This window comes from Lycorma delicatula, chromosome 11, assembly GCF_047948215.1.
Source record: "Lycorma delicatula isolate Av1 chromosome 11, ASM4794821v1, whole genome shotgun sequence".
NCBI lineage: Eukaryota > Metazoa > Arthropoda > Insecta > Hemiptera > Fulgoridae > Lycorma > Lycorma delicatula.
Window position 1 is genome coordinate 78,397,718 of NC_134465.1, and position 241,734 is coordinate 78,639,451.

Below are 241,734 nucleotides of genomic sequence, written 5' to 3' on the forward strand. Positions count from 1 at the left end.
TTAAACAATGGATTCTATGCCAGTTTATACAATCGACGATGAGACGTCTAATTGTGGAGGTTAATTGCAATCATCTCGAACGCTTGGTTCGCTGACTTCATCAAATAGAGACCGAGGAGGATGGCTCGCAGAAAATTAATCAGAGATGACATAGCGAACAAATTATGAGGAAATTCAAGTGATAACGACTCTGTGGTTATGGAATTTCAATCTGTCCATGGTGAACCATACCTATGCCAAGAAAGCAAAACACAAGTCAGAATCCCATCATTGGAGGTTTACTATTATCAAGTAGAGTTAGCAGTCTAAAGGACACAAATGTTACGAATAAAGTGGAATTCGTCAAACCTCCATCTGTCGTACTTTATGGAATAAATAATGTGCTTCGGTTATGCGAACTGCTGAAAACGGTCGTTGGCAAGGGAGATTACAATATACAATTGGTAGGAGGGAAATAACTTAAAATAATTTCTGATGATATAAAAGTATACAAGATCTAGTTCGTGAACACAAATTAATAGGTCATACCTTCACTACAAAAGAGACCAACGAGCCTTTTGCTCGTGATAAGATGGTGATAAGACATCTGCAGTCGATCCCACTGGAGATGTTCAGGGAAGAAATTGAACGACACGGGCGTAGGTATGAAAGACATAATAAATGCATGCCACAGAATAACCAAAGAGCCGGCAGCAACAATTTTAGTGAACCTGGAACCGCAGGAGACGAATAAAAGTATATTATAGTTGAAATACATGCAATTGCAGCATGTCATTCAGAACACCACGGAAACCTACAGGCCTCATGAGATGCATGTAATGCCAATAGTATGGGCACGGTAAGAACAACTGCATGAGGCCCTGCCGCTGCGTGAAGTATGGAGAAGGCCACAGAACAACCGATTGCCCCAGGAAGTACAGAAACACTTTTGTAATCTGTGCTTTATGTTAATCCGACCATCCGGCAAACTATCGGAATTGCAGAATGTACAAAGAGATATTAAAGAGAAAACAAAGCTAAAAAACGATCCCAAGCTCACAGTTTACCTCACGGATCAGTACCACTGGTCATAGAGCATCCAGCCTCAAGTTTGATGATGACAATTTCCCCATGCTAGGATATAAAACCTGGGTATGTCGGCACGAAGCCTGAGACTCTCCGCCAAACATATGCTGCAGTAGCTGGCCATAGTGGTGAGAGTAGTGTGGAGGGATTACAGGAGCTTTTTTAAAATATAGATTTCCTTGTTCAACAGGTAGGAAGTCTAATAAGCTTACTTACTCAGATACTGTCGAAAATTTGTTAATGACAGGATTTATCCTATTGTTGCATAAAACATTAATGGTCTAATATCTGGGCGGGAAGAAAAGGAAGCTATTGCAATTACCGATTTCCTGGACGTGATACTGATATCAGAGATGCACTTCACAGGCCGTAATTACCTTAAACTTGGAGGTTTCTCAATGTATATGACAAATCACCCAGGACGAGTTCATATGGAAACTGCGGTGCTGGTAAGGAGTTCTCTGCGACATCACCAACTCCCTGGTTTCTATCCTAACCAGATTTAAGTGACTACTGTTGAGGTTACAAACTGACTGGACATCATAAGACTGTCCGTGGTGTACTATCATCCTCGTCACACTACAACGAACGAGTTACTCTCCAAATATTTTATAACATTAACTTCCAAGTTTATTGTTTGGAGGGGACTGGAACGTGAAAGATCTGGTAGACAACAAACTGGAAAAGAATGTTGAGGAACTGTATTCTACAGCTGAACGTAGTCTCAGGTTTCAACAAACATGTTTCGACAACCCGCACTGACGTTACCTGCATTACAGGGGCATGATTGGTCATGAGTAAAAAATGATAAAGAGAAAGCCGATCTATTTACTTCACACCTAGACAAAACATTTTAATCGCATGATGAAGAGGGTCTTGATGACAGAGAAATTAAAGACTTCTTGAGAACTCAATACCAGTCAGCTTTCCAAAGCCAATCTCGACAAGGAAATTACTGCAGTTAATCAATCTGAGAAGGCGACTGAAGAAAGCCTCAGGTTTTGATTTAGTAACATACAAAATGCTGGTTATGCTCCCTCTTAAGGGCATCACGTACATTAAAGACCTCTTCAATGCTATCCTGCGAACGTCTTACTCTTCAGCGGAGTGCAAGGTATCTCGGGTGGTAATGATCTTGAAACCAGGGAAAGCTGCATTTGAAGTTTTTTTCACAGATCAATTAGTCTCTTACCGTTCATGTCTAAATTGTTTAAAAAGCTGTTGGTTTGCATGCTTTGGCCGGTTTTAGGACGTGAGGAAGTTATTCCGAACCACCAATTTGGGTTCAGAAACGGCCACTTCACCATGGAACAATCACGTAGAGCCGTCAGAGTCATCAGTGGATGTCTAGAGGAAGAAAATTCTGTTTGATGGCCTTCTTAGAAATCCAACAGGCCTTTTACAAGGTCTGGTTGCCTGGTCTAATCTTTAAATTAAAATTAAAACTTGCTCAACCATACTACCTTTCCTCACGAACTCCCAAATCAGATTACCGAGATTCTTCGACATCAGGTCTGGTGTCCCACAAGGCTGTTGTCCCTGAAGTCCTGTGTTGTATTCGATATTCAATGCGGACCTCCCAACCCTGGAAAATTGTACCGTCCCTTCATTCGCCTATGACACAGCTATCCTTGTTGTTGAAAAAGACCCTGGACTAACCTGTAGAGTACTGCTATCGGGGTTAGACCTTACCTGCGCATGGCTAAAGAATTGGGAGATAAAAGTTAACCAGAATAAATCGAAGCACATCACATAAGAAGTTGCAATGAAGAGAGATTACTATCCCAATGGAAACCTGGGCGGTGTTTTGATCCCGAAATCAGAGTTGTACGGTACCTTGGTTTGCACTTAGATTGGCGTTTGACCTAGAAAGATCACATGAAGGAGAAAAGAAAATAACTGAACGCGAAATATAGAGAACTGAATTGGCTACTGAGGAGAAACTCACATCTCACATTGTCTAATAAAATGTGAGAGTTGAAATGTGTAGAGTTGTGGGGAACAACAAGTAAAAGTACCATCGACGTCATACAACGTTTCTAAAACAAGGTAACGAGGACAATTGCGGAGATGCCATAGTTCACACGTAACGATGAAATTCACAAATACCTAGAACTGTTCGTGAGGTTGTGAAACATACAGTTCAATACCAACGGTGTTTAGAAAATCACGTCAACCACCTAGCAATCAATCTACTGTACTTGATAACTTCAGAACATCCGAAGGTTGTAACGTCTCCACTTGTTAGACTTCGGGCAATACAGATGACATATTGCAATTATTATCTCCAATGCTATTATTACTATTATCATTATTTTTTTTACTTATTTACTAATTTCATAATTGTTAAATTGTTCTTGTTACTATGTGTACCATCACTAATGACATTTGCTGAGCTTACTTATTTATGTACGTCTGTACACGCGTGTTTATTCTTATTTATCTGTTTATTTTTGTGAACCGCGAAATGAATGCGGATGTATTTTTGGACTTTCAGAACTTAGGTAATTGATAACTTTAGTCATTTTTTTGTTTATTCTTAAATATTGATTGAATTATTATGGGAGTACATTAAAACCCCGGTTCATATGATTTTTTTTGTTATACGATTTGTTAGTGGTTCTACTAAGGGAACCGATCGTAAATAAACTATTTATGAACAAAAATAAAGTCGTACCCGTTATAATACAAAGGAAGGAATAAAAGTCAATTTTCCCAACTGTTTATAAGATTAATAAAAAAAAGGTTAAGAAAAAGAAAAGAATATTAAGTCTTAAATGATTTTCGGTATATATGCATTTTTTTAAACGTATCGCTAAATTTCATTTCAAGCTTGTTATTGTCTCATCTCTTAAGTTGGCAAACATGATTACTGGGAACGGATTGTTTAGTAGTTGTAAATTTGTAAATTGTATTCATTCGCTATTAAGGTTTATGGCTTGTGACGTTTTATAGTCCGCGTAATTTTGTTTTGTTATCAGTTTAGTTGCGTAAGATTCTGCACTGAAATTAACTTTTAATTATTTTTTATTCTCTAAAAATGCATTTATTTTCTTTGTACTAACGTTAATATTTTAACCTAAAACACTTGAAATTGAAGTGCCAACACGTATACCACTCATGTTTATTTTTGTAATTAAACTAAACTAATATGAAACGAAGTATAAAAAGTTTGGTAAAATTTTTACTACTTGTTTTATTAACGATTCTTGTAACCGTAATCATTTTTCACCGTATGAGACCACCAAAAGATAATAGGAAATACTCTTCGTTAAAAGCCGTTGAGCCTGTTCCGCATGTAGGTGATGCGCATAACGAATTGCTTAAAAAAACTAGAAATAAATATGGTGGAAAGAAGATAGACTGGCATGCTTATGATCAAATGAAAAAAGATTTAGCTAGAACAGGTACAGTGTGACATTAATTTCTATATAGTTTTTTTTTGACACTAGCATTTATTTTGCCTCTATAACTTAGTATTACTGAGATAATTTTCAGTGGTTAATACCACACTAACACAAAGTGTGATAATTCGAATGTAATTTTATTTTATGAATTAACCCAGCATTAATTATGTGCATATTTTTACCTCCGGTGTTAGTTCTTCATAATTCTTAGCTGATGTTGAAATATCCATTGTAATACTTCAATATAACGATAAATTGTAATGCGACTGCTTCAGTAATTGTTGATTGGTCGATACAGTTGTCTTCCATTATTTTTCCCATTTATTTTGTGCGCATTTCTGGCAGAAGAATGCATTAGCATTTCAGGAAAAATATTTTAAAGATTATAAGATTTTTATGTTACATTTAAAATTTTATCAAGGCTTAATTTGGAGCCCTGCAACCATGTATTAGACGGCATTTGTATATCGACTTGGCAGTACCTTTTCTTAATGCTGCTACCATTCTACATCTCGGTCATTTGAAATATTTAATACCAAGTCATGCACCTGATTACCTAGTTAATGTTCTGGTAAAATACCAAAATTTTAAAACTAACACAGTTCATTTTATCTCTTGATTAAACAAACTGTACAAACACTGTGCAGGAAGATCCATAATGATGCTGAATTATAATTACTTTAACGGTAACAATAACAGTTCAACACTGCTCAAATAACTTACTAATAACGTACTGATATAATTTTAAAAATAAATATGAAAAAATCCAAATAACAGTATGATGATGTAATCAGACTTGTACAAACGTAAGTTAGAAGTCAATTATGAAATGAATATGAATTTGGGTTATAAATTTCGTAATACTGTCCTTTTTTAGCCATAAATGTAATGTAAATTGTGGGGTAATGATGTTCAACAGACTGGAGGGAGGATAACATAAGATGACCAATGTCAAGGAAAAAATTTAATTCATTGAGTCTTAACTAGTCTGTGTTCTGTATTCCCCTTAAAATCTAGCAGTAATATTTGTACTTCCAGACTCTGTGAAAGTAAAACTCCTTCCTCAGATATTTCCCACTACTTGTAGACATTAATCAGAAATAATTACTGTTGGTATTAAAAAATAAATAGCGTTATCTGGACAACAAGCAAACAGTTGAACTGTTAACATGAAGGGTTAACTAAGTTTTATAATTCAAAACTTAGAACATAAAGTGTTAACGCTTAAATTGTGTTACTAGTGATTAAATTGCATTTCTAGGTGTTATTTTGAAACTGTCTCTCATTTATGAAGTAGAGCATATTCCTTGTATGGAATTTAGAATTTACCTAATTATTATTAACTTACAGCTGCTTAATATTCAGAGAACGTGCCCTCGGTGTGCAGCCTTTGTATTATGTTATCAGTGCTCCATATTTTGAACAGGTGCTTTGCTCTAAGTTATGCGTAATGAATACTTGAGTTACCTACCACGCTAACAGATGCCTTACATGATGAAAGATCGTTTAATACTATTACTGCATTTGATGATGTTAACCTTACACTGATGACAGACTTTCACTTTATTGCTGGTGTTGTAAATTGTCTTTCCATGAAAGATAACTTACGTTATTCTCACTTTACAACCATAAAGAAAGTTTAGGGTTCAAATCTAGGTTAGGCTCTGTATTTTTCATACACCAACAAATTTATTTAACATTTTGAAACTGTAGAGTGTCAGTTCCTAAAGAAGTTAATTGAAATTGTTGTTACTAAAGAATTAAATAAATTATTGTAAATTTTTAGTTATTAGAATTCTATTTTATTAATTTGGTATAGATATCGCAAATCCTTCTACTAGCAGTGAAGACCATCTACATCCTCCTATCACCGTACATAAAGTTAGACAGGATCCCTTTACAGTATTACTTTTGCAGCTTTTATATAATTATATTTACTGTGTTGTATGCGATGATAATTATCCAAGGTTTCTTAAGTAAATAAAAAAATTTAAAAAAGTACCATTTAAAATGTGCAAAATAATTTTACTAAAGAAATTATTTAATTGCACCATTTTCAAAATAAATATGGAATAATACTTTTTTTATGGTAGCTACAGCTGTAATGGGAAAGTATGTAGATAGGTGAAAAAAATCTTAAAAAACGGCTTTTTTAAGCTTTGCTTCTTAAGGTGATGTTAAAAAAGAAATAGTTAATAAATTTAATTAATCTGCGAAAAAAATCTTGTGCTAATGATACAGAGCCCAAAAATTCTGTTGCTGCCAGATGGATGTTTGTGCATATGTAGATGAAAATAAAGGCTTGCTTGCACGATGCAGACGGTTGCTGTGCAGGGCATTATACATGGTGATTACCAGTGAAATATACACTTTTGATAGCTTATAAAAAATTAAACTGGTGTATGTGAATACAATAAATAATATGGTTTTTCAGGAAAGTTTTTAAAGTTTATGTTGATTTATCTGCTTGGCTTCTTAATTTTTTTCCTGTTTAGCCTCCAGTACCAAAAGCGCGGCGGCCAAAAGCCTTGGCCACCGCGTAGTCAAGACTTAACGCCTTGCGAGTACTTTTTACGGGTTATGTAAAAGACAAAGTTTTTGTATCACCCCTTCCAGTTGATATCGACGGCTTAACGCATCACAAATGCTGCTGACCGGCATACGCTTGTACGTGTTTGGGACGAATTCGACTACCGTGTTGACATCTTGCGTGTTAACAAACGGGAACATTTATAAATAAAAGCGTAAGAATTTTTCCCTATAATAATGTAAGTAATCGACTCTTAATCGAAAGTGTATATTTCATTTGTAATCATTGTATTACTCTTTTCTGGTAACATTAGGCTCATTTAGAAACGGAGTTTTCTGTAATAAAGTGTATTTAACTATTTTCACAAATAGCAAAAATTCTTTCCGCCATTAATTTTACGATCATCTTGTTTAATTTCACACGATAATTTCTGTAAAACTGTTTAGCGTACTTATAAATAGTTCTTGCTTTTTACAGTACAAAAACCAATAGTTTATAGTACTAATATTTACACTGCCTACATCAAGCAAGTCATAAAATGAATGACCACATTATACAAATAAAGGTTATCAAAATATTTCACTTGAGTTATATTTATATGCACTTGTTGGGTATTAATGTTGTTGATAAACATCATCATTAAATAATAGGCCTGTACCCTACCAATTATAATAATTTATTAATAGCTTATTCATACAATAGCTCAGTAATTTTGTTTTTTGGCACTACTAATATTCAACACTAATGTTTATTTTTCATTTTCAATAAACCGATCTTAGTAATTCTTTAGGTGTCCCGATACGAAGGGGTATAATTGTTTCCTTCTGTTATGTGTGGCGTGTTAGCTAATGTTTTTTGTACATTAATGAGTAGGCATGTTTTTTTACTTGCTTTTCTTTAACTCGCAATGTTTTTTTTTTCATGTTTGTCATCAAATCTTGCATCCTTAGTTTAACATACTTCTTGACATTACCGATCAATGAAATTTTGTTTAGCGTATGATAATAATTTGATTAGAGTACGACTAAAAAGTATAAAGTAATTTTTGTAATATTATAATATTAAAAACGCAAATAATTATTTGCGTTTTGTGTTAGTGAATTTTTTATTTTTTTTGACCATTTTTGAAAATCTACAATTAAAAATAAAATGCCCCGTAGTCAAGCTTGTGAAATAGTTAATAATGTATATGATTTTATGAAGAAAGAACCTATAAAATTAGGAAAATGACAAACATTTAATACGTATTCAGAAATGTGAAGTAAGAACCGCTGCAGCTTGTGCGATTCAAAATAACTCCAAAACGAAAAATAGGATCTTCTTAAATCTAAATCCCAGTTGTGCTCATTCAGCGCACCAAAAAAGTATAAACTACATTCAAAACCGGTTAGTGGATTAAACAGTTCTGATCAAGGCGTTGTAAGAAGAACAGTTAACGAGTTTAAAGCAAAACATAACAAACTGTCTACAACAGTTCATAAACTTCAAAAGAATATTCAATTTAAAGGTTCTAGAACTACACTAGCAACTATCCTGAAAGAGTTAGGGTTTAAGCGGTGTAAAACTGATATCGACAGGAAACATTTGATTGAGAAAGAAGACATCCGGTGGAAGAGATAGAATATTTTTAAAAAATTACAGATTGCAAAAAATGAAATTCTTCGGTTGTTTATTTGGACGAATCGTGTGTTTTTAACGGCCCATTCGACGACAAAATCGTGATCGGATGATAGTGGTGCAAGAGTAAAAGTACCGATTAATAAAGGTGATGGGTTAATCATAATCCACGCTGGGAAAGAAATGGGGTTCGTTCCGAACGCGATGGTAACTTGGAAAAGGTGTTCAAACGCGGCGACTATCACGATAGCGTCAAAAACAATTTCATGAAGTGGCATTGAAAAATTAATTTCTGGTCTTTTCTCCCCCCTCCATGATCCAGCGGTTGTTATCGATAATGCGTCACACCACACTAAGTGGCACGATTAATTGGGAAAAAGAGCATTACAATTTTTGTTTTTGCAATTTTATTTATTGAATTATTAATATTAATTACGTAATAATGAATTATATCTAATAAAACATAAAAACTTTAATAAATTTAAACGTGCATAAATAAAAGTACAACGATTACTATTATTATTGTTGTCCTATTAGATGGGTGTAAATGTTTTCAGGTTTGGTAATGCAGTCTCAACTTTCTCCAACACAAGCTTTTATTTTCGTTTTCGTCGTTCGCACTGTACGTGTATGTTAGCCTGTATTTGGTCTTGTTACTCTGGATCCTATAGACAGATTTTCTTCAAACTTTGTACCTTAAGGGGAAAGAATGTACTACATTTTTGCAAAAATTTGAAAAGTGGTGGGGGTGTTTTGGCCTGAATAAAATTTTAAATCTTTACCGGGTCACTTTAGCAAAACATTTTTCTTATAAAAGTTGAAGTTTTTTTTTGTAAATATCACATTACCAAAACTTATCGTTTAATATTCACCCCCAACCAAAAAAATTACAATATTTTACTTTTCTTAGGTACGAGGTTTGTTCAACCAAACATTTGTAATTACGCGTTAACGGAGATATTTAGTGACGTACGGTTGGCAGCATTGCGTCCGTCCAATCTTTTCCGTAACGGCATGTTCTTGGATTGTTGATATCTCGTTTAGTTTTCGTGTTACTGTTATTTTAATTTTTAAATGTTAGTAGCGATTTTCGGGAGCAACGATACAACGTGAAACTGGGGAAAACTTTTACAGAAACGTTTCAACTTTTGAAAAAAGTTTACGGAAATGATTCTCGATGAGGAAGGCCTTCGACTTCAACGGATGACACCCGCGTTCGTAAAATCAACGATGGTGCGTGCAAATCGCCGATTGACTGTCAGAGAACTTGTAGAAGAAGTTAGCATCTCGATTGGCCGCGACATTTTGACGGAAAAATTAAACGTACATCGAGTTGCAGCAAAGTTTGTTTCTCGTTTGACGACCGAAGTGCCAAAAGAACATCGATTGGACGTTAGTCGGCAACTTCTTGAACAAGCCGATGAGGATAAAACATTCATGCAAAGCACAGGTTTACGGCGACGACATCGAGACAAAAGTCCAATCGTCACAATGGATCGGCAAAGAATCTCCACGCCCCAAGAAAGCACGTCAGTCTCGATCCGTTGTCGAAATGATGCTCTTTGTCTTTTTCGATTTTAATGAAATTGAGCATTTTGAATTCTTGCCCCGAATTGACACAGTGAATCGTGCGTACTATGAAGACGTTTTACAACGGTTACGTGAAAAAATCCTCAAAAAGAAACCAAAATGTGGCGAGACAACTCATGGCTTCTTCACCACGACAATGCGCCCGCACACTCAGCTTTGTACCGAAATCAGATGACTGTGCTCCCTAGTCGCCAGACCTGGCACCTTGGGATTTTTTCGTATTTCCGAAATTAAAGTCGATGATAAAAAGATGCCGTTTTGAGACTGTTGATGACAAAAGCAAATTTGTCACGGACCGTTTGAAATTAAGCTATCCAGGACTGCTTTGCGAACTGGAAACACCGCTGGGAAAAGTGTGTGACTAGTGGAGGGGAAATTTGAAAGGAGCAAGGATCAGTAATCTGGAAAATTAATAATAAATAAAGTTCGGTTATTTTCTGAACAGACCTCGTACATCTTGCTTCAGAAAAGGAGTTAACGGGAGTTTTTTACATTATATTTTCTACATCCATAATTCTTCAAACGACTTTAAAAAATGTTTTCCCGTTTCACTCCAATGGTCTGTGGTAACAGAAAATATTTTTTAAATTGAAAAAAAAATTGATTTTAAATCCATCTCGCAGGTTACCCGTTACAATTAAAATGTTAGAAATCTTAATTTTTCGATAGCCCATATTCTTTAGTATTTTGAAAAAAAAATAGCTAAAAACTTACACACCCTTCCTAAAAAAAAAAATGACTTCGTTTATGTAGAATTTTGCAGTATTTTTTAAACAACTTTAAAAAGTTCTTTTTTAAATTTAGTATCATCACTTACAGATTATTGTATTAAAAATTAATTTTACCTGACCGTTTCTACTCGAGTATGGGAACCCCCAAAATGAAAAAAATGTTCGCAATCTTGATTTTAATTTACTTAAAATCACTTTTTTTACCTGAATTTTGGTGGACTGGGTAAGCTGATATCCAAAAGCTGTTTTATTTGGATCGGTGAAGATGGCGATATGAAACTATTTCATCCTTCACTTTTCTTAGTAAGCCGGGTATGGAATAGTTGTTATTACTTCCTTGTACGAAATAAAGGAATTATTGTGATCGTGAAAAATTTCGGTTTCCATATTTCAACGGAAATATCTATTTTGAGCAATCCTGAATCCATTTTAACTAGTTTTCGGCGTAATATCTGTATATGTGTACATACATAACTGAACAACAATTAGCTGTAAGATGTTGAAATTTTGGATTTAGGACTGTTGTAACATCTACTTGTGCACCTCCACTTTTGATTGCAACTCACAGAGTCAAAAGTGTCCAAAAATCCCAAAATCCCCAAAAAATTGGATTTTCGACTTTTTCTTAACTGCAGTAATTAGCCCGCACTGAGAGCTTTTAATTTTAATTAATTATATTCATTTTAATTAATAAAATTTTTGAATTGTGTTGTCAGTTATTTTTACAAAGCAAAAATATTTGTATTTTTCAAAACTTTGGTTTTGCAGACCGTGAGTATTAGTATGGGATACTAACACCCAGTTATATAAATAACACTAGGTAAAGTTATAAAAATAATAGAAGAAATTTATGATCTAATTAATTATCTCATTGATACAGCTATAGTTTTTATTTTATTTCCATTATTTTTCCTACATTTACTCTTGTTTTTTTTTTGTTATAATTGCATGTTTGGTCTTCATTTATTTTATTTTGATGTTTTCTGTACGCCTCATTTATATTTGTTTGTTGTATTTTATCGACCTAGCATGAATTATTCAGTTAAAATGAAATTCATTGTTAACTTAACGTATTTATTATACCTCTTTACTGACCAGAAAGGCATTAAAAATTTTGATATTTAAAATATTGTTAAAAACGTATACTACTTAATTAACTGGGTATTAATTTTTTTTTAATTGCATTGACTGGTTCAGTCATTAGCCACTAATAATGGCATCTTATCTTCATCTTAATTTACTCAAGATTTATCATTTTATCCAGGGCCTGGATAATTATTGTAAATTGTTTTTCTGTTTATTTTTATTGGTTCCACAGCATCTGGAACATCTAAAACTGACTCCTCTCCTTCATCAAAGTTAATCGACACTATGCATTTTTACTACATGTTTTTGAAAAATTGTTTTTAGTGACTCGATTGCTTTCTTTCAGAGAATTGAAAATTTTAATATATATTAATACATTGAAATGGTTGTGCATGATTTGGTTGAAATAACTGAGAGTTAAAAGGGACTTTTTAACACTTTTCCACATAGAACTTCATTTCAGTTGTAAAATATTTGTATGTGTCAGAATTACTAAATGTTCCTGCAGGTTCACCTTATATTTATTACCCGAAAGAGAACCTCCAATCAAACTTGATCAACATGCAAAAAAATCCTCTTTCAACCTTTTTTCACAAACCACAATTACTTGATAGACTCAAATGCTACCAACAACAGAATTATAAATATATTTTTGTGAACTTTGCTATATTCCTCTATGAATAAACTCAGAAATGTACTATGAACACTATACCTTGCTTTTGTGACTTAAACATTAAGTAAAGATATTTTGCTAAGTTATGGATTATTACTCTACATGTTTGTTTGTTTTTGTAGCAATTATTATAATTTTTCATTTTTTATTTGTTGATGACCAATTTATAATGCTACAATTGGAAGATTATCTTGAAAGAACCATGCAGATTTGAAATCTTATTACTTTGATAATAATTTGCAAAATTTCATTCAAGAAAACTGAGATTTTGGGATTCCATAGAAAATTTACTGTCGAATGAAAAATTGCTCCTGAATAAAATTATACAAGTATTTAAAATATTAATTATTTTATCTAACTTTTAAATAGCTTGGCAGTGACAATGACATATGAAAAGGAACAGGACATGAATTTCTAGACCAATAAATTTCAGTCTTTATCACTCAGTCAAAATTTGTCTAAAAAATGTATATTTAATTAGAACAAAAAAAATTTCTCTTAGACATTTTTAAGTTCTTAAAACATTTAAAGACATTTTCCTTTAGACATTTTAATCTTTTAAATTCTACAGATGCTTTAACAATTGACAAATTCTTATTTCTTCAAACAATTCATAAAATGATATTTTAATCATGATTTGCTGATAAATTATTAATAAATTCTTAATTATGAGTGAATAAAAATTGGCTAGTTTTAATTTAGGAAAGTCATATTTATTCTTCAAACAAGAGTGCAGTTAACCTACATTTAATTACAATTTCTGTTTGTTTATTTTTTTTAAATTGCTGCTTTCATGAATATTCATGAAAGAAAACATTACGGTGACAAAGGTCAATTAACAGTTAATTATGAATACTACAAATAATTATTTAGGTTTCAAAAAGAATCTGTTGAATTTCTATATTAAAAGTTTTTAACAAAAACGAGTAAAAGAAAAGAAGTGTTGTTACACTATCTCCAAGACAGAGGATGGAAATGTTTTTATAATGTATCAGTGATCGAGGCTTTCAGAGTTGGCTGAGAATTTGGGAACCCATACTACTACTGTACATGAAATATTTCATTAAGTCGTGGATGAAATGGTAAAGGATCAGATTGGATTATTTTCCCAAACGTCATACAGCAGATGAATTCTGTTGCCAAAAATATATTAATGAGATTTAGTATACCGATCATTATCGAAGCACACGACTGTACTCATATTGAAGTACAGTTACCAAAAGGATTCGGGTTCTGTTTCATTAATTATAAGGGATTTACCTCCATTAATGTATAGATGGCATGTGATACTACAGAAGTAATCGCAAGTGTAAATGCGACTTCACCAGGAAGTGTACATGATAGCTGCATTTGAGAAGAAGTAGCATGTTTTTGAGGTATCAAAATGAATGATAATTTCTGTTTACAGCACATACAGTATAACTTCGTAGCTGCTGATTCCTTTCACACCACTGATAAATATAGCAGAAGAAATTTTTAATATTATCCATGCCAAAAGTAGGGTAATATTTGAACGAGTCTAGTACATTTAAGCAAAGATGAAGTGATTTTTTAAATTCTCTAGCACAAAGAAATTAATAAATATTAAGTAGTTAAGAATTTTTATTAAAAACTAATGTAAATAATAAAGTAATTGGAATTAATTAAAATAAGTAAAAAAATTTGCGCAGTTCCACACAAGAAGACTAACTTTTTGTTAGTTAGTTTAATTTGATTTTTATACTTTAATATATATTTTTTAATTTGGTTTAATATTGCTAACAATAGATACCGCAGATAAAGAAACATCAATCTTCAAACTTGCAGGATCATAATGAACCGTGCTTCTAACTTGCCCCACTCAAATTTTTTAAATCTTAAATTGAGCGTAACTCAACAACAGCTTGACCAATCTTCATCAAATTTACATATGCACAATTTTAGATGCTTGCATATAAATTTGAATGAAATTGTTCTAGAAGTTTGGAGATTTTCCAGAGCCACAAAATTTCATATATAGGTATATAAATATTTAAGGAAACCCCAGTTTAAATGAATGGCATTTTCATACTCATCACACCTAAAAATGTAAAGCGAATTCATTCTCACCCCCACTATGCCACCAAAAGTAAAACTGTACTTTTCTTCAAAAAGTCTGTAAAAGCAATAAATATGTTATTAGTGTGTGTGCGCATGCATGAGAACACATATTTATCTGTATGTGTATCAGTACATACAGCAATTTCATGTACCTCGCACGTACCTATTCCCTTTAAAACATTCTCAATGAAAAACCTGCTTTTGCAGGAAGTACATAAAAAAATATATATATATAACAAAATTTATATTAATGAAGATTTATTAATTAAAAAAAACTATACATGCGTTGATTTTTTCTTAAAATCCTGTAAGCAATTTAAATAAAGCGTCATCACTTTTATCCAATAATTTAATAATGTTGAATTTAGTGAAATGAAATTGACTCCTTTAGTATATATTTGTTGCAAATTAATACATTAATTCCGAATGGCATGTAATGGTTAGATTCAGTTTGGTTCATTCAACCGTTTGGATTGAGCTTGAAGTTGTTTTTTAAAAATCGCTGTTGGCACTAAGTGACTACCACTTCACCTCGATCATCGATTTGATATAGCAGTTACTACTAGTGCTCTTATATGAAGATCGTTTTTGATTACCAGTTGGATGTAAAATTGACAAAGGGAGTAAAATTATTTCTTGTCAAATTGCACCACACAAACTGCAATTTTAATGACACAGTATTTTGAAAAGAATGACGAGCATTTTATATCCGAAATATTCAGCATTATCATACCCTTTGAACCAGAATTATTTTCTACTAACACTGTAATAGTAAAAATGTAGCATTCTAAAGTTGGAGTTCCAACACTGAGTTGATATTATTTGCGAACAAGAGACATGATGATATGAAGACCTAAGACCAATGTGGATTGTATTTGTATCGTTAGAATTATGTAGATGATATGACTGCTGTTATCTATTAGGGTTGTTGATTGGATCAGTCTTCAGCCTAATTAGATTTAAAATATGCCTGTCATCCTAACTGTAAGTAGGCTACATCACCAGAGTACAATGACATGAGTAGAATTGTTTCATTTAATTTCATTTTTTACTATAAATATCTTTGTTTCATTATTTTCATTTTTTAAGGAAGGATTAAGGGATTTGGAAAATTGTTTTTTTTTTTATTAAAATTAACCAAAAACAAGGTAATTGAAGTTAATATATTCTGATAAAATTGTCAGAATTAAATCATTGCTATCTTAGCCATCATTACTGTTATTTGTTAGGAAAATATTTTCCTCATAAATGGTTCCTTTTTCCAGATTTTTAAGTAGTCACTTTTCCGTTTTTAACTGGGTGTTTATTAATTCCAGCCACTTAATTAGAACAAGTTGTTGCATATCTGGTGTTGAAAAATGGCAGGTTTCATCAGTTTCATAATCATTTGTCAGATTTTTTCTTACAGTCAGATTTCTGAGTGATATCTCCTTGATTCGATTTACTGTACTTGACGTCCAGTTTATCTTTTGATGTTCTAAATTTTAATAACTACTCATTACAGGTAACTCATTCTCTTGGATTAAATTTTGAAAACCTTTTTCCCTACTTCTTCAGTTTTATTTTCAGATTTTGTATGGAATTTTTGTCAGATTTCTATTTCAACTCTGTTTTTATACAGACTGTTCAGAAAGTTTTCAGTTTCTCAGTTATTATCTTTATTGTTTCTTTTACATAACAATCTTCAATTTTGTTCAAAGCAAATTCATTGGCTGTGATCATTCTTAATATTAGGATCTGTTTAAAACAGTAGTATGTGATTTTAACTATTTCACAAATTTAATTTTGTTGTCTACTTTTGTCGACCCAAATTTTTCTCATTCAAATCTTCAATATTTTTTGTACACAACTGAAATATTTGAAAATGTAAAACAGTACTGATGTCGTGGATTACATTAGAGTTCATTGCACAAAAAAGCATGTTCTGTCATGTTTACAAAATGCACATCATGTTATCATTCCTGTCACAAGTAATCTTATATGTAATTCTTGATATTTATTAAGACAATTCTTAAATTACATCAAGGAAATTCTTATAAGATTTTAAAAAAAATTATTTGCTTAGAATTAAGGAAAGTCTTTTCTTAACAAGGAAGTCTAAACTTAAGAAAGCGAGTATGTTATAAAATGTATGTAACTAATTTATTTATTTAATTAGATTTTTTCCTTTTTCAGGAAATGGTGAACATGGTGTCCCAGCTACATTACCATTAAACTACAGTGAAGAGATGAAAGAATCATTATATTCAGTTAATGGTTTTAATGGATTATTAAGTGATATGATACCTTTAGATCGTTCTGTTCCTGATATTAGACATTCTGAGTAAGTTACAGCTCTTCATTTATTTAATTGCTTTAAGCCTTTGTTTTAAGGGGACACCTTCATCAATTTACTCAGTTAATTTTTATACAATTTGGTGTAACTTATTTTATTTTCTTATCCTCTAACATGCCCCAGAAATACAGTACTATTGATTGTAGTACAGATTTTGCCATATTGTTATACTAGCTCTCATACTCACATTAAAGAAGTAAAATTCGTAATTGTTTATTATAAATAATATTATGTATTTATTTTATATATATATATATAAAATAAGTAATTATGAAAATCAGAAGAGTAAATGTAATTTTATACTTAATGATAAGAAAGGTTTTACAGGTTAGGAAAACTTGTCAGTAATTTTATAGGCATTTCATACAGATTTAAATAAAGTTAACAGCTCATGACAAACGTTTTACACTGAATATACAAACGTTTTGCACTGGCTGACTGAATATACATATTGTTACAAAAACAATAAAAAAAAAACACCAACTATATTTAACAGAAATAAAAAGTTTGAATGTAGATGGTAAGGTATAAAGATGATCAGAAGAGATTGGATACAAAATGGGAGAACTGTCACTGGATAGAATCAGGAATAGCAAAATATGGACGAGTAATGTTGTAAGAGAAAAATATTTGGATAATGGAGCATCTAATGGGAAAGAGGCCAACAAACAAAATCCATGGAAAGGTGGATAGAAGAAGTAATCAGAGCCAACCATTTTATGGATTCATATTCTCTTTCTTCATGCCTTTTTTTATCATTTATTCTTTCTTCCTTTGATGAGTGATATGGAAATTGGATTAGCCACTGCCTTTATCACATCTCTGATAGCATCCCACCAATTTCTAGAAGAAGAGTACTTTATTAGAAAGTTCAGTATGATAATGGGATCCTTTTTTCTTAAAGAAATTCACAAGGACTCTTTGTTTCTTACCCAAGGGTTGCATAAAAACTCACACTAGCCTTAAAAAATTTTCTTCCTTGTAATTTTGTTAATTCATATCTTCAATAAGGCGTTTAAAAATAAACTTGAACTTGGCTCATCCAAAGAGGGACCACTTACAACTTTCATTAACTATAATTAATTACTGATATTTAAGTACATTAGAACCTGGAAGAATTGCATTAGAAACACTTATAAGGAATATTGGAAGGCATTTAAGATGAAGAAATCAAACTGGATCGGTTAAGAAATTAAAATTTTAAATATTTAATAAATACTGGGTGATTCAAAAAGAACTTCGTAACTTTAAAAGCACATAAAAAACTTAGTTTCGGTTCAGCTCTCATTTCATAGAAAAACACATCAAGTTTGTTACCCAACATTCTTTTCGGTTCTATATGGCTTCTATTTGTAATGCAACGTACATCCCACCTGAAGTCAATTTCATTCCAGACTGTAGCCGGAAAGTTGGACATTACCTCTACAGCTGCAGCATTAATTTGAAGTCTTAGCTCAACAAGGTCCATGGGAAAAGGTGGTACACAAACCCCATCTTTAATGAAACATCACGAGAAAAAAAATCTGTAGGGTCAAATTTGGGGAGCAAGGTAGCCATGTAATTGGATCTTCATGACCAATCTGCTGACCAGGGAATCGAGTATTAAGAAAATCTTGGACTTCTAGGTGTTCGTGAGCTGGTGCCCCATGTTGCTGATAGTAATAGCATCCATCTTGATCATCATCTAAATAAGGAATTAGAAAATGTTGAAACATGTCCAGATAAATGATATCGTTTATGGTTGCCTCCTGGAAAAAGAACAGACTGTACAAACTTTGTTTTCTTAGGGCATAAAGAAACATTGACCTTAAGACTGCATTATGAATGTAGTGCAAAGTTTCATGAGGGTTTTCGATACTTCATATTTGGCAGTTATGTTATTCACCTTGTCGCTGATGTGAGACATTGACTTATCACTAAAAATGTATTTTCTGCAAGTCTATCTATCATTTCCACACAATTTTGCAGCCGAGCAGCTTTGTCATCATCTATAATGTGTTGCTTGAACTACGGTTAGTTTGTATGGCTTCAAGTGCATTCGTTTATGTAATAAATGCCAAACAGTTAATAGTGGAATGCCAGTCTCAGGGTGACCACATCGAATTGATTTCTTCAAACTAAATGCAAAGCTTTCTCTGAGTAGTTTTACAGCAGCTTCAGGGACGTGTGGGCGTTCTGGTGATTTTGTATGTTTAACAGAACAACCTGTCTCAATGAAGGTTTGATGCCAAGAGTAAATTGTAGGCCTACTAGGAGGCTCCCTACTGTATTCTCTATGAAAATTATGTTGAACTGCAGTTGTTGACTGCAAATTGTGAAACCAAAACACAGATAACATGTTCCGCACCAGTAAATGTATCCATTTGTAACAACACTGATGACTGCTGGTGGCTGAATTCGGTACTAATGAACTACATGAGTCAAAACTTGATGTGTTTTGTTATAAAATGAGACCACTACTAAATCTGTAAGTTATCTAAATAAATCTTTATATATTTTTGAAGTTGTGAAGTACTTTTTGAATCACCTGGTATTATCACTCAAATGTTATTCTTCATGGCAAACTTTTATCATCTCTTTTCATTCAAAAGGTTGTGGAGATAATTTTTAATAGCTACAAAATTTGGATTGGAAACTTTCATATTCCTGTTCATAAACTTCAAATGTTATACATTAAATCTTTTTTTTTAATTCAAAACCATGTTTTAACTTGAAAAAAAAATTTAATTGAAATATTTCTAATAATTACATTTTTACCTTGATTGTTAGTATTGTAAGTTTGCTTTGGTGTTGCTGGGTACCTGAAGTACTTGATATTTTAGATCTTTATAAATGTGTAATAAAATGGGTGAATGGAAATTTATGTATCTATATATTATGTATATAGTCATACATGGAAATGTTTTGAATGTAATGTTTTAAAATATCACATTTAATTGCCTTATTAAGTTCTGTAATAATATCTAGAATGTAATATAATAATATTGTATTCAGTAAATGTTGTGTTTAATTTTTCCTGATTTGTTTTATTATGACTGAGAGTATATATAATAATTTAGTTACAATTGAGAGTTCTTATCTTTTGTTATTTTATTTAATATTTTTTACAATGATTTAAAAGTAATTGTTTTGCTGTTTGAATTAGGAAAAACATTTATTTTAACTTTGATATCTGTATATGTATTTATTTATTAATGTTATCTTTTTCTCTTTTAAAGATGTATATTATGTTCAAAGTAATTTTAGATATAGTAATAACAATCTGTTGTGTGGTATCCAGTTACAATTTGTAATTTGATAATTCTTTTTTTTATTGTTCAAGTTATATTTTTTTCTTTTATGTTTAATTATTCAACACGGTTTTATTTTCCATGAATATTGAAATGATTGCAGTATGAGATGAAAAAAAAACCTGTAAAACTGTTTTTATAATAAAAATCTGAAACTTTGAGAAAAAATTTGAAACTGTTTTATGGTATTCACAAAGTAAACTGGCTAGTAATAAGTTTAAAATGTTTTTCATTGTTTTCAACAAACCCATCATATTTATATGTTAATCATGATTTAAATTTAATCATATTGTTTTACTGTTTTTTTTTAAATTTTATTATTATACAAATCCAACATTGAATTTTTCGTCCATTCAGAAACACCTTTTTTGATCTCACTATCTCTTAAAAAAATCTCCCGTACTAAATCTTTTTTTTTTACTTTTAATCACAGTTGAAGGTCAGAAGGGACCAGAAACAGTCCTCAAATATTATAACACAAAGCATGAAATCAACTTGTAAAGGCCTTTCTGTTCCTACAAAATGCATTGCTTCACTTACTGTACATTAAGAGTTTGCTTGATTTTTTTTTTTCAATTAAATAGTCCCATTTTATTTATTACCATTTTCTTTGTAATTTTATCACAATTCATGGAAAATTTCATTACCAAATTCAGCAGTCCTTAATACTTATTATTGATTAAGAATTGTTTGATTTTTCTTGTTTTCTTCAGGTAGTAGTCAAAGGAATCCATCTGGCCCAGACTTGTTTATACCAATATATTCACTTTAAACTTAATATTAAACTTAATATAATATAAACTAAATATTCAATATAAACTTATAGTTTATATATATAGTTTCTAAACTAAACTTAATATTCAATATAAACTTTTATGTAGAAGATCTTGAAATCTGAGAAAATGGCTAGAATAATCTATCAATAACGAATTGTCTGTTCTCCTACCTTTTTACATTTTTAAGTTTCATTGCTGATATTTCACTTGAGCTCCTGTCAAAAGAGGGTCATCCAAAACAGTGTTTATTTTACACTCTCAGTCTTCCTTTGTTGAACTTTACACACTATTTTTTCAAAATTGATTCATTCATAAACTTACATACACTTAGCTTATTTGTCTCTAATTTTCACAGGCCTGAACCAGCCTAGATCATTCTTTTAATTTTCATATTTAGTAGGATTTTTTAAATTATTTTAAACATTTTACACTCCAAAAACGATCATACTGTTCTCCCAGTCATGAAAACTAACTTTCGCTGAACTAATTCACTGTCCTTCATTGAATGGAATTGCAGCATTGTTTGTTGAGATCACAGCATTAATTGATTACATGAGCAGCTGACACATTAAACCAGTTAGAATTCAGAGGTTGATCTCTTCTAATTTGAAAGAAATGGTTCAGTTAATCTTGTTTCTGAGATAGTGCCATCTCAATGAATGATCAAAGCATATCGTTAACATGAATATGTTAATCTGATCTAAATCCTACAGTTTACATCATATTACAGCTGTAATTTCCATTATCAGCAATTTATTTATTTTTATCTTTGTTAATTTTTATTTAATAACACATAAATATTTTATCTCAGGGAAATAGAACTTTTTTTGAAAATGTACCATCAAAAAAAAAAAAAATGATAGAAAAGTTCAACCAGAGAACGCTGAAACAGTCTTTCAAGACAAATCCCTAAGTCTTCAATTTTTTCACCAGAGTTGATTCAATATGGCTTTATCCATGTTTTTTGGGCCATAATAGTAGACTTTCTTCTCCTGTTTAGCTTCCAGTAACTACCGTTTAGATAATTCTTCAGAGGATGAATGAGGATGATATGTATGAGTGTAAATGAAGTGTAGTCTTGTACATTCTCAGTTCGACCGTACCTGAGATGTGTGGTTAATTGAAACCCAACCACCAAAGAACACCGGTATCCACGATCTAGTATTCAAATCCATGTAAAAATATCTGGGTTATAATAATAGTATAAATAAAATAATAATAAAATAGTATAATAGTATAAATAATTATAATAGTAGACTTACTTTTCATCACCTGCAATAGTCTTTAAGAAATGCTCACCTTTACCGTTATATTACAGAGGTTCCCAAAAAATCAGAATTCTTCCTGCTTTCATTTCATCAGACAACATATATTGTACCCATCTGGCACAAATTTTGTGGAATCAAAGAATATCAATAAAGTATTCCATTGTCACTTTAGAAAACCTACTGTAACTGTACTAGATAGGGCAGTTTCTTTATGTTCAATGCAACTAATTTCACTGTTTATTCTGATAAAATATGCTGATTGCAGACAGAGACCTTCTACTTTGTAGTCAGTCAAATCTGCTCATTCCAGTACTTTTTCTTTGAATTTATTATACCCAGTATCTTGCTGCTCTCACATAAAAATGCTGGTAACCATAAACAGATTATATTTATCTGTAAATTTCAGTGGAAGAACTGAGAAAACAATTCATTAAATCATGATTTTTAAGCCAAATGTGTAAAAAGCATTCAGTATGCATTGATCAGGACTTGTGAGCCCTGTTTATTTATGACCAAATATGATGGGTGGGGGTTAAGGTTTAACTGCATGACTATTTTATCTTGATATGTCTACTGTTCAGTCTCATATGTTAAACAAATTACATAACTTTCTTCTTACTTATGTAAATTATATTTATTATATATGTTAATCTAGTTTTATAATAAGAAGAAATACGTATTATATCTATTGTAAAAATATATGTAATTATTAAAACTTTTTTTTTTGGTTTAATGCTAAATTTTATATGATAAACAATTCAGTTCTTAAGATGTAAAACTAATAATAATAAGTTCTTAAATATATTAAAATAATTCTTTTCTTATAAAATATTAAAGTAAATGTATATAAAATGACTTCAATCATATTATAAAATGTAATTTTAAATCTGACAACATAATAATAAAATAACCTGACGATATGAAAGTTATTAATACTATAAAATAAATAAAATGTATCTAATTCTACTGCAATAAAAATATAATTAATCACAGTAAAGGGTATTTTATTTATTTGAAAGTATTATTGAGCCAGCTGCATATGCTTCGAATACTGAAAGGTGCATTAAGGCACGTGTTCAAACATCTACTACAATTAAAAATATTATAATTAAAAGTCGATCATAATTTTAGCTTATTTGTTTTTTTATATATTAAATTTTTATACAAGGCATTTATTTTGTAATAGTTTTAAATACAATGAAAATTTTATATTTACTTTGTTTACAGTTGTAAAAAAAGATTGTACCTGGAAAATTTACCGTCCGTTAGTGTAGTTGTACCATTTCATAATGAGCATTTAAGTACACTTCTTCGAACTGCTATTAGTGTTATAAATAGATCACCGTCGCATTTATTAAAAGAAATATTCTTAGTTGATGATTCCAGTACAAAAGGTTTGTATGATATTTGACTTAGGTAGTTTAGATTATAATAATTAATACAAAATAGGTCATTATTCAGTCTATTAGTTCTTATATATTGGTAGTAAATATTTAAGACAAAATTATGTTAGGCTTATATAGCAGTTATTATATCTATATATCAAAAAACAATTGTTTAATAATAAGATTAGGGGATTCTACTATAAAATATGAAAAAGATTATTTATTAAGTAAATTGTAACTGTCTAATTATTAATAAATAAACAAGGTATCAAAACCTGTCAGAGGTGTCAAAATTTTTCTACCTACTGTTGCATCAACCACTAGCATTGTCAAAGAAATCTTATCTTTAACCATGGTACCCAGCCAGTTATTTATTAACTTAATCCGTGAACACCTGATTACTTTTAAAGCACTAGGTACCTGGACAGATCTTCATCTAGCTAAAGATGATAGTCACTTGGCACTACATCTAGAAAATTTGTAGGATTGTTGGAAAGCTGTCACTTTCACTCAACAAATAAAGTCTTTATGTAATTTGTAAAGCAAAGGCTACTGATGATATCCCTTGAAAGCAGCTTATCCCCCTTTTTTTCAGATTAACTTCTGAACGTTTTCATTGTTTCAGAGACTAATCTGTAATCCCAAAAAACTATCCATCTTTTTTTTTGTTCAATTATGTCCATTTGAAATTTTTGCTTGATAGATGTGTTCTTTATTCAAATTTCCGGCATCAGGGTCTCACAGCATTGTTACTCATAATGTTATCTGAAACTCACAATTTTCTTCAATGGATCTCACCATAGTACTGTCCTCCGCTTGCAAAAAAAAACAACAAATCATGATGCATACCTTTGATATTTACATACCAAAGTTTGTTGACGTAACAAAGTAGGTCCCATGACATTGTTTTATCAGCATTTAACAAATTAAATTTTGTAAACATGGTACCATTGGTAAATTCTAATTTAAATATAATACTGAATTAAATATAATTTGAATATAATACCTTTCCAGTCAATTGGTATATTTCCTCTACCGTTTTCAGCTATTCAGCCATCTTCAGGAGGATAATTTTTCATATTGAAATATAGTCATAACAGCTGATTGTCAATAAAGTAAAAATAATGTCTGTTTTGTATGTCATTATTATGATTATTGTGGAGTGGGAAAGTTGGTCAAGTTAGCCAACAATTATTGTTCATCACTTGCTTGTGCAAAATATCATTCTTGAATGAATCTGTTAAAATTTTTATTCAAATTAATTAATTTATTATTATATATGTGAAATTTCTCAAGATTACTACTGTTATATAAATTATTGGAATAATCTAATACTTCCATAAATTTATCGGATTATATCTATGTTTAGTTTCCAAGACATGTCTTGCAAAATTTGAACAATCTTTATAGCCCTTATTGTACAATTGATGTGTTCTTTGGCTCTGATAGAAAACGAATGCTCAGTCATACTGATATACTCCAAATGGGAATCCTCACATTTTAAGCTATAATACGCCTTGTTTATCTAAATTTTGTCTAACTTAAAATTTTAGTTGGATACTTTTTATTTTTAAAAGTTATGTTTTATTATGTGTAGTATGTGTTGTTTTTAAATTGAATGATGTATAGATTTTATCAAAGTTTCTATAGTGTAGATTGAATTATATTTTTATACATTCTATTCTTTTTCTAAATCATTATGAAGTAATTTTATATTTTTTCTTATATATAATTTTATCTTTATTTTAAAATGTAATTTGTCTATTAAACCGTTTAATTATTATATCCATTTAATTTTGCAATGTACTTAATAGTCTTCAATTCAGCATTTAATTTTAGTGTGTTATGCTTAAGATATTTAATTGCCCTATTGATTAAAGAATTAACAGTAACCATCTTTTGGTTCCACGGATGAAATGATTTAGTGTTGGGTTGGTTTTCTGTAGATATTAATGTCCAATTTATTATTTGTAAAATCGTTATTAATTGTTATATCCAATAATGCTAATGTTAATTTCATAATTCATGGTAAATTTAATATTTTCATCCAGTTGGTTGATCTTATTACATATTTTCTTCATTATGAATTTATTGCTTAAGAATGATTATAATAGCATCCACATATTATAAAACATGCAGGTAATTTGATGTTTTCATAATTATTCATGAAAATATCTGCCTTGACAACAGAAAGAGGTGATCCCATATCAAGTCCTTTTTGTTGTTGGTAGAATTTATTATTAAATTTTAAATAATTACAATCCAGGCATAGTTTTAATAGATCAATTATTTCATATATCCATTTAATTTGTAAATTTAATTTAGATAGTGCAGGCTGTATTATATTTATGGTTTTATTTATATCTATATTAGCGTACATATATTTAATATCTAGTCATGAGCTTAGTCAAATTGTTTATATTGATTTTAAGAATATCTGTTAGTTTATAACTGTTTTTTAAATTAGATTTGTTATTAATATCGTTGATAAAAATTTGCTTAACTGGTATGTCAGTAAGTCAATAAAGTTTATAAGTGGACGTATAGGCGTGTCAACTTTAAGAACTTTTGATAAAGCTTTGCGTATAGGAGTGCTGGCATTAGTAAATTTAAATTTCTGTTTGGTGCGATTATCTTTGAAGATTTATTTGCATTTTATAATTATGGAATCGGTGTCTTTTTTTGATTTTGGGAACAGGTTCTTTATTTCTTTGAATTTATTGCTATTTATGAATTTATTTGTTTTTTTTTATATTATGTTAATAATAACTGGAGTTTGACAATGAAAGCATTGTTATCTATCAGCTAATTTTTTATGTTATTTGTACGGGATACTTTATTAGTATATTTATATTTATAATATAAACTTATATTTATTGTCTCTATTATTAATTTTGAAAATATTATTTTTTGATAATTTTGTTTTTATTTGGAATTGATAAATTAAATTTGTATGAATTTTTTATAACATTAATTTCATCTTCATTAAATTCTATGTCCATTCTATTAACAATATTAGCTTCAATTGTATGTATCTGACTAGGTATATCATGTGATTATTCTTTAACACTGTTTGTTCTTTTCTGTTTATTAACTAAAGTATAAAATTTCTTGTTCATATTAGTGTATTTAGTTATTAAATTATTAATATTGAAATTGACTATTCTAAATATTTCATAAAAACTTTTGTGTCCCAACTCGTATATTAAATCTGCATGAAAAATATACAGTTCTATGTTACAAAATTGTTTCTTATTATAGAAAACTTTGATTTCATTCTTCAACCATTCTAATTGGCATTTATTTTTGGTTATTTCACCAGCTTTGGTGTTACTCCTGATGTTAATGTTAATATATTTTGGTGTTTATATTTTAAACAATTTTCATTGTATTTTTTTATTTCTGATAGTTTTATATAATTTTAACTTTAAATTGAAGAATTTCATTGACATTTTTCTGTGGTTAGGATTTAAATTGAATTTTTTAAACATGTCACCGTTGGTAAATTATAATTTAAATATAATATTGAAATCACCTTACCGATCGATTTTACATTTCCTATTACATTTTCAGCTATTCAGCCATCTTCAGGAGGACAATTCTTCGTATAAATAAATATTAAAATATAAAGTGTATAAATAAAATTTATAAATAAAATGAATCAAAAAAGTTATAACAACTGATTGTCAATATAGTAAAAATAACGTCTGTTTTGTAAGTATGTCACTGTTGTTATGATTATTGTGGAGTGGTGATGGGATTCAAGTTAGCCAACCTAACAAATGTTGTGTACTTGCATGTACAAAATATCATCCTCAAATCAAATCTGTTCATTAATTAATTTATTATTATATATGTGAAATTTCAGACGTTATTTTTACTAACTTTGTTGATTGATTTTAGTTATAAATTTTATTTTTACTCTATATTTTAATATTAATTTATATAAAGAATTATCCTTACTAATATTATAAATGTGATTGTGAGTTTGTATGTTTGTTACGCTTTCACACAGAAACTACTCAACTGATCATCATGAAACTTTGTACACATATTCTCAAAGGTATTGCGAAGGACATAGGACACTTTTTAGTAAAAACAAAAAAAAAACAATATTTTTTCAGGAGGGTAAAAAATTTGTATTGGTAGGTATGATCGTCTGACAAAAAATTTGACCAAATTCAACGCCATCTGGCGTTCCAGTAAGTAAATGAAATAAAGTGTCAATCCAACACTGTAATACCGATGGTCAAGTCACTATTTAATTGAGTATAGTGCTTCTGCTGTTTGGAATCCTTCTATATTTATTGTTATTCTTCTGTCACTTCTAAGCGATACTAAAACTTTTCCAGTTTTTGAGGTTAGATGCCTGTTTATTGTTTTACTTCTAACGCTATTTTCAGTTTTTAATCTGTTTTTTTCTAAAATGTTTCGAAAGCGCAAATCTAACCTGTCCAGGGATTCATCACGGGCCCGGGCGGCAAAAGTTGCTCGAACTCAAGAATCTTCCACTCACGCAGAACTAAGACGACAACAGCAAGCGAGGCAACAATGTGCTTTGAGGGCTGGTGAAACAACTTCTCAGAGACAAGATAGGTTAGATGAGCAAGCTGAACGCCAAGCTATCTTGAGCAGCTGAAACGTCAATTCAAACACAAATTCGTTTAGAAAGACAAGCTGACCAGCAGGCAGCTATAAGAGCGAGAGAAACTCCAGAACAATCGCAGGTGAAAAGAATTGTTCATGCAGAAATGCAAATCGCACGCCGTCGAAATTTCATGCGTAACAATTGGTCTGTATTTAATAATTCTGGATTTCAATATGATCCTTGACTTGAATACCATAAGCATTCTTTAATTGGTATTGGCTCAATGAATAGAAAATTTCAGAATCGCAATGCTTTGAAATGGAAAGATGAAACTGCTGGAATGTGCTGTTACAGTGTTAAAGTTTCTCTTTCCTTTACTTCCTATAGAGGATCCTTTGAAAACTCTATATTTAAGTGTTACATAACTCTTGCTTCCAAATGACATCCTATGGAGTAGATAAAGTAATAAGAATGCCCGGATTTTCACCAACTTTTACTGTACAAGGACAGATATATCATCAAATTGGATCACTTTTTCCAGCAGATAATGAACAGCATAAATTTTTGCAGGTGTATTTTACGGGTGATGAAAAAAATGAAGTAAACCGTCTTTGTCAGTATATTGAAGGACTCGAAAGAGACACAGTATTGAAAATTCAACGAATGTTACACAGCCACAATTTGTTGGTAAATATTTTTAAAAGTGCAATAGAAAACTGGCCTCCAGATAATTACATAGTGGTCATTCATGCTGATCGGACTGCACTTGGCGAACATGAGAGGCGTTATAATGCGCCGATGATCAATGAGGTTGCTGTTTTGGTTACTGGTGACCCATGCTCTCCACGAGACATAGTGTTATGGGCACATGATAATACGCCAAAATGCGTAGCCGATACTCATAAATTTTATGATGCTTTGCAGTACCCGTTAATTTTCAGTAAAGGTGAGCCAGGATATCATTTCAATATTCCAGTCATTAATCCAACAACAAGATAGCCAGTTCCCGATAAAAAAGTTTCCTGCATGGATTTTTATGCGTATCACATGATGCTTCGAGAGCATGACTTCAATCTCCTTTCGTGGTCAAGGCAACTCTTTCATCAATTTTTGGTACATATGTATATTAAAGTAGAGAGCGAACGCCTTCGTTACATTTCTGTGAACCAGACGAAATTATGAGCTGAAAATTACATTCATCTACAAGATGCAATTAGCGCAGATGGTAATATTAGACCTAACGACATACGCAAGATGGTTATTCTGCTTCCTGCTTTTGTGAACAGTCCCCGTTATCTGCATGAATACACTCAAGATGCTTTCTTATGTATGAACTTACGGCAGGCCTGGCCTCTTTGTAACTTTTACCTGTAATCCTTTGTGGCAGGATATAACTAAAGAGCTAATGCTCGGGCAAAAAGCCACTGGTCGACATGACATAGTTGCTCGCGTATTTCGTTTAAAAACGAGCGAATGAAGGATCATTTGCTCGTTTGCGAGCGAAGCCGCAGGTAAAAGCTAGTATAAAATATAATTCTTACTAGAGGAAATATATTAATTGATTCGTATGGTGATTTCAATATTATATTTAATTTTAACAGACTGTATGTAGATGGCGTGTAACAAGATTGTAGATTACTGTAGGCTTCTGCACAGGTCCCATGTTGTTACGGCTACACTAGTTTTTTCAGCAACCAATCAGAAACCAATTGCTTCATTGATATGAAATAAAGTATTATTCCACTGACCACTGTTCCTGATTGGAAGCGCCTCTATTTTTCTTCTAGAAGATTCTCAATTCGAAATCCAGTTAGGCTTGGCACTTCTTACACATCATAAAATTCATTTCTTATTGAAATATATGTTCAATATGTGCACCTGTTAGTTGCATCCAAGAATGAATATAATAAATAAAATAAGTTTCATTATGAATTACAAAGATTTATTTCTAAATGATATAAACAACTGACTATTCATTTATTTTATTTTCTGTTTCAGATATATGTAAAAAACCGTTAGATGATTATGTTGCTAAACATCTTCCTAAAGTAAGAGTAATAAGATTACCAAAACGTGTTGGACTTATAAGAGCTAGACTTGCTGGCGCTAAAGCTGCTACTGGTGATGTTCTTATTTTTCTTGATTCACATACAGAAGCAAACATTAATTGGTTACCTCCTTTATTAGGTATGTTTATCATCAACTTTTTTATGGATGTTTTATATTTATGTATACACATATTCAACATACTGGGATTTCCTAGTTCATTCAGGAATTCTCCTTACTTTTCCCTACAGTTAACATGTTAATTCTCTCCTAAATCATGTTTGAGTTGCAAAGCCATGACTGGTATGAGTGGATGCAGTTAATAGTGTTAAATAACAGTTCATGACATCTGTTGGGTGCATGGATGACAAAACATGCCATAAATAATGATTGCATTTTCATGAACATTTTAACAAAAATCTGTCTCTTAAAACAACAGTACTTGATCAGGAGGAACATGTATTTACTTCTAATAGTGTTAAGGCAGGCCACACAGTGAACTAAAGAAGGCATGAGTGTAAGTATGTATCATCATTAATAATCCGATAGAGCAGTTTCCATTAAATCTATTCAAAGATTGCCATCCCAAGGTGAAAAAGAGCATTGATTTCTAATGAATGTGTAATTTATTGCAGTTCACTAGTCAGGAATGTAATTTTCTGGGCTAATCTGAATCTTCATTGTTTACATGAAATGAAAAGGAATCTACCAATTGTCATTATGTGTGTTGAGAGGCATCATGATATGCAACGTATATTTGCCTAGGAGGATAGTATCTTCTCAGATATTTTGTTATTGATTTAAATTTTTCTTGTATTAAAAGTAATTTTTTTAACTTCTGTATTTTATGTTATTCTTATTTACTACTTACTGTTATATTTCATATTTTCAGATCCAATTGCTGAAGATTATAGAACATGTGTCTGTCCTTTTATTGATGTTATTGCCTATGATACATTCCAATATCGTTCACAAGATGAAGGGAAACGTGGTGCTTTTGATTGGGAATTATATTATAAAAGACTTCCTAGATTACCTGAAGATGATAAAAACCCTACTGAACCTTTTGAGTAAGTGTTCTTTTTTTTGTGTTTTTTTTTTCACTTAAAAATTTACTAGTATTTGGAATTTGATATTGTTATTCCCTAAAAAAAATTTGTCTTTTTTACCAAGATCTAACTTTATCGTTCTTTGTTTATATTAAAACAAAACTCTTGCAGATCTTAAATTAAAGAAATGGAGATCCAAATAGCTTGGTGATAGCGGCTCAGGATTTCTGATTTCAGCGGTACAATAATCATTTCAAATAAGGTTTTAAGGTTATTATTCATAAGATTATCCTCAGTTTCAGACTTCCTGTGTTAAGAATTTTTTTTGCTGTTTCTTTCAATATCTTTTTAGTTTTCCAGTAAAATCACAACCAAATATTTGTACACTCTAGCCTTTTGCAGGTAACAACCTGCAAAAAAAAAAAAATTCATTTATATTCTTGTGGATGAGAATCAAATCTAAATTTCTTTAACAGCGAGGATAAAGTAGTATTTTTGTTTTCTTGGTTATATGAGGTCTGTTCAGAAAATAACCAAACATCTTTAATTACTAACCAATGAAAATATTTAGTGATGTGCGGTTTTCAGCATTATGTTCTGCATAACCTCTTCTGTAACCACATTTTCTTGAATTGTTGATATCTCATTTAGTTGTATTATTGTTACTTGAGTATAACATGTTTAAGTGTTAATAGTGATTTTTGGGAGCAACGATACAACGTAAAATTTTGCATGAAACTGGGGAAAACTTTCACAGAAACGTTTCAACTTTTGAAACAACCTTACAGAGATGATGCTCTGGTCGTATGCAATGTTACGGATGGTTGTCACAATTTAAAAGTGGTCACCACTCAATTGAAGATGACTGTCGACTAGGAAGGCCTTTGACTTCAACTGATGACACCCAAATTTAGAAAATTAATGATCTGGTGCACACAAATCACCAATTGACTGTCAGAGAACTTGCACAAGAAGTTAGTATCGCAATTGAATCATGCCCTGACATTTTGATTGAAAAACTGAACGTACATCGAGTTGCAGCAAAGTTTGTTTCTCGTTTGATGACTAAACAGCAGAAAGAGCATAGAGTGGACGTTTGTCAGCAACTTCTTGAACAAGCTAATGACAATGAAACATTCATGCAAAGGATTATCGTGGGAGACAAAAGCCGGGCTTATGGCTACAACATCGAGACAAAAGTTTAATCATCACAATCGATCGGAAAAGATTCTCCACGCCCTCAAGAAAGCACGTCAGTCTCAATGTGATGCTCTTTGTTTTTTCAGTTTTAATGGAATTATACATTTTGAGTTCTTGCCTCAAGGGGAAACAGTGAACTGAACGTACTATCAAGGTATTTTACAACAGTTACTTGAAAAAATCCGCAAAAAGAGACCAGAGTTGTGGCGAGAACTCATGGTTCCTTTACCACGACAATGCGCCTGCACACTCTGCTTTGTACCAAAAATCAGATGACTGTCCTCCCTCACCCTCCCTATTCGTGAGACCTCCTGGATCCTTAAGATTTTTTCTTATTTCCGAAATTAAAATCATAATGAAAGGATGCCATTTCGAGATTATTGATGACATTAAAGCAAATTTGTCACGGACCTTAAAGTCCATTTTAAATGAAGCTATCCATGACTGCTTCGCGAAGTGGAAACACCGCTGGGAAAAGTGTGTGAATAGGGGAGGAGATACTTTGAAGGGGACAAAAACCAAATAATCTGTAACAATTAATAATAAAGATTTAAAAAAATAATGTTTGGTTATTTTCTGAACACATCTCATACATACTATGTAGCAAGATATATTTTATAAGGGAAAGTAAGCTAATCAGGTTAAATTTTGGGTGTTGGAGATTTTACATATCTTATATTCTATGACCCTCCCTTTAACCATAAATCACAATTCTAGAACTGAAAAGTTCCAGAAGAATGTACGTGTGTTAGCCTGCTCTTTTACTTAGTATCTCCAGACCAGAAATAGATTTGGATGAAATTTGACATAATGATATGAAGCACCATATAAGCTTCTATATATGAAGCACTGATATCGTTCAAGGGGCACAGAGGTATGGATTTCATGGGTTCTACATCCCAAAATTTTACTAAAGGGTTGGTACATTTTTTCACATATACTCTTTCGGTGCAAAATTCTGATGAGTTTTGGTCTTATTCAAACCTTTATAAAAAGGGATAGGGGGAAAAAATTTTCTTTATTTTGTTGTTTCTGGATGCCATTGCATGATAGAGACACTTTGGTTATTTATTTGGTCACTCATTCAGGATTGGAGAAAAATAAGTCTGATTCATTTTTTCATTAGTTGAGGTTAAGTAAATCAGTTTTGATAAAAATTTTCTGACTGGTAATTGATGTTTGATTTTAATTGCAATTGATGAAGGGAGTGAAGAGATGTGGTCAGTATGAGCCCTGCATCTCAAAATTTTATTTAAAGAGTTGAATTTCTTTTTTTGTAATTTGTTGCTCATACACTTTCATACTTTAGTCTTCCACTTAATTTCCCTCCTAAAAATAGTTGTCTTCAAGTCAAAACCTTTGGTAGCCAGAGTTGTAAAACTTTCCTGCCAAAGCCAGAAAAGCTCTGCAACTCTGCCAGGTTTTTTTTCTTAATTGCCTGGATCATAAGAAATTATTATTTCTAGTGCGAAAGTGATTAACATTTCATCAAGAAATATGTAAAAAGGCGATCTTTTTCCCCAGTTTCAGGTAGTACATTCAGGTGATTATCCGGTTTCAAAAATGTTTGCTGCAGCCTTTATTACTTCTCTTAGCTCACTCCCATGAGAACCATCTTTTAAGTCAAGACTGTTTTTTTATAAAAATTCTTTAATAAATTAATAAATAAAAAAATTAAACATTTTATTTTTTATTAAAAATATATACATAAACTACATAATCATTGTTAATTTGCTGCCAGTCCATTTAACCATTGACAGTCTGTTTTAGTCTGTCACTACTTATCAGTGAACAATTACTTCTTAAGTTTAAATGGATGGAAATTCTTGAAGCTAAATCTGGACTGTGTAATGAGTAACTAAAAATCCCAGTTTGAATTTTCCCAGGAATGACACCACAGTTGCAGAACATGTACATGCTAATATGAACGGATGATCCACTTAAACACTACAGAATGCTTTTTGTCAGCAGTATCATTACTGATTTTAGACAGTTTTGTACAACTCCTGAACTTTTTCCAGAGTCAGTAGTAGTAGTAGTAGTCTTTAGAGCATGAAGTTGTTGAACAGGAAATTGAACTATAATCCCGTTCCAGATCAAGATATCACATTATTATCCCTGCAGACAGATTTTTCCTACATGTTCGTGGATTTTTTTAATGTGATTTGAAATTTTACATTTATCATCAGGAATGAATCTACATAACATTGCACGTTAAATTATATGGATGATATGTAAAGATTTGTTGAAGGCTTTAGCTTTCTTGATCCATAACAAACTAATAAATTAAAATACATAAATTAAAATCTAATAATGTGTTAAACAAAGATGGTACACCAATAAATTAAAATACATAAATTAAAATCTAATAATGTGTTAAACAAAGATGGTACACCAATATATAATACGAAAAGTAAAGTCAATAGATGGGTGGAATATATTGAAGAGTTATACGGAGGAAATGAATTAGAAAATGGTGTTATAGAGGAAGAAGAGGAAGTTGAGGAGGATGAAATGGGAGAAACAATACTGAGATCTGAATTTAAGAGAGCATTAAAAGATTTAAATGGCAGAAAAGCTCCTGGAATAAACAGAATACCTGTAGAATTACTGTGCAGTGCAGGTGAGGAAGCGATTGATAGATTTTACAAACTGGTGTGTAATATTTATGAAAAAAAGGGAATTTCCATCAGACTTCAAAAAAAGTGTTATAGTCATGATACCAAAGAAAGCAGGGGCAGATAAATGTGAAAAATACAGAACAATTAGTTTAACTAGTCATGCATCAAAAATCTTAACTAGAATTCTGTACAGAAGAATTGAGAGGAGAGTGGAAGAAGTGTTAGGAAAAGACCAATTTGGTTTCAGGAAAAGTATAGGGACAAGGGAAGCAATTTTAGGCCTCAGATTAATAGTAGAAGGAAGATTAAAGAAAAACAAACCAACATACTTGACGTTTATAGACCTAGAAAAGGCATTCGATAACGTAGACTGTAATAAATGTTCAGCATTTAAAAAAAATTAGGGTTCAAATACAGAGGTAGAAGAACAATTGCTAACATGTACAGGGACCAAACAACAACAGTAATAATTGAAGAACATAAGAAAGAAGCCGTAATAAGAAAGGGAATCCGACAAGGATGTTCCCTATCTCCGTTACTTTTTAATCTTTACATGGAACTAGCAGTTAATGATGTTAAAGAACAATTCAGATTCGGAGTAACAGTACAAGGTGAAAAGATAAAGATGCTATGATTTGCTGATGTATAGTAATTCTAGCCGAGAATAAAAAGGATTTAGAAGAAACAATGAACGGCATAGATGAAGTCCTACGCAAGAACTATCGCATGAAAATAAGCAAGAACAAAACAAAAGTAATGAAATGTAGTAGAAATAACAAAGGTGGACAACTGAATGTGAAAATAGGAGGAGAAAAGATTATGTAGGTAGAAGAATTTTGTTATTTGGGAAGTAGAATTACTAAAGATGGACGAATGAGGAGCGATTTAAAATGCCGAATAGCACAAGCGAAACGAGCCTTTAGTAAGAAATATAATTTGTTTACAACAAAAATTAATTTAAATATCAGGAAAAGATTTTTTAAAGTATATGTTTGGAGTGTCGCTTTATATGGAAGTGAAACTTGGACAATCGGAGTATCTGAGAAGAAAAGATTAGAAGCTTTTGAAATGCAGTGCTATAGGAGAATGTTAAAAATCAGATGGGTGGATAAAGTGACAAATGAAGAGATATTGCGGCAAATAGATGAAGAAAGAAGCGTTTGGAAAAATATAGTTAAAAGAAGAGACAGACTTATAGGCCATATACTAAGGCATCCTGCTTTAATATATTAAGTCGCATATTAAGTCACATATTAAGTCGCTTTAATATTGGAAGGACAGGTAGAAGGAAAAAATTGTGTAGGCAGGCCACATTTGGAATATGTAAAACAAATTGTTAGGGATGTAGGATGTAGAGGGTATACTGAAATGAAATGACTAGCACTAGATAGGGAATCTTGGAGAGCTGCATCAAACCAGTCAAATGACTGAAGACAAAAAAAAAACAAACTAATGTAGATAGTAGTCATTGTAAAAAGGTGAAGAAAAGTGTGCTAAATTAAAGGAGCTTTTATTTCATTGGATGTAATCAATTTTTTTTTAACTTTACAAGGTATTAATAAAACTAAATTCAAAACTTTATGAAGAAGTGTAGGTGCAAGGTGAATATGTACAAGAAAAGTATTTAACAAATTACGAGTCATTTTTAATTTGTTACGTCGGTAAAGATAAGCTCCCACTTCTTTGTTTGCATTTCTTTTTTTAAATGATATATTCTGTTTGTATATAATTTATTAATATGTAAATTTTTTATGATTATGTATTTTTTTTAACAGGAGTCCTGTTATGGCTGGAGGATTATTTGCAATAAGTAGTGAATTCTTTTGGGAATTAGGAGGTTATGATCCTGGTCTAGATATATGGGGTGGTGAGCAGTATGAATTATCATTTAAAATATGGCAATGTGGTGGTAGAATGGTTGATGCACCATGTTCACGGGTTGGTCATATTTATAGAAAATTTGCACCATTTCCTAATCCTGGCATTGGGGATTTTGTCGGAAGGGTATGTTATTTTATTTCTTTTAAATTTATCAATGCTTAATATGCTTAAACTTGCCCTGTTTTCTTTTTCATTAATTTGAGTTTAGTTTTCCCAGTTTTCTATACTTTTGTCCACTTCTGTCTTTCTGTATATATTGTAACTTGATCCTTAAACAATTTTGTTTTGTACCTATGCGTTAATTATTTTTTCTTTGGAAAGAAATGCATGTTCTACTTATAATGTATAGATAATAGAATTTATATATTTTTTTTTTTAATATATATATATTCAACAAAAAAACTTAACCACCAAACACAATAACAGAAAAACCTAAATAAAACTAATACCAGTTGTTAACTTTAGAGGAATCCTGCATCATTAGTTGGTACATAACTCGATAATTATATCAAAAAATAACAAAAAAGAAATAAAAATTTAGAAAACATAAACTCTAGCAACCACAAAATTTATAACACACTCCACTGACATTACTAGAATGATGTAAATTTAAAACCTCACACAACTATATTTGTAAACATTGTTGCCAACTGCTACAACCCAATATGTCTTTAATTAAAATATCATCTTCAAATAAAAGATCTGTTGGTTAATCATTAGATACTTTTATTTAAATTTATAAATATAATATTTTTCAAATATATCCATTTCTTTATAGTTATAAATTTCCAAAATTTCTAAATTATTTTTGTAATCAGCAACATTAAACATATCTATCTTTCTGTTTCTGTAATCATAGAAATGTTCCATAAACCTATTTCTTAAAAGATCTGTTACCAATATAAATTCCACTTACTACATTCATTATATTTAATTTTATATATTCCCCTTAAATCCTCTCCATCATTTTTATTGTTATTCCTTAAATATTTTATAATATGGTTATTTGGTTTATATGCTTTTTTCATTTATTTTTATTACAAACATTATTAATTTTTTCTGTTATTTTATTTGTGTAATTAAATTATAAGAAAATACTGTTACTAATCTTTGTGTGTTATTTTCTTGTTGCAATTTTGTAAAACTATCATGGTACTTTATACTGGAAACCATCGAACCATTATCGTACTTATCATCGAAACCATTAAGTACTACTAATTATTTTACTTCATCTATTTCTTTTTTGAGTTTATTTTAATTATTTATTTTTTGGCACCATAGATGATAGAAATTTACACATATTGTAATACTATTTATCTTGGATTTTCTATAAGCTGATGTTTCTGTAATATTGTTTATGTTTCAGTTTCAATATCTAAAAAATGTATTTTTCTGTTCTGTTTCATTTCACATGTAAATTTTAAATCTTCTTTATAATTATTGAGTATTTAAAATGATCAAATGTTGTTCATCAGTTACACAGGTTAACAAAAAAAAAAAATAATAATTTGGAACTCTGATAAAAGTAGCTGAACTCTAATAGAATGCATATTTTATGCTGAATCTTAAAATTTCACTTTTTATCATCTAGCAGTAGTCGCTCATCATAGGTTCATCCTGTCTGCCTTGATAACATTGTTCCAAATGCAATATATCTTGGTGGAACCTTTCTCCTTGTTCGTCGCTGGTGTCACCCAAGTTTAAAGGGAAAAAGTAAAAAATTAGAATGTAAAAAATGAATTTTCAGTAACATTTTGCAACCTAAATTTTTGTAGTTCACTAAGAGTTCATTTATAAGCTGATAATGGTTTTCAGCTTTTTTGTTTCTAAGAAAACCAGTAACTACATCTTTGAGTGACTTCCATGTTGCTAGTTCTTTAGGAATCAGTTTGCTGTTAAATATATTTTCACGAATTAATTTTTTTATTTGTGGCCCAATGAGTATTTCCTCTTTTAATATGGATACACTTAATCACAAAAAGCCTCAGCCAAATATTTAAAGCCGTCTTTCTTATCTAATGCTTTTAAAGAATTCTTCATCAAGCCTAGTTTTATGTATAGAGGTGGTAAAATAATACGATCTATTTTGACAAGTGGAATATTGACAACACATTCCTTTCCTGGGGTAAACTGATTTCTATTTGGTCAGTCTTTAACTGCATAGTATTTATCTGTAGAAGATAAATTATCCTGCAAACACAAGAAACACATATATTTTGTTAAGCCACTCTGGAAACCAAGAAGCGCTATCGCTTTCAGGTCAGCAATGATTCACTATGAGTATTCATAATATTTAATAGCTTTTAAAATTTTTGAAATACTTTCATATGTTTCTTTCATTCCTACAGCATGTGCTACCATTATAGAAAAAAACTTATTTCAGTTAAGCAACAAAACTACTTTCAAGCTTCTTTTTAATGAGTAACACCAATCATGATTAACATATTCGATGTCCAGTTCAGACATTAGCCTCCTATCATCGTGGCAGGAAAAAATTAAACCATTTCTTCTAAAGTATTTCAGTAAATTCTTATTTTGATTTCTATAAACTGAAATTTTAGTATCCTTGTTTAATAAATTCCATTCTTGAAGACGTGAACCTAGAAGTTCTGCATGTTGCTTGGACAAATACAAGTCATGAATTAGGTTGCCCAGTTTTGCTTGTGTAATAAGATGAGGTTCAGTATTTGAGTCTTCTGGAATGTAATTAATTTCTGTTGAAGTTGAAGATTCATCGGTTGAGCCATCTGGGAATAGGAAATTTCATTCCAAGAAGTTGGAACAATCAAAATCTGTAAGTCGACACCATGAAGTCTCATTGCTAAAGGAACATTTGGATATGCAATACTGCTTCTATTGTTTGAATTGAAATTGGTAACATTTGTTAAGCAAAATTAGCAGTCATAACTGTTAGTAGGCTCTCAAAAAATCATAGGTACGCCAAAAGGCAAATGCTCTTTTTTCATTTTAACCACCGGATTAGTTTAACGTAGCACTTGATGCATGCTACATGTGGAAGCTAGGATTTATCTTTGTCTCCCAAAGAACAGCAAAAATAATGTTTGTAAGCAGTTACAGCGAATTTTATACTGGTTTTCACTGACTTTTCATGGTGAATTAACCGATTCACGGAAGCGGATCAGTTAATTTGATAGTAAGTTACGGTAAGTTTGGTTGTAAGTTACGGTTGGTGGTCGTGGTTGGAAAAGGCCAAATGAAGGTGGTAGTAGATTGTGTAAATACACTGATGGTAATGTCTGCCAAGGTGTTTGCATTGGTGGCATCCTGACAGAGGCCACACTCATGACTGTGTTGTGCTATCAAGTTTAGAGGATCTAAAAGACAATCTCAGGCAAAGCTCATTAGGATTAGGAACAGAGGTAATCGAGTCCTAGTAAAGTCAGTTATTTTTATATGGATTTGAATACTAGATCGTGGATACCGGTGTTCTTTGGTGGTTGAGTTTTAATTAATCACACATCTCAGGAACGGTTGAACTGAGACTGTACAAGACTACACTTCATTTACACTCATACATACCATCCTCATTCATCCTCTGAAGTAATATCTGAACAGTAATTACTGGAGGCTAAACAGGAAAAAAAGAAGGAACAGAGGTGGTGGTATGGCAGTCGAGATCATCACAAGGCGGGTTTCTTTCCCTACGGGGTCAGGATGTTAAAAATTAATAAATAATGATTCTGGGATGTTAGCGGGTCAAAAAAATGTTTAATTTCATCAGAATATGACTTTTTCCATTCAAATGTTATAGTCTATTCTATGTTTAGAGAGGGATACAGTTTTCAGTGAATCTGTGTAATTTGAAATTCAAATTGTTCAGAGTAGCACCCAGTAAATACGGAACATTTGATATATTTTAGCATTAAGCCATACCAGTTTCCTCTTTGCTAAAACTTTTGTAATCCTTTACTCGGTCAGAAAGTCATTCTATCATAAGATATTGCTTGAGTGAGAACAAAGCCCAGAAATCTGTTACAAATTGTATTGAGAATGTTTTGTGAAATTTTAAAAAGGAAACTCTGATCTTAGTCGGTATGTATTTTATTTTAATTTATTACCTAAGATGTAACCTTTTTTACACGGAACTATTTGCCTTAAGGCATGCACATTGAGCATTAGCAGCCGAAAAAATTGTGAATGCCAAAAAAAACTGTTGAATAATTTCAGATTGATTATGATGTTCGCAACGATTAAACCTTTCACAGGGAAAAAATCTTTTAGGTAGGATGAAGTTTAGGAGAAAAAATTAAAAGGAATAATCTCTGAAATATTTTTCTTAGTAAGTGTTTCTCAGGTTTCATATGACAGGGAAGGTTTTCCCCACTGCACAGCAGATAACAGTCAAAAAGTACTAAGTAATTGAGCTAGTAATTCCCATTTATTATCGTAATAAGTTCCTGTTGTAAACATACGTTTCAGAGTAATGAGCGATTAAGTTTTTAAGATTTAATCATAAGCACAGTTCAAAAGATATGAAGGGATCAAAACAAGAATCATTTTTTAAAAAATTGTATAGTATATAAAACCTCTATAGAATTAGACGATTAGGTATTTACAGAGAATGATGCAAGCAAAGAAGTAACATAATAAATTTTTACTTTAAACATAATAATAATAATGAGTTCAATTGAAAAATCAATAAAAAATGTGGATAGATTATAAAAAGGTTGAGATGGAAGAGAAAATGAGGTAGAAAATGATCATCAGCTGAATAATCTAATAACGAATGATAAAAAAATAATGATGATTCTGAAATGTAGTTGAAAAACAACTGCAGTCATACTTAAACTAGATTTTTTTTTTTTTTTTTTTTTTAAGTAATTATGGTTGTAAAAATATCATATACTGGTTTACAATTAACTTTTTTTTATTCAGAATTACAGAAGAGTAGCAGAAGTCTGGATGGATGAATATGCAGAATATATTTATATGAGACGACCACATTATCGTACTATCGATCCTGGTAATTTAACAGAGCAAAAGGCAATTAGGAGAAAATTAAATTGCAAATCATTTAAATGGTTTATGACTAATGTTGCATTTGATCTTGTTAAGACATATCCTCCAATCGAACCGCCAGATTTTGCTTCTGGAAGTGTAAGTTATACTTTTAATTTCTTTTTTAAATGTCGTATTATAGTAAATTAGTTTGGTGGTACTAGTTAATGTGTTGAAAAAGTTTTGATTGATTTATCGATTGATAAATATATGTATTATGATAGCACTGATTTAATGGCACACATTGATTTATCGATTAATAAATATATGTATTATGATAGCACTGATTTAATGGCATACAGTCTGTAAATAAAGTAATGAGACCGGTTCAGAAAAACTTTTTATTTATAATCGAATTATACATGGACTCTTATCACCTTCAAAATAGTTCCCTTGGGAAGCCACGCAACACTTCAAATGGTTGTAGTTAAGTTGAAGTTCTTTTGCATGACATTTTACTATGGATAAAAGAGGAATTTTTTAAGAAGTAACATGTTGATTATTTTAATTTTTCAATTTTTAAAGGAAAAGCAGTTTCAAAATGTTAGCTGAATAATAAGAGGCGTGTTTTTTAAGCAAGGGCCGTTTTGATATAAAAATTGAAATAAGCGAAAAACAACAATTTTTATTATAACAATATAAACTTGCATATACTTATACTCTTTTTCTATGTATTCATTCACTCCATTACATTTTTATTATCAGCTTACAGCTTCATTATTCCGTTATTGAAGAATTCTCCCGCCTATGATTTAAACCAATTAATTACTCTGTTTTGCAATTCCTCATCATCTTCAAACTTCTGTGATGCAAGCCATTGTTTTAAATGAAGAAAAAGGTAACATTCTCTTGGTACAAGATCCTAGTGTAAGGTGGATGTTCAAAGATTTCCCACTGAAATCATCACAATTGTTCAGTGGTTTTGTTTGCTGTGTGAGGTCATGCATTATCATGGACAAAATCCTGTCGGTTAGCTTCCTGCGCCTTTTATTTTGAATTGAATATCTAAGTTTTATAAGTGTTTCACAGCATGTGTCAGCATTAACAGTTTTTCCACATTCAAGAAATTCAATCACCAATATCTCTTTGGCATCCCAAAAAACCATAGCCGTAAGCTTTTTCATTGAACTTTCTCGCTTAAAATTTTTGTGCTTCAGGGATGATGAATGTCGCCATTGCATTTATTGCTACTTTGTCTCAACATTTGAATAAAATATCTGTGTTTCATCACCAGTCATAACATGTTTCCATAAATCATCACCTTCATTTTCGTAGCGTCTCGAAAATGTTTGAGCTGCAGCGGAACGTTTTTCTTTGTGTGTTTCTGTCAACGTTTTTGGTACCTCTCTAGAACACAACTTTCTGTAACCCAGTTTTTAGTTAAAATGTCGTAAACAACTGATCGCAAAACAAATGTAAACTCGATCGATAATTGAAAAACAGTAAGGGTTCTGTTTCCATGAAATTTTCACATTCACATTTTCAGTCAATTCATCTGTGATGACAGTCAAGCGACCACTATGTTCTTCATTGTGAACATTCATTCTTCCTCTATGAAAAAAACTATACCGTTGGTGAACTTTACCTTTACGCATAACACTGGGTCCATAAACATCGACCGTTTCTCTATGAATATCAGCAGTAGATTTGTTTTTCACCAGTAGATGATGAATTTCTAGATTGCATTTCACAACTTGTGGGATTATTTATTGTAGCACTCATTTCAGCCAGGCTGTACACAGCAAGTAATGTGAATAACATTAACCTATTGTTGCAAACAGATGATTGTTGATATAACTAAACATTCTACACAAGCCCCATCAAGATTCTATGGCGGAAAATTGAAAATGGTCCTTACTTAAAAGACATGCCTCAGAAAAATAGTTTTCCAGTTTATATGCGGTTTCTTTCCTTTACCGTAGTTCCAGTTATCACAATTTTTAATTTATGATTTAAATAAGGAGGGTATGTGATTTACATTCTGTTGTATCATTTAGAATTGTACTAAAACACATATTTTTACTTTCCTGGCTATAGTGTCACTCTATATATATATATATATATATATATATATAGAATGTATAATTATATATTACATAACTATAATGGGAAACTATAGAAATTGGTAAAAAAAAAAAATTTAATTAATCTTTTTAAGTTTTGTCTCTTAAGGAGGAGTAAAAACATTTTTTAACAAAAAAAAAATAGATTGTAAATAATTTGTGGGAAAAAAATTAATTTTAATGCTCCCATGCTCAAAAAATCTATTTTGTTGACATGTGAGTGTATATAAATATGTACACATGTGTATGTTAGATTGTATTTGATCTTTAGCTTTAGCACCCTGTTGACCGATTTTCTTCAGACATTGTAGACAGATACTACCTTCAGGAGAGGTGAAAGTTTTTTCAAGAATTTGAAAAAGGGGTGGGGGTGTTTTGGCTGAAATAAAATTTCAAATCTTTATTGGGCTCTTCAGCAAAAAAACTTTCTTATTAAGTTTTTATATCAAAATCACAAATTACCAGAAATAATATTCACCCCTCTCCCCAAAAAATACTATATATATTTTTTTTTTCTTTTTTAGCTATATCTTACTTCAGGGAAGAAGTTAATGAGAGTTTTTTGTCTCAGTTTTCTACATCAATATTATAATAATAATATTGCATATTTAAATAATTTATTTTTTTACTTTTCAGTACATTTTTATATTTATTATATTTTTTTTTTAAATTCTCAATTTGATTTAATTTTTACTTTTTAGAGGGTTTTTCTAATTTATTTCCTTTTTTATTAATGTTAATATTAATATTAGTTAAACAAAAGCTTTTTTAAAAAATAATTTTTTATATATAATCAAGTATATATTTTTGTAATTTCTTTGCTTTATTGTATTTTTTTTAAGACTAAAAAAAAGCAAAAATATTTATTTTTACACATCGAAGTTGCATACGTGTACCAAATTTCAATCATTTTCATACGGTAATTCATGAGAAATTAAAATTTTCAACTAAATGCATGAATTTAGCGTAGGGGTAGCGTGTGGGGGTGGGTCATATCAAATTCCGACACCGTAGTGCTGTATTGTCATCGAAGTTACATACGTGTACCAAATTTCATTGATTTTCATATGATAGATCAAAAGAAATAGCAGCTGCAGAAAAGGTGAATACTAGTCATCTTAAGTACTGCTGAGTGAGTACTACTGTCATCTTAAAGATCATTATAATGATGAAACTATTGATCGAAGTACTGCAAGTAGGTGGGCAATAAAATTTTTGTGTATCAGAAGCTGGTAAAGTGAATATTTAAAATTTTATAGTGCTCAACCAGTTTCTATGACTGATGAGCAGTACCAAAAGAAGATGGATGAACCGATTCAAAATGACAGCATAGCGCCATCAGGATACGCACATCAAAAATACATTATTGCACAACTGAACTACGATGAAATCTGTTCTCAATAGGTGCCATGCAAACTTACAGAAAAGACAAACAACAATAAAAGGAATATTGTAAACAGCTTCTGCATTATCGTGAGAGAAGTATTCAATATTGTGACTGGAACCAAAACTTGGTGCATCATTATGACTCAAATGAAAAACGGCAGAACAAGGAATGCCAGCACTGTGGTTCGCTGCAGTAAAAAAAATACAAAACACAACTCTCAAAAAAAATTTTTTTTTGACAATGTTCTTGGATTCCAAACACATGTATGTGATTGACTACTTGGAAGCTGGGTTAACTGTAAATTTTGTGCAATGTGTTAAAATACCTTAGTCGTATGTCGTGTTTGACAATCCACACAGCTAATTATTCTGCAAACGCTAATGTTGGCCATACATATTGATGCAACTACCCAGGCTCTTGTGAAGATGAAATTTGAAGCTGTTCTTTAAACCTCCACACTTAACCGGTTTAATGCCCTGCAATTTTCACTTCTTTCCACAATGATATTAAGAGGTTGGATATTCATTTCACGATGAATGGAATGATGAACTGGAGGATGCAGTAAGGCCATTGATCAAGGAAAGACCGCCAGCATTCTTCATTGATGGATTGAGAAAACTGGTGATTCACCATTGGGAGAGATGGAAATGGAATGTAAGTTATTGTAGCAAATAAAATATACTTTTGTCATATTTGTTTTGTTTGACTGTAAAACCAATATGATTTATCTCCAAGTTATGAGCTACTGTTCATTACATTTCAGCCAGCCCTCCTACATAATACCTCTGATTCTCCCACCTCTACACTTTCGCTCTGTTCTCAATCTAGTCTTCTATTCTTTGATTCATCCTGGGTCTCTAAACTAGAATTACACTGTGGAACATTCTGAATTAAATATAGCTTATATCATCTGTATGTCATGTTTAATTATTTTTACAGATATCTAATGCTGTTGCACCAGAGTTGTGTATAGATGCTCAAAGTAGATCACCTGATGAACGGATTGTTCTTACACAATGTGATACTTCTAAAAAAAACAAAAAAATATCCCAGGTAATGTATATTTCTTGTTTTTTTTTTTTTATGTCAACATAGAAAGTAATAACTATCTGTTTCATTATCAATTTTACCACATTGTAAAAATTATTTTTCAGGAATTGAAATGTACTCTCATTACAAGTACTGTTTTAATAATTTATAAAAAATGTTCACAGAAGCTTTTGAATAAAATTTTGTAATGTTTAGGACGTACAATTTTTTTATATCTTAAATGTAGCAAATTTATTCTTTGAAAATAAATCATCTAAAATTGCATATTGATTTTGAGCTATTGGTAGGTACAGTCAATGGAAATATGGTATTACTGTTTGAAAAAGAAACAGGTTACTATAACATTAAATGACAGAGTTATATTGATTTTGTTTTAAAGCCATTCATGAAACTACACACACACACATTGCCTGAAATCAGGAATGCAGACCAGGATAATTTATTAATGACTATTTAAAATTACATCATTTGTTGTACCTAATTTCCATAATTTTTACTTTCTGGCTAAAGTTACACTGTGATTGTATACGGTATAACACAAAGTATGCTAATCAGGTCAAATTTTACATGTTAGGACTTCTGCAAACCTTGTTGTTTTAATAAAAAATCACAATTTTAGCATAAAAAAAAATTCCAGGATGTAAAAGTATGTATATTAACCCCATTTTGACTTAAATCAGATATCTGTAGTGTGGGTAGACCAATTTGGATGAGATTTAGCAAGATGATTTCTGTATATGGGAAATTGATGGTATTTAATTAGGCCACAATCTGTCAAGGGAGTAAAAAGATACAAACCTTATGGGCTCATATCTAAACATTCTATTTGAAGGCTAAGTATATATTTTCACTTAACTAAGATGTTCTCTGACGGTTTTTGGCCTTTTTTAAACTTCCATCACGGGAGGGAAATTAAATCTTTTTATTTCTTTTTGTTATTTCTAAACTCTGTCACATTCTTCAACTAATTGGATTTTCCATTACGTTATTATGTCACTTTGGTTAAGTATATGGTAATTTCATTCAGGGATGGATGATAAACTTTTTTTTTGCTTTTTATCATCAGTTATTGTTTTTCTTGATATCGTCTAATAAAACTTTGGCTTGGTTCCTTCATAACAATGCGCTAATCCACATTTCACTGCTAATTCACTAGTTTTATGTAATATATTCCTTCAGTGTCATGTCTCATTCACCACGCTCATCCAATCTAACCCCTGCTGACTTTTTTATTTCCAAAACTAAAATAGTCGTTCTAGAATAGAAATTTAGGATAATAAAGTTCATAAAAGAAAATTTGCAGAACATCCTGAAAGCCATTTTAAAACATGCTTTTCTGAACTGCGTTTGAAGAGGTCTGTTCAAAAAATACATAGACTAACGTCATAAAACGAAATGCACTTTCTTTAGAAGTTACTTGTCTGGATCCCCTTCAAAGTACTCTCCTCCCCGACGCATACACTTATCCCAACAGTGTTTTCACTTTTGGAAACAGTCCTGGAATGCTTCTTTTGTGATGTTCTCTTCAGTTCCTTCGTCACATTTGCCTCATTCTCAGGGATCATCTCAAATCTTCTTCCTTTCAAAGGTCTCTTGAGTTTGGGCAACAACAAGAAGGTCAGGTGAGTAGGGTGGGTGGGGAAGAACAGTGATCGAGTGAAAAATTCACAAGTCTTGAAGGCTGAATGGGCTGGAGCGTTGTCGTGATGAAAAAACCAGTCACCACTCTTCCACATTTCTGGCCTTTTCCGCCGGATAGCGTTCCGCAGTCCGCCGGATAGCGTTCCGCAGATGTTTGAGAACTTCAGTGAACTTCTCTGATGGTCAGACGACAATTTACACAAACCAGGGTGTTGATTTTGTCTACGTGTAAGTCGTCAGTTGACGTGGAAGGACGTCCAGGACGCTCATCGTCTTCAATCATTTGATGACCATCTTTAAAACATCCATGCCACCTAAAACATGTCGCCTGCTTCATAGCAACATCGCTGTCTTGAGCATATCAGAAGTTTCACTCGTAAATTTTCCAAGTTTAACACAAAATTTCACGTCAACTCTTTACTCATTCAAGTCACTCATTCTAAATCCGCAAAACAAAAAAAACATAATTTACAAACAACCACGTAGCTAAGCAACCAATAATAATATTTGCAATCAAAAAACTGCGTTTTAATCAGCTGATCTGTACGAAGAACATGGCAACCCCAAGCAGATTTGACTGGAACCAAGTGGACCCACACAATTCAAACAGTATCTATTTTTTGAACAGACCTCATATATAAAGGGAAAGGGAGAACTTCAAAGGAGATTAATTTTTTAATGCTGTAAATATTCAATAAAAGGTTTTTATAAAAGACCTTGTATATTCCCAAGGTACTGCTGATATGTAAATAACCTTAATAATAAGTAGGAAGAATCGGTACAACCTATTTATTATTTTGTAGAACAAATTCATTAATAAAACTTCTTGCCTCAAGTTTGAAGATGTTAATCCAAAAAGAAATCTCAAATCATATTTAAGATTCATTAAAGGACATGGTTCCCTCTATGAATCATGAGACCTTGCCGTTGGTGAGGGAGCTTGAGTGCTCAGTGATACAGAATAGCTGGACCGAAGAAGCAACCATATCGGAGAGATATCTGTTGAGAGCCAGACTAAGGAATGATTCCTGAAAGAGAGCAGCAGCTCTTTCAGTAGTTAAAGGCATAGGGTCAGGATGATTTAAATGGCCATATCAACATCACTCAATCCTCTGAGTACCGTGCTGCTGAAAGCAATGAAAATGACGGCTGCTTTTTTTCCAAGATAATGTAGCTCTGCATTTTCATATAAAAATGATGAGACGCCTTCCTTGGTAAAATATTCTGGAGGTAAACTAGTCTCCCGTTTGGATCTCCGGGTGAGGCTTTTTCATGATTAAGTGAAGTAAAATTTAGAGAGGGAATATTCATTGGACCACACAAAAGAAAATTAATTCATAAAAATATATTTTAACAGCGAACTGAATCCTAAAAAACTAGCAGCATGGTAGTCATTCAAAGATGTAGTTATTGGTTCTCTTAGGAACAAAAAAGCCGAAAACCATAATCAGCTTATAAATGAACTCTTGGTGAACTACAAAAATTTTGGTTGCAGAATGTTTTGAAAATTCATTTTTTACATTCTCATTTGGACTTTTTTCCTTTAAACTTGGGTGACATCACGATGAACAAAGAGAAAACTTCCACCTAGATTTATTGCATTTGGAACAGTGTTATCACGGCCGATGGGGTGATTGTATGATGAGTGACTACTGTTGGATGATAAAAAGTGAAGACTTAACTGAACAACAAAAAGAATATAAGAAAAAAGAAATTAAGATAAACAAACAAATGTCTGCAAAATAAAAGTAGAAATTTTAATTATTATTATTTTTGTATCTATTTTTTAAGAAATTTCTCAATATTTTAAAGGGTCATAACTAAAAATCTGAGGGTGATGAAGAAAAACTGATTTCATTTTAAGATTCAGCATAAATAATGCACTCTAATTCACCTACTTTTTTTATCTTGGTTCCAAATTTTGTTTTGGCCTCTAATAGTCCCAAATGATTCTTGTGATACTTCTGAAATATTCATATACGCATAAGATTTCATATTCCCTGTTGTATTGTTCCTCTTCTTTGAATTACTTGTAAAATAGGATTTAGCTAGATTGCTAAATCCAAATTTATTAAAATTAAATAATTTACAATGCCAAATGCCCTTTGCAAAGCCATCAACTTAATTAACCACTGCTACTTAATCCCACCAGTATCAGTAAATTTAATAACATTTTAGAAAATTTACAGTCAGATTTAGTTTAATTCAGTATATTAGTTGTTGAAATCAAATTACAAAATATAGAAAATTTAACAGATCATGATGAATAAAATGTAGTAGGAGTGAGTTCAGAAAAATATTATTGTAGCATTATCACATACTGTCCTTAAAACTACTAGTGTTTGTGCAAATGTATTATGTTATTTTAATAAATTTACATTTTGTTTTGTAATTTTTGTAGTTATTCAGTTTAACTTGGCATAAGGATATCAGAGTAAAAGGTCCACGATACTGTTGGGATGTTGCAAATCCTAGTGATAAAGCTCCTGTAATATTGTATCAGTGTCATGGATTACACGGTAATCAATTATGGAAATATGATGTGGTATGTTATTTGCATTTTTTTTTTTTTCACTAGATTAGTTGAATGTTAATTTTTCTTATCATATTTTGTAATATTGGAATGAAATGATGAAAAGTGACATATCTACTTGGGATTTAATTGAGGAATTTTTTATTGTTTTCATTCCTAATTTGTGTAAATTAGGTCAGATTTATTTTTAATCTTGTATGAGTGAGAAATTATAATGTTTAACTTTTATGTAATACAATTGTTAGCGTCTAGCTTCATTATGATGAAACTGGACAACTTCTTAAAGAATTAAAAAAGATTTTTTTTGTGTATTATTTCTTCCTATAACAAAAATGATGTTGGATAAATCAGTTTGAATAAAAATCAGTTTTACCAAAACTTTTTTTTTTGGAGAGAGGAAAAGCACCACACCTCATAACAGTGTGAGACTCTCCTTTGTGAACCTACCCATGAAAACCCCTCAACCTCTACAACATTGATGCCAGACCCATGTTACAGTATTATCACAGGACCCCCACGTGTCTTAACTCCATTGCTGGCCCCATACCTCGACCTTGTTGGAAACCTGGGTTCGACCTCTTGTGGTCTCCCTTGGGATAGGTTCCTGGACCAAGGGAGACCCTGAAGTTATTCACTCACTCCTGGACATCCTCCACCAACTTGGTTTGGATGATTTTAACAGAATTGGGACACTGCTTGCCACAATTGTTCAATCTGAAGCATAGTCCCAATGATATTCTCTGGGGTAAGCATGCCGAATTTTCTCCTGCATGCTTCTCTATGCTGCAGGAACTGATCGCACGTAAATCCCATGTGTTCTGCGGTGTCCTTTCAAAGCTTATTTTTTCTAATTCTGAAGGATGCATGGTGAAGAAGCGGCATCAACTACTGGTAGTATCTGTTACAAGCAAGGACTTGACTTTATTAACTGTAGTCCAAACCCTAGTTCTGCTTTCACCATTTGGGTGCAGCCATATCCGAGTTGTTAGAACTGCTTGATGGAACCAGTATTTACAAGATCGATCCAGTAGCGGCTAAGATACTGGATTCAGTAACCAGTGCTGAGTGATGTGGATTTTTAGGCCTCCAGCTGTCCATAGCTCGCTGTGGGCAGTTATCACATTTGTAGGCTTGCATATATTTAGTAGTAGTAGAAGTAGATAAAGTGAGATTTATCTTACATATAAAACCTGATTTCAGGTTAGAAATCGTTGAGCGATGATCTTTTCTGATTTCATCATCGATGCGTTTCAACAAGTTCTCTGCGATTATTGAGGGCCTCCCCGAACATTCTTCATCGTGCACATTAATTCTGTTATTTCTAATCCTTTCACACAATTTCCGAACTTTCTTTCATTCATTTCATTATCACCATACAGCAACCAACTGCCTATGAATTTCAGCCAGCTTAACGTATTGATGGTTTAAAAAACGTATGACCACCTATTTCACAGTCAGCGGCAACATCAATTTTTTTCTTATTCATTCTATAAAATAACTCACATATATTCAAAGATACTATAATGCGACAACTTACAGACAACAATGCAGTGTGTACATTACTAACATGACCATGAATGACACAGTTTTGCCAACCTTAAGGAGAGAAATTTCCCAGCAGTCTTTACTTAGAGTTATCCCTTCTATTTAATGAGAAAAAAAATTAATGTACATCATCAATGTTATAAAATCTCATTTCAAATGCACTTCTTTCAAAACCATAAGGAAAACATATATCAAAATCAATCTTTCTTAATCACCTTGTAGAAAATATTACACCACACATGATATTAACTTGCAAATTTACTCATAGCACTTCTACTTGCTTCCATTGCAAATTATACTTAGCATATGAAAATCATAAACTTTCATAGATTTTTTAGCATGCTAAATTTGATAAAAACATTATACTAAATGAGTAAGCATAGATTAAATATACTGTTTGACCATACAGCTTTTCTAATCACATGGAAAATGAGCATCCCTACTAATACCTCAAAAAAGATCTTGAAAAGATTTTTTAGAAACACATTTCTACTTACTTGCAAAGCAAGTCAATTTTTATTACCTTATAAATATATAAATTTTCTTTTGTCTTGTTGATCCTTGAATTCAGATTTTTATATGTATATTTTTTTCTAGATTCTACTTATCCAAAAATCTATGTAATTTCACTTCAAAGTTTAAAATTTATTTTCATACATTGAAAAGTAGAAATTTGCTATTTCAAAATTTTTCTCGCTTAATTAATTTATTTTTATTACACTTTATATTAATAATTTTATTTCACATGCTGCACCAGGATTGTCATGGGAGTTTGTCAGTATTTTGTAATGGTTACAACTAACTGGCTGTCCTGCAATAATTCAGATATAATTTTTTTTTTTGCAGAATAAAAAATGGTTAGTACATGGAGGCAATCCTCGTTGCTTAGATGCTGATTTATCACGTAAAACAGTTTATGTGACGACATGCAGTGTAAATTCAGAAACACAACGTTGGATTATAGAAAACGTTAATTATAAAGAGCTTGAAAAGTGGGATTTAAGTGATACATAATAATAATTACATACCTAGGAAAAACTTTTTAATTTTTTAAACAACTATAATGTTCTGTAATTTTCATTTAATATTTTCATATTATATTTTGTCAAAAAAAAATTACCAGAAAGAGTAATTTGTTCCTAAAATGTTGTTCATATTACAGTGTAAGAAAATTATATTAGATTATTATTATTTGAAAATTACAGAATGTTTTTATGTATATATTACGTAATGTGTAATTTATATATAAATATATGTATATAAAAGTAATAAAAATAATTATCTAATAATTATTTTAAATAATATATATTTTTAATTAGATTAGATTTCTAGTTAAAGAAAACAATAATTCAATAATTATAAATTACAGCATCATAAAAAAAAAGTGGATAAATTTTTTTTTTTAATATTAAGTTAATTTAGCAAACAACATTGGCATCTAAAGGGAAACTGTGCTCAATATATATTTTCTTTTAATTGAAATTAATTTTGACTACAGATTTGGCCATTGCTATTTCATTTGTAGTTACTTGTTCTTGATTATTCAGGCTGCTATTCTCTGAGAAATTCCAGATGTTATATATCAGTCTAACTAAAGGATTTGTAGTTTACTGTTTTTCTAAATGTTAGAGAATGATAGAATTACTAAGTTTTTTATATTGCTAACCTTTATAGCAAATTTAAGTTTGAACATCACAGCAAACCTGGTCAAAATGGGAACAATAAAGACTGAAATCTTTATTTTTTAATTTTGTGTAGACATTTTGAAAAAACTTACTAGATAAAATCCTACTATTTTTAAAAGAACTCAAAAATTGTGTATTTTAAAATTTTATTGAATCCACATCTCCAGCTCGGATATTACCGCTTTTTATCTCCTGCTTTGAAACTCCAACTTCAAACATTAATGTTATTAGTATCTATATATCAGTAACCATGCCTAGTTTGATGCCACCACTTATCTATATAACCATTCAAATGAATTGAATTTCCCTCACTTTTTACATTTCCAGATTTTTTCCTTGCCTAGTATACTATTCTTAACTGCCAAGGAAGTAAAATAAAATAAAAATATGTAATCTTTCTGTTATAGAAAGTAATCATAGTATAATATAATTATGAGATGATACAATTCTGTAACGTATGTTGTGTATACGTATAAAAATATATAACTGCTGGACACTCATCAGTGCTGCAATCAGTTGTTTTAAAAAGCCAAGATGGTCCTGATAAAAGTAAATTTGAAGAGGAGGAATAGTTAATTCTTCTCCTCCCCACAGAAACGTAATTACAAGACTATGATTGAAACATTAGCCGAGAACCTGATCCTAGGAAGTCTTATCAGCACTTTAAAGATATAACAGCTAATGATGATAACATTGGTGAAGATTTAATCACCGTTCCAGGTAATAAAAGAGTCCTTGATTCTCTTTAATCTGATGCCTGAGCAGGTTAATCCAGAATTTATTTTTAATACAAAATGTAGATTCTGGTATTACTTGCATTGACATCCTTGAATATTTTATTCTTTGTCAAACTGAACTCTTAAAAAAATAAATGGATTCTTTGATAAAACAGTAAATTGTATTTCCTTCTGACAAGATAAATCTTCAACATCTGGTATATCTCAGTAGATGTGCTTATAGGGAATGCTGATGAAGTCAGATTATATAAACTTTTTTTCCAAAAATCAATGAAGTTAAACAATACAGGTAATTTATCCAGCAGTCTGCAGATGTCTTACAGTAAATGATCATAGTGGCTTATGGTAATGATTGTACTAATAATGATTAATGATCGTAGCAGACACCACCGTGTAAAATTAAAACAGATTAATGAAAAAGTAATAACATATAGCAGTTGATAACTATATTTAAGGGAACAGGTTAAAATGGTAAAATGTATAAATATTTCTTTGCTTAGATAATATAATTATGCTAACAAAACTATAATGTAATTTGTTACATATTTTAGATTTACATTTGTACTCTAAATCATCAAACATTTAACATCTTCTGTTTGGTACTTGTAGAACTAGAAACGATTTAAGTGTACAAATGTATTAAAGTTATTAGAAAAAATAAAAATTAATTTTAACAGCAAAATTTTAAGAATTGTGGTTTTATAATTTCTAGAATGGATGTCTTTCCACTTTTTTTTTAATGATGCTGAATTTCTACAGTATTACTAAACTTTTTTTTAAAAAAAAACAAAAGAACTATTAATAATTAAATAATTTTTGATTGGTTTCATTCTAATAATATGTAATTAGTTTCTTATTTTATTGTAACTAAATTAAGGTATATGTGGCTTGGGACCTGAAATCTCTTCAAAAGTATTAAATGAATACGAAAGGAGAAAAGCAGTTAGTGAGAAACAACAAAACAAAAATAATTTTTTTTGTCACAATATCAAGTTGATATCAATTATCAGTTAGTTGTTTTTTTCATTTTCCAGTATAAATTTTGGCCTACCAAAAATTGATTACAAAAGTGGAGTTCCTTTTTCTCTTTGCTGGAAAAATCAAGGGAAAATACAAATTTATTGTATTGAGTCATTTTCATTGATTCCATTTAGATGTTATACATCTTTCTATCCATCCATCTAAACTAGATTTATTAGTAGCTTTAATATTTTTTTTACTTTATGAAATAATTAAAAATAAACAAAAATATTTTTATTTTCATGATTAATCATTAATTTATTTTTTAAACCATTTATTAATTAAACTAACACAGCACAGATATGAAAATCTAATAAACAGTGCTGATAATAAATATGCAGTAGGTTAGTTTATCAAGATACACATCCCTGTCTGGAATCGGTACCTGATTGAGTCTTTTAATTAATAAAAGCAAGTTTTATATATATATATATATACATATTACAGATTTGTAATCTATATATAGTCTGTATAGTTCATTAGTTCATTCCCATTTTTTTTATTATAATTATTACTTTAGATTTTTTATTTTTTCCTATGTTAAACAAGAAAATATATTTTTCACCTTTCTTTAAAAGCTGCCGGGTGAGTAATTTAAAAATATATATATTAGATTTATAAATTAGATTTATAAATTTTTAAATTTATATATTTAAATCATTTATATATTAGACTGATTTGTACTTCTGAATATTGCAGACTATCTGTAACAATGGCTGAAAGTAGTTTGAATTTTGTTTAAATCCTTATCCACACAGTTTGCCATTGAGTGAGATACTTTTTGTAAATGCCAACCAATCCAAAGAAGCAAACCAAGATTCCTTCTGGATTTGGAAACTATCCTACTTACATGGTCATTGAGAATTAACTTTGAATCAAAAAACCTCAAGATCAGAAATATCTTCAACAAGTTATACAGAGTGCTGACCAGTCCTGTTAGTTTGTCATAAGATTTTTCCTAGATTAGGTTACAAGAGCTCTTTTGCCAAAATTAGACAGTATTCTATTATCAATTGACCATTTATGAATTATATTGTCAGATTGCAAAACCTCATGATCAGGTAGCTGTTAACTCTAGCCATGATTTTAAGGTCGTCAGCATATAATAATGCCTTAGAAGAAATATCCAGTCTAATATCATTAATAAGTAGAATAAATAACAAAGGAACAAGGTTGGAACCCTGAGGTGCCCCCGATACAGCCTGTAGTTTGTGTTAAGCTGGTCTGGGATATTAGGGTTGTTTTGATAAATATTTTATTTTAGAAAAGCCTCATAAAAAGAATTCTAGATCTAGTAGATCAGGAAACTGTAATGTGGCCGCAAACCCTTTGGGATAAAATTAGCATGTCTGCAAAAATTAATGAAGGAATTCTCTAGTAGAATAAGAAATATGCAGGTGGAATCTACTTGTTAGAGCCACTAATCCCACTTGTATTCTTCTTATGGTACAATAAATCTGCATAACAATCTCTGGATAGCATCCAAAATTTATAATTTTCATATGAAAAGTTATACAAAAACATAGCATATGTATGTAACATGCATGCTACACATTATATGATAGTTTTGAATATATCTAACAAGGTAAACCGACACTCTGATCAGAAACAAAACCTTGTCTAAAATGTATATGTTGCTACAAAGTTTTTAAACCACTGCCAGTATTCAGGTCCTTTTTTTTTTAAATGTCCAATCCATGTGAAATATTCCCCCAGAGATTCAGGTGGAGGTATATCAATTTTAGCCAGAGTTTTATTTATTAGTTTGTTAAAATTTACTTTTTACCAATTTCTTAATTGTTTTTGATTGGTGCTGTCGTATTGAAAATCTCCATAAACTCATTTATGTATGAAAATTAAAAGGTATTTGAATTAAAATGAATTTTTTGTTCAGTTTATAAACATATTTTATTATGACACTTTTCTAAATGAAACCCATGCAGTGAGAATTGTAGTATTGAGCCACTTAGTGCAGTGTGATCTAATCAAACAGCTTTCCCCTTCATACATATCAATTCCCACACAAAAATTTCCTCATTCAATTACAGAATTCATTGAATAATAAAATTCTGAATTCACATATTTATAAAATTACTGTGTTTGTTAAATTGATCATACAGTAAACGAATTTAAACTATTTAATCCTTTTCATTTAACCTGGGTTTTGGTTAAACAGGGTCTGTTTAAGCAGGGGTTTACTCTTGTAGAATTATTTCTTTTAAATTGTTTTTATAAGAATACGTGTAATTATATATGTTGTGAAATATCACAATATCAGTAATTAAAAGATTTGCTTCTTAAGGTAAAATAAAATGTTCATTTTCTGATTAAGATTACAATTTTTGCCTTATGATTTTACTTTTTTTAACTTATCTATTTTAATATTAGATCTTAATTTTTATTTTTAGTGAATGCGATATCAGGTAGAGGATAATAATTATGATTTTAAGATATCTTAATAGCAAAAAAAGTTGTAAAATTGAATATTATAATAATAATTATGCTGATTAATTATTATTAAAATATCACATTTAAATACATTAAATTGAGCCTGAAATATAGTTTATTGGCTAAATATTATCATAACTTTTATAACATTTCTTTTTTCCTCAGTATTCATTTTCACTTCATTTATCTTCTGTTTCATGTCAGTGATAAAGACACTAAATAGCATTATAAGAATTTAAAAAAAAAAATTTAATTAATGTTGTCTAGTTATATTGTATATTGATTCATGTATGGGAATTTTTATTAAACCAGTCATGAATTATTTATGTTTCATTTTATAGTAGTATTTTTATTGTTGTTATTTAAGTCTTTAAAATTTTTGTTTGTATTAAAAACTATAGATTTAGGAAAAGTCCATGAGAACGTGAACCGGTTAAATAAATATTCAGATAATTAGTATTTCATTATAAAATTTTAAATTATGATTTATGAAAATAAAATCAATAAAAAATTAACATTATTGCAGCTTTTTTGATTTTTTAATGGACTAAAAGTAAAAAATTATTTATTTGATAGTAGGGATGGGTGTTATCAGTAGTTTTTCTTCCAGAATTGTATTTGATAGTCAAGTAGACTTTCAAATTATCTTTTAACATTTTACATTTATTTAACTTAAATTAAGTACAGTAAAATCTACTTTATCTAGATACTAAAAAATAAACAATTTTTATCTGGGTAAGGGGAATTTCCATGGTAAGAAGTTAGCTTAGCTGGAAATTTTTTTCAGGCTTTAATTGCTGATTGAATTAAAACCTAGATTAAATATAAGTCATTCAGTCTTCATTAACTTATTTCTTCAAAATAAAGGAGATGAAAATTATTAATACAATAGCTTAACACAAATTATCTTTGAATTCCCAGATTTGTATAATATTGAATGTTCATCATTTACAGTACTTTTGTAATCTACTGTAAGAGATGATAATGGTATATACAGTTAATCCCATTTATAGGAATGTACCAATATTTGGAGTAATTTTGGTGTAATTTTTCATTTGGAGTTGTTTTGTTTGATGTATGTATGTAAAAAAAAAGAGATAAATTGGAAATTTTAAGACTAGTTCTGTAAATTTTATTGACAGGAGGAATTCAGTAGTGATTAATATTTCTAGAGAAGACCTTGATAACTAATATCATTCTTTATATGCCTTGTTATTAGACCTGGCCAATTTTCATAGGAAATCCTTTCTTTCAAATCACCTTTCTAATGCTGTATCCAGATCTTTTCAGTATTCCTTATCTACTTACTAGTGGTTGCAAAATAAATACAGTTGCAATGTCACAAAATAAAATTCAGTAATTAGGAGGGACTGTTTAATTATTAAAATTAATGATCAAACCAGGCTACATGGAACAACTGTATTTCAAGGGCAACAAAAACATTGTGAAATACAGGATCCCATAAAAGATTACCCTGATTGCAATGTGTTTTATAAGTTTTATTAACAAAAACAACTATACAGTTTTTACAGAAATATATCTTAATTATATCAATACCTTTTCACTTTAATAAACTTGACATGACTGCCTCAAGTGGCACAGAGAATTTCAAGACCATGCTTGCACTCTCTTCATACATTTTTCAGCATTTGCAGTGTTTATTTTCAGTTGCATGTGTGATCTACTCCTGTAATGTGTTCAAATCTTGAAGAGTAGTTGCATAAGCAGTATCTTTAAGATTACCCCAGAAAGATAAATCCATTGCAGACCTATCTAGTAACTACAGAGGCCAGTGAATCAACCCATCCCTGCCAAACCAATGATGTAGAAAAGTGTCATGAACATTAGCTGTGAGCAGGTGCTGCATCCAATTGGAAGATGACATTTGGCTGCCTCTTATCTGACTGAGAAGTCAGATGACAGGCAAATGTGTGATTTAAACGCGCAATTTATTAGCACATTAAAAACATATTCAAGTTTATCATTTTTTCATTGAAAAATTGAGGTTTACTTATCTCATTGCATAATAAGCCACACCAGACATTGAGTTTAGGTGTGGCACATCAAGGACAATATACTATTGATAATAGTACATATGATCCCTGATCATATGTAGATTTTTTATCCCCAAATATGCAGATTATATCTATTACCTTCCTTCTTACATGAAATTTTGCCTTATCAATAAAACAGTTGATAAAAAACTGATTATACTCATCAGTTTTGCTCAAAATTAGGTTGACAAAGTTCTTGCTTTTATGATGATCGTAGGTTTTATTTGATGCAAAATTTGAACTTTTTTTTAAACATTTTTTAAGCATTTGCAAATTTGCATAACACTTTGTGCACTGTAAACTTTGATATTTATAACTGCCATGAAGCTTGTTTTGATAACTTACCTCTTACATGATTGAGCAAACAAATCTTTAATTGTCTCAACTGATTCTTCACTATCTGATGGAGCATTTTATTATTGTTCTGACAAAGAAGGTTGATTTTACAAAAGTTCTCATTTTTTTCTTTCTGTACCAGCGAGAGGGTATTAATTTATAGGAGGTAAAAATGCAAAGTACAAAAACTTAGAATGTTTGTTTCCAAAAAAGAGTTGTCCGTTTGTGTGGAAGGTTACAGGTTTTACTGTTTCTTATACTCTGCCTAATTCATTCCTTTATTAGCATAGTATTACCGTAATATTGTAAAAGGGATATTTTAATCTTAAAGACCATTTGATACTACATTCTTACATTTTATTGTATTACTTGCCTTACTGTTTGTATAATTGCAGCATTTGTGATCATAATAGACAAGCTTCAAAATACTTTTATCTCACTTCTATGTTGTTAATCCGCTAATCTATATAATTAATTATTGTTTGACTCATAGTTTCAATTCATATCACTCATTAACCATTTTTCATTCAAAAATTTCTTTTATCTTTTAGAACAAATGTAAATTGCTAAAAATTAAGTCCAAACTTTATAGTGATTAACTAAAAACATCTCATCTAAGTGAAAAAATTCCATTCTCATTTGTATGCAATTTTTTGTTTACATGTATGATAGCCGCCAACAAAGCCAAATCTAGAATAAATCGTTAAACTGCTTAAATCTGGGATGGTACTTGATTTTTTTTTTATCAATGTACAAGTGACATTCAATAACAAGACAAATTGATATAGATGAAAAACAATTTATTCAATGAGAGTGAAACTTACACTACTTTTCAACATAGTCTCCAGCAACATTTAGACACTTGTCCTGTCGTTCTGTGAGCTTTCTGATTTCCACAGTGTAGAATTCTTTACCTTGCTGTTTGAACCATTCATGTACCACTTTTTTGACTGCTTCATTGTCATCGAACTTCTTGCCACGTAAAAAGTCTTTGAGCACGCTGAACAAATGAAAATCAGACGGGATGAGGTCTGGACTGTAAGGAGGATGTAGCAACACCTCCCAACACAACTCAAGTGTTTCTCCCGTTCTCTGAGCTATGTGGGGCATGCATTGTCATGCAAGAGTATCATATTTTGAGAACATAACCTGATGTTTTCACCCTATCGCAAGACTTACTTTCTATCGGAGCATGTTAGAATAGTACTCACTGTTCACAGTACATTGTTCTAAATAGTAACAAAAAATTGGGTCTTGCAAGTCCAGATCATCAACATCATTTTACCGGATGACATGTGAGTTTTTATTTTTTTGGTGGGCAAATCCTGGTATTTCCACTCAAGACTTTGCTGTTTGGATTCAGGCTTGATATTCATGTTTCATACGTAGAAAGTTTCATTACCTTCCACTTCAAACCGTTCTTTGAGCTCAAGGACGCAAGGACCCAGCACGCACTTTGTAACTCACATTTGTGTTCTTCCATTTATGAACATTTGGCACCATTTTGTGATCATGGAGCGTAACATTGCACTCTCACAGTATACATCAACAATCTGGCGATAAATTTCACAACAATTGTAATTGTTTGCCCACAAAATCGGACTACTGAATGCACTTCTATGCTGGACGAAACCTCTAGAGGATACACCTTATTGACAATGACACTACACATGAACTTAATGTCATACAGAATTGCTGCTAGGGGAGTGTGAGGACAACACAACCAGTGCTGCCACCACAAGATATTAATATATCCCTTTCAGTTCAAGAACACGGCAAGGGTGTAACTTATTTTTTAATCCACCTCTCGTACCTGTTTAAAACAGTTATCCCTTGGCCTTTGTATGCACATATTATTTTGGGTTTTGGTTTGTAGTTATTACATTTGCATGTAATTCAGAAAGAAAATGTTATACAGATTTTTCCTTGTTGATCAAAAGACAACTTTATTTTTAGTTAGTTATTATTATTAAAAAAAATTAAGCTTTTGTACAGTCTGATGAAAATGTAACTACACTGTGACTGTTCATTATAAAATAATTTTATAGCAGCAAATGAGCCTTAGTTCATCTTCAAATCTGTAAATTATATATAATCATTAGTACATTACCTTATGGGTTATCATATATCTATCTAAATGTTTCCTCTCTTGCTCAGCTTTTATACATCTCAGGTACATTTTTATACTTTCTGAGCTGTAAAAATAATGTTAATCTTTAATTGATTTTATGTTTGTTTATTAATAATGTAATTTATCATTTACCTTTCTATTTACTAAGAAGCATTGTTGTATAATATAATAAAACAAGAGTTCATCATTATTGAATATGTGTAACATATAAAAGCATAATAGTTGTGTAAAATTAAGTTTATCGTACCACATATTTTTTACTAGAGTGGGAAAACTATCTTGCTGAAACGTTGGTAATGTTTCCTGTTATAAATATAAAACAAAAGTGAAAAAATATATATGTGGTAGAAAACACATTAAAAATTTTTCTGATGTTATCTGTCTTCTACAACATAGGAAATTGTAAGGAATGTTGTATGTAAGTAGGATATCCCTGATGTGAAGTACATCTTTACATTTCTTAACTTTATCTTTAATTTATCTAATACATTAATTTATTGAATTAAGTCATCGCTAAAACTGATTGACTAGTAAGATAGATAAAAAAGCTATGAGTAATTTTAAAAGAAAAACTGAATGGTTTAAAAATCATTATTATAAAGATTGCTAGCTACTATTTGAATTGCATAAAGTATTAAATATTTTATGCAAAATTATAGAAAAGCTGTTTTTTCTTTTTTAAACTGACTTCAAAAAAAGAAGTGTGTGAGGTAACAAAATAAAACAAACTGAATTTAATTACAGAATCTAATTTTTTTATTTTAAATTTTATTACTCCGAAATCCATTATATTGACTAATTTTCAATTGAATTTTGGTCTTTTTACAATACAATATCAAAAATACATTAAAAAATAAATAATATGAAGATTTATTAGGAAATGTGACAAAGAAAAGGGATTTTTAACCATTGACATACCGAAGAACAGTGCTATATCTGATTATTACTGGATGTGTATGTTCTATGAGTCGAAATGTTATTGCATCTAGAAAATAAATATAAAATATGTAGAACCTAATAAATATTATATGTGTAGTATTAAGCGTTATTTGGCGATTTAATCATTTAAAAAACAAAGAAAATACCAGTCTATTGTTAAAAATGTATAAATGTTTGTACTTAAAAAACAATGATCTTTGATAGTTTAAAATTAGCCTTTTGTAAAAAGGTTCCATGATGGTTGCAGTACTGTACAGCGCAGCAATACTCTTTTTAGAATAAAGCAGTATTTTAAGTTTTTATTATGTAAAATTACAAATTTATTTTTATGAATGAAAATAAATGATTACTGTTTGTTTACAGTAGTATTTTTTTACAGTAGATTCCACTTTATGTGATCATGTTTGTCAACTGAATATTGATTCTGTTAAGTGGCAATTCTAATAACTGAAAATTGTACAAATGTATATGCACACAGTTATTGAGTATATTTTATGTTAAAATGAAATATAAAATTACAGTTTAACTCATTTAACTCATTTTACTAAATTTATATACATATAAGTTGAGTATATATTTATTACGTATTTTAATATAAATTACATATTTAAAATATTTTTTAATTTTTATTTGTATTGAATATAACTTAAAATTTTGTTTAAAAACTATTATACCTTCACATATTTTTCATTTCGTTTCTGGGGTTCATCTTCAGCTGGATCAGGTTCCTTCTGCTCCTGCAAATGATCAATTGCAGAATTTACCATCTCTTTATCTGTTAACGCTGTAGTGGCTTGTGAATCATTGTCAACGTTGACCCTGTTTGTTACTGTTCCTGTTTTTATTAAAAAAAGATAACTAAGATCACACAAAATTTAATCACATTAATATCTACATCAACTACCCTACCGTATTACGCAGAGAACACAACCTCACACAACAGAATTTGATGCAAAACTAAAAATAAGATATCTGTGCGATCAAACAGCACACCTAATTATGTAAACATCTGCTCTAAGATTATCTATATGTTATCAGCTTCAGTGTAGGCGTGTACCTACCTGCATACAGACTGTACAAAGACACTCGGTGCAAGACTACCTAATGTGATTGATACGAATGGAAATTGGCATGTATAAAATACATGCAGACTGTATGAAGATGCTGGCATAGAAACTTATGCATCATAACACAACCTCAATGAAAGTATGTGAGATGTACAATATCCATGCGATCCAAACACAAACACATGCATGATTTATATTGTCCGTTCGATCTATGTGTAGTTGGTTATTAATGCATTCAAAATTGATTTTAATATCTGAGAGTGTATTTGTAATAAACTGAAAAGATGTAGAGAATTTTGTGATTTTGAAGCAATCTTTTGATATTTGGTTCTATAAAGCATTTAATTGTAATAACCAATGATCATAAACAATTACGTACCTGTGAAAACTTGGGTCTTATACAACCATCACATCTGTAAATGATTTATTGAAGCCAATATGTCACGAATATATAAGATTTGCATATTTGTTTTTTAATGAAAAAAATTAATTTATTAGAAAAAAATATGAAAATGAATACAAAATTGTAAATTTATTACGTGTAAGTAAATCAGTTTAATTTGAAATAATGGCTAGAAAACTATAGTTCCATTACTATTACAATAAAATAAAGTAATAGTAAATAAATAATAGTAAAATAAATAATAGTAATTACTATTACAATAAAATAAAGTGATGTGAATTTGTCGGTCAAGAAATTGCACAAACTAAAAAGAAATGGTGGTTTTATAACCAATAAGACCAAAAAACTCTCCTTGGATTTGGTTTAGTATTTACTGTAAATCTTGGAAATTAATGATATCCATGTCTACACAAGGGAGACTATTTAAAGTAGCATTATTATTCAGAAAAGACTGAAGTATTTAATAGAATTAACCTTAAATAGATTGTGCCCATAAGGGCTACAATAATTTTCATATGTAATATTCAGAAAATTATTATTATTACCTACTGGGTTTGAAGTTGGTTATTTTTTTTTATAATTGTTCTTATTGTATTCATATGTTTTTTTTTTTTTTTATTACAGGGTATCTATTTATTTACTCTAATAAAGACATTTTTTTTAAATTTAGAACGATTTTTTTTTTTTATAATATTATATGTAATTTAGATGTTTTGTATTTTGCTTTATTATTATATATTTATTTTTATATTATCATGTTTATAATGCGATTGTAATCTAAATACATATCAGTAGCATTTATTGTGATTTAATTGTAAATATATACATAATAATGTGTAATAATAAATTATTATATTTTTATGAACAAAAATAAACTTATGTATGTGTAGTATTTTACTAGAACAATTAAATGTTCTAAACTTTAATTTATTTTTTTAAATGATTTTTCTTCTTTGTATTAAAAAAAAAAGATTTAACCTAAAATATGTAAACAAATCGTTTTATTAATTTTCTACTGGATAAATATTTGCTTAAGAGATGTTGTAAAGTATATTTTTACAATGGTAATTTTTGTGTTTTTTTTTTTTTTTGTTTTTTCAAAATATTATTAAAGATTGCTGATATTTTAGTACATTTCTGTACTTACTAAGTGTAATTAAATAAAAGAAGAAATATATTAGGTGTATAAAAACTTTTTTTTTTTAAATATTTATGTAATCAAAAATTTTCTCATTTTTTATAGAAGATTGGATTACTTTTAATTATTAAAATTGTAAAAATAATATAATTATTAATGTTTGTGCCTTCATAAGCATTTCAAGAACGTGTAATTAAATATATCTATCATGACAGTTATATCTTATTATATCAGTTACTTGTATTATACTATAGACATACTCTATCAATATGTATATATGTTGTTTTAAAAAAAAAGTAACTTGTAGATGGAGAGTTACAAAATCATACCTATTCAATTAAGAAGTCATTTAAATAACAGTTTATTTTTTTAATATTTTCTTTAAATGCGTTACTCTTAAAGAAAATAGTATTATAGATCTCTGTGTAGTAAAATTTTAATTTATTTAATAAAAAAAGGTCAACAAAGGGTTGCATAACTTTCCTGGCTTTTCTCTTGACAGACCTTTATTTCAAATACACCATTGGGATTGTATATGTTAATGACTATTACTTTTACTTAGAATCGATCAAACAAATTATGAAATACAAATAAGAAACAATTTTTGAAATAGATTTAAAATAACAAATTTAGTAAACAATTTTAAAAATTGGTTCTACAGATCCAATTAATACATTACATTCTGTATTGTATTATATTGTATTATATTCTGTATTGCAATGTTACTTCATGTGAAAATTAATAACTCATAGTACATTTCTCTTATAAGGAAACATTTTAATTAAATCTTGTATGTTAATATAAAATCCGTTTAATAATATTAGAAGAAAAATAATAAATGTGAAATAGAATATTGCCTTAGCCACTGGAATTATGGAGTCTGATAATATTAATGCCTTTTTTCACTCAATTTTTACACTCCACTTAAAACAATTTGTCATATCACAACCGTTTATCAATCAATTTGTGTAATTGAGGAGATATTATTTTGTTCAGAATAAAAAGCTTAACAATTTATCTAACATTATTCAGTGTTAGTGGCCACTATTTTTGAATTTATAATAATTTATTCTGTAATGTTTTTGATAAATATATAACAAATTTAATTAAAATATTTCAGTCTGTTCTTAAGGTATAAATTTTTATTGAAAAAACGCAATATGGACAACAGAGAGAAAATAAAGTGATATAAGGGATTTGTCCTCATGAATTTTGTTGTTTACTTTGATATCCTGTATCAGTCTTTTCCTGGGACAATCAGTTGGGGAAAAAAATATGGGTACCGTTGTTGCTCCTTATCCATTGGGGTTGAAAATTATACTAAAACTGATTATACGAGGTCTGTTCAGAAAATAACCAATAATTGGTCCTTATCCCCCTCAAAGTTCTCCCGTCACTTATTCACACACTTTTCCCAGCGGTGTTTCTATTTCACAAAGCAGTCCTGTATAGCTTCATTTGAAATGGCCTTTAAGGTCTCTATCAAATTTGCTTTAATGTCATCAATAGTCTCAAAACAGCATCCTTTCATCACTGATTTTAATTTCAGAAATAATTTCACAGGGATCCAGATCTGGCAAGTAGTTAGGCTGAGGGAGGACAGTCATCTGAGTTTTGGCACAAAAATGAAAAAGCTGAGTGTTCAGGCACATCATTGTGGTGAAGGATCCACGAGTTGTCTTCCCACAACTCTGATCTCTTTTTGTGGATTTTTTCACATAATCATTGTTCACTGTTTCACCTCGATGCAAGAATTCAAAATGCACAATTCCATTACAATTGAAAAAACAGAGAGGATCATTTTGACATTGGATTGAGACTAACAACCTTTCTTGGGGCTTGGAGATACTTGTGATTGAATTTTTGTCTCAATGTTGTAGCCATAAACATGGCTTTCATCTTCCATTATGATCCTTTGGGTGAATGTTTTGTCATCATTGGCTTGTTTAAGTAGTTGTCAACAAACAGACATTTGATGTTCTTTTTGCTGTTCGGTCATCAAACGAACAAACTTTGCTGCAGCTCGATGCATGTTTGGTTTTTCAGTCAAAATGTCATGGCATGATCCATTCAAGATGCTAACCTCTTCTGTAAGTTCTCTGACAGTCAATCAGTGATTTGTATGCACCAAATGACTGAATTTCCAAAAACAGATGTCATCAGTTGAAGTCAAAGTCCTTCCTGGTCGAGGGTCATCTTCAGTTGACTGACAACAACTTTTAAATCATGAAAATCATTCATAATATTGCGTACAACCCAGATCATCATCTACATAAGCTTTCAAAAGTTGAAATGTTTCTGTGAAAGTTTTCCCCAGTTTCACGCAACATTTTATGTTGTGTTGTTGTTCCTGAAAATCACTACTAACTCTTAAACATGTTGCACTCAAATAACTATAACATGAAAACTAAATGAGATAGCAACAATCCAAGAACATGTGGTTACAGAGGAGTTATGCCGAACACAATGCTGCCAATTGCATGTCACTAAATTTCTTTGTCAGCACATAATTAAAAATGATTTTTTATTTTCTGAACAGACCGTGTATGTGTATGTATTATATATATATATATATATATATGGCCAAATTAAAATTTTTTTAATCAATGGGTTTTTGAGATATACGTTGAAAATTATTTGGAAGTCCCACTTACAATTCCGATTGTCTTTATCAGTACTTTCATCATACTGAAACTCAACTTTCTACAAATAATGTACAAATAAAAATGGCTAAAACATATCCCTAACCTTTTTTTAATTTTACAAAATTTAATGCCCCATACGTAGAAATTTTTTATGTCAAATCAGACTGGAGGTAATCAAAATACAGGCCAACTCACATTTATACATTTAATGGAAAATGGTATGTTTTTTTTTAATTTTTGGAATGACGAGGAGGAGGATTGAAACATTGACATTCACAAAACAACATGACAAAGATTTTGGACCAATCTATATATTTTCCCTTTATAGCAGTAGCTGTTATATAGCAACAACAGTGCGCATTACAGCCATAAAAATTAAAATAATTTTTGTTTTTTTTTTTTTTTTTTTTTAGAAAATCCAATAATTTTTGTTATTCATGGATCCCACATCCCCAGTCATGATTGAAATAATTCTGTTACTGCATAATAAAAATACCAAAAAATGAAATGAAAATTGCATATTAATTTTAAGCAATTGTTACTATCTGTTGCAGTACTATTTAAAGTACTTTAATGAAAAATTAAGGTGTCTTATCTCAATATTCTGTACTAGGTGCTTTATAGAATTTAAATATAATTTAACAATGCAGAGGAATTATTTGATTCTTAAAAAGATGAATTTCAGTAAAATAATATGTTTTAATATAAGAGGTTTGTCCCAAAAGTAAGTTAAAACCGATACTCAACATGCTGAGGGTTGACTAAAGAAACATATTTAATATTGTTTTGTTCAGTAGTGAAAATGTCTCTTTTTGGCCACTATTTAATCACATAATGTTCACTTGTTGCACAAATGTCTTACTAATGTAAAAAACAGCAGTATTTTGTAAAGCCACCTTGCTGATCAAGAAAACCAATAACTTTGAGGTCGCCACAGATACTCCATAAGTGAGCATCATAATTGACTGCTTTCAAAATTAATGACATACTTTCATATGTGTCTTTCATTCCGATAGCATGCATTACAGGTGCAGAAGGATTCTTGTTTGAATTATGCAGTAGCACCGCTTTTAAACTTTTTTTTTGACAAAACTATGAATAACTGCCAATAATCAGCATTATAAGCAATGCTCAGAGCAGACATCACAACAGGAACACAGCAGATCTTTCTTAATGAAATATTTCATCAAATCTTTATTTCTGTTTTTAAAACATGAAATTTTAATATCCTTATTCAATAAATTCCACTCCTTTAAGTGTAAAGCTAGAAGTTCTGCTTGCTGTTTTAATAAATACAACTCGCAAACCATTTGTGAAATGAGATGCGGTTTACTATTTAATTTCTCTGATATGAAATCATTGGATCTTGAAGCTTGTGCCACTGTAGTATTCTTAAAACAAACCTCTTCAGAATCTCAAATCTACTGCTAGGAAGCTTAGACTGTCAGAATAGGTAAATTGTCTCCATGAGGAATCTCTCATAGCTGATGGAACATTTGAGTAGATAGTATTACTTTTATTTTTTTGAAGAAAACCTAGTGATATGTATGATAACAGAAATGTCATAATGAATTGTAGTCGTCAAACCATAGGAGTAGCAAAAGGCAAATGTTCCTTTTTCTTTTGTAACCATTGTGTGAGCTTAACATAACACCTAATGCACGTTATATGCGGTGCCCATTGCTTATCTTAATCTCCCAGTTGACAACTGAAATAAAGCCCATTTACAGTTTTCATCAGTCTTAAAATTTGTCTACACTGGCTCATGATGAACTCACCACAGACGTAACAAAAAAAATTGGATAATTTTTACATAAACGCATTCGCCGGCTCATGTAAATATAAGCTAACGTAATTATAAAAAAATAAAAAAACACTGTTTTGACACTTTGTTAATTTATGATAAACCAAAATTAACTGGAAAACTTAACAGACAATAACTCTGCTCACACAGTATAAGACGTATTACCACACATAAGTTTAACTACCAGTGGCTGCATTTAGAGATTAAGTGTTTTCAATAAGAGAGATGCTTGTATTCTGGAATTACTCATTATTCAAATTGCTAATGGGGTGATGTAATGTAGTTAATGCAGCTTTTATTTATTATGCAATTAGTCATACCAGGCATGTTTATTAATGAATGAGATTACAGATGGTTTCTATTTTATGTCAGATGCCCCGTAATTGGGATTTTAAAAAAAAACTCAAAAACGTTTGATTACATTTTCTATTTTACCATCAAAAATGTTTTATTAAACAATAACTAAAGTAACTGCTGAAAATGTAGACCAGTATTATTAATCAAAATTCTGGTAAAGAAACTTTCAGCGCTTTTAACTTTTCCGGTAGCTTAGTTTATTGTATTGGTTTATAGTATTAACATGGTAAAAAAAAGTTATCAGGTTTTTTTAACAAAGTTCTGTAATTCATAAATTTTTAAAGAAAACATTTTTTAAGAATTATATTGAACTAAAAATTTGCTGGACGGAAAATATGTTTATTTCTATTTTATATAAGATTAAAGCATTTCAAGATAATATAGACCGGATTTTGCATCTCTCCTTAAATTTCCTTCTTTCCCTAGACAAATAGTATAAATTTACTATACATATATATATATATATAAAAAACTACATTAATTTAGATACATGAAATTTAATACATCTGGTAAATTAAGAATTTTTTTTTATTCCTTTTTTCAATTAATGGACTGTAATTTAATGAAATTACTCTTTTTTAAATTCTTAAGTATATTTTTTGTTACAAAATAGAAGTAATTTGAATTAGAAAAAATTGGTGAAAAATCTATTGAAATGTTGTATGGCCAGTATGAAGAAATAGTGATTTAGTCATAGTGTATGGCCAAACAAAGCCATATTTAGTGGTAGTACATAGAGTCCAAAATAATGAAGAAAAAACTGGAGAAATGTAAGGTATTTTTTTGTCACTTACTGAAATAGTTTATCGGCCAATAAATATTAAGACATCTGCTTACATATTGCTTTCATGATTCTGTCTAAATCTCTGCAAATTGCCTCATTCTTCCTTAATTTCCAACCATCATTAGAGTTTCTAGCCCCTAGGATTTTTCATAGTATCTGTCTTTAAGCAACTTCCAATATATCTATTGGTTCAGAGCTACGCATTCTGTCGCACATAAAACTTCTGATCAGATTACCATTTTATAGTGACGGATCTTGTCAATACATTTCTTGTTGTACACAGCCTTCATTAGGCATAGGATTATAGAATCTTATTTATCCTGATAATGTTTGCTTCCTTGTCCATTTTATTTGGTTGAATAACTTCACCCAAGTACCTGAATTTGCTAGTTTATTTAATTCTTCTGACCTCTGTTCATAACAATTTTAGTGCATTCTTAATATTTGTTTATTAGTTTTGGGTCTGTCCCAAATTCTTTAAGAACATTAAACAATGTTTTCCAGTCAACTGAATCATAAACTTTTTAAAATCTGTAAAGATGAACACTATTATTTTGATCACCTAGTTGTATTTCCTGATGACTGTTTTCAGACTAAAAATTTGTTCTGCATTAGATCTCCCTTTCCTAAATCCACCTTGATATTCTCCAATATGTTCTTTTAATTTATCAAGAACAACTTTAAGAAGAATCTTGTATGTAACTGTTTTGTCCCTCTTTTTGTGGAGTGAATGAATTAGAGCCATAGATTGTCGTCTCATTTTAATTGTGAATTGTGTGATGCTGCTTTGGTCAAAATTTTTCCACAGTTTCCCTTGATACATCATGACAAATGCTGGGGCAGTATCATTTTTTTTTTGTCAGTTGCATACCATGGCTACCCATTCGTGATGTAATTATGTCATGGATTATTACTTACTGACAGAAAGACAGGCACTTTTTATTGTAAGTGTACCAGGTTAATTTTTGAGCTTAAGCTAGTTTGTTTCTTCTTGTTTGGATCTTTTTTTTTCATTTAGGTTTGTTATTATTTCTCTGAGATATTTAAATCAGGTTACTATTTTCATTTTATTACCATTTATGTTCACTTCTTTTAATTGTGTTAATTTTTGGGGCATAATTTCTGTCTTCATTTTATTTAAAAATATTGACTATTACTTTTTTTTTATTATCTTCTCTTCCAGACTGTTTTGAATGTCCAAAGTATTAAACTTTTAATGTACTTTTTCGTCTAATCTGTTGTTTACATAGCGAAATAAAAATATTTCATTTAAATTTACACTAGATAAAATGTTTAAAGGGAGTTTATTATTATATTTATTTTGGATTCTTAGTAAATTGCATTGCATCTGTTGAAGTTATTACTTATCAATTAATCGGTTAAAAATGTTATGAATATGCAGAGTAGGTAATTAACTGAATATTAAATATATGAAATTTATATTATATTTTTAATTTTGCTAACATATACCATCATTGAAATAATAAAATAAAAGAAATTTATTTTATACGTAATTTAAAATTAAATATATTTACAGCATTAATGACTATAGCAACTAATTACATGCTAAACATAAATATTCGATTGGTTATTGTAAGTAAAATTGTGGCAAAAAGTACTTGTTAATTATTGTCATTTAAAATAATTATTTTATTAAATTGTTAACCTTCGTTCAGTACAATGTTACATCATGTAAACCAGATTAATACAGACTGAATAAGTGGTATTTGTGTACTAATCGTGCTCTAAATAATCATAAAATTTTATCAAGGTATTATATCATTTGCAATTTGCATGAATATGCATTTTTCAATCATGTTCCACATAGAATTAGTATTTTTATCGTTAGTAAACATTTGTCTGTCGATCCTTTTGCACCTCATTATCCTTTTTATATTCTTTCATCTAATTGAGTATGCAGAGATGAAAAATCCTTGTTGATCCTCCTGGTCTCATTATATGTTTATGTAGGGCTTATAATAAACTGCTCGGTATAAATTATAGATTTGTTAGGTCAAATGTTCTATTTCCCTAACATACATACATTATGCACAGTAGAAGGCACCAGTATAAAATTGAAAAATAGAATGTATAATGGTGTCGGTTAAATAATTAGTATTGCCATATATTGTATATACTAGCAGTTTTGCCAACTGCTAGATGAGCAGTTGACAAAACACATGTATAATTAAATAATGGATACACAGAAACTATAATGTATGCCCAATATCTAATCTAGTGACAGTGTGAAACCGGCTACATATTTATTTATAAAATAATCACTTGTATATCTTATACACAAAGGTTTAAAATCATCTATCATAACTAGACATGAAGTTATGCAAAGGGCATTTTATAAGTTATTTTATTTTCACTTCTAACAATATTCTTTTGTAAAACTAAAATTATTTCGCTAAAAAAACAACATAAAATTATATCTATTGAAATTACTTAATTTTATATCAGTGGAATCTGAAATTATTTTGTCTACAAAAGTTATACCAGAGTACCTTTTAAGCACAAGAATCATACCTTCAGTTCAGTGTACTGGTTCTCTCAATGCATTTATGTTTAAATTGTGCACATCATGCTTTGTATGTGGAAGATTGTCTAGTTCACATTACAAACTGGCCTATTATCTGCCATGCATTTATTATTTCTACTGAGCGTAATTAATTTGTATTGAATGAATTAAAAATAATATGATTTTGATTTAAAAATGAAATTAAATACATGAATATATATTGATCATTCATAACTGATATTAGAAAAATGATAATATGCTGATAATTTTCAGATAGAAAAATGAAACTACATTGTACAATTAAATTTGACAGTATGTGCTACATTTCTTTAGACTCTTTTTTCTTATTTTTTAACAGTTATGTATGTATTATGTTTTAGTAAAAAAAAAAATTAATTTTTTGCCATATTTATGAATATAATTAAATGCACTACATCTTATAGTATATTTTTGATGTTGACATATAAGGGTAGGCCATCAGCTTACAATGAAGTTTATTGATGGCCTTTTGCACGGTTGTTGGAGGGGGAGGAGTTATTACTTTAAATCCAAAGTGGCTCCATTTTAGAGTAAACTTGTTTAAAGATTTTTGAATGGTTCAAGTAGCTTATTTGTATATTTACAATCTCAGCAGAGGCTGGTGGTTAACCTTAAATAGAATTGTAGCAAATTCTATTTTAATCCGGAGGTCTTGGGTTTGAGTCTTTATGTGAATCTTTATTTAACTTTTATTTTTTTTCTTACATATACACTTGCATAGATGATTTTTTTTTGAAGCTGCCTACTGAGTCCACACATATATCATTTCTTTTCTTCTTCTGATAATGTTATTTAAATGAGTTGTTATTATATAGTATTTATAAAAAATATATATATTTATGAATGTATTGTTATTTTATTAGAATATAACTTTGTTGAGGTATGAAATTTTTCATTTGCTACAAAATTCCATTGGACTAAATGACTAAAGCAGTCGACACCCATCATTTCATAAAAAAAAAGAAACAATAATTTACTTAAACAAATATTTTTATTCTTTATAGAACTTAATAAAATTAAAATAAATAATTTTAATTTTCAATATGTCTATTACAATTAGAAAAATAATTATAAATATATATTATATATATATAACTTGATCCACCAAGTACAGAACAAAATTAAATTAGGTAGGATGACACTTACCTTATAACATTTTATTGTTGCTGAATGGCTTCGACAAAACATGGCACTTAATAACGTTATCGTAGCCCTGAGAAGGGCTGTTTTTCGTCGAGTAGTTACGATTGCTCCTAATTCATAACCTTCTGGTGGCCGTTTTTTGCATTAGCACTGAGAAGAGCTGTTGGGTCTGGAAGCTGATCTCCGGCGAAGTCAGAGAGTTGAAGTCAGATCGGGCTTCCTCTCAGCAGCAGTTGAATCCCCACTACAGCGTGGCAGTGGTGACGACCTCGAGAGCCCCGCAGTGTCGAGTCGACATCAGTTGTCCTTCGCCCGTGCGGCCAAGGTAGTTCTTCCCGAGCGATCCCACGCTAGATCGGCTCCTGCTGCTGAGTCCACCAGCCAGGGGGATTGAAGCCTAATGAGTTGGAGCAGGAAGGTAGCATCTGTATCCAGCAGCTTCCTCAACAGGCCGGCCAAGCCTGCTGCCAAAGTAGCAGGCTTGACCGGTGGTTTCCAGATTCCACCCAAATATGATTTGGGTGGAATCTGGAAAATAAAATGTAACAACTGTAATCATATTTGTATAGGAAAGTCTACTATATCTACCAGATAAACCAGATTTTCTGAATATTTCAGTTATTATAAAAATGGAAAATTGGGTTTTTCTAATGATTCTGACCATCTTATTGATAATAAACATTCAATAACTGATATTTACACTAATATAAAAATGTAATATATATATTATATATATATATATATATATATACAATATATAAAAATGGATTCAGCTTATCAACTGACAAACAGAGTATGAGGATGACACTATTATAAAGGCTGCAGTAGATGGCAGCAGCATTTTATCAAATATTGTTAATTTTTAGTTTAATTTATTTAAAATTGTACACAGTAATATAATATTGTCTGGCCAAATCACACACACAAATTCATTTTTTAGCATATTTATCATTTTAACTGTTAATTAATATTTTTATTATTTGACGACATATTTTTATATATGGAATTTTTAACTTTAACTTTTAATTTTGATTTTAAAGTTTTAGCAAATTCTATTTTATTGTATTTATAATATTTTATGTGAACAATTAAAAGATTGTATCAACTGAAGATGTGAGAAAATAGTAAAAGTACTCTTGTGTATATATAATGTTATAAGGTAAGTGTCATCCTACCTAATTTAATTTTATTCTGTACTTGGTGGATCAAGTTATTTATTTATATTTGTATAAGAGGAATATGAGTCTTAAAATTGACTTTTAAAAAAAAATGTATATATATACACACATGTATATACAGAGTATCCCATGAAAAGGTATGCGCTTTTGATTTAATATCACTTGTCCATTTCCTCGCTGATTCTATTGAAACTTTACAGACCTTTTAACAAAGGTTCTAAAAATGTTCTGTGAAAATTTCAACCTTCTAGGATTTATAGAAATAAAATGGCGGCTTCTAAATAAAAACATCATTTTCAGATAAACCACATTTTCATTCATTACAAAATAGCTGGTAAAAATGATTAAAAACAGATGATGTATTGTTAAATATCTGTTGAAATTGAATAAAACAAGTTAATATTTTATTAATCATAACCCATGACTAATTATCTAACTGTTTTTAATTATTCTAGTTCTATTCTAATCTGTTTTTAATCATTCTTACCAGCTATTTTGTATGAATAAAAAATTTGGTTTATCTGAAATTAATGTTTTTATTTGACAGCCACCATTTTGTGTCTATAAATACTAGAAGTTGGGAATTTTCACAGAACATTTTTAGAATCTTCATTATAAGGTCTGTAAAGTTTCAATAGACTCGGTGGGGGAATGAGTGAGAGTCACTAAATTACCTCTTCGTGGGACACATGGTATATATAAAATATTTTTAGATTGTTAACAGGCAAGCTTAAAATTAAAATAAATTTATTTTTTTATATTTTAAGTTTTGTGAAATGAAAACTATTTGTTAATACTTCATTCAACATGCGACCCCTATCTCCGCTTGTTCATAAAGATTTTTTATTTTTAAGGTAATAGTTGTCATATTCAAATAAAATAAAAATCAAACATGAAATTGATATATATATTTTTTTGTAAATGTTATTTTTATTATAAATATTGTATAATAAAAAAAGTAAAGTCAAAAAAATCAAAAGTAGGAACCCCTCCCTCCTACAACCCTGTAAAAGGCCATCAATAAACTCTGTACAACCTGCTCTTTAGTTTTATTTTGAATTCTAGTTGTTCTCAGATTATCAAATTCTAGGATTAACATGACTGTACTGCATATGTTGATGCAGTTATTTGAATAAATAGTATTTAATCCATTGTATGTATTATATACTCAAATTATTATTAATTATAGGTGTATTTTGCTACTATTGATATGTAATTTTTTTGTACTTATATTTATGTATAAATGTATTTTAATATTGTGTAATTTGACTGAGCACCGTCCATTTATTCTTCATTATTGAGCACAGAGTTTTATTGTTATTAATATTGTTCTTAAACAATAATATTGTTCTTAGAATATATTTATTTTTTATGCGTTCAGGATTTACTTTACCAAATTAGGAGTTTTTAAAATACATAATTTAAGTTTTATTTATGATTTTTATGATTATTCCTTATGCAATTGATAGAAAATGCGTGGAAACATTTTTTTTATTACGTATGTTTAAATCTTTACATTTCATCATTTAGAAAATTCATAATAGCTTTCGTGAATTCATTTTTCAAAGTAAGGGAATTCTAATTTAACATCTTGTTTCATAGCGATATTACTGTTTGAATTCAGCTGATCTCTCACCCTCAGTAACACAAAAGACATTAATAGCACAGTAGTTTATTAATATTAATGATAAAAGTAGTAGGAACTGAAATACTAAATATTATTGTAAATTTAATACTGTTGTAATTAATTATTCTAATAATTTCGGTAAGACACAAAACAATGAAAACAGTTTAAGACATCTTATGTACCATATGCCTGTAATGATTAACAAATTAAAAACTAATTTTATAGTGTTACGTTAGATTGAAGATCAGCTTTTAAAATTTTACAAATCTCGGATGTTCAATCATCTTTGCAGATCCAGTGTATTGTCCAGATGGAGTGTCTGGACCATACTCCATTTATCTTCTATTCGTTCTTTCAGTAGCAGAAATATCGTTTCAATTTCATTTATTAATTTATTATAACCTCAGACATGTATTATTTTAGTGAGAAAAATAAAAAGACCAATGAATATTTATATGAAACTTAACATAAAAAACATTTTTCTGACCATTTCCTTTTTGAACTGTTCCTTTTGATGTCCAAAGATAGGAGGTAATTTTATCTTATGAATTTTTATTTACAGGGTAAGTTCAATAGCGCTCAATTGCCTGCGGGCATACCTGAACACATTTAGTCATGTTTGAAAATGCACACTGAAGCACCAAAGGAGTGATAGCATTTACAAATCAGTTATGCTTTTTTCAGTTTATTCAGGGTATGAGGATTGTTATAAACATTCTTTTATTGCTCTCCTTAATAAAATTCGATAGATGTAAAATCTTAGATCTCTCAGGCCAGATGCACTTTGAAAAACCAAAACCCAAAATCTTCACACAGAAGATTTAGCCAAACCTTGGTGGAGTACAACGCTTTCTTCTCCAGAATTTTTTCTTTCTTTTTGGACTCCAGCAGTTTTCTTCTTCATTTATTCACGAATAAAAGAAGAAGTTTTCTTCTTCATTTATTCGTATTAATTTACGATGAAAGAATAAAAGATTTCATTGCGATCATATTTTAAGTTTACCATGTCCATAAAAATTGGATGATTTTATCTGCTTATGCAATTTATCACATCAAACTCCAATTTTTTCATCTTGTAATGGTTGATCCAAGATGTCATGAGGAGATCACATGTGAGGTTTGGAAGTTGTGAACAAAGTCAGCTGTTAGTTTTAACACTGAGAATATTAAAAAAAACCAAGTTAAATCCTACTTTATTGATTGAAATCCAGTCACTTTTGTTTAGCTCTAATATTTGGGACACCTGTTTTATTTACAAAGTAACTCATTATTGACGTGGCAGATTTTAAGTTGATTTATTATTTGAAAAATAGTAATTATTATTAGTATTTCTTACGTTAAACTGGTGTAATTGATAAACAAAGTTTCTTGCATTGAATTATAAATTCAATGATTTTGTAGCCTTTCTTTCTTTTTCCTGTTTAGCCTCCGGTAACTACCGTTTAGATAATTCTTCAGAGGATGAATGATGATGATATGTATGAGTGTAAATGAAGTATAGTCTTGTACAGTATCAGTTTGACTATTCCTGAGATGTGTGGTTAATTGAAACCCAACCACCAAAGAACACCGGCATCCACGATCTAGTATTCAAGTCCGTGTAAAAATAGCTGGCTTTACTAGGACTTGAACGCTGGAACTCTCGACTTCCAAATCAGCTGATATGGGAAGATGCGTTCACCACTAGACCAACCCGGTGGGTCATGATTTTGTAGCCTACAAGGGTATAACAGCACTGTGAAGAGTAATGTTTCCAGTAGGATATAATCATAACATTTAGCGATCCCAACAACAATCAATCTTTTATAACTCAGTGTATTTCAAACCAATTTACTATAAAATCATTCTTAAAGTTTAATTATATTGATGACTGTTATCTTTCTTAAAAGATTAACATAACATTTTTATAAATGTATTTCAATATATTCATTTAATTTACAGGATAATTGAATTAAGAAGTTTCAATTGTATTTGTATGTAAAGTGTATAGTCACTTCACTTCTATATCTAATGTGGAAAAAATACTTCTTTACTATTTGTTTTGATATTTATATCAGTTTCACTATTTTTTTTTCTTATATATGTATACATATTGACTTCAATCCAGTAATGGCAATGGAGTTGTGTTGTTATTACAAATTTTGTAATTATTAGTATATTTATGTTTTCTAAATTTCATGTTTTTATTTTTTTGTTATTTGTTTGATGTAATTATGGAACTGTGTACCGACTAATGATGAAATTAGCACAGTGTCAATATGTTGATGAATTATTTAAATTTTCAAAAAAATATATGCGTGTAAAATTGTGCATTCTAAATTCATTTTGTGTCAGAAATATTTATGTGTAGTCTATTTTTTATTGTATAAAGTTCAGTTTAAAAAAATTGACAGAATTATTTTGTTTTATTGAATTGTCTAGCCATGTAATTGGTGAGGAATTCCAAGTGAATGTGGAGGAGCTCCATCTATCTAGAGAATGGAATTGTACAATATTTGAGGCAGTACATCCTTTCTAAATACCCAGGAAGAGTTTTCCATTATAGTTTTTCAGAAAAAAAGAAGGGCCAATAACTGTCTCATCTGATTGTACACCATACATTTGGGCTACCTCATACTTGAACATTATGCCATATGCTCATCCTGAAACTTAAAGCATACCTCCAATCACTGAAGATAAACATGTTGTAAAGTCCCTATCATGATCTAACTTATCCAGAACTCCTGTATACAATTCAAATCATTCAATTTGCCCTGTGAATAATTTTTTTTTGTCTTCAGTCATTTGACTGGTTTGATGCAGTTCTCCAAGATTCCCTATCTAGTGCTAGTCGTTTCATTTCGGTATACATCCTACATCCCTAACAATTTGTTTTACATTGCCTGCCTACACAATTTTTTTCCTTCTATCTGTCCCTCCAATATTAAAGCGACTATTCCAGGATGCCTTAATTGTGGTCTATAAGTCTGTTTCTTCTTTTAGCTACATTTTTCCAAATTCTTCTTTCTTCATCTATTTGACGCAACACCTCTTCATTTGTCACTTTATCCACCCATTTGATTTTTAACATTCCCCTATAGCACCGCATTTCAAAAGCTTCTAATCTTTTCTTCTCAGATACTCCGATCGTCCAAGTTTCACTTCCATATAAAGCGACACTCCAAATGTTTACTTTCAAAAATCTTTTCCTGACATTTAAATTAATTTTTGTTGTAAACAAATTATATTTCTGACTGAAGGCTCATTTCGCCTGTGCTATTCGGCATTTTATGTCGCTCCTGCTTCATCCTTCTTTAGTAATTCTACTTCCCAAATAACAAAATTCTTCTACCTCCATAATCTTTTCTCCTCCTATTTTCACATTCAGTGGTCCTTCTTCATTATTTCTACTGTATTTCATTACTTTCGTTTTGTTCTTGTTTATTTTCATGCGGTAGTTCTTGTGTAACTTCATCCATGCCATTCATTGTTTCTTCTAAATCCTTTTTACTCTCGGCTAGAATTACTATATCATCAGCAAATCGTAGCATCTTTATCTTTTCACCTTGTACTGTTACTCCGAATCTAAATTGTTCTTTAACATCATTAACTGCTATTTCTATGTAAAGATTAAAAAGTAACGGGGATAGGGAATACCCTTTCCTATTAAGGCTTCTTTCTTATGTTCTTCAACTATTACTGTTGCTGTTTGGTTCCTGTAAATGTTGGCAATTGTTCTGCTATCTCTGTATTTGAACCCTAATTTTTTTTAAATGCTAAACATTTTATTCCAGTCTACATTATCAAATGACTTTTCTAGGTCTATAAATGCCAAGTATGTTGGTTTGTTTTTCTTTAATCTTCCTTCTACTATTAATCTGAGGCCTAAAATTGTTTTCCTTGTCCCTATACTTTTCCTGAAACCAAATTGGTCTTCTCCTAACACTTCTTCCACTCTCCTCTCAATTCTTCTGTATAGAATTCTAGTTAAGATTTTGATGCACGACTAGTTAAACTAATTGTTCTGTATTCTTCACATTTATCTGCCGCTGCTTTCTTTGGTATCATTACTATAACACTTTTTTTGAAGTCTGACGGAAATTCCCCTTTTTCATAAATATTACACATCAGTTTGTATAATCTATCAATCGCTTCCTCACGTGCACTGCGCAGTAATTCTACAGGTATTCCGTCTATTCCAGGAGCCTTTCTGCTATTTAAATCTTTTAATGCTCTCTGAAATTCAGATCTCAGTATTGTTTCTCCCACTTCATCCGCCTCAACTTCCTCTTCTTCTTCTATAACACCATTTTCTAATTAATTTCCTCCGTATAACTCTTCAATATATTCCATCCACCTATTGACTTTACCTTTTGTATTATAATTCAGTGTACCATCTTTGTTGGATTTTAATTTATGTACCCCAAAATTTTCCTTAACTTTCCTGTATGCTCCGTCTATTTTACCAATGTTCATTTCTCTTTCCACTTCTGAACACTTTTCTTTAATCCACTCTTCTTTCGCTAGTTTGACTTCCTGTTGTCATCCTTTGTTCCGTCTATGTTCGCTGCTGCTGATTTAAGAATTTCCTTTTTAACATTCTCCCATTCTTCTTCTACATTTTCTACCTTATCTTTTTTACTCAGGCCTCTTGCGATGTCCTCCTCAAAAATCTTCTTTACCTCCTCTTTCTCAAGCTTCTCTAAATTCCACCCATTCATCTGACACCTTTTCTTCAGGTTTTTAAACCCCAATCTACATTTCATTATCACCAAATTATGGTCGCTATCAATGTCTGCTCCAGGGTAAGTTTTGCAGTCAACATTTGATTTCTAAATCTTTGCTTAACCATGATATAATCTATCAGATACCTTGCAGTATCGCCTGGCTTTTTCCATGTGTATATTCTTCTATTATGATTTTTAAACCGGGTGTCGGCAATTACTAAATTATACTTCATGCAAAACTCTATAAGTGGATCTCCTCTTTCATTCCTTTTGCCCAGCCCGTATTCACCCACTATATTTCTATCCTTGTCTTTTCCAATGCTTGCATTCCAATCTCCAACTATTATTAAATTTTCATCTCCTTTTATGTGTTTAGTTGATTTGTCAATTTCTTCGTAAACACACTACCTCGTCATCATCATGGGCACTTGTAGGCATACAGACGTTAAAAATCAGTTTTGGTTTTGATTTTATCCTTATTACAATGATTCTATCACTATACATTTTGTAATACTCTACTCTCTTCCCTATCTTCTTGTTCATTATGAAACCTACTCCTGCCTGCCCATTATTTGAAGCTGAGTTAATTATTCTAAAATCACCTGACCAAAAGTCATTTTCCTCTTCTCACCGAACATCGCTAATTCCTACTACATCTACATTTATCCTATCCATTTCCCTCTTTAAATTTTCTAACCTACCAACCTTTTTTAAACTTCTAGCATTCCACGCTCCGACTCGTAGAATGTTATTTTTTTAATTTTCTGGTGACCCCTTCCTTAGTAGTCCCCACCCGGAGATCCCAACGGGGGACTAGTTTTCTCCAGAATATTTTACCAAGGAAGGCGCCTCCATCATTGCTATATGAAAATGCAGAGAGCCACTTGGAAAAAATAGCAGTAGTTTTCCATTGCTTTCAGCTGCGCAGTACTCAGAGGACTGAGTTGTGTTGATATGGCCGTTTAAGTCATCCTGACCTACGCCCTTAACAATTACTGAAAGAGTTGCTGCCCTCTTTCAGGAATCATTCCTTAGTCTGGCTCAACAGATACCTCTCTGATATGGTTACACGTTCGGTCCAGCTATTCTGTGTCACTGAGCACTCAAGCCCCCTCACCAACGGCAAGATCTCATGATTCATAGAGGGAGAAATTTTATGTAACATCTGAATGTTAGAAGGGTAAAGTAAAGTTGATTTTTTAAATGTTGTAAACAAGTGTTTTACATCTATTTCTAAGTAACATTTCTGCAGTGATTTTTTTTGGGGGCTATGTGAGTAACTTGTTTCCATAACTTCAATGGTCTCATCAGACATTGATGGTCATTCTGGACATGACTGCTTCAGTAGGCTAACTGTAAAGTGTTATTCTCAGAAGCATATATAAGACTCCTATCTCTCAGACATGATAATATCATCCTCATTAAATAACTAGGGAAATGAGGGTTCACCAACACTGAAGTGATGGCAATGCGAAGCAATGTGAAGAAACGCAATTAAATGCATTACTCACATCTAACGCCATCATTACACACATCTTCCCTTCAGCAACAACGAACTGAATCTGTCACTCTGCCACCACCTCCAATGCAGACTTTCCAGCTCAAAAGCCAGATTGCCTTATTGAAAAGCCACCAGATTCCTCAATTATTTGGATCAATTGCTGCAGTATCATTCGCTCCACATCCTTTCCCATCACAAGGGGGCAAAAGGAAGACGGGAGAGCGGATCACACCCAGGCTTCAGTACTAGGACAAGACATCTCTTCCAAACTTCAGGGAAGAGCCTCTCTTCCAAACAGGCATTATATATTTCTAGGAAAACATCTACATGTGCCACAATTGCCAGCTTGACCATTAAATTTGGCAACGATCCAGGCCTTAGGCCTCATCAGGCATTAGGCATTCCATTGCTGGCTGATTACTGGTGGAATCTCAAGACTGACTTACCTACAGCAAACAACTCCAAAGGAGTAGGTTTTAGGCACATATAATATTGTTATACTACCATCACAGAGCTTTTTTCTTGCAGCAAGAAAAATCTATGCCTGGTAGAAATAAACCACTTACATATTTGTCAAAGAATACAGCTATTTACATTCTTGAAACCAACAAAAAATAATATTTTGTTGTTCAGTATTATTTTACAAAGAAACTGAAAAATGGACTATTTTATGGCCACACATATACGAATGTATTTAATGATACTTTTCTATCATTGTTAGTTTTTTTATCTCAATTTTTCAATTAGATATTGAAATACATAACTTTCTCCTTATTATCCAGTAGATTACTGAAGCTAATAATTATTTTATAGAATCCTTGAAAAGTAATTAAGGCATTCACTTACACTTACAACTGATTTTTTGTGAAACAAAAAAAAAAAAAGGTCGAAGACATAAATAAGTTAGTTATATTCACCCACATGACTGACATTTTTTTTTGGCATTTCTTTCCTATGAAAGAAAAGAAAACTGTATCTCGAGGAATTTTAATTAGTAAATATTACCTAGAAATAAAATAAAAATATTTTATCTTTTTTAAGTATATTGTAACAATATATACATATATAAAAAGAAAACGAATTTCTATTAGAAAAATGACAACACTATAGAGTTGCGAACAATTACCTGCCAAGTTACATTTAGGGAATGAAAAGTTTTACAAATGTTATTCTCAATTTCAATTACCTTTTGAAAAAAATTAATGCCTTTAATAAAACAAAGAAGATACATTGATAAAAATCATTTCATAAATTGAGCTCTTAATTTTCACTTATTATGTATTAAAACTGCAGTAAAAATTTCAGGATGAATATTTTTAGCCTAGACTCACATCAGGCTACTTTGAATCAGCATGTAACTCTATAGTCATTAATTTGTAGATTATAGTTGAGTTTACATGTCGTGCAACATAAACAGCAGTTTTTTAACTTGCCTGATTGGAAAAATAGCTATATTGACCTTAGAATTATGCAGCTTTGGCATTCAAATGATCAAAATCTTTTATGAATATTTCATGAATAAATGGAAATAATTATTTTATATTAATCAGAACAAATCTTTTCTTTGAGTTTTACTGCAGTTCTTTTAATATTGATAAAGTAAATAGTTTACAAGATACATATATTGTTTATTTGACCTTGTATTTTTATCACTTGCATTGGTATACAGAAGATGTCAAATTTCATTATTTTTTTACAATTTTTGAAAGCATTTATATATCAGATTGAAACCTTTTGTATTTTAATTTCTTTCATTCAGAATTGAGTTCAGTTTTAATTTGTTATTTTATGATTTGCTTTTTTACAGTGTATTAACGCAGACTGGTTCTGAATTACAGAGTATACCAATATTAGTGATGACATAAAATTTTTAAGATCTGTCACTACATATGAAGAAAAAACTACAACTATGAGATGTGGATTGTTTATTCAGTTTATCTATAAAATAAATTCAGCGCATCTTTGAAGTGTAAAGATTGTTCAGATTATCAGATAATAAAATTTATGAAATGAATAGGAATTAATCAATGCTATATTATATTTCATAAACTTTAATTAGTATTACTGTTATTTTGTTATATATATATTTATAAACCAACTAATAGAGCCTTCGTTTTTACTAGATAACATTATAGCAAATTATAAGCATAATGAAAAACAGTGAGCATTATGGGATAAATTTTATAGTTAGGTTCAATTTATTTATTTTAATTTTTTCTATTTTGTAAAGTTATTCTATGCAATTTCATTAACTTATGAACATTGAAAAAACTTTTAAAAATAATTAGGTAGTTAAATTCAGCATATATTCTAAAATATACTATTGAAATAATTAAACTTTCTTATAAATTGACTGCTCTATCATTAAATTGTCCTCATCCAGTACTCTTAATTCTCCATCTATACATATCTAATAGGCCCTACTCATATTCTTTTAAGTAAAATTTATTACCTCATTGTAAATCACTCATTTATTTCCATTTTCATATTCCCATGTACAAATATTACCATATAAATATTCTTTGTAATTTTTTTTTTGTTAATTAATTCATCAGTAAAAAAATTCTGCTCCAATTTTTATTCAAAAAATGTGTATTTTGTAGTATTTGTATCGTTAGCTTTTTTTTAGTACATTGGATCAGAGAAGTCGGTAGGTTTTTGGTAAAATTAACCATATAATAGTATGTTCAATCAATGATGACAAAAATAGAACGGTCTGTTTTTGTTTTTTTTTATTTCCCGAACATTTTTTAAATATTCCCGGTATGTATTTTATAGTTTATAAACACCGTTAACATTAGCGCTCTCAACGTTAAGCAGTATAAAACAAGGTAACGTGTATTACCATAAATTATTACAATTGGAAGAAGACTTAATGAAAAATAATATAAAATTTACTAAAGATTATCTTAAAATAAGTGCGATATATTGCGTTTCATGGTTTTCAATGAAACATTACGTAATAATTTCATTAAGTTCATTGAATGTCGAAGAGATGATTGTAAAAATTACATTAAGTGGTCTATTGCGAAATATCGTCGAAGTCGTAGCAGACGTAAGAGTGGACATAAGATAAAATGGCCGTAGGTGCGTGAATTGTGTGTATATAGCGATAGTAGAATATTAGTTATAATAATGGTTTCTTTAATAAAAAATCAGATACTAAAGCACCTATCGAGGTAAGATATTGTAATTCTAATTACATACAATATTTTAACCGTACTTAAATTACAGAATCGTAGAGTGATAGCAGATGTACGATTAAGTTTCTGTAGATAAATTTTTTGTGATTTTTAAATGAAGAATTTGTTGTTTTTTATTTTGTTGACATATAGATCAAGGTCATATTTAGTCATTAAATATTACCATTTTATTGTTTAGAAGCAAGTAATTATTGTTTTATGTACTCTTTGTACTAGGAAAATTAACCTATTTCATTATTTACAATTGCTATTTACTTTTAGATACGTCTCGGTATAGATTGTTTTTTGTTAAATAAATAAATCTTGTTATTTTTTGTTTAGTTATGTTATAGTTATTACCAATTTGATATGTTTTGTATGGTATATTTTAACTAATGTTTTTTGTGCATCCATTTCATTTTAATGTTCCCTTAAGAGATCATATTGTTTATATTTTATTTATTTTTGAAATTTGATTCTCATCGTTGCAAATAAGTGATGAAATTTCCAATAGAAAGATGTTTCTTGATAAATTGCATAACTGCATGCATGATTGAGCATTTAGTGTTGTCTACTAAATGAAATGAAATTTATTTTTGAATGTTAAATATTGAGTTTTTATGATTTGAATATTGAGTAATAGCATTTTCATATTATAGTGTGTCATACTGTGTGAAATGTTTGTAAATAATTGTATATTTTTTTAGGAACTCTAATCATAATAATTAAAGAAGTGTTAGTATTAAAATCTCAAAGGAAATTCTCAAATTTATTTGCATATCATTATTTAAGTTATAGATAACTTGTATAAAGGGATACATTTTTGTAATATTTTTCTTTTGTAGTTAAAATAAAAGTTTGAGATATGCTTATACATTTTTTCATTATTTGTATGTTACCATGACATGACATCAATCCTGTCATGTGTAGTAAGTCAATTGAGAACATTTCCCTAAAAACAACTGCAGTATTAAGTTGCACCATTGCTTTCAAGAGGTCATTATTTCCATACAAAAGACCTCCACCAAAGGGGGATGGCTGGTAGAATAGAAGTAGTGCTTCGATATTCGGAAACTTGAAAATTTTTCAGATTTTGTACTTCTCTATTACTTTGCAATCTATATACAAGAGGTTCATTCTAGTTAAAAAAATTAACAGTTTCTTTAATGCAAAATCGATTAATGTTATTAATAGTGTTTGATTGAATTTATGAATTAGTATTTTAAATCCTTGACCAGCAATATTAAAGGACTCAAGATGTTACAGACAGCAAAACACTTCGTAACCAGTGAAATTTCATTTCATTACTGAAATCTGTCTTTAAATATCTAAAGAAAGTTGTCCTTTTTTACTGCATTTTAATTAATTCATTTTTATACCCAAATAAAATTTACAAAATAATTCTAAAAATTAAAAAAAAAAATTAAATTAGGCATTAAATAAATGCCTACTTAGACTTTTCCTACTCTCCCTGCCTATTTTGGGCATTTATGGACCAACATTTTTTTTTAGTTACCGGCATTCTTCAAGTAATTATTTATTATTTCTATATTTATGACTTAATTATTTCTTCAGGAACAGATAAAGTTTATAATTTTTAAAAAACTGGTGTTTTTTTTATTAGATGTGTAAGAAAATATCAACTGTAAAATGTTACACATCTTTGGTGACCCATCAAAAAAATGAGAGAGATTGGATTGGAAGTTTTGATGATCCATTGTATAATCCTTACCTTGACATTTGTTCAGTCTACAGAACTCCTTTAATGGTGTATGTACATTTAGCTTTAAAACAAGTCAGTGAAAGTCTTTTATCACAGTTTTTCTGTAGTTAACAGTGTGAAAATGCAGAAAAACAGTGTAGTACAAAGTATTATGTATATATTTTATAATTTTAATAAATTATTTCTGATATTGATTATGTAGACCACAACACGTCCACGCAAAAACGTGCGCACGCACACATACACACAAACACAAAATATATTTATTTTTTTTCTGAGGACCTGGCATTTAAATTTGTACTGAAGTCCTGAGTGCTGATATGGGATGCCTGCCCCTGTGTACAACCTCATTCATCAAAATATATTTTTAAAAAATAGGCCTGTGTGTATTTTTAAACATTTACAAAAAATGTTAAAAGAATGAATTAAAAGAACTGTTAAAAGAATCGTACTTATTGGAGGTAGTGTGTGAGAAAAAAATGACAATTTTCTTTCAAAATTTATTTGTTAGGTTGAGAATGAGAATGTAGGAATTTATAAAAAAATTCAATTATTTTACTTTTTTAAATTAATACATGGTAGTTTTTCAACAATTGACAGTTCTGTATGACAGTTTGAGGTTTGTTATACTGTTTTTATTTTAAGTAATGTGTAGACGTATTTAATTACTTTTGACTACAACAATTAATTTATAGTGATAAAAAAACGTATGACCTCTATCTTATGATAATTTCTAATTATAGATTGTTAATGATGAATGTTTTTTATAAATATAATACTTTATGCTTGATAATAGAAGTAAATGATTACTGATCTAATTATAAATTGCTTACCTAGAATTTTAATATTTTTGTTTTCCACACATATACACACAATTTACATATATATGTTTATGCTAAACCACCATATCGCAGAAAAGATTATTTAAGTTTAAAAAACCCCAAGAGAATGCTTTTGGCATATGTGTTACACCACTTAACAAAACACTGAAAATACCTTCAAAGAAGGTCAACAAAATAAGTTATAATTACTTTCACAGAACTCCAGGGATAGGTAAGGTTTTTCTTTTAATCACTATCCTCATATTACTTTTTGGCTTGCAGAAAATTAGTTGTTGTTATGTCATATATTTAATCAATAATTGTTGGGAGGAAGTTTTTCTCTGTGTAGGAGTTGTTCGACTTGTGTACTGGTTCCTCTGAGCATAAATGCTGTTTCATCATCATCTCATCCCTTTTCTTCATTTTCATTGATTTGTGGGTGCTACTGATCAGAACATTAGATACATTATATTCAGATTGATTGTAACAAACTTTCAGGATTTGTTCTGCTGATGAATATAAAAAAGAAAGTTCATATAGATACATTGTTCAGAATATAAATATAAATTCGGAAATATAAGTTTATTATTTAAATATAAGATAGCAAGTGTTGGCTAGCAACCGACACTAGTTAACCACTAGACCATTTTGAAGTTGAGAGTTCTAAGTAAAGGCAGTTACTTTTATGTGGATTTGAATACTAGATTGTGGAGACTGGTGTTCTTTGGTGGTTGGGTTTTAATTAACCACACATCTCAGGAATGGTCGATCTGAAACTGTACAAGACTACACTTCATTTACATTCATACATATCATCCGCTTTCATTTTCTGAAGTAACCTTACGGTAGTTCCAGAGGCTAAACAGTAAAAGAAAGAGGGCTAGCAAGAAATTTCATCCTGATTTCTGCACCTTCTGTAAAATTTTAAGTTAGTCTGTAATTCATGGGATCCAAATTAAGGGGGAAAATTTAGTGGTTTTATATGAAATGCAACCTGAAAAATTTAAAACAATAGGTCCCAGAACTGTATTTTAAGTAGTTCTTTTTTTAAATCTTGATAAATGGTAATGAATACATAAAAGTTTTAAACAAACTTTTAGCAAATTAGATTCTGAATAAAACATTATGAATAAAGGCCACAGAATCTAAATACAAACACAGTTTCACATTTTATTAAAAACAAAACGTATCAAAATGTGGAAAATTTTAACTAGGTATTAAAAACACAAAATTTTCAGTATTATAAAACAAAAGAATGAAATATTTTAGAAAAATAAGAAATACAAACGCAAACAATACAACCAACTTACAGTTAGTTAAATGCAGTGTATTCTGGGACCTATTCTTTTTCTTCAATTTTTCAGGTCAGATATATAAAAGTACTAATGTACCTCTTAATTTTGGTCCCAAGAATTTTATCCTGGCTTAGGTTTATTGAAGGCATAGCATTCAAGCATTCAACGCAAAATTTTTCACCAGCCAACATTTGCTAACAGCAATTACGTTTATATGAACTTTCTTCCTTATTTTCACCAGTAGAACATGTCCTGAAAGTTTGTTACATACTTCACGAGTCATTCTGTGGATAATGCCAATATAAGATAAACATAAAACAAATTATAAGATAAAGATGTGTTTAAAGTCCGTAATAATTTTTTAAAAACAAACACATGAAATGTTAAGCTCGGTAAATACATTAAATTAAATATGAAAGTTATTTCAAAATAATTCACAATTGAGAACCTACCATTGAAATTACTTTGAGCAAATGTTTATGTATACATTGAACGGAATGCATATAAATCATATGTTTTTTTTTTAGTGTATTTTAAAAAAGCATTAAGAGAGTAATACTGTTTGCTTAAAAGAAAATTTTTTAATTATATTTGAAATAAATTAGTGGGAAGAATTTCAAACTGTTTGGCAGTTTATTAAAAATGGCAACAGAAGCATAATAAGGATCATTGTCATAAGTCGAAGTATTGTATTGAGTTATACGAACAGATTTTGGTTCGGTAAAGGTGGATATTGTTATTTTTTTAAAGAATAAGTGACGATTCTTTTTAACAAAGATTTTACATTCATAAGTATAAACACAAGGTTAGGTTAAGATATTTAATTTTCCAAATAGGTTACAGGATTCCTGCATATGGACATCGGATCGTGCCTAATCTCTCCTAAATTAATAACAATACCTGTAAAATTTTCAGAGTTCTACTATTTTTAGAAAGAAGGATAAAGAAAAGCTTCAGATTTAAAATAATGGTTAAAGAAAATATTATTGTTATTAGCCCACACTTTTGTTTACCTTAACTGAAATTAATTCTATTAGATTAAAATCTGAACAGTTAATCAGTATTTTTATTCAACAACAGCATTTCACACACCTTATTCGTATTAATTACAAATATTGATTTCATGTTTGTGTATAAATTTATGAACATTTTAAATTAACTTAAAGCATATCTGTTTTATTCTTTATAATTTTATTTTTCCCATGACAATATTTTAGCTTTATATGGCTCACTGTTCTAATGTGCTAGAAATAAAGTTAAATTAAAAAATAGAGAACACCAAGCATAATATATATTAATCATAAAGAAACTGATGGATAATAACTCTAAATTCAGTTAATTTTGTTTTTCTTATACACAGGTTTGTGTTCGTTTACATTGAATAACCTAACAGCTAATTACAGTAGTTGTGATAGCGGTGTGGTAATTGAGTATTATAAAATTATTAAAGAAAGCCTAACTACTAACGACTATATCACATAAAACAGTTATATAAACTATAGTAATTACATCTTTTCTGCGTAGTACATCTACATATTTACTTATTTAGATAGTCGTTATAATCTTATTGGTAAAACATTTTATACCAGTATAGTAACAGTGCCAATAAATAATTAATCATTATTTATTTATATTCACAGAAGAGGTCCTGTATAATATTTAAATGTAGCAAGTGAAACGTTACATAAATTAATGTAGGAGGAAGGGAATTTGTGTTTCTCATCATCCTATTGATTGTGTTACAAAATAAATAATTATTACTATTAAATGGTATACTAAAAGATTGTCGAGATCCAGTTGCCTAGGTTGCAACTCTGAATTAAAGCAAGCTAATGGTTCTTATAATTATGATTAGCTTAATAAAATAAATTAGATCTGATTGTACCCTTCTTAGCTTTACAGGTAGTATACTTCGTTTATTTGATTCATGTAGATTGTAATTAGATTTATATACAGTAAGCTTTATTATTTTTTTTTTTTGTGGTCTTTGTAATATGTTAATGTATACTATATAATGTAATAACCAAACTATTGAACAGAATGCCACGATTGGGTGTAAAAATGAAATATAGAACTTAATGCTGTCGACATCATACAACTTTTTACAAAACCTAGCATTCTTATCTTATCCAGTTGTGGTATACAACTGTTGTAGCTATTTACCACATTTCAATATCCATTTTTTTATCAAAACCTCCTGGTATTTAATTGTCTACTCTCTATTGCTTCATAATTCTCGTTGCTGGCTACTTCTTGGCTTCACCTTTTACTTTTGCAGTGCTCTCAAAAATCTTTTGTGGTAGTCGACCATCACGCATTCTACACCTGTCATACGTATGAGTCCTTTGATTTCATTGACGTGCTCTAATCATGAGTGTTCCCATTTCTTTCCTAATTCTTTGGTCGCTTACGTGATTCGTCAGTGTCCTCTGGCAAAATTTCCTTAAAACAGCATATCCATCGCTATGGTTCTTTTTCTTCAGATTTTTGTTAAATGTTCAATTCCCGCACTGAATGTAACTCCACTCTATAAATTAAGCAAATGGCCTTTTTTTTTACTTGTTTCTAGATATGCTAGGGTTCCAGAGAAGATAATGGAGTTGCCAATTAATAGATATTTTCTTCTTGACTTTATTTAAAATATCAATCTCATCTTTTCTGTCTGATGTGAGCGTGATCCCCAGATACATTTTTACAATTTTACATTATTCATTTAAACTTTAAATTATTAACTTTTTCCGCTTGTAGGTTTTCCTTGTGCTTTGACCATTAAATATTTTATTTCTAAACCCCACCTTTTTTAATTCCTCTTTAGATTTTTAAACAAAGTTATGTCATCCTCATCTTCTGCTAAAATTACTTGATAGTCAGCAAATAACAAAATACATACCAAATCTTTACCTGTCGGATGGGAATGGCTTACGCTTTTGGTCTCCAATCATTTAAAACTCTGTTTATGTAAATCTTAAAAAAATAAGTTGGGAACAATCAACATCCTGTTTTAAACCTTTATTCATTCTAAAATCTTGTGAAAAATGTTGACCTGCTTTTATTAAACTCTTTTTATACAAGCTTTTAATTACATTTACATATACGATGTCAGTACCAGACTCTATCATCTTTTACAACCTGTTTTACCAGAATACTGTCATATACTTTCTGTAAGTCAGCAAAAATAACATTTAAGTCCTCCTCGTATGCAATAAACGTTTCTACAAGTTGTTTTAAACCAAAAAATATTATCCCTGCATGACTTTATGGCTAAATCCACTCTGCTCTTCTGAGTCAACTGACTGCTTCCCTGATCTAAATTTCAATTTCTGTCTGGATATAGAAGGTATTGCTAATACCGCTGTAATGATCACTTTCTGTTGAACAGCCCTTTTTATATGAGGAGCTTATATAAGAAGTCCCCATTCGCTTGGGATATCTCCTCCACTCATGCGATCGTTAATAACCTTCACGATAAATTCTAAAATTGCATATATCAATTCTAAAGGTTCCTCTTTAGAACCTGTACCCCTAATGTTCTTTATTTGTTTAAAAGCCTGCATAACTTCTGAAACTGTTAATTCACAAACGAAAGTGTCAAAAACATATTCTCTTTTGTAATCTGTATTCATTTATATTAGAAAAGCTTTAATATACTGTTTAGTTATAATACTTTAAATATGATAATTGAAATTAAGCCGAGGGGGTCATAATAACTCAAAAATCAGTCATATAGTGTGGTCCTTATTACCACATCATTATCTAAAGAATAATCAAAGATTGTATTTAATGGGTGTTGCAAAATTTTTCAGTCGCTGTTACTGTTATTCTTCATGTACAGCTTTACATCGCTGGCAAAGAACAGATATGAAACACTGGTTTTGGCTTTGATTAGACTACTAAGATCATCTGTAAAAATTGGAATAATAAACTGCTGACGTGTGATCCCTTAAGTAATACCAGAAGGAATATTAAAAGGCCTTGAGAGAGCAGATCCATTTTTTTCTAACCCGTGTCAGTTAGGATTGATTCTCAAACTGAGCCAATATTTGTGATCGCACAACAGGCCTTAAGCTTGGCCATCAGATAGATACAGCTAACTTTGTCAAAGGCTTTAACAAAATCCAAATATGCCACATCTATCTGAGTATGCTGTTGAAAGTTGTTAATATTTATTTCCAGAATGATAGCGAATCGTTCGAGTCGGTGTTACAGGAATAAATCCATGTTACCCGTTTCAGAATGTTAGCTCTGTTTCAAATATTGATGAGCGATTCAAATATTTTGGCAACAAATGTTTGCATCCAAAAAGGTCTGCGGTTGCGTTTGTGTGACTTTGAAACTGACTTGAATATTGCAAAGTATTCACAGAGAAAATGTAACCTAAAATGAACAATTATTTAAAATTTTAGACTTTTAGAAAATAAATTTAAAAAATTTGATAAGTAAACCGCACTATAAAGCAAATGCATAAAAATTGTTAGATCGCTCAGTTGAGTTATGAAAGTTTAAATGTTTTGGCAAATGACTCCTGACTTTTGATCGGAAGGTATGACAGTCTTACGTGCCAGTCGACTACAGAGTAATAAGAATAAGAATGTAGGAGGACAAATTGTTAGATTATTCATAAATTCTGCAAATACATTTTTATAATTAAAATAAAATTTTTATTAAATATAAAATTTGTTCTAATTAATTTGCACGCTACTATATTCTTCCTAGTATATATTCAGAATAGTTGAAGATTCTTTAAATTTAGGGTGTATTATGTAAATAGGAAGATGAGTTTAATGGTAATTTGCAAGCGAAGTTTAAAAAGATGTGCCTGTCACAATATTTACCTCTCCCAGTCATTTTTATTTCTGATTCATATGCATTCTATGAACAGTTCATCTGTACTTGAATATGCTTATGTACAAGCTTAGATTCTTCTAACAAGTAACATGAATATTTATTTATACTGTGAATATTATACATATATTTATTGTTATTGTTATCTTATCGTTATAATATGGTAATATCACAGAAATCTTTGTCCGATTTTTGTTATATAATATTTTATACCACCAAATCATTTGTTAAGTAATCATTCATCTAATTATTATTATAATACTGATCTCCATGGTGGAGCGGTAGCACCTCTACCTTATATTTGGAAGTTCCAGGTTTGAGTTCTAGACAGCCATGGAGATTTTCACACGCTAAAAAATTTGTTATTATCTGTCAGTAACTGTTGTTGATGTCAGCCTTTTGTTTCTATATAAGCAAATTAATAAATTATTTTCTCGTTGTATCGGTCGGTTTAATGTAGTTGGAATCATACAATGGACTCTGTTTCAAGCGCAATTAAAATTCTAACTTATTTTAACTAGATCTGTATGTCTGTGTTAAACGGTTATGTAAGTCGTTTGGATTCAGTCGACGGCACAGTTTCAACAAATATAGTTAGCTTTAGTTTGGACTAAACTGTAATTCTGTTTATATTCCCCTGTTTTTGAGATTAATTTATTATTTCCTAATAAATTCTATTTAAGAAATCGACTTCAAGTTAAATTTACTATTAGAAAACTTATATTTATTTAATTCTTCATTAAATATCAAATTTTTGAAGTCTCCAAATTAAATACTTCTTGTCCTAAGACGGCTGGACAATGACAATATGTACGTACCACCGAATGACGTATACAGTATTTTGGCAAATACGTTCTGTTCAGTTCCTGACATTAATAAAAGTCCAGAATTTCAGAGATACAAGTTATGCGATGAATTATGTAGCCTTTAAATTTACAGCGTTGTGCGATTTTAATGTTTTTTGAAAGTTAAAATATGTAATGAGACGGTGGTGTCATACCATCTTCGGAAACAATAATAATTCGCTTACCTTTGCTGCCCCATCTTCTAAGTAATTTTTCTTCAAACGTTTATTAAATTTATCTCGACAAAAATTTTAGAAAAATACTTTTCTTAAAGTAGGTGTGACGCTATTGTAACCGGTGTTAACGTCCACTAACAACTTGAAAATGCAAGCGGTAAGATGGATCTTCAGCTTTTGGAGAATCGTGTGATACTTTGATACTTTTATTGTCATATCCCACTAGCGTAATGTAGATTCCAATTAGATAAATCTTCCAAGATCAAAGAATTTCCCTCGATACTGATTGTTCAGATTGCGTTTATTACACACCAATAGAGATATGTCATCGTGCTAAATGGCGGCTGCCTATTGTTTATTCTACACTTCAGTTTTTAATTAGGAATTCCGGAAAATCTATCGGTTTTAAATTCTCAGTAATGAAATATTGTTATTCGTTGTAAAGACTTATGATGTTAGACTCTGTCCAAAAAAACTCATGATTTGCTATAGATGCTTTCTGAACGTTTGTTACATTAAACGTACAGAACGTTCAAAAAACCTTACGGGAAAATCAGTATATTACAATGTTTTTGAAAGCGGTCTCAGAGTGCAAATCACATGAATACGACGTTGCATGCTCTCAAACACATTTTGTAACGTTTGTTGAGGAATTGCAGCGACACTTCGTTAAGTTTCAATCTGTAATTTGAGAACGGTGTGAGGATGAGTTTTGTAAGCGGCATCCTTAAGGTATCCCCGCAAGAAAAAGTCAGGAAGGGATAAATCAAGAGGCCGAGAGGCCCACAACCCCTTCGAAGTCAATCGTCCGTGAAAATACCGATTCAAGAAAGCTGTTAGCTGAATGATCCGTAGCATTGTTCTGCTGAAATCACATGTACTATAGCCGGTCTGCAGGTATAGTGTTTGCAGATTGTTGCACCATCTGTACATAGCGCTCTTTGTGGAATGCCCGTGAAGGAATGCGGCTAATGTGGATTTTCCTACACCGACCGCGTGAATTCTGTGCATTCATGTATCCATTGTGGAACCGTGCCCCGTCATACGTAAACCGATCGTCGAGTACTTACCCGTCTGGCGTTACAGATGACATTTTCCGCTGACAGAAAGCTACACGTTTTCCAGTGTCTGCAGGTAACGACTCGTGAACAACATGAATTCTGAACTGATGCATCTTTAAACGCTTGCGAGAAACCGTGCGGGCACTACCGACGGAGAGACCAGACCGGTTAGATAGGCGTCGAACTGACTTACAGGGATTAATATGCAGCTTGCACGTCGGTCAAACTTTCTGGTATTAGCACTTTCGAGTGCATCTGCCGAATTTCGTTTCTCTTGGAACTTGTCGTACAGCCGCTTGATGGAGGACTTGTTTGGTGCATCCTTACCGTACTTTTCTGTGAAGGCATTCTGGGTCCGGGCATAACCGACGCATCTAATGTATCGGGAGACGATGAATATTCTCTACTGCATTGTGTAACCCTTTTTTCCTTTAAACCTGCAACAAAAGAAGGAAACACTGTTTCATAAGGTCGCGTCACTTTTTCAACTACGTCCTTATTTTTCTGTAGAAATTGTCACTATGAAGTCGTTTTATGCTATCTGTATTTTGAGCAAACTAGACGGATGCTTAGATTGATTTCTACGATCGGTCATGTGTACCCCTTAAAAAACAAATGCGTAATGGTACATCGTATTCATTCACGATGGTATATTTGTTGTTAAGCGGCATCGCTGCGAAGGTCCTAACCGGTGCAATACGATACGGCCAATATTTTGGGTTATCGTTGCGGTTGAAATTAACATCCTTTTAACATTTTTATAATCGTTCGGATTTTGTGTGAATTTTAATATGCTTCCGATTGTTTTTGATTTTCAACGAGAGCCTTTTGCACTGCCACCTTGATTACATATGTAGTTTTATGCACATCATTTTAATTTTTTTTAATGTTTTTCTTCTTTTTTATTTTTATTTTCTGAATCTTTTTATCAGTTATTTCTCTTAAAGATGGATTTTTACACCGTTTTGGTTTTTTTGTGGTTCCTTATTATCTATAACAATTATTTTTGAATCTTTTTTCAATTTCAGACGGTCAAAGAAGAATAGAACGATTTTTAGCGCATTTATTTCGACGTTTAAAATATAGATAGTCGTAAAAATAAAAGCCGTTCGTAAAACATAAAGAGACGACTACTATCAAACTGAGCTAAGGTTCGTGTTACTTTGGAATACACGAATGTTAGATTAGCTTGAGAGGTTACGTACAAAAAAAGCGTCGTCTGCCGAATAACTTTTCAGCAATTTTCTCATCGCCTCGGTTAATTAATGACAAATATTCAAGTTTATCGTTAAAACAACATTCACACCGATGAACTGCTGCTGGATGGTGTTGTATCTCCTTTAGGTTACAAAACAAAAAAAAAATTAGTCGATAGAAAAATGCGCAACGATAGGCTCATAACCCAAGGTATTTTTTTGATAAAGATCTACTTAAATCGGTTTAGCTAATTTGTCTTGAACAATAACTATACCTTAACATGTAAGAAATAAATGAAAATATTTTTATAGCTATATATATATATATATAAATATATATGTGTGTGTGTGTGTATATATACATACACACACACATATATATTGTGGCGTATTCGCGGCTCGATCAGGATATTGAGATTGACAATTGAAAATGTTTATATAATTACAATTTATTTAGTTTAATAACATAAATAAAATAGGACAAATCAATAATAACAATAATGACGAGAGTAATAATAAACAATTCACAATAATAATACAACAGCAAACAATAATAATAATAATAATAATAATTAAAAGAATAATCATAATAATCACAACCACAACAATAATAATAACAGACAGTGATTTTATACAAAACAAAATTTAAAGTAATCGTCAGGATTTATTCACAGATAGTTAAATATAATTCAGTCCCATTGACAAAAGATATTAGCGTGACCGCTAGTCTTAACACTTAACCACTAGTCTCGTATTAGCAACAATAGTACAATAGGTAAGACAAGTATAAAGTTCTTTTACTGCAAATATCTTTGCCGTTCACAAATAAAACTACCCTAACAATCTACGAATGAAATTTAGTACATTATCTCTTTCACTTACAGTCTTTAACAGTAACTCACCGAACTTTTTCTTGTTTTCGTGTACCGGAGTTACTCGTGACGTCACCTTAATTGCGTCGAAACAGCACTAGAAATTCGCTCCTTCACTGACTTCCTCGTAGAATACTCTCGCTTCAAAGTCGCATAATAATTCCTCTGTCGTAGCACTTTCTCGCAGACTTGCATCTCGCAAAATCGATTTCAACCGGTCTTCCCCGGAGTATTTATCCTCTTTACATGGCGGACCGGTCCCGACTTGAAGCTTGATATTGTGTGACCTCACACAATCCTATGAAATTCTTACCCTGGTCCGGTAACTCTTCTCACGGAACAACATCGTTTAGGTGTATCAGCGGGCAGTATTTTATAAAGGACGATTGTTAAACGGACATGTTATCTTTACTAAAAGGATTTCTTTTAGCCCTCTTTCTGGATTCCTCCCATTATTATATTTTCTACTACTTTCCTCTTACTTGGCAGGAATCCATTATTCATTCCGTTATATCGCTCTTGTTCAATATATGATATATATATATATATATATCACATATATTGTGATAACATATATATATATATATATTCACATATATTGTGATAACATATATATATATACACACAACAATATACAGGGTGTCCCATATAAAACGCAACCCAACCTTATATTGGTAGGTATTGAAATAATAAAAAGGCATGTGCAAATGTAAATGTAATTTTTATTATTACCATCCATTACCTTACATTTAGAGTAAATGTTGGAAGTGGCCGCCATCTTCTTGAATACAAGCTTCAATTCTTTTTACAGCGTTTCTCGCAACTTTTTTCAAAGTTTGTGGTTGGATATTTAATACAGCTTGTTCAATATTGACTTTCAAGTGTTCGTGGTTTGTTGCTGTAGGCTTTTTCTTTGAGGTAACCCCGTAGAAAAAAATCCGCCGGAGTCAAATCTGGAGATCTTGGTGGCCACAAGCCTCCACCGATAACACGATTACCAAAGAATTCCTCGACGAAATCAGAAGTTGAACTTGCGTAGTGCGATGTCGCACCGTCATGTTGTAGCCGGCAGTGTCTGTCTACCTCTTCCAAGAGTGCGATGAACCGAAATAAAATATCCTGATATCGTTCTGCATTAATGGTGTACTCGAAAAAAATAGGACCGATTATTTTCTTCCGCGATATCGCGCACCACACGCCCGACTTCTGCGGATGTAATTCTTGTCCTGTTCGTTACCGTAGCGATCCAAATGTTTTTGGTAGATGTCCATGTGCGTTTGTTTATGCGACTGTGTGAGTTGTTTTGGGACCCGTGTTGCACAGACTTTATGAAACTCAAGTCTGTTGTGGATGATTTCGTAGGCAGAACCGTGACTAATCTGCAGTCGATGTACCACTTCATCGATAGTTACTCGTCTGTCTAAGAAAACCGTGTCACGTGCACGCTCAATGTTTTCCTCATTTGTGGCGGTAAACGGTCGTCCGGCTCCTTCGTCGTGCGTAACACTTGTGCGACCTTTTTTTGAATTTGTCAATCCATTCGTAGACACTCCGTTGCGGCAACACACTGTTCCTGTACTGTACCGAAAGTCTTCGATGAATTTCGGATGTATTTCCCTGATACACCTTCCGACCACAAAAAACGGATCGCTGAATGTCGGTCTTCTTTGGTGCAAACAGAAAGCGGATCAGCCGTGGTTACGGCAGGGCAGCGATAATGGAACTAACCTAGCAGCATCAAACCTGCACAGACATAACAACAATTAAACCACGCATGCGTCATCCACGCAATGCGACAGTACTACCGACAAACAAAAATATAACTAAATTGCGGATAATAATTGACTTATCCTCGTACAACCGGATTTGATTTCAAAAGTTCTACGTTAGGTATTACAGTATTTTCTGCGGGATGCTTACAGTCTCCTACATTATAAATTGTTTCAATTCATTTAATTTTATAGTATAAATAACACCTTTTATAAAACGTTTAGAAAACTCTGGAAATTAACTGTCCGTAATTATATTAACAATTATACCTTCTCTTGGGGCTTTCTCAAAAAGTCAGAATGAGTTTTAAGTTACAAAAACGGGCTGCAAGATCCAGTATATGGCGTCCGTAGGTGTGAATCGTGTAGACTGATATTTATAAAATTAAATACGTTAACTTACGCTTGCGTGTGTATTTATGAATGTGTGATCTTTGCTGAAAAGGACATTTATTTTTTTAAATAATAACTATTCGCCTCTATCAAACCCGGCAAAAAATGTATTTCCATGTAACTCAACACAGTTCTTCGACTTAATAAATAAATAAAGAAGAAAATAATGTCTTCTTTATCCCCTTTTCAGTAAATAATTGCGGCCATTTTTCTACCGGTTTATATAACACAATTAAAAAGTTTTCTTTTAGAGTAACAATATTTACTAGATCGATGAATTTTTAATTTATACCGATTAAAAAAATATTTTATTCAAAGAAACCCTAAATCCTTTGCATCCCATCCGTTCAACGTGCATTTAAATATGTGCTCATAATTTTCATTTACTCCTTCCGAAGCGTGAATAATTTTGTTAGTATTTTTTATTTTTAGTATCTTAATGTAATTTTGTTAATATTATTTAATTTGTTTATATTTTAAATTAACAGAACTTTAATCGTTTGAATATTTTGTAACGCTGCTCTTTTCAAGGTTTTACCGCGGTTTCCTTTAATCCACCATCCAGGTGAATCCTGCGTCATTCAATTTTTAATTTTTTTTTGTCTGTTGAATTCCATACCTATTCGTTCTTGACACGACTGTGTGACTATGTACAGATCAGAATTATAGATTTTTTTATCGAATGGAATCGCCATTTTGTATCTTCAAGTTGTGAAACCTACTAGGTCGATTGTTTGTAGTAGAGATTTCACTATCGACAAACACTATTCTCGTGATCTTGAAAAACATTGCGACTCAATTGTGCCGGTAATGTAGATAATTATGCCGCTAAATAATAGGCGAAACGCATAGTACGATGAGTTGCGAGCTAGAGCTAGTTAAAATTCATCGATGAACCTCATCGTTTTCAAACGCTGAAGATGAAAACGTGCACGATAAAAAAACTGATCGTCTAGCATTCAATATTTTATTTAATCGATTCAACAAGAGTTTATAGCATTCAACTGTTTTGAATATATCTATTTATCACGGAATGAAGTACCTCAATTCTGTATTCCTACGTGCCCAAAAATACCTGAACTCCGTACTTACCCTAAAAGCATATAAAAAGTTAAAAGTAGTAGTACGCTTCACAGTGGATCTTCGAAATTTCAGTGACTGTATTTATCGGTAGTTTCCTCTGTATGAACTTATCTGTATAGAGCTGATATTTTGCGTCGACTAGAGAACCTTCTCGTGTTATATAATTAATCATTATGTTCGACTGCCCGTATAACGTTTGTAGAGTTGCGATTACTAATAGTTAAATATTTTAGCTCCGCTCGCACGGGACTCGGCCCGACAGGAGATGTGTGAGAAAAGTAATGAGACTGACTTTCTATTTATCAAAGTTTCTATTTTTTTTAAACAACAATATTCCCTTCAAAGTAATTCCCTTGGGCAGCTATACACCGGCGGAGTCATTGTTCCTACTCCTGGTAGCAGCGATGGAAGACTTCAACCGATAGGGCTTTTAACTGGTCGGTCACAGTCTTTTGAATGTTCTCCAGAGTTCCAAAATGATGTCCTTTAAGACATGTTTCAATTTTGGGAAAAGGAAAAAGTTACAAGGACTCAAATCAGGTGAATCGTGGGGGGGGGGGGTTGAGGAACCGCAGGAATGCGTTTTTGAAAAATTCCCTGACGGAAATGGCCGTGTGACACGGAGCATTGTCATGATGAAGCATCCACTTGTCGTCTTCCATGTCTGGTTTCACGCGAATCACTCTTTTCCTGAGCCTTTCAAGGATACCTTTGTAAAACACTTGGTTGACAGTTTGTCCTGGAGGAACAAATTCTTTACGCACGATACCCCTACTGTCAAAAAAACAAATCGGCACGGTTTTGATCTTTGATTTGCTCATTCGACATTTTTTCGGTCGAGGAGATGACAAAGTGTGCCAATCTTCGCTTTGTTTCAGTATCGTACTCAAATTTCAGGATTCATCACCTGTGATCACACGATTGAAGAATTCTTGGTCGTTGCCAATCCTCTCAAGAAGTTCAACGCACACGTTTCTTCGATTGTCCTTCTGTTCCGTTGTAAGGTTTTCAGCACCGATTTCGCATGTCCAAATCGTCTATCAAAATTTGATGTACGGTGAAAGTGATTAAATTTAACTGTACACTCATCATCCTTATTGTTAAACGACGTTCTGATAACACAAGAGCTCTCACACACTCAACGTTTTCGTCAGATTTTGAAGTTGAAGGACTCCCTGAGCAAGGTTGATCTTCAACGTGTTCTCGGCCTTCCAAAAATGATTTGTGCCGGCGGAAAACCTGTGCTCTTGATAAGCAATGTTCACCATAGGCCTGTTTCAACTTTTCAAAGGTCACACTCGCGGATTCCCCAAGTTTAACACAAAACTTGATCGCACAACGTCGCTCTAAATTCCGATGTTCCATTTTCGTAACACACAACAAAAACACTACTTCACTGGTCGCACTGTCAAAAATAATGTGTTAGCTGAACGTAGTTGAAACTCGTACTGAGCACGTGAAAGGGATGAATAAACCGGTCTAGCACAGACCGGTTGACACAGCGTTGCCAGATCGCTCGCAGTGTTGCTAATCTCATTACTTTTCTCGCACATCTTGTATGTAACCGCAAAATCGAATCCCGTTGCAAAACTGGTGATTTTCAGCTTCTATTGCACGTCTGGAGATTATCTTTTTTTTAAATCGAGTCTGCGGATCGAGAGGATCATGATTTTCGTGTCTGAATACAATAATTCATATTTCGGATTTAAAACCTTAAATTTTTAAGGAATTGTTTTTAATTAATATACCAGTGTAATGTAGTTTTATCATATTTTACATCTTATTCTTATTCTCATTCTTCGATTCTTCTAAATCTATGAAATTTTAAATCTTAAAAATTTATTTTACAAAAAGCTTCATATCACATAGTAAATGAACACAGTCTGATGTGAACACCACATACATGACTTCCTTGTACGCCTATTAAATTACATATACACATTTGTTTTTTTTAATGAAAAATACATAATTTTTTTCCATTATCTATATAATCTATATATATAAAAATATAATATATATATAAAAATGTTAAGTTCGTTTGTGTACGGCTTCAAAAACTCAAAATGTTCTGCACCGATTGAGCTCAAATTTTAGCACGATATATAACTCGCATAAAGATCGTTTTCATCTATTTTTAATAAATCTATCTTATCTATTTTTAATTTGTACAGTTTTTAATAAATAAGAGGCTAATAAATTATGGAAATGTAAACAAAGGAAAACCAATCAGATCAATGCAAGATGGCCGCTGTCAAACACAACGACCAATCACAAAGAGCCCGTATGGCCGTTGCCAATGTAAACAAAATCACAACCGATTAAGTAAAAAATCTCTTTGAATTATATTTAACAGCTAAAACATCTGTATTTTATTAAAAAAAAAACACCAAAACAAAAAGAAAAGCCACTAAGAAGGATGACTTACAGTAAATAAATTAAAACATCTGACTTTCTTATAGCCCAGATAGACTTAAGACTATGCAAACAAAAAAAGTCGAAATAACCAAATACACAGAAAATAATATATCTACATACTGACCAAAAAATCCTTTGTTAGGTTAGTTTTTTACATATATATGACCAAACAATCGTTTTTTGGTCATTTAGCTGCTATGTAAAAGCAAAGAACAAAATTCACAAATAGTAACACTGAAACCACACAACTAAGTACCTCCGAAACCACCGTTATGCATTGCTTCAGATGATATGAATGATTTATAGCGTATGAAAATGCCATGCCTGACCGGGATTCCAACTCGGAACCACCGGATTAAAGACCGAGACGGTTACCACTCGCGCCACGGAGGCCGGCAAACATATTCGTTAGGAGCCGAATAAAAACACGACTTACCAATATGGCGTTGTGTCTCAAACCAATTTTATACGGACTATAATTACTTTTAATACGCGAAACCCTTTGCAATGATTGAACATTAACTTAAACCTCTTCAAAAATTATTCCTTTTGAACTAAGCCGCATTTTGATATCATTGTTTTTCTATAACACGGCTGGAATTCTTTTCGTTTAATGATAAGAAGCGTTGTCGAAGACAATAACCGAATTCTCTTCTAAAGGACATAATACACCGCTAAACTATTTCTAAATAATTCAAGTCCGTGTAATTTTTTTACGAATCGCGTTTTTATCAAAATCTCATCTTTTTCTCAATTGACCTGCGGGGTTTTGTTTTCTTTGGAGACCGTAATTCATTAGTAGATTCATACTCGATAATCACGTTGTACACTGAAGCAGCACAACTTCTACTTACGTTAGCAGTTTATTAACATCTGAAATCAACGCCGTTTGATTATTCTGTAATTTGTAAGCATTACTCTGCTTTTGTAAGCATTAAAAATGATGTGTTTTTCGCACGATTTTTGCGGGCTGTGTAAAAAGCTCTTAAGTCTTTATATATAAAAATGTTAAGTTCGTTTGTGTACGCTTAAAAAACTCAAAATGTTCTACACCGATTGAGCTCAAATTTTAGCACGATATATAACCCGCATCAAAGATTGTTTTTATCTATTTTTCGCATCAGTCACATACCCGCGACCGCGAGAAAACAGTTTTTTTACGGTCAGCTGTGTACCAGTGACCGCGCCATCTGCCGGAAGCGAGGGGAACACTCGCCATACTAGCTAACGACAACCGCAGTAACATGTGAAACAATACCTGTTCCCAATTACATTGTTCATTAACAAAAAAAAAAAAAAAGTATCCACTTTAATCGAGGTACTTTTGTGTGATCGTGTCGTGATTGAGCTGTCTCTTTCACCAAGCTCTGAATTTATTAGAAAACGTCCAACAGTGGGATATATGTATTAATGACGCGTGCAACACTGCACATCCAAACCAAATTCGCGCATTATTCGCAATTATATTGACCGCTTGCTTCCCTTCATCTCCCACAGAGTTATGGGAAAGATATCGATCGCATATGGCTGAGAATATTTTGCATAGAGTACGCCTAGAAAATACCAATATGACCGTGGAATTTACAGAAGGTATTTACAACCAAGCGTTGATAAATATTGAAGATATTCATCAAGCGCTTAGCTATTGCAAATAAAGTTCTTAGTCGATCGGGAATGCCAGCACCCACCCGAGCTGCGATCGCTTCATTTGATGTGGATTTACGCCGTGAACAGAGTTACAACATCGGTGATCTTCAGTCATATGTCCGATCAAACATTCCCAAATTAACGCGTGAACAGAAAGGCATTTACGATCGCATAATGAAAATGATAAATGACGGAGTTGGGGGAACCTTCTTCTTGGATGCGCCAGGAGGAACTAGGAAAACATTCCTCATTAGATCGATTCAAGCAACGGTTCGATCAAAAAATGACAATTATCCTGTTGCGGAATATTAATCGGCCAAAACTCTGCAACGGCACGCGACTTGCAGTTAAGAAATTGACGAATAACGTAGTGGAAGCAACGATTTTAACGGGGCCTTTCAAAGGTGAAGATGTCCTCATTCCTCGAATACCCATGATCCCGACCGATACACCATTTCAATTTAAAAGATTGCAATTCCCAGTTCGATTGGCATTTGCAATCACAATCGAAAAAGCTCAAGGTCAATCTTTAGAATTGTGCGGTTTAGATTTAGATGCGGATTGCTTCTCACACGGGCAACTGTATGTTGCGTGTTCCCGAGTCGGCAAACCAGATAGCCTTTATATCTACGCAGACAGTGGAAAAACAAAAAAATATCGTATAGCCACAAGTATTGCAAAATTAAACTTCTATGAAACGTACGCTTTGTTTTGTTTCTCTTTTCTCATCCACGCAAACACAATGTGCCACAGCGAAGCGTGGCGGGTAGAGCTAGTTTTTCATATTTATTTTTATTGCTATATTAAATTATTTATTATTTATCGTAAAGATTTTTTTACAATCATAGATTAATAATTATTAATAAATCAACATATTAAATTTAAAAAAAAAAGAAGGGCGGTGAAGTCTGATTCGAACCGAAGTGCCTTCTCTTGTAAGATCCAAATATTTCATCAATTAAAATTTTATTCGGGTATAACTCTGGAACCGATGAAAATAAATTCCGCTTATGATACATCGTTGAAAAGCTCTCATGAGGGCTTATTACTGCAGTTATGAAAAAGTTCAAAATCCAATTTTTTTTTGTAATTTGGGCTTTTTTTAAACACTTTTGGTTTAGTCGATTCCAATCAAAATGGGCGGTGCACAACTAGTTCTTACAGCAGTCCTAAATTCAAAATGTCAACATACTACGGCTAATCGTTTTTGAGTTATGCGAGATACGTACGTACAGACGTCACGCCGAAACTAGTAAAAATGGTTATTTCCGTTGAAATCTGAAAACCTAAATTTTTCGCAATCGCAATACTTATTTTATTTCGTTCAATAAAGAAAATTAAGTTTTTTTACTATGTGATATGAAGAAACGTTTTGTGGAATAAATTTTAAAAACTTAAAAGAACTATTGAAAGAATAACATTATATGAATTAGCAACGTGGTTTTACATCCTTGAGGAAGGAATTCCCTGCAACAACTATTTTATGCTTTGTAAAAGCATATGCCTTTACAATCTTAAAATTATTTGTAAGTTTTTATAATATTATTTTAGTTCCAATATTTGGATTTTACCATTATTATTTTTATTTTTTTTCTAAATCGACACCGGTCTTTGTTGAACCACGGTAAGTAGTTTTACTTGCTTGCATTTCTTTTCTTTTTGTTTCTAGTTCTCGCCTTTACTGGGTCCATTGTGTTGTTATTTTCCTTTGTAATCCTTGATACGCTTCGAGTTTTTCTCTGAACATCTGTGATTTCATGTTTTCCTGTCTTAGCTTCTTTTAAATCATCTTTTACCGTTTGAACCGCTTAGTAGTTTTCTTTTTATTGCCGTCGGTCAAAAGTTTTCTTAGTCGTTTGTTTTCGTCTGTTCTCATCGAGCGTCAGTAGAAGTCAAGTCTGCGTTTTCTAATAGCGTCTGATGGTTTTGTTTACCTTCTCGTAAAGTTCGTCGTTTTTCCATAGCTTCCGATCGTCTTCTGCTTTTCTGGGTCCTGGTATTTTCCTTAATAGTTTTTCAGATTTCCGATCTCCACGGCGGATCGGTAGCGCATCTCGGCCTTTCATCTGGAGGTCCCGGGTTCGAATCCTGTCAGGCGTTGTATTTTTCACACGCTGTAAAGTTCCATTTCCATATCCCCCGCACAAGCGTCAAGCTTATATAACGAAATCAAGCCAAAAAGAATAAAATTGTGCTTATTTCTCCGGTCTAAGGTTGTGGATTCGGCCGCGTAAAATATCTCGGTTCTTACTACCGTACTACCGTTCTGTAATTATTCGGTTTCCCCGTTCTTGAAATTCGTTTCTTGATATACACGTATATATATATATATTTTTTTTTTTTTTGGTCATACTATAGGTTTTTATGAATTTTGTGATCCAGATTTTATTGAGTTTGTCTTATCCATCGGGCCGGTGTTATTTCTGTGAGATTCTTGAAGGTGTCAGCTCTTGATGTTACCGTATCTTGTGCTACGACGTTCGGCGTGTTTTTTATGAGCTCTGTTTTTTAGGCCCGTTTTTCCGATGTGTTCCTCCATCGTGTTGATTTGTTTCTAAATCTTATGCTAGGATTGTAAGAAGGTCTGCAAATGTTAAGCGATCTATCAAGATGCTAATTTTCTTTTCTTCACACTGTTTTAGCCGTTTCCAAATTACTTTTTCTAATACTGCATTAAACCTTGTCTTACACCCGTTTGGGTTTTGAACATTTCTGACGGTTCTCTCTTTAAAGTTCTTTTTTTTGTTTCGTCCCTGTCGGTGTTTACTTTATAAGATTAATTAGTTTGTTGTCTACTTCAGAATCTGCAAGGGTGTTGAAAAGGGTTTATCTGCCTATCGAGTCATGGTTTCTTGAAATCTACAAAGGTTACTAGAATATTTTTAATTTGATTGTTTGTATAGTCAGAGGACTGTTTTCAGATTAAGTATCTGTTCTGCGCATGATCTATCCTTTTTAAAGCCGCTTTGATATTTACAGGACTAGTTGTTTCTTTAACTAGTGTAGCATCATTTGGATAGAATCATATATATCACTGGTTACAGAGAAATGCTTCTGTAGTTGTTGAAATTTATTTTTGTTTTACTCCTATTAACTATATTATTGTTTTTCTGGACAATCGATTCAAATGGTGTGCAGAGTTTTGATTTTTTTTAATGAAAACTTGTCATTGTATAAAAGAAATTTTTGTGATGAAATTCATACATTTTTATTTATTTTTTGTTAGGGTATTTTTATTGATATTATACATTTTTTTAAACAATTTTTGTTTGTATTTAGAAATGTTTTTATTTTAATTTTCAAGATAACATGAAGAATTACATAGAATTCAGCGCAGTATATTAAGGTTCTAAAGTTGTTCTTTTGCACATATCATCTCTATCTCGATTACATTAGTGAGAGGAGATAGCAAGTGTAAGGGAGTGTAGAACCTGACAAAAAGAAAGTAATTTTTTTTTTATTAAGGTTACTTCCTATGGGGCTCGCATTCCCCCTGTGGATTGACCTTTTCTTATTTCTAGCCTCTTACTTTATTTATTGTTAATGTATTTTTTTAGTGATACTAGATATTCAGATATTGTGATACTTGTCGAATAAATTGTGTGCCCCTTAATATAGTTTCCGAGGTCTTGGGCAAGGTATTAAATTATTCTGATCTTCCAATGAACGTATTGTCCATTTTTTTGGTCCGGTTTTTTATTATTAAATTTGGATGATTGTTTGATATTCGTCTTTTTTTCCTATCGTGCATACTAGATATTTTTTCTGTTCATGGGTTTCTCAAAAAACATAAAAGTACTGGTTATGCAAAAAAAAAAATTTTAACGGTTTTCTGGAGGTGTACAAATCATAATTTAGTTACTGTTTTTTAAATAATAAACATTTTTTTAAAAAATGTTATTACATTCATTACGTATATTATGTTTTTATTGGTTTGTTAGGCCACTTATTTAAAGTAGAAGCAAAAGTTTTGTATTGCATAAATTAATGAGACGTAAGTTTAGATTAAGTAATAAGATTATTTTAATTAATGAATATTGAAGATGTGTACTTTTTTGTTGAATTTGATTAGGTATTAATTTAAATTTTTAATTTGTCTGTGTAGAAATATTTGAATTAATACCCGTTGAGTGTTAAAGAAGAATTCAATAAAAATAATTAACTGTTACTTCTTTTCTTGTTAACTTTTATAATATTTGTTATTATATAAAGTGTAAAAAAATATTTGTTTATTCAAAAAGTGCTTTTATCAATTTTAATGCAGTTTATTTACAAATAATATAACTTATTTATTAATTGTTTTATTTATGCATTGTGTCATATTTTCAAAAACTAAGATTATTATAGAATTGTATGGTTGTATGTATTAGAAGGTTGGGTTTTACCCTATAATTGCTTCAGCACCATTTTGTACAGCCTTCAGGTTGGAGTCCCACAGATAACTCACAAGACTGAATCCACCCATCAAATTGTACAAATCCAAAAGATTCAACCCCTCAAAATGTTTTGAGTGCAAGTAAATACATAACTGAACAACTAGTCAAAAGTCCAGACCAGGAAGGAAAGAAGAAGAATTATTTAAGTATGAAAGGATATTCCATGATGATTTCAGAGGATGTAATTATTTCATGATTAAAGGGGAAAACTGAAGAATGAAATAGGAGTTCTATCTATTCTCACAGACACTATGGAATGAAACAAATAATTCTGTTCAAAAGAATACTTAAAGATCCCCTCTCTAGGCTCCATCATGCCCACAAGTAGTTGTTTGTTATATGCCATGTATGAATATGCTCAATATTTCTTTCAAACATCATTAATGTGTTAATGGTAACAGTTGGCTCAATCTTTTTCATATAACCTAACCTTTTACATATACCATTAATCTTTTTTGTACATAGCAAGTGGGGGTTGTATTACATTCTGTATGTGCAATGGGTTTAAGTACCAAAAATAATTACTCCTCAGTTTTTCTCTGCAAAATTGATTTTTTTTTACTGGATTTGCATATTTTTAGAAGCAAAAGTGTGAGAAAGGACATTATGCTTCCATTGCTTTGCTTTTACTAAATTACTGACTTGAGTAAACGTTTTTCCCACTAGTATTAAAATAAAATAAAAATAAAAAAATTTTTACAGAAACAAAAAATCATTCTATCAATGAGTTTTTAAATAATAATAATTAAAAATTTTAATTAAATAAATTTTCTTTTAATGCATGTAATTTTTGTGCGTACAAGTCTCCATTGTTTGGTGTTAGTGGTTTCCACTGGTACATTACAAGACACTCGTATCATGTAAGCTTTCGTTTCTTCTAATGCTGACTTGTCAATCATTGAAAAACTATTTGTGAGTTTTATATTCAAGTAGGGTGGTAACAGTCACCCGGGACCGGTATGAATTTAATCTTTAGAATTACTCAGTATAAAATGAAAAAATAAATGAGGTGCAGAGATGAAAACTCACTGTAAATGCTCATGCAGGACATTGTATATTTTTATTAGTATCCAACCTGTAAACATGCATGTGTTTTTGTAATGGTTAAGTTGTTTATTTTGTAGTTATTTATTTATTTAGTATTTTCACTTGTGCACACAAATACACATGCACACACACACACACACACACACACACACACCCACATATATATTCTTTTTTTAAAGTCAATTTTAAGACTCAAGATGCGATTTCTCGCATCTTCAGTTGATTCAATCTTTTAATTGTTTACATAAAATTACATACACACCATTAACAGAATAAATTCTTGATAAATACGTAAAACAGAATCTGCGAAAACCTTCTATCTATTCTATCTATTTTTTATCATTTTTTTTTTTTTTTATAATAACCATTTCTTTGTTTAATTTATATTTATTTTCATTATATTAAAATGAAAAATAAATTAAACAAAGAAACGGATATTATAAAACAAATCTGACTTGTTTGTTAGATTTGTGCCGTTTTTTGGTCGGTATGGAGTGATGTTTAATTTATGAATGGCAGTGAACAGTTTAAATGAATGTTTTAATTTAAAGAATAAAAATAGAATGAACTTTATTTAAATTTAAAATGGCTGCAGTGTTTGGTCAACCTACATTGAAAATATCTGTAATTAATTTTTTTTAGAACTGCATTGTTTTATGCAATGTATTGCGATTAAATATGTTAAATTATAGTATTACTCGCTTACTCTTTGCAGATTTATTTTTTAGCGGTAAGTTATTACGGTATCGTTTTCTTTCTGAAATATTTTCAGGTAAAATTAAATTTTTAACTGGCAGAACTACTAACTATATCTGTTATTTTTTATGTACGATTATAATTTTAATTTTTTATAGGTATACAAAAAACCTTTCTGCCGATAAAATCAATTTAAGTACTTTTAAAGGAGAAGGCGAATTAACAAAATTAGAATTAGATGAAACAGTGTTAACCGAATTACTTGAACTACCGTCATGGGTTAGACTTACATCAGCATGGTGTAACAAAGTGTCGTTTCGTATACAATGGACCAAACTGAAGACTGTACCTATATATCTCGTAAGTATTATTTTAATTGTTTATTTTTAATTATTTCTGTTTTTCGTAATTTAATCTATTTTATTTTTTATTTAATCTAATTAACTACTCTTTTTTGCATGCATAAACAAATTGTACTCCATCCTCGCATCAGTAATATTGCTGTAGATAATAAAAGGAGACATCATGTAAGAAACGAAGCGATAAGGGAGAAATAAGAATGTAAGACTTGGAATCGTCAGCTAAAAAGAACAAATTGAAATAGGCTGTGTAAATTGAGTAACTATTATTGCACTCAAATTGATAATAAGCAGAAGATAATTGAGAAAACTAATATTAGATGGGTTAGCTGAGTGTCATAGCATAAAATAATAGTCTTACCTAACTAATAGAAAATGCCTGACCGATAATTTTATGTAATGCTTTTCTTAATTGACTTCCTTGTTTTCTTAAGGGTGTTAGGCGGTTTAATAAAAAAAATTACAATTTTTAATACACACTTTGAAAACAGAGTGTATCAGTAATGTGGATATTACAATTTGTAATCAAATACATAACACCTGATTCTAACACATGTTTATTTTGCTTATCAATGTATAAATTACTACTACTACTATAAAAAAAAATATATGTGGTTGTATTGGTTATAATATAAAAGCATTCTCAGAGGCAAGGTAAAACACCAAGTAACATTTATGGTTTATGAGTGCAGAAAAAAAAAAAAAAAAATATATATATATATATATGTTGATCAAATTGATTTACTTACTCACTAATATCAAAATTAAACTATATTGTTTTGTTTTAATGCATGTAATAAAAAGTAAGTTTGTCATCGTTATTAAATACTTATCATGACTATGTACATTCCCTTTGAAGTAGAATATATTTTTTACAGCTCCTTAAAAAGTCAGGACAAGTTTTTCAGGACAGAAAAATAGGCTGTTCAGATAGATCATTGTTTGGCACCCATAAGTATGAATCATGTGAACTGATATTTGTTACAGTTAAAAATATCAATTTATCTGTGTTTTTATATAAATGAAATTGCAGCCTTTTCTGCAAACAGTACTTGCTTATTATTATTATTATTATTATTATTATTATTATTTAAAAAAAACAATATCCACCTCTTAAAAAAAGATAAAAGAACTTCTTTTTTGTAACTCAGCGCAGTATTTTAGTAGTTTACAAAATATTCTGCTTCTGTTACCATCTGTAAGAAATTACCGACCCATTTTAAACATCTTCCCACCGATTTATCTGAAAAAAACCCTAAAACATTTTTATAATCATTATTACTCTGCTGATGAGAGTTTAGGTAATATATTCTTAAAAAATCCTGAAATCTCTGTGTCATAACGTGTACTTATATATTTGCTCAATTAATTTTCATTAATAACTATTGAATTTTTATTTGTTTTGTAGTTATCTTTGTATTGTATACCTTTGTTTTGTAGTTATTTAGTATCTTCATGTATTTAATTTAATGTTATTTCATGTGTTTATATCTTAAATAATGAATACAGACTTAAGATTTTACAATAATTTCCCTTGATTCATCCAAGCAAATATTGCGAGCAGTTCCTTTATTTAATTTATGTAATGGTGTATCTTCCCCATCTTGATGTGCTCTATTTAGTTTATTATTATGTAGCGATCAGAATAAAATATCGGTTGATTTATATTTATTTATGTTTAATCTATACGATTGAATTTTTTCTTGGTTATATTCAACTATTAAAATGAAAGTCAGGACATGTGTTTTCAGAATATTGTTTAATTTTAATTCTTTAGATTACTGATCGTAAAATGTAATAAAAAACAACAATAAAAATGTACTCATAACAAAATAAAACTTACTACGTGTGATCTTAGACTAATTTTTGATTGGGTTCATTATTTTCTCATGTAATTTCATCGTTTTTTTAAGTATCGCTTAGGTAGTAAATTATTATTAATATGTTTAGGTACATTTTTTAGAATTTAATTTTTCTTTACTTTTTTATTATTGTATTTTATCGTATTATTATTTTTTAAATATATATTTATTTTTTCACGTCAGGTTTTAGATGAGGTCCAGATAGAGGTCGAAACATGTGAAGAGTTACGGTCAATGTCATATCAACAAGGTCTTTCATCGCTTGCAGCCGGTAACAATACAAAATATAGTTTTATTAATAAAGTCATAGACGGTATGACTATTCACGTTAATTCAGTACTTATTACGTTTAGAAGTCCTGCTTTTACCGCTAAAGTACAGGTAATTATATGTTATATTTAGATAATTATTTCTTATTAAATCACTTGAAATGGTTTTTATCAGTTTGATTTCGGATGGAATTTGTTACGTCTTTCGGGTCTACTGTGTAAATCTTTATTATGTCTTTTTTATTAATTAAGTCAAGCGTCTTCCATCATTCACATTGTTTCAACATTTATAACGTAAAAGAATCTTTGTTTCCTCAATCAGTAATGTAGTAGATTAGTAGATTAGTAGATAATAAACTAGTGAGCTTAGTTATTGTTTTATTTTATCTCGTTTACGACCAATTTGTAATATATTGTTGCGTGTTTTACGGCTCGATCAGGATATTGAGAAGTTGACAATTTATAATGTTTATATAATTACAATTTATCGGTTTAAAATGTTCATAATTACAACCAGACAAATTAATAATAACAATGGTGGTAAATACAATAATTATAATAATAATTGACAATAATAAAACAATTAATGAACACAAATATTGATATAGTAATAACAACTACAATAATAATCAGGATAATAGTAGTAAATGATAATAATATTACATGTCAATAACAACAAATCAAACAACAAATTTTATGACATAATGCATAATCAAAACAGTAAGTATGATGTAAAAACAGAGCAAAATACATAACGTAATTAACATGAATAACAATCAAAATATTACACATCAAATAGTGATACATAGTAAATAGTAGATAAGTAAATATAGATTACACACAAGACAGAGTTCAAAATAAATAATCGTTCGGAATTTATTCCAAGTAGATAAATATAAAACTAGACCCATTAACAAAAGAAACCGCTAGTCTTAACCCTTTTTAACCATTAGTATGGAATTAACAAACAATCTTATAGCGTTCACTTGCAAATACCTTTGCTATCTACCCTTACAGTTTATGAATGAAGTCTATTGTATTATTTCTTTCACGTACACACTTATAGTTTTTTTGTAACTCACTGATAATATTTCTTGTATACTTGGGATTTACTTGTGGCATTAGCTTACTTGTATTGAACTGGATTCAGGACTCTCCTCGCTGGCCCGCTATACGGATCTTGTTACAATATCTTTTTTCTAAAGGAACTGGATCTGCTTCTTCTAGTTTAGTCAAAAGAAACTCAAAAAGGCCTTAAACTCAAAAAGGCTTTAAACTCAAAAAAATTCACATCCACAAATGAATTATTGGAATGGGTTTAGAAAAATGTGTAGGATAAAAGTGTGCCCTAGCATACATAGCGAATAAGTGTTTAATTTGTTTATCAAGGAGATTTCCTGATTTTTCGTTGATGATTTTGATTTTTTTTAAATTTTACTTGAAATTTTAGCTTTAACAAAAGAATCCACAAGGATTCCTGGTGTGGTTTATAAAGTCAAAGAAAATAACTACGAGTACACCGTTAAACATTCATTACCTAAAGCAGTAATGACAGCTACTAAACCTGTACATACAGTCTTAACACAATCAGAACTACTGAAACGCTGCTTACATGGGAAAACTCAAAACCCAAATGAAAGCTTTAACGGCTGCATATGGCAAATGGTACAAAAAACTGTTTTTGTAGGACTCAAAACCCTTCAACTTTGTATAACAGATGCTGTAATTTGTTTTAATGATTGTTCCATTTCTAAAGTTATTGTTTTACAAATTAAGCTCAGAAAATTTATGATAGATAATTCAAAAGATTTGGACTGAAAAAGGATTGAAAAATTTGAAAAAGATCCAACAGAATTATACAAAAAGAGGAGAATTGTAGAGAGATTAGTAAAAAGAAAAAGGGGGCTACTGCCCTGGTGGATTTTAGAGCCTAGTAATTACAATTTTCATTAAATTTTAAACGCTCTTTTACTGAAATTTGATTTTTGTAACTTACACTTTTCTCAAGAACAGAGGGGAACAATTAACTTTTTGTGCATGCGTAGCACCATATTTAATTGATGTACTATTGTTACAAACATAAAGTGAAAACTGGTAGAATAAAAAAATTAAACGGTCGCTGCTTTTATGTAAAAATTAATACATACATTTTTTTTAGAAATTTAACTAGTACACTAGTTAAATTATAACATTAGTAAGATTATGTATAAATTTCAAGCCCATAACTCCTAGTAGTTTTCTAAAATGTTGGTTTCTAATTTATATTAAATCTGCTAATTAACACTGGAATGCTAAAACGGGAAAACCTCCTTCAAATTAAGGAAAAACTTTTAGTTTTTCGCCAATAATGGCTTTATTTTTTATCGCATGTAAAAATAAAATGTACCAATAAATAGCTGAGGAAAGTTTGTTTAAAAAAACCTCCCAGGTACCTTTTTTCTACGAGAAAACTTAGGGCGCCAGCAAATTTTACAATAAGCACCAGCTTAGCCTTCTTTTTTAATTTAAATATATTGATTTATTAATAATTATTAACCTGTGATTGTAAAAAAAATTGAAAAATTAAATTAAAAAAAAAAATATTTAAAAAATCAGAAGTTATTAGTGAAATAAAATTTTATGTACTTTTAAAAATGTGTATATGTAATTTAATAGGCATTATTACGTATGTGTAGATTTGGTGAAACATCTGATTATTTAATATTAATTGAAGATTATAATTTAGAATTGTATTATTTTTGGATTTCGTAGTTTAATTTTATTTAATTACTCAGGAATTTCTGAACTCATTAAAGGTAACTACAAAGCGACTGAAAAATAGACCCTCACTAGAACACATATACACTGAGACATAGATGCCTGATATTTAATAAATTGCAAAAAATTCTTATCTTTTAGTTCATTATTCTTCTGATATTATCGGACAATATTATCCCTAAGTCAGAGTTGATCATTTTATTTATTTGTTTTTTGTTGCCAATCATTTAATTGCTCTTTGGTTTGATTTCATGTAAGATTGTTGAATTAATAATTGTATAAATATTTGATGTTAATAAAAACCAATATTTCAACAATTGTATAACTGTCTACTTTATTAAAGAATTGCAGATTCGTTTCTCACTTTCAAATGAAATAAGTTTAAATGTGTATATGTAATTTAATAGGTGTACAAGGAAGTTATATGATGTCCACATCAGATGTTTAATTTTACATGCGATTAAAAATTAAGCCGATGTTGGCAAAAAACTAAAAATCTTTCCTTAATCTGTTAATTAAAAAATTAAATAGTTAATCATTCATATCTGTTTGGCACACTTTTATTCTACATATTTTTTTGAACCCATTCCAATAATTGCTGTAGTAAATTTTTTTGAGGTTAAAATCTCTAATGACTCAGCTATTCCAAAGTTTTAAATTTCACAATATTGTGCAACATGAACACAAGCAACAAAAAATAATTAAAATGTTTAAGTAATTTATCTTCTAATTGAAAAAAATAAATATTTAACAAAGAAATTATAATGGAACACTATTAAAATCTTTCTTATTGACATTAGTAAATTAACTTAATCATTTAGTAATCATTAATTAATCATTTAGTAAACTTATACCAGAAAAATAAGACAGAAACTAGTGAATGCTGGTCAATAGAATTTTTTTTTTCTCGTGTGTATAAATATTGTTTTAATAATAACATTCTATTTGTTAAAGTATTTACTTGTTCTCTTTTTTTTTGTTAATGTTCAGAGCATTATAAATTTTTGTTTCTATTTTACTTTTATGAATTTTATTAAAGTATTGAACAAAAAATAATTTCTTTTGTATTATAAAAGGTATTTCTATGTTATTTTTCATTGTACTATGGACATTAGTTCTCAAAAAATATCAATTATGTTGGTATTTTAATAGTATTAGCATACATTTAACTACATTTGTTTATTATGGGAATAGGTTCATTAAATCGGGCTTTGCCTATTGTTATTTTACTATCAAACCTTTCAGATTTTAGGATTGCTACTTCCAGAAACGTTCCAAGTGTTTGTAGAATGATCAGATTGTAAGTAATGCTATTTAGGACCTCAGAGAATTTTTGTATGAGAGATTTCTTTTTTCTAAATGTTAACCAAAATCTTATTTTTTTAATTTTTTTTTTCTTTAATTGCTGAATATTTCTGAATTTTCAAGTTATTCAAAATTTAATACATATGACAATCATGAAATGAATTGTAATTTATTTCTGATTTTTTTTCAGATATTAAGAATAACTGTTGAATCGAAAACACCAAAATGGCAGAGTGGTGATTTAAGACTAACAAGATTAAAAGATGCAAAAAGAGATCAGTTGATGATATTTAAAGAATTAGAATGGCAAACTTTAAGAATAGAAGCTAGTTCAATTAGTGATAAAAATCTTCCACCATTACGATTATTAACTAATCGTACAAGATGTCGGATTACAATAAAAAAGCGCCTTTCAGGTACATTTATATTTATAAAAGATTCCTTGTAGTTTGATTATTAAAACAATTTAAATCGTTTTTACACCCATCTTTGATGTAATTATTTTTGCAGATTGCTTCGTTATCGGTTGTCGTTTGTTATTAATACTTGATGATTTATTATGGGTCTTGACTGATTCACAGTTAAAAGCTGCATTACATTTTATCGATTCATTATCTGGTTTAATACAAAAGGATACAGAAGTTACTAGGAAAAAGAAAGCTGCTAGAAAATTAGAGGTAACAATAATAATTTATGTATCAATTTATTATATATTTATGCATTAATTGTCAGTTTTTCTGTTCTTCTTCAATGCCAAAGAATACTATTGCGTTTGTCAGAAATATGAATATCATTTTACTAGTTGTAGTTTGTGATAAACATAAAAATAAAAATTTGATATTTTTGATTGAATGAGACCAGAAGTGGAGATATCCAAAATTCTTTAAAAATTAAGGCTATTTTGCATTTTTGAAGATTCAAGTTATATTTATGAATATATTTCTGCTTCGTAAATTTTGGCAGAGCAAGTCAAAAGCTTTTGTTGGAAAAGAAGAGGTAAATGGGTGTTTTTGAGATTGTAAACATACCAATGCAAATGCAACCATTAAAAATTAAGGTATTGGAATATTAAGGACTGTTCTATTTTCTGGATTTATCTGCCTATGTAATCATTTATTAGTTATATTGTGTAAGGATGAAGACAAGTATTAGTTTGGGGAGATAAGTGTCTCCTGATCAAAATGGAACAGGATACTCAAGAATTATTATTTTAAGAAAGTTATTTGAATTTTGAAAATTATGTCTGTTCTTTCATTTTTCATGGAATGAGAATAAGTTGGGGTACAGAATGTGTAGGATGAAATAAGGACAATGAATATTGAAAATTAGTAGAGAGAAGGTCGAAGATCAACATGTGTGGAGGCAATTTTTGAGCAGGAGGATACGCCTCACTAAAGACTGTAGAGTAGGTATTGTTAGCTCTTGATCTAAAGAGGAGTTATGTCTGATAAAATTTGAAAATTAGAAAATACTTAGAATTTATTTACAAAAAATTTACCTAAAATCTGAAACTATGTGGCAATTTTGATTGTTATCACTAGACACTAGAAGTAGTATTTGTAGATTTAATTATGTAGAATACTAGCTTGCTCATCTAGCCAGAACCTGGATCCTTGGGCTCAGGTCAGTGTAGGTGAATACTGGAGCCAACTCAGGGGCTCATTGGAGCCAGCCACGGGGCAAATTCCCAGTTTGCCAGAGGGACTGGCTCCCTGGACACCTGCAAAGTTTACTTCAGTCACCATTCCCATCTACCCAGAGGGCTCCACCCCCTAGACCCCACACTGTACATCATCCTCATGGTCATAAGAATAATACTGATAAATAATAATTATAGTATTCAGGCTTTATAGAAATATGATAAAGAAACTAAATGACGAAAGATAGAATAATAGTAACTATGGAAACTAAAGTACCTTTTATGACAAAAAATTCATAGCTTATTTCTTTGCCGTGGTGGCAGAAATATAATAATGAACTAAAAAAAGTAATTTATTTTTTCCTTAATGAATATCTTTAATTCACAACTTCACCCTTCTTGGGGGTGGAAAAATAATGAATATTTTTAATATCTTAACCTTCAAGGGAGCTAGGGCCTTTGTCGATGGCTTAAAACTTTCCCTGGGGTAATACAAATGTATCCTGCGAATTTGAAAACAATCGGTTGGTTGATTCTCATGTGATGCGATAACAAACAGACAAACTTTACTTATTTATATACACATTTCCGAATAGGGGCATATTATCTGTTAGATCGAGAGTGTACCTGATGCATGCAAAAGTTAGCCCTCAATCTACTAACAAATACCCTGTTTGAATTTTGAAAATTGGAAGATTGTTTGCATAGATATAAGAGCATTCCATTGCACCTCCAAAAACAGTGCCTCAGGGACACCCCATTTGTTACCAGTTGATGGTGATGATTGGTTTAGCCTCCTACAAGGTGCTCGCATACCTCACCACTCTAGCCTCACATGCAGTCCCCAGGGGAAGCCCATTATTGTTAAGCAAACATTTTTTAAATTTATTTAAGTAAATTTAATTCTATAATTTTTGTAATATTATTCGTTTGATTGATTTGAATCATTCAGTTCAAACCCAACTCACACAGTGATAGAGACTCACAGTTCATTAATTCAATTCATTAAAATTTGTGCTTCATCCGGCAAATCTCCACTACTATTATATTTATACTCGTACATATATATTTTTAATTTTTTGGGGAATTTTCAAGATGAAATATATCTAAAAACCTTCTCAGTTATCCCAAGAAACACAGGTAAAAATTTGGTTGCAATTGATCGAGTAGTTTAGTTTGTTTATCTCGAACAAACAAAACCCCTTTCTTCTTTATATAATAGTATAGATATGGCTTTATTAGGTTGTGATGGCCATCCTGAATTGGAGGTTTCAGATTTTTAGGTTTAGATTTAGATTTTTCTAAGTAAAGTGGTTTCAGTTGGGATTGCCTAACTACAGTTTCTTACATTTTTTACTCTTGTTCCAAAAACACTTAAAAATACATTTTTACTTGTTAATTTTTAATTTACTTATTTTATTGTATACACTATTTCCTTAGTGTCTCCTAAGGATGATTGTCAATCAAAATGGTAATTTAATTTTAGATTATATGTAAAATTTTTGTATTTTAAAAGTTTTATTGATTTACAATTTTCTTCTTATTTATTGTTTCTTTCAAAAAAGATATTTATTTTTAATTATTTATTATTTTTTATGTCTTATTTTAATAACAGCGATTCTTTATTAACATATAATTATGTTAAATAGTACATGGTAAGTAGCACTAGCTACTTATCTCAGTACTATAATGGTACATAGTGTCCTTTCTTATTGGCTACATCACTTATTATTAACTGAAAGACAGTGCTTTATACCTTTGAAAAGAACATTGAAATGTATCAAAGAATAAATGTTGAAAAAAATTTGATTTGGTTTCTTTTACCTCCGATGTAAATAATAAAGTTGTAGCAAACCTATTTTCGTTTTAGGTATGGTGATATATTTCTTAATTTAAATTTTTCATCTAGTTATGTCCATTTGCCATATAAGAGATGGTAATTTTGTTCTTTTAAGTTATATTTTTAATATTGTATTTCTTTTTCTTTTTTTTGTCTTCAGTCATTTGACTGGTTTGATGCAGCTCTCCAAGATTCCCTATCTAGTGCTAGTCGTTTCATTTCAGTATACCCTCTACATCCTACATCCCTAACAATTTGTTTTACATATTCCAAACGTGGCCTGCCTACACAATTTTTTCCTTCTACCTATCCTTCCAATATTAAAGGGACTATTCCAGGATGCCTTAGTATGTGGCCTATAAGTCTGTCTCTTCTTTTAACTATATTTTTCCAAACGCTTCTTTCTTCATTTATTTTCCGCAATACCTCTTCATTTGTCACTTTATCCACCTATCTGATTTTTAACATTATCCTATAGCACTGCATATCAAAAGCTTCTAATTTTTTATTCTCAGATACTCCGATTGTCCAAGTTTCACTTCCATATAAAGCGACACTCCAAACATATACTTTCAAAAATCTTTTCCTGATATTTAAATTAATTTTTGATGTAAACAAATTATATTTCTTACTGAAGGCTCGTTTCGCTTGTGCTATTCGGCATTTTATATCGCTCCTGCTTCGTCCATCTTTAGTAATTCTACTTCCCAAATAATAAAATTCTTCTACCTCCATAATCTTTTCTCCTCCTATTTTCACATTCAGTGGTCCATCCTTGTTATTTCTACTACATTTCATTACTTTTGTTTTGTTCTTGTTTATTTTCATGCGATAGTTCTTGCGTAGGACTTCATCTATGCCGTTCATTGTTTCTTCTAAATCCTTTTTACTCTCGGCTAGAATTACTATATCATCAGCATATCGTAGCATCTTTATCTTTTCACCTTGTACTGTTACTCCGAATCTAAATTGTTCTTAACATCATTAATGGCTAGTTCCATCTAAAGATTAAAAAGTAACGGAGATAGGGAACATCCTTGTCGGACTCCCTTTCTTATTACGGCTTCTTTCTTATGTTCTTCAATTATTACTGTTGCTGTTTGGTTCCTGTACATGTTAGCAATTGTTCTTCTATCTCTGTATTTGAACCCTAATTTTTTTAAAATGCTGAACATTTTATTCCAGTCTACGTTATCGAATGCCTTTTCTAGATCTATAAACGCCAAGTATGTTGGTTTGTTTTTCTTTAATCTTCCTTCTACTATTAATCTGAGGCCTAAAATTGCTTTCCTTGTCCCTATACTTTTCCTGAAACCAAATTGGTCTTCTCCTAACACTTCTTCCACTCTCCTCTCAATTCTTCTGTATAGAATTCTAGTTAAGATTATTGATGCATGACTAGTTAAACTAATTGTTCTGTATTCTTCACATTTATCTGCCCCTGCTTTCTTTGGTATCATTACTATAACACTTTTTTTGAAGTCTGACGGAAATTCCCCTTTTTCATAAATATTACACACCAGTTTGTATAATCTATCAATCGCTTCCTCACGTGCACTGCGCAGTAATTCTACAGGTATTCCGTCTATTCCAGGAGCGTTTCTGCCATTTAAATCTTTTAATGCCCTCTTAAATTCAGATCTCAGTATTGTTTCTCCCATTTCATCCTCCTCAACTTCCTCTTCTTCCTCTATAACACCATTTTCTAATTAATTTCCTCCGTATAACTCTTCAATATATTCCACCCATCTATCGACTTTACCTTTCGTATTAAATATTGGTGTACCATCTTTGTTTAACACATTATTCGATTTTAATTTATGTACCCCAAAATATTTCTTAACTTTCCTGTATGCTCCGTCTATTTTACCAATGCTCATTTCTCTTTCCACTTCTGAACACTTTTCTTTAATCCACTCTTCTTTCACTAGTTTGCACTTCCTGTTTATAGCATTTCTTAATTGCCGATAGTTCCTTTTACTTTCTTCATCACTAGCATTCTTATATTTTCTACGTTCATCCATCAGCTGCAGTATATCGTCTGAAACCCAAGGTTCTCTTTATTCCGCCTAAGTTTGCTTCTGCTGATTTTAGAATTTCCTTTTTAACATTCTCCCATTCTTCTTCTACATTTTCTACCTTATCTTTTTTACTCAGACCTCTTGCGATGTCCTCCTCAAAAATCTTCTTTACCTCCTCTTCCTCAAGCTTCTCTAAATTCCACCCATTCATCTGACACCTTTTCTTCAGGTTTTTAAACCCCAATCTACATTTCATTATCACCAAATTATGGTCGCTATCAATGTCTGCTCCAGGGTAAGTTTTGCAGTCAACGAGTTGATTTCTAAATCTTTGCTTAACCATGATATAATCTATCTGATACCTTGCAGTATCGCCTGGCTTTTTCCAAGTGTATATTCTTCTATTATGATTTTTAAATTGGGTGTTGGCAATTACTAAATTATACTTCGTGCAAAACTCTATAAGTCGGTCCCCTCTTTTATTCCTTTTGCCCAGCCCGTATTCACCCACTATATTTCCTTCCTTGCCTTTTCCAAAGCTTGCATTCCAATCTCCAACTATTATTAAATTTTCATCTTTTACGTGTTTAATTGCTTCATCAATCTCTTCGTATACACACTCTACCTCATCATCATCATGGGCGCTTGTCGGCATATAGACGTTAACAATCGTTGTCGGTTTAGGTTTTGATTTTATCCTTATTACAATGAGGATTAATGATTATTACAATGATTACTTATTTCTATCGCTATGCGTTTTGAAGTACTCTACTCTCTTCCCTATCTTCTTGTTCATTATGAAAACCTGCCTGCCCATTATTTGAAGCTGAGTTAATTATTCTAAAATCACCTGACCAAAAGTCGCCTTCCTTTTCCCACCGAACCTCACTAATTCCTACTACATCCACATTTATCCTATCCATTTCCCTTTTTAAATTTTCTAGCCTACCAACCTTTTTTAAACTTCTAACATTACTTACTTTGTTGTGCACCCAGAAAAAATAAATGTTAAGCTGAATTACCATGTTTTAGGTGGGTTCTGAGATAGTTGACTCAAAATCACAAATAGCCCTGAATTCAATTTGTACAAAACTTAAAAAACAGTTTTTAGCAGAAGGTGCTCTTTTTATCTTCTAATAACTAATGAAACTTGAATTCATCATTTTGAGCTGGAGTATGGAATGGAAACATTCAATTTAGCTTAGAGGAAAAAACAAAACCTAAGCAACCAGCCAGTGTTTTGAGATTAAAAACCCAATTTGTTTTGAGTAATTGAAAGGACAAAGTACAATCAATGGTGAGTACTGTTGTGACATGCTAGAAAATAAAATGAACCCACAATTAGGAAGAATATTCCGGTTCTTTCTGAAAAGGTGTAATTCTTCAGTATGTTAACACCCATCCCCACACCAATCGAAAGACACAGAATTTACTCAGAAGTCAGGTCAGGAAGTGTTGCCACATTCGCCTTAAATCTGATCAAAACAGTTCTTGTACCATCAGATTTTTTTTTTGTTTGGTCCTCTGAAAGTGTTTTTATGTGGAACTGAGTTCAGCAACAGTGAGTGGATCAAGAATGCAGTACAAGAACAGATCAGATGCTGAGGTGAACAGTTCTTTAGTACTGGAATAAGAAAGTTCACAGAAAGATGGGACAAGTGCCTATATATAGCTAGGGATTATGTTGAAAATTAGCTTTAGTTTCTTCACTGTTATTAAACAAATAACAATTTTCCTACAGTCATTTGTTTCTGTGATTACTGAACTACCCTTGTGTTTTGAAGTAGTTCAGTAACTATAATTAGGTTTAGCTCATAATTATTAGATTTCTTTGGCTGGTAGTTCATTATTATTTTCAATATTAAAATTTCATGTAATGTTTTTTTGAGTGATTTTCATTTTATTCATGCTTAATTAAAAGTTTATATTTTATTATTTTTTTTGTTTTAGTCATTACCTGAATATCAAGCCCAAATGACTCAGCAAGCCAGAATGGAAAGCACATCACGTAGTAATATAGAAGCCATGTTTGCTGATTATGATTTTATTGAAACATCGTATCATTTTTGGACGCAACGAATTGATCTTCATTTTAGTGAGGATTCTGGTGGTAAGAAAATTTACATTTGTGACTTATTCTAAAAGGTAGTTATCATATTGCAGGAGCTTCAGTTTCTTCGTTCTTGTTTAACTTATTCATATTGATGTCTTTGGTTTCCATAACATGGAAACTTTCTTTTGGTGATAGCGTTTGAATTAATGCTGCTCCATTAAATTTTTTATTCCATTTTTCCTTAATCATTTTCTTGTTCAGGACCTCTTTGTTCCTTATTTTATCCATCCACCAAATCTTATTCATCTTCTTCTGCTAGATCCAAAACTCAAATATCTTCTACATAAAATTTCACTTCATTGAACATTCTTCTTGTCCAAATCTGTAACTTGTAATTCTGTACTTATATTCTGCAAAGAGGTTTTTCCATCATTTTTATCAATCCTTTAATCATGTAAATCATATATACTTTTTTTTCTGCATACGTCTTAACTTCTCTTATGAGGCTGCACAGTATTTTAGAGCAGTAACTATGTTTTTTGCAAGATAATCTGTGATTAAATTTGATATATTTTTGTGATTGTGTTTTTTAAAAGAATATTAATTACTTTGAAAAAGTGATTAAACATTTATATATATATCTTGTATGTTTTTGTGGGATATTTATAATTTTTTAGATGTATAATGTGAATGTAGTACATATTTTCTGTAGAAATATGTATAAAAGACTTAACAAAAAATGCTTATTAAATAGAAAATAAATTATTATTATAATTATATTAATTATTATTATAATATTATTATTTTGTTTTTTATTACATATCCAGAAAAAAAGTTGCTAAGAAAATAAACTTTATTTTTCTGGATTTTATTTTTTTATTTTGGTCCTGCTTAATGTACAAGGTCTGTTCAGAGCATAACCAAACATTTTTAATTACACATCAACGAAGATATTTAGTGACTTGAAGTTGGCAGCATTGTGTTCTGCATAACCGCCTCTCTAATTATATGTTCTTGGCTTGTTGATATCTCATTTAGTTTTTGTGTTATTTTTTTTTTTTGAGTAAGTGTTAGTTGCAATTTTTATAATGCTCAATTTTCAGTAGCAACGACACAATGTAAAATCTTGCTTGAAACTGGGGGAAACTTTCACAGAAACGTTTCAACTTTTGAAACAAGCTTATGGAGATGATGCTTTGAGTCATACACAATATTACGAATGGTTTTCACGATTTAAAAGTGGTTGTGAGTCAGTTGAAGATGACCCTCTACCCGGAAGGTCTTCAACTTCAATCGATGACACCTACATTTAGAAAATCAATGATCTGGTGTGTGCAGATCACTGATTAACTACCAGAGAACTTGCAGAAGAGGTTAGCATCATAATTGGATCATGCTGCGACTCAAGTTGCAGCAAAGTTTTTTCCTTGTTTGATCGAACAGCAGAAAGAACGTAGAGTGGATGTTTGTCAACAACTTCTTAAATAAGGTGATGACGATGAAACATTCATGCAAAGAAAACGGGAGGTGAAAGCTGGGTTTAAAGCTACAACATTGAGACAAAAGTTCAATCAACACAATGGATCGGCAAAGGATCTCCACCTCCCAAGAAAGCATGTCAGTTTCAATCCAATGTCAAAGTGATGCTCTCTGTTTTTTTTTTTCACTTTTAATTGAATTTTTACGTCAAGGTGCTTTCAAGGTATTTTACAATGGTTATATGAAAAAATCTGCAAAAAGAGACTGTGGCGAGACAACTGATGGTTTTTTTACCACGATGCACCCATACACTCAACTCTTTTGTCAGTTTTGTGTAAAAAATTAGATGACGTCCTCCTTCAGTCTTCCTACTTGCCAGACCTGGCTCCTTGCGATTTTTTCTTATTTTCAAAATTAAAATCAGAGATGAAAGTATACCATTTTGAGACTATTCATGACAAAACAAATTCATTGTTAAAGCCAATTTCAAATGAAGCTATCCAGGACTGCTTTGTGAAGTGGAAACTTTGCTGGGAAAAGTGTGTGAACAGGGGAGGAGAATACTTTGAAGGGGACAAGGACCAGTAATTGGTAAAATTAATAATGATTAAAAAAATAAAATTCAGTTATTTTTTTGAACAGACCTCGTATTATGAAGTACTATGAATTCTCAATGTTGTGTGAATGTTCCTTATTAGACTAGAATAATTTAAATTTTTTGACACTAGTTTCCTGTGTATTCTGAAAAAAGTCAATTTTATCAATCAAATTTCATTTGATTGACTTTCCCTGAGATGACAATAATTCTTTTTGAAAACAAAAAGTGTAAAGGTGACATTAAGATGTCAGAATTATATTATAGAAAAGAATAACATATGTTTAAACAGCAAATTTTACATGATTATATATTAGGTCATTATGTAGAATAAGCTATAAAGTAGCACTTGTGTTTGTATGTTTATCACAGATGGGCATGTATGTACACACACATTATATATAACTGCTTGGGTTAGGGTACCTTAAAAATATTTGTAAAGGTACATAAGATGGCATATTATATTTTTCACCCAGCAAAATTTTATATATATGTTAATATTAAACACAGTTTAAAGAAGTGTTGTTGAAACAGCCCGTAGAAGCAGCCATTTACACTGGTTTGGAAATATTTATTTGTTTGAATTTAAAGGATTAAATAATTGTTTATTTTTATATATATGTATATATATATATATATTGTTTGTGAATTAGCTCCTTGCACTTAACTATATATGCCATCTTGCTTAATATAGTTCCTTTTTTCCTTCTCAATTAGATCTATGATCATATTTTTAATTTTATTAATTTGTATAACAGATTCTCCTCAGTCTTTATACTCTTAACTACCAGAGCATTCCAAATCTGTTGAATATTTTAAATGTTTGGATTTCAAAATAAATTCAATGATATTAATTTTAATTTACTATTTATGATAGTTATAAATATACTGAGGTTCAATTTTGTTTCAGCTGGTCGATCGTGTCATCCAAAATTACAAGGTGGTGGAAATTTTCATATATATTTAACTAACTTTCAAGTAGATTATTATCCATATCATTTAGCCACTGGTGATCGCAAGCATTGGGCTAGATATAAAGATGGCTGTGAATCATTACACGCCCAATGGTTAGCGCAAGCGCATGCGTCGTTTCGTAATTCACTTTTACAACTTGTTGATACTACGTTTAATGTTCTTCCTAGATCTGGTGAAGAGAGTCCTAGTAGCACTCAGGTAAATTTACATTTGATTTTTTTTTTGTATCTGTAATGTTTGTCTATATGGGTCATTACCTGTATTTGATGATTACGTTTTGTCAAATCATCATGATATCAAAAGCATTTTTTTCTTTTTCGTTGGAAGTTTTTTACTGCTGTGTTATTTCTAGCCACAAGTATTGTAGAAAATTGCTTATCCTATGATAAATTACTGCCAGTTTCCAAGGCAGAATGATAGTGTTTCTGCCTTTTGTCGGTAGATTCCAGAATCAAGCCCCAATAGTTCATTCATTAGTTACCATTCATTATTGAACATAAACCTGTTGTTACTGCATGAATAAATAAATCCTGTTTAATATTTTTGTTATAACACAGCTTTGTTAACATCAACTGTGTAATTTATTTTTATACAAATTATGAGAAAACTTCTTTTACAGCAGGTATCTCAAAAAGTATACAATCCGTAGAATAAGAGTGTACGGATAAATTTTACATTGCTTTTATCAAGATTGCCACATTGTACTCCAAGTTGACTGCTCTAGTGATTGAAATAACCTTATTGTGTGCTATCCGTTTTACCAATCATTTCTGTTGTGTCGCCTGGTATTTTCCAAGGATGAATGTTATTTTTACTGTACACTTATTTCCTATTTACATGTTTTAGATTCAGATGATTTGGCGCACAATTTGTTCGAGCACCCACCTCATCACGGCTAAAAGAGTGGCAACAACTCCCGGTCGCAAGTCCCTGTTGTGAGTAAAGGGACCTTTACCCTTAGTCCTGCTCGTGCTCTTTTAAAGCAGGGGCCGTAATCTGTAACTGTGTGTTGATCTTTGATTTCACATCATTTGATCTAGTAGTGGTGAAGAGGTGCAAAGAGTAACAGGAGAATACAGGTCTCCAGCTGCCCGTGGGTTGCTGCAGGTAGTCGTCATGCTTGTGGGCTTGTGCCCAATATCTCTAAATAGAAAGAATACAACGAGTATTTTGTATGTATACTGTTAGGTCAGGGCATCTCTGACCATGACAGATGTTAGTGAGGTAGGTAAGAAGCCTAGCCGGAGGAGGGGGCCGAAGCTTTATCCTTCGACCTCTTTGAACACTGGTCCTGACAACGATAGTTCAGAAGTAGATATGGGGATGACCACCTGGGAGGGTATGAATCCACTTAGTGAAGAGTTTTTGCAAGCCGGGGGCAGGCCTCACAGCTCTGCTTCTTTGGCCTGTGATGTTTTGGCAGAATTGGGTGGCTTGTCTTCCTATTTAGCAAACCTCAAGTGTACTAGTGCTGCTACCAAGAAGAGATTATTGCCTCGACTCGAATTCTTCCAAGCGGCTTTCACAGCTCTTATCAAGGGTTTCTAAAATCTTGCCTTACAGCCTAAACAAATAACTGTAGCTCAGAAACTGGCATCGGTCCTGATGCAACCGCGTAGGTATGCTGAGGTGATCAGGGGCAGACATGGAACCAGCCAGTCCTCTAAGGAACGTGAGGTTGTGTTTGTTACTAGGGCGGAGGGCTCGACTGTGTCCAGCAGTCAGCTGAAGAAAGACCTCCAGGTTGCCCATCGGGGTGACTGGAAAGGTCTTAAAATCAGGAACAAAGAGACCAGTAAGTGATTTGTTGTGGTAGCAGATGATACGGAGACCATTCAGGCAATTAGAGATTCTACAGCGGTTAAGCAATTGAATATGAAAATAGACCCGAAGAGAATGTGTAGACCCTGTATTGTAGTCTATGATATTGACCGTAACCTGACCGACGAAAATGTCTTGTCTCTCAGTAGGGAACAGAACACTGATTTGGATGAAGCTGCCTTTCGGCGGGACTGCAAGTGGGTCTTTAAAACGGGTAGGCGTGATATCCAGAAATATCATGGAGTCTTTGAGGTAAGTACTGGTCTCTTTCAAAAATTTACGTCTGCAGGCAGACTGTTTATTGATTTAGGGTCCTGCCAAGTAAAAGAGTATGTGGATGTCCAAAGATGTTCAACTGCTGCAGATATGGTCACAGGGCTAAATTTTGTAAGTTTCCCTTGGTGTGTGCCCATTGTGGCAAGGAGGACCGCAAGCATGACGATTGTTGACATAGGTCCAAGGCTCTGGCCTGTGCTAACTGTAAGAGGTTGCACAAGAATCATGAGCACCCAGTTGTTAGGGAGTGTGGCTGTTACTTAAGGGCCATTGCGCTATACTTTACTTCCTTAGGTGGTTAGGTTCGGTCAACTAAATGCCCAAGGTACTTATGTAGTCCAGGTTGAGTTAGGTGAGATTGTAGAGAGATGGATTCTCGATGTTGTCCTTCTGCAGCACCCATATGTAATTAGGGGTGATCTGCCAGGCTTTCAGAACTGGAAAAAGGCATACCTGTATGTCTGCTATTCTATGCAGGAAGTCGCTTGATATTGTCTTATACAGCAGGTTTCTGACGCGCATCATGTTGTGATTAGACTTGCAATTCGTGAACAGAACCTTACAATAGTTAGTTCATATTTCCAATACAGGGATCCCACTGAGGAACACGTAGCGAGATTGGATAGGATCCTTCGTATTGTGGGTAATGGTCTAATCCTTATTCATGCCGATGTCAATGCAAAGTCGCTTTTCTGGCACAGTGGGATAACTGATCATGGCGGTGGCCTAACGTGACTGTTTATCCTGCAGCACGATTTTGAGGTCTTTAATGTTGCAGATCAGTTGGCCACTTACGTCGGTACGGTTAACAAGCGTAGGGCCTTTTCAGGCACAAATATTGACATCACCATTGGTAGGGACATCATTTTTTATTTGTAAGATTAAAAAATGTAGCTTTTCAAAACAATCTATATGCACTTGACAGATTGAAAACTAACATTAAATGCAAAGTTACAAGCATTATGTTAAGTGACTGCAGTTGCCATAAAAAATGGTAAGAATCTGCTTCTAGCTTAAAGAAAATCACTTTAAAACATTTATTGAGAAATGTGTGATACATGTGGTCTGAATCTTTTAGTAATTTGAGTGTTACATTATGAAAAGTTAAAAATATTTATTATTGAATTTCAGTTTTAGGCATAGCCTGAATTAATAGAGATACTTTAAATAATATACATTTAAAACATTCAGCGTATATTTTTTTGTAAATTCATTGTGTTTTAATTTTTAGGAAATGAGGAGAGCAATGTCATCACCAAGTAACCACCCTGTAAAAGCTCATGTATCTTCACAATTAGCTAAACTTATGACAAGTTGTGTAATAATGAGAATTGAAGATTTTACTCTATACATTGTTACTACCACTTCTAAAGTTACTACACCTCGACCATTTATTAAAGGTGATCGATTATAAAAATATTAGAAATTTCCATTTTACTAATATTTTATATTTTTTTTGTGGTAAAATAATATTTTTATTATGTAGTTTTTAAAAATATTTTTGAGCTGCCAAATTATGTATGTACGTTTTTGAAGATAAATTTAGTTATAAGCAGTACGTAACATTTTATTCTTCATTTATATAGTAATTCAAAAGATTAATTGTTAATATAGGTTCGATTTTGTTTTTTGTAATTAAGAATTTCAAGCTTAGTGTTATTAAATACTGTTTTTTTTTTCTTAATGGTATATTTTTTGTTGCATGTACATTTTTTTTATATACGTATCTCAATATCATACTACATTACCAGTTTTATATACTATGCATTATTAAAAATAATGCACAGTAGAAGACTGAGTTGTTTCAACTGAACTATTTCCATCACGTATGAATTTTTTTTAAAAATGGTAACTCTTAATTTGGATGTTAAACAGCTTTATTGTTATTTTTCAGCTAAACATTTTTGATGTGCCAAAATTTTTTTTGTTACAAGTTTTTATTGTAACTGTAATATTAAAAAAGTAATAGTAATAATTATTGTTTACAATACAGTATAACAGATGTTATGTTGTATTTTAACCATTCTAAAAAAAACCTCCTAGCAGTTTTCACAAAGCAGAATCTCCGCTTCACTTTAATTTTTATTTGTTGCAGCGAATAGATGTTAAGTGTTAATGTTAATTAAAATACTGGTAGTAATATCATTATAATTGTAGTAATCTATTTATTACCAAACCTTAGTTTCTTGGAAAATAATATATTAGTGAAATTAATTGTCATTGTTTTGAAAATTTATTATCCCATACTTAAAAATAACAAACGCCGCTGCAAATCTAGAGAAAATTTTCACTCCAAGAAATAAAAAAAATAGTAGGTACATATTGATAACAAGCATCATTTATATTCTTTTTATTTTAGTATCAGCCATAAGACAAGCCTGGAAGATTTGGGTTGTGGAATGTTTTTTAACTTTTGATAATTGATTTCTTCATTTTTTCTATTGCATACTTTTATTTTTAACAACTTCGTCGGTGGTATTAGTTTTGAGTTTTATTTTGCCTTCTTGACTTGTTTTAATAAATTTTTGTTATATGATTAATATTACTTTTACACCTTATAAGCTTTATTATTTTGGAGTTATTTTACTCTTTTATTAATAAAATTCCGGGTGATAATAACGCCCAGGCGTTTTTCACCCACAAACAAAAAAAAAAAAAAATAAGAATTTTAAATTTGTAAAAGGTTTAAAAATTGCAAAAATGTGATGCTACTTACATAATTTTTTTTTAATAATAAATTATATAATGTATTCTTCACTTTTTTGACTTATATTATGCATTCTTATAGCTAATTAGTCAAGCGGTCTGAAGAAGATTTGTGGGGGGGGGTTGAAGATGATGAGTGGGAGACCTTGGCCGACAGGTTGTGACAAGACTTAACAAGATGTAATATGTTTATTGACAGTTACCCATGCCACTTATTCACCGTGCAACTACTATCAGTGTTGTTTCAACCATCAGTGTTCATAAATTGACTTTTTTCCGTCCACCGTGATCAAACGCATTTTTCTTGGTGGAAAATATATTTTCAGGCCATAAAGCAAATTTCCATTTTGGAAAATGGCTTCAAGAGGCTGCAAAAATTCTGCAGATTCTTTTCATTAAGTTTGTGGTGAGTTAATGGTGGAAAGCCAAAAAAGAAATATAACAAGTTTCATTCACCAAGTGTACCTCATGTATTTCAGACTGAAAATGCAAAACTTGAGATCAAGACAAAACTTGGGTACCCCACTCTATTTGCTTCACGAGTTGAAGGACTTAGATGGTTGTCAAAGGGTGAACAAGAAACGTTCAGATTTGGAGTTCCAGTGGTGTGGCGAGAGCCACAAAATCACACCAGTGATTGTTACTTTTGTTTAACTGGAGTTTACAGTTTCAATTTGAAGAATAAAAAAAGAATCGTCTGTCCAAATATGCAATCTGCTTTACGCCCAGTTTCTCATGGTCAGGTGTACTAGTGCCAATTCCACCAGAAAATTTACCTGAAATAGTTGGTTCCACAAGCGATTTAAATGAAGATAACATCGAAGAATATAAACCCGGGGATAGCTGTGCATCAGAGCTTTATTCTGATCTAGTCTGATCTAAACGATTCGAGACTTATATCTGACCAAAGAAAATTTAGTATTGCTGGGTTCAAGGCTTAAAGAGAAGAACCTGATAGCAGCTGGCATTTTCCTGGTTCAGGTACTGAGAAAAGAGTTTTCTTCTATATTTTTCAGAAGAAGGAGAATTAGTTTTCTGTACTGATACTTGAACTTTTGACTCGATTTAACATTCTGTATGAAATACTGATTAGAGGCTGTTCATAGATTCGTCCAAAAGAAGCCTCAAAGTTGTTCTTCACAATGGGAATACATACCCGTCAATACCCATCAGACATTCTGTCCATTTAAGAGGGTTATGATAATTTGGAATTTGTTCTTGATAAAATTAAATACAACAGTCATAAAGTGGATTGTATGAGGTGATCTCAAAATAATATTGATGCTCTATCGGACAGCAAGGAGGTTACACACAGTTTCCTTGTTTTTTGTGTGAATGGGATAGCAGAGAAAATCATTGGATAAGGAAAGACTGGCCAAAAAGGGCTTCGTTAGAACCTGAAACCAAAAATGTGCTCTGAAAAGCTGTCATAGATCCGAATAAAGTTTTCCTTCCACCTCTGCATATCAAGTTAGGCTTGATGAAACAATTTGTCAATGCCTTACCAAAAGAAGGTTAGTGTTTTAAATACATCTGTGACAAATTTCCAGTCTTACCAACTGCCAAACCAAAAGAGGGTGTCTTTACTATTCTTAACATTAGAAAACTTCTCAAGACGGTAATTTTGAGAAACAAATGGAAGTTGCAGAAAAAGAAGCCTAGGGAGCCTTTAAAGGTGTAGTAACCGAGTTTCTGGGCAATAAGAAGGATCCGAACTTCAAATCAATTGTTTAGAAGATGCTGCCGAAGTTGGAAAAATCTAGGCTGTTCCACAAGCTTTAAGGTTCACATTCTAAATTCACATGTGGACTATTTTCCTAAAAATTTGGGTGGCATTAGTGATGAGATAAGTGAGAGATTTCATCAGGACATGAAAGAAATGGAAAGGGGTATCAAGAAAATGGACTACTGTGATGATTGCAGACTATTGCTGGATGCTACATAGAGATGAATTCTATAGAGAACATAAAAGGAAAAACATGAAGCAGAAGCCGTCCAAAGAAACTTTGACACATGGAATAAAATTGTAAGTATTTTACGTACTTCGTCATTAATGGTGGGTGAAGAGGGGGAGTGGCTTCCAAAGGCATGACATACCTCATAAAAATTAATTTTTTTTTTTTTTTTTTGTCTTCAGTCATTTGACTGGTTTGATGCAGCTCTCCAAGATTCCCTATCTAGTGCTAGTCGTTTCATTTCAGTATACCCTCTACATCCTACATCCCCAACAATTTGTTTTACATACTCCAAACGTGGCCTACCTACACAATTTTTCCCTTCTACCTGTCCTTCCAATATTAAAGCGACTATTCCAGGATGCCGTAGTATGTGGCCTATAAGTCTGTCTCTTCTTTTAACTATATTTTTCCAAATGCTTCTTTCTTCATCTATTTGCTGCAATACCTCTTCATTTGTCACTTTATCCACCCATCTGATTTTTAACATTCTCCTATAGCACCACATTTCAAAAGCTTCTAATCTTTTCTTCTCAGATACTCCGATTGTCCAAGTTTCACTTCCATATAAAGCGACACTCCAAACATACACTTTCAAAAATCTTTTCCTGAGATTTAAATTAAAAAATTAATTAAAAAATTAAAAAAAATTAATTAAACAAATAAAAATTAATTAATTTTAAATGCACTGTAATAGAAATTAGGCTTATTTTGTGGCAATTTTCATTCAAAATTAAGGTGTTAATGACCCTTTGCCATCCTCTTCAGACCACTCAACTGTTTAGCTATAAGAATGCCCATGCATTCTTATATCTTATACTATTATAAGCCAAAAAAGTGAGTGTATTATATTAATTTATTATAAAAAAACGTTTTATATCTATTTTATTGTCACATTTTCAGTTTTTCAATCTTTAAACAAATTTTGAAATTTGTGATGTGTGAATAGAGACCTGACTTGATGGGAAAAAATGAATGTTATTTTCAGATTCAGCACTAAAAAATACATAAGAATCAATTATCAAAAACTAAAAAGCACAACCATTGCAGGCTTGTGTAATTTAATTGGCAAGCTGTAGAGATAACCAGTAATGTGTGTACAATTTCATGAAAAAAGAAGTTGATAGATTTGGAAAAACAGGAAAATATGAAAAAAAAAACAGTAGCTGTGTATAAAAAGTGTTAGATCACGAGTTAGATCAAAGTAAAAGAAAGTGTTAGATCAGAGAAAAAGAAAACAATCTGTTAGAAAAATTACATTTCAGTACACTCGGAAAGTAGACAAATTATGATAAACTTATCGAAGAGCTAGATGATTTTGATATGGCATAGTAAGAAGGATCGTAAACCATAGAGTTAATTTAAAAAAATTACAGATCTGAAATAATCAGTAAAATTCAGGAAGTGAAACCAGTTTAATAAAACCTTAAAATGACGCTTTTAAATTAAAAAAAAAAACTTGAAACAGTAGGGAATTTAGTGAGAAGTACAAGATTAAAATGCATACAATAGACATGATAACAGACAGATCATATACCTTGATGAAATATATATTTTGCCAAGTAAAATCCTTACAAAATCATGGGGTGATGCTTCAGCGAAGTGTTGTACAATTATTATATGATAAATTAGCAGAACAATGTACATATTTTAATACAAAAAATTATGGTGCTATATATATTATGGTAAAAGGATAGTAGAGTGTCATCTGAAGCAGATTCTGTTGGCTTGCTAATAAGCTTAAATTTTGTGGCAATATACATTTACCTGTATCTTTTCATCAGAAATTTTTTAATAAAATTTAATTAAAAATATAACAATAATATTATAACAATAGAGAGATGTTTCCAACCTCAATCACTGATGTGTGTATGTGTGTGTGCATGCGTGTGTGCACGCAGTATAAGTGTAATATAAGTTTTATATTATATAGCTATTATATATTTAGCTATATATATATATATATATATATATATATATATATATATTACACATACTTTTGTGAATGGACAAGTACTATATATGATTAATTTACTTAGTTTGAATCATTGGTAATTATTTAAATTGGTAGACTTGTTTTGTAATAGTGTTAACTTAATTTCGTCATCAATATTTATTTATTTATTGATTCAGTTAATCTTGACAACTTGTAGTTATAAACAATGTTAGTATTGCATACCTGATATATTTTTTATAACTGTTCACTGATGGAAAATTCTTGGATTTTAAAAATTTACTAAATAAATTTTTAAGCTTGATTTTGTTTATATATTCATTTTTATTAATTGACATGAGGTATGTTCGAAAGTAAAGCCACAGCATTTTACAAAAATCAAAAAGGTCATATTTATCAATGAAACTTAACATATTACACAATTATACTGCTATTTTTTTACACATCCACCATCAGTTCCAAGCATTTGTTCAGCCAGAGTACCAACTTTCGTATTCTTATGTCACACGTATCTGGTGCCATTTGCTTTGATCATTCACATACAGCATTCTTCACCTTTTCATCAGTTGAAAAGCGTTTTCTGCTGTTGTGGTCTTTCAAAAGTGTGAAAAGAAAAAGTCACTCAGTGTCAGATATGGGCTTTTGGCAGGATGGTTCAGAATATCCCAACTAAAACTGTTGAGGAGATTGATCATTTTGTGTACTATGTGGAGGCAAGCGTTACTGACCAACAAACACATTACCTTTGTCAGCCATCCTCCTCTTTTGTTTACCTCAGAGCTGCAGACAATGTTGTAATCTTACTTTCCGGACATACTTCATAATTACAATACTACACAACATAATCAAAAATAAATATATATTTATAAAAGTTTCTCTGTGGAAGTCCTCTGTAGCAGTGTAGGAGCACCTCTGAGTTTGATCTGTTTGGTTTTGGGTTCAAATCCTCTGGTCAGACTTGGTGTTTTTTACCCACTATGAAATTTATCATAAAGTGGTTGTAATCAAGTGTAAACTTGTTATTGCTCTGGGGATAAATTAATTTATGTACATTTCAGTGATAGAAATTTGTAGCTGAATGTATTGTTTTAACCGGTCTATCTGTGTTTGATACAGTTAGTAAAACAAACTACTGATAAAACTTCTATTTAGAACATGTTTTAGTTTTGTTTTGAACTGTAATGATAATATAAAACACTTTGATTTTTAGTGTTACTTTTAAATATTTTACTTACTATTTTTTAAATTTTTATATATATATATATTTTTTTTTTCTTATTAAAAATATGTTAAAAGTTTCATGGGTTAAAATATAAAATGTCTGGTTTTACTTTGAAAGATTTCTTATGAATTCACATATGGAGATTTTTTCTTTTAATTACATATTACAAACTACATAGGTTTAAGGTCATTAGGTTGGATGATAGCTTTTTTTTTAAGATTTTGGTGTATTTTTAAGCCCACCACAAGAGGAGATCAAGTCTTTCAGGTAGAATATAACATTAAATATTAAGTTAATTTATAGATTGCATGATCAAGATTAATACACTTAATATGATATTAGTAGTTTTGTTACTAGTTGAGTAGTAGGGAATTTTAGATGATATGTTTTGATAAGTTGGTACTATTGATTTTAATAATTTTAAGGATACAAAAACTTTGTTTATGTATATATGATTTTCATATGAGATTGTATCTTTCTTGAGTATTGTTTATATTTTGAGAAATCTGAATTGATTTTTAATTCTTCATTAGGTAATAGATAACAACTAATGTAACAACAGGTTTGTAAGCATCTTTTTATCTGTAAGCATTAAAGTAGTATATTTTTTTTTGCATGTTTTGTAGTAATAGTAGTTTTAGATAATTATTCTTGGTGTTCATAGTGGAAAAATTACTATATAAAAACTTGTATGACTTAATTTGTTATAAACAGTTTGAAGTACGATCAGTATTATTGTCACAGTTCATAAAACATAAAAAACTTAAAGTTATACATTTACCATGTTGAAATCTTTTCTTTCTTTTTCCTGTTTAGCCTCCGGTAACTACCGTTTAGATAATTCTTCAGAGGATGAATGAGGATGATATGTATGAGTGTAAATGAAGTGTAGTCTTGTACATTCTCAGTTCGACCATTCCTGAGATGTGTGGTTAATTGAAACCCAACCACCAAAGAACACCGGTATCCACGATCTAGTATTCAAATCCGTGTAAAAATAACTGGCTTTACTAGGACTTGAACGCTGTAACTCTCGACTTCCCAATCAGCTGATTTGGGAAGACGCGTTAACCACTAGACCAACCCGGTGGAGTACCATGTTGAAATCTACTTTCAAGTAATCCCACTTCAAGAGCACACAATTATTTCAGTGCTCTTGTTGTTATTAGAAGGATTTTATTAGTCACAACTCGGGTTAGTTTCAAGTTACTGCTTTATATGTACTTGTAGAATTAAGGAAATGCAGCATTATGTGCTTTATTGTATTTACCCAGAAAATCATTAGTTATAATTATTATCTTCATGATTTTTCGGACACTTGACTGATTTTAAAACACTTGACTGATTATTAAAAATAATTAGACTAATTATTTGTAACTGCCAAAGAAATGTTTTGCTAAACGTTCTTTATACTGTGGTCTCACCTCAAAAATCATTAATATATTCATGTGGTATTGTGTTTATTTGATAATTGGATTGTATTCTGTGTGTAGTGATTTGATTTGTTTCATTCTGTTAGTTGTTATGAGGGCTGTATCCAGATTTTTTTTAACAATTGTTTCTTATGTATGTTAATGTAAAGTATTATTTTATGCATTTTAATTTCTCAATCTATTGTCTCAAATAGAACGGCTAATCTTGAGAATTTTTTTGAACTATTTCACTTTTGTTAAAGGTTTAAATTTCATACTCTCAGGTACTGCGGTTCATTGTTTATTAATCCAATCACATTAGAGGTCTTATTTGACTACATTGTATACCGAGGTATAATTATGATCATGCTTATTATTTTTGGTTATTATAGTCAGCAGTAAACCAATATTTATTCTTTTACCAAACAACCATATATTGGTAACTTAACGTATTCATTTGTAACTTATATACCATAAAAATAATCAGAAGTGATGAGAAATCTCGGTGGTCGGCATGAATTTATCCGCTTTTTACCTGTGGAAAGATGGGTAGTGCTCTTATAAAAAATTAAATTATCTATTTTTATAATTATTATTTGGTGTATAGATTATTTATTTATTATGTGTGTCTTGGGTTAGTTACATATTTTATATAGATTTTTTTGTTAATTAGCTCTGAAAAAATCTCATTGTATTTCTGTTTGTAAAATTGTAAAGTAAAAATATTGTGTAAATTCATAAAAATAAATTTTTATTGTTAATAAATGTTATTATTGGCAAGCACTGATCTAATGTCAAAACCATTTTATGTTGATAATTATGAATAAATTTACCAGAGGCTCTGCTTATGATATTTTTATATCTGTTTTCTATAGTGAATGGTTGGTATTGTGTTATCAATTAAATTGAAATGCATAATAATTACGTAGCTTGTTTATATTTTCAGCAGATATTTTTTTTTACTTTTTTATATCATATAATAGTTCTTTTGGTTTTTTCTGTAATTGCAGGGGATAAGGAGCGATATAATATACCCAGTGATTTCAAAACGTTGCACGCTGAATTTACTTATTATTATTATCCAGGAGACATTCCATTTCCCTGTAAGTGCATTGTATGTTTGCGTAGTTTATTTCTAGAATTTTATATGTACAACTATACATAATTACAACTGTACATATGTACAACTGTACTATAATTTATGAAAATTTTACACTAGAAAAATTAACATTTTTAATTTTAATAAAAATGTAATTTTTTAATTAAATTTAACCACATCTTGTAATTGATTCATACACTGATCAACCAATTATTTCCAGAATCTTCAAAAAATATATAGCTAAGGCTGAATTGGTTATTATGGAACTTGTCTATACTCCCTCTACACTGTACTCATTGCCACATTCAATTCTATAATAGAGCAAGGATGATGAACGAGTAGATAATAACTAGTGTCATCGTGAAATAGAAATGTAGAAAGCTGCTCTTGCTCAAATTATTCAAAAGTTATGGGAATAGTGCAAAGAAGAGGGGTACTCATTAAATCACATTCTGACATACAAAATGAAATAGGCCAGTGCATCAGTAAATAAAAGGTGAAACGGTTTAGTGAAAATGAAAATGCAATTATTTGCAAGAAAGATTTTGCCATTCTTTTTTAGGATTATATAGGATTATGTTTGTTTTTCTTTACAAAAAGGTGGCAATAAATCTTGCATAATTTTAGTGAGCGAACTATTAGGCAAGTTCAAGGCAACGTATCAGTTTAAATGGCTCTGAATCCCATTCCCCAAGCCCAACATGTTGTTTCTACACAATAACGTTAGACCTGAAACAAAAATTGTTGTGTAAGACTCAGTTAAAAATCCTCCTTATAGCCCTGATCTAAGTCATGGTTAACCATCACATGATGCTAACACCAAGCGACCTTATCCACTTTAGTTTGACCACTTGAGGAATTTATTTTTTGTTGATGAAATTACAAAAAAATTTGTAATTCAAACATTTTGTTTGAAGCTTGTACGTGGAATATGGAAATGGAATTTTGTAGTGTATGAAAAATGCCATGGTTGACTGGAATTTGAATCCAGGATCTTCGGATGAAAGGTCAGGATAATAATTGTTGGCAGGTTTAACAATTTGAAAATAATGATTAGATGGAATACTGTGTGAGTAACTGGCTTTAATCATACCTTGCTACTTTCTGTGATATGGGAAATAGAAAGTAGTTTATTCTCTTTCAGAAAAATTTAACACTTTCACTGTGGCAGCCTAATAAGCTTGTGTTGCCTCTCTGTGTTACAAGGCATATATGACCCGTACCGTAATCTTGCTACCTGCGGTACAAGGTCTATTTATCCCATACACCAATGCCTTTGTAAATCTTCTAGGCAAAAAATACATAGTTTTATAGTCAAACAATAATTACATTTTTTTGGTAGAAGTATGAACTACTTCCAGCAGAAACAGTTCGTCTACTAAGCGTCTTGTGCTTAATTGCTAGAGAACTGAATTTTATGCATGTTCTGTTTTAAAATGCCAAATTTTTACCTCATCTTTATGAAATACAACAATCTAAGTATTTTTAGTGGGAGTATTTAAAACAGTTATCTAAATACTTATTATTAACCCATATTGTAGTGTAAAATTAGTTTTTAAGTAAAAATTTGTAATACGAGGGTTATTTTAAAAGTTATTCTTTTGTGAGTTAAGGCTAGTGAAAGATTTCAGCTGCTTTGGTGAAATGAAGTCGTACTGAAATTCTTAGGGCATTAATTAAGGGGCAGAATTACCGATTCTTATGGTTTGAATTTCTTTTGACCTGTGAAACATAATCAGAAATAATGAAATAACAGAATGAAAGAAGATAGTAATTGTTAGTTATGAGTTTTTAGAGTATTATACAAGGATGTCTATGTAAGAATTTGATTAATATTACCCAAGTTATGCAATCCTAAAGCCGTCTACCTAGAGAATATGAAGAAACATTACGTTGTCTACAATGTCTACGTAGAAAAGTAAATTATGAAGAATGAAGAGATATAGAAGACAAAAAGTGGAATTTTGTAGGTCATAGAATTTTATGTAGACTAACAATTTAATTATAAAATTTATAGATTAAAAAGTATTACAAACGTTTTTGTCTTATTTTTTTTTTTGTATTGTTGGCCCTCTTTGTGTGTTAAGTACTCTGTCAATGAAATATAGACAGACAGTGCATTAAAAATAGTAAAGAAAAGAATAAAGCATTTTGAAATGTTATGTTAAAAATTCTTACAGCAATGTTGCCGAACTCTATCAGAATTTGTTTACAAATTTAATCCCAATCTCGGTAATAAAGTTGAAAATTCTTGTTACTTCATTCTTATGAATTTTCTTTTTTTACATTTCTAATTTAGTTAATTAGTTTCATGTTTAGAGTGAATATGTTATATCAATGTTTTTTCTTAATATTGATATATTCAATAATTGTTTTCTTTTGTTTTTTTTTTACAGTGCCACCTCCTAAATTTTATCTACATTTAAATCCAGTTCAAGTGCATTTTGATGTATTGACATTGTTGTGGTTGAATTCATTCGCATTAAATCTATTCCATTCATTATTGTTAGCATCTCCTAGAAATGAATCCGTATCTGATTCATCAAATACAATACCAAAGATGTATATTGATGTGAAACTTGAAGCTATATCTCCCAGGGTATATTGATTTTTTATTCTCTTACATTATTATACGTCTTACTAGAAAATATTTTCTGTAAGATCCAAAAATTATCCAGTTAAGAATTATTTTAATAAAATTAATAAATAACTAGAATTAACAGATTTTTAAGTTGATATACCTTCAATATAGTCAGCTTTTAAATCCACACATTTAACTCCATCTTAAAACCTTTTTTACATTGGGTCTTTGGATAGGAGAAACTCGTATAAATCAAGATCTAATAAATAAAATGGCTGTTATATCCATGAAGTGTTGTACTTAGCAAGAGATTGCTGCACAAGTTAATAATATGTTCTTGACCAGATAATTTATAAGATATCATTACAAATGACAAATTCCAAGGCTTTGGCAGACTTGTCATGAGTACTCGTTCACCATTCTCATGCAGTACTGTTGTTCTTTTAGAACAAACTACCTCCTTCAAGCATTGCAGTAATGTAATTAAATAGTCATTGTTGATTTTTTTCTTAAGGATCATGAAGTATAATTTCCACTTAATTGAAAAAAGTTAACATCTTTGTGGTATATTTTTAGTTTGATATGCATTTTTTTTGGATGTGGAGAGTTCAGCATTTCTATTCTAACACTTGCATTATACTTTTAAACCATTATTCACAATATTTGTTATAATAGTTTTAAAAGTGTTTGTTATTTCCTATGTACTAAAGCAGGTCGAAAGGCAGCTAAGACAGACTTTTTTGTTTGTCTAAGAACAGTTTAGGGATAAAATGCATTGAAATGTGTTTGTTTAGATAGTCAAAATTCATTTATGAGAATTGAATAAGCCAAAATATGACTGATAGAAAAGTAATCCTGTTTGTTTTTAGCACAATTGTGTAAGCAAATCAACATTTTTCAAATTTGTATTTGTTCTCCTAAATTTTTGTCATACGACTACTACTCTTTAAATGTGTATTTAATTTTTTTTACTCTCATCTTTCTATTTTTTCTGAGGTTCAACAGAGAAAGTTATGGGAAAAATGTTTAATTTTTAAAGCCAAGTACCCTTCTTGATACCAGCTTACTAGAGGGAATGAAGTATAGACAATTACAACATGCAAAAAATTTCATGTACAAATACTAAGTACATGTAAAAGGTTATACTAACTGGATATTGGAATAAAAAATAGAAAAATACTCAAGACATTTTCTTAAAATCTTGAAGTAGATTTGAAGATTATTTATTCATCAGTAGAAACTGAGAAAATAGTATTTAAACAAAAACTTAAATCAATTTGTTAAAAATGAAGAAATAAAGATAAATATAATTGACATTAACAAATAAATAATGCTTATGAAACATTTTAAAATGTATTTTTTCAATTTTTTTGTAAATATTAGTTATTTGTTAATAAATAGTTTTTTATTATTTCTTCATTTTTCACGTATTTCATTTTCTTTATGTATGAGAGTGGGGTGAAAATTTCCAGGTCTCATACAAAGATGGTATTAGTATGCTTAATTTCTTAACGATGTGACATGGTTTCCTTCTTCATTAGTTTACTATAAGAATTTCAAATCGCTGGACCATTTAGTAGTATAGTATTTATAGTCGGTCAAAGTGGAGAATTAGGGTGTTTTTTTGGAAAATTGAAAAACTAGAAATTCATGCACTGATTAAATCCTTTTTCTGAAAGGCTTAAGTGCAGAGGAAATTAAAGAAGAGCTTGATACGACATTGGAAGACTCTTCTTCATCAAATACAACAGTTAACCACACTGGATTGCAGAGTTTAAAATGGGTCAAACACACTTTAGCGATGAACTTTACAGTAGAAGCCGATCTGAAGTGACTATGCCAGAAATGATAGAAAAAGTACATAAAATCGTTTTGGCAGATTGATGAGTGATAGTGAACGAATTAGCAGAGTGTAGGCATGTCAACAGAATGCATATGCAATATTTTGTTTGAACATTCAGGCATGAAAAAGCTGTGTGCTAGCTGGATGCCATGTTTGCTCATGCCTGACCAAATATAGTGCTGAAAAAACATTTCAAGTGATTTTTTGAAGCGCTTTTAGTGCAATCCAGAGGAATTTTTGTCAATTTGTGATTTGATGAGACTTAGATTCATCACTACACTCTCAAAACAAAACAGTAGTCAAAGCAATGGGTTGAAAAAGGTCAATCTGCTCTAAAAAAAGCAAAAACAACTTTATCCTTTAACAAAGTTATGGTGACTGTTTTTTGGGATGGATGTGGAATAAGTTTCATGATCGTCTTCAAAAGGGTGAAACAATGAATGGCGAATATTATGCAACCCTGTTGGAGTATCTGTGATGAAATTAAGGAAAAGACTGCATTTGGCCAAAAAAAGTGCTTTTCCATCAATACAATGCTCCAGCTCACACTTCAGTCATTGCAATGGCAAAAATCAATGAATTACAGTTTGAATTGCAATCCATGCCTCTATCAAATAATACAGTTGCCCATCGAATCGGTGATACAGCTGAAGATGTACAGCTTTTCGGAAAGTTGCCTGACAAATTGATTTCAGCTTGATGAGGCAACAGATAGCAATAAAGATGCTCATTTCACTGCCTATGTTTAATTTGTGAGAAACTTTTGCAAGTGTTTATGAATTAAGAGATGAAATCATCATTTTTCTAAAAGAGGAAAACCAACTGGAAACCAAGAAATTTCAAGATGGTTTATTTGTGAAGGAATTGAGCTACGTGGTCAACATATTCGAGGAATTAAATACCTTGAATCTTCAACTCCAAGGAGCAAATACATATGTGTTGAATACAAGTGATAAAGTTAATGCTTTTTGTTGAAAATTGGAATTGTGGAACAGAAATTTAAGGCAAAAAACCTAAAAATGTTAGCAGATATGGATGAATGTATTAAAACTTACAAGGCTGAAGAACATCTGAAAGTCATTTTTGTAACCGCTGAAAATCATTTAACCGTGCCGGCAAAGAATTTTAAAAAGTATTTTCTTGCTGATGACAATGTAGCAAGTTACGAGTGGGTTAGGGATCCATTTCAAAATACTCCCAAAGGGCTCGCAACTGCCGAAGAAGAAATCTTCATAGATTTCATGGCCAGTGGCGAAGACAATTTAGTAATAAATCACTCTTTGAATTTTGGGCAGGGGTGGATGATGAGTTTTCTACATTGTAAACAAGAGCATTTCATATACTATTACCATTTTAAACATCCTACTTTTGCAAAATCAGATTTTCTGTGGTGGCTGCTTTGAAGACAAAATATAGATCTCAGCTAAATATAGAAAACAATTTAGCGTATTTCTAATATTAAACCTTCCTTTGAAAAACATTGTTCTGCAAGACAGGCCCAAGGGAGTCACTAATAATTATTAAACTTGTTTTTAATTTGATATTGAAAAGTTAATTTATTAAATACATTGTGCAGTACTGATACAGTTCTATTTATAAGTGTATTATACAGGTGTAAATGTGTTTTATTATTTATTATGTCAGAGTGTATATTTTTTTGCTTTCCTTTAAGTAAATTAATAAATTTTTTAAATAATGTTTTCTTTTTGATATGCTCATGCTTCCCATTTAACACTCCCATAGGGGGCATGACTCACAGGTTGAGAAGCACTGGCTTGGAGGGAAGAAATTTTTGACCAATAATGAATTTATTGCCACCACAGATGGTTGTTTCAAGGAGTTGGATAAATCGACATACAGAACTGGCATAAGCTAAGCGCTCTAAGCTAAGTGTATAAACCTTAATGGTGACTAGTTGAAAAATAAATCAAAATTTACCCAGAGAAATGTTTTCTTATCCAGGCCCAAATGTTTTCACCCTACCCTCGTATACTTTCCCAGTCGGGTACTTGTTCTGAAGATTGTTTAAAATTTGAATAGTGAACTAGTTTAGATTTTGAATAAAAATTAACGAACAGTTTTTGAGTAATTTCTTGATTTCTTTTTTAAAAGATGCCAGGGTCGACTTGGATTCAAATTCCAAGTTTTCCAGTTGAAAGGTAGAGGTGTTATTGTTGTGCTACTTTAAATATTTGTGCTACAACGTAAGTGAAATGTTTACAATTTTTCCCCACTGCTACCTGTAATTTTAGTTAATTGCCAGTATATTTTGGTTATTTCTGGACAAAATGTGTAAATATTTGTAACTCAGAGTGAATGTATTTAGCCTGCTTTATAGCAATTTTACTTGACTCTGATTTAACATCTTAATTTTTAACATAATTAATATTTAACATCTTCATTTCTTAATATTTAACATCTTCAGTTTGGATATTTTTTTTGCGCAATATGTTTATTATTATATATGTTATAATTATTTAAGCATTAAAATATTTAAAAGTAAGTATTTACAGTGTCATTGTTTATTTTGTATTCCTTTATTTAAACAGTTAATATTTGAGAGTAGTGGTGAACATACTGGTCAAAGGGATCGTCCAAGGTCATTGCATTTTCAAGTTGGTCGTGTGTCATTAACAAATGTCAGAAATGTTTCTGGGTGTTCACGAGCAGATCTAGCTAAATGTATACACGATTATGAATTAGCATCATTGTTTTATGGTAGTGATTTCCCATCAAAGTCTAACGATTTTCATGTCATAACTGAGAAATTTATGAAGCATGTTGAATGTAAGTATATATATATATATATGTATACATATATATTTTATGATTTTTACATATATTTATTTTTAATTTAGAAAAAATGTATAATCTCATATATATGTATAACTTTGTTAACTTTATTCTGGAAAATTTTTACATAACACCTGTAACAGTTATGAGTACATTTGGATACTTACAAAGCTTTTCTATTTTTTCTGATGATTCTTCAGCATTTTCATACGTAGATTCTATTTCACATTATCAGTGATAGTCTTATTTTAAATTTTTTTATTTGTTTTTTAAAAGGGATTGAAGGACTCAGTTTTACTAGTTGTTTGGCACTTCAATCGTTATTATTTTACCAACTCTAAAATGGAAATCATAGTCCCCAGACAATTTCATACCCCCTCAGCAGATCTTATCAAGAATACATATTCTTTATAGGTGCTGTTTTCTTCACCATTGATCTGATGTATAATCTCAATATCCAGAATAAGAAAGAAGGGATTAAGGATAAGAAAAGGAAGTGTAAAGTTAAAAATTACTCTCTTCATGAAGAACTGCAGCATGAAACAGACAACTCCATCTAGAGGCCAGCTTTCAAGTCTTTGTCCCTGACAAAGGCCTGAAATTGAACTGATAGGCCTGGCCTATGCACTTCACAACTCCTTTAAAAATTTGTTTATTTTATTTTATACAGAATGGAAGAACCATATTACTAATGATCGGCTTTAATTTGTATTGCTATAGAGAATTGTGGTTTGTCTATTCTTTGCTGAAATCATGTAGCATGTGAATTTATCAAACCAGCCATTTAACCACACCTTCCTTTGAAGAATTTATTCATTTTTTTTATTATAATGTTTATCACATTTTTCTAGAATCCATGAAGAATCGAGATTATTTCTAACTGCCAAACACAATTCCCAGTAGTTTAAATGATAATGAACTTGAAATAAACAAATAATTAAATCCAAGAGATTTAATCTGTTGCAGTTAGTACTATCTAAGCTTGCCTTTTTTATCTTTAATTTTTTTATGTGAAATTTTGTTTTTCTCCAGTTTTATAATTTTATATTTATATTTATTTTGTATGAAGTCTGTTCAAAAAATAACTTTTGCTATGTAAATCTTTCTTGAGAGCTATCTGTCCTTGCCGCCATCAAAGTAGAAGTCCCTGCTCTATTGATATATGACATTTTCACTTCAGGAAGCAGTCACACAAAGCTTCTGTTGAAATTGTTTTAGCACCATTTGTGAGTTTCTTTAATCTGCTCAATTTTGTAAAATCTCAAGGATTAGCAGTACTGAATGTATAGAATATATTGTCATGCACCTTGACTTGGGGAAAGCAGTAATTTGACTTGTCTCACCAAATTTTGAGCCTCTTTTTCCTTATGTTTTCTTGTGGTATTTGTAAAATTTCAAAGTAGTAATGCTGATTTACAGTTTGGTTTGTAAAACAAAAATTCATTGCGTAAGATAGTTTTATTTAAAAAAACACAACCCATCAACAGGACCTCAATTTTTGACTGAACTTGATATGCTTTTTTAGTCTTGGCAAACTTTTCCTGTTCCATTTCCAAGATGTAGTTTAGTTTCAACATGGTAGCTGTAAACCTACATTTTATCACATGTTTTAATTTTCTAAAAATATTTCATCATCATTAACATGATATAACAGCTCCTGTTTAAACCATAACACTGTGATCTTTTTGTTGTGTTATAAAGCATGGCAAAAACTTTTCCACTATTCGATGCACCTTCAGGTAAGAATATTGTAAAAGGAGCCAACTGAGATACTATACCCATCTGTGGTTTCTGTTCAGTTAAGTAATAATAGAATATGTGACAAGCTCATTGACTTTTGTGACATGAAAGATGTCTGTGATCTTTCGAAGCGTGGATCATCATCAATTGATTCACATCAATTTTTAAATCACATAAACCAGTCAAAATACTGTACTTTGACTACACGAGCATTATTATAAGCTTGTTTTAACGATTTCTTTGCTTCAGTAAACATTTTCCCAAGTTTCACATAAAATTTTTGTTTGTATATTGTTCATGCTAATTACTCGTAGTTCAAAAAATGTAAAATGAATTCAACAACTTACATAAACAATTATATGATGCAAACTATACAATAAGCAAAGAATCTTCAAATTAGACATCATGTTATCTTCTGCTTCTTATAGCGGTGTAAACCACACATTGCTAAAATTCTACACTGACATCCAATTAAAAAGATCTGGTTACTTTTACACGCCATACGTTATAAAAATCAATATTGATTTCTGTAATTTATAATAATCACTTACTAACAGGTTATTTATTTTATAAATCAGTTCTTGATGTGGTTGAGGAAAGTGGGATTAAGTTAGACTTGTTTAAAAATTGTTGGAAATTTTTTTTAAATTGTTGTTTATTTACGTGTTTTTTAATAAAAAAAAATTATACTTACCTCATTAGTTTTTATAAATGAAGAAATTACCATTTTTCTTGATTTTGATTTTAGGTAGTGATAATGTTGGTGAAAAGTGTCCTCAAAAACTGACTGGGTCAGTTGAAGAAGTCAATCAGCAGTTAAGTAGAGAAATGTTATGGATTGAATCTAAAGATGTCTGGTAAATGTAATATATATTTTTAATTTTTATGTTTTAAAAAAATTTTTATACCACAAATAGTATAAAATTAAAATAAACCTCAGTATCTCATATAGAAAATTGATTCTAAATGAGAAATTTTCCAAATTGTAATTAGGAAATACTTATCTGTATCTCTTGGCTTTTCTTCTAACACATATAAATCCACAACGTATTCTTTCCATCTTCTTTATATTTCCTTCTTCTCATTAAGTGTCCCCATCCTTTGCTTCTATCTGATACATTTTCTTCTCCCATTTCTCTTTAAAAACTATTTCTGATGGTTCTTTATACATTAGCTCATATCTCCCTTATTTTTCCAAATTTTCTATCGCTGTATATTTTCTCTCAAGTCACTTTTCTTTAGTTTTCTCACTTTCCTTTCTTAGTTCATTATTCATTCATCCTTCTATATTTTCTTCTACCTTGTTTTCCACTTTTTCCTTTCATTTATCTGGTCAAACATTTCACTTGTAACCCACTCTTTTCATATTCTAAAATGTGAAAATAAGTTCTTCCTGTTTTTAAACCCAATTGTCTCTTTTGCTGTTTCCTTTAAACTTAATTTTCATTCACTTATCATCTGCGTTACTTGGTTTATCTCCCGTTCTCTTTTTTTCCATTTCCTGAACTTTTTCTGTCCCGTAGCTTCTCCAAATCATAGTAATCTTTTCTCCTGCCACTCCCAATTTTCTTGAGCTCAAGTGTTCACTTCTGGCACAACTAGATAATGATCTGAATTTAAATCTGCATGCGGATAAGCTTTGGCATTCTTTAAACAATTTCTCAATCTTCGTCGTATCATAATATTTAAAATCAATTTGATATTTTTCTCTGTTCATTCATGATACCCACATTCATGATATGATACCCACAGGGTGTTTCGCAATACTAATTCCCTTCTCCATGTAGAATCTAACCAGTTTCTCCTCTTTCATTTCTAATTCCCAGATCATATTTTCCCACGGCCTTGTTCTACACATGCCTCCTTCTTTTCTTTCACAATTGACTCTTCCATCCTTTTGTAACAATGTTCTACTTCAACATCTGTGTGCTGAGTGATTGACATGTACTGTTGAATTATTACACTTTCTTTATCTTCTCCCTTTATCCTTATCATCATCATCATCATAACACTTTCATCAACATACTCAACCTTTAATACTTTTCTTACCAGTTTCTTATTTATCATTATACCTACTCCATTACTACCACATTTTTTCCCCTCAAAAGTAAAACTGGAAATTTCTGTTTGATACCTCTTCATTTCAATAGGAATGAAGAATTTTATGTGTGTGTTTTCAACTTTGATACTTTTTATGTATGAACAATTAAAGGATATTTATTTTAATTACAGAAAAATTAATTATACCGATCAATAATGATTTTGTTATGCGGTCAATATTTGCTGAATCATGTGTAATTTTGGGTGCTGATTTTGAATATGAAGCCAGAATTTCTTATCAGCCTTAGATTTTTTATAATTGCTTTTCCTATTCTCCAGCAATAACATGTGCATGAACAATGCAAGTACAATATATTATTTATTTATTGCAGCAGTTAAGTTGCTAAATAATTATAATTTATTTCAGATAATAAATATCCATGAAAAATATTATTTTTTACACAGTAATTAAACCAATTATAAATAATAAGTGATACAAATACAATTCATGTCATTTTCTTTCTAGATGTAATTATTAGTCACAGCATCTATTAATTTTGTTTTGGTCGCTCAGTGCTGTATGTAATGCTGTAAACAACAAACATTGTATCATGGTGGCTAAGAAAAAACTGCTGCAGTCAAATGCGAGCTCTTATGTGTAATGTTTGGTGATGCTGCTACTTTTCCTACCATTTTGTAAAAATGTGTGTATAAATTATTTAACCCTTTACCCTCCAATAATGAAATCAAGTAGTACCACTGGGTCTCAAATTTGTTTTAGTTACTTATGTATAAGGTATAATTGCTTATATAAAAAAAAAAATTTATACAAAAACCTTCATTTAATCAAAAGATAGGACTTTTTTCAGTGTGATATTTCTTGAAACAATTTTAGTGGTGTAAACCCAGGTTTCTGGGACACATTTCACACCAAAATACAGTCTCTCTTCTACCACCTTTGACTAATGATTGGAGCGCACAGTACAATCCTTGTGTTTGTTATCAGGCATTTTATTTATAATATGAAGCTTGTCATTCAACCGTTCTTCATCTTTTGATGAAGGTTGACCTTGCTTATGGTTTGTGATCCTGATGTCACTAACCAGACCAGTAATCTACATTCATCTACATTTTTTTGTGTTATTCGTTGTTGCCCTTGACTAGTGAGATATTCATTAAATAAAATAAAACCGTTGTCAACTGACACTTGTAACAACCAAAAATAAAGTTTCTGCCACCATTTTAAACTTTCTACAGTAAAACTAGTACTTGAAATACTGTGGTTGGCCCTGTCAACTCTACTCGTAGTTTAAAATTCCTTAGGCTTTTCAATATCTTTATTAGTTTTTTCTTTAGTAGTGGTAGTACTGGCATTATGAAAATTACTTAACATTATTACATACTTCTTATCTCTCCATGCAAGAACCATTACTTTATCATCCTTATTGTAAGCAACAGATTCTTGGACAGCACGTTTCGCCTTAAATTTGTTTTGTTTACTTCTTTAGGCATTTCTTTTTTGCATAGTTGAACAGTACCAGTTGAATGATCTCGCATTGCTAATAATTCCTGGGCGAAGTTTATTGAAATATAAAATCTCTCCGTGAATAAATGGTAACCAGATTTTTGAGTGACATTAGTCATGTTCATGATCAACTGGAGAACAATCTGTTCAGTGAATGAAAGTTCAGGCCTCATTAAAAAATCTCTTGTTACAGAGCTAAAATACAGAATAACTGAACAAACATTTTTTGCATCGCATATAACATAGATTCCAAATTCCCGCTTAATCGGTTTATTTTTATTATACATTTTAAAATTTATCTCTTGAAACTTACAGTAGACTCATTGCAGATAAACATTGACTTGGTGAATAATAATCTAAAAATCTGGTTTCTATACAATCTAAAACGTCTTTTACTTTACTTGATCTTAGTTGTTTACTTAATCTTAAATTTGCTGCAGAAATAGGAGGTGATACATGAAGAGCCCAAAAATTTTTGAAAAATCACGTATGAGAAAATACATTTGAAAAGATTCAGATGAGTCAAGCCATTGAGATGAAAAAACTTTAGAAACTCCTTTTTCCTTTTCAGAGCCATATTCAGTAAAACACTATTCATAGCAATTATTTCTTTACTTGTAATATCAGTAAATTTAGACCAAATTGAATGCTGTCTAAAAGGAGTCGCTATTTGAAGTTTTTCCTTCATATACTGATTTGTTTCAGAAGTTATGTGATCAAATAACGTTGGTAAAAAAAAAAATAACATAAAAGATTTAACCGGTGATGTTGATGTCTTCCCAATAAGAAACCAACTATCTATGACCTGTATTTGCATTATTAAATGTTATTTTGGAAAAATCAATCCCTTTAGCTTTTGAGCTCACATGAAGGATGTATCACATGAAACTTGCTGGTTTACAACTTGATATATTAAATTTTGTTGCTTCTTGTGTGAGTGGGACAGCAGAGATAGGATGAATCATGTTAAAAAATAGTGGCTACAAAAATATAATATTGACTGTAGAAGAGAAGACATTGCTAGACTATATATTAAGCTAGTCTAATGAAAAATTATGTTAGCATAATTGATCGTGATAGGACTGGATTTCATGTTCTAAAAAACTATTTCCTTAATATAAGTGATGCTAAGATGAAGGAAGGTATTCGACTGCAAATAAGAAAGCCAATATATGATTTTGATTTGAAGATAGTGACAGTGAGGTTGCTGAGTGAAAATCTTTTAAAAAAGAACATCATAAGGTAAACCTATAACTGAGCTTCTTAAAAACAATAAAGTAGTTGAATGTAATATGTCACTAAAGATTCATTTCTTAGATTCTCATCTGGATTTTTTCCCTGCCAATTATAGAGCTGTGAGTAACAGAAGAATGCTTGCCAACTACTGCTGGAATTTCAAGACTGATGTATTTCTTTCTTTTCTGGGCTAGCAAACTACACCAGAAAATTCAAAAGAAGCTACTTTTTTCTTACAGAAAAAGATGGCCTTTACAACAAAAAAAAAAACTATGCTTTGTAAAAAAAAGCTACATACATATTTGAAATCAGCGTCAAGAATACTATAAGATTCAGCTAAAAATTCTTGTAATAAACAAAAAATAGAATTTTATTATCCACTGTTATTCATAAATATTTTATGTAGAACCTAATTAGTCTAATTTATTTAGCCGCCTTTCCAGTAAATATTTGTTTTTAAATGGGTTCACTTGCTTTGAGTATATATATATATATATTGATTACTACTATTAGTTGTTAATTAATTTTTGGTAAAAATCATATTCATGTGTGAGCCATATATGCCATATATTTAGAAAGCCAGCATTAAAAAATGAGAAAAGTAAAAAATTAGTATTTAAAGAAACATTCACTATAACTGACTAAAAGCCATGCAGAGAATGAGGTCTCTCTGTTATACTGCTGCTATATCTGTAATGTAATCTGTAAAAACAAAGGAGGATTATGTATAATTTGCATTTCTAATTTCTTCTGATGTTAGAGAAGGAATACTCAGTGTTGTATATTGATAAGCTTAAAGAGACAATCCCTGCCTGATGGTCTATTAGAAAAAATATCTAAAACTTTAGTAGAAAGTACTTATTACGCAGAGGTAATTGTACATTTTAAACTTATTTTTCAGGTGTATTATATTGGATCCATTATCTGCAGATTTTTTCGGTGTAAGAGCTGTTGGAAGCGCACGTCCTGTGCCTTTTATAGAATCGGTAACAGTTACGGTTTGGATACATGCAGGTGAGAGTGATGATAATTCAAACCAGCAGAAAAATACAGACAGCAGTAGTAATCAAAGTAAAAAGAGTTCAGTTTCCTCTTTACAACAACAGCAGCCTACAACTGCTAATTTACATGCATTGGTTCACATCAGTCTGCTAGTGAGCTTACAAATTAATCATTACCAGTTCCTATTTTTGCTGAGAATCGCTGATGAAGCTAATGAGGTAAAATCAGTTTTTAGCTATTTTTATTAATTTTTAAAGTAGAAATAATATTAATATTGTTTAATAACAATCAGGTCCGTTATGGAACAATGTTGTTTGTGTAGTTTATAGATTATACTTTGAATCAAAAATGTTTCTTAATGACTGCTGTTATTTGGTGGATCTCCATCTTTTATGAATTTAGATTTTTAAATATTTTTCTTCTAATTCAGTATATATAAACAAGGTGTGACCAAACAGTATCCAACCTTGGCTAATAAAAACAATTTTAACCTATTTAATTCAGTGATTTATCCTCTTCCAAAGTAGACCCCTTCTGATGTAAACCACTTATCTTAGCTATATTTTCATTGTTTTTGTAATTTTTTTAATGAGCACCATAGTACCTCTTTCACGTTTCTTTTGATCTCTTCTCTGTCTTCCAATTTCTTTCCTTTAAGTGGAATTTTAAGCTTAGGAACATATTAATAAACCTTTGATGATCAAAAAAGACAATCAACATGACCTTCACATTGCTTCGTGATCGCCCTGATTTTCTTTTGGTGTGGAAAACTTGAAGGTTGCCTCAAGGGTCATAGCTATAGATCCATGTTTCATTTCCAGTTATTATTTTATTCATATAATCGGGATCATTATTAGCACATTCCAGCAAGTCTTGCACAGTATGTTTTTTTTTCATAAGTGAGAAGTTTTGCTACTATGTGCTGCATCCTGAAATATTCCATTAAAATTGATTTCTTTGAAAAAAATTTAATTCCTGCTTCATCTTCAAGCTATCTAATTGTTATTTGATGATCATTCATCACAATCTGTGAACTTACTCAATTTTTGGGGGGATTTTTGCCTGAGCTGATGTCACTTTCGACAGACATTGTTCATCTTAGAGATGACAATATTACACTTTAATTTGTGTAATACCCACTACTTGGTCACCAGAAGCTGTTTGAATCTTCCTTATTGTCTCTTCTTGTGTCACCAAGTTTCTAACAAACTTTAATGCAGATTCTTTGCTCAATCCATTCAGTCATTTTGAAAGGCAACAAAAACATGACAAGCACGGCTGATAAGCAGTGACTGGCTGCAATCGCAACAAAACAGTGAACATTTACAGCAATTACAAATCAAGGTCACATTACATGACTACTCCTTCCCATGCTACAACTGGTTACAGCAACAAAAAAGAAAGTCGGATATCTTTTAATCACACGCTTATATATATTTATAACCATAATATTTAAGAAGCAACATGATGTAAGTCCTGAGTATCAAAAATTATACAGCCCTTAAGAATAATGGGCATCCGACGCCAGGCATACTAAGAAGAATGAGGAGTAAGGTGGTCTCTTGTTGTCTTCTTCCCTAAACAAATATGATGTTGCACATTAACATATCAACCATCCTGCAGAAATGCAGGTGATATTCAACCTTACAAGTGATACTTTCATTCTAATCACCTTACGTGTTTCTGGTCAATGAACATCATTTCTACAAGAGAGAGTGACTCTTGACCGGTGTCTCTTGTACCTAAGGTCTAAGAAAAATAGATTCATACAGATAGTGTAAATCAACAGATTCTTTAATTATAGCTATGAAGTACATAGTTCATCAAATTATAAAAAACAATCCGTGAAAACAAAATATTCGTAGTACAAGTGATAACAGTGTTTTAGAAGACTAAAACCAATGTGATCCAAATTTGACAGAAAAAACTGAAAGTGAGGAAGGTAGTGGAACATAATGAACTGAAAATAGAATTTTATTATGTAGATAGTAAAATAATAAATGTTAGATAAAGTAAGTCAGACATTAAGAGCAGACTGCTGGCGTAAGTGAGGAGAGCTTTCATCAAACAAATAAGTCTAATAGTATATCAAATACAGATTTAAGAATTAGTAATTCTTGAAAATATTTGTGTAGAGTGTGGCTTCTTTTTGATTATATAATGATTATTATGGTAATAGGAAAATCAGAAAAAAAAATTATGGCCTCTGTACTGTAATGTTATAGGAGGATGTTGAAAATAAGAAGATGAATAAAATTTGAAATGAGCAGATCTTAAGATGAGTAGAGGAAAAGAGAGATTTTTGCCAAATTTTTATAACGAAATGAACTAGGTTGGATGGTGGACTGTATATTAACGCATATGTTATCTATTTAGGTAATATAGAAATTGTAGAAAGTAAAAACTTGTAGAGATAAACAAAGATTTGGATATATAAAACAGATAATTGAGAATGTAGTATGTGATAATTATGTTGAGGTTAAATAATAGTGCTAAATAAAAATCTATTTTTATATTTTAAACGAATATGAACTCGATAGAAAGATTCTCTTTCTATTGCCCACCATTTTTTCATTTTTCAATGTACAGTTAGCATGTTAAACTCCTATATTGTTTTTTTAGCTCATTCTTTTACTGTTTACCTTTGTTAACATAATTTATAAGCTATGAATAAACAATACTAGACAAAGAATTAAATCATATCGTAGTCACATACTATGACATCATATCTAATACTGAAGAGTGAGCCTTCATGGACAAGATTAATCATGTCTGTGCAGGTTAAAACATGTAGCTGAAAACACAGCTGTGTTTTTTGTATTAAGCACTGGATTTAGGAATGAATTAATCTTGTTCATTCTTTTTGCCGTTTTAAGTTTGTTAGCAGTCCAGTGTCATAATGCCTTGAAATTGTGTAAATGATGTGGATGCCTTTTGTTATGTATGCGGTGAGTTTACTGAAAATCAAATAGAAAAAACATTACACTTTTAATTAAAAAAGCATATCATTTGTATCTTCACTGTAAAATTGGCGATCAGGATAAGATGTGGGCTCCTGATAGAGTATGCACTAATTGTTGAATATTTAATAATTGTAAAATTATTACATAATTTTTTTTTATACATAATTTTTTGAATATTTAAAAGGATGACTGAAAGGCTTTGCCATTTGGTGTACCTATGGTTTGGCGTGAACCATAGGTTCATGTAACCGATTGTTACTTTTGTTTAACAAGTGTGTCTGGAATTTCTAAAAGATCTAAACATACTGTGAAATAACCTTCACTGTAATGTGCAAGTTTATATTTCACAGTGAAATTATTCCAGTTCCTGAGCCGCCTATGAATGCGTTTCGAAAGCAGCGATGAAGAATCGGGCAGTACTGAAGAAGACAACAATGATTTTGATTTTGACTTATCTTCCAATAAGCCACATCTTATATCAAAAGTTGAATTAATTGACTCGGTTAGGGATTTAAATTTATCAAAAAATCAAGCTGAACTGTTAGGATCAAGACTGCAAGGTTGGAATTTACTTTAAAAAAAAATCTAAAAATTTTGGTTTTTGAAGCCGACAAAAAGAACTTTCTCAGTACTTTATTGAGGAAAATAGTTTGGTTTATTGCACAGATATTGATGAGCTAATGTTGCGCTTAGGACAAATTCATAAATCTCAGGACTGGTGCCTTTTCATAGATTCATCCAAATATAGTTTAAAAGCGGTCTACTGCACAACAGTAACAAATATCCTTCGATAACAATTACTTATGGTGTTAATTTGAAAGAGACATACAATGTGATGAAAAATGTTCTTGAAAAAATAAATTATAAAAAATAAAGCTGGAACATATGTGGTGATTTGAAAGTTATAGCTATTTTGTTGGCATGCAGTTAGGCTATACTAAGTAAATATATTTTCTTTGCGAATTATGTTACCAAAGAGTGGAAGAAACGAGACAACTTAACTGCAAATGGGAAAAATATTATTCATGAGCCCTTAGAAGAACCCAAAAACAAAACATTTTTACCCCCTCTCCATATCAAACTAGGACTAATGAAATATTTTGTAAAAGCAATGAAAAAGGATAGTCAGAATAGTTTGTACATCAGGCAGAAATTTCCAAATAAAGGAAAAATTAGAGAAGGAGTATTTGTTGCTCTTCAAATAAGAGAGTTGGTCAAAGATGATGTATTTAACTCGGTGTTAAATAATGTAGAAAGTGCAGCTTGGGCTTCATTTAAATATGTTAGAAAGAAGTTTTCTCGGTAAACAAAAATCTGACAATTACCACGATATTGTTAATCAACTTCTTACTTCATAAGAGCTACGGGATGTAATATGTCTTTGAAAATGCATTTCCTCCACTCACATCTGGTTTTTTCCCGGACAATCTTGGAGACATAAGCGTCGAACACAGTGAACGTTTCCACCAAGACATGTCGGTGATGGAAAGCAGCCGCTATAAGGGAAATGGAATATTAACATGCTAGCCGATTACTGTTGGACATTAATTCGGGATGTGCCTGAGGCTATTTATAAAAGAAAAGCATCAGCGAAATCATTCTAACATAGGTTATGATTCATAGCAGGGTGAGACCTAACCCATAAGTAAATGGGTGAGCGAGGATGGTCAAAACGCAAGAGAAAATTACCATTTCCACTCAAAGGAAAGTTCAAGATCTCTTCCGGGCAAATTCCATTCCACCCACAGAGTCCCTTGAAAAAGAGGACTTTTTACTCGCGTAGAAACAACATGTTACTAATCGGTGATTTTACCTTGGTCTGCTTAAATATGTGTTATAGCAAAAATTATTTTTCATCCAAAAAATCTCCAAAGAGTAGGTAAAAGGTACAGGGTTATTAAAGAAATAATCTCAATCGTCCTTGAAATGGTATTATATGGAAGAATGTTACTAAATTGTAAACCTTTCAGCCAAATAAATTAAGCCGTGTTTGTAACTGAATAAATCTACAACTATTTTAGAACTAAGCAGAACTTCTCTGAAACCATCTTAATAATTCATTTTACTGTAAGCATTCATTAAATAAAAAGCAAGTGTTTTTATGTATGTTAAAAATATTAAAAATTTAAGTTTTTAATTTTGCCGTAACCAAATTAATTTTTGTTGTAGTTGACGACGTTCCTAGCGATGGATTCAAATCGCATCTTACATAGAGATGGTGGTAGTTCTATTGTAATGGGCGCTTTAATACCGCAATTAGAAATTACATTTGTGATGCCGGCTCAGGTTCCTGGTAAAGAATCATCTGGTGGAGATTTAGAATCGGTTATTCCAGATTCATCCAGTTTGATTGATGATCAGAATACAAATACTAGCATACAATGGCATCAGAATTTATCAACTGATATTCCATCATCTGTAAGCTATATTATCTTTATAAATATATATTGGGTGTTTTGTGTTCTTTGTGTGTGTAATTTAAATTGTGTTGGTGTGACGTTACTGTTTAATATTTTACTGACCTTTCTATTTTATTTTATTGTTATCAGAATTATATGTTACCTGTTTATGTGCAGTTATATAATATAGTCGGCCTCCATGGCGTGAGTGGTAGCATCTTGGCCTTTCATCCAGAGGTCCTGGGTTTGTATCCCGGTCAGGCATGGAATTTTCATATGCACTACAAATCATTCATCTCATCCTCTAAAGCAATACCTAACGGTGGTCCCAGAGGTTAAACAAAAAAAAAGTTATATAATTTACAGCCTGATTAATTTAACTTGACCATCATTGGGATTTAAAACTGCAATAGTTATCAAAAACTTTAAATAGAAAATGTAACCTAATTTTTTTTTAATGCATTAAAAATATGCTACCGCAATTTGTAAACCCACTTTTATTTTTCAATATGGTGGCCAGCTTAAATTTTTTCAACAGTACTTTTTTGCATTTTCAGTTAGAGAATGAGATTTTAAATCCTTTTTTAATGAAGTTTCGGAAAATTTGTTATTTATTTGTTTTATGGAGGATGCTTATATTATTATTTATTCTTGATTTGGTTTAAAAATACTATTTTTTTGCTGATATAAACCGTTGCAAGTGTAGAAATGTAAAAGTTACATTATTTTAATGCTAAGGCTTATTGTAAAATAACTGTAATGGGCTACATCAGGCTAAAAATTAGAGAAGTTTCATTGTAGTAGTGTCTAAGTAATAGCATTTAAATGATATCAGCTGTTATCAAATTGCATTAAATTTTGCATTAAATGATGTACACAATTCAGATTAACAACTGGTCAAGTACTTTGACCGGAGAATTCTTTGAAAGTTGAGTTTCTGTTAGCTGATGTGATAAGGTAAGTGCTTGAATAGACATTAATCAATTTATTGGAAGGCAGTTTTAGATTAGCCTTGGTAGAAACAAAAAACCGTACAAAAATTGTATGTGTGATTAGGTACATTACACAGGTTAATAAAAAAAAATTTGGAACCGAGATAAAAGTAGATTAATATGTACATTTTTTATGCTGAATCTTAAGCACAAATGAAATCAGTTTTTCTTCATCACCTTCAGATTTTTAGTTATGACCGTTTAAAATATTGAGAAACTTCTTAAATGGTAAATACAAAAACAATAATAATTACAATTAAAATTCCTACTTCTATTTTGCAGACATTTAAGTTTATCCTAATTTGTTTTTTCTTATTTTCCTTTTGTGATAAGTGAAGTCTTCTGTTTTTATCATCCAGCAGTAGTCAGTCACTCATCGTAGATTAATCCCATCTGCCTTGATAACATTGTTCCATCTGCAATATATCTTGGTGGAATCTTTCTCCTTGTTCATTACTGATGTCACCAAGTTTAAAGGAAAAAAGTCCAAGTGAGAATGAGAATGTAAAAAATGAATTTTCAGTGATATTCTGCAACCTTTTTGTAGTTCACTAAGAGTTCATTTACAAGCTGATCATGGTTTTCAGCTTTTTTCCCCAAGAAAACCAGTAACATCTTTGAATGACTTCCATGCCACTAGTTCTTTAGGTTTGCTGTCAAATATATTTTCACAAATTAATTTTTCTTATTTATGCCCCAATGAATATTTCCTCTTTTAATTTGGCTTCGCTTAATCATGAAGAAACCTAGCTAAATATTTAAAGCCATCTTCATCTGTATCTAATGTTTTTACAAAATTCTTCATCAGGCCTAGTTTTATGTGTAGAAGTTGTAAAATAATATGACCTGGGGAATATTGACAACATTTTCCTTTCCTGGGGTAAACTGATTTTTTTTTACCAGTCTAACCATGCAGTGTTTATCTGTAGCCTGACTATCGCACAAACACAAGAAACACATGTATTTTGTAAAGCCACTCTGGAGACCGAGATGAAGAAATCAGCTGATTTTGAAGTCGAGAATTCTAAGGTTCAAATCCTACTAAAGGCAGTTACTTTTATACGGATTTGAATATTAGATCACGGATACATATGTTCTTTAGGTGGTTGGGTTTCAATTAACCATACATCTTAGGAATAGTCGACCTGAGACTGTTCAAGACTGCAATTCATTTACATTCATACATATCATCCTCTTTCATCTCCTAAAGTAATACCGTAACGGTGGTTTCAGAGGCTAAACAGAAAAAGAAGAGACCGAGAAGAAACCATATCACTTTCAGTTCAGCAATGATTTGCCATGAGTGTTCATCATACTTAATAGCTTTTAAGATTTTTGACATACTTAATAAGATTCTTTAATTCCTACAGCATATATTACCGGTATAGAAGAAAACTTATTCAAATTATGCAACAACACTGCCTTTATGCTTCTTTTTGATAAGTCAATAAATAAACGCCAATCATGAATAACATATTCATTGTCCAGTTCAGACATTAACCCCTTAACATCACAGCAGGAAAAAATTAAACCATCTGTTCTAAAGTATTTCAGTAAATTTTTGTTTTGATTTCAATATACTGAAATTTTAGTATCCTTGGTTTATAAATTCCATTCTTTAAGACGTGAACCTAGGAGTTAATGTTCTGACAAATACAAGTCACGAATTAGGTTGCTCAGTTCTGCATGTGTGATGAGGTGAGTTTCAGTATTTGACTTCTGGAATGTAATTAACATATATTGAAGTTGAGGTTTCATTGGTTGAACCTTCTGGATAATCAAAAATTTCTTTCCAAGAAGTTGGAGTGTGTAAATCAACACCATGAAGTACATGTCTCATAGCTGAATGAACATTTGGGTATGCGATACTGTTTTTATTGTTTGAATTGAAACCGGTAACATTTATTAAGCAAAAATAGCAATCATCATAATGGTTAGTAGGCTCTCACCAAATCATAGATACCCCAAACGGCAAATGCTCTATTTTACTTCCTTGTATGAAGTAAAGGAAGTATTGTGATAGCGAAACATTTTGGATTTCATATTTCAACAGAAATATCCATTTTGACTATACCTGAATCCATTTTGACTAGTTTCAGGATAGTGTCTGTACATATGTATGTGTGTATGTATCTCGCATAACTCAAAAACGATTAGCCGTAGGATGTTAACATTTTTTATTTAGCACTGTTGTAACATCTAGTTTTGCACCTCCCTTTTTGATTGCAATTGAGATTAAAATTAAAATTTTAATTAATGAAATATTTTGATCTTAAAGGAAAGGCACATAGATTCGAATCAGATTTCATCTCCTTTGTGTTTTTTTATTTATTTTTTTTTAAATTTAAATTATTGATTTATTAATAAATATTAACTTGTGATTGTAAAAAAATGTTTACAATAAATAATTATTCAATAACTATAAAAAAAAATGAAAAAATCAGAAGTTATTAGTGAAATAAAATTCTATGTACTTGTAAAAATGTGTATATATAATTTAATAGGCATTATTGCATATGTGTGTATTTAATAGATTTGGTGAAACATCTGATTATTTAATATTAATTGAAAATTATAATCTAGAATCATATTATTTTTGCATTTTTTAGTTTAATTTTATTTAATTATTCTGGAATTTCTGAATTTAACTTTAATCTACATTCAAGTTAACTACAGAGTGACTGAAAAATAGACCCTCACAAGAACAACATATACACTGAGGCATACATGCCCAATCTTTAATAAGTTCATTATTATTAATAAGTTCAATCTTTTAGTTCATTATTCCTTTGATATTATCGGACAGTGTTTCTCCCCAAGATGGAGTTGATCATCATTTCATTTGTTTTTTGTTGCCAATCATTTAATCACTCTTAGGTTTGATATAATTCTTCTGATCTTAATTTGTGTACAGATGTTTAACAGTAGATACTGAAAGTCTCTACCCTTTTCTTCAGACCAAACGTTCCCAATAATTGAAAAAACTCTCTCAACTGAAGCAGATGTCCCAGGCGAAGACATCACAAACTCAACCATTTTACAAATATTGCAACATGAAGTATGAGTCATTTGAAACACTTTAAAAATTTTTTCCACTTCTCTTCAATAGTATCTGGTACTTTTTTAGAACTTGAACCACAACCTATCGTTTGGTTTTGAATTACCTGGTTCAACAATGTGTGTTTATCAAATAGATCATCAATATTTTTGGAATATTTTATAATTTCATTAACAACTTGTGCACTCTTCTAAATCAGACCAGTTCGTATATTTATCCACTGAAACTTACTAATTTTATCGAAACTGGTTCTCCACAAAGTATTGGATACTAGAATTATAAAAATTGTCTACGCTTGAGAAGAATTTTTGTTCCTGAACATCATTATTTTCTTTTAGAGTGCATAGCAATTATTTGGCAGAAGATGGTATAAATTTGTGGATTTTTCTTTCCTGAAGTTGACAAATTGATTCAGAATATGCCTGAAATGCTTCTGCTGCTGTCATGAAATTAGCTTCCAATTTCAGAATTATGTTATTAAAAATAACAGTAGAGTACCGTATAAAAATTTCAAAAACAGTTCACTTTTTAGATTTTCAAAAAATCAAATTATAATTTTGGGCATTTGTCACAAGATAAGTATGATTTTAGGCCATCAAAAATTGAAAGAATTTCAATTGCAGGTAACAAAGTAAGGAACCTTGTGCTTTCTTTTTTCCTGTTTAGCCTCCAGTAACTACCGTTTAGATAATTCTTCAGAGGATGAATGAGGATGATGTGTATGAGTGTAAACAAAGTGTACTCTTGTACATTCTCAGTTCGACTATTCCTGAGATGTGTGGTTAATTGAAACCTAACCACCAAAGAACACCAGTATCCACGATCTAGTATTCAAATCTGTGTAAAAATAACTGGCTTTACTAGGACTTGAACGCTGTAACTCTCGACTTCAAAATCAGCTGATTTGGGAAGACGCATTAACCACTAGACCAACCCAGTGGGTTAAGGAACCTTGTGCTGCTATGAGATAACAAAATTCTTTAAGTTTTATTACTCTTACTGTATATACAAATAAATAAAAGTCACACAAGACCATGTCTTGTCGAATATGGCGGCTGGGGTATCATTACAGTGTTGTTTTTGGCAAAAAAATTGACAAACAAGCAATGAAGTGTGAACAGGCGCATTAATCCACAAATGTGGGCATTTTTTTTGGTATGCTTCACGCAAACGGCGTTGAACTTGTAGGTAATACTCCTTATTGATCATTTGACCTTGTAGCAAGAACTCTGATGCACTATGCCATTAAAATTGAAGAACACACTGAGCATAATCTTCACTTTCGACCATACTTGTCGAGCTTTTTTCGGTCTTTGTGATCCAGAATGCCTCCACTGGGACGATTGAGCCTTAGTTTCGACATCATATCCATAAACCCATGTTTTATCACCTGTTATGACTTGTTTCAGTAGTCCTGCATTGTTGCTGATCTCATTTAGCAACTCCTGAGCAACTTCCATTCACTGCTGTTTTTGTTCGAAATTCAACAATTTTGGAACAAATTTTGCTGTCACTCGTTTCACATCCAAAACTTCTGAAAAAAATTTAATGGCATGAGCCAATTGATATCCCAACATCATCAGCGACTTCTCTGATTCTGATTCGGCGATCATTCATAATCATTTCTTTCACTTTTTCCACATTTTATCAGTTGTTGATGTGCTGGGATGTCCAGGGCACTCGTCATCTTCAACGTCTTCATGACCTTCATGGAAACGCTTATACTACTCATAAACCCTTGCTTTATTCTTAGCAGACTCACCAATAGCAATATTTAACACTTTTAAGCCATTGCTACACTTTATTCCATTCTCTAGCAAAATTTAATACATTCATCCATTATTTAAACAAATAAAAAATTGCCGATCGTATCAAAACATGTGTATCCTTTTGACAGCTGACAACCGACTAAACATCCAATATGGCTAAAAATGTACAGATACTTTTCAAACATGTTTACCAATACAACAACGAAAAAATCCTGAGAATCAGACTAATACAACCCATAAAATTTCAAAATTCTCATTACTTTTTGAACACATCTTGTATGTGAAAATATTTATAAATTTTTATAACAACTTCTATGTCCAGCGGTAGAGAATCATATACTGTTTGTACTGCATTGTGTATAATATGGGCTGAGCAGCCAATTCCTAAAAATAAAATTAAGGTCTATCTAAATCACTTTGAACTTTTCTGAGTAAATTTCATTCCCCTTTCTCTTCACACCACCAGAATTACTGTTAGTGTTATCAGCAGTATAACAAACCAACTTTTATTCAAGTTTGTATTTTTTCACACGCCGCAAATGTTAGTGTGTCAAAATTTGAGCAGTTTCAAGTAACATTTCATTGCAATCGATACTGAAATATCTGACAACAATCGGAATAAGTTTTACTTCACTTCTGTTTGAGCTATCCATCGTTACTGTTACATAATTAATGTTTTCCAAAGAATGCAATACATCATCAAATATAAATGGTGAAATAATTTTAACAATAATTGCCTTGGTTTAGGTTCTAGCAGATGAGAATTTTGGGTCATATAACTTTTTAACCAATTTAGATGTGCAGTCTGATGTTTTGAAACTGAGTTCATGTCTTGCAATATGGAATGAAAATGTGAATTATTTAGCAGCACACTCCAGATCACTGTTAATTGTTATTCCCGCCTTTGGCTTTAAAAAAATCTGTTATGTTTGCTGAAGCAGTAGCATTAATAGCATTCCTATGTTTAGCTGTTTACACATGGTCTTCAATATATCATCACCCTTTCCTTTATGTTCCAACAGAAAATTTTCCAGTACATAGTATGCATAAAACAAATTCATTGTTATTGTCATTACACAATTTCAAAAGTCTGTATTCCTGTTGTAAGTTAACATTAAACACACATTTTCGTTTGCCCATTGCTAAACGATGGGACAAAAACAAACAGAGATAAAATTATCAAAAACATGTAGACGAGTTACTTCACGTACAAAAACAACATAAATACATTGCCCCTGTTGTGTTGCCAAATGATTAAGTAAAAGGTTGTAGCAAGACTAGTAGCCATGCCTCCATCAAAATTGATGTCAGCGCTTGCTCCAAGGTCGGCTGAGAGAGGCACGGCCGTAAGAGAATGTTTAAAAAAGTGATGTTAAACATATATAGGTTTAAAATTAAAACCTCACCAGTCATAAAATTCTCAAACTCCAAATATTTTTGCTACCCTGAACAGCACTAAAAAACTGGGACTGTCCAGGCTAAGCCTGGATGTATGATAAACCTAACCATGGAATGCAATAAAACACAGCACAAAACACACACACACACACACACACACACACACACAAAAATTAACAAATCTCAATGTTCAGAAACATTTTAATCTAGTAAAATCTTTCACTAAATTTATGGCATCACTTATGATACAATCATTATAATATGTGTATGATAAAACCACTACCACAACTAAAGAAAATAGCAAGTCATATTAAGAGCTGAACCCATACTGAAGAAAATTTCATCACGTTGAATTACTCATTACTTGGCTCACTAACATGTCTGGTTTGACATGAAATAACATCATTAGACTGTTATGTATCAAATATAGGTCTACAGCATGCATCATAATATAAATTAGATATGAATAAGCAAACATACAGACATAATATTGTATTGTTTTTTCCACAAATGATGGAACAAATAAATTTAAGTGATTGTAACTTAAGAGCATTACATAATGCGAAAAAAAAAAAAAAATCTTATGCTGATCAGTGTTGTCATTGTCAGACATCATTTGCCAATATCACACAAATCTTGTCTTTTTTTCCTAACTTCTCCCCTCAAACTACAAAATATGAAGGTAAAAGTCTCCTTACTGATTATATGTTATGGTAGAATAAATTCAATCAGTGGTTTTTCTTCATAAAAAAATATTAAAAAAAAAAAAAAAATCATATATTATTCAAAGCAGCTGGAAATGTTTTATGACTTTCAGGTATGAGTATTGAACTTTGTTTTCAGAATCATATTCATTGAATTACAATTTAACACTGGTTTTGATTCACTTTTTGAAGATTTTACCATTCTTCAATAACACAGCTGAAAACAGGAGTAAGTGTTAGCTCATTTAATCCAACCCATGTTGCTTTGTTAGAAGCAGCTGAATTGTCAATTGGTCAAATGAATTAAGACCAAGATATTGACCGATAACTGGAATTGGTTTTACAAAGTAGGCACCTTGACCACTAGTGTGACTTTCTATACAAGTCCAGAATAGGAAGCAGACTGCTTGGACATTGCAACAAGTACTTGCTATTCCCCTAAGCTCTAGCGTGTATCTTACTGACTATCAGAATGTTGCCACAGATAGAACCAGGCTGATACAACTCCCATAGCTGTGAAAGAAGAAAAAAGAAAGAAAAGAAGAACTTCCAAAGAAAAATAAATAAAAGAAAGGGAAGAGAAAGAGAGCACATTACCGTAGATACTGCTTTTGAGCTAGTTAGGATAGTTTTACTGTCTTGCCAAGGATATCTTTACTTACTTAACCTTGTTCATAAATTTGAATTTTTTTAACTTCAGCTGTTTGCAGGTTTACTGGACATTCATCATTATTAGTACTTTTATGGCCATTTTACAACATTTTTAGCATTCAAACTAAGAATCTCTTTGTACTGTTAACAAAGAGGAATGAGATATGTTTGACAACACATTAGGCATTCAGATCAAGTACATTTACATTATATAGTTATGAAATCAGTCAGATTCCTTTTTCTAATGCAGTTTGTACATTTTTTTTTTTTTAACAGGGTAGAGTTACTCTTGTCGATCATCCATTGAATGACTGTGTGAGTGGCAGTCGAAATCACTACCTTCCTCCTTTACATCACACCAGTAGTTTATCAGTTAATATGATATCACCTACGACACCTGCTGCACCATCTGAAAATAAAATACCGTTTAATTTATCAAATTCTGTTAAAAAAGGTTTTAATACATTTTTTACATCAATTGATTCAGCATTTAAACCCTCCAATGATGATGCAAGTGATACTGTCTCACTAAGGTAAGTTTAGATTTAGTCATTATTATTCATATTAAGAATTTTCATTATAGCCTCTACATCCACATATGTATATCCATTGATCCAGTGGAGATGATGGAAGATATAATCTTCTTCTTTTTAGAAGAATGTATTATATATATATTTTAAAATATATTTATATATATTTTTAAAATTTTAATTTTATAGTTTATTCGTTGTGCAGATTTTATTGTTATCAGTCAACCTTGTAAAATTAGGGTGTACAAAAAAAAAATCAGGGTTTTAAAGCTGTTTAATGTACTTAACTTTGACACAGTAATGAATCAAAATAAATGAAAGTCTAACCTCAGTTTTCCCTGCAAGTGTTCAATGTGAGCATCTTTTGTCATGAAGCACACATCCAACTTTTAGGCGAGTTTATCCCATATTTTAACCATCATGTCTGCAGTAATGGAAGCGACAGCTGCTTCAGTTCTGTAGCTTAAATCAGGTAAATCAATAGATAGCAGAAGAAGTTACACAAGATTCTTTAAGAAACCCTGAAGTAAAAGATCATATGGGATCAGGTCAAGTGGCCTTGAAGGCTGCTGCAAAAAAGCTCTGAATCGGGTCCATGCCAACAGTTGGGAATAACATCATTCAACTGATCCCTTACAAATTTATGTCAGGGAGGAGGCGCACTATCCTGTGGACAAATAAAATTCTCTGATCCATCTTGCAATTGAGAAGAGCTGTGTACACAACATATCTAACTAAATAAACAACTCTTGTTACACTTGCTTCAGTGAAAAAGATTGGCCTGTAAGTTTATCTTTGGGATGTCACACAGAAAACATTTAATTTTGGGGGAGTTCCTTCCACATTGTAAGAGTTCACAGGGAATTTCTGACATGAAGATATAGAAATTATACATATTAACTTTTTCACGAAGATGAAATGTGTTGTCAGTAAACACAATATAATCAAGAAACTCATAATCATCGTGCAACATTTTGATCATGACATTATAGCATGCATAGTGTAGCCAGTAGGTTTGAAAGCCTGTAAAAGATGTAAATGGTATGAGTCATATCTAAGCATTTCCTTAAAATATTCCACACTGTCATAATTGCTAGTTTGCAGCTGGCCTTATTAATTTATTTTTTAGGACTACTAGGAGAGACTTCCTGACACATTCAACATTTTCCTTCATCTCATACCCTTTCCTTTACATATGCATCAAATCATTTCAAACTGATTATGCCATTGACAAGTGTTATCATTCTGAGGATCACAAATAAATACACACACTTATACTTACTGTTGAACATTATATGATATAAATAAACGGTTTCATATTGTAATGTGAAAAAGTACTCTTATATTCTTATTTGCTCTTGACTTAATAAGGCACTAAAATTTTTACTGATTCTTTTACCAAATATCCAAAAATTTTGGTTTTACTCCCCATGTCTGTCTCAGCAATAGCAATACACTCATCAATTTTTACTGGATCCTTAACCAATTAATTTTAACAAGCCAATGTTGCAACAAAGGAAGTTTGTATTGAACTGAACTTCACATAGCATATAACCAGTTCTGACTATACAGAGTGAATCATGAAGTTCTTGTGGGACTTTCATAACCAATTTTACTCATGAAAATAATGGAAAAGTTCATGTAAACATATGTTTGAAAATGTTTCATTTTAGAGTTGCATTAAATCCAGTGAAAGATTTCACTTGAATTTCAGCTACCCTGATGAAATGAGAACATACTGAAATTTTTATTAATTAAAGGGGAAAAATTAGTGATTTATTATGGTTTTTGTTTCTGAAATAACGAATGGTCTCCAGAACTGTATCTGCAGCAGTTTTTGGGAAATTTGGGGTGAAACCAATAAGTTGATGTGAAAAACCCTGTTTTTTATGTTTGAGATAACTTTGTTAATTGGGTAATCTTTACATATATATTTCTTTTGTCCATGTGTACGTGACTGAACTCCTCCTAAATGGCTGGACTGATTTTGATGAAATTTTGGGTATGTGATTAAGTTGATTCGAGAATAGTGTAGATTCACAATTTGATCCGATAGAAAATGTTTTTTTAATTTATTTATGTGTTGTTGATCTTGGGATGGTTAAGGTTCACAATTGGATCCGGTAGGCAGCACTGCGATCATGTTTAGAATTGCGCACTTATTGAGAATATTATACTATATTATTATTTATTGAAATAATGTTTTAAAGTGTAATTAAAAAATATATATTGTGCAAATTTATAAGGTGCAGTATTGAAGTGAGTATTTTACATGATGTTTCATGAATTTTAATGATGTATACACGTGCATTCAATAATAATCAACTTAACCTACAAATTTAAATTGTCAGTTCTCATTTGATTCTATGCAACTTATGAAGTATTGAACAGCTCTTTGAAAATAAAAATGTAGGTTTGTAAAATAAATGTTAACATTTATATTTAAGTTACTTATAATAATTATAGTTTAAAGAATATTTCACCCACCGGGTTGGTCTAGTGGTGAACGCGTCTTCCCAAATCAGCTCATTTGGAAGCCGAGAGTTCCAGCATTCAAGTCCTAGTAAAGCCAGTTATTTTTACATGGATTTGAATGCTAGATCGTGGATACCGGTGTTCTTTGGTGGTTGGGTTTCAATTAACCACACATCTCAGGAACGGTCGAACTGAGAATGTACAAAACTACACTTCATTTACACACTCATACATATCATCCTCTGAAGTATTATCTGAACGGTAATTACCGGAGGGTAAACAGGAAAAAGAAAGAATTTAAAGAATATTTAAAAATTTGAAGTTATAATTATTGTAGCCGATTAATTTTATAAAAAATTTTCTAAAATTGTTTTTAATTTACAATTATCTAAAATTTGGTAAAATAGATGTAAGAATGACAAAAATTATAAAAATTTCTACCAAAATTTTAACTGCATTGCTTTTTTTACAGTACTTTAATTTTTTATTAATTGATTAATTAAGCTATCACATGAATCTTCAAAATTATTAAATAAAAAAATTTTAGAATGATCTTAAGTGAAAATTAGTAGTAATGTGGATGAAAATGTATTAATTACACTAATTATTAATTTTACAACGTACACGGCATGCACAGATACTCCATAACCATTGGTTAAATAGAACGGCAGAAGATCAATTGACGGACAATGTAAATTTAAGAGACCAGGTTGCAAACATACGTGCAAATGAAAGTCAAGAGCATCACAATGAACGTCTTCGAGCTAATGCGTTGAGACAAAGAAAGGCATGTCAACGAGTCACCTTTGCACACAGAGCACATGATCAACAGTGCATGCAAGAACGTCGTGCATTGACATGTGCATCACTTCACCGCCTTGCGTTCGAATATGAGCCAGAAAGAGACTATTCATCACGTGCACTAATTGTCATCGTTAGTATGGACAAAGAATGCCAACACTGTCATGCATTTAAATACAAAGGTGAATCAGCCAGTCTTTGCTGCGCATCAGGAAAAGTTTCACTTCCACCATTGAATTCTGCCAGAATGATTGAAAACAATATTGGCTGGAGCCACATCTCAATCGAAATTGTTTTTGAGTAAAATTCGTAAATTCCATTCTTGCTTCCAAAGGACAAAAATCATTCAGAATGAGGATGGTCGTAATTCTGAATCAATATTTAAGATTCAGGGCCAAGTGTATCATCAAACTGGTTCTTTGTTCTCAATGCCTGATGCCGATCCAAAATTTTTGCAAATTTACTTCATGGGCAATGAGGAGCAACAAATTAACACACGCTGCCAATACAATCACATCGAGCAGATGGAGGAGCGGGAAATAGTGGCAACTTTGGAAACATTTTTGCATTGGCAATTGCTTCATCAGGCGTTGCAGCAACCTTGCTTGATGGCGGGTGGACTGTGCATTCAGCACTCAAGTTGCCATTGAACATTCAGACAAATCCAGATGCAATGTGTAACATAAGAAGCATTCAGGCCTGGCTGAAGTTTTGGGAACATGCAAAATTATTATCTGGGATGAATGCACTATGGCTCACAAGCATTCACTTGAAGCTCTCGATAGAACGCTGAAAGATCCCATTGGTCGAGTTGTGATAACTGTACGTGTGGTAGCGTCAGGTATTTTAAAAATAATTTTTTTTTACATATTTTTTCATCAAAACAGTTCAAACAATTTATAGTTAATTTGAAAAATTTTTAATTTTTGGATTTACAATGTTTGAACAGGACTTTTAAAAAAAACATATAGAAAATTTAATTCTGAACAAAGCTGTATAAGATAAGTTTAAGAAAACAAAGAAAAGTTAGAAACATTTTAATTTTATTTAGAAAAGTACATTACTACATTTGTCAGAAAAGTACATATTTAATGTAAACAAAACCCAAATTCGTTTTTGGTGAAGAAAAAATTTGTAGAAACAAAGTTTACTGTTATAAATTCCTGTTAAAAAACTAAAAAAAAAAAGTGGAAATTACACAATTGTAAAATAAATGTTATTTAGATAATAATTTGTTTATTAATGACAGAAATACAATAAATTTTTCAAAAAATTATTATTTCAAATTTGGCAATAAAATAACAACTGATCAGCAACACATAATTTTATATTAGTATTTAAATCATTTTGTAAGATACATTAAATATACCTGGACTATGAACTGTGCTGTCATTAGCGAAGGTTTTATGTAAATTTTAGTCTGAACGTGATCAGTTTGCCATTGAAGTAATGTCCTACTTATTTACAATAGAGGAATACACTGATATGGTATTCATTTTGGGTGTGTGTAATGGTAATGCTACAGCTGCTGCAGTAGAATATGAAATATGTTTTCTGAATCGCAGGATTCCAGATCCCAAAACAATTAGCACAACTTCCTCTTCTTCATTAGCATTTCTTCAACACACCATTAGAAGTTTTAACAGTGAAAACTCGAACCTTGTTATCCTCTGCTGGATGAAGTTCTACAATACAGGCCGTTCTCCATTCTAAAGAGGGAAGAGAATCTTCCTTGATGATAACCATGTCACCGATGCTTAAATTAGGTGAAGAAGTGGTCCACTTCTTTCTCTGCTGTAGTCAATTCAAATAGTCTTGCGACCACCGTGACCAGAAGTGTTGTAACAACTGTTGAATTTGAAGCATTAGCGGTGCCATAAGTGATTGTCAGCAATTTAAATGTTTTAATAGGATCTTCTGGCTGGTTTTTCCAAAAGATTAGTTGTAGATTTTGTTGAGCTGAATGGATGTTAATCTGACGATACATTTTTTCAATATCTGCTGTTACAACATATGGGTGTGTTCTGAATCTTGATACAATACTGACAATATTTGATTGTACTGTTGAACCAATGATTGAGATGTCATTCAATGAAAGCTTGTTTTTAAGGATGCACTGAAAACTACCCGTAATTTGGTGGTTGTGGAATCTACCCTTAACACTGCGTGATGCAGAATGTAATAAGCCTTTGATGAATTAGCTTCAGCCATTGTAATTTCCTTCATATGTCCTAGCTCTTCATATTCTTTCATGAATTGGATGTATTGTGAATGCATCTCTGGGTTAACGAGTAAGCACCTCTCTAATGATAAAAATCTTCTGAATGCAGAATCCTTTGATTCGCCAAGATCACAAATATCACCTTTCAAGGGGATTTGCACACAGTACCTTCCAAGATCATCCCTGAAGGTTGTATTCATTTATAGGTCTTCGCACAGTTTGTTGTTTCCAGTGTACTGTTTTTCAGAGCAACCATCTTTTATATCCTAAAACTTCTGTGTGGTTTTGTTTATGTCATCCAGCATAGATAGATAGCAAACTATAGTTATGCGCGACATAGTGTTGATCGTTACTTTGCCGGAAATGATCCAACCAAGCACTGTATTTTGAAGGGTTGGAGATGAATCATTAAGTTTTAGTCTTCCGTCACATAGCAAGTAAAAAAATAACTCTGTTCCAATGAGCAAGTCAACGTCACTCGGTTAATTGAAATTAGGATCTGCTAACTGAACATTAAGTGGAAATTTCATGTCTGATTTTTGAATTGGCACAGTGGGTAAATGTTTGGTAATAGATGTTAGGAGTACATAGTCAGTAGCGAAGGAAAATGTATTAAATCTTGAGTTAATGACATATTGAACAACAATGTTTTGGTAGTGAATGTTCCAATTCCATTCACTTCTACAGATACATTTGCAAATGGCAAGCCTAGTTTTTTGACCACCCTTTCAGTCACAAAATTTGACTGTGACCCTAAATCTAATAGTGCATGACAAAGATGAGGAGCCCCACAATGATCGAGAACATATGCTAGGGCAGTAGACAACAACACTGAAGAAGGAACACCTTGGCACGATATACGTGATGTGGACACAATTGATTGATTTTGATTACTGAATTCAGCCTTGGAAATTGATGTATTTGATTCAGGATGCAAAGATTTATTTTTCCTTTCTGTATAATGCAATAACATATTGTGACGTTTACCACAAAGTTTGCATGAGCCTGCAGCACAATTTTTTATTTTACGATTACCAGAAGATAGGCAATTAAAGCACAGTCCTAACTTCCGCACTTCCCTTTCTCTATCTTTAATGGATAATTGATTTGAACTTATCACAAAAATACAAATATAATGGATGGGAATTGTAACATATGAACATTTCTTTATAGAAGATATGTAATTAAACATGGATATATTATTTTTTGAATTTTGTTTAGTTTCGATTGGAAATTTTCGGTTTGAGCTTCTATGATTCGACATCTTTTCTGTAGGAATTTTATTAAATAAGATAAAATGGGCACATTGTTAGAATCAATTTCTGATTCCCACTGACAGTGAGTAGTTTTATCCGACTTGCTGATAATTAAGTGAATTATTAGTGTCCCAGTGTTCAGTGGGTTGACCTAATGTATGAAGGGCACGCATATGTTTTTGTATATCGTCAATTAATTTTCTCAAATTAAAACTACACCCTTTGTCTAATTTATTTAGATTGAAATATAGCTGAGTTGTGTTTGCTGATTAAATACTTTTTGTTTTGAAACCTCCTCCACTAAGAGGTCCCAAGCAATTTTATAATTTTCAGATGACCCTTCTAGAGATTGTAAGACACTGGCGGCACAGGTACTGTCCTTTAAAGACAATTTCAGACATGAAATTTTTGATAATTAGACAGATTTTGATTGTCATGAATTAATGATTTAAAACTGTCATGGAATGGTGACCATTCGTCATATTCTCCAGAAAATGTTGACAGCTTTTGAAAGTAGCTGGTAAGGAAAAGCGGGGATAAGCCCAATTTGACTCCTTATTTTCATCAGTCGTTTCATGATTTACATTGATATTGTCAGCCTTAGTGAGCTGCTAAATTTTAGTTTGGGTTCGTACGGTTAATCGATAGAATGTATCTTTAAATTGAGCCCAGTCATCATTATGGCTCTCAAAATTGTCTAAAATGTAGATTTCGGTTTAAATTCAGTATTGATTGTTGTACACCCATTATAATTTTTATGTTTGTTTTTGTGGAATCCCAATCCATTATTCAGAAATCACTACTGTGTGACTACTGCTATTATTTTTGGCATTTAAATTTAATGATTAACATTATCATATTGTTAACCATTAAATTCAAAAAGTGAGTCATACAGTTTCTTTGTATCATCGATTAATTAACTGTGGTTGTGTAACTAACTGTAGTCAGATTACACATTCGTTTATTATTTATTTGGTCAATTCCTGATAATCAACTGTGTCCTCATACAAACTATTTGCTTTATTTAATAATTCTATTTTGGCGAGGACAATTAAGTTTTCTCATTGTAGGTGATATTTTGCAACCTCTCTTGCTATTAAGTGATATCCATTTTACTTTACTCGCCACTATTCATCAGCTTATTTTCATTTCATTACTATTTTTTATATAATTTCATTCATTATTACCTGTAACTATTTTCTTTAATTTTTAAGTAAGAATATGTGCTTTTTTACGTGAATGTTGATTTTCTAGAAAGCAGAATTTTTTTTATACATTTGCTAAATGTTACATTTATTTCTTTTTCAGATCAGATGCAAGTTCAGATAGTGAAAAGTTTGTAATGGTTAACGTCGGTACTGATAAAAATGGTGAGGCAGCCGATGCTATGTTCCGTGTCGGTCTAACTAATGGTACAACTTCAAACGCAGCTGGAGGTGGCAGTGGCTTTGAAATGGCTTCTGAAGTTACAGAAGAAGACACTCCGACATTAACTACACCTTCTGAAAGAGACTCAATAGCTAGCTCGTACAAACGTCGTGATCTTGTATGTTTTTATTTTTCTTAATTTTATTTGTTTTTTATGTTGCGATGAAATTTATTCTGTATTGGTTAGATATAAACCAAACTTTAGCTGCATCTTTTTATTCTATAAGTATTTCTTTAAATATAGAGAAAAAAATATTTTATTTTTTTGTAAGTTTCTTAACTTTTAAAAATTTCTGCCACTAATTAAATAGCTTTATCATTCATGTGTCATAGAAAGTTATGGAGAGTGTTTGAAGCCATTTTCAATCAGTGTCTAACCTCTTCATCATTTTCTTATTATATTATCTTCCCAATTCAACCTTGAGCAGTGTGTGACAAACAAGTAGTAGCCTAAGGGAAAAAATGAGAGCTGTAAAGGATGTGTTCAAGTATCATCAGTGCATTTGAGTCAGTTTTGTTCGGTTACTGCGGCAGAATGATTGTCTAGCATTATCATGTCAGAGCAGTGTATTACAGTTTGAAGTCCCATATTTTTTTAATTTACAGCTGCCTTAACGTTGATAAACAGTCATCTGTAATATGCAGCATTTACAGTATTATTCTCTTTAATGAAGAAATTATTGGTCCTGCTTTCTCATTTCCTTCACTTTGGGTCTTATTGTTTGGAAGAATATGATTCAGCAATTAGTCATCTGCTTTGTATTATTCCAACAGCTTTACTAATACTTAAAACTATTCTCTGATCCGCATTCAATGAAATTGAATCCATTGTGCTGTTAAGTTTAAGTTGATTTTAGTTAACTTGAATTTGGAAGAGTGTACCTTTGTACAATCCCTTTATAGTCTCTAACCAGTATGGCATGAACCTTATTCACAAACAGTTGTTTTTTCATCTTCATTGGACTACTCCCTGTGCCTTCAGTCATTGTAATCTTTCTTTGGTTTTCCTGCATGCTCACTTATTATGCCGTTATAAAAATAAATGAAAAACTGTAATGAGTTTAGACATGCCCAACGGAATCTATCTGCTGTTTAGATTCAGTTGTTCAGAATTAGAAACAAAAGTTAGGATAATATTTTAGTGTCTTGTATATTATATTGTATTATATTTATATTGTCCAAACTTTTAAAACCGACCTAAGGTGTGTTTAACTATTGTTTGATTGAGTATCTCCAAGTACAGCCAATTCTGGGGATGAGCTGTTATATTTAGAAACCATATATTTGTTCTTAGATGATTCTTTACTTTTTGGTAGAAAAGCAATTTTTGTTGTAGCTTAAAGTAAAGCTAGTCAACCTAAAATTGTTATTAAGTAATCTGGTACTCCTATCTGGGTCAGAATGAACTGATTTCCTGAGGTATTGTTGGTAGGATGGGTGCCCATAGCTGAGTAATATAGGCTGTTGATAGCTCCTCCAAATCAGAAAATCGGACCATGAGTTCTCCAAAAGATGATTAACATGTGATGGTTGCGTTTTAAATTTCTTACAGACAGGCGATTCAGGATGTTTCCTCTGCATGCTTTGACTCCAGCTCAAAATGATGTATCCGAGTTTCATCACAGGTTAAAATCCTTTCCAAAGATGCTTCATTTTTGTTATTGAAATGAATTTTGAGATGTTGCAAATGTAAAATCTCTGGATGAACAGCAAGCTCACTGGGAACCCACCTTGCACAAGTCTTACGGTAGCTCAGTTTGTTTTGAATGGTGAAATGAGTTGTGTCAATACGTAACTCAACATTTTTCAGCAGTTTCTTCAATCCTAAGTTGTTGGTCTTCTTGATGAATGAATCAATATGAGAATCTAACGCCGAGGTCAACACTGTTACCAGATGCGTGGAGTGGTGCTCATCGGTCACATTTTTGTGGCTGCTTTTAAACTTTTCCACCCATACATAAAAACTCACACGATTCATGCAACTATGCCATATCGTTTGTTCATTCGAGAGAATATTTCTGACAGTTATACACTTTCTGTAATCAATCACAGAACACTGTTGTTCAAAAGTACTTTCTTCAAGCGGACACGCCATCATAACTAGGTCTTTAGAGGTTATGTTTACGTAAATATTAATCGAACTGCTGACTAAGAGTCTTTGTAACATTGCCACTAACACTTACAAAAGTTTCAATTGTTTGCCTTAAGCGTTTCCTTCACTAAAAATATTTGTCTGTTTAATTATTGAATGACCCTCATAAGTTTCTTTACTGCAGTATGGTGTGGACCTTACAGAGTTGCTATACTGATAATGGACATTTGATCTGTTTTATATTTTTTCCATTGCTCTGTCCATTAGTCAAAAATTGTTGTCATTGCTATTACACTGCTACATGTAGAAGTCAACGTTGAATTTTCCAAATACATTACTCTTTTAATGTCTATGAACACATTCATATTCTGAAGTTTAAAGCTAAGAATTAATTAGTAACCGTAACACAATAACAAACAGCCTTGATAATGGATTTATTGATAAGTTAAACATTCGTAAACGCTTGTATTTTGGATCCTGTTTACAGCAGTTCACATTGTATTTCATATTATTTCAATCAAAGGTTCATAGATTCCAACCTGGTGTAATTAATGAACTTATAGTTTTAAAGTTCATTAATTACACCATCATTGTCAAGAAATCTTAATTACACAGCAGCTTTATGGTTTTTATTCTCTTATTTATTTAATTTATGTGTTAAGTCTTCTTTTTCTGTAAATAAAAGCTTTTTTTATAAAATTGATAAATAATGTTAATTATTTACTTATGAAAGATTAATCTGGTATGAATTTTGGCTAATTGAGATGAAAATCCCAGTCAATCAAGCTTGTCTGGGATTTGAACCCGGAGTGTAGATAAAACAAAGACAGTATTACTCCATTTTGAAGTCTGGAAGAGAATATTTCATCTTTCATCATGATTAATATACAGAATTTCCAATTATCTACTGTACAGCTAAATAAACAATTGAAAAAAATAACCTGCATTAGAAATTTCTTCAGTCAAGAGCTGATTAAAATAGTTTAGAAATGTGTTAAAATAGATCTGAGATTTGAGACAATGATCGGCAAGGTAGTGCAAATTACTGTAGAAATCAAAGAAAAGGGATGAAGTGTGATTCATAACACAGTTCTCTTAACAGACTAAACGTTGAATTTACTACCAGGAAGGTCAAAAGGTAGTTCATTATGTGATATATCAAACTTATGCTAATGAATCTGTTTAATAAAAAGAAAGTGTTTTGCATATAAAAAGAAAAAATCAAATTTGTTTTACTAACCGAATAGTTAACCAAAATCCCAGTCAAGCTTGGTATTTTTTAAATAGTATGACATTCTTCTCTCTTAAGTAACTAATTAAATGTTAGCTTGTGGTTCTTAAAATGTATTAAGTAAATATTTTTGAATTCTAATTTTTATCAGATAATTAACTTAATCTTTGGTAAGTTTTATCATAATATATTTTGAATGTTTATGATGAAATGTATTATAGTATTAGTTTATTTTGATTTTTATCATCATATTTAGATTAATTGAGATCTTTTCACATACTGGTTACCTGCGATTCTTCTTAGTTATATTGCAGAAAATTAAGAATTGGATTGTCTATTGCTCTTTTTATATATTTTTTTTTAATGTTCTATTTAAATTAAGAGAGGTTAAAAATATCATTGTATATTATTCATGTATTTTTTCCTATTCTGTAATATAAAATAACAAAGTCAGAGAGTGTATTTGTTTTTCAAGATGAAGTTCTCTATAAAATTTATATTTTGAAACTGTCCTGTGGTTGTTTCAACCCACACAAGCGAAATTACTTTTGAGCATTCATTACGTTGAAGATGGTTTTTATATAATAAAGTAATCTTTGTAATTATATTCTTGATTAATAATAATTTTGTATAGTTACTTGAAAATATCAGTAATTGTATTAAAAGAGTTTGTTCAAGGAACATGATGTAATTATTAAAACAAACCTTTTATATATATATAATTGATTCAAAAGAGTCTTCACATTTTTAAAAGGATAAAAGATTTATTGAGATAACTTACAGATTCGGTTGAGGTCTCATTTCATAGAGAAACACATCAAGTTTATCACCCAACATTTACTTCTGTTAGATGTGGCTTCCAATGTGACATATATCCCACCTGAAGTCGATTTCATTCCAGACTGTAGCCAGCAAGTTGGGCATTACCTCTGCAGCTGCGACATTAATTTGAAGTCTTAGCTCAACAAGATCAGTAGGCAAAGGCGGTACTCAAACCCGATTTTTAATAAAACATCCCAAAAAAAATCTAGCTGGGTGAAATCTGAGTACAAGGTTGCCATGCAATAGGACCTTTACAACCTGGTAATCAAGTATCAAGAAAATCTCAGACTTTTAGGCGGTAGTGAGGTGGTGTCCCATCTTGCTGGTAGTAATGCCTTCCATCTTGGTCATCATCATTTGAGTAATTAAAAAATTCCATCTCTACAAAAATTACATTGAACTGCAATTGCTGACTGCAAATCATGAAACCAAAACACACACCAAGTACGTTCTGGACCAGTAAATGTTTAACAACACTGGTGACAGCGCTGGTGGCCGAATTCAGTACTAATGAATTACGTGAGTCAAAACTTGATGTGTTTTGCTATAAAATGAGACAGACCTCAACTGAATTTCTAAGTTATTTAAATCAATTTTTATATACCTTTAAAGTTATGAATTCGTTTCTGAATTACCCTTTAAGGAGTGATTACTTTATTTCACCTTGAAGGGGTTATATATAATTCAGTTTAATCCACTCAAGTACAGATAACTCAGATAAGGCAACTCTTACCTTATTTGTATATTAATATAATTTTTCATGAAAGTACTTTCTTGAAATCCCATATCATCAGTCACGTATAATATTTATAAAATTACATATTAAACATAAAATTGAAGAATTAAAGTATTAAAATTGTGGTTACGTATACTAGAGTATATATAGTCATTAAATAATTTCAAACAAACAATTTATATGATAAAGTGTAATGATTGTGAGGATATTTATATAGGTAAAATCCATAGATCGTTTAAAGCCAGATTTTATGAACATTTTAGGCATTATAAAAATAAAAAATTGGGCTTCTCCAATGTTGCAGATCATCTTATAAACAATAAACATTCCATTTCTAATGTTAAATACTAATTTATAAATTAAAAAAGGAAACAGAAATAAAAATCTAGATATTTTAGAATAATATTTATATTTATATATATATATATATAAACAAAGATTCAACTTTATCAACTTACAGACAGATTTTGAAGGAGAAATACTCATAAAAGCTCCAATAGATAGCAGCGCCTTCATTTATTTAAATAGTACAATAGTGTAGAATTTGGCTAGCCATATACATGTTATTATGTTTGTTTTTATTTTATCTTATTTTAATGACTTCATTTGCTTTTGCATATGTAATCGCAATTTTAATCTTTTAACTCCAACTTTTAACTTAATTTTATGTTTACTATGTAATTTTGTAAATATTATACATGACTGATGATGCGGGATTTCATATATAAATATACAAATAAGGTGAGTTGTCTTATCTGTACTTGGATGGATTAAGTTGAATTATATATATTTAAATTTATATTATCAGTGTAGAGATGATATGGGTCTTGAAAGGATTGATTTTAGAAAATATATATAATATTTATATCGTGTTAAAATGTTATTATGAATTATATATAATGTTAATAATTAAAATATATTTTTTTACAGATATCTGTTGTTACATTTAAATTGGGTCAAGTTGAACTTCTTCAACAGTCTCAAGGTTTTCAGTCTTCCATAAAATTACAGTTGTCTAACATAGAAGCAGACGAATGCACTTCCATACCGTGGGATGAATTTCAGGTTAGTGTACTTTTATATATTTTTTTAGCTGCTTTGATTAACGTTTTAACATACACAAAATGTGTGATAAGAATTAAGCAAATAATGATTGAAATATCCTGTAATGGCTCAGACTTTTGACAGTTCCTGTCATAAAGCATTACAAAAGAAGAAGCAGCTTGTTATAAGATATTCGTTTTCTGCAGTTTATTGAGGCATAATCATTTCCAACCTATGGATACATCAGTAAACCGGGTAAAACTCATTTGTATGAAATTTATTGTGATCACATTTTATAAAGTGTCTGATCTGTGATAGACATGGTTTACAATATTAAATTATGTTTTTCTTTAGGCCATACTTATTTTATGTTGTTATTTATTACATTTTTAAAATATGGAACATTTTATTATTGCACATTATTATTATTATTACATGGTGTTTATTGATTATTCGTTAACTGTAAATAGAATGTTATTTTCATGATTTAATGTTTGAAAAAAATAACATCTTGCACAAAAATAATAAAAAATGAGATTTTAATATTAAGAAAGTATTTTTCAGTATAAAATCTCATATGAAAAGCAATTACATTTACATTCTTGTATGTTTATTTTGTATTTCTTATCTTCTAATAATTAATAATTTTAATACAGTTAAAAATATGGATATGTTTTACAGTACACTTCTACAATATTCTAATTGTACAAATGTGTATTATGTCTGTGTTGCCTCCTGGAATGGATGGATTTATTTTTTATATTCCACTGAATTATTGCTATGTTGGAGCTGTTTTTCATTTTTGCTTAAACAGTTCCATCATTTTGAAAATTTTTATCCCTTGCAGAATTCCTTTTTAATGTCATTTTTGTTCTTAGAAATGCTGTTCAGATTTCCAAAATCATTCTAAAAAAAATTAAGACTAATGAATTTCCAGTTATTTTCAGTAACTAAAGAAAAAATGTACAGTTCTCAGTTTCATGTAAAAACAAAACTAATATAGTCAAAATATCTTGTTTCTGTTAAAGCATTATTGTTAACTGTAAAGTAACCCACCAAAAAATAAAGTTGGCTGTATCAATAGTACACCCATAAATATTTATTTGAATACATCTTTTAAGACTGATATTTGGATGTGTGGAGGTCGATGAAATAAAATAAAAATTATTTCAGTTAATAAATCCTCTTGTTGAAAACAAAAGGATGTTGTTTTCAACAACAGTAGAGTTTTCTTATTACTCAACTGCCATATGCAGGTTTAACATACTTCAAAATTGGTCGCATCATCATTTAAAAATATTTCTGCCAAAACCAACACAGACAAATTTGTTGTTGGTTTTTTATCTTTGAGAAATCACAAATGTCACATACCTCACCAAATACATTTTTAAAACATCTATATTACTATGAGAACATTTAATATTAAATTCACATTCTTGATCAATTACTATTATCATTGATTATCGTACTTTTGTGCTCGTTTATTCAGTTGTTTTTATTTATTGCACATATTGTTTCGTTTCGTTTCATTTATTGCGCATATGTTGTGACGTTCTGAAAAACAACCAAACGTTTTTAAAAACTTATACTTATCTCAAAAAATATATTTTATTTTAACTAATTGTTAGTTTTTATAGTATTTCATATTTTTCCTATTTTTTGGCACTGTATCTATTGCAATTGGACCACACTTTTGCTCACACAATAGTTTGAAAACAACTTTATGATAAAATCCAAACGTAACTTGGTGTGAGGTGATAATGGAGGTACAAAACTGGTTTCACACAAATCTTAACTTCTTTCATTCTTTTTAAATGATGTTGAACTTGTTCTGCTATAGTTTAATTTACATGTTTAGATTTGTGACTCAAGTTGATTTCATTGTTTTAAATGACTTCTTTTCAATAAAAATTTTGCACCTCTACCCTGACAGTTCATAAGATGTATTCATGTCAAAAAACTTTTATATCGATGTATGTACATGCCTTTTTTATTCATATTAATTATGAATTTTAACTATAATACATTTGATTGTAAAAAAAATGTTGCTGCATTTCAAACTTAAAATTTATATTATAAGTCAGGAATTTTTGTAATTAATCAAAGTTTGATGATAGTACTGTTTGCTGTTATGGGTTTCTGCTGTAGGTGTTTGTACATATTTCCTGATATGGGAGAAGAATTGTACTTATTTGACACTAAAATTACACGATTTATATAATGAAAGAAAGACTTTTCTATTTTGAGTATTGTATACCTCTCTTAGCTTCATTCTTTTATTATATGTTGACATGTTTTGGAACCACTCCATTGTCAAAACTTATTCTACTGGTACTTTTCTTTATTTATGTGTTATTATTGGTAATACTTATCTTTTAATTTTATTTATCTATTTCCTAAAAAATAAAATAAATTAACTTCTTGCAAAGGACATCCACTTGATTGTTGATCTGTTCATTTATGATCATTTTATTATTACATTTTAATTTAAAAATTTTGAAATTTTCTAAAATGTTCATTCTTCTTCCTTTTTTACATTAGAAAAAAATCTGATGTGGACTCCACATGACTTCCTTGTACGCCTATTAAATTATATATACACTTTTTTTTTTAAAATTAAAAGTATATAAAATGTTACTTCATTAATAACTTCTAATTTATTGAAGTATTATTTATCATAAAAATTTTTTTAGTCAAGAGGTTAAATTATTTAATTTAAAAAAAAAGGAGATGAAGTCTGATTCGAACCAATGTGCCTTCCCCTTGTAAGATTCAAATATTTCATTAATTAAAATTTTATTTGGCTGTAGCTCTGGAACCTATGAAAATAAGTACCGCTTATGAATATATTTTGTTGAAAAGCTCTCGATGAGGGCTTATTACTGCAGTTAAGAAAAAGTCCAAAATCCAATTTTTTTTGGATTTTGGGCTTTTTTTGACACTTTTGGTTCAGTCAATTGCACTCAAAAGGGGAGGTGCACAACTAGATGTTACAACAGTCCTAAATGCAAAATTTCAATATCCTATGGCTAATAGTTTTTGAGTTACGTGAGAAACATACGCACATATATACGTACAGACGTCACGCCGAAACTATTCAGGGATGGTCAAAATGGATATTTCTGTTGAAATCTGAAAACTGAAATTTTTCACGATCACAGTACTTTCTTTAGTTCGTACAAGGAACTAAAAAGGAAAACTTAATAAAAAATTAATGCGTTTACATTTGCAACTTGACCAACAATTTTTAGTCAACACAGTAAATAATATGATAGAAGAAATAAAAAGTATTATAAAAAAAGAAACCAAAGAAAATTACACACAAATGAAAATAAAATTTTATAGGCTAACAACTATAATGAAAGAAATAAAACTGGAGAAAATGCAAAAATTAAATTCCACCAATCAGTAACGTAAGTTTAAATAAAGATGAATATGAATTGCTAAATAAACGACAATCATAATATAAAAAATTTTAACATTGAAAAAAATGTTGAACAAAACATTATAGATATAGAAAGCACATTAAAAGTGATGCAGTAGAACAGATGCATGCAAGACATTTAGCAGCAGAATTAATTAAAAAATCAGTTAAAATAACCAACAGAAATAAGATGTATGTAAAAAAAGATCAAACAGAAAGATTTTTAAAATAAAACTATTAATCAATAAATTGATTAATAAATAGTTCTCAACAGTGTTGATTAAACTATATAAAAATATTAACAGAAATTTAACATACTTTGGGATTTTCATAATAATTATTAATATTTTAGTATTTTTAAAGATTTGTTACTTCTAATTGGCAATTAATCAAAATTTCAATTTTTTTTCTTTAAGTTCTGTAATCTTGTTAGTAAATTTACATTTGAATTCAAGAGTGTTTCTATGCTATTCCTGCTATGTATAGGATTTAGAAACATATTTTTGTTAGCATAATTTTATATAAAAATACTCTTTTAAAAATTATTATACTAATTGTAATCAATGTTATAAGTTATTTAAAAAAATTAAAATAAGGTATATTTTATACATCAGTGAAGATGTATGAAATTTGATGGCTGTAGATATGGTGTGGAATTTGGATTGTACAGATTTGTTATTACCTTTTTTTTTTAGAAGTTCTGATAATTTAAATTAACACCTCATTGGTAAGACTTTTTGAAAAAAAAATTAGGTTGGTAGATTAAATAAATGGAAAATTGTTTATAGCAAATGTTAATAAAAAGAAATGTTTTAAATATGATCTTAAAAGACATACTTATTACATGTTTAAGTATGATTTTATGACAGATAACCTATTTTTAAGCTTGATTCTGGAAATTGTAAATTTTACCATAACATGCAACGCTTTGCTTTGCTCCTTAAACCGTAGTATAAAATGTACATATTCTAATAATATGTTCTCTTTTTGTTATATTATCTGGTGCTAATTATGTATACTCTATTAATATCTTGCTCGATGTTTATAATCATATTGTCATATTATTACAATAAGTATTACTTTCTTGTTTTATAATCATACTGTTACTCATTTTTCATTTTTGTTTTGTGTTTGTTTTTCTGTGCATGAATTCTGCATCTCTGTGTGTAACCCTGTTTTCTGTAACTATTTACTGTCTGTGTATGTCGTACCTCTATCACATACATATTATATCTACTAACTACATCTTTACATCTTGATCGGTCGATCGATTGAATTGTTTAAACTGATACATTATGATGATTGTGTTTTGTATAACCAGAATATTTTTAAGGTATTCTCACCAACACGCTCTGTTTTTGTTATTATTGTAGCTGCACTTTTAGTCTTGCATTTGTCTATTCTATTTGTTTATTTTCCAGTATTATTAGTTGTATATAATTAAAATTTTTATAGGTCAGAATGTAGTTTGTTTCTTTAGTTCGGTTTGTGTAAGTAGACTGTAATAATAAATGTAGTAAAGATTTTATTAATGTATTATGTTCCGCAAAATTTTACTTCCGTATTAGGATTTGATTTTCTTTTATTAATTTAGTAAAAATACACTTTTAGGTTTTTGAAATTAATTTTAAAATGTAATAAATTATTATTTCATTTCTTCTCTTATTTTCTACAACTTATTAATTTTTCTCTAGATTTTTTTAATTATTCTGAATTACCTAAAAATATTAACTCTAACAACTGTAAATTATTTTCGCTTATTTTCATTTACATTGTTTAGTTTAAAAATTCATACTTTGTAATTAAATAAAGATTTTCTTTAATGAGAAAATAACATAGTTAATAGAAAAGATTTGAAATTTTTTTTTATTTTTTTGCGCATTATATTATTTTCAAGGGATATATTTAACAAACATTAAAATATGTTTACACATGATTTTAAAGTAAGTTATGTTTTTGAATAAAAATATAACTGAAAAATATGTACAAAAACTGCTTTTTATTTGCTACTTTTCTTAATAGCTGCCTTCAGCTTAACACATTTTTTACATAGCATTTCATTCCCGTTTAAATACGAATCAGCTCTTTAATGGCAAAAACAATTCTGCGGCAGAAATTTGCATGCAAATTTAAGTGTTGCTGCAGTAAGGCAGTGATGCCTTTCATTTTGAGATGAATGAATGACTATTCATGATGAAGAACATAGAGATAGTTGTCTGTGAAAACAGATCATTTGATTAAAAAAGTTGATGAAATAAAATCAAGAAAACTGATGCTTCACCTTGTCAATTATCTTTGATGAACCCTGATGTTTCATGACCTTTGATTTATGAAATTTTGACTGAAATATTGGGCTATAAAAAATTGTGTGCTGTATGCTTAACCAACGCTCACAAGGAAAACCTCTTGCTTTTGACATAATTGTGACATTGTGAAGCATCGGTTTTTTTTTAATTTTCTCATCAACTTTTTTATTTGAATGATCTGTTTTCACAAAGAGCTGGCCTCTATGTTCTTCATAATGAACATTCATTTGCCCATCTCAAAATGAATGGCATCACTGCCTTACTGTAGCAACACTCATAATGATTGGCTGGTAAACATCGCAAATTTTCATGCAAATTTCAGCCACAGAATTGTTTTTTACAATCAGAAATCGGATTATTCCTTATAATTCACACTCTGAGATCGTGAATTGTAGAATTGATTATAAATGGATGAATATAAACAAATAACAAAATGACTGAACAATTGTAGCTAAGAGATGACTATTGGACTATTGATTGAAATAACTGAGCTGTACAATGCCATCTGTTAATATCGTATATATAATGGCAAATTCAAAATGGACATTACTTTAAAAACACACTTTGTGTGTGTGTGTGTGTATATATATATACACACATACATACACAATTAAATATGCTGATTAATAGGAATTTGCCCTTAGAAATATTATGCTTTACAACAAAAATTGATATACTTTATTTTAGTATTTATGTTTCTTTTAATGCATGTCATGGTAACATCAATTGTTTAGTCATTTTTTTATATATAAAGAAGTCTTTTTAAATTTTGCTTACTAATAATCCTGTTTTAATTCATGGCATATTTGTTTTAAATATTTTAATTTTTTTATAGTATTGCATTTAACACCTCTATAAATAATTGTTTGTGAATTACATAATCTCCATAGTATAGAATTATTGTCCTTATGACTATCCCCTACTGATTGGAGGCAGTATTTACATTGCCGCACTGTATCAAGACAGAAAAAAAGCGCATTATCAATTATAAGGGTCATTCAAATAAATCTCAGCCTGCCAACAGAGATGTCACAAATATGACCAAATGACTCTGATGTTTGTGAAGTATGATCCTGTAGTTGACATTTTGCAAAATTTTAGCCTTTTGTGTTTAGTTACTTGTTTGTGATGGTCAAGTAAAGCAAAAAAGTTTTGGTATTTTCTGCAAAATGGAAAAACTGAAGTTCTTACTTGATTATAAAAACTATTTTAAAAGGTTTAACCCTGACAATCATACAAGTGAGTTAGATTTTACTTAAAAGGATTCTTCCCCTTCATTTTTAATGTTAAAAAAATGGCTGCTGAATTTAAATGTAGTCATTCTTCTACTCAAAATGATGAATGCTCAGGACCCCCAAAATCTGCTATGACTGATGAAATTGTCACAAAAATCCACAGTTCTCTAATAAATGATACAGAGTGAAGATACATGAGCTTGATTATGCAGGGGGATTCACGTGGTGTTACTGCCCTTTCTGAACTCATTCTACTTACTGAAAATAATGAAAAAAGTATATATAAAGATGGGTCCGGAAATGTTCCATTACCAAGTTACTGCTAGCAAATCTTATGATTTTATGACCTTACAAATTGAATAAAACAAGTTCCAGAATCATATCTCCAGTAGTTTTCCTAATATTCTATGTAAAACAGAAAATTTTGTTGTCTAAAAAAAATATTTTTTTACATTTGTAATACAAAAACTTTGTTAAATGACTAATAAGTACATAATATTTATTATCAAGACTTGTAGAGAATTTAATTTTGAGAAAATGGTATAAAATAGCCCAATAAAAAGCAAACAAGTTCAAGAAATTTGATTTTATAATTAATACTCACCAAATGAAAACAAGTGGATTACATGTACAAAGCATGTTTGCAGTACAGTGATACAAAAAACAGTGTTGTATTAAAAATAAAAATGTATAAAATAAAAAAAGCCAGTACTAATATTATTCAGCCAATAAAGTTTATGAATATTTCTCAAATTCACTGTCAAATTGAAAATTGAGAAATTATGATTTTGTTAGTTGATGACAAAGTCAGCTGGCCAGCAATGCATTTTATATTGTATCATCACTGCATTGCATGTTCTGCATTACTACTGTGAATTGTTGCCAGTACAGTGTATTTTAAATTAACCATGTGTGTTTTAACTGGTGTCACACTGCAGCAATACCTTTGTTATTATTACTGAGGAATATGTTGACATGGTATGTATCTTGAGGGTGTGATGTAATGTAACTGCTGCTGCAGAATATCAAAGATATTTTCTTAACTGCAGAGTTCCAAATCCTAAAACAATTATTGGTACATTTCATACTCTGAAAGAAACAGGTACACGTTTCAGCATTAGCACTCGCCATGATCATTCTGCCCATAATGATGCCGATATCAATGAAACCATTATCAAGGTATACAACACAGTCCGGGTGTTAGTACACAACGTCTATTTCAGTGGTTCAGAGTTTCCCAGTCTATGGTGCAAAGGAACCCCGTAACAAACGTATCCTTACTGTAATCAACGAGTACAAAATCTTTAACCAAGAGATTCTCCTCTTCATTTGCAATATTGCAACTGGTTGGATATGAATACCGATTACTCAGGTTCATTCTATTTACTGATGAGGATCAGTTTACTTGGGACAGCATCAATATCCTTCACGATGAACACATTTGGGTAGAAGTCAATTCACAAATGACAGAATGTAATTTTCAACACCAATTTAGTGTCAGTTGTGTGGCGTGGTCTAGTTTACAATCAGCTAATTTGACCATTCATTCCCCAAGGAAGTGCATATTCCGACATTTTTCTTGGAATCCTTAAGGAACAATTGCTGCCGCTATTAGATGTTCCACTAGCATCCACATAACCCATGTACTTTCAGCAAGTTAAGATTTTTACGTATGAGGTTAAATGAAAAATATTGTGTACAAGAGGAAAGTTCATACATATGAAAAAATTATATTAGTTGTATGTTAACTTCTTTTTCTGAAATTGATAACATTTAAAAGTTTTCATTCAGTAAATGTTAGTAATAAAATCAAATTTCTTTAACTTGTATTTGTTATTTATTGGATTATTTTATATCAATTTTCTCAGATTTTCTACAAGTTTTGATAATAAACTTTATACATTTATTAGTGATTTAACAAAGTTTTTATATTAAAAAAAAAAAATTTTTTAGACTACAAATTTTTCTGTTTTATTCGATTTGTCAGGTCAAAAACTATACAAAAAATCAGGTTTACTCTTCAATTTGGTTCCTAGAATTTCAGTAAGGTTTTATTTCACTCTTTTTCCAGGAAACAGAGCAAAATATTTTGCTAGCCATAATTTGTTAATGGAATGTTTGCAAACCCATATATGTATGAACTTTTCTCATTATTTTCATTAGTAGAATGAGCTCAGAAAGCATCTGGTAACTACGTGAATGATCCTATTTTGTAAACATCTCATTAGACCGTGTGCACTATAATTTTGGGTATAAAAAATCTTTCCGCTCGATGTGTTCTTTGTTTGTTAACAATCACCAAAAACACATTTGACAGAACACTTCTCGAAGATGTTTAAGTTCATTTAAGTGCAGTTCTGGTGAGTTTCTTCAATATTTTACGATAAAACATGGATTCACCATTATACATTAGTGATTAAACAGTAGGTGAAAGTGAGTGAAAATGTACCAAAGAAAGCAAAATCAGTTCCATCTGCAGCAAAAGTCATGGGTACAGTTTTTTGGGATTCTATTGATGTTGTAACCATTGTAAATTTTGACGTAAATTTAAATTAAATTGAATTGGGTTATTTAAATTGAAGAATTTATTTGTATTTTACTTTATTTTATAATAAATTTTGTTATATGGATTTCTTAATACGTCGATGAACAATACTTTTTAAAAACGTAAAAGTTAAATTAATAGCAGCATGATTCATTAGTTATCAAAAATTTCTTCTTAAAATAGAATTTTAAGAAATATGATATCATGCTTGAAAAATGAACAAACGTTTTCTATACAAAGAGCGTTACGTTTGTGAGTACACATATTCACACATCAGAAAGCGTCAGTTTTGTGTTGGATTTCGACGTGGTTGGTTTAGTGCAGTGAGTATGTTAAGAAAACTGATCAGGAAATTCATAAACTATGATTTGTACAGAATACAAGTATGAGAATTTAATGTCAAAGGCCTCTCCATAAAAACATTTCATGGATTTATCAGAAGATTGCTTATCCGTTGACTTATTTTTTTAAATAACATTAAAAAATATTATTATTGAAAATGTAACATGTTATAATGACAAATTATGTTTAAAATTAATTTTGGATTGTCCAGTTCCGTAGTATTATAAGTATTAATAAGATATTTTGTTAAGTTCTGATGTGTACAAGTTGTTCGTAGTAGTGGTTCTACAGACTAGTTGTGGGAGTATTGAGTTAAATGTGTTTATTGTCATTTTTCTTTATTTTTATAAGTAATGTGTATTATTCATCGCTGTTAGTAATATTTTTTGATTTGTTGAGTTATTTTTTTTCTTTTGTAAAACTCTGAAGAAGCATAAGCAACATAGTCGTAGTACATTGTTTCGCAAATCCCAACAATAGTAAGTTCATTTTTTGTTTATTAAAAATTTATTCTTTAAAAATTATAAAATTTTGTTTTTTTGTGTTTTATTTAAATTTGATGTTTTATAAGAAGCTCACGACGTGGAACCCATAGACTATTTGGAAAAAGACAGGACAATCACCAGGGAATTGCATGCTTCACTTTTGAACCGAGTAAAGGGTCCTGTATAGGTAAACGTATACATCTGGCCAAAAAGAAAGCGCTTTTTCGCTGCAATGATGTTCCCATGCACATGACTCAAGTTGTTGGCTTTATGAACTATGTTTTGAAGTGCTTCCACATCACTGTATTTGTCGAATTTGGCTCTCAGCAATTATTATCTCTTCCCAAACCTGAGGACGTAGCCCACTGGGTGAAGATTGAGTCAAAGCTGACCATATATTATCCAAAGTTGGAGTATATATTATCCAAATACTGAGGGTATTAATAAGTTGGAAAGTTGTTGATCTAATTTATCAAATTTCAAGATGATACTGATAAATATTTTTAAAATATCTGAGAAATCTTGCATTTTATTTGACAGCCTGAGAACTTTCCAAATGGTCCTTGTACCTGAGATTGAATAGGCATTTTACAGTTGCTTTATATGAAATTGTCAATTATAGGTCTGAATTTAAGTAAGCTCTTGCCGATAATAGAAATAGGGTATTCAGATCCTTGAAGACAGCAAGTAAAAGAAAATGCTTTGCATAAGATTTGTTACTCTTGAGCATGGCTATATCATTTCTAATAGTGAGCTAGCATCTTGTGAACAATCTTCTGTGCTTATTTATCATACATTAACAATCAATATTGTATTCAGAATAACATGCGATGTACATGATTATTAAGGAATGTAAAAATATCAGTATTTTTATATTACTATTCTATAATGTGGGTATTATTTCTTAGCAGATATATATTTGCTTAAATTGAATAAATGTAGAATTATATACTGTTACAGTAAACTGTGCATGTTAATATTAATTTAAGTAAAATTATTTTTTTTATCAATCTTAATTTTATTAAATAGAGGATTGAAAATTTTACTCTTTTAGATTAAAATATTTATAGCATGCTGAATTTGTTATATTTATGTAGTGCAATACTGTATTTTATACTTAGAGAGATTTTGTGTATTTTAAGTAAAGATGTGTTATAATATTTATAATTTTGGTTTTATATACTAGTACTTTTTTTAAGAGATTTTTTTATGTGATGATTGCAGTTTAATATATGATATTGTCAGTTATTTGGTGGTTTAAATGATTAATGGTCTGCTAATTTACCATTCACTGGGCACTGCTGATATTTGAATTGTGGGATACATTAACGTATTTTGTACAGATCATTCATATAGTAAGAGTTTAACTCTGCAATCTGTGAAAACTCTTACACTCTGTTAAACTGTTACACTGTGAATGATGTTCATTATAAAACCACTTACTATGGTGAATGGAGTGAAAACACCGCTTGTAGGTAAAATATTACCTGTACTTTGATGGGCTTGACATGTTAATATGCAGATGTGTGTGGCTCAGTGAAGAAGGGAATTAGAAATCACTTCACTTCTCATTTTTCCTGCTAAGGGAAAAATGTTTATAATTTTTAAATTTAGCTATTTTGTTTTTGGGATATGACTCACGTCAGGTCATGTACAACCATTACATAATTGCACTAAACATAAATAATATTAAACATAAAGTTCTGTGTTATGTTAATCTATCAGGATCACACTCTTCACTATTTTTTGAAAATGAAATTTATTAGAAAAAGTTTTGAAATTGTTCTATAATTTTAATTTTCTTTTTCATCAATCTACAGGGTAGGGGGGGAAGTTATACTTGCAATTAATTATATGATATAACTGCTTTCTAGTCTTATATATAACTAGCTAAGTACCTGGCATTGCTCAAGTAGCTTCCCTTAAATACAACCATCTAAGATTCAAGTGGGTGTTGGAATAAGATTCAAGTGGGTGTTGGAATCTTCTCAAAAGTGCATCCGAAACAGGGACATAATGATTTCTAAAAATTTCCAGAAAGTTTTACCGATACTGAGTTCTGTCTTTTCCTTCTAGAAGGGTCTACAAAGTTCTATTCAACTAAAGTTGGACTTAAATATCATCAGGTTTGTCACCAATCAGCCTAGCAATCCTGAAAAATATGGATTTGACATTAATATTGATATTTTTTTATTATTATTATTACATTCCCCCTTCCCACCAACAATCTTAGGGTTGTTGGGTGTGTCTTACCCCATTATATTTTTTCCAGATAGTAAATCATTTGTCTACCAAGTTTGGTTGAAATTGCTCTAGGCATTCCAGAGTTATACTGGAACATACACATACCCACATATATCCATTAATATATATATATATATATATATATTATATAATGAAAGACTTCTATTTAGGAACTTGCTGTGCTCTTGAAGTTATGTGATAGCAACTTCCTGGGTAAGATCTAACTCTCATAACCTCATCTCTTCACTACATAACACTAATAAGCCCGATAAGGTCTGGTCCTCAAAAGGTTAAATATATAATATTTAATCAGCTTACATAAGAAAGCAGAGTATAAGCACTTTCAAAACAGATGTTAATTAAATAATACACACTGCAGTCACCTTATCCCAAGAAGTTGAGGAAAATAGTTAAAATTATAATTACAACTACTAATTGTTTACCATTAACATACTGTTCACAGTAAACAAGTTATTACAATAATTAAATTTTACGAACACTGCTATTCAATTTTTTAATGCAAACTAAATAAAAAAATAATAATAAAAAAAAAACATTAAATAATTTATTCATACTACACCAAACTAGCACATGCACTACTGTAGTTAGAAATTTCATGCACAGTTTGACAACACTTATGCATGAAATAGTTGAACGCAACTAAAAATTCAGCACAAAGCTCACAAGTGTCCTGAACAAAGGTCCATTTACCTCAACAACTAGTACTCAATTCATCTAATCAGAGAGTTATAAAAAGTATTTGTAAGATTAGACAGCATGTGTTTGAAATTATTCCTCTGATGTCAAAAACCAATTTGTATAATAAATGAAATAACACAGTGATTTCAAATTTAAGTAATTTTTTACTTGCATTTCACAACAAATGTTGAAAATCTCCACCTTGAAAGTTGATGCAGGTCTCAACTTTTTTTTTTCAAGTTTTGATTACCTTTCATGTGTTTCTCCGCTTTAATTGTCAATGTTTTCTTCATTATTTTTTGTAACATGTTCAATGTTTATGTGTTTTTCTTGAAAACATTTTCTTTTGACTGGTTTCACAGATAAATATGGGACTGAAAAGACTAGGGAACATGGAATCTGTAGCCTGAGAAAAATTCATGCAGTATTTATTACATTTCAGCCGCCCCTTATATTTTAATTATTACTCATTTGCCTTTTACTCCTTATCTATTTTCATATTTTGTAGTTCTTTCATTTAACATTTGAACTGTATCTTCTGTTATAAGGAACTATTTAACAGATTTTGTTTATATGCTACATGAAAAATTTGTATTCAGGATTCTAATGTGTTTAAAATTAAAAATATTGCATAACTGTACTCAAAATAATACAATTTTTCTAAAACACTCATTTCATCAGAAGCTAAGGCAAGTTGTAGAGAAATCTCACTTACCAGAGCATTTTTGGAAGCTAAGTGAATGTGAAAATTTATATATTTACTATAAATGAACTTTCTCCATTAATCAACTATTTACAAATTATTTGTTTATTAATTATTGAAACTTGTTTAATTTTACCTTAATATTTACATCTACGTTTCATTATTTACAACGATACAAATATACTTATGTAGATAATAGATTAAGTGCATTACAGATTGTCAAATTTGTGGTTTATAGCTCAAAATCATTCAAATGTGTAGAATAAACATTTTTCCATAATCTGAAACATAATTTACGATGTTACAACTTTGCAATCCTTAGAATCCATCCTAATCATAAAAAAAACTTAGTTTTCAACAGCTTAAAATGTTTTAATGGTGCATTTATAATGAATTATAAACTTTTTACAGTTGTTAATGTAACTTATAATTTATTGCAATATCCCAAACCTTACAAACTGGCGTTATGATTAAAATTTACATGTTCTGAAAATGTCACTGAAAAAATGCGATTGGTTTTTCAACAATAACTTCCTTAATTTTTAAGCTATCCAATCGCTCAAAAAATCATTTTGAAGGAAATTTCAAGGGTTGCAAGACATGTAAGTTCAGTTTCCTTGAGCCCTTCTATTTTTAAATTTTTGAGTTTAAAGGGCTTTGAGAAGGTGGTCCTCATACTCAATGCACACTTCTAACGGTGATATCTTAATCAGTTATTGTTCTGAGGAAATAAAAAAAAATAAAAATTTTCAGTAAAAAAAGTTATAAATTTTTGTACTATCACATGTTATCCTACACATATTATGTTCCGATATAGAATTATCAAGTCATGTAGACTTGTTTTAAGGCTTGACATGCTTCCTTAAAAACTAATTGAAAATTAACGGAACCTCTGTCATTTTGATAATCTTGTGTACCGATCAATTTATTCTAATGTTTACCTTTTTGGTATCCCACATAAGTTTTGATGATAATATAAAACTCCAGAAGTTTAATTTTTTTGTCGTATTTTACATACTCTTTAAAATAGTTTATTCTTCTCCAAAAGTTTACATTTTTATCCTTATCGAGGATAAAGAAGTGTTGAATTAGAATGAAGAATGTAATTATTACAGCACTATATAATAATGAGTTTGATTAAGAACGTCAAATATACTTTTACACAATAAAAAGGACATTTTAATGACATTTTCATATTAGTGAATGTCATGCATAAAAGATTTTTTTTAAATTACTCTTGTAATACTCGCACTTTTTAAATGGTTATGTTCATAAAATTTTGGTTATACAGACAAGATTGTTGCTTGAACAAGAGTTGTCCTAGTGAGAATCTACTGTGTATACTTTGTAACTAAAGTCATATAACAGATTATAAATAATAAATTTTTGAATGTACTGATGTATAAATATCATATTTATATTTGTAAACGAATGTTCAAAAATTAACAAGTTTATTCTGTTACTTGTTATGATGCGTTTATTTTAGTGTTAATAGTAATCCATTTTAAAATTTACTTTTTACTGGGGATCAGTAAATTAAAAACACAGTCTTGGGAGCAAATATTTGTCACAGGAAAACATTTTATCATAGACAATATTTATCTTGGAAAAACAGTACATGTATAAATTGAACATCACACTATATAATTGAAAACATTTATTAGATTTATTTTGCCTTCATACAATTAATCGGTACAATTATTTACATTATGAAATACGGATAAGTAATATTATTTTTCTTCATGTAACATTTAATGTGAAATTATTGTTTTGTTTTTATTTAATTTTTTAGAGTAAATTTAGTACAAGAGCAAGAGTATGGGAAGAAGGTTGTGAAGGACGGTCTGGAATTATGGTAGCTACTACCGGTAGAGGTCCGGTTGTTAAAGCACGTCTAGATCATTCAGTAACACCAAAAAGTCCACATTTGTGGCTTGGTACTAATAATGAAAATTGGTTTAATGATTTATTAACTCTTAAAGTTAATAATATGGAACTTGAGTTATCATTAAGTACCTTGTCTGGTTTAGCCGATCTGGTCGAGGATGAAGTGATATCACAGCCTTTACCGATGGAGGTAAGTAATTTTTATGAAGAGGAATTTCTTCCCTATTTTCTTTCTGCTTATCTTTTATCAGCATCTTTTAGCCACACTTGAAAGTTAGACATAACACTCCAAAACCAATGAAAATTGATTTTATTGCCAGTCTTCTATGTTTTCTTCTTCCCTCCACTTCCCACTCCATTACTGCCTTAAGGTCCTTCTTAGATATCCATACCATCCTAACCTTTCTGTTCAATATCCTCATTGAACGGTCAGTTGTAATTCCTTCAATCTCTTGTTTTCTTCTTATTTCTGGATGTTTGGTAAAGGAAGAATTCTTTCTCTGTCAAAGAGACTGACAATGAATATTTTAGGGGCAGACTTACAAGAATTACATTTATGAAAAGATAACTAGAAATGGATTTCATTGTTATATAAGGATCAATGAGCATAGAGATAAGTAAATTTTGTTTTAATACGATTCGTTTAATAAATTAAATGTTATCTTCTTTTTAACACAATCCCTTGCTTCTGTTGTAAGTTGTATACTTTTTTCATCACTGGTCGTTCTGTGTGCTAACAGTAAAAATTTCTTGTCTTTTGAGCCTCTTTTGTATATTTATTTTTAATAAAATAAATATACAAAATCTTTGGTGTCTTAATCCTGACTCAACATTAAAGTACTCCTTAATTTAAAGAGGAGCCTGATAGGAACAATGTTTGGACATAACCTGGCTGTGAAAGAACCACCCGGCAAAATTTTTCACTAGTTTCAAGTATTGATTTTGCATTATACAAACAGACATTATATACTCAAGAAAAGTCACTCTTTTTCTCTATAAATCTTTTAAATATCACAGGATTCATCTTTACTTGCAAACATATTTTTTCAGTGTTGGTTATTTGTAGCACCCTGCTCTTAAAAAAATCACAAAAAATTTTAACCTTAGCACCCCAAAAGGTTGGTTTTATTTTTTCCTACTAGAGGACCGGGATTCTTTCATTTGTTTGCCCGTTTGATTCTCAAAAGTAGTATCAGTAATTTTGATATCGGTAGTATGAAATTTTTGTCTGTTATGATTTTTAGGCGTGTGACATGGCATACGGAAAATATGGTTGTTTGTTTTGTTCTTTGACAAAATAACATTATTTAAATTCATTACAGTTTTGAAATTTGGTTTCTTTATTATTATAGTTGGATTTATTTATTTACTTATTATTCAAATGAAACGTACAAATAGAATTGAATTATAAAGATGTACAAAGTGAATAACAGAATCAAAAAAATAATAAATACTGAAATTATCACAATTTCAGTAGAAAATATATTTGAATTTACTGTAATAGTATATAATTAAAAAATAAACAACAAAGTAAAACATCTTTTTGAAAATCCAGTACAATCCATTTTTTACTTGTATCCATACACAAAGTAGGCAATAAATCTCTATTTTTAAATATTTATTGTTTTTTTAAAACATAATATCAAACAGTATACCAGTTTGTGATGTAATTTGTAAAATTTTATTGTTGAAATTTGGAATAATTAAGAAAACAAAAATTGAAAAATAAAAAATGGCAAAATAATATAGCTTTGTGAAAGTCAAGATTTTTTTCAGTAATTTTCCAATGACTTTTTCCAGCCTGATTATTTCACATAATAATCAATAATAAGCTGTTTCATTAGAAATTTAATAATTTTCTGTTACAATATTTTTTTTTAGAGGCACAGTTCAACAAATTTTCTAAAGTTTAGGCATGCAGAAAAGAGAAAGTATCCAGTTTTTCATGCGAGAAGCATTTTATATCACTCATCTTAGCCTAGATAGGTGATATAATTCTAACATGGCGTGACTAAGATCCTCTGGTACATATTGATTCAAATTAACCCTCCTAAGATTATCAAACATAGTAGGCCATAAAAAAAGAGTATAAATTGGTTTCTTTATGATTGTCACTAATTTTAACTTGGAACCACTCTTGCGCATATTTAAATTAACACAGTTTCTTATAAGTGAGTTGATTTACATATACATCATAACTTTTAGGAATCGTTTCTATTTTATTTTGTCTGTCCCTGTGAATAGTTCATCAACATGAAATTCAAAAGCTAGTTTAAAATTAAACCCAATTGATTGTCCTTCATTCTGGTTATCGAAATTATTCAGCCATATTTGAACCGGTCAACCCACCTGGAAAATGCACAATTTGAATGAATAACATTTGTTATATATGTTAAAATAGTTGTCAATCAGCTGTTAAATTGTTTACAGGGATGCCAATTAATAATTTTGAAAGTATTATGCTTTTTATTCAGATTTTTTTTAATCGCATTTGTTTGCCTATTGATTCTTGCATTAGTAATTTTTTTACATTTACTTCTTGGTCCCTTATCCTCGCTTACTTAATGTAATCCTATTTTCCCAACTTAAAGAATCCATTGAAATTTTTTTGTTTATAAACAAAGAAAGTTTTCTTTGAAACTTTTGTCATCATTTTAGATATGAATAAAATTATTCAATTAAAAAATTATTTTATAACAAAAATTTTCTGATTACTCAGAGCATAATTTTAAAATAGATCAATACTTATAATTTTCTGTTGTAAATGAAATTATTAAGTTAAATGTTAATTTTTCATAAACTAATAAGAAAAAATTCATAAAATGACAAGGAAAAATTAATAATGAAAATTTTGAAGAAAAATAATCTAGATAAAAAATCAAGAGTTAAAAGAATACATGAATAGTGTGACAGAAGATTAAAGTAATCAAAACAATGTTTATCAGAAACAGTAGTTGTTTCAGATTCAAAACAGTAACGTAATGGTAGCTTGTGTTTTATGATCACAAATGTGATCATTTGTATCACTCACAAGTAAGACTAGTAGAAACATCTGAATAGCAAGAAAGTAGATTGAATATGAACATTTATATCATTTCCAAATCAGATTAATGTTCTGTAAAAATTCAATTCAGACAAGAACTACTATGAACATGTCTCTAGAAACAGAGCTGATTGAATGCACACCTTTGAGGAATCGAGCAAATCAACACAGTAGCACCAAAACCAGATTAGCAGATAACATATACACACTCACCCTTTCTCAACCAATTTTGAGTATACATATTTGAAATCATATATTTTTGAAAAATATAAGTTTCTAGTGAAAACATTTTTTCCATGAAAAATATTTGTACCACATTGCATTGTCACTCATAGTGAATGTATATGCTAATTTTAAGTTCACTAGCTTATCAGGAAATAGGTTAAAAATTGATGGCAAATTTTTTACCATTCTGTTGCTAACAGAATGACAGACACGAAGGGTGAATTAAATAAAAGCGTATTATAATAATAATAATAATAATAAATATGTAACTTAGAAATTTTTAAATATTGTTTACAAGATCTGTTTAGAAAATAACCAAACTTTATTTTTTTTTATCTTTATTATTAATTTTACAGATTATTGGTCCTTGTCCCCTTCAAATTACTCCCCTCTCCTACTCACACACTTTTCTCAGCGGAGTTTCCCCTTCATGAAACCACCCTGGATAGCTTCATTTGAAATGGCCTTTAAGGTCTGTGACGAATTTACTTTAATGTCATTAATAGTCTCAAAACAGTGCCCTTTCATCAGTGATTTTAATTTCAAAAATAAGAAAAAGCTCAAGGAACCAGGTCTGGTGAGTAGGGTGGTTGAGGGAGGACAGTCGTCTAACTTTGGCACCAAATTGACAAAGCTGAGTCTGCAGGCCCATTGTCATGGTGAAAGAACCGTGAGTTTTCTTGCTAACTGTGGTCTCTTTTTGCAGATTTTGATCCAATTGAGATGCTAATCTCACAGAAGAGATTAGCTTCTCTGACAATCTATCAGTGATTTGCATGTACCAGATGGTTGATTTTCTGAATGTAGGTGTCAGGAGAAGTCAAAGGCCTTCTTGGTCAAGTGTCATCTTCAATCCACTGATGATCAATATTTGCAACATTGTATACAACCCAGAGCATCATCTTCGTAAGCTTGGTTCAAAAGTTGAAATGTTTCCTGTGAAAGTTTTCCCCAGTTTCACGTAAAAATTAATGTTGTATTGTCGCTCCCAATAATTCCTTATTACAAAAATCACTACTAACACTTAAACAAGTTGCATTTAAATAACAATAACACGAAAACTAAACATGTTGTTGCAGAGGAGGTTATGCAAAACAAAGTAGCTACCAACTGCACTTCACTAAATATCTCTGTTAGCACGTAATTAAAGATAGTCGGTTATTTTCTGAACTGATCTTGATATTGGTGTTTTTAAAATAATTTTGTTATTGCGGTGTAATAATATCAATTTGTTTATTAATTTTTTTTTATAAAATACTGTAAATATTGTAAAACTTTAAATCATACAAATATAATTAGGTGATTTTTTTAAAAGTAAAAACATAATACTGTAGTAGAAAATTTTAAGTAAATTTTTTGGGTGATCGTGGTGGAGGATTTTTATGAAGGCATAATTTTTTTTTATTTTTAAAACTTAATTAAGTTAGATTTTCATTTTTTGCTTGATGAATAATTAACCACAGAAGCTTTTGAAGCTTGTACTGAAAATAAGGAAATAGAATTTTGTAGCCTATGAAGAATGCCTTGTTTATCGTATCATCTAGGTGCTGGTTTCAGGATCTTTCCTTGGACGAATGGGTGAGACACTATCACTCCTCCATGGAGATTGGCAATTAGAAATTTAATTTTTTTATTTTGGTTTCTATAATATTTAATCTTCAGTATCTATGCAAACTAAATTATTAATAATTTTTTTATTTCATAATTCTATTACAGATTAAACATTATATTGATCGACAAACATGTATGGATTTTACGGCAAGTAATTTTAAAAAATGAAATTCTGTAAACAACTTGTTTTTATTTTTAATATTACATTTTTTTATTAAAAAAAAAAAAAATAATAAAATTAATATTAAATAAATATAAAAATAAAATTTTAATTAAAAGTAATTAATATATAAGTATACAGTGTATAAATATTGTCTAAAGTAATAATTTAAAACTATTTAAGATTAAATCATCATTGATTTCCATAAATATATTTTTATATATTACTTACTTACTCACTTTAGGAATTGTTATGCTGAATCCCCTCCTCCATGTCTCCTCTTTCTTTGTTTATTGATTTTTGTATTTAAATATATTATTCCACTTTATCTTTCAATTATTTTTATAGTGCTATAGAAAATAAATAAAGGATGAGGGAAGAAAGATGCAAAGAAAGTAAATTTTATAATTGATTCTGATCAAATTATTATTACTAGTTTAATTCACTGCATAATGATAATTCATTCAGTAAATTTTATAGGTGGATAATCCTGAAAATGTTGAACCAGAAATACCAACTGGGAACGCCCATCTTTTGTTTGCTGTTAAAGTTAACGTCATTTAAAATTGCTACTGTACATTTTATGATGAACAATGTGTCAAAAATAGAAAGTATTGTATTCAATTATTTCTCCCTCTATTAACAGTGATTTCCAACCATGTAAATGCTTTATTCTCTTTCTATTAGGATTTTTTCAGAAGAATGTACTACAATTTAACAGCAAAGTTGGAATTCGTGTAGTTTGTTGATAAAATAGTCTAGTGAAACTAAATAATTTTAAATATATATATATGTTGTTATTATTATACAAAGAATTTAAAACATGTAATTTGTCTACTTAATTTTTTTTTTAATTAAGAAGACTTCCTACAGTATTTAGTTACTTTTTGGGAATATTCTAACCAACAAAATACTAACTATTCTTAAATATGTGGTACTCAAATAAAAAATAGCCTGCTCATCATTTTATGATAAACATTTTGTCTGAATGGGTTAATGCATTGTCCTGGTAAAGATTATCATCTACCCTGATGAGAGAAACTCCCCTGCGGATTAATTGTTACTTTTCCTTACCAGGAAAATTAAAATTAAGGGAAAACATTGTTGAGATTGTCAAAAATTTTTATTTCCTCCACAGGAATTTCACCAAAAATTTAATTAGTGCTGAAGTGCCTATTATTGAAGTTTAGACTTAGTAAAAATCCATATATATATATACATTAGATGTGACTAAAAAATAAAAATTTTAATTTTTTTCAAAAGAATTTTCTAAGTCTTTAATATTGATATTGTCCTCTCATAGTAGTCCTCCAGAGTTGTGACAAACTTATGCCAGCGTTTCTTTCGATCTTTAAAACATTTATGGAAAGCATTTTTGGCATAGCCTTAAGTCTTTTAACTTTTTTTTTTTTTCATTTATTGTTGCCAGTAATTTTCCTTTTAATGTTCTCTTAATTAATGAGAACAAGAAAAAGTCACAGGGTTCATGTCTGAAAAATACAAAGGCTGTGGCATCAGTATGGTTATTTTTCGCTAAATAATCATGAATTAATATCAGAGTATGAGCTGGGTGGTACAAATTTCAAGAATTTTTTATCTGCATTTATGGTCATTTTCTGCAAATTGCCTCATGTAAGCGGCATAAAACTGCTAAGGAATACTGTTTGTTGACCGTTCAGCTTTGTTGTTTGAATTCATAATGGACAATGATCATTGCAAACTAAAAAAAAGGAAGGAGACCTTAATCCTTAAAAACATGTCATATCAAACTCAGTATGCAATTTTTTCTTAGTTTTCCAGGGACGATCAGACCTTCGTTTCAATATCATAAATAACTTTATACCCACATTTTGTTATCTATTATGACACATTTGAACAATTCTGAATCTCAGCGATGTCAAGTAAAAATTGTTTTACAGTATTGCTTTTGTTAAAAATTCGACAGTTTTGGAACAAATTTTGCTACTATACTCATTTCATACCCAGAGTGTAATTAAAGATTGTTTACATGAACCGTAAGAGATTCCCATTTATTAGAGCAACTTCTTTAATAGTCATTTCCATCACCTAAGCCCTTTGTGTTGACATAATATCCTCACTAAAAGCCTCCTCTAACATCTTCACCATTTCATTCGACTTTATTCCATTTTTAACGCAAAATTTAATGCAAATCCTTTGTTTCATTATTTTCAAACAAATTAAATACCCATTCTTAATAATAAAAGTCCTAATTACTCGGTGGCCAAATCTGAACTACACATTTAATATAACTGAAAAAATTGATAAACAATATAGACACTGCTGACATTGTTTGGAGAAAAGACAAAATAAGTCAAAAAGACGTAGCATGTAGAATTAGGAATTCTCAATACTTTTTTTTTATCATACCTGATCCTTCAGGTATAATAAAAACACTGCAATAACAGTGGACACAACAGACATGATAAATACATCCCAACCCCATAGGGGAAGACACCCGCCTACTGATATTCCAGTCCCCCCTCTCCACTGTTCCTTGCCCTGTTGGGCTTTAACGGGAGTCGTCTATCACCCTCTGACTTTTTACATCTCATAGTAATAAACTTGGCCTTGTTGGGATGCCACCGATGCCAATTCTCTGTAGACATTTGCATCGGTGATTAAATAACTCAGCTTATTGCCTTCGCTGTAGGTAGTTCTACTTGTTATGAGCCAATTAGTGAATGTCTTGTAATTCGAGGCAAAATACAATATACCACCAAACATGTTGATCGCAACAACAAAATTTGGTCTTAGTTCCCTTAGTGAACTCAGCATAAGCTTGAAATAAACCCCTGACTTAGGTTAATGACGGACTCTGGTCTGGTCTACCAGGGAGAGGCGGATTGATCGCCTACTCCCACTCAGCTCCATCGCAGAGTCCCGTGTGACATTCACCACAATAAACCACTGTCGAGATGCCGCTACACCTCACAGCTGCATGGCATCCCATGCCCATCGGTAGTGTAGTCGCCGTTCTGCCGACAGCTTAACAATTGACACCTCACATGATAAATACAGCAAATATTCTTTGAAAATACTTATAAAAATAAAGTGTTTCTTTGTGTATTTTTTTTACGTTTTCATTTCTTACATGACAACCAGCCAAATATTCACAAACACAGACTTTTCCATTACAGTGTTCTCCCAAAGTTTGTTTGTTATGCTCATCCATTGGCATATGTCTGGGGCACCCTGGTATCCAGTCAGATATGATTGTCACTCACATATACTAACACACACATTCACACAGACTGGTACTATACACCAATAATTAAGTTTGTTTTTATGTAGTTTTAACATAATTTAACTTTGTTTACATATTATAAATGCCTAAATTTATAAATATAATAATAATAATAACAATAATTAAAAATAACTAACCTTGGCAGTCAACTAATAGGGACAAATGCATACATTTTGCTATACCTGAGACTCTTAATGAAATCATTGTCTGTTAGTTATGTTTGTTGTCTGAATATATAAGTGGACCATAAAACTTAATGCTTTACATGGGAATTATGGTACAAAATCTTTATTACAAATGAAATATCAGCTATAAACAGGATTAAAAACCAGAACTTTTAGATTAGAGATGGAGATGTTACACCGATGGAAGATTGCAAAAAAGTAAATGGTTTTTTTACAATTGAGTTTATACAAAAACTTAAAAAAATTGTTGAACCAAGAGGGACTGCATACAGATGTGTTAAGTTAATTGCTCCACACACGCCTGTATTGCAGTTGAGGAAAAATTGAAAATTAAATTCTTGAACTATATACTATTTATTATTAAAAAAATATATCGGTTAAATTTTATATTTCCTGTTACAGATATCAATGGAAAATGTACGTCTGCATATGAAAGAAGACCATCAAACAGTACCAAATATAACATCACCTGGTAATATCCCGATTGATGTTAATGTTACCCGGTTAAGAGTATCTCGAGGACAAGATGGTGTGTTTCATGTTGAACCTACACCGCAACAGACGACTACACCCCAACAGTCTGCTGAAACATTACAGCTTATATCTGAAAATGAACAGCTTAGAAGACGTCTAGCAGCTATGGAGAAATTAAATGAAGAGAATCATTATTTAAGACGTTGCGAAGAGGAAGCACAGTTTTTAAAGTAATTCTGTTTTTATAATCGATAAATAATATATGGTCTTATTTATTACCTTTGATCTTTACAGTACAGGGTGTAGTTGTAAAAAAAAGTAATATTTAGTATTAAGAAAAACCCTGTTACAGCCCTGATATTTTTAATTTTAATGCTTCCTAGTTCATTTTTAATGCATCCACTGAGCAGTATGTTAATGCATAAACTTTACATTGAGCCTTAGTCATCATAGAGAAATGTGCAGGGACAGACCGTGTTCTGTTATCGGTTTCATTAGTGTTGATCAAAACCGTTGTTCTTGGAAATTCAGAAAACCATTTCAAAGAATAATTGTTTATTTCTCATAATAAAAACAGCCTTATAGATTATAATTGTGTTACAAGCTCGAATGACGATGACAAAAAAATTACATTAATTTTGTCGAAAAAATTGATAGAATATGTTTTCAAATGGGGAAACTTTTATTAATGACTAAAAAACTTTAATCTTATAAGTAAAATAAATGATCATAATGTAGATTGCACAGTGCATACGATCCAAGTGAAATAATGCAACATGTATGCAACTGCCAAACAAAATATTTTTGATGCTTTAAGGTCTTTAAGAAAACATATCAAAATTGCTTTTTGCTCAACCTACTATAAAGGGCATCATTCATCAGAATGTGCTTAAACACTATGTAATGCCAAATTTTTAACAAGATACGAGGGGTGGCTGAAATGTCATTCACAACTCACAAATAAAAAAAGATAGCCAAATGAAGCAAATATGGCACAAAATTACATTTTATCTGCTGTAAAATGTTACATTTATTCTTCTACATAGTCACTATATATAGCTAAATATTTTTCAAAATGGTGAACTAGTTTTCCCATTAGATCAATAAAGAATGCTGGTGGTCTTTCTTTAACCCATAAATAACCTCACTGCATCCAGTTTATCATCTACTGTAATGAATACTCTTAATATCCCTCTTTTATTGCAGAAAAATTGAAAGGAACCAAATTTAATGAGTATGGAGGATGTGGAATAGGTTCATATTTCAACTTCACATGAGCCTCCGTATGATGTATGTGGCTAAGTATTATTATTTTGAAGAATTATAGACTCTGTGGATTGTCAATGCAACACACACACACACACACACACACACACACACATAAAATATCTCCTAATTTTACAGAGGACCTGGTTTCCAGGTAATAGGTCACATACATGTGTCTGGATTCCCAGAACGCTGTATAGAGAATTTTTTTTATAGGGGCTGTGTTTTGAATATTTTTGACAGAACTATAGCGGTAATATTCTATGCTCTGCCATTTTTCTTCTGGATCATAATTATATGCTTGAATTCATATCAAAGTATTAGGAAGGAAGTGATCACCTCATCACAATTATATTTCAGAAACTGTTCTCTACATTCCTTTAGTTGTTTTTTCTTTTCAACGAGTTTACCTGGCACCTACCACAAACAGATTTTACAGTAGCTCAGCTGTACAGTAATTGTCTTATTTGTTCTTTTGATATTCCTATCAAATGGAGTCCTATCAGCAGTGTGCTGTGATAGTCATTTTGAATCGATTCATCCTATTCCTTTTGGTACTTTTCATCAGATAGATATCGGTCAATCACTGTAAGGTCATCCTTAGTATATGCTTTACTAGATTCTGAAGCAAGAAATTTTATCGCCCACCTACTCACAGTACTTCAGTCAACAGTTTCATCACCATAAATGGTTTTTGGATGATGATGATAAATGAGGATGTCAGTACTGTTTACTTTTTCTGCTTTTAAAATCTTGTTTTAGGTGCTTTGACAAAGCAGGCGTAGTAGATTCGATGATATATATATATATATATATATATATATATATATATCATCCTACCTAATTTAATTTTATTTTATTCTGTACTTTGTGGATCAAGTTATTTATTTATATTTCTATAATAGTACAAAGGAATATGAGTGTTAAAATTGACTTATAAAAAATTATTATAATAAAGAAAATAATTGAGTTTTAACAATCGATTACTTTCTCTATTAGTGAAATAAAATTTATTACTCTGCTGCTAATATTGTAACAATAAATCTATTTAATTATAATATTTATTATAAAGCAGTTATTGTTGTCTATAAAACATAATGTGGAGAGTAAAATTATATATAAGAATAACAGATAGAAACTTTAAAAAATGTTATCAAGAACATTTACACGCACATAAATATAATTATATTGATCATCATATAAAAAAAATATTCAAACATATTTTATATTTTGGAAAACATGACAATTTTAGAAATCAGTAGTGATTTTAAATCCTCACTTGAAGAAATACCCAATAAAAAAATATAAATTAATGAACGAGTGAATTTGAACATGATTGGCTTCTTCAAGGATAGATTTACCGTTGCTAATTGTACGGGTAATATATTGATTAATGATATTAAGTAGTATTTATGTTGCCCACAGTACAAAATTTTTAGTTTTTTTAGATTATAAATTTTCATGGGATGATCAGAGTGATTATGTATGTACAAATGTTTCAAATTTTTAACGTTCTGTGTTCAAGTTCCAATCAGCATGGCATTTCTACAAACACAAATCTGTTTTCGTCTATCATAGTAATTGTTATCGGGTGTCAGCCAGTTGTTACTTTATAAATAAATCAATAAAATTTAAGTATCTAATTTAATTGCTAAGTTTTTAATAATTTTGAAATGTTAATACATTTATGATTCCTCCCTGTAAAACATAGTATTACATCTTGGGCCATCGGGTGAAAGACAGAACAGTAAAAAAAAAACAATACCTACATTATCATCATATCAAGCCTTGCTTTCTTTTCTTTTTTTATAGCAAAGAAAAGCAATTTGCTTATTATTGAGCTACCCCATTGATTGATCAATGATATAAATTTGTCAACTAAAAATTATATTTTCTCTCCCATTTGTTTACATTCTAAAATGTATTATGTACATTTATGGTATGTTTTTTACTAACAGAGAAGATGTCGATTCATACAATGTGCAAAAGTGTAATAATTTACGTAGCATTTTCAATAGATTAGAAAATCAAAAATTTTCAGCCAATTTCTGGTGAGTAATGTTTTACAGTAAGTAATAATATTAAGCAACTACCCAGAATAATTTTAAAAAAATTTGTTGCATTATTTTCTATTCGTTTACATTGAAACCCTATACAGAAAATCACATTGCTATGATAACCCCCTCTAAAACTAATTATTATTCATTTCCCAAAAAAATTCTCTTCAATTTAATGTTAAATACCCCATGGTATACAAAAATAAACATAATTAAACAGCCTAGTGTAAAAATGTCTGTCGTTACAATGAATTTCAAGTGAAAAATAATTATTTTTAATGGCAAATCTCTAAAGTGAAATATTGCACTGTGAAGTACTACATAAACTCACATTAATTTTACTTACATTACCACTTAATTGTACAAGGGCTCACTAGAATGTAACTGAATTAGAAACTAAAAATAGATCATTACTATATCTTAAAAATTGAATAAGCCCAACCGAGCAATTTCAAGCATTAAAAAACATTAAAAGTCTTGAACATAACTTGTCAGTTGATTTCCTGCTCTTCTATTCCTCACACGTCATTTGAATGTATAACTGTTTACTAGGTGCATGATGTCTTTACTTGTAAATTTGAAGCTATATCATAATAGCAAAAAATTGCAGATAGTTTTTTCCGCACTATTATTTATTACTTATTTTGAATAAGTAAAATTGAATCTAAACTCTGTTATAATAAACCATTGTTTATAATACTATCACCATATTTTTTCCTAGACCATAGAATATTGTAGAAGAGGTGTTCTTTTTTTGTGGTTTTAGTCTGTTACTTCTATTTTGATTAGTTTGGGGTTTCAATGAATTTTGGAGTGTAGTAGTGTGGGATCTTTGTTTGATCTTATTATATGTTATTATTTTGTGTTACATTATTTTTAATGTTTAACTCCATTAGTCATGACTTACAAAACCTTATAAGGTTGCCCCAATAAAGAATAAATATCAGAATAATTAGCGTATATACTATTGATTTTTTGTAAGACAAATTTTATGTAAAGTAGAATACACACATATAAGGGTCATTCAATAAACAGACAATCACTGTAGAAAAATTATTGTTCATTCAGTGGCAGTGAAACTAGCCTACTTTTCAGCAAAATCCCCAGCTGCATTTAGGCACTTGTCTCGTCTATCTCTGACCTTTCTTAATCAAGCAGTAAAGAATTGTTCACCTCACTGTTTGGGCCATTGTTGCACTGCACCCTTGACAAACTCATTGTTGCCCAACTCGTTAAAAGGACCAAACAAAAGAAAACCTGATGGTGCGTATTTGGGACTGTAAGTTGGATGTGGTTAACACCTCCCTGACTCTACTTTTGAATAGCCTCCCATATCTTTTGAGCAATATGTGGATAGGCATTTCATTGCACCTTTTTGAGAAAGAACCGGTACATTTTCTCCTTATTACGGGTTACACTTTATTTTCTAACATTCACAGTTATTCTCGCTCGCTGTTGATTGTGTTGTTCTTACAAATAATCATAATAACTTTGGATTTGAAGTTCCAAAACATCAGCTGTCACATATTTTTTGAATTTTTTCCTGCTGGGTGAACTTCAATGCTTTCATTTCATAATCCAATGTTTGGATTCCGGCCCAAAATGAGGAATCCAAGTTTCATTAAAATTATTATGTGATCTAAAAGAGCGTTTCCTTCTGCTAAAAACGTTTGTTTAATTTTCATATAAATGTAAATTCAGGCATCAGTGATTTTGTTTCAGAACCTGTCTTACACTATGATGAAAATTGGTAACACTTGTTTTGCCTGATTTAAGTTAATAACATGCTTGTAAAAATTTACATATTTTAACATCACACAACTTAAATAACAGGTAACTTATACTTTTTTAATGTCAAAGAGAGAATTCGACCAGTTTTAAGCTCTCAAATCAGAAAATAAAAATTGTGTCAAGGCACAATTTTTATTTTCTGATTTGTTCATCCATGGCACACATTTCAAACAAAACTGGAATTTTGAAGTAAAAAAAAAAAAAGATGGTAATAATGGAAATTCATTGCAAACAGCAGATATATTCTTTGTTAGTGATTCCAACTTCATGTTCTGATAATTAAGTTTTTTCTATAAAATAATTTTTCCACTGTTGTCATTTATCTCTAATTATTAAACTGTGCTAATATCACAGCATACTTTGTAATTAGAAACTATTTAATTATTTTTGTTTATTTACTTTTTTTATTTCACAGGAGTTGTCTGAGCGCCGCACAAGACAACGTTACAACATTATTAGAAGAAAAACAAACGTTATTAGATCTGTTACAAAAGTTACAAGAACAACAAGGTGGTGGTATAAAACAACAAACATCGTCTGGTTCAGCTAAAAGATAGCAACAATGTTGCTGCTTCAAATGTAGTTGCACGCATAAGAAGCCTCACTAGTCAGTCATCTTTAGTCGCTTGCGAGTTAATAACCATCACTGTCATCTTAGCAACTATTTAATATCATTAGCTCGCTTTATTATTATCGTTAATTAAAAGAAGAAAAGAAAAAAACCAAAAAATAAAAAATAAAAAAAGGGTTGCATATATATATACATTGAAGCAGTTCAGTCATCTGATTAGTCAGTCTTATATCTCAGATAAAACATATATATATATACAAGTATATATAAATATATATTGTAAGTAGGATTCATTAATTTGCCGTTTAAAAACACCCTGTTGTATATTGTACATCATAGTTTTAATATCAAGATTAGTATCCTGGACAGTTAGGAGATGTTGTAATGAATTAGTGAACAAGGATCATTTTTGCAATGTGATCGGGGGTAGTCTCATGTATTTTATTAATAATTACCCTCACTATTTCAAGATCCTCTGTGTCCAAGACACTTCTCAAAATATTATCACTGTAGTAGATAGAAAAACTTTTAAACAACTGTTTTTTTCTTTTCCTTTTTTTTAAATATTACCATATTATGTTTGTTTATATTTTTTATAAATGTTTGTTTTTTTTAAGAAATATAAGAATTGTTTTATAATTTCTATATATATATTTTTTTATTATTATTATTTAAATAAATACAGTAAAACTGAGGTACAACATTATAGATAGAGAAATTGCTGTCGATTTGTAATGTAAAATTGGGAGCATCTTGCCAATTGTAGTTCCTAAAATTACAGCCTATTTTAGAATGTATGATTTTTTTTTCTTTTTAACCTCTGGAATCACCGTTAGATATTGCTTCAAAGGATGAGATGAATGATTTGTAGCTTGTGTGAAACTGCCATGACTGACTGGGATTCGAACCCAGGACCTCTGGATGAAAGGCCAAGACACTTCCACTTGCACCACGGAGGCTGGCCAGAATGTATGATTTAATTTTTTGCCACTTTACCATCCCAGGTAATCTAAACTATATTATTTAGTATAGTTTCTAGTTAATTTGTAACTGTGATTTATTCAGCACCTTTAATTTGGAATATGTTTATTTGGTTTAAAATATTATTCCATGCTGGAAATTAATTCAGTTACATTGGCTTGTATATTTTTAATTATTTTATCATCACATATCTTTACTACTTGGTCTTTCATATATTATAATTTATTTTACTGTATATATACTATTCATTTAAGATGTCCAGACGAGACCTACCAAGGCATTTACATCGATGGCATCCCAATGAGGCCTGACATTACTATGAGATGTAAAAAGTTAGAGGGCGAAAGACGATTCCCGTTAAAGCCCATCAGAGCTAGGAACAGGGGGGGAGGGGTAAGTGACCAGAAGCATCATAAGGCAGGTGTCTTCCTCCTGTTGAACGGAGTTGGGATGTGATCACTTTTACTTCCAGTAAAGCCCATAAGGGCTCAGAATGGAGGGGGTGGCGGAGGGTGTCTTCCACTACGGGGTCAGGATGTGATCACTTTATCGTGTAATATACTTTATAATTCCTAAAATATAGAGATACTCATATTTTTTTTGATTCGTGAAATGTAGTTATGCACAACCGGTAATCACTTAAGTGATTATCAAGTCAAGTATTGGAAATATCCACCACTTTCCAAGGCAGGTCTGAATCCTTCTTGACACCTTTCGTAGGACATCAGGGCTAATGGAATTAATCTCTGCAGTAGTGGCTCGTTCCAGGTCTTGTAGAGTACATGGCCTTGCTCAGTATACACTTCCTTTCAAAAAATCCCAGAGAAAGAAGTCTGGTGACGATAAGTCGGTGAAATGAAGCACCCACAGACCTTTTATCATGCAATCACCAAACATTACTTTAAAAACTCCATGCCGTTTTTGAATGTATGGCATGCTGCCCCATCTTATCCCAGGTAACAGTAGCATTCATCAGGCTAGAGAAGAGCTACAAATTGCATAATTATATTCTGGTATGTCAAGGGTTTTGTAAAAAAAAAAAAACAGGCCCATTATTTTTTGTCGAGAAATCGCACACAAAACCTGTGTTGTTGATGGCAAAACTTACCTTCTGTGAGTGTAGCAGCGATTCATGTAAGTTTTATAGTTTTTGTGTTGACCAATATCTGTTGTTCTGGCTATCAATGGCACCACTAAGCTGAAAATATACACTATCCAGTATGTCCATTCCATTACTTTCCACCCAGTTGATAGAACACTGTCAGTACCTTATTCTTTTAACAGTGTCAGGGGGGTTTCAGTTCCTGCATGCAATGAGTATGCATGTAGATATAATTTCTTTGTGGCCTTTTTTGCACTCCTGTACAATATTCCTTCCTGTCTGGAATAATAATTTACGCAAATGTTTCATTGGAGATTGTTTAAGTAATGCATGTACCTTTTCCATTTTCCCTTCTGTCAATGTTGAACCACACAAATTCTTGTCAGCAACATTCCACATCTCTCATAAGTAATGGATAATTCACATTACTGTTGAGTTGTTTGGCACAGCTGTATCTGGAAATGTAACATGAAATTGTTATAGGTGTATGACTTGCTTACAAAGTACACCTTGACAATAAACACCCACAGTGCTATTGAAAACGACGTGATTGTTCACAAGGAACACGCCACACCACCACTACATATTCTGTAATCACAAAGACCATGTACTCTGTACGCACAAAAACAATTGTTGCATGCTGATGCCACCTACTGGTAACTATATGGCCAACACCTAGACAAACATCAACTAATTTTCAAAAATTACTAAACGTGGTTATTCAGTGTGCTCAAGGTAAATGATGTGCGCAATAAAATAATCGCTGTATAAAATGCATTTTATAAACCCAGAGTACTCTTATAAAACCGCCATTACATTTTAGTAAATAAAAAAAGTGGAAAAATTTGTAAATTTAAATTTTTTTTAAGTATCAATAATAGAACTCAACAACAGAATAATTTTTATGATTTAAAAAAAAAGGAAAGGCAAAAATGAACATTGTATCATCACAAGCAGTGAATTGTACACATATAATTCAGATCTCTTTTTTATATTGGAGGGCACCATCAGTCAAGCTTGGCACTTTTTTTACACCACAAATAATTTTCATATATAAGCTTCAAGCTTATTTGATGAACAGATTATTTATAAGAAAAATTCTATATATTTAATGACTGATATGCCTGAATGAATATGTATTTTTATCAGGTGTTTTTTCAAGCTAGAAAACTGAAATTTTGGAAGTGTTTAATCTCAACATTCTACAGATGAGAAAAATCTTAAAATTTTTAAGCTTTTATCCTTAATGTAGTTCATTCAATAAAAAATGAACTTCCTTGTCACAAACAAGCAGATTTAGGTTTCTTTATAGAAACAACACAAAACCAAATTGATAAATCCATCACCACTTGCACAAATAAGGGATGAAAAAATTGTATACTTTTTTAAGTACAGTTTTAATTCCGGTATACCTATAGATATTTTATAAAGATAAGTATAGAAATGCATATTAACTTTGTTTAGCAACTAGATTCCCATGAGATCCCATACGGAATCTTATTCAGTTAATACCAAGCCAAATGAAAAGATTAATTTTTCCCAAATGGCCACTGTGTCTTTTGTTCATTATTTTAGCAGTTGTTTTTAATATCTTAAGAATGTAATATAATTGATTCTTATAACCCTTCAATACAAGATCCCAAATGGGAGGGATATCATGGCCTCCATTAAAAATAATGTAACAGGTCACTAAGTGTTAATTTCTAAATTAGAATGCAGAGAACATGAGAATGTAGAAAAACATGTAAAATGAGATTCATAGAGAATCTCTGTTCCTACAAATTAACTGTATGTGAGATTCCAAAGGGGATCTCATGGTCAGTTAAACAGGGCTTAAAGAATTGGTGTCCAGTCAAATTATTAAAAACACAGTCAAACCTTGTACAACCCCATAAGTTGTACATAAGTTGAAAAACTATATTATTATTTCATTCATTCTACATCCTGCCTGAATAAAGTTTTGTACTTTTTTCCTCAACCGATTGATACTTAGTTTTCTGCTCTGCAAAAAATGATAAAAATTATTATCATTGAAGTATCTTTAACCACTTTCCTGTTTAATTGATATAATAATAATACAGTGTAACCCCATTATAATGCGATTAACAGGGACTTCCCACGTCCCTATCCCTGTCGTAACACCCGCGTTATAGGCTAACCATGTTATTCCAAGAAGTAAATTTTAAACACAAATGGGATCAATTAAAAAAATAGGCAAAAAATCAAGCAATAATGGTTTTATAGAAAAAGCCAATACAGTGTAATGTGTACTTACATAGAAACAAGTTAAGTGTAGAAGACAATATTTTTTCTTTGAATGTAAATTATTTTTTTAAATTATAAGTTATTGTTTTTTATTGTGGTTGTATGTTTCTTCTTTATAATACATGACTTTACACTGTTTTACTGCAATACATGGTGATCATTGCTATCACTTTGTTGCTCCATCCCCGTTATTACACTATTTATATTTTCCTGTGTAGACCTCTCTGTAACAGCGACCTCTGCAATACCTTCCCCTTCTTCCTCCAACAAAGAACGGAATTTACAATTTCTTCGTCAGTCATGTAATGGGCAACAGGTGTTTGATTGTCTTCTTGAATCCACTGATTGAGATTTCTTACAGATAATTCTTGCTCGGTTGAATTTGACAATTCCAGAGCGTGTTGGTCAGCAAAGATATGAACATTCCTGTTTCAGTATCTTTTGTATTACTCTGTGACAATACCGACCAACAATTTTTAATTGTAGTAGAATTTACATTACTCCATGCTGTTCCAGCGTTATAATAATAATAATAATTCTTTATTCCATAATACATATACAAAAAATAATGTTTTTACAATATACAGTAACATATAACTACGACAACTGAAAAATATAAAATTAACATTAATGTACAGCACATTTTAGTGATACAGTTTTAAGAAATTTTGTTACTTTAATTCTGAGTTAACAACAGCGGTCAGTAATAAGCTTTAAATGCCCGAATAACTCCTCGGTCTAATGGTTGGATCAAAGATGTGGTATTCTTAGGTAAAAACATTGCAATTATTTTCCCATCTTTAGATTTCAGCAAGTCAGTAGGCGGATGAGCAGGAGAGTTGACAAGAAGTAATAAAGCTTTTTCTTCCAATTTTCGAACTCGTAAATAATTTTTAACACAAGGCACAAATTCATTGTTAAACGATATTAAAAAAGTATTACACGTCATCCAAGCACTTTTACTATTTTTAAAAATAACTGGTAATGAATTCATATTAACGTGTTTGAAGCAATGCGAGCTGGCATACTTGCCAATGAGCAACGGCTTCAATTTATGATTTCCTGACTTATTGGCACACAAAAGAAATGTTACCTTTTCTTTGTTCATTTTCATACCAGACTTATTTGGTGTTGGCTTCGCATCTATTGTTTTTGTTGGCAATTTATAATACAAAGCAGTTACATCACAATTATACAACTGTTCGTCACTGAAGTTATTCTCTTCTATTACGGATTGTAATAATGTTTGTGAAAAATGTTCGGCTGCCGTCGCAACTGCTGAACAAGATTCTCCTTCAATATTTACTTGGCCTATGCCATGACAGATTTTCCATCGCGATAACCAACTACTAGAAGCACTGAATTCTTCTCCATCGTTAATTTTTTCATGAAAATTTAGCGCCTAAGCTTGAACTATTGACCCTGAAAGTGGAACTCCTTCACACCATTTTTGCAAAAACCAAATAAAGGTACATACACTGATCTACAACATTAGCATCACTGAGTCTAACCTTTCTGCGATCAAGTCCAACCGTTTCATCTACCGAATCAATAAAAGAACGCAATTTATCGTCTTCTTTTACCCAACCATGTATACCAACCATGTATTCCAACCATGTATTCGGCACACCGGATTACGAGGATAAACTGGCTTTTGAACGACCTGCCATAACCTTTTCAACAATTTCTAATTTTTCCTTTACAGAATACGTTTTTCATTTAGACGAAATGTCAGGCAAATACAAACGAAAACAGACACTACAAAATCTAATAAATTAAGCAACGTAATAAAACTTAATGATACCGATAAATACAGTAAAAGCAGCTCGAAATAAATCACAATATGTAATAACATTCAGATACCATCTACTGTTCCTTGTACAGACAGCACAGCGATGGTCATATCACTGTTACAGGAAATGAGTCATGTGCAGTATATAATAAGAATTTCTCATATTACTGTATTAGAATCATGGTTTAGTTTTATTGATTTTCATTGGTTTAGCTTTAAAATTGGTCATGACTAATTGACAGATGTTATATTAGAAGCATATTGTTGAGAGTTTCAAAGGATTTATGGTGGGCGGGTTTTACACTGATATCAAATACAGTGGTACGGTGACTAGCATTTCTTCATCCTATTTTATTTTTTCAGATATTTTTTGGAGGAAAGGTATATCCATATATAAAAGATATATAAATATTAAAAAAATATATATAAAGGATATCCACAGTATATCAAGCCGTGTTATAGCGAGGCTGTACTGTATTTTTTTATAATGTTAACTTTTGTTTGTTAATTTATTTATATATTATTTTGTGAACTTTTCAAACCTTAACCTAGAATGCACACAAAATTATAGTCTGTTAAAGCACATGTAAGGTACGTACAGCACCCCAGGGTAAATAATTGAAAATGTTTTTTATAAAAAATATTTTATTGTTGCATATCATTAAAAAAATATCAAACACGTCTTCGAATGTAGTAAAATGTATTATATGATTACAAACTTCATGTTTTAATCAACTCAAGATTCGCAAATCTCCTTCTTGTGTTCTGAGCATATTGGTTTCATACACTTGGTGTAGAAGGTCTTATTTAGTCTTCCTCTCTTGGGCATTCAGTACATCTTGTTTCTTTTGGAAGTCCCTACTTTGGATTCCACTGAGATTGTGATCAAACACCAAGAACTTTTCGTATGCCTTCAGAAAGTTCTTTTGAAATCGGTATCTTGAGCCTGTCCAACATGTAAGATTTAGCAAGTTATAAGCCTAGAATTTTGAGAAAGCTTTTTCATTTTAAAAGTTCGCTATTGTGTTTATTCCTAAATAACACGTGTATTACCACCAGCGTGGTCCAACATACCACATAAATAACGAAGGGATAGCTTCAAGTTTTTCTTGAGGCGCTGAATGGTTGAGATGGTCGAATGTATCGACCCCTCCTTTTGTTTCATTATAAAAATGAATCGTCCTGGCTTTTCTGTTGTCTGATTTACAACCCTGTCATTACACATGGATTATACGAGTATAACAGTTTTGTTTTTCTTCGGACAGAAACTTACAAGTGTTTTTTCAATCAAAGCAAAATTCTTATGAGAGTATCTCACAGCTTTTTTAAGAAAGTAATGAAGGGAGAATTTCTTTCTTATTTTTCCATAAAGTCCCAACAAGTGTCGGCTTATATTTTAACATTTTATCAGCAAGAGAATAGAGGTAAACTAAATATCTACTGCAACATTACATCCAGTCTTATGTATCGGTTCTGTTATACTTCCCACAAGATTCAGTGCTTGTGGCACTGAAAAACTTATGATATATAAACTGAAAACAGTAGTAAAAATTGTAGTATATAAACTGAAAAAGGCATAAATTTCATCACTATTGATGTTACTTGAATAGCGTGAATCAGATGTATAATTTATTTTCTAAATATTTGTAAAATTTACAATCATATAAATCATTTCTTTTGAAAATAACACCTCCCAGGCATAAAGTTCAGTGACAATATTTCTAGCCTTGCCTTTTGTTTCCTGGTATTCACACCACAATATTTCTACTTCCAGACCGACCCCAAGTTAGTTCCACTAACATCCGCATTGCTGCCAATTTAATTTTCACATAAATCTGAATTAGCGATTTCATCACTAACCTTATCTTGTTCTTCAGTGACATCTTCACATTCACGAATATTTTTTTCACTACTGAATTCTTCTTTGTTGCTTAAATTACGCTGGATGAAGTCATTAAACCTATTAGAAGAAGGGTTACATTTATCCATCACAAAATTTAACTAATTACATTAATACAATAAAAGAAATATCTCGAACCTATAATCCAATACTCACCAAAGCACACACAGGGTTCTACAGCACTCCAAATCACAAAAAAACCACAATAATCTCAGAAATAATTTTAAAATTAGAAAAGCACATGTAAACATAACCTCATCAACTGAGAACACACAATGCATCATGGGACCAGACACACATACAGCACCATGAGTGCTGTACACGTGTTTCGAATTCAAAACAATACTGGGGTGCTACAACACCCTGGTGTGCATTCTAGGTTTAAGATTTATCATTGAAGTATAACAATTTTTAAATGTTGCAGATAACAAGATTTAAAATAACATCTACATATGTATAAAGTATAATTTAATCTACATAATGTATAAAGTTACAATTTGTAATTTTATTATAAAGGAATCGGTTTTCCTAAGTAATATGTTTTCAAATATAAGTAACTGCAACATAAAAAAATTAATTATGTATTTTTATTTCATAATAATTCAAATTAGAATCCCAGTCATGTTTGATATTTTTCATATGCAAAAAAAAATTACAAACTGTAATATGGTATTAGGCAGTAATTGTGAGCATAAATAATTTATGATTATTGCACTTGACTTGTTACTCTTATTATGAAGTGTTGCATTATGCACTCAAAACTATTTTATATATATATACTTATTAATGTACAATTAGCAAAAAAAAAAGTAAGAGTCTTGGCTTTACTCAGTACAGATCCAAGCGTCAGAGTCCAGAATGGATATTTAACTAAAAGCCAAAGAAAACCTTCCTCAAGGAAGGAATGAAAGGTAAAAAAAAGGATAAACATTTTATTAGTCTAAAAAGTGGATTTTAAATTTTATGAAAGAATACAAAGTCTGGTTTTTACTTTAAAAAATGTCAGCCACATGTATACCTACAGACAGTCCTAAAAAAAAAAACTTGCTATTCTTTTGAGCCATATTAAAAAAAAGTAGTTCTCCTGCTAGAACTACTAGAAGGAACACTGCAGTTCCACATATAAAGCTATGATGATTGACTATTCTCATGGTACTTGTTTAAAGAAGAAATAATTCGGTTTACAAATAAGAAAGGAATGATCTACTCATCGTGGAAACATTTCCTGCGAACAGATTAGTTTATCCAAAGGTAAAAAATTTTGGAAACAGCATACCTTTGTATTTTAAAATTACATATGATATATTTTAAAATGGTACCACTTCAGTTATTTTTTAAACAAAAATATGTATATGTTTGATAAATTAATAAATATTGAAATCGATTAATACAATAAAAATTGAGCTGTATTCATATTAACTCTGTCAACAATTTGCATTCCTTATAAAGCACATTTTGTTATTTTTGTTGTGCCTTTTTGCTTGTTTATCTAGGTACATCTTTGCTTGTACTCTAGGTAGTTTTTTAATCCCTTTTTTTTTGTAGCATAAACTATGTTTATTTCACTAGTAATAGTCATTATATAAAAAGTAGTGTTCATATAGTTGGGAATATTTAAATTTTATTTTTTTTCAGTTTGACCTGACAAAAAAATATTTAAAAACTGAAATTTATTATGATTGATAATGTTGTATATAGTTTTACTGTACAATTAAAATTTTTTTTGCACCAAATATTTTTATGTTTCTTTATAGTTTTAAAAATAGAAAATATTCTAAATGTAAATCAGAAGTATGTAGTGTAAACAATTTTTTTTTAATAAAATGATTTACTTTTCTATTGTTTTTTTATAGTCAGGATTTATCATTAAATATTAAACTATTTACATAAAATTTTACTGATATTATTTTTAAAACTTAGATGTATATATAATAAAATTTATAAAATAGTTTTATGATTTTTTTTTTAAAAACATACCATAATAAATTATTGCATTTAAAATAAATTTTCAAAAAGTTAAATTTTTTATTATATTTGTTGTTAAAAGTAACAGATTTATTTTATTCATTAGAATGTTCTTAATAATTTTTATCATCATGTGATAATAGAATTAAGTACAAGGAATAATAAACATTTTAATATTTGTATTGTAAATTTATTGGTGTAAATGGTAAGTTTTTTCATTATTTTTATTGATTTTAATTTTTGTGGTTTGTTACAGTTTTATTACACAACTTTGTGATTTTTTTTTGCTTTATTTCCTTGATCTTTTATAATTTTTGGGTTTGGTCTTATATTAAGAAGTTATTTTAACAACTTACAAAATTTTGAATTCTTTTTTGTTGTTATTTATTGTTATCTCTTTTTTATCTAATGTTTGAAACTATTATTTCTGATTTGATCAAGATCGATCAGTTTTTTATCAGATTAGTTCATTCATTCCTTTTGTTTATTGAACTAGCTCATTGAAAATACATAAATACCTTGCTATTTAATTCTTAATGATGACATCGGTAAATGCATAATGGTGTCAAACAATGATATAATCACTAACAAAGGAAGGTACGTACGTGAGTTTGATTTTGTTTGATATTGCAACTAATTAAAAACATCTAATATGTATAAATTTCATTCTAACATTATTTTATTTAAAACTTGTTTTGACAGAAAGAAGTGTGTTTAAATTTTTTGGAAACATACATTATTGCTGAAAATTTTTATTTTCAGGCCTCAGAATATTATATTCTGTTATTCTGACAGAATTCTACAAACTATGTAGTTAATATCTACCTTGTTATTCATTAAATTTAGAGATCTTATGGTGATTGTTTGCTAATAGTGAGCATTTTAAAAAAATTATTTCATTTTGATCTTAGAAATCATTTAGAATCGACAACTGAGGTGATAGGCAATCTAGTACCAAAAATGACCTGAAATTTAATGAGAATAAAGGTAAGATCATATTATAACATAACTATATTTAGTTTATATTTTACAGATCAATTTTGTAAGTTATAGACCTTCAAAATTGCAAATACAAAGAAAATGTGCAAAAACAATTTTTTCTAAAAAAAGTGGGTCGTAACAGTCCTATCTCATGTGAATATATATCTTCTTATTTGACTGCGTGGACATTGATGATGTAACATGCTTTCAAAATGTTTATTACTGTGAGACTACTTTATATTAACTCATTAATTATCGGCTTATGTTTACAAATATAACATTTTTATATCATTTTCTATGTTATTACTGTCAATCAACGTCAGAGACAATGGCGACATGTACTTGGCTCTGCACACATACTCGACCGCTTGTTGGCACATATTGCTGTTGAAACACTTTACTGTAACTCATTCAGTTGGTATGAGTTGTAACTTTTAAAATTTTTCTTTTTAAAATCTATTTTCTTGTTCCTTTTTATTGATTATTGAATATATTTATCATGTATATATTGTCACATTCAGAAAAACAGAAAAAAAATTTTACTAAATGTCACACTAATCTTACCGAATGTATTTTATTTTCAATAATTTTGGTTTTTATAATATTTCAGTGTTCCTATCATTTGGTTCAAAATTTGTTGCAGTCTGTTGACACATTCACTCTTAATGCTTGCTTGGAAGTTACTGTATGATGAAATATAAGCGTAATTTGCAAAAAGCTTGTGGGAAGCAGCGGGAGGTAGAAATTCAGTTTCACACAAATCTTAATCCATCTTTATATTTAAAACAATATACTGTTTGATTTGTTGTTAAATTTTTATGTTTAGATTTGTAAGTAAAGTCTATCATGATTTTCTGCATGTACTTTGTTCTGCCTTGCAAAAATTCATAAGACATATTCATGTCAAAACAGTAATGACATTTATTGACAATCATTTATCTAAGTAACTGGTGTTTCAAAAAGAATGCAACCTCTTTAACGATGTGAATTTTCTACAGAAATATTAATGTTAATAAAATACTTATACAACAATATTCAGATTACCTTTAATAACTTTACAATAGATGTTCAAAATGATTTCCTGTGATCACGATGTAGGTTCATACTCGTTTCATAACATTTGCAGCCACTTTTCATAGCATTTCCTCAGTAATGTTGGAAATCTCACTTTCAGTTTGTCAGCTTGTTTCAGCCTTCAGTTTGTCAGCTGTATGAAGATTGTTTTTAAAAACTAAACCTTATGAATACCCCCAAAGGAAAAAGTCTGCTGGTGTAAGATCTGGGGATCTTGGAGGCCATAACCCTTTCGATATCAAGTGAAGGCCAAAAAATTCCCTTTACATATCCAGCGTTTCATTAGCAGTATGACACGTTGTGTTATCTTGCTGGAGCCAACATTCTTGTTCATGTAAATCTAACTTGGCAATAAAGTCTTAAGTTAAATTACTATAAACCACACCATCTACAGATTTGTCAAAAAATAAAGGCCCTAATACACAACGGCAAAATACCAATTTTACATGCATGTAATGGTTGTTTGTGAAACATCTGAGGATTTTCAGCACCCCATATTTGGCAGTTTTGGCTGTTATTGTAGCCATGCAAGTGAAACCGTGCCGCATTGCTGAAATAAACACGATCCAAAATTTCAATATCATTGTCATCAACAAGAGAAAACCGACGACAGTACTGTAAATATTTTCCACAGTCTACTTTTTTCAGTTGTTGTACAACACCGATGCGATTGCAGTTTTTTAGTAGCCCTGAAAGTTGTGTAGATAGTGAAAACCCACCCTGTGAAGAAAATTTCTGAGCAAGTCAAACGTTCCTTCACATCCTCCAGAACTTCTTTTGTTAACAGTGATGGTTGGTTGACCTGTGTTTTTCCAATCATGTACACTTCCAGTCTCACAAAATGTATTAATCTATTGCAGTATTTTTGACTTATTAGGAACTGAAGAATTGGGAAATTTTATCTGAATCTCATCTTTCAATTGTTCGTAAGATTTATACACACAATAAGTCTCAATAATAAACACACATTCATCCTAAACACAATGAGACGAATTTATACTGGTATTGCACTAGTGCATAAGAAGGTCATCTCAACTGTTACAAGCTGCTAACCTTGAGTATAGGGTTGCCAACTGACATGTAGGGAGAAATAAGATTTACCTGTGCCTGACTTCTACCTTCTTAACCTTAGGGTTGCATCCTTTTAAAATACCCATTATTTTGAATTTCTAAAACATTGTTTCCTCTTGTGAACAGTTTTCTTAGCCATACTTTTTTTGCAAACTTTCCAACATTTTTTTTTTAGAATTAGCTATTGAAGCTTACTGTATGATATAATAATAATATAATTGTTCTGCTCATAGGCAGGTTTTCACATGGCCGCCCTCCATTCTGCTCGATTCTGTGCTATGTTTCATTTTATAGTAACTTTCTTCCCTTTTTATATTGTCTATCATCTTCATTCGTCTCCGACTTATTGCTTTCCTCCCCGTTAAAAATCCTTCCAATGCCGTCACCAACAGGCAGTCATATCTCAGCCAGTGACCCAACCAACTGCATTTTCTTCTTTTTATTATTTCAATAATCACCCTCTCTTCTCCTACTCTACAAAGCACCTCCTCATTCCAAACTCTCTCCGTCCAGCTGATCTTTTCAATCCTCTTCCAAACCCCCATTTTAAAGGCCTCCAATCTTCTCTCCTATCCCTTCCTAATAGTCCTTGACTCTGCCCCATAAAGGGCCACACTCCATACAAAATATTTCGCAAGTTTTTTCCTTAGTTCCAGATCTAGTTTGCTGCATAGCACTCTCCTCATTTTGCTGTACCTTTGCTTTAGCAATTCGTACTTTAACTTCCTGATCACACTTCATATCTTCCTTAATGATGCACCCCAGGTACTTGAAGGATGTCACTTGCTCAACTTTATTTCCCCCAATCCTAATCGTTGCCCTTTTGGTTGATTTGCCAATTATCATGCTTTTTGTCTTCTTTGTATTTATCTTCATCCCGTACTCCTCGCAGGTTTGATTTATTCTTCTCAACATTTCATTCATCATATATTCACTCTCTGCCAACTCAGCACATCCAACCTATTTTTTTCCATTTCTCTTTTTGCATTCTCTAGCTTTTCTGCTTTAATTAATGTCAAAACATTCCAAGTTCCAATTCTAATCTAATCTGGACGTACCTCAATATTTCCCCCTCCTGGAGAACCGATTTCGGGGAAGCTTTAACTCCAGATTCTTTAACAATGAGGACCATCATGTGTGTTCCTGGGGAATAGTATAAGGTGGTAGTTTCCCATTCCTTTCCACCTAGGCACCATATTAATAGGCCACCCCTAACACGGGGAACAGACGCCTTTTGCAGCCACTCCTAACCTGGAGAACAGACACTGCCTTACCAGTGAGCAAATAGCAATCACTGGAGACCCTCATTATGTTTAGCCCATGGAACATGTTGGTTACCAGGGTGTGGCCGGCTACAATCCTTTAACCTTCTTGGAGCGAAAAGTGAGAGTTGGCTGAATGTGGGCACCAGTCTTGCATGACCATCTTGAGATCTGGTCGTCATGCATAGGAAAGGTGCTATTCCTCCATGCAACCCATACACCCCACTGAATGATATAAACCATGGAAAATGATCTAGAAGTTAAACTTAAATTTTTTTTTTATATAAGATTACTTCCAGTACTGGTTGCAATAAAACTATATGATGTAGGCCATTTGGTTTCAAAATTTTATGATAACTCAAGGAAATGTAGTCAGAAATGCTAGAAGGACCATCATCATCAGACAAAAAGGTCTAAACTGTGTCAGAAGAAAATAAATTATCAATGAATACATCACAGATTTAGATTTATTTCATTTAATATTAAAGAGGATTTCCTAATATTTGAATATATTTTTTATGTTAAAAACTTAACAGATTCAATTATGTCTGAATGTATTTATGGTTATTATAAGAATGTAGATTCTTATATTTTGTGGGAAATTACATATTTCTTGTTTTTTGTACTATTCATTATGTCTGTTTTTATTTTTTTAAATGAAAACTGAATAAATTAATTTGAATTACTGGTTCATATTGAAATTTATATATATAAACTTAATGAATTATTTCTATTTTTTTTTTCCTTTTTAGAAAAAACTGGTTGTAAATTAAGCAGTAAAAATTGTTTTCTTGTTGGGACCAGTGAAAAAAGATTCTAAAATTCATAATTTTAATATAGTAGATTTTCATGAACAAATTAGAAAAAAGTTTGTTTTATGATTAAATATTTTTTTATATAATAACTTCATACTTATTTACATGGAAAATATCAGTTCTGTTTTTATTGTTTTATTTTTTAATTAGGTTTTGTATTTTTTTATGTGAATGACACCATGTCATAGTTATTTTTTTTTTTTAACATGAATTTCCTTATCTTATAATTTAAATTAATGTTATTTCTTTTTCAAGAATAATTATTGATTAATTTGATTTGAGTTTTAAAACTAATAATGAAAATCAAGTTGTGATACCACTAAATCGTAAACTTTTACCCTAAATTTTTAAATTCATTAATCGTGGATTCAATTCATTAAATCTATAAAAGGCACTAATAAATATTTCTTAACTAAGATTAAAAAGAATTTTAGATATTTTATATTTGGTCCAATATCTGCTTGAAAATATTCCTCACATCATTATAATCCCTTAAGATTTCTTTCTGCAAATCCTTGATATTTCCCACATAATCCTTATTTTAAAGACAGCTACCACTACTAAGATTCACTTTGAACTAGTTCTTTACATTCAAAATATAAAGAAAATGCTAAATGTAAATGTTACTTTAACTTCTTTCACAAACAAGATAAACTTATAAGGAGCTAAAACATTGTATATAAAGCATATGGGAGATAACCCTCACATTGTTGTTTGCAAATCATCTCAATTAAAAGCTATACTTTCTCATAGATGGCACACTATCTTAAAAGAGTTATTTGTAGTTTCACCATAAATCCTCTCTCAAACGGTTCACAGATTATATTACATTTTTGGGGGAAAAAAGAATACACAATGAGCAAAGCGTTAGAAAAGAGGAATGTGATAATGAATTGCCTACTACCTCAGATCAGGGTGTTTTACAGTCTTGCTTAGTACTATAAACAATCTGATGCCTCATTTATCAGAATGGTTAAAAGGAGTATTTTTTGTTGGTTAATTAAGAAAAATTTTAAATATTATTTCCCATTTTCTAACATTGAATAAGATCTGAGTATAAATATTGTGTAAATTAAATATGTCACTTGAGTTGGGTTCAAGCTCTAGCAGCAGTATTAATTGAGTGATTGAGTGCAGACCCTGAATTGTTGAGTTGAATCACTAAACATGAAGTATTTCAAGTGACACCTTTTATCTACTTCCTAGCTTCATATAAAATATAGTACATATATGTACATTCAATACGATTAACAGATATCATGTGTTTTCAGAACTCAAAAATTTATAAAGCATAGTACTTTTGTAAAGAATGCTGACAGAATACTTTAGAGCAGTGACACCTAATTTTAGATTTCTCAAATAATCAGTGTAATGTTTAGGAACGTCTTTACAGCACCTCATAATTTAATTAAATCATTTCTAATGTGTTAGAGCCTTCTTTTTGTATCCTTTATAAGATGTCATTAGTTAAACAGTAATTTAGTTTATTGAAAATAAACTAGTCACTTATTTAAATAAAAATGTTTTTAAATGCCATATTTTGTTTATTTTCAATACACTTAGACAATTTTATAGTAGTTAATTATCAAAAAAATTGTGTAAAATTGATTAGCATGGTTAGATGACATTATTGTTCTAGATTCTTTTTAGTATATTTTCAATAGTTGTTTTTTATTCTTATTTAGCCATTATTTTTTGATATTTGGAAGGATTATAAACTGCTACACGATATGTTATTTATGACCATTCATATTTAGTATGTTTCCTCGAGTAATAATCCATCATACTGATGTCCAAACATTTTTACAAAATCTACAGGTATTCTGATTGGTCTTAATGCTAATTATTTGACTGTCATCAAATTCCTATTCTACAAAATATGCCAGAGCACCACATTCAGAAAGTACATGTGATTGATTGCAAAATAATTATTTGTTTGAGATTATGGGCCACACGCCAAATTAACCTGTAAGTTAAACTTACAGGTTTTTAATGGTCGATGATTTCAAAGATATTGTCATTAATTGTACCCAAAAAAGTTTTAAACAAAGCTGCTAGCTTATCAGTTCAAGATAAGATTATCTGCTAGCTTATCAGATTTAATTGTTAGTTTATGGACAGTTTGTTAGTATGTGTTTGAAATAATGGTTACTTATGTCATTTTTTTTTAATTTTAATTTTTTATTTAGTAAAAGGCACAGTTCAAAAGTAAGGGCCAATTCATAACAAAATAAGAACAGTTGAAAAAATGAAAAAATTATTATTGTTTTCAAATACTTAATACTTTATTTCTCTACATAATCGCCATTTCGTTCCAAACACTTTTGATATTGTTGAAACAAGCTTCTTCAAATCCACTGCATAAAATTCCATCACTTGGGATTGCAACCACTTCTACAGTAGATTTTCAACTCTTTACTTTCCTTGAATTGTTGAGACGCAAGCCAGTTTTTGAGGCGTAGGAAGAGATGGTAGTCACTGGGTGCAAAATCAGGAGTTTAAGGAACATGATAAAAAATCTCCCATCTGAATTTTTGAATTGTTTCTGTTGTGCAAGTAGCCATGTGTAGATATGCATTATTGTAAAGAAGAACAATTCCTGATCTGATCTCAGCATTCCCCGTTTTCAGTTTTGAATGGCATGACACAATTAAGAAAGTGTTTTACAATAGACTTTTGATGTAATGACTGTTGCAGGTTCAATCAAAAGTGCAATCTTTTGGTCCCAGAATATAGCTCCTGTGATTTTCCTTCAAGACTGGGCTTGTTTGAATTTTTTCACTTCAGTTGAACCGGAATGACATCACTGCATGAATTGTTATTTCATCTCGGCACTGATTTCAAAATCCACATTTTGTGATTTGGGAAAAAAAGCCATTCTGAGCAGAATAAAAAAAAAATTTCCCTATCCACCCAGTAGAAACATCTGGACAGGACAGATTGGAAATCGGTTTTGAACACGCATTTCACTTGTAGGAAAGAAAAGAGAAACACAAGGTGATTAGGAGTGAGAGTTTTGTAAATGGAATAGGTTTTCAGCCAATTTTTGTTAATGTATACATTGCTTTATAATCACAAAATGGAGCAGCACAGAGTCTAGGTTTTTAACCAATTTTTTTTTTTTCAAATTTGTAACATTACAAAGTAATAGTAATGCTGCGAAGCAGCAAAGGGCCACAATCTTTTTTTATATAGTTCATAAATTAATTGCAACACTCAAGATGGAACTTTTTATAACATGTGACTTTTAACATTACATAAGCCTGATTTTTCACTTATTTAATGACTGTTAGGGTCTGGCTCCACAAACAATATTTCATTGGACGATTCAGTATCAAATTGAAGTGAAATACACAGCATTAATTTAAATAAGAGGTGGTGGTATATTTAAATATATTATTGGATTTACATGTCTGATAATATATTGTACTAAGATTACATCTTCAAGGTTATGACACACTTGGATGAGCTTGTTTGTAATTTGATAAATTATTCTATCATCCAGCTCCTTATTTGTTACACATGCTATTGTCAATTGGTTAATTCCTTCCTTTGATTTCTAATCGCTGAATTTTTATTGTATTGTATTTCTTTTAAGTATACTACAATTTGCAATGGTATTGTACTTTTGTAACATTTATTGATTGAAAAACAATAAGAAGTAACAGACAGTTTTTTTTTCTACTCCTATGTAATCCTTCATTATAGTGTTCATTGAAGTTTTAATTAACTACAGAAATAAGCTGATGATATGAATCGGTTAGCATTCTGTAGTGGTCAAAAAATGTATTTGGAAAGAAAAATTTGTATCAGTTTTACACGAAGATTTGCAAATTGTGTTATAATTGAATCCGTCAAAGTATATTTTCTTTTTTTCAGAAGTCATTGTCAAAGTCAGCGTACAAGTAACAATGTCAAAACTACTACAGAATTAAAATCCCATTTCACTCTGATCGGGTATAAATAATACAATTTTTTTTGTTACAATTTGTTCATTAAAAGACACAACCCCCTGTCGGCAGAACTGAGTGGTTCAGAAGATTGTATGTAGAACCAGATTGTTGCCTTTTTGATAAAATTTACTTGCAGTACAGCTGTTGTAATTTTCAGTTAAATTATGTGATTTTTATCAGTTTAGAACATATTACATTATTTGTCATTTTCAATAATCTTTGAAATGTATTAGTCATTTTTACTTTTGATATCATGACATTTTTTCCAACTACTCGCATAAAGAACAACTGTAATCGTCAAGCATTAATCTAATTACTTATGCTTGGTAATAGGAGCTTCTTATTTTTACTTTAAATAATTTCATTTTCCAGGATGTTATTCCTAAAGAAAATGTTATATAGGTTAAACCATCAGGTTGTAAGGAATGTAGTTTTAATAAGCGATTAAAAAATTAAACGCATACAAAATGTAATCAAACGTACTGAGATTATTCCTATAAAAAAAGGTCCTGATCAAATCTGTCTACCATCCCCTTTGAAGCAATGATGCACTATACCCGATGATTATCGCGCTTTTGGATACTCTGAGCCAGTTATGTTTTTTATCTTCAAACATCTGTAACTTTTACTGGATATCCTGTAAGGTTTAAAAAAATTATGTTTTTTTAAAGAAGAGAGAATTCACAGGGGGACCAAATCTGATAAATGCAGGATATGTGGAATGTTGTAGCCAAAAAATGTATGCATTTATGACAGGTTAAAATTACAAATGTGTGTAGGTAAGAATATCTTGTAATAGAGCACCCGATTGCCCTCGCATTCAATTTTTAATAAATATACTACCTCAAACACTGAATTTGGCACTGATGGTCCAATCTTTGAAGATAAATATTGTTTACATTTTTGGAAGCTCATATAGCACCTCAACTCCACTGATGTTCTGTCCATCTTGAAGCACTTCTCACATAAAGCACCTTTCCCGGCTCATTGTTTCATTACCATAGATAGACCTGCTAAATCATTTCAAACATCTCGATTGCAGGTTTCCCAAATTTGACACAAAATTTTTAATTATCTCAATGTTTCACTTTGCAATTTGTAGTAAAATTAGTTTCATCTGCCCACTAAAAAAATGTGTGATTCACAGATCATGATGTCCATCAAATGACATCAGTTGACATTCTTGCTCATGAAGATTTTTTCCCTGTGTCCACACTGTGCTCTGTATATTTTTTCATATATCTAATCTCAGATTTTTTTGATCACACCTCATACATTAAACTCTACTGGAATGTAAAATATTAGTTGTGTTGCTAAAATTTTACTGATTTGGAAGTAATAAAATGAAGAAAAGTTGTGCCTAGATAAAAAATGTTTCACTTTATGAGATGTGAGTTGATTCTGTAGACAATTTCAGGATCATAGGTTTTCAGAATTTACAAGTAACATTTCTATGAGATGTCAGTTTTCTTTTTCTTATAAAAGTCACAATTATTATTTGATTAAATAATATAATTTTATAATTAAAATATAGGTTTTAAAATCTTATTGTTGGTAATTGGAATCGTTAAATATTTTAACTTAATATTTACTTATATTTACAAACAGAAAGTTGTTATGTAGTACGGCAATCGCTCACCACTTGTATAATTTTACAAAAAAATTAATTATAAATGCACGAATATTTTTTTTCTGTTATTACACATACACAAATTACATAATATTTTGTGTTATAATTATATACGTACATAATTATTATTAATAGATAAAATAATTATATTTTTTAAAAATAAACTACGATAAATTTATAATCTGTGATAAATTAATGTGTGATTTAATTGTGAATAATTGATTTCTTAGATAATTATTATAATTTATGCTGGGTTAGTTTGTTTTATTTTAATTTACGTCATTAGGTTTTTCAAGTTAATATTTAATAAACAGAACAATTATTTATGAATCTAATTATAATTTTTTTTTTTTTAATATTTATCACTTTTTAAATGTTTAGCAATTTAATGTAATTATTATAAATCTGAAATGGATTATGTAGAATTAGCTTGTTATTCAGTGTGTATGTATGTTTTAATTCTTTTTTTGTCTAGCTATCATGATGTAAATTTTTTAATATTTTGTATTACAAATACGGTTAAAATTTTTAATTATTATGTAAAATTATTGTTTTGTATTGTTTGTTAGTAAAACAGTTAACAGTTCCTTAAGTTTAGGTAATGATAATGTATATTGATGATTTCTTAAAAAATGTTGTGTCTTGAATTATGGATGTACTTTTTTTCCCAATTGATATATTTTAGAAATATTTTCGTTGCCACAAATCTTACTGTTAATGTACTGCACTCTGAACTGATTGTTTTATTTATTGTAAGAAAAAAATAATATTTAGTAAAATACTAAAAAATCATGTTATTAATATTAAATTTGTTAATTTCAACATTTACCTTAGTACCATCAAAAGTTAGTTTAAAAACATATCTGACTGAATTTCAAAGCCTATAATAAGCCCCAGATTAGTAGTCTTTTACTCCCAACATTGAGCTGTATTTAAAGCAGAGAGGATTGATTAAATGATCCTTCAGGCAAGCAAGTTGAGTTGCTTAACTTTGGAACAGCTGCTAGAAGGAGAACAGCAATTAGTTCTGTTCTGCAGTCTATGACAATATATGTATAGCTTTTATTATATTGAGATGAATAGCTTCATCAGGTTTGGTACTACCAGAGATATCTATGATTATATACAACAGTATGCAAGTGATTATTGCATACACAACAAAGCAATCAACATTTTGCTTGATGAAGCCGTATAGAGCCAAATGCAAGTTTATTTTGCAATATTGTTTTTGTACAGAACATCCTTATGTATTTCCATAGTTTCAGCTGAATCTTTTCAGTTTGTAGGCTTTCTTGAGGTTGGTTTTTGAAACTTTTTCAAATGCTTTACAAACAAAAAATTTTCAATTGTAGAGAATTTATTTAATTAGATTAAGCATGTTTAAAATTTATGAAGTTATTTACAAAACTAAATCTGATACCAAATTGAATAACTCGCAATTTTTTTTTTGCACAGTACATGCACACAATACATCCATATATATTTTTATTGTATTTTGTAAACATAACCTCAAAAATTATTCTTGCCAATCAGTATTATTATTGCCACTTTGTTCTAGTATATACGATATAATTTAACACGTTTTCACCTTACACACCAGTAATATATTTGTTAATTTTGTGTTGCAAAGTCGATCGATAATTTATTTTTTACCCCAAGTAAATCAATTGGAATTACAATTTTCAATAATCTACATTAAAGGCAGGAAAACCTACTTTTAATTTTCTGGGAAGTATTTGCTATAAAATATGAAAAAATTGTCCTGATACTTTTCTTTTAAATAGTTTGCAAAACAAAAAATGTATGAGTAAATTGCAAAAAAATCATGAGGTGGTGGGGAATTCATCTAGAATTTAAATGAGGGTTATGTTAAGTTCTTTATCCAGCTTTATTGATGTTACTTAAACTTTTTTTGGGTGATGTGCAGATTTGAGAAAAATCAAGATCATAAACTAATATTTTTTACATATTAAATTGCAAAGATAATGGAATTATTTCTTTATAATATCTTGGAATATTTCTTTATAATAATTTCTTTATTATAAAGAAATTATAATTTCTTTATTATAATCTCTATAATTTTTTTTTTTTTGTCTTCAGTTATTTGATTGGTTTGATGCAGCTCTACAAGATTCCCTATCTAGTGCTAGTCGTTTCATTTCAGTATACCCCTACATCCTACATCCCTAACAATTTGTTTTACATATTCCAAACGTGGCCTGCCTACATGATTTTTTCTTTATACCTGTCCTTCCAATATTAAAGCGACTATTCCAGGATGCCTTAGTATGTGGCCTATAAGTCTGTCTCTTCTTTTAACTATATTTTTCCAAATGCTTCTTTCTTCATCTATTTGCCGCAATACCTCTTCATTTGTCACTTTATCCACCCATCTGATTTTTAACATTCTCCTATAGCACCACATTTCAAAACCTTCTAATCTTTTCTTCTCAGATACTCCGATCGTCCAAGCTTCACTTCCATATAAAGCGACACTCCAAACATATACTTTCAAAAATTTTTTACTGACATTTAAATTAATTTTTGATGTAAACAAATTATATTTCTGACTGAAGGCTCGTTTCGCTTGTGCTATTCGGCATTTTATATCGCTCCTGCTTCGTCCATCTTTAGTAATTCTACTTCCCAAATAACAAAATTCTTTTACCTCCATAATCTTTTCTCCTCCTATTTTCACATTCATTGGTCCATCTTTGTTATTTCTAATACATTTCATTACTTTTGTTTTGTACTTGTTTTTTTTCATGCGATAGTTCTTGCGTAGGACTTCATCTATGCCATTCATTGTTTCTTCTAAATCCTTTTTACTGTCGGCTAGAATTACATCAGCAAATCGTAGCATCTTTATCTTTTCACCTTGTACTGTTACTCCGAATCTAAATTGTTCTTTAACATCTTTAACTGCTAGTTCCATGTAAAGATTAAAAAGTAAAGGGGGTAGGGAACATCCTTGTCGGACTCCCTTTCTTATTACCGCTTCTTTCTTATGTTCTTCAATTATTACTGTTGTTGTTTGGTCCCTGTACATGTTAGCAATTGTTCTTCTACCTCTGTATTTGAACCCTAATTTTTTTAAAATGCTGAACATTTTATTCCAGTCTACGTTATCGAATGCCTTTTCTAGGTCTATAAACGCCAAGTATGTTGGTTTGTTTTTCTTTAATCTTCCTTCTACTATTAATCTGAGGCCTAAAATTGCTTCCCTTGTCCCTATACTTCTCCTGAAACCAAATTGGTCTTTTCCTAACACTTCTT

At 30.6% G+C, this 241,734-nt stretch overlaps 2 protein-coding genes across 5 annotated transcripts; both read left to right on the plus strand.

Annotated features, from left to right (window-relative positions):
* Positions 1-3,956: 3,956 nt before the first annotated feature.
* LOC142332200 (N-acetylgalactosaminyltransferase 6-like) lies at positions 3,957-86,672 on the plus strand. Of its 2 annotated transcripts, none has more exons than XM_075378489.1 (10): positions 3,957-4,472; positions 16,954-17,101; positions 23,675-23,841; positions 30,419-30,607; positions 31,359-31,536; positions 37,112-37,340; positions 42,114-42,335; positions 46,626-46,739; positions 50,779-50,922; positions 86,529-86,672. In XM_075378489.1, the coding sequence occupies exons 1-10, from the start codon at positions 4,217-4,219 to the stop codon at positions 86,550-86,552; spliced, it is 1,671 nt and encodes a 556-aa protein (XP_075234604.1). In that variant the 5' UTR covers positions 3,957-4,216; the 3' UTR covers positions 86,553-86,672. The 2 variants fall into 2 exon arrangements, with proteins under 2 accessions (XP_075234604.1, XP_075234603.1); XM_075378488.1 differs by lacking the exon at positions 86,529-86,672 and adding an exon at positions 53,302-53,585.
* Positions 86,673-87,606: 934 nt separating this feature from the next.
* On the plus strand, positions 87,607-218,310 carry LOC142332545 (bridge-like lipid transfer protein family member 3B). Of its 3 annotated transcripts, XM_075378999.1 has the most exons (22): positions 87,607-87,900; positions 89,528-89,673; positions 114,379-114,580; positions 116,625-116,822; positions 120,963-121,188; positions 121,283-121,449; positions 128,223-128,382; positions 131,310-131,572; positions 134,703-134,871; positions 143,731-143,823; positions 146,216-146,418; positions 150,793-151,030; positions 153,525-153,633; positions 158,479-158,797; positions 163,712-163,960; positions 172,790-173,046; positions 181,105-181,342; positions 187,036-187,170; positions 202,925-203,209; positions 208,004-208,045; positions 211,911-212,212; positions 217,512-218,310. In XM_075378999.1, the coding sequence occupies exons 2-22, from the start codon at positions 89,528-89,530 to the stop codon at positions 217,651-217,653; spliced, it is 4,143 nt and encodes a 1,380-aa protein (XP_075235114.1). In that variant the 5' UTR covers positions 87,607-87,900; the 3' UTR covers positions 217,654-218,310. The 3 variants fall into 3 exon arrangements, with proteins under 3 accessions (XP_075235114.1, XP_075235116.1, XP_075235115.1); XM_075379001.1 differs by lacking the exon at positions 89,528-89,673 and having other exon boundaries at positions 87,608-87,900; XM_075379000.1 differs by lacking the exon at positions 208,004-208,045 and having other exon boundaries at positions 87,610-87,900.
* Positions 218,311-241,734: the final 23,424 nt, after the last annotated feature.

Coding starts and splice junctions, on each gene's coding strand:
- LOC142332200 (XM_075378488.1), top strand. CDS start 4,217: ATGAAACGAAGTATAAAAAGTTTGGTAAAATTTTTACTACTTGTTTTA. Junction 23,842..30,418: donor TGATGATTCCAGTACAAAAG/GTTTGTATGATA, acceptor TTTCTGTTTCAG/ATATATGTAAAAAACCGTTA. Junction 30,608..31,358: donor TTGGTTACCTCCTTTATTAG/GTATGTTTATCA, acceptor TCATATTTTCAG/ATCCAATTGCTGAAGATTAT.
- LOC142332545 (XM_075378999.1), top strand. CDS start 89,528: ATGTGTAAGAAAATATCAACTGTAAAATGTTACACATCTTTGGTGACC. Junction 131,573..134,702: donor AGAGTCCTAGTAGCACTCAG/GTAAATTTACAT, acceptor TTTAATTTTTAG/GAAATGAGGAGAGCAATGTC. Junction 173,047..181,104: donor AGTGATACTGTCTCACTAAG/GTAAGTTTAGAT, acceptor TTTCTTTTTCAG/ATCAGATGCAAGTTCAGATA.